At 52.1% G+C, this 288,358-nt stretch overlaps 1 protein-coding gene across 2 annotated transcripts; it reads right to left on the minus strand.

Moving 5' to 3' along the window:
• Positions 1-22,150: 22,150 nt before the first annotated feature.
• LOC146813649 (transmembrane protein 121-like) lies at positions 22,151-237,525 on the minus strand. 2 transcript variants are annotated; one of them, XM_085610137.1, is made up of 3 exons: positions 237,395-237,525; positions 43,346-43,451; positions 22,151-26,597 (listed from the first exon to the last, which is right to left on the minus strand). In XM_085610137.1, the coding sequence occupies exons 1-3, from the start codon at positions 237,414-237,416 to the stop codon at positions 25,652-25,654; spliced, it is 1,074 nt and encodes a 357-aa protein (XP_085466263.1). In that variant the 5' UTR covers positions 237,417-237,525; the 3' UTR covers positions 22,151-25,651. The 2 variants fall into 2 exon arrangements, with proteins under 2 accessions (XP_085466263.1, XP_085466264.1); XM_085610138.1 differs by having other exon boundaries at positions 237,382-237,485.
• Positions 237,526-288,358: the final 50,833 nt, after the last annotated feature.

Consider the following 288,358-nt stretch of genomic DNA (forward strand, 5'->3'; position numbering starts at 1 on the left):
AGAGAGCTCCAAGGGTTTGTGCCAGTCTGTAAGCGCAGAGAGCTCTGAGGGTTTGTGCCTGTCTGTGAGCGCAGAGAGCTCTGTGTGCCTGTATGTGAATGCAGAGAGCTCGGAGGGTTTGTGCCTATATGTGAGTGCAGAGAGCTCGGAGGGTTTGTGCCTGTCTGTGAGCGCAGAGAGCTCGGAGGGTTTGTGCCTATCTGTGAGCGCAGAGAGCTCAGCGGGTTAGGGCCTGTCTGTGAATGCAGAGAGCTTGGAGTGTTTGTGCCAGTCTGTGAACGCAGAGAGCTAGGAGGGTTTGTGCCTGTCTATGAGTGCAGAGTGCTCGGAGGGTTTGTGCTTCTCTGTGAACGTAGAGAGCTCGGAGGGTTTGTGCCTGTCTTTGAGCGCAGAGAGCTTGGAGAGTCTGTGCCTGTCTGTGAGAGCAGAGAGCTGGGAGGGTTTGTTCCTATATGTGAGAGCAGAGAGCTTGGAGGGTTTGTGTTTGTCTGTGAACGCAGAGAGCTCGGAGGGTCTGTGCCTGTCTGTGAGCGCAGCAAGCTTGGAGGGTTTGTGCCTGTCTGTGAGCGCAGAGAGCTCTGTGTGCTTGTATGTGAATGCAGAGAGCTCGGAGGGTTTGGTCCTACATGTGAGTGCAGAGAGCTCGGAGGGTTTGTGCCTGTCTGTGAGCGCAGAGAGCTCGGAGGGTTTGTGCCTCTCTGTGAGCGCAGAGAGCTCGGAGGGTTTGGGCCTGTCTGTGAATGCAGAGAGCTCGGACTGTTTGTGCCAGTCTGTGAACGCAGAGAGCTAGGAGGGTTTGTGCCTGTCTATGAGTGCAGAGTGCTCAGAGGGTTTGTGCTTCTCTGTGAGCGCAGAGAGCTTGGAGGGTTTGTGCCTGTCTGTGAGCGCAGAGAGCTCGGAGAGTCTATGCCTGTCTGTGAGCGCAGAGAGCTGGGAGGGTTTGTGCCTATATGTGAGCGCAAAGAGCCCACGGTGTGTGGATGCTCTGCACACAGTACAGCCAGTTAATTAGCAGCAGTCTGTACAGTTCTATGGTGCACTGCACATGATGTGTGCTCCACGTCTCAGTGTGCCTGGCTCTTCTATGCACGAGGTAGAATTAATGCTGTGCCTGAGCTCTCTCGTGACACTAAGCACGTGCTTCAAGGAGGGCCCCTCCCACACTAAAGCTATGATGTAAACAGTGCAGTAGCCCCCAGCAGAAAGGGCACTGTAGCACCTGAGGTGGACCTTTCCCTTCTGGAGCACGTGTGTCCTTGTGAAACAGGTGTGCCCTCAGGGAGCTGGAGCCTCCTTGTGCACAGACTCCCCCACGACTGTGGGGCCTCCGCCACGAGTGCAGAGACTCCCCCACAACTGTGGGGCCTCCGCCACGAGTGCAGAGACTCCCCCACGACTGTGGGCCTCCACCAGGAGTCCAGAGACTCCCCCATGACTGCAGGGCCTCCACCACGAGTGCTGAGACTCCCCCACGATGGCAGGGCCTCCACCTCGAGTGCGGAGACTCCCCCATGAGTGAGGGGCCTCCACAATGAGTGCGGAGACTCCCCCACTATTGCGGGGCCTCCACCACGAGTGCAGAGACTCCCCCATGACTGTGGGGCCTCCACCAGGATTGCAGAGACTCCCCACGACTGCGGGCCTCCACCACAAGTGCAGACACTCACCCATGACTGTGGGGCTTCTGCCATGCATGCAGAGACTCCTCCATGACTGTGGGGCCTCCAACAGGAGTGCAGAGACTCCCCATGACTGTGGGACATCCCCCATGAGTGCGGAGACTCCCTCACATCTGCAGGGCCTCCACCAGGAGTCCAGAGACTCCCCCATGACTGCGGGGCCTCCACCACGAGTGCGGAGACTCCCCCATGACTGCGGGGCCTCCACCATGAGTGCAAAGACTCGCCCACGACTGCAGGGCCTCTGCCATGAGTGCAGAGACTCCCCCACGACTGTGGGGCCTCCACCATGAGTGCAGAGACTCCCCCACGACTGCAGGGCCTCCACCACAAGTGCAGAGACTCCCCCAGGACTGTGGGGCCTCCACCATGAGTGCAGAGACTCTCCCACGACTGTGGGGCCTCTGCCACCATGAGTGCAAAGACTCCCCCACGACTGTGGGGCCTCCACCATGAGTGCAGAGACTCCCCCACGACTGTGGGGTGTCCACCACGAGTGCAGAGACTCCCCCACGACTGTGGGGCGTCCACCACGAGTGCAGAGGACCTTTGTGGTGAATCAGGCCCTAGAGACCGCTGTCTCTATCATCGCCTGATTTTCCTCTTTAGACATCAAAGGCGGCACAGTCCCTGCTTCGTTGCTCCCTCCTCTGTGCCGCAACTGGACTTTCATCAGACGATGAAAAAGAGGGCAATCCATGCCCCCTCTTTCCTGCTCTTTTGACTCCACACTCATCCAACAATACCAACATAATGACAACTTCCCCCTCTTAAACCAATCAGCATGCTTGAAAGGGCACTAAGGAAAACGTATTAATTAATTAAAACGTAATTCTGATACGCCAAGTAAAGGATCAAAGGAATCGGCCAATCTTCAGACAATTGCCATATGTCCCCAAAAGTGACTTAAAGGCATGTTTACCAGGGTCACCACCCTTATCAGGACCCTTGCACGTGAGCTCCGCTTCCATCCGCGACCCGTGTGCGCAGACGCAGCCACTCAGGACTGCCCGACACCGCCCGACCTTCCATGCTCACTTCTGTATCCCAGGTTCTGCTAGGGAACCTAGACACGCTGGAAGGACTGAGTGTACCTGAATGGAGCCCGCGCCTCCCTGCACCCTGCCTACCCCGCAGAGCAGCCTTGACAGCCTCCTCGTCCTGCCGAGGAGAACAGGTGAGCCAGAAACAGTCTGCAGACAGAAAAAACAGGAGGTGCCGAGGGGAGGGGGCCTTTAAAGGCCAAGAGGTGGCTTCGGATTGGGTCTGTGGAAGCAGGGAAGCAGCATTGTTTCTAAATTCAAGCGTGGGAGGGATGTGGAGGTAATGAACATTACCAGCAAGTAATGGGGGCATTATATGGCCTTCATCTAAGTCAGGCCCAATCTATTTTGCTTGTACATTACGTTAACTAAGCCTGGGCAAAGCACTACTCTACGCTCGCGTAGTTTGCGAAGTTTGCGCTACTTCGCACTACGCGAATTGCATATAGCACAGTGCAAACACGCGTAGCGTAGTGCAGCGGTCATTTTTTGCTTGCTCGCGGTCCTCAACGTCAAGTTGGTGACCGCGAGCAAGCAAAATGACATCCCGGCGAGACTTTTTCCTCGTTCGCGATTAGCAATATCAAGTTGCCGATCGCGAGCGTGGAAAATGAACCTCCCGGCGAGATTCTCAACGCGGGGAGGTCAAGCTTCTCATTGCGAGTGGTCGCGTATGCTCGCGACCGCTCGCGATGAGAAACTACCAGTCCGCGTTGAGAAAGCTGCCGCTCGATTAAAAATCTACTCGAGTGGCAGAAAACTACAGCTCGCACTGTGCAAGATGCCGTTTTCAATGATTGCACAGTGCCGGATGCTTGTCCGCACTGTGCAATCATTGAAAACGGCATCTTGCACAGTGCGAACAGGGTACTACGCAGTTCGCGAAGTGCTACGTGTAGCTCGCGAAGTGCACTTTGCGTAGCTAAGCGTAGCGCTACTTCGCGAACTACGCCCACACTTAACGTTAACTAGCATTGGCAAAGCCAATAGGTTTTACCCAGGCAAGAGCTATTGGATTTGCCAATATGTTTTAGCAGTGTTAGACACGAGAGTGGCTGCTGGTCGGCATGGCTAAAAGTTAGTAGGGTAAAGGAGAGTGGTGTAGAGTGAAGTGGAGTTCTGTAAAGTGGAGTAGAGTGGAGTGTTATGCAGTGGCGTAGAGTGGTGTGGAGTGGCGTACAGTAGAGTTGAGTGGAGTGAAGTGGAGCATCATGGAGTAGAGTGTTGTAGAGTGGAAGGGTGTAGAGTTGAGAGGCATAGAGTGGAGCACAGTGTCAGAGTTGAGTAGAGTGTTGTAGAGTGGAAGGGTGTAGAGTTGAGAGGCGTAGAGTGGAGCACAGTGTCAGAGTTGAGTCGAGTGTTGTAGAGTGGAAGGGTGTAAAGTTGAGAGGCGTAGAGTGGAGCACAGTGTCAGAGTTGAGTAGAGTGTTGTAGAGTGGAAGGGTGTAGAGTTGAGAGGCGTAGAGTGGAGCACAGTGTCAGAGTTGAGTCGAGTGTTGTAGAGTGGAAGGGTGCAGAGTTGAGAGGCGTAGAGTGGAGCACAGTGTCAGAGTTGAGTAGAGTGTTGTAGAGTGGAAGGGTGTAGAGTTGAGAGGCGTAGAGTGGAGCACAGTGTCAGAGTTGAGTAGAGTGTTGTAGAGTGGAAGGGTGTAGAGTTGAGAGGCGTAGAGTGGAGCACAGTGTCAGAGATGAGTAGAGTGTTGTGGAGTGGAGTGGCATAGAGTGTCGTGGAATGGTGTAGAGCAGAGTGAAATGGCATTTAGGGTAATGAGTAGAGTATTGTAGAGTAGAGTGGCGTACAGCAGAGCAGAGTGTCATAGAGTGGATGGCATAGAGTGGAGTAGTGTGTCATAGAATAGAGCGGCGTAAAGTGCCATGGAGTAGCATAAAGGAGTGTCGTAGAGATGAGTAGTGTCGTAGAATGTCGAATAGTGGAGTTGAGTATTGTAAAGTGGAGTCGAGTGCTGTTGAGTGGAGTGGCCTAGACTGAAGTATCGCAAAGTAGACTGGGGCAGAGTAGATTGGCATAGAGTGTAGTGGCATAAAGTGCATCGGTTTTGAGTAAAGTGGTGTCAAATGCAATGGCATAGAGTGCAGTGACGAAGCATATCGTAGAGTGCAGTGGTACAGAGTAGAGGAGTGCAGAGTAGATTGCAGTGGTATAGAGTGCAATGGCATAGAGTGCAGTGACGCAGAGTGGATTAGAGTGGCTCAGAGTGGAGTTGAGTGGTGCAGAGTGGAGTGAAGTGGCACAGAGTGGAGTGGTGCAGAGTAGAATGCAGTGGAGTAGAGTGCAGTGGTGTGGAGTGCGGTAGAGTTCTGTAGAGTAGAGTGGGACAGAGTAGAGTGCAGTGGCATGGAGGTCAGTGGCACAGAGTGCACTGTCATAGATGGCAGGGTCATAGAGTGCAGTGTTGTAGAGTACAGGGTTGTAGAGTTGTGCAGAGTAGAGTTAAGTGGCATAGAGTCCAATGGTGTAAAGTGGCATAAAGTAGAGAGACAGAGAGTCCAGTGGCATAGAGTTCAGTGGCATAGAGGTCAGTGGCATGGAGTTCAGTGGCATAGAGAACAGTGGCATAGAGTCCAACGGTGTAGAGTGGCAGAGAGTGCAGTGTTGCACAGTATTCTGTCATAGAGTGAGGTGGTGTAAGAAAGTAGGACCTGCTTTTATGGTAACCCCCGCTACTTGCCTGGTGCTATGCTGTTTCTGCGTAGTCTGACTGGGATCCTGCTAATCCGAACCCCAGTCTATCTGCTTTCTCCCCTTAATTGGTATGGTAAGTACTTTGGTACATCCCAGATTGGACACTGGTGTACCTTTGTCAGTCCTTAGTATATGGTACTGAGTTACCCAGGGCATAGGTACACCAGGGGTGCCCCATGGGCTGAAGCATGTATTATGCCATCCATGAAGGACCACTCAAACTGTAACTACAGGCCTGTCATTGCAGCCTGTGTAAGCTGGTGATAGCACCACTTGACCCCTTAGCTGCTGGGCCTTTCCCCCCCAGTGCTGAGCCTACGTAGCTACAAAAGATATAGGTTTCCTATATCTAAGGCCATTGCACTTAAAACCTATAAGTCACCCCTAATGCAGGCCTTTCTGTCTGAAGGCAGGATGCTCGGTTCTAAGTGTGAGGGTGCCCCTGCCTGATCATGACACCCCTAAACCTTCAGAGTCCATTCTCCCGGGTTGTAAGTGCATCAACCATTACGATACATAGAGTGCCCATGTATCATTACGCGAAGCCCAGCTCTAAACTGGCTGTAACGAACACTATCAAGTTTGGTATCAAAGATGTTGGAATCATACCCCCACACCGTAAACGTTGTGGGAGGTATGATTCCATGCACTGTAAAGCTCCTCTGAGAGGCCTTCAGTGCTCCTGGTACCAGTCTTCTAGACCAGGACAGCAAGCTATGGCTGCAGCCGCCCAGAGGCGAGATTCGGCCCTCCTGCTGCTGAGCCAAGCTCAAGCAGGGGAAGGCAGGACACTAGGTATCTTGTCACAGGGAGGTATGACCACCTTGCAGACATGGTTTAGTGTATTGGGGGTGGGTGGGAGCACTTGCCAGAGCCACACAGTCTGCTTGAAGGGCACATCTGATGCCCTCCTTGCATAGTCCGGTTCAAACTAGCTCTGGTAGCCATTGGCTCCCGCTCTGGCCCAAAACTGGACAAAGGACATGGGAGTATCCTCCCCACTGTCCAACCTCTCCCCTGGGAGGGAACCCTGAATCCCCCCAACTCTTTCCTTAGGGTACTTAATGGCTTACCTGGGTGTAGGTCCCTAGATTTGTCGTGGCACAAGATTCAATTCAGAAACCACTTCTACTTCAAATGTCTGGGGACTCTGGACTTCGCTGGACTTTGCCCTGGGCATCAAGACTGCACCCGGGAAGACTCCTGCTGCTCCTCATCTCGTGGTCCGGCTCGTCTGCTGCAACATCTGTGCCTGTGCACCATACAGGAACCTTCCAAGGCCTGTGGGCATCCAAGACACCTGACGGAATCTCCCATGAAGTGAAGGAGTCACTTCCCTGCATCCGCAGGCACCGCAACTAAGCTGACAGGTCTGCTGATCCTGGGCTCCAATGGACTCCGAACGGCTCAGCAACACAGGTGGTGGCTCTTCACTTCCCTCAAGGGCTGTCCTGTCCTCTCACCAAGTTTGAGGCTAGTATCCCTCGTCGAGGTGCATGAACCAAACCCCTGTACACAGCATAAACCTGCTGTTGCAAAGGCTTGTTGGCTGACTTCCTCCAAGATCTTCAGGCTCCAAGTAGCTCCAACTTCAAGCATCGTCAGTGACTAAGATCATCGTACTCACCGTATCTCTTGCACCGTGGGCCTGCATCTCTGGTGAGATGCTCGAGGTCCTCTTGCGACTCCAGTGCCACCGGCCTGTGGGTCCTCCTGAGGGTCATCTTTGAATTCTGTGGGCTCCCCTGATTTCTCGGGCCTGCCCTGACTCCTCTGCTTGTGGTGAGTCACCTGGACCTTCCTGGTCTCGACACTGCACCTTCTTTGCTTGCCATGTTGTTTGCAGTTGCCAAGGCTTGTTGGTGTTATTGACAGACACCGACCCCTCAACTCTCGACATCCGATGTGGGACAGCTCGTGAATGGCTCCTGGTCTTCCACAGCGTCGCCTGGTCCTCACAGCTGCAAAGGTCACCATAATCTCTCCTGCAACACCCAATATCGGTGGGCATTCGTCTCCCGTGCCTCCTGGTCACTCCTGAGTGGCATAGACTCTGTCCCCTCTGCTTGCAGGTACTTCTCAACTTGAATCCACCTTTGGGTTCCATCAGACACTTTCACCTTTTTCAGCAGCGGCATCTTCCTGAAGTCCTCCATTGAGTTCGACGGCGGTTTCCGACATCAATTCACACCTATGCACCCGGTCTCCCTGGTGTAGGTAATGTGGGTAGTAGGGTATCCACGGGTGGGGCGGCTCGCCGACCTTTTGTCTTCCACTGGGTTTCTTCAGGGTCCACTGGGAAGGGTCCTTCTTCTTGAAAATTGCAACCGCGACTTAGCCGTTGACTTGTATTGAGCACAGGGTCGTGTTCCCACTCTGCAGATGGCCCCTATGGGGCTCCTGGTCACTTACCTAGGGTGGTTCCTTGGGTTCCAGGCACTTCTACGTCTGCTGGGTATAGTCTTGACTCGGGTCGTGGTTCGTACACCACTATTTTAGTATATGGTTTGGTCTCCCCCTGGCGACCACTGTGTATTTGTCTGTTTCTATTAAAAAGTATTGTGTGCGTTGTGTATATCTCTGGCTGGGAGAAATCAGTTATGTGTTAGTGAGTGTCTTATAATTAATACATACTTTTATAAATACACTGTGTGGTTCTTTTTCACTTAATCTATACCTATAAGATTATGTTCTGGTAAAACAAGCTGCTTTACACTCCTTCTGGACTAAGCCTGAAGGCTGCTCTCCACAGCTACCACTTAGAGAGCTTTCTAAGGTTGTCTAAGACCACTAAAATCACCATAAGGGTTATCAGGATTGGTGCAGGGTGCTACACTTACATAACTGTGCATCATATACCAAGCCAGCTTCTTGCAAGTGGTACATAGTCGAGTAGTATGGAGTGCATTGGTGTGGAGTGAAGTCACATAAAGTAGAGTGACACAGAGTGTAGAGGGGAAGAGTAGAGCGGTGTAGAATGAAGTGGCATAGTGTACTGTGGAGCAGAGTAGAAAAGAGGGGCTTAGAGTGCAGTGATGCAAAGTAAAATAGAGTGGCTTAGAGTGCAGTGGTGTAGAGTATAGAGCCATAGAGTAATTTGGTGCAGGGTAGATTCTCGTAGAGTGCGGTGCTTTTGAGTAGATTGGGTATAGAGTGCAGGGGCACAGACTGCAGTGCTGCACAGAGTAGGGTGGCGTAGAGTGCAGTGGCACAGACTGCAGTGCTGCAGAGAGTAGGGTGGCGTAGAGTGCAGTGGCACAGACTGCAGTGCTGCAGAGAGTAGGGTGGCGTAGAGTGCAGTGGCACAGACTGCAGTGCTGCAGAGAGTAGGGTGGCGTAGAGTGCAGTGGCAAAGACTGCAGTGCTGCAGAGAGTAGGGTGGCGTAGAGTGCAGTGGCACAGAGTGCAGTGCTGCAGAGAGTAGGGTGGCGTAGAGTGCAGTGGCACAGAGTGCAGTGCTGCAGAGAGTAGGGTGGCACAGAGTGCAGTGGCACAAACTGCAGTGCTGCAGAGAGTAGGGTGGCGTAGAGTGCAGTGGCACAGAGTGCAATGCTGCAGAGAGTAGGGTGGTGTAGAGTGCAGTGGCACAGACTGCAGTGCTGCAGACAGTAGGATGGCACAGAGTGCAGTGGAACAGACTGCAGTGCTGCAGAGAGTAGGGTGGCACAGACTGCAGTGCTGCAGAGAGTAGGGTGGCACAGAATGCAGTGGCACAGACTGCAGTGCTGCAGAGAGTAGGGTGGCACAGAGTGCAGTGGCACAAACTGCAGTGCTGCAGAGAGTAGGGTGGCGTAGAGTGCAGTGGCACAGAGTGCAATGCTGCAGAGAGTAGGGTGGTGTAGAGTGCAGTGGCACAGACTGCAGTGCTGCAGAGAGTAGGGTGGCACAGAATGCAGTGCTGCAGAGAGTAGGGTGGCACAGAGTGCAGTGGCACAAACTGCAGTGCTGCAGAGAGTAGGGTGGCACAGACTGCAGTGCTGCAGAGAGTAGGGTGGCACAGAGTGCAGTGGCACAAACTGCAGTGCTGCAGAGAGTAGGGTGGTGTAGAGTGCAGTGGCACAGACTGCAGTGCTGCAGAGAGTAGGGTGGCACAGAATGCAGTGGCACAGACTGCAGTGCTGCAGAGAGTAGGGTGGCACAGACTGCAGTGCTGCAGACAGTAGGATGGCACAGAGTGCAGTGGCACAAACTGCAGTGCTGCAGAGAGTAGGGTGGCGTAGAGTGCAGTGGCACACACTGCAGTGCTGCAGAGAGTAGGGTGGCACAGAATGCAGTGGCACAGACTGCAGTGCTGCAGAGAGTAGGGTGGCACAGAGTGCAGTGCTGCAGAGAGTAGGGTGGCACAGAGTGCAGTGGAACAGACTGCAGTGCTGCAGAGAGTAGGGTGGCGTAGAGTGCAGTGGCACACACTGCAGTGCTGCAGACAGTAGGATGGCACAGAGTGCAGTGGAACAGACTGCAGTGCTGCAGAGAGTAGGGTGGCACAGAGTGCAGTGTTGCAGAGAGTGCAGTGCTGCAGAGAGTAGGGTGGCACAGAGTGCAGTGCTGCAGAGAGTGCAGTGCTGCAGACAGTAGGATGGCACAGAGGGCAGTGGAACAGACTGCAGTGCTGCAGAGAGTAGGGTGGCACAGAGTGCAGTGTTGCAGAGAGTGCAGTGCTGCAGAGAGTAGGGTGGCACAGAGTGCAGTGTTGCAGAGAGTGCAGTGCTGCAGAGAGTAGGGTGGTGTAGAGTGCAGTGGCACAGACTGCAGTGCTGCAGAGAGTAGGGTGGCACAGAATGCAGTGGCACAGACTGCAGTGCTGCAGAGAGTAGGGTGGCACAGACTGCAGTGCTGCAGACAGTAGGATGGCACAGAGTGCAGTGGAACAGACTGCAGTGCTGCAGAGAGTAGGGTGGTGTAGAGTGCAGTGGCACAGACTGCAGTGCTGCAGAGAGTAGGGTGGCACAGAATGCAGTGGCACAGACTGCAGTGCTGCAGAGAGTAGGGTGGCACAGACTGCAGTGCTGCAGACAGTAGGATGGCACAGAGTGCAGTGGCACAAACTGCAGTGCTGCAGAGAGTAGGGTGGCGTAGAGTGCAGTGGCACACACTGCAGTGCTGCAGAGAGTAGGGTGGCACAGAATGCAGTGGCACAGACTGCAGTGCTGCAGAGAGTAGGGTGGCACAGAGTGCAGTGCTGCAGAGAGTAGGGTGGCACAGAGTGCAGTGGAACAGACTGCAGTGCTGCAGAGAGTAGGGTGGCGTAGAGTGCAGTGGCACACACTGCAGTGCTGCAGACAGTAGGATGGCACAGAGTGCAGTGGAACAGACTGCAGTGCTGCAGAGAGTAGGGTGGCACAGAGTGCAGTGTTGCAGAGAGTGCAGTGCTGCAGAGAGTAGGGTGGCACAGAGTGCAGTGCTGCAGAGAGTGCAGTGCTGCAGACAGTAGGATGGCACAGAGGGCAGTGGAACAGACTGCAGTGCTGCAGAGAGTAGGGTGGCACAGAGTGCAGTGTTGCAGAGAGTGCAGTGCTGCAGAGAGTAGGGTGGCACAGAGTGCAGTGTTGCAGAGAGTGCAGTGCTGCAGAGAGTAGGGTGGCACAGAGTGCAGTGTTGCAGAGACTGCAGTGCTGCAGAGAGTAGGGTGGCACAGAGTGCAGTGTTGCAGAGAGTGCAGTGCTGCAGAGAGTAGGGTGGCATAGAGTAGAGTGGCACAGAGTGATGTAGACTGCAGTGGCGAAGAGTTCAGTGGTGCATGGTAGAGTAGTGTGGAGTGGAGTACATTGGCATAGAGTAGAGGGGAGGGATGTAGAGGAAAGAGGCATACAGAGGAGTAGTGCAGAGAAGAGTGCAGTGACTCAGTGTGGAATGGAGTGGCGTAGTGTGGAGTGGTGCAGAGTAGAGTGCAGTGACACAGTGTGGAGTGGAGTAGAGTGGGGCAAAGTGGCGTATGCATGGTGTGGAAATGCACTGCCATTACAGACCACTCATCTTCAATTGAAATGGCCGTTACATTTGCATCAAAATACAGTGTTTCTGATAAAGGTATACAACGCACAAACGATAATGTGTGGAAATGTCATCAGCCAATGTACTGATTTCATTAGCGGCACAGTTCATTTACGGACATTTAAAATTTGTTGTGTGCTAGAAAAAAAAAATCTGCACAGCCTTCCTCTAGCAGCCCCCACTAGTCAGAAGTATTGTCACATAAATCCTCTCACTGTGAAGTCACCAGAGAAAGAAAAGTAAACCCCAAGCTCCCTGGAAGACAGAGCCTGACATTGGACCTCTGTCTTTGAATGCGCAGTAAATGTGACAAGATAAGAACAAGATTTAAAGGTCTGTTTACAGAAAGCGAGTTTGTGGAAGAATACAGTAAACAAGGTTTGGACAATGGGAGGGATGAACTGGAGCTGGACAGCATAAAGCAAACAAAGCCAGCCAATAGAAAGCCAGAGAACGTGAGTTACAAACCACAAAGCCAATGGTAAGCAATGGGCGGAATGCATTCCTAGGTCAGCTTTCTGAATGTCCCCACAGTGTCTTTAGCAAACCAGACAGCAGCTGCACAGTCTGGTAGACTTTGACCTAAAAATGAACTAGGGGGCATATTATCAAGAGAGGCGATACAATTATCGCCGCTTTAGCGGCAGAAATCTGCCACTAAAACAGCGATAATGGGCTTGATAATATGCTCTATGGAATTCCAATTGAAGCCCATGTTAGATGTCCTTCACATCTAACATGGGCTTCAATTGGAATTCCATAGAGCATATTATCAAGCCCATTATCGCCGTCTTGATAATATGCCCCTATATCATTTAAAGAAACTCTACGCTTGTTCTTCTAACACGTGTCACATTAATTAACCCTCTTCTCCATAAACTCTTCCCATATATAGTTCCATCCACGCTGGAGTAATCTGTGCCCAGCTCCCGTCCCCGGCTGGATGAAGCTTTGCATCCGGATATTACCCCAGGGAGGAGGCGGCTTCTGTCGGAACCTCTCATCTCATTAACACATCAGGCTCAGAAATGAAACAGATTGAAACGTGTCCGTTTCTGGCGCTGATCGCTCACTCGCGCGCAGTGATAATTAAATACCGATATTTGTCCATTAAACACCAGGGCTGCGCTTTTCACTCTGAGCGTTTGACGTGCCTTGCAGCTGTCTGGGGCTCTCGGTGCTCCAAGAGACGCTCGCCCAGTTTTACTCACACTTGACTCACATTTCAATCTGCGGCAGATGCTTGGAGCTATCCGTGAGTGCTAGGGGGCATATTAACAAGCATATTATCAAGACAGGCGATAAAATTATCGCTGCTTTAGCAGCAAAAAACTGCCGCTAAAATGGTGATAATGGACTTGATAATATGCTCTATGGAATTCCAATTGAAACCCATGTTAGATGTGAAGGACATCTAACATGGGCTTCAATTGGAATTCCATAGAGCTTATTATCAAGACCATTATTGCCACCTTAGCGGCAGATTTCTGCCGCTAAAGCGGCGATAATTTTAACGCCGTTTCTTGCTAATATGACCCTAAGGGGCATATGTATCATCCGATTTTGTATTCGCAAACGCTGCATATCGCAAAGAAACAGCGTTTGTGAATACAAAATCGCAAAAGGAGATGTATGAGGCATTTCAGCCTCGCAATCTTAAGGAATTGAAAAATTTGCGATTTCTTAAGTTTGCGTAAGCATTTAAGAAATCGCAAAATGTGATTATGTAAATGCAATGTAACACGCTCCCAAGTTGTGCGATTTCTCCTTAAGAAATCGCAAATTACCACCAACTTCAAGTTGGTGGTAAATTGCGATTTCTTTGAAATATGCACTTTTTTGCATATTTCAAAGTGCCATGTGGTGCACATACATGCCCTTAGGGCATGTATGTGCGCCATATGTGCACAGATGCTGATTTCAGGGGTGCATCAGGGTGTCATCATGACACCCTTGCACCTTTGAAATTATTCTCAATTTGCGATTAGCAAATAGCGAATCGCAAATTGAGAAGGACTTCCCATTCATTGCTATGGGCCTCCTGGCCCATGGGAATGAATGGGAAGGTATTCCTTAATTGCGATTTCGCAATTTGCTAATCGCAATTAAGGAATTTTAAGAAATCGCAAAAGTTTTGCAATTTTTTAAATACATCCCGTTTTGCAATTCTCAAATAGCGATTCTCCAAAAATCGCTATTTGAGAATCGCAAATGGAGATGTTGATACATATGCCCCTAGTAACTAAGAAAAAAAGCATTGGCAAAGTCGATAGGTTTCACCCTTGCAAGAGCTATTGGCTTTGGCAATGTGTCTTTGCCATGTTGTACACGAGCGTGGCTGCTGCTGATCATGGCTAAATGTTAGTGGCGTGGTGTGAAGTGGGGTAGCGGGTAGTTGGGTAGATTGTTTTAGAGTAGAGAAGAGTAGCATGCAGTGGGGTAGATTGGGGTAGCATGGAGTGGGCGAGATTGGTTTAGAGTAGAGTGGAGTAGAATGGAGTAGCGTGGGGTAGATTGGAACGGAGTGGGATATAAACATATAACCATTTTTTTTAATAGGTGAAATTTGATGTCTAGAAAACGTTCTGCAAAAATGCTCATGATATGGTACATTTTTCTGCAGTTTAAATTTCTCCCACTTTGAAGTGTCACATTTACAAACCGCAGACGTCTTGCTCCCGGTGGTCTGTAGACAAGGTGCCATCGTCATCACTGAAAAATACAGACCTGTCTTTAAATAGGAGGAATTTAAAGTGAAGAAACATGCTTCATAAAACATAAGACATATTTAGCTTAATTCAAAGTGGAGAGAGACATTAAGACTGGTTTATAGAAATATTAGATCGACTGATTGGAGGCACCTGGTGTGGAATAAAAGTTAGATAGAAGGCATGTAGGAGATAAAGTACTGAACGTGACAAACACTGTGATAACTGAGTGTCACTTTCAGATGTAAAATAGCCCCGCATGTGGTCCATTGAATGAAATTCCCGGAAGGCGGAATGATACACTAAATAACCAACAGCATGGAGTGAGTACATCTGTAGGTGGGGCCAAAGACTACTACATGTGTATTTGAAAGAATTTGAAACAATACATCTGGTGGACAGCTGCACTGTCAAGACAGACTTAAAAAGGGACAGAAGGGGGAGGAGAAAAGGAAGATGATGAGAAATCACAAGCAAAGAAGGAAGAGAAGCATAGAACGAGGAGAAGGGTGAGAAAGAGAAGCGTAGCACGAGGACAAGGGTGAAAAAGAGAAGCATAGAACGAAGACAAGGGTGAGAGAGAGAAGCATAGCACAAGGACAAGGGTGAGAAAGAGAAGCAGGGTGAGATAGAGAAGCATAGCACAAGGACAAGGGTGAGAAAGAGAAGCAGGGTGAGAAAGAGAAGCATAGCACGAGGACAAGGGTGAAAAAGAGAAGCATAGAACGAAGACAAGGGTGAGAGAGAGAAGCATAGCACAAGGACAAGGGTGAGAAAGAGAAGCAGGGTGAGAAAGAGAAGCATAGCACGAGGACAAGGGTGAGAGAGAGAAGCATGGCGCGAGGAGATGGGTGAGATAGAGAAGCATAGCACGAGGACAAGGGTGAGAAAGAGAAGCAGGGTGAGAAAGAGAAGCATTGCACAAGAACAAGGGTGAGAAAGAGAAGCAGGGTGAGAGAGAGAAGCATAGCACGAGGACAAGGGTGAAAAAGAGAAGCATAGAACGAAGACAAGGGTGAGAGAGAGAAGCATAGCACAAGGACAAGGGTGAGAAAGAGAAGCAGGGTGAGATAGAGAAGCATAGCACAAGGACAAGGGTGAGAAAGAGAAGCAGGGTGAGAAAGAGAAGCATAGCACGAGGACAAGGGTGAGAAAGAGAAGCATAGAACGAAGACAAGGGTGAGAGAGAGAAGCATAGCACAAGGACAAGGGTGAGAAAGAGAAGCAGGGTGAGAAAGAGAAGCATAGCACGAGGACAAGGGTGAGAGAGAGAAGCATGGCGCGAGGAGATGGGTGAGATAGAGAAGCATAGCACGAGGACAAGGGTGAGAAAGAGAAGCAGGGTGAGAAAGAGAAGCATTGCACGAGAACAAGGGTGAGAAAGAGAAGCAGGGTGAGAGAGAGAAGCATAGCACGAGGACAAGGGTGAAAAAGAGAAGCATAGAACGAAGACAAGGGTGAGAGAGAGAAGCATAGCACGAGGACAAGGGTGAGAAAGAGATGCAGGGTGAGAAAGAGAAGCATAGCACGAGGACAAGGGTGAAAAAGAGAAGCATAGAACGAAGACAAGGGTGAGAGAGAGAAGCAGGGTGAGATAGAGAAGCATAGCACGAGGACAAGGGTGAGAAAGAGAAGCAGGGTGAGAAAGAGAAGCATAGCACGAGGACAAGGGTGAGAAAGAGAAGCAGGGTGAGAAAGAGAAGCATAGCACGAGGACAAGGGTGAAAAAGAGAAGCATAGAACGAAGACAAGGGTGAGAGAGAGAAGCATAGCACAAGGACAAGGGTGAGAAAGAGAAGCAGGGTGAGAAAGAGAAGCATAGCACGAGGATAAGGGTGAGAGAGAGAAGCATGGCGCGAGGAGATGGGTGAGATAGAGAAGCATAGCACGAGGACAAGGGTGAGAAAGAGAAGCAGGGTGAGAAAGAGAAGCATTGCACGAGAACAAGGGTGAGAAAGAGAAGCAGGGTGAGAGAGAGAAGCATAGCACGAGAACAAGGGGGAAAAAGAGAAGCATAGAACGAAGACAAGGGTGAGAGAGAGAAGCATAGCACGAGGACAAGGGTGAGAAAGAGATGCAGGGTGAGAAAGAGAAGCATAGCACGAGGACAAGGGTGAAAAAGAGAAGCATAGAACGAAGACAAGGGTGAGAGAGAGAAGCAGGGTGAGATAGAGAAGCATAGCACGAGGACAAGGGTGAGAAAGAGAAGCAGGGTGAGAAAGAGAAGCATAGCACGAGGACAAGGGTGAGAAAGAGAAGCAGAGTGAGAAAGAGAAGCATAGCACGAGTACAAGGGTGAAAAAGAGAAGCATAGAACGAAGACAAGGGTGAGAGAGAGAAGCAGGGTGAGAAAGAGAAGCATAGCACAAGGACAAGGGTGAGAGAGAGAAGCATAGAATGAGGAGAAGGGTGAGAAAGAGAAGCATAGCACGAGGACAAGGGTGAGAGAGAAGCAGGGTGAGAAAGAGAAGCATAGCACGAGGAAAAGGGTGAGAAAGAGAAGCATGGCGCGAGGAGATGGGTGAGATAGAGAAGCATAGCAAGGGACAAGGGTGAGAAAGAGAAGCAGGGTGAGATAGAGAAGCATAGCACGAGGAAAAGGGTGAGAAAGAGAAGCAGGGTGAGAGAGAGAAGCATTGCACAATGTGAGAAGTTGGCCTGGTATATGATGTTCACTAGTTAAAGTGACCACCTTGTACCATGCCAAGCAACCCTTATGGTGTGGTTGTAAGTCAACCTTTTCGGACCAGCTGCCCTAGTGGTAGCGTAGGCTAAGCAGTCTTTGAGGCTAAACTCGTGAAACGTGTTAAGCAGGCTGTTTTACCAAATGTAACCCCCCTTTATACCAATGAAAGGACACCACACAGATATATATTCAAAATATATATGTATTTATTTCTCAAAGTAACCCCTAGTCTCTTTATGAGCACAGGAGCACAAATCGTCAAACAAGATTACAGTAGAATACACAGAAGTTGCACTTTATATGGATAGGCCCTGGTGGCCGCTCAAACCATATACTAAAATAGTGGTATAAGTACCATGAACAGGAAAGGGAAAAGGCCTAGGGCCTCTAGAATCGCTGGGCCTACAAGGAGCTAACTTCAGTTAGTGACCAGGAGGTCCACGGGTTGCGTGTGCAGAGCAAATAGTCACACGCGAGCTCCCATAGGTTTTCAATGGGTGCGTAAAAAGTACAAAGTTACTGCAAAGAGGATCTTCCGGATGGACTAGGAACTTAAGATTGGAAACACAGACACTAGAGATGATTCTCTACACTTGGGCACCGGAGTGCCAGCTTTACCTCACCCACAGGAAGCGGGTGCATAGGCGTCGAAGTGCGTCGGGTTTCTTCTATCTGTTCAATGGAGCCTGTGGACAAAGATGCTGCAGGCGACCGGTCCGGAAGAGATGCAGTGGATCCAAGAGTGGATCGGAGATGTTGAAGACCTGTAAGCAGAGGGGACAGTGTTCACAGTCACTAGCCAGTGACCAGCGTGGCACCAGGAGGGTACCAGGCGATGTCGGGTGCAAACAGGAAGGAAGGTGTAGCTTGTCTCTGCAGCCACGTGGTCCCTGAAGGTCGACGACATCCAGGAGTCGAGTCACGAGCTGTCCCACGCAGGCTCTCGCTGTCGGCGACTTGATCGAAGCAAACAAGCCTTGGAAAAAGCAATTGTTGTGGAAAACAAAATAAGCTGATGGTTCTGACCAGCAAGGTCAGAGGGATTGCTCCTTTGGAGGGGAGCAAGGGCCAATCTGGAGCAACCAGACCAGCAGTGTATTTCTTGAAGTTCGTCGCCAAGATGGCCACTAGCCAGCGGGCCAGCAACCGGTTAGGTGCGTCGAGTGGCAAAATGCAGAAGGGCCCCACGCAGATCGTGGAGATGCTGGAGGGCTCACCTTTGGTGCAGATGCTGCTCGGGTGTTGGGCTTCTCAGATCCCAAAGCACAACTTGGAGGGAGCCTCGGTTGTTGCGCTTGCAGCTTGTCGTGGTCTTTTCAAGATGGCTGGCTCCACGTGTCTCGGTGCCTCCACGGGTCTCCTCTTCTCAGGGACTGTGGATCGGGCGGTGAGAGGTCTGGAGGTCCAGGTGTTGTCAGTCTCTGGGCTCGGGCTCCGGCGGGAGGCGGCGGCAAAGCAGACGTTGATTCGCTGGATGGTGCTTGCGTTAGCAAGGTGGTCACTCCCTGACCACAGGGGAGATTGGCTTCAGTCCTCTGTGCGGCAGAGCGTCGAAGTTCCCGTCTTCTTCTTAGTTTCAAGTTGATTCCAGGATGTCTGAAGTCTTAGGACACAGCTCCTACCTTTAAGCGGATTCTAGGGGCCGGACTACCTGCTAGGTCCCTCCCTAAGGGTGGGACCAGGAAGGGGGGTGGTTACACCCCCAATCCTTTGTCCAGCTCACCCCAGGCCCGGGACTGGTGTGCCCCAGGACCGGATTGAACTGGCATATGCACCGAGGCTCCTTGTGAGCCTCAGGCATGTCTGGTTTCTTTCAAGCCCTACCTGACCAATACACAAAATCCTGTCTGGGGTGGTGCACGCACCTCCCCTGGCAGGAAACCTTTTGTCCACACCTCCCAAGCTGGAAGGACTCCCAGCAGCAGGAGGGCAGACTTGTGTCTGTGGTGGCAGCATCCATTTTGTGGAGCTGAGGCTATGTCTGATTTTACCCGGGTTTCAGGTACTGTACATGTCGTGTCCCTCTAGAAGGGTGGAATGCTAACCCCGTCGCCAGAATTGGCGAGGGGTTAGTATTCCAATTCGTATGACACCTTACTCGACATGTTTTGATAAAGCCAAACCAAAGTTAGCATTTAACCGCGAGGTTCATAATGCACTTAAGAGTATATGGTATGACGATATCTGGAAACAGTAGAAGGAAGTTGTTCCGACCACTGCAGACAGGCTCAGCTCATGCCAGAGCACCATCTCACATGGAACCAAGCACTCTGCCTTCAGGATTGTTAAGGCCTGCCATAGGAGTGACTTATAGGTTACCAGGTGTCCCATTTAAGGTTAGGTATAGGTATACTACACCTAAGTAAGAGGTGGTTACACCAACTTACCCCAGGTGAGTGATCAGCCAGTTGTGTCAAATTTGTTAGGCCAAGCCTGGGGTGGCATAATACATGCTTCAGCCCCTGGCAGGCCTTAGATACACCAATGCCCTGGGTACCTAGTGTGCACTGGTACAGGGGCTGACAGGGTGATCCACTTCCAATTGGTTATGCACCTAGGGTGCATAGTTTTAATTTAGTAGAGAGAACAGCAGGCTGGGGGTCTGATTGGCAGGCCCACAGCCTCAGTATGTCAAAAACCAGTGAAGCAAAAAGCAAACATTTGGGGTGACCATAGGATAGCAGACCCTACTCTCCTACACACAAGGACAAGGGTGAGAAAGAGAAGCAGGGTGAGAAAGAGAAGCATAGCACGAGGACAAGGGTGAGAAAGAGAAGCAGGGTGAGAGAGAGAAGCATAGCACGAGGACAAGGGTGAGAAAGAGAAGCAGGGTGAGAGAGAAGCATAGCACGAGGAGAAGGGTGAGAGAGAGAAGCATAGCACGAGGACAAGGGTGAGAAAGAGAAGCAGGGTGAGAAAGAGAAGCATAGCACGAGGACAAGGGTGAGAGAGAGAAGCAGGGTGAGAGAGAGAAGCATAGCACGAGGACAAGGATGAGAAAGAGAAGCAGGGTGAGAAAGAGTAGCATAGCACGAGGAGAAGGGTGAGAAAGAGAAGCAGGGTGAGAACGAGAAGCATAGCACGAGGACAAGGGTGAGAAAGAGAAGCATAGAACGAGGAGAAGGGTGAGAAAGAGAAGCAGGGTGAGAAAGAGAAGCATAAAACGAGGAGAAGGGTGAGAAAGAGAAGCATAGCACGAGGACAAGGGTGAGAGAGAGAAGCAGGGTGAGAAAGAGAAGCATAGCACGAGGACAAGGGTGAGAGAGAGAAGCAGGGTGAGAGAGAGAAGCATAGCATGAGGACAAGGATGAGAAAGAGAAGCAGGGTGAGAAAGAGTAGCATAGCACGAGGAGAAGGGTGAGAAAGAGAAGCAGGGTGAGAACGAGAAGCATAGCACGAGGACAAGGGTGAGAAAGAGAAGCATAGAACGAGGAGAAGGGTGAGAAAGAGAAGCAGGGTGAGAAAGAGAAGCATAAAACGAGGAGAAGGGTGAGAAAGAGAAGCATAGCATGAGGACAAGGGTGAGAAAGAGAAGCAGGGTGAGAAAGAGAAGCATAGCACGAGGACAAGGGTGAGAAAGAGATGCAGGGTGAAAAAGAGAAGCATAGAATGAGGACAAGGGTGAGAAAGAGAAGCAGGGTGAGAAAGAGAAGCATAAAACGAGGAGAAGGGTGAGAAAGAGAAGCATAGCACGAGGAGAAGGGTGAGAAAGAGAAGCAGGGTGAGAAAGAGAAGCATAAAACGAGGAGAAGGGTGAGAAAGAGTAGCATAGCACGAGGAGAAGGGTGAGAAAGAGAAGCAGGGTGAGAAAGAGAAGCATAGCACGAGGAGAAGGGTGAGAAAGAGAAGCATAGCACGAGGACAAGGTAGAGAGAGTGAAGCATAGCACGAGGAGAAGGGTGAGAAAGAGAAGCATAGCACGAGGAGAAGGGTGAGAAAGAGAAGCATAGCACGAGGAGAAGGGTGAGAAAGAGGAGATGGTGAAGGTAAAGCAAACAGGCGAACTGGCAGGAAGGAGGGAACAGGTAACAGAAGGGAGCTTGGGTCAATAAACAGTAGACGCGACAGAACTGAAGGATGAGAAAAAGAAGCAGGGTGAAAGGGCACAGGAGGTGAAGAGGAGGGTTAAGTGAGCTTAGAGATGATAAACTAGGATGAGATAACAAATAGAGGAGTCCAGAGGAGGTAATCAGTTGAGAGAAAACAAAAGAAGAAAGAAGCCAAAGGGAGGGGGGGGGCGAGAGAGTACGAGGGTCACACTGTGAGCGCGCAAGAAATCCGCAAGAGCTGGCATGCGTTTCACACTAAATGGACTTGGTGAGGACAGTATCTTGAACAGCATAGTGTAATCAAGCATTGGCGGTGTACACAAGAGTGGGTAACAAAACTTGAAGGGGCCCCCCTGCAAAGTACATGGAGAGAGTCCCCCCCCCCCCCCCACTGGACCAGTAAGGAGCTCTCAGGCCGGGGGCAATGCACAGTGCTGGAGGGGGCCTCCTGGAGCTCGGACCCCCACCTCGACCCATGGGGGTAGCGGGGACTAATGTTACGCCACTGGGTGTACCCACGAGTAGCAATCTTACCCTATATCAGAGGTGCCGGACCAAAAACCTAAAAGCAGCCCTGGCCACAATGTTCCAAGCAGCGCCCCCTCTTGGAGGCCGCGACTAGAAGGAAGAGTGTGGCACGGTTGGGTCAGGGCAGCCCACCCTACACTGAAAGCTGCCCCTCAGCCTGCAGCCCTTATGAGGCACCATTTCTGATGTGCTGCAAAACTGAAAATGATTTCTGTACCTGGTCTCACCACATCTGCTTGCTGGAAGCACCTGTATTATTCTATTAAAATTGTTTGTGATTGATAATTGAATATTATATTTAAACATTTTTTTACACAATATGCATTTATATATATTTAATTTTGTGGCATATGCATGGATAAAAAATAAGAAATGGAACAACTGAACCAGCTTGCCGCAGCTAGTCCTGTTGGCTTTGCCAATGCTTCTTGGAACTGTTGTGTGAAGAGGACAACCGCTGTGAGACACTTCCTATGCATCTGTTAGAACAGGGCACTTCCTGTCTGAGTGTTATGATGTCATTTACACGTGAAAAATGTCGTGATAGGTCATGTGATGTCACAATTATACTAACTAACACTTTTAAAACCTGAAAAAAACTGACTATTACTGGCTTCAGAATATTGGCACGTATGTCCCAGACGTGTCGTATGCATGCACACACGTTTGCACAAACGCATGCATGCGCACACACACTCGTGCAAACACGCATGGGTGCACACTCACCCACACACACACTGACAACAGGCATGTGCTAAAAATGCATTTATTGCATAGTTTTTCAAAAATAATTTTGTATTTACAGAAGTCAAGCAAATAAACTAACAACGCATTTTCTTGTCCTCTCTACAATGCTTTCTGACTTTCATAGCGCCTAGGAGCCGCCTGGTGCATTGAGAAAAAACATTTAAAAAAGAAACGTCACCATTCTTGCACGCGACCCGCTGACGTGTACACTGATGCTTATCAAAAGTGCATGCTGCAGTGGGGCTCGGGCTGTCCCCTCTGTAAGGGAAGAATCCATAAGAAAATCACTAAAAAACAACACTGCCCAGAATGAGGTCCCTCAGCGCCACGAGGCCCCCGGGTGCCCACCCACTCAGCGCCACAAGGCCCCCGGGTGCCCACCCACTCAGCGCCGCGAGGCCACAGGTGCCCACCCACTCAGCGCCACGAGGCCCACCCACTCAGCGCAGCGAGGCCCCCGGTGCCCACCCACTCAGCACCATGAGGCCTTGGGTGCCCACCTACTCAGCGCCACGAGGCTACAGGTGCCCACCCACTCAGCGCCACGAGGCCCCCGGGTGCCCACCTACTCAGCGCCATGAGGCCCCGGGTGCCCACACACTCAGCGCCACAAGGCCCCCGGGTGCCCACCCACTCAGCGCCGCGAGGCCACAGGTGCCCACCCACTCAGCGCCACGAGGCCCACCCACTCAGCGCAGCGTGGCCCCCGGTGCCCACCCACCCAGTGTTTTCTCTGTGCTTCTTTTCCACGCCTTGCTTCTCTCTACCATTTTGATTCTGGCCACAAAAACGATTGCATAACACATTTAAAAACTCGACCTATCATGTACCCACCATTGACCTTTGACACAGGAAGCTTTTTACAGAGGCGGCCATTTTGAAACAGAACCCTTGTTGAACCACAAACAGGAGCAGACAAGAGCTTGGCAATAATAATATAATATAAGATAGGAAGCCAGGGTTGGAGAGTTCACCCAGAGTTGGCTAGGGCTGACCCCACCGGGGTCCAGGCACTGATGCAAAGCGCTGTGTGGCTTCCACTTACTTCCTCTGTAGGGGTCAGCGCTGGAGGTGGCCATGGACTCCAAGCCACCAACGTGGCATGTGATCTCAGTGTCTCCAACACTGCGTGGCCCCCCTGGGTGTGTGGACAGCAAGAACGTGTTTTTGTGTGCAACAATGGATGTCTGGTCCGGCTATGGTTGCTTGGTGCCCCCTGGTGGCATTTGGGCTTTGGAACCAATCAAAAGCCATCAGAGAAGCACCCTTACTGCGCCAAATCATGAGACAGGAAGTGACGTCATGCTGCTGCATAGCAGCTTATAGGAATCATGACAGTACAGCTTTGTAGTGAAACTTGACAGGAAATGACCTCACTCACTGTATTTCTTGTACAGCTGTTGCCATGTGGGCTCCAGATGAGCTGCCACGTGTCTCACAGGAGCACGCCCACATGTGTTCAGTCGAGGCTCTGCTGCATGAGGAAGACTCTGTAAGAGCCTCAGGGTTCTGTTCCAGCATGGCCAGTCTGCCTCTATGTGTTTAATGCTCATTTAAGGATAGGTCAGACAGCTCTCAAGCAGGTGGGTTTCTTCCTGTATTTGCTGTGATAGGTTCATGTTTCAAACTGGAGAAATACCATTTTCTGTTGATTTGTCCAATTTTATACTTGCCTTGACGTTAAAACGTCAGCCATGCCAGCATAATACAGGCCAAGTGGCAACCAGCTCCGTATTTATAATTGTATGGGCTCCAGAGCAGCCCAGTGAGGCGACCTGAGGCCCCGAGGAGGCAGGTTCAAGATGCAGACGGATGGCACGTTATCACCAGCACACAGGGGTAGTAAGCCGGCTTTAGGGCAGTGCGACTGGTGCAGCTGCACTGGGCGCTGACCTGTGAAGGGGCGCTGTGACCTCAGGGGGGCGCTATGTTTAGCAATATCTTAGGATAGGAGAGATGAGGGGCACTTTTGCCGGTGGTAGTGAGAGAATCCGAGGAAGTGGTCATGGGGTGTGGGGACGCCAAAAGTGATTGTCGCACTGGGCGCCACCAGCCCTGGCTATATAAATGCAATTACAATACAATACATGCCAACAGACCCGATTCAGGCGGGAGACCCTCGGCTTTTAAAGCCAACCATTCTTCATTTTAGCTGTCTCCCACCGAAAATTGTTTCTGATTCAATGTTGGTCTCTGGGAAAATTAATTCCCCCAATTCATCTCTCTTTATCTTTCCTGCTTTAAAATGTTGGCATGTATGTTCCAGGGTTTGTCGGGAGGCGTGTTGCAGAATGCTGCGTCCCTGTGCGTCCTGCGAGCCTCTTGGCTTATGGTCGCCATGGGCAGCAAGTTCTAATTAGGCCTGAGTGTTCTATTGGCAGCTTTGGAAGCAGGAAGTGACATCACTCTTTTTTCTGATGACTCTGAGCCCCATTTAGATCTCGACGGACAGGTTACTCCATCACAGTGGTAACGGGTATCCCGTCCGTAGAAATATAAATCTCATTATATCCTATGGGACTTCTAATATCCGTCACCGTTGCGATGCACTAACCCATCCGCTGAGATGTAAATCAGGAGCTCTGCGGCCAGTTAAAAGCAGCCAAACCACACAGTATGTCACCAGGACAGACTGGTCATGGAACCCTGAGAAAGGAAGTGACGTCACTATTTCCTGGTAATTGAATCAATCACAGCCACTGTGTCACTGTCAGTCAAGCTATGAATATATTCTGCAAGGACATAGCTTCCCACCCCAAGCCCTCCCAGAGCCCCCCTGTGCCTGCTGGCATGGATGTGAGATGTTTCCTGCACACGGGGCTGGGTGGCTCACTGCACTGCACCACAGCCCCGCCGCGACGCCCGCGCCTGCGGGAGTCACAACTCTAGCAAGAAATGGGTGTGGCTTCCAAGGCCTCTGGTACACTTCTCCAGTTGCACTCCAGTGACAGAGTGAGCCAGACTTGGACAAAATCATGCACAACTATGACCGGAGACTGGTGACCGCAACACCACATGACATGGCCACGTTGAAGACCACCACCATCACTCCAATATCCTTATTTATACAGTTTCAATAGCAAAAGTCATCTTCAAAGATGATGGTTTTGTTACAATTGTGAACAGATTAACTCCAAGAAACTGTAACAAGCAAAGACAACCACCTTGAGCAGGCCCTGGCACAACATCACAAAGAGGCCTCATTTTGGTAACCTGGGTCTTCACCGCTAATCAGCCAATGAAAAGTCCCCTTTGTAAAAGTGAACAACCCCAGGGGAAAGCTGACTCCCATCCTGCTCGCTTACGGCCTCTGTGTCCTCCTCTGAGTGGCCATTTTGTTTGCTCACAATCTGTGCTGGAGCCGCCCACTGCTGGATACGTGCCCAATCTGCACCAGGAGTGGCCAGGCTTTATGCTCCGGGGTATGGCACCCCGCTTTGCTGGATGTGAGGTGCCTGTTGCTAACACAATGGATGCCTGCGTGCTTTGACAAAGGCCGTGCCCACAGAGAGCACGTCACGTGTCTTCCCCTGGCAGAATTTCAGAGGAGGTAGTCTGGTTGCGGGATTTCATCCGATGTCGCCCAGGTTGGGCATGGGCAGTGGAATTATGCTGCAGCGGGAGGCTGAACCCACCAGGCGTGTCTTGCATCTGGTTCTTGTACTGTACAAAGGAGCAGATCTTCAGCACAATGGCCAGGATGTTCTTCCCCATAAAGATGCTGGAGGCGCGTGCATCCCTGAAGAAGAGCATGTTGCTGCCCCTGATGAAGATGGTGGCCACGTTGATGGTGAGCATGCTCAGGATGGGGTAGAGCATCATCTTGTGCGGTGTGATGTGGATGCCCTGCATGCTGATCTCGCTCAGCGACACGCAGGGCAGGATCAGGAGGAGGATGTAACAGTAGAAGAACATGAGGCCCTCGGCCCACAGAGGCAGCCCCTTCTTCTGCGGCTCCCACAGGTTGGCCTGAACGTCTAGCACATCCAGCATGTCGACGATGACCCAGAAGAGGCGATTCCTCAGGTCCTCTTTCTTCTTGAAGGTCTGCAGGTACTCCATGTGCTCGATGGCCACCAGGACTATGTAAAGAGCCGGGATGGAAATGGAGAGCAGTAGCGTCAAGGCCTTGCGGGCAATGATGTCCAAACTCTTTCGGTCGGCCTTGTAATTCTGGTAAACGAAGTAGACCTTGATTTCCAAAACAAAGACGTAGAGGAACCAGAGGATCATGGCGTAGCCTCGTTTGGCGGTGCGGACCTCGGCACCGGCCCAGACGGCCACATATCGGAGGATGATGAGGAAGCATATGTCCCCAATGGAGACCATGATGCAAATGCCCATCTTCTTCGAGCCGTGGTTCTGCTCCACCAGGTAGGCGTCCATCAGCACCATGCTGCTCATGATGATGGCGGTGGACAAGCACGCATGGGGCTTGTTAATGGGCCGCGGAGGAGCCATCCTGAAAGAAAACAAGCACATTGATTAGTACCTCTGCCTCTTGACATGAAAAAGAAGTGTCTTATCAGTTACACCTATGTCATCCTGTGCCCTGTATGCCAATCCCCGGTATATCCTCTGCCCAATCCTGGTATCCTCTGTGCCAAATGCCAGTATGGTCTGGTGTCCTACATGCCATGCCTCTCATCCTTTCTGCCAATAATCCCAAAATTCTTAGTGCAATCCTCTACTGTGCTCTGGGACACACCATGTGACCCCACACAGAGAACCCCTGCATTCTCTCCAGCCCCAGGATCATTGCATCATGCATCCTATACCCTAGGCACACTTCGTATCTGAATCGATGAAGCTAGAAGGCATGCATACAGTGCTAGTTCGCCTGGACTCAGGTTGGCGCTCGCTGGGTAGAAGGCAAACAAGGGGCTCAAACCCCACGACTGAACCTAACGGAAGAAGTGGGGTTAAGAGCCTTCCTGAATGGACCACGTGTTATGTTATGCTATGTTATGTTAAATAGTTTGTTGAGCGCACGAATCACCCCCACAGGGGTCTCTCAGCGCTAGCAGAACTGCGCGGAGGAAATGGGGCAGTGTCATTCTGAGAAAAGGGTGGTCTTTAAAATCTTTCTGAACCCTAGGTAGTCGGAGCACTGTCTCAGCGGAAGGGGCAGCTGGTTCCAAACCAATGGGGCTTGGTAGGAGAAAGATCTACCACCCAACCGTGTTCTGTTAATCCTAGGAATACGCAACAGTGATTTAGAGCCCGATCTCAAGTCACGGTTGGGGATGTATTGGTGGAGCCTTTCGGTCAGATAAGAGGGGCCAGGGCCCCACAGTGCTTTGTGAGTCAGGCAACATAGTTTAAACTTAACTCGTTTCCTCACTGGAAGCCAGTGCAGTTGCCGGAGCATCGGGATGGAAGCAGATCTGCCAGGAGCTTTAGTGACCAGTCGTGCTGCGGTGTTTTGCACCACTTGTAAACGATTAAAAGCGGATTCGTTAGCAGCGACCATTAATGCATTGCAGTAATAAAGTTTATTTAATACCAATGCCTGGACAATAGTCTTACGGAAGGAGTCCGGGAGGTAGGGAAGAGCTTTCTTCAGAAGGCGTAGTGTAAAGAAGCAAGCACTCACGGTATGGGAGACATGGTCCTTCATAGACAGAGCCTGATCGAAGCGTACGCCAAGATTTTTTACAGTAAGCTTTGGCAACGGGATAAGCCCCAACTCAGTTGGCCACCAGGTTGGTGACCACATGATAGGGGCATCTCCAAAGAGGATCATCTCTGTTTTGCTGGCGTTCAGCTGCAGGAAATTTTTTCTCATCCACTCTGAGATGGCCCGCTTGCCTTGGGAAAAGCACGTTTGAGCGGTCTGTGAGGATTTATCAAATTGGAAGATAAGTTGGGTATCATCCGCATAAGATATGGGGATGAACCCAAGAGATCTTAAGAGAGAAGCAAGGGGGGCCACGTAGATGTTAAACAACATGGGGCTCAAACAAGAGCCCTGTGGCACACCCTTGGTCAGACGCTCAGTGGTGGAGCGAAAAGGGCCAAGGTTAAGGGTTTGTGTACGATCAGTGAGGAAGCTGGTAACCCAAATGAGCACCGTACCCCCTAGTCCTGCCCCTCTTAATCTTTCGAGCAAGGTCAGATGGTCAACCGTATCGAACGCGGCGGAGAGGTCCAGAAGGACCAGGACGGCGGACTAGCCCTGATCGAGCGTCCGTCTAATACAATCAGTGACAGCCACCAAGGCAGTCTCGGTGCTGTAGTTTGCACGGAATCCTGATTGTGACGGATCAAGGTAGCCAGCCGCTTCGATATGGTTCGAGATACGTTTATTCACATATTTCTCGAGGACCTTGCTCAAATAGGGGAGGAGGGAGATAGGGCGAAGGTTGGCAAGGTCGTCCATAGGGAGCTTGTTATTTTTCCGCAATGGGATGACCTGTGCGGCTTTCCAAGAGAGGGGAACCATCCCCTCACTTAAAGAAGAGTTGAATAGCATAGTAGCAAAATCCGCAAGTGTGTGGGCAATAGACGCTCCTAATCTAGCAGGCAAGACATCTGCGGGCGAGCCCGATGTGACCTTACGTAATAGGGAAGTGGTCTCATCCCCTATAAGGGGGGGAAAGGTCAACAAGGGTGTGAAATTCACAGTGAGGGGTACAGTGTCATCTGGCTGTGAGGTGTGACAGTTATTAGAAAATTTGTTGTAGATGGAATCAATTTTTTGAGTGAAAAAAGAGCCGATTTTATTACAGAGCAACTGAGAATGTATGTTATCCAGGTTGCAAGCTTTCGGGCATGTGAAGTCTTGCGAAATTTGGTGAAGAGTTTTCGGCGCATTGCCTGCTAGCCTTAATTGCTCAGCTATGTATGTTCGGCGGGCTTGTTTGATTCCTTTATGGTAAAGTGTTAGCACAGTTCTAAAATTTGCTTTGTAGGTGTCCAAATGAGTGCGCCGCCACTTTCTTTCAAGATTCTTGCATTGGCTTTTCATTATACGCAAATCTGGGGTGAACCACACCGCCAGATTGTTCCTAGGGGCTTTAGAACATATTTTTACAGGGGCAATTGAATCTATGGCCGTTAACACAGTGGAATTAAAAAGGGTATGAATATCTTCGGTGTTATTGGTTGGGGGGAACCTTGGAGGAGAGAAGGCTAATGAAAAAGACTCCGGATTAATTTTTGACCATTGTCTGTAGGAGAATTGAGTATGTCTGTCATAGTAGGAGACGTACGGATACTGCACTTGGAAGTTGATAAGAGCATGATCAGTCCAACACAGCGGGCCAGGAGTTTTACAAACAAGCCGGTCAGAGTTAGAAAAAACAATGTCTATAGTATGGCCGGCTGTGTGTGTGGGGCCCTCATTTTTTTTATTAAGGTGCAGTGTCGATAGGTCCGAGATAAAAGCTGATATTTCAGGCAGCGAGAGATTTTCGCTATGTATATTAAAATCTCCTAATAATAGAAAATTCCCTGCCGCAATCACATGGGGGGCTATTAGTTCCATTAATTGAGAAGAAAAGTCCTTTATAGGACCAGGGGGGCGATAAACCAAAGCCCCTTTCCAGAAGTCATGGGTGCCCATTCCCATTTTAAAGATCAAAATTTCAATTTGGGCATTAGAGCGTTGGTCTAAAATAGAGACTTTTACATGATCGTTGTGGAGAATTGCAACCCCCCCCCCCCCCCCTGGTTTTCAGCGGCCTGTCAAGGCGCTGGATACTGTAGCCATCAGGGATAGCAAGCTTGATGTCTGGACCACTGAAGGGTTTCAACCAGGTTTCCGTCAGGAAACCCACATCGGGTAAGTCAGACGTAAGTAGGTCCCAAATTTCTAATGCGTGTTTGGGCAGTGATCTCACGTTGCTTAGAAAGCCCTTCCAGTGGTTCAATTGCGAGGTATTAGTGGACGGTATGTGGCTGTTACTAGTCCTATAGATGTCAAGGGGCGCAGGAGACCCGGTATCGTGCAGGTCAGGAGTGTATGCTAAAGACATTTTGGCGGAAGTTTCAAAAGCAGTTTCATTTTCCCCAATACTCTGGAATCTGCATTGAGAGCAGGAAAAAGGTCCTTCCAGTGAATGGGGCAGCGCATTGTGGCAAGACAGGCTAGCCGAAGATGACCTAGCACAAATAAGTCTAAGGTCAGCGCCACTAAATACTATATTGCACTTACTAGGATTAGCTTTCACAGCGGCATAGTCCCTAGCGCCTGGCGGCGTTCCGGCGCGGACGGGCGCAGACGGGCTTGCCTTTGGCGCGCCGCCGGCGCGCCCGCTACGCGCTTGCGCCATGGCCCACTAAGTAGTGTGCGGGGAGCAGACGCTAGACTGATCCTCGCAATACCTTCAAGATGGCGGGCGGGCGGGCGGGCGGGAGTCGTGAAGTGTAGAGCAGAGAACACGTTCAGAGGCAGGTGAGCGGTAGGATCAACCCCCAAATGTGCAAAAACTTGCAATGTAACAATTATTGAGCCTAAAAACAATTAAAACTCTTTCAGCTAAAAACACGCTAAGAAGGATAAGTAAAATAAAACAGATATGAAGCCGCCTGTATTCGCACTGACAAAACACCAGACACCGCGCACAGCGCAGCAGCCTCGATCTCCCGGCTCAAGCCTCAGGAGATGTCGACGCTGCATGCTTGCGCCATGGCCCGCTAAGTCAGCAGGGTGGGGGTGCAGCATATTCCTCTAGAAAGGAAGAGGTCTGAAAGGGGAATATTTCAAGGCGAAGGATGGATCGGTGATATAATATCACAAACACAAGGCGAAGGACGGATCGGTGATGTAATATCACAAGGACAAATATCGCGTGGACAGAATATTGTGTAGAAAATATCGAGGACAAGATTATCGAGAAGGTGAGTGCAAATAGGTAAGTATAGAGTCGCTGCTCTTAACTCCAGATCCACGTACCTTGAAGACATATATGTCGTTACGGTACATATATGTGGAGTTACATCTAGTAAAACTTTACTTGCCCGTAGAAAATTATGACGATATTCTTGTCCTCAATATTTTAGACCTGATCCTGTGTCGCACAATATTTGTGATATTTTGTCCAAAAACCTGATGGACAGAGCTTAACAGACAGTTTGGCCCGGTTCCGTAGAGGACACGTCAGAGAGTTTTAAAAACCGTGGGTCATATTTGCAAGTAGCTAGCGTCGCAGGGTGGGGTTCTCACGTTAAAAGCCACGTAGAAGTGACGCAGTGAAATGTACAACGTTTTACTTCGTCATTCTACGACTTGAGCGCGTCAAAATCCCTACGCCTTCTCAAGCCAGGCGTCAGGATCGACGCAGGGCTCTCAACGAGGGACTCGCCTCTGTGTTCTGACGCAATGCTGAAGTTGCGTCAGCCTTATGACCGACTCCAGCAATGCGCCACTTTAGCACCAAACTCCGCTCATCTTTGCCGGGGGAGCCCCTCAACTTGTAAATAGGGGTGTGCGAAATAAACGTAATTTATTTTTGCGCAATTATGCAAATATTTTGGGAACAATTATGTGAAATTACGCATAACTCTGTGAAATCTCAATCCATCACTGGAATGCTTCCTTGCATCGCTGCTGGTGAACACTACTTTTCTTTTGTCAATAAACACTTTCAGACTCTGAATGGCGCGCTTGAAGATTTTCTGAAACAGGATCTGAAAAGAACCTTTGTAGGACGGGTCAGGTTGCGAAGGCTTCTCAGCCAAGGTCTGCACTTGAGAGTCACATGGCAAGCATCCTGGTACTCCAGCCGGGGCAGTGTGCAGAAAGTGCGGTAAGTGCAGGTGCGCAGGGTCACAGCGTGCACTTTCTGGGGGTAAGTGCAGGTGCGCAGGGTCACATCGTGCACTTTCTGGGGGTAAGTGCAGGTGCGCAGTGTCACAGCGTGCACTTTCTGAGGGTAAGTGTAGGTGTGCAGTGCAACATCCTGCACTTTTTGGGGGTAAGTGCAGGGACGCAGTGCCACATCCTGCACTTTCTGAGGGTAAGTGTAGGTGCGCAGTGCAACATCCTGCACTTTCTGGGGGTAAGTGCTGGGACGCAGTGCCACATCCTGCACTTTCTGAGGGTAAGTGTAGGTGCGCAGTGCAACATCCTGCACTTTCTGGGGATAAGTGCAGGGACGCAGTGTCACAGCGTGCACTTTCTGAGGGTAAGTGTAGGTGCGCAGTGCAACATCCTGCACTTTCTGGGGGTAAGTGCAGGGACGCAGTGCCACATCCTGCACTTTCTTAGGGTAAGTGTAGGTGCGCAGTGCAACATCCTGCACTTTCTGGGGGTAAGTGCTGGGACGCAGTGCCACATCCTGCACTTTCTGAGGGTAAGTGTAGGTGTGCAGTGCAACATCCTGCACTTTCTGGGGATAAGTGCAGGGACGCAGTGTCACATCCTGCACTTTCTGAGGTTAAGTGCCATGATTTTCTTTCAACGGGCATTGCTCTCTGGTTGGAAAAAACAATCAGAAGTAACAAAGTTAATCGACTTGTGGAGAAATGTTCACCGAAGACCCCAAATCAGCAGCCAGAGGAGGGGTGCACACCCTGTCCTGGCCTTCACCCTGGACCTCTGTCTCAGGTTTACTCATTCACCGCAGGCACTCAGAGCGCCTAGAAGGTCAGAGGAAGATCAGAGCTCAGCGCGAGGTGGTGTGTCCCACACTAGAGTGACGACAATCAGAAGGGATGGGATTATGAATATAAGAGGCTTACTGTGATCCTAATTAAGATAGGAGAGGGGAGAGCCCTTTGGGACTTCAGAGCAAACTGGAAGCTGTTCAAAACGAGAGCAGCAGAGAGAGAGCGGGGAGCCAATCAGAAAGGGGAGACCCTAATGAGAGCAGCGCCCCTCTGACCAGAGACCCCTCGCAAGGACAGAGAACCCCAACAGGGACAGACCCCTCTGACCAGGGACCCCAGCGAGGGCAGCGCCCCTCTGACCAGAGACCCCAGCGAGGGCAGCGCCCCTCTGACCAGAGACCCCAGCGAGGGCAGCGCCCCTCTGACCAGAGACCCCAGCGAGGGCAGCATCCCTCTGACCAGAGACCCCAGAGGTGGCAGCGTCCCTCTGACCAGAGACCCCAGCGAGGGCAGAGCCCCTCTGACCAGGGACCCCAGTGAGGGCAGCGTCTCTCTGACCAGAGACCCTAATGACAGCAGCGCCCCTCTGACCAGAGACCCCTCGCAAGGACAGAGAACCCCAACAGGGACAGACCCCGCTGACCAGGGACCCCAGCGACGGCAGCGCCCCTCGGACCAGAGACCCCAGCGAGGGCAGCGCCCCTCTGACCAGAGACCCCAGCGAGGGCAGCGTCCCTCTGACCAGAGACCCCAACGATGGCAGCTCCCTTCTGACAAGAGACCGCAGCGAGGGAAGCGTCCCTCTGACCAGAGACCCCAGTGAGGGCAGCGCCCCTTTGACCAGACACCCCAGCGAGGGTAGCGTCCCTCTGACCAGAGACCCCAGCGAGGGCAGCGTCCCACTGACCAGAGACCCCAGTGAGGGCAGCATCCCTCTGAGCAGAGACCCTAGCGAGGGCAGCGTCCCTCTGACCAGAGACCCCAGCGAGGGCAGCATCTCCTCCCTCTGACCAGAGACCCCAGCGAGGGCAGCGCCCCTCTGACCAAAGACCCCAGCGAGGGCAGCATCTCCTCCCTCTGACCAGAGACCCCAGCGAGGGCAGCGCCCCTCTGACCAGAGACCCCAGCGAGGGCAGCATCTCCTCCCTCTGACCAGAGACCCCAGCGAGGGCAGCGTCCCTCTGACCAGAGACCCCAGCGAGGGCAGCATCTCCTCCCTCTGACCAGAGACCCCAGCGAGGGCAGCATCCCTCTGACCAGAGACCCCAGCGAGGGCAGCATCTCCTCCCTCTGACCAGAGACCCCAGCGTGGGCAGCGCCCCTCTGACCAGAGACCCCAGCGAGGGCAGCATCTCCTCCCTCTGACCAGAGACCCCAGCGAGGGCAGCGCCCCTCTGACCAGAGACCCCAGCGAGGGCAGCATCTCCTCCCTCTGACCAGAGACCCCAGCGAGGGCAGCGTCCCTCTGACCAGAGACCCCAGCGAGGGCAGCGCCCCACTGACCAGACACCCCAGCGAGGGCAGCGCCCCTCTGACCAGAGACCCCAGTGAGGGCAGCATCCCTCTGAGCAGAGACCCTAGCGAGGGCAGCGCCCCTCTGACCAGAGACCCTAGTGAGGGCAGCGTCCCTCTGACCAGAGACCCCAGCGAGGGCAGCATCTCCTCCCTCTGACCAGAGACCCCAGCGAGGGCAGCGCCCCTCTGACCAGAGATCTCAGCGAGAGCAGCGTCCTTCTGACCAGAAAACTGAGATAACGGCAGCCCCCCTCTGACCAGAGACCCCAGGTGACAGCAGCACCCCTCTGCCCAGAGAACCCAAGAACCACAGAAGTGACGGCAGTGTCCCCCTGGCCAGTAGCCGAGACACAGTGAATAAGAATGGACCAGCGACAGAGACCCATGAGTTAGAAGACAAGCTCACTTGTCCAGAACAAGAGGGCTCCCACCACAGTGTGACCGCAAAACAGAAGGAATAGAGAGACCCTGCGTCAGAGGCCGCTAGGACAAGTCATCGCGCAGCTCAGCAGTCGGCTTTGTGAGGGGGTGATCGGGCCAGAGGGCTCCTGGCCTGGCTGGACAAGAGAGAGAGGGCAAATCGTTGGGTCCTAGAAATACTGAAGGATATACAGGGAGTGGCCAACATCTTGGCAGCTTACTACAACCCCCGATACTTCCCGAAGCTTACCGCCACAGCGTAAGAAGCTTGCAAACTACAGGCAGACATTCAAATCACAGGGCTTTGGCAATCAGAAGGGCACTCATAGACCAGGAGCCTACTGAAGACGAAGTAGTGTAGGCTATCCGCGACTTGAACTCTGGTAAAGCAGTGGGTCCTGGTGGCTTTCCATCGACCTGTACAAGCTTACGGCCTCTAAGGTTGGCCCCACCTACTGCGAATGTTTGAGGAAAGCTGCGAGTCGGGCTCCCTCTCCAGAGACCAGAGGTTGACCAATATAGTAGTCATTCATAAGGAGGGTAAACCACCAGAGGCTTGCGTCTCGTACAGGCCCATCTCGTTGTTAAATGCAGAGATCAAAAGATTGGCAAAGTTACTGAATTCCCAGCTGATCCAGGTGAGCAAGACGTTCGGATCAATCCAGCTTCATGCCAGGGCGGAGCACCGCTCTTAACCTGCGGCGCCTGCATAGCGCCCTGGGTTGTGCCGCTGAGCTTCATGAGGATGTCCTCGTGCTTTCGCTTGACGCGCGAATGGCGTTTGATACAGTCAAGTGCCCGTTCATGTTTGAAGTGCTGGCCAGGCTGGGCTTCGGGCCGTGCTTCGTGGCGTGGATACGGCTCCTCTACACTGATCCGCTGGCCCAGTGACGGTAAACGGAGGCATGTCCTATGTGTTGACAGAGTTGCCCGCTCTCCCCCTTAATTTTTGCCCTAGTCTTGGCACCGTTGGCATCCTTGACCAGGCCTGACTCCTCCTTGGTTCGAGGGTTGCAGTGGACCGATGATTGTGAAGATAAATATCCCTTTATGCGGACAACGTTCATCTCTACGTCTCAGGTGCAGCCGTACACTATATAGACTCATGCATGTACTTTGTTTTGTCAATACTCGGGCTACACCCCAATTAATCTCCTTCACGGAGATGTACCACGACTGCCCCGTGATTGTGAGGCTCGCATTGTCACGGGTGGGTTTCACTACTAAGAGATTTACATCACCACTGACCCTGACGTATTCGAAATGAATACCCTAGAACTGCCACTCACGCGCCTGGGATGAGATGTCCAACAGTGGAGGGCTCTGCCTCTATCGTTACTCGGTAAAGCCACCTTATTTAAAATGATGACGTCGCACAGTTTTCTCTACACTCTACATAACTCAGCCCTATCCAGTCCCTCTAACCTATTTTAGGGTGATAGAGAGTGAAACCTGTACTCTACTCTGGGATGGTGGCCTGTGCCTATAGCCATTAAAAAGCTGTCGAGAGGCTGGTACGATGGTGAAATTGCCCTGCCTGGTATACGAAAATAATACTGGGTGGTGCAGCTTACCGCTGTCGATCACTGGGTTCATCTTCCTGCAGGGTGGCCAGCTTATCGTATGGATAGGCAGGTCATACAACCTGGGGGTTACCTCAGGGCCGTTTCTGGCGGGTCGCGCCGCACATCCTTCCCAGGTCTAACGGTAGTCACACTTATCTCTGGCACACCACACTGAATGCACTGGGGTGGGCAGATAGGATTACTCAAGCCACCCTCCTGTGGGACAATGCACATCTGGGCACACTGGAGACACAGCTGGGTTCTGACTAATGGGATCTTGCTGGTCTTTCCCGGATGGGAAAACCTGTGGGCACCGGGAGGGGTGATCCCGTTCGTGAAAAGCAAAGCGAGTACCACCTGGCACCCACTGAAACCTATCGCTACTTGCAAATATGACATGCATTGCAGAAGGCGCTCCCACGGCTGATCACATGCCCTGAAAGAAAATCTCCCTAACTTATGGAAAACTGATCAATACCTCACTTGGGCACGGGGACAATGGTAGCTGACCGTGAAGGCCGGAGGATGACCAGTGGCCTGAGGCCTTGGTATACCCCGGGAGGGGATCAACAACTCTACATAAATACTACTATGCATGCATTATTATCGTAAAGATGGGCAGGACCAGAACGGCATTATGTCACAGGAACTACGGCCAGGTGGGAGCGATTTTTCACATGATATGGAGTAATGTATTGTAATGTAAAGTAAGTTGGCATTTATTAAGCGCAAGCTGTCATTCCGCAAGGAGCATCCTGGTGCTGAGGAATAGACGATAAGGGAGGGTCCTATGAGAAATCAGCCTGTGTTCCGATTAAATTAATGCGAGGCAGCAGACATCGGAAATGTCGTATATCCTTGTTTTCAGTGCCTTCCTAAAATAGGATTCCGTTTCCTGCAGTCTTAGGTTGATTGGAAGTGCGTTCCAGGCTTTGGACCCCAGGACGGCAACAGTTTTTCCTCCTTTTGTTATCCGTCTGAAGATGGGCGGTCTCAGGAGGTTGGCTGTGGATGACCTAAGAATCCTGGTGATGGCATATGGGGAGAATCGCGCTGAAAGGTATAGGTCCTAATTTAAGCATGGCTCTATAAGTGATTAAAAGAATCTTAAAAAGGATTCTTTTATGAATTGGAAGCCAATGCAGAGCTTTAAACGCCGCTGATGCAGACGCTCTGCGTGGGAGCCTCAGGACAAGGCGCGCTGCCGCGTTTTGGACCCCTTGCAGTTTTTTGATTGTGGTTTTATTCGCCCCCCGCAAAGAGGCTGTTGCAGTGGTCCAAGCGCGAGAGAAATAGGGCCGCTGCTACTGATTTCTTTGCCGGAAGCGGGATCAAATCAAAAAATTTCCTTAATGGTCTTATAAGGCTAAAGCAGGTCCCTGCTGTGGCTGACGCGTGCGGGAGAAAGGACAATGCAGTATCGAACTGTGCCCCGAGATTTTTAGCTACTTTAACCATGCCTGGTGGGGGGGGGGGTAGTTCCCTCTGGCCACCCCATATCCTGAAGGAAGGTAACATCTCTCCCAATGGGCAGAATATCTGTTTTATCGGTGTTGCATTTCAGATGGTTATCCCTCATCCACTGTATAACTTGCGATAAACAGCATTTAAAGTTCACTTCGGCATCTGTGTTATCGTTGTCGAGAGATACGATCATTTGAGTATCGTCTGCATAAGACGTTTCTTCGATTCCGAAGGAGCTTATAAGAGTGATGAGCGGGGCCATATAAATATTGAACAACAGTGGGCTCAATGAGGAGCCTTGCGGGACTCCTGTTGTTATGATTTTCTCTGTCGAAAGGACGGTACCTAGGGTCACCGCTTGTCTACGGTTGGTTAGGAATGATTTAATTCAGTCTAGAGCAGTACCTGAAATGCCGCCGCGTTCGACTCTCTTTAAGAGGATGTCATGCGAGATAGTATCGAACGCAGCCAACAAATCGAGTAGGATCAGGACTGCTTTCCTGCCCTTATCTGCTAGAGTTTTTAGCGCCTCCGTAACTTCCAAAAGGGCTGATTCAGTCGAGTGCTTTGGTCGGAAACCCGATTGATGTGGATGGAGAATATTAGCTGATTCAATGAATCTTGTGAGTTCCCTATGTACAAATTTCTCTGTTATTTTACCCATCACAGGGAGCAGTGAAATGGGCCAGAGATTAGAGAGCACAGAAGGATCAATATTCTGTTTTTTTTAAAGAGGTTTTACCAGGGCAAGTGTCCACTCATCTGGTACAGTACCCGTACTTAGTGAAGAATTGACAATTTGGTTTATGACAGGGTTGACTATATCAATAATTTTATGGAGGATCATGAGAGGACATGCATCTAAAGGAGACCCTGATTTGCAAGCCATGATGGCCTCGTAAGTCGATTCTAGTGGCACCGGTTTGAAGGTTTCAATGCAGTGGGCACTGGGGCAGGGAACTGAATCAGTGGAATCATTATTGCTGGGAGTGATTGGAAAATTCTTTTGAATATTGAGAATCTTTTCTTCAAAATAGTTTGATATGTCATTGCACAAAGTTTGTGAAGGGGGTAGTTCTTTCTGCAACACTTTGGGGTGGGTGAAAGATTTTACGATCGTGAAGATTGCCTTTTGATCTAAATTGGCCTCCATTTTAGTCTTTGAGTAGTACTCTTTTTTAGCAATTTTTATATGATGTTGATAGAGTTTCCTGCTCTTTTTATACGCTGTTCTATCTCCACTATTATACGACCTTCTCCATTTACGCTCCTGTTGCTTACAATTGGAAAGATTTAATGCTAAATCGATCGTGAACCAGGGAGCCTTCTGAGTTTTTGAATCCTTATTCTTGTCGTGTTTCTCTAGTGGTGCTAGCTCATTACATACGGTTGTAAGCCAGGAGTGGAGACGGCGCTAGTCCCTCCTTGGGTTTCCAGTCATAGGGGGTATGAGTGCCTGTGCTTAGGTGATCAGTTTTGGATTATCAATTAGTTGGGCCCATTTGCGTCTGGGTTGGGAGTCAGAGGATGGTAAATCGGAACAACCTTTCTGGGGTATCCCAATTGTAAGTGGTATCAGAGAATGGTCTGACCAAATCAGCGGGACAGGGGAATCTACTGTGAGTGCCGCGAAATTGGAACAGACCCCATCTAGGATATGGCCCGCCTGATGGGTTGGGAGTTCCACCAGTTGTTTTAATGTAAGGAGCTCGATACTTTGAAGGAAATTATCCGCTCTGTGTACAAGTCTAGATTCCAAGTGAAGATTGAAGTCACCAAGCAACGTCAAATTAGCATATCTAAGAAGTAGCTGACTTAGGGAGTCTCCAAGCGAGTCTGTGAAGGTGGAACTTTGCCCTGGAGGCCGATAAATCAGGGCACCTGAGAAGGACATGGAGGCGTTTAGGGAGATGCAAAAGCCTAAGCTTTCCGCACCCTTGATAGTGTCATGGTCAAAGCTGGAGAACGCAATGAATCACGTAGAATGATGGCCAGCCCACCACCGCTGCCATCTAATCTATCCCTCCTGCAGATTCTTTAATTCGGTGGGAGCGCTATTGCTACATTCAGTGATAAATAGAAAATCAAGCTGCCGATCGAGGATTAAGTCCCTAACATCTTGACCATGTTTGCTAAGTGATCTTGCATTGATTAGGGCTCCTTGAATTTTGGTTTGTGGGTTGTGATGGGTAGGCTCATCTTATTTATTAATATGGGTGGGCCCAAAAGAAAGTCCAGTCTGCACTTATAGCAGGAGTAGGCCCCCCATATTTTTTCAGGTGCAACTTGGCTTTTACAATGTCCCTTGAAATTAAGGAGCTTGAACGCCTCAGAACTATATACCCACTCTGGTTGAGGTCGGGCAGCGTTCCCAGCCCTTGGCGCGTCCTTGGCGTGGATGGGCGCAGATGGGCTTGCCTTTGGCGCACCTACGGCGTGCCAGCGGCGCGCCCGCTGCGCGCGTCTGGCCCACAATGGAACTAAAATAGCTGGCCAGGCGCGGGAGGAGCTAAGTTCCGGTCTCCCTACCGGAAGTTCCCCCAAGCCTGGAATGAAATCGACCAAGATGGGGTGTGTCCACTTCCCTCCAATGAAACGGCTGGGAGCCGGCGTTGGACCGGGGAAGCGGAGACGGCAACACATTCAGTGCAAGTGAAGTTAAAACAACATACAGATTGTTAAAAACCTAAATGCAATATCAATACATTTAAAAGTAAATGCCCGGTAATTGATTTAAAAGAGTGGCAGAGTTTCAAAACACTCTGACAGGTCACGATTAAAAAGTGCTGGTCGTGAACCCCAAATTAAAATGAACGAGGGTCAGGAAGAATACTTAGGGAGCAGCAGCACAAGACCCTGCGGGGATCGCTCTCCCCTCCGCGCTGCCCGGCTGTTCCGCGGCGTGGGGAGTCAGCGCGGTCACGATTCACATTTGTGGGAGCAGCATGGGAGCCTCCACAAAGGGGCGCCTCGTGAATGTCTGGGGTGCAACCGACCGTACCCCATGACACTGGGGCCGATGGAGGCCCCGCCACGGGAGGCTGGGAGCGGGACATGGACTGGAGCATGCAACGGGGGAGGTGGTCTGTGAGGCAAGGGCTGTCCACAAAAGGGCTAAAATATGGAGGCAGTGGAATGATTACTTGGGGGTCTGTGCGCCTCCCTTGAGAGCACTGGTTTCGAGGCCCTCTGCATGGCTCGCTCAGGCTCTGGGGCCGCCTGGTGGAAAGTGTGGGGGCGGGGGGCGGTGCTAATGGCTGGAGGGAAAAGATTTTGTTTGACTGTGACTCAGCGCTACAGTGTATTATATCGATATCATTGTGTGTGCTCTCTGCAATAAAAAGATTTTATTAAAAAAAAAATAGATGCACCACAGACCGATACAAAAGCCCTGTCGTTTCCAAGCTTTGATGTGCTCTGCCTGCCAAATCCCGGCCCACTCTCTCCCTAACCTTGTGTTCTTTCTTGCAAACCTTGCCGTCCATCCTATTTGAAACCCTGCTGTCATGCACTCCAAGCCCCGCTGTCACCTCTTAAACGGAAACCCACTGTCCTATTGTCTAATTCTCGCTGTCGTGCGCTCCAAGCCCCGCTGTCACCTCTTAAACCCACTGTCCTATTGTTTCACTCCCGCTGTCATGCGCTCCAAGCCCCGCTGTCACCTCTTAAACCCACTGTCCTATTGTTTCATTCCCGCTGTCATGCGCTCCAAGCCCCTCTGTTACCTCTTGCAAACCCACTGTCCTATCTTTCCATTTCCGCTGTCATGTGCTCCAAGCCCCGCTGTCACCTCTTGCAAAACCCCTGTCCTATTTTCCCTTTCATGCGGCCATGTGTTCCAAGACTCGCTGTCAACTTTTGCAAACCCCCTGTCCTAGTTTCCTTTCCCGCTGTCATGTGTTCCAAGCCCCACTGCCACCTCTTCCAAAAACCTGTCCCAGTTTCCCATTCCCGCTGTCATGTGTTCCAAGCCCCGCTGTCACCTCTTGCGAACCCCCTGTCCTGTTTTCCTATTCCTGCTGCCATGTGTTCCAAGCCCGCTGTCACCTCTTGCAAAACCCCTGTCCTATTTTCCCTTTCATGCTGCCGTGTGTTCCAAGACCCGCTGTCACCTCTCACAAACCCCCTGTCCTAGTTTCGCATTCCTGATGTCATGCATTCCAAGCTTCGCTGTCACCTCTCGCAAACCCACTGTCCTAGTTTCCCATTCCCACTGTCATGTGTTCCAAGTCCCACTGTCACCTCTTGCAAACCCCCTGTCCTAGTTTCCCATTCCCGCAGTCATGTGTTCCAAGTCCCGCTGTCACCTCTTGCAAACCCCCTGTCCTAGTTTCACATTCCCGCTGTCATGTGTTCCAAGTCCCGCTGTCACCTCTTGCAAACCCCCTGTCCTAGTTTCCCATTCCCGCTGTCATGTGTTCCAAGTCCCGCTGTCACCTCTTGCAAACCCTGATGTCATGCATTCCAAGCTTCGCTGTCACCTCTCGCAAACCCACTGTCCTAGTTTCCCATTCCCACTGTCATGTGTTCCAAGTCCCACTGTCACCTCTTGCAAACCCCCTGTCCTAGTTTTCCATTTCCGCTGTCATGTGTTCCAAGCCCCACTGCCACCTCTTCCAAAACCCTGTCCCAGTTTCCCATTCCTGCTGTCATGTGTTGCAAGCCCCGCTGCCACCTCTTCCAAAACCCTCTCCCAGTTTCCCATTCCTGCTGTCATGTGTTCCAAGCCCCACGGCCACCTCTTCCAAAACCTTGTCCGAGTTTCCCATTCCCGCTGTCATGTGTTCCAAGCCCCGCTGTCACCTCTTGGGAACCCCCTGTCCTAGTTTCCCATTCCTGCTGTCATGTGTTCTGAGTCCTGCTGTCACATCTTGCAAACCCCCTGTCCTAGTTTCCCATTCCTGCTGTAATGTGTTCCAAGTCCCTCTGCCACCACTTCCAAAACCCTATCCCAGTTTCCCATTCCCGCTGCCATGTGTTCCAAGCCCCGCTGTCACCTCTTAGGAAACCCTTATCCTAGTTTCCCATTCCTGCTGTCATGTGTTCCAAGTCCCACTGCCACCTCTTCCAAAACCCTGTCCCAGTTTCCCATTCCTGCATTCATGTGTTCCAAGCCCCTCTGTCACCTCTTGCAAATCCACTGTCCTCTTTCCATTCCCGCTGCCATGCGCTCCAAGCCCTGCTGTCACCTCTTGCAAAACCCATGTCCTGTTTTCCCTTTCATGCTGCCGTGCGTTCCAAGCTTCGCTGTCACCTCTTGCAAACCCCCTGTCCTAGTTTCCCATTCCTGCTGTCATGTGTTCCAAGCCATGCTGCCACCTCTTCCAAAACCCTGTCCCGGTTTCCCATTCCCGCTGTCATGTGTTCCAAGTCGCGCTGTCACCTCTTGCAAAGCCCCTGTCCTAGTTTCCCACTCCTGCTGTCATGTGTTCCAAGCCCCACTGCCTCCTCTTCCAAAACCCTGTCCCTGTTTCTCAATTCCGCTGTCATGTGTTCCAAGCCCCGCTGTCACCTCTTCCAAAACCCTGTCCCAGTTTCCCATTCCCGCTGTCATGTGTTTCAATCCCCGCTGTCACATCTTGCAAACCCCCTGTCCTAGTTTCCCCTCCTCTCCATTCCCATGCCAACCCCTCCCCTTCTGGACTCCACTGCCCCTCCAGCCCCTCCCAGTCCACTGCCCTCCCATTCTCACCTGTATTTCCTCCGCCGAGGAGGGGGCCCCGGTTTCTTCCCAAACTCCGCGCTGGGCTTGGCCTCTCCCCTGCCAGCTCCGATTTCTGACGCCAACTGTTCGATTTCTGTAAGAATGGGATGGGGCAATGCTTGTTAGACAGAGGAAGGTGAGTTTACACACGCACGCTGCTCGCTGCTGATCCCTACATTAGATCACCTCTCCCATTGGCTGCTGGCTTTCAGGACAAGGCCCCCCTCCCTAAAGGGATCCAGAGATGGGCTTCATGGTGGGGCGTAAAATGCTGCGACCCCCTCCAGTTAGGTTTTGTGTGTGTGTGGGAGCGTTTTTACTCCTTTGAAAGCAATGTATTGTTAAAAAAGGTTAACTTACTGCCTGCACTGACATCTACTCATACCAGCAGAAAGAAATGTGCATTTGTATTTTACACGAGCGAGCCTTTCCGCGTGCACGCCTCTGTGCTTTTCCATTTCAGAAGATCAGCTGAACCGCAGCCTGGTCTGTGTATTGATAAGTGGTATTAATATCTGCTCCTCATGAGGAAGCACCGCTCAGGATGTGCTCATGATGTTCCTCTCTGTGTGACATTAGCGGGCCTGAGCTCCAGCCATTAAATTACATCTCACCCCTGAAAGGAGGGCTTTTCTGTCTAAACTCCGTAAAAATGATGTTTTTGTGATACCTGTTGAGTCTGTTGGCTTGCTTCTTCGGGATGAGACTCAACGCGGCTGAGATAGAGACGTACAGATCGCCTTTTATAGCCTCAGTGCCCATGTCTTGTGTGTTGTTCATCATTTGAAAGCGGGTGTCGGACTGTAGTATTAACGAGAGTTTATTCCAACGTTCTCTATTTATTCGTTTTATTGGCCCGCACCCCTCTTGCCCTGAAGTCTGTACTCAATGATTTTGTTGACTTGGTAGTAAATGAAACGAAAACATATATAACGAAGAGCGGTAGGAAAACTGGCATCTGTCGTGATAGTAACATTTTGGACGCTACTATAGAATTTACAAACAACTTTTCATATCTGGGAGTCCTGTCTGATAAGGAAGCGGTACAAAAGGGGGTGGTGATGGACGGAGCGTCAGAACCAATCAAACACTCACACCCAGTCATCAGATCTGGGTTTGATCCATCACCGTTCTTTAGCCCACTCTGCCACCCCAGTTCAGACATGGCCATATGCAAATCAGTCTGACCCTGTGCCTCATGGGAACAGTCCAGCCCGAACTGCCAAGCCATGCCTTCCCTGGACCGGAAACAAGCTTCCCAGGACCGGTCTCTGGCATTTCAGCCGTCTTCAGCCAGGCTTGCTTGAAACCAGTGGCAAAGTGAGCAAGGGACTCACGTCTGAGCATACCCTGCCAACTTATGGCGAACAAAGCGGTACAAAAGGGGGGCACATGGGACCGCGCTATCTCGACCAGGGCGCTAATATTTAGAAGTGCTTGTATGGCCCTATGAAAGGTTGCCATTAGGTTGGGTACGAATCCCCCCAAGAGATGCTGAAGGCTGAATGTATTAGTATAGCATTATATGGGTCTGGCATATGGCGGCATGCATAATGCACGGCGCTACAATTGGTGGAAGATGAGATTTTGAGGTATCTGCTAGCCACACCCAAAAGCGCTTCTACGTTTGTTTGCCACGCGGAGTTGGGAGCCCCTTTTCCTAACCTATTTTACTTTGGCACAAAGTCTGGACATCAGAATAAACCGCCTTAAACCCTGCCGTTATAGGGGCCTGCGTGAAATTAACCTTGCATACACGTCTGACATACATGCAATGTTTCGGGGAGATGTGGGGCCTCCAGGGTGCTGTAACATCCCGGAAACTCTAGCAGGAGTTAGCCGGAGAGATCTAAAAACCGAACGCATCCTGCATTTCGAGAACATAAGGTCGACTGCTGAGTTATAAGGCCTCTGCTCTAAGAAACCAGCCCATTCCAAGCAGCTCCCATGAAGCCACACCTGAAGGGTGACCCCAGCTCAAGGCACGGGGGTGTCGGACACCTCTCACCGGGTGGTCCGCTCCCCTGACCCTAAAGATTGGTTTTCAAACCTAGGACATTGTGCAAGTGATAATGTAACGGTACAGAGAGCACTATGCACGTCGTACTTTTTTATAAACTTTATAAAAAGTGGAGGAAACCGCATATTTTAAGCCTTCTAGAGTCCTCACAGTTTACTCGCTGCCGCCCGGCGCCCCTCTTTCGCCCGGCGCCCCTCTTTCTACAGTCACAATCCTACAAGTGGCCACCATTGATGTCTGTCGTAGATTGGCAAGTTTTTTATGGGCCGCTTTTTATGCTAGAAAGAGCCTTTTTATGGATGACAGGACTAACCCCGCATGATATTGGATAAGCGATAAATAGATTCGTGATGTTTTAATAACTCCTTATCGTTTGAAACGAGGTATATCATAAAATATGCATTTTAACAACAATCTTAATTCTCTCTTTTGCTCTGAATCCTAATGAGAGATATGAATAGGGCCGTAGGGCGGACCCTGAGCGGGGGTCCGTGCGCCCCTCCATCTCTGCTCTCTCTATGCCACGACGGATGCATAAAACCTGCGCGGGGGGGCATCAGCGGGGATCGGTGTGACTGACGAACACTTAAACGGATGCAATGAATTGATTTTAAAAAGTATTGCTGGAAATGGTTTTTTAATTGTATTTGTGCGTGCTTCTTTTCGTGTGCTATTATGGTCGAGTTTGTTTAGATCGAATAAAGTTGGCGCTGCTACGAATAAACCTATAGGGTTCGGGCGGGATCCGAGTTTGCATAGGTGAGTCTGTTCTTCTTTGCCTCGCAACGTTTTAGGAAGACTCGAAAAGTCCTAATCCTGCACCCCAACCCTCCTAATCTGTCAATTGTTTGAATATGTTTAGGTAAAGGTTTTATAATTGATCCTGTTTTGGGTGGAACGGGGTGCAGCAGGTGCAGTGTTTCTGGGGCCGGCCTGCTCCTGCCAGGCAAGAGAGACTCTCCTTACAAGAGTTTGGCCGGTCGATGGATTAGTTAATTTATGAAGCTCGCAAGGCTTCTTGGCGCTGTGCACAGCTAGAGCCCTGCTGAGACAGAGACATACACATCGCCTTTTACACCCATGCGTTTGTTTATCGATTGAACTAGATTGGTGTCGGATTGTGGTATCGGCGGGAGGTTGGTCCAGCCTTCTCTCGAAGAGTCAGTCTGGGAAATACAAGAGGCGTTACTTTCAGTCCAGCCATCTGTCCTTTCTGGGGCTCCAGGCACCCTGGTGCTGTGACACATCTCTGTGCACTGGTGGATGTGACACCCCTCGTTAAGGAGCCCCCTCTGCTGGTCGAGCGAGCCTCAAACACCTCCAATAAACAACCAATGTCTGTAGACGTGTGTGGCAGGGATGACTGACTCCGCTGTAATTCCAAAGACATGGAAAGCGCCTTGAAACAGCCGGTTCACTTCCGAGCGGGTGTGAGTTTATTTAACTTATTTTGCACTTGGAAGTGCCCAGCTGCCAGCACAGAGCATGGCATGCTGGGGTCAGCAGGTGCAGTGCAGAGGCCGCTGTGCCAGGGTAGGATGAAGGCCGAAGACAGCTTGTAGCGCTTACAAGACATCCATGGTGACGATGACGCAAGGACGAGTCCCTTGCAATGGGAGGCGGGAAGAGCTTTTGTATGAACTGGTGTTTTATGTACAGGCTCTGTGATTGGACGAAACTTTCCATCACAAGAACCACAGCGCTGCTTCGATGTTACGGTCGTGTTTGTGTTCGTCAGTATGTGTGTTTTGGGGTGAAAGATGTAAAGGGCGGTCGACCTCGAAGCTGGGGAGTCGGGTTCGAGTCTCAGCAGGGACGCTCAACATCCTGGGGCTTACTTACAAGCCCCTTGCGCCAGCGGCGGGTCACTTCTTCCCAAAGTGGCGCACTGTGCGAATGTGTCCATCTGTAATGAAACTGGTGCTCATGTAAAGCGCCCAGATACCCGATGTCTCGGGTCTAGTTCGCGCTATATAAAATGCTGAAGAAAAAAAAAAATGTGTAAAACGGCGCCAGAAAGGACAGCTGTTGTCCAACTATTTCACAATTGTATTTGGGGAGAAGCCCCAGGACGTCTTTGAGACAGTCAGACCGTTTTTTACCCTCACTCACTGTGCGCTATCTGGTGTTGTCTTTTTACATGTGTGCGTGTGTGTGCGTGAGTGTGCCTGTGCATGTGTGCGCATGTGTGCGTATGTGTGTGTGCGCGTGCGTGTGTGCGCGTGTGTGTTCGTGTCTGTGTGCGCATGTGTGTGTGTTTGTGCGTGTGTGCCGCTGACCGCGGCACCCGCAGGGGGCCACTCGGCGGTCGGCGCCTTAGTGGCCCCGGGGCCCCGGTCACCCCTCCCCACTCCCTCCCTTCGGGGGGGGGCAGGGTCATAGACTGGTGCCCCCCTCCGTGTCAGGACTGGAAGTGACGCGCAATGCGCGTCACTTCCGGGCCCAGGTGTGAGGGGGAGGCTATTTAGCCTTCCCCCACCCTCACTGGCGACCTCTGAAAGGGGGCTTGGGTCGCTTGTCATTGTTGTTGTCTCGTTACCCACCCCCATTGCTTACGGCCTCGCCCTCCCAGGTGCATCAGTCCTTGGGCAGGGCGGACCAGTGTGGGGATAGTCCTAACGTAGAACGGTCATTGCCATGTTAGTAACAGTTAAACACGGGTCGCTGCCGACAGTCTAAAAGAGGTATGCTTAAACACGCAACTCGGTCCCGCCTACATGCTTATGTGGGCCGCCTTCAACGGTCACTGATATGGGGAACTCACACATATCTAACGGTAACCTAGACACCCGGGTGGGTGCCTAGTCGGGCAGGGCAACGCAACCGAGATAGAATGGTAGTTATTATCTAATGCTAAAGGAAGTCTGGATTGAGCCACTAGATGGGTTAGATATGGGTGCAGCTCAGCGCCCCAATCGCATTGAATACGGGGACGCACTGACATAGCGGCAAAAGAATAAGTGGTCACCACATAGCGCACCACTAGGGCCTAAATCACGGCACAAGGTTACCGGCGTGATTGTCCAAGTGGTTGCGGGTGCGCCGCTCGCGAGCGGATCGCAACCCGTGGTTTACCTCTGTCTCAAATCGACCGATAGTTCATGGTTAAGCCGATTGGCCTGCAGAACACTGAGCTGGGCACCATAACCAAGAGTTAGGCCTGCAGGAGGAGTAGCTGAAGGAACCCTATAGGAATAGGTCCAGATGTACTTTGGGGGGCATTCCCCTGCAACCAAAGACAGATTTCGGTTTGCTTCAAGGAAGACCTTCCACCCGGCTGGTGGGTGGTATGGTTGTTATATAGCAAGTGTGCGGTCGTTCAAAAGTTTGGTAAAGACCACGTAGAGCCCCATTGCGTCAGGGCATTATTGACCATGCAGCATTCGCAACGTTCAGAATAGGGCCGGTATTTGCACCAAAGTTTCCGGTTGGTTCCCACAGACTTGTCTGCCCCCAAGGTTATCCTCTAGGGGTAGAACTTGAGACTAAGGGGGCATTGCCTGCTTCGGCGGCACAAATAAGCGATAGCTACGCCGGGATGGAGTTACCATGCAGGTCCTGCCACCACTGGGTTCCCCCCAGGTGATCGGATCAAGTTAGGTGGGACCGCAAAGTCTACGGTTCTTGGGAAACTTCCTGCAGTAGGGCATTTAGCAACAGATAAGGTACCAGCGTGTGAGTATCAGATATCTGCTTTCCAGCAGCACCGTGCCCTGGGAGCACACGCGTTGCCCTAACTCTGTGGCCCTCCCAGAAGGGAGCCGGGTAGCAAAACAAGTGCATAGGCTCCTTAGGCGGGCCTCTGGCCTTCAGCTGGGTGTAACCACCATCAATTGGAGATAGGCCCAGGCAAATGTTAAGTAAAACCCTTCTCGTCATAATAGTCAAAGCGGGCAGGCCCAGGATTGTGAATAGGTGTAACCTTCCACCTGGGGGGCGAATAGTTATTGCACATCTTCACAGGCCCCTTTATTTCAACAGACCCTATCCGATTAGGATAGCGTCTAGGGATTGGGGACATGGATGGGGCCATCTTCAACTCCAGGAGCTATAGCTCACTGGTAAGTCTTGGGCCTGTGGTTATAAGGGATCTCACAGGGTTTGAGTCCCGCTAGCGCTGTCAAACTGTCATGAGGTGGCAGAATGTCAAACTCTTCTGTCTGCAGGGATGGTTCCCTTCCAGCTAGTTGCAGGAAGCCCTAGATAGGAGAGGTGCAGGTAAGACTATAGCGGGTTGGTGGGGGGCCCTGGCTGCGACGGTTAGCCGCCTCCAGGGCTGTGGCGGAGTTACAGGGCGATCTGGAAGAGACCCGTACAAAGAGTACCTCTGCGCGGCACCACGTGGTGCCTGAGCCAAAACGAGGAGCCTCCAGAGAGGTCCCGGAAGCCGGTCGGTGCCCCGCTAGTCCTGCGGGCGGTTGTGGGCCTGAACAACCGGGGGCTTGCTATGCGACGCTCCGCCCCGAGAGGGGGGGCGTGAATAGAATTACCAACGGCACGTGATCGTAGAAAGAATCACTTGGGGGGCAGCACTTGCGGGTCGTTCCCGCGCTGCCCGGCTCATCAGGCGGGCAGGTGAAGTAGATGGTCGCCTGCCCTTGGATCGCCCGTAAGATAACCCACCCATTACATATACTGGAATTATGTAATAAACCTACAGCATTTGTTACCCATTTACAACTGTTTCTTGTGTTTCATTGGGTAACCTAATTTGGGGGAGGGGGGAAAGCGGGGTGCCCCTGGGGGTACTATGCCGCTGACCGCGGCCCCCGCAGGGGGCCACTCGGCGGTCGGCGCCTTAGTGGCCCCGGGGCCCCGGTCACCCCTCCCCACTCCCTCCCTTCGGGGGGGGGGGGCAGGGTCACAGACTGGTGCCCCCCTCCGTGTCAGGACTGGAAGTGACGCGCAATGCGCGTCACTTCCGGGCCCAGGTGTGAGGGGGTGGCTATTTAGCCTTCCCCCACCCTCACTGGCGACCTCTTTTGTCACCCACCTCGCCTTTTCCCTCCCTACCGCTTACCCGGCGTAGGCGTGGTTGGGGGGGGGGGTTTCTGAGCGTTGTAATGTTTTCCTTTTTCGTTGCAGGCGGAGTTACAGGGCGATCTGGAAGCAGGCCGGTACAAAGAGTACCTCTGCGCGGCACCACGTGGTGCCTGAGCCAAAACGAGGAGCCTCCAGAGAGGTCCCGGAAGCCGGTCGGCGCCCCGCTAGTCCTGCGGGCGGTTGTGGGCCTGAACAACCGGGGGCTTGCTATGCGACGCTCCGCCCCGAGAGGGGGGGCGTGAGTAGAATTACCAACGGCACGTGATCGTAGAAAGAATCACTTGGGAGGCAGCACTTGCGGGTCGTTCCCGCGCTGCCCGGCTCATCAGGCGGGCAGGTGAAGTAGATGGTCGCCTGCCCTTGGATCGCCCGTAAGATAACCCACCCATTACATATACTGGAATTATGTAATAAACCTGCAGCATTTGTTACCCACTTACAACTGTTTCTTGTGTTTCATTGGGTAACCTAATTTGGGGGAGGGGGGAAAGCGGGGTGCCCCTGGGGGTACTATGTGTGAGTGGGCGTGTGATCCCTCTCGCACAGTGGTGGTAACCCTTGGTATAATGTGGGCAGACATAGCTCCACGGTGCCCTCCTTGATATAATGGTGGTGGAAATACTTGTGTGATGGTGAAATGTCTGCATGTAACAAACTGATACTAAATTTATATTTCCTAAAAATAAAAATTCATTCTTTGAAAACAAAATGCTGTTTTTCATGAAAATGACATGATTTTTGTGCATGTGCATGTATCCGTAATTAGAATATACACTTGACAGCAAAGTGTTTATATATTTGATGACAAAAAGATTGGAAGCCATGCCGAGCCTGGAAACTCCTCGCCTATGCCGTTCCTTCAAGCTGGCCTTTTTATTATTCCAAGGCCTGTCATCACCTACAGAGAGCAGGCGTTGTATGACCTCACGGCTACCTACTGCTAAGGTGTCCTGGGTAGGCCGACTAGAAATGTCTGTTACGCCAACGTAATCTTGTGTAATGTCGGTAATATTAATTAGGCTTGATACTCCTAAAATAAAGCTATTATGCTGCATAATTACATGGCGCACTCGAAGAAACAGCCACAACACAGGGACAACGCAAACAACCAGTGAGCGCTGACTGCAGGTTGTGCAACTCGTGTTTTTCGGTTATAATTTTTGTTGTTGCCCAGAATGCATCCTTGTATCCAAACTGGAAAGGCATTTCACAATAAAATGTAATGCGAAAACGGCGGCAAAGCCCGCGAAACTACGCGAACGCGCCACCGCGCGCTCATTTTCGCGTAATGATGAGGCCCACCCGACGCGCCTTTTGCGCGGGTCAAGCCCCGGGACTGCTTGTGCATGATTTGTAGCGGTACCTCTGCTCTATGCCTCTTACGCCTGTGAGTCCTGTGTTGTCCACAGCTTGGGTTTGAATTGAGAGCTCTTTAAAACTTTCACAAACTCCCTCCCACGTAGATTGCGACTCCAGTCCCGATGTCTGACCGACGGCTGCTCCGAAGGATGGAAACATGGAAGTGCGAAGTCAAAGCGAAGAAACAGGATGTACACGCTTTCAAAACACATGGGCGCCGTCTGCTGCCTCAAGCGTCAGTGGCTTTCGAAGGAACGCCTGCGAGATTTGAGAGAGACTTGGAGGGCAATTCAGGGGTGGCAGTAGCAGGGCATTGGCGACTGCCCCTCTGCCACACTCAGGGCTCTGCGGCCTCAGAAAACTAGAGGAGCTGTTTACTTTCAGACGGTGGCACATCAGCACGTGTGTCACACTGTACCTCACTCCACCCCGTCCCCTCCCGTACTGTATTATACTGTACCTCACTCCACCCCTTCCCCTCCTGTACCGTATTATACTGTACCTCACTCCACCCCGTCCCCTCCCGTACTGTATTATACTGTACCTCACTCCACCCCGTCCCCTCCTGTACCGTATTATACTCTACCTCACTACACCCCGTCCCCTCTTGTACCGTATTATACTGTACCTCACTACACCCCGTCCCCTCTTGTACCGTATTATTCTGTACCTCACTCCACCCCGTCCCCTCCTGTACCCTTGAGCTCATCACTTTCATACTGTACCTCACTCCACCCCGTCCCCTCCTGTACCCTTGAGCTCAGCACTTTCATACTGTACCTTACTCCACCCCGTCCCCTCCTGTACCCCTGAGCTCAGCACTTTCATACTGTACGTCACTCCACCCCGTCCCCTCCTGTACCCCTGAGCTCAGCACTTTCATACTGTACCGCACTCCACCCCGTCCCCTCCTGCTCCCTAGACCCCAGCACTTTAATTCTGTACCTTACTCCACCCCTGTCCCCTCCTGTACCTACAGCTCAGCTGTACCATACTGTACCTTACTCCACCCCTGTCCCCTCCTGTACCTACAGCTCAGCTGTACCATACTGTAGCTCACTCCACCCCTTCCCCTCCTGTACCGTAAAGCTCAACTGTACCATACTGTACCTCACACTGTCCGGTCTCCTGTACCCTATACATCAGCTTGGCAGGAGGTGCTGCCAGGAAGCCCGGACAGCGCCACCATGGGACCTGGCAAGCACTCCCAGGTCAGAGCAGCTCATGCCAGTGAAGTTTTGTCACCTGTAGGGTGGGCCTGCCAGGTCCCATGGTGGCGCTGTCCGGGCTTCCTGGCAGCACCTCCTGCCAGTGAAGTTTTGCCCCCCCCCCGCCCAGTGATGCTGTTATGTCCCCCCACCCACCTGCAAGCCCCCCCTCCCCGCCCAGTGATGTTCCTCCCCCAGCCCCCTGCGGGGGGCCCTCCTCTAGTGATGTTCTGTTGCCTCCCCCAGCCACCTGCAGGGGGGCCCTCCGCCCAATGATGCTCTGATGTGCCCCCCCACGCTCAGCCACCTGCAGGCCCCCCCGCCCAGTGATGATGTGATGTCCCCGCTGCTACCTGCAGGGTGGACCCTCCGCCCAGTGATGTTATCCCCCCAGCCACCTGCAAGGGGGGGGGCTCCTCCCCGTGACGCTGTGATGCACCCCCTCCCCCCCCCCCCTTGCAGCTGGCAGAGGCTGCCCACACTGCAGCTGCGCCAAGAGCCAAGTTTCCTTGAGGACAGCGCTGTTCCCATTGGCTGCACCTCAGCAACCATGCAAATGAGGCAGCGCTGATCCCTGGGAACAGAAGCACATTCATCACAGTCGTTGCCGCACGCACTCCAAACACAAACAGGACTATTCTAACGTCTTTCGGAGGGTTTGCGCAATGAGATCAGTGCAGCATGGGTGTGAGGCTCCTGCTGACGTCTGCACTGCACAGGCCCCATCGTACCCCATCCTTGGGTATGAGCGGAGGGGCTAGGAGGGGGCAAGCAGTCAGAAATACTTAAGAGTCGATATCAGCAACCCCCCTGCTTAGCAGTAATTGGTCGCGCTGCACAAAATAATCAGTCCACACAAAGTTTGTTGGGAAACAGTTTGCGGCAGGTTTATTTCATACAAGGAGTATGCCAACGTGGTGGGTTAATTTACGGACGATGCAAGGGTGGGCAGCGGTGACTGACCTAAGCTGCCCTCCTGAGGAGCCAAACTGCACCATGGTCAACCCAATCACTGCTACCATATATGTGGGGATTCTCCCCCTAAATATCCTGGCCACCAGTCCATGACTTTGCTCACGCCCATTTAGGGGCAGAGTGTTGCAAGGCAAGCCCCCGGTTGCTCCGTCTTTCAACCGCCCGAAGAACTAGCGGGGCGTCAATGTTTTCATCCAGGGTCCTACAGTAGAGACTCCTGGGATTTGGCATAAGGCACCCCTGGTGCTCCTGAACGGTTATCCATATGTACCAATTGTAGGAGAGTAGGATCTGCTCACATGGGTACCCCCACTTTTTGCTGGTGTTTCACTGTTTTTCTACCTTAGTCTGGCTGTGGCCCTGCTAATCAGGACACTAGCCTAGCTGCTTCCTCTCCAAAATGGTTTCCATGTACATTAGGTACATCTCTAATTGGATTCTGGAGTGCCTTATAAGCCCCTAGTATATGGTATACTATGTACCTAGGGCATAGGTACCTCAGAGGCCTACCAGGGGCTGAAGCATGTATTATGCCACCCCTGGGAAGCACTCCAAAATGGCACCACAGGTCTGCTACTGCAGCCTGGGTAAGGGTGTGCTTGCACCTCTTACAGTGGTATAGGCTACCTATATCCACACATATATACAGACACATATAAACCTATAAGTCACTCCTATGGCAGGCCTTGACAATCCTGAAGGCAGAGTGCTTGGTTTTGTGTGAGAGGGTGCCCAAGCATGAGCTGAGCCCCTCTGCAGCATTCGGAAATACTTCCTTATGGCTGTTCTGTGATACAGCCATACCATATACTCTTAAGTGCATTATAACCGCGCGGTAAATGCTAACTTTGGGATGGCTGCATCAAAACATGTCGTCTTTGGTGTCAAACGCTTTGGAATACTACCCCCCCCCCCCCACCAGTCCTGGCGGCGGGGGTAGCATTCCACCCTTCTAGAGGGAGAGACATGTTCACACTGGTCTAACCCGGTAGGACTTTCCTGAGCCCTGGCATCACAAAATGGATGCCTCTGCCACAGACACGGGGTTGGCCTCCTGCTGCTGGCCAAAACTCCAGCAGGGGAGGCCTGGACAATAGGTTTCCTGTCCCAGGGAGGTGTCACCACCTCCCCAGACAGGCTGATGTGTATTGGGGCTGGGTGGGAGCACTCTCTGGTGCTTTGAAGTCCTGCACTGGGGGCACACTTGCTGTCCCTGTGCATACTCCAGTTCAAACCGGTTGCAGGGGCTACCTGTCCCTGCTCTGGCGCGAAACTGGACAAAGGAAATGAGTGTAACCACCCCTCTTTCCTGGCCCACCCATAGGTGGGGCCTTAGAGTTAGTCCATCCCCTAAACTTACTATAAGTATAGGAATCCAGTCCCTAGGACTTTAGATTACCCTGGACGAAACTCTGCAATGTACATCCTGGACCTTCGACGTTCTATCCTGACTAGAAGACTGAAGAGATCTCCCTTTGGGGCAAGGAGTGACTCCCCTGCTTGGCAGGCACGAAAGAAGCAACTGACCGGTCTGCATCGCTGAAGCTCCCGCCGGACGCCGAAGTCTTTGCATCCCCAGAGGTGGATTTCCAGACTTCCCCGAGGCTACCCTGAGTCCACAGCAAAGCTGAGGCCCGTGGCTATCGTGGGTGATGTGGAACCGTGACCCCTGGACACCGTGAACTTTTGCAGGAACACTATCTTCCTGGTCCTCCTCAAAGTTGTGCTTTGGGCTCCGAGTAGCCCCAGCCTTGAGCATCTCCTGCACAGAAGATTTCTGGCCTCCACTCCACGAGTGACCCATGGGCCAGTTTCAAGTGCGACCGCTCGAGGCTCCTTCGCTATCACTAGCCCGTTGACTAGCAGGTCCCCACGAAGGCAACTCCTTTTCTGCTTGGGCTTTCCTGGTTGCTCCAGACGTGCCCCGACTTACCCTCGCTGGGTGAGTCCCTCAGGCCTTGCTGGTCTGCACCGCAGTCCTTTCTCTAAATTCCAGTGACTCACCACTGCCAAGGCTTGTTGGGTCCATTCTGGTCGCCGGCACCACAGCACTCGACAGACTTTGTGGGAAAGCTCTATTCCGGCTCGTGGACTTCATTGACGCCTCCTGGACCTCGTGGCTGAAGAGTCAAGACACCCATCAACTCACCTGAAGCACCCGACATCTGTGGGCATTGGTCCATCCTGCCCTCGGTCATTGGCAAGTGACCCAGACTCTGTCCCCTCTGCTTTCAGGTTCCTTCCATCCTAGATCCAGGCTTGGATCTCTTCGGACACTTCTCCTCTTCACGGCAGCAGCAGTTCTTTGCAGGCTTCCATTGAAAACAGCGACGCGACCCGACACCAAAAGACACCTATGCACCCGGCTTCCCTGGGTGAGGTAACTCGAGTACTCCGGTGCTCCCGTGGGTGCTGGCCCTAGAACTTCTTAAGTCCAAAAGGGTTCGTTCCTGACTAGATTAGAAGTGTCCCTAATCTTTAAATTTCCAACAGCGACATTGCCCATAGAAGATAACGGGAACCCGTGGTTGTGTTTCCATACTGCATACAGTCCCCGTGGGTCCCCTGTGTCACTACCTTGGGTGGTTCCTTGGGGTCCCAGTGATTCTACAAGCTATAGGCCTAGTGTCTATCCCAGTCGTGGTTCTTATACCACTTTTTTGGTATATGGTTTGGTACGCCCCTAGGGCCCAAACGTGTATTTGTGCTGTTACTGATAATTGCTGACTTGTAAACAAAGTACTTCGATCTCCAGTCTCATAAAGAGACTAGAGGGGTGCGTTTCATCTTACATACATATACTTTAAATGTATACCTGGTGTGGTTGTCTTTTCATTTGATCATTCAAGAGATTATAGACTGGTAAAACAAGCTGCTTTACATTCCTTCAAGACTTAGCCTGAAGGCTGCTCTCCATAGCTACCACTAGGATAGCTTTCAATAAAGGTTGTCTTTAACCTATTCACCATAAGGGGTTGTTTGGAATGATACAAGGTGCCCACTAGAACTAGTGGACAGCATATATCAGGCCACCTTCTCACACCAATCAGCCTCCGAATCGCCCATGCCCCGACATATCCGGGGCCTCCCCACCGTGGCAGGCTCTATAACCTCTTGCAACCCGCGATTGCCATTCCTTCTAACTGGACGACTCCTTTGTACATCTGACATGTGTGTGCCCCGTCCCTATCAGGGGTACCATGTGGTGTTTACACCAAAGATGCCACGCCTAACTTACCAAGCGCTTATTATTCTATTTGAGTTTGAATTAGAGTTGAACCAGGCCCTTCTGCTTGCTGGGCTTGTGCATGGCTTTTTTTACCTTACCGTAGGAAAGCTCGATGGCCTCCACCAAAAATGGGAACTACGGTTCTCTGTTTTAATCACTGCTTTATTTAACCATTCGTAGGATTGCTCGATAGCCTCCCCGGAAGTTAAGAACTGCTGTTCTCTTCTTTAACCACTGTTCCGGGTGATGTCCCTATGGTACACCACGTGCACTTATGGGTCTACTGGTTAGGGGTGCCGAGACATTTCTGTTGCCCTCACCGCCCAGTCCCTGATTTCAGGATTCGCTGGTAAGCATAGTGGAGTTTGCCTCCAAGGCCATCAGTATATTTGTTAACGAGTTACCTTTTTCTCTGCCCACTTACCTCTGCTTGTATGGGAGTACAGCGCCAACACAATAATTACCCTGTAGGCAATTTAAAACGACTGCTCTCTTCGTAACCAGTGTTCTGTCAGATATACCAATGTGCACAGCGTGCAAATATGGACATTCATATTTGAGGTTGACTAAGCCCTTGTTTACCCCCCCCACTTGGTCGTCCCAAAGTTGGGGGTTCAAACTGATAACCACATGCTGCACCACCAAGTGAAATATGTACTCCACTCCCCAACCCAAACCAAGGCAAAAGTAGATTTGACCACAGGTGGGGGGGTGCTGAGTTCCCTTAAGTGTACTCCAAATATCCTCTCACATATCAAGTCCTTATTGCCTGCAAAACCCATCGGTCAGCCTGCGATCGTCAGATGCTGGGTCACCATGCTGGTGTCCCCGCCCTGGTGTCTGTAGCGCGTAGGGTGCCGGAAAAGATGCCACTGTCAAATCTAATGGATTTGTGAGGACAACGAATGAACCTATGAGCTAATGTATCTACACCCTCTAACTTTGAACGCACGCCGTGTACTGGTAATTGTCAGCATTTGTGCTCTGAACCCTTATGCCTCCACCCTGTTGGAGTCACCGCACACTTTAGGAATGACAAACTAACGCAACCCACCAGCCTGAATGACTCTCGTGTTTACAGAGTGCACATCGTTTATAGTAATGGGTAAAAGGAAAACCTATTTAAAACCCTCTCTATTTACAAGTTCCTGCCACTGTGCCCTTCTGCCCATAGCTGGGCAAATGTAACACCTATAGCATTGCGGGTCCCACCGCCCTACCCTCTATTGTGATAAGGAGGGGGGGCTGCACCCTCAACATTCTGCTTCATTTCACGTCCATATTGCATGCAAGCCCCTCACCCTCTGACTGCGATATTTACCTGCTGTGTCGCCATGCTCATGCCCCCACCGCATCGTACGTCGTCCAATTCCAAACTTCTGCTAATGTGTACCATGGAGCAGACAAGTGGGAGGGGGGAAGAGGAGAACAACATGTACAAATACCTGCCCTTTCTTGAATAGTGGGAATGCCACATGTTTTTAATCCATTGCGGCCGTTTTGGGTCTTAACCCAGAGTTTCCCCAACGTTTGGACCCACAGTCCACTTGTTAGAGACAACTTCCACAACCCGCCTAGCTGCAATGGTGAGGAGGCGGGTCATTTTTAGTTTAACTGAAGCAACCTGTGACATTCACTCGTTTACGGGGTGCACATACTTTGCTGAATTGACCAGACATTTGCACAAGGATATTTATTGATAGACCATGGCGCAAAATCAATGGTGTCAAATCCGGTTTCAATGAAGGTTTTTCTGTTGTGCATCTGCCAGTGAGTGCGTTGATTTCTTTTGGCTGTGTTAAATTGTTGCCTGTGGCACACTTCGGGGTTGTGGAATTGTGCTAAATCTCTTGTTTTCCTCACCGCTGAGTGAGCCCAGTACATTCAGATATTTCTTTACATTTTCTGATTCTGACTGCAAAATGGAATGAGATTGAGGCACCAATCCGGGAGAATTGCATGTGAGCATCTTCTGTCAGGGGCCATTGCGTGTCCTCTCCCTCTGTGGTGTGGTCTGGACTGCTATGACAAAGCCTCAATGGGGCCGCAGCGGTCACGTGTACCCGTTCATCTTGTGATACACATCCGCTGCGATAACTCATTCGCTGCCTGTCCACGGTACTTCGTAGTAAATCAATGTTGACAACGGCAGGGCCTTCCTGGGCTGTGCCCACTGCTGCTTAATTCAGGCGTTGGACTTAGGTCAAAGGTGTATTACCGGGATTAATTGCCCTCCACCAGAATCCAAGGCCTGGCTATTTACTGCTCTGCCTCCGAGCGCCTCTGAATGATGATACGAACATTCCGCTCAGCATAGGCTGACAATCTTGCGTCGCCATTGCAACACCCGTCCTATGCCCTCTCTAATCACCCTCCCTCCTCCTATGCCGGGGACATTTGGCTAAAGCCAAGGGGACCCTGAGCTGCTCTCTAACCCTCACACCCTCTGCACGAATGACAGCCTCGCTCGCCGTTTCCCACATGGAGGCTCCGTTAGTAGAAAGAGGGAACATTTCTTGCTAGAGTGGTCACCACCGGCTAAGATACGTTTGAGACCGTCCTCACCAAGCTACGCGCCTGCCCAGCTTCCGGTGCTTCTAAGACGAGAAGCCTTGAGAAATGCACGTCGGTCTATTTCAATCTGACCCTTTATTCCATGAAGGAGTTTCCCGCGTGCAGTTGAATCCTGCGCTGTTCCACTGACCACCCTCAAAGTCCGTTTCACTGTTGTCAATATTAGTGGTGCGGAGACATTGTGTCGGAATCTAACAGTTGCAGTTTCCTGTTTTGGCGCAGCCCCCGTTCATGTAGACCCTGCCGGCACGCCTCTGCCTAACGTGCGCGACCTCGACACATAGTCCAGCTCACTTCACGCACTTGCACGTGGCTCAAGACAAACTAGCAGCTACTGGACGTGCTGCTGCTGGCCGAGTCGTGCCGCTAAGGGTGGAGGAAGCATGTCTATACCATCAGTGCTCCCATTGAACATGACCCTCCAAGACCGTTATTTGTTGGTGTTTGTCCCCACGATTGTACCTGATGGCACAACGTCTGACGGGTGGGCCTTAAGTAATAGATGCCCCTATACCCTGCTTCAGAAAATTGTGTGATCCTGGGCAATTGTCTGAATTTGTACTTGTACCTCCATTTGACATGAGGTCACCTTGAAATACATGTGGTGAAGATATCCCTGGATGAAACTTACTCTCGTGTTTGAATATGGAGCGATCTTGTATCTTGTTCATCTATCCTAACAACGCAGAGGGTGCCTGCTCGATGCCCTCAGAGAGGCCAGTGATGCCCTCACCAGGAGCACTCCTGTAAGGGAGGTGGGGAAGGGGTGCACGCCGCTGATGCTGGTAAAACTGCCAGTTTTCAATTACAAGAAGCCTGTTTTGCCCGGTGCTTCAGACCGTGCTGGCTCATCTCAGCGCTGAGATTGGCCGGCGCACCTATCTGTAGGCGTTGCTGTAGTAACCGGAACAAGGGAGTGGCCAATCAGAGGACCTGGTGCCAAGCCCGCAAGGATTGCGGGCGGCTGTGCTAATCCTAACGTGTGTTTGCGCACAGGGTCACCTGAAGGGTATCTTGGCACCGACTACCGATGTTTCTTGATACCAGGCTCAGCGGGGCTCATGTTTAATGACCCCAGAGGATGAAAGGCTGAGCAGACCCGCCATTATGTGAACAGGCTGTGAAAAACGCCCCTTCTGCTCTCTCTGGTTTAGGTAACCCTGGGCGTAGTTCGCGAAGTAGCACTTCGCAAAGCTACGCAAAGTGCACTTCGCACTACGCGAGCTACGCGTAGCACTTCGCGAACTGCGTAGTACCTTGTTCGCACTGTGCCAGATGTCGTTTTCAATGATTGCACAGTGCGGACAAGCAACCGGCACTGTGCAATCATTGAAAACGGCATCTTGCACAGTGCGAGCTGTAGTTTTCTGCTGCTCGAGTAGATTTTTACTCGAGCAGCAGCTTTCTCAACGCGAACTGGTAGTTTCTCATCGCGAGCGGTCGCAAGCATACGCGACCACTCGCAATGAGAAACCTAACCTCCTTGCGTTGGGAATCTCGCCGGGAGGTTTATTTTCCATGCTCGCGATCGTCAATTTGATGTTGCTGATCGCGAACAAAGAAAAATTCTCGCCAGGATGTCATTTTGCTTGCTCGCGGTCGCCAACTTGACGTTGAGGACCGCGAGCAAGCAAAAAATGACCACAGCACTACGCAACACTACGCTACGCGTGTTCACACTGTGCTACGTGCAGTTCGCGTAGTGCGAAGTAGCACGAACTTCGCAAACTACGCGAGCGTAGCGTAGTGCTTTGCCCAGGCTTAGTTTTAGGCCAATACTGAAGCATCAACTTCTGAGGCCTGCGCCGAAGGAAACCTCGGATTTAAACCAGGAAGCCACATGGTGCTTTTTTGGGAACCTGGAAAGAGCAGCAAACAGAGGGCCATTGTGCGCTCTACTGTGTCTATAAGGACCTAGCGATGGGAGTTTATTGACCCATTTCAGGAAATGACAATGTGAATTTTCAATATCCTATTTAATAAAATGGGGTAAATTTAATACCAGTGCTAGGGGCGAACTGGTGGAGTCATTAACTACGGCGTTTATTAATATCACTCGACAATGATGGTACTTGAAATTAAAATAAGGGTCTGAAACCCGTCCTCCCCCTATCCTGATCGCAAATCATAACCCACACTGAGAAAAATGTCCGCCCTTCACGCTGGGTCCACCTGGCCACAGCCATGATGCCCCGTTATCTACATTAAGGAACAGGCAGCCCAGCTGTTTTATTAAAGATGTTCCATAGGAGAGCGTAAACACAAAATGTGTGAGCTTGCAACACACATCTGGAAAGGCTGCTGAGCTGCAGTGCCCGGGGCAGCAGGGCTGGGACTCAAGGAAAAGCTGAAGGCAGTGTGCCAGCCCATGCCACTGACGGTGCCTGCTGAGCTGCAGTGCCCAGGGCAGCGGGGCTGGGGCTCAGAGGAGAGCTGCAGGCAGTGTGCCAGCCCATGCCACAGATGGTGCCTGCTGAGCTGCAGTGCCCGGGGCAGCGGGGCTGGGGCTCAGGGAAGAGCTGCAGGCAGTGTGCCAGCCCATGCCACTGACGGTGCCTGCTGAGCTGCAGTGCCCAGGGCAGCGGGGCTGGGGCTCAGAGGAGAGCTGCAGGCAGTGTGCCAGCCCATGCCACAGATGGTGCCTGCTGAGCTGCAGTGCCCGGGGCAGCGGGGCTGGGGCTCAGGAAAGAGCTGCAGGCAGTGTGTCAGCCTGTGCCACAGACTGTACTGCTGAGCTGCAGTGCCTGGGGGCAGCAGGGGTGGGGATCAGGGAAGAGCTGCAGGCAGTGTGCCTGCCCTTCCTGAGGCAGTGCCTGCTAGGCTGCAGTGCCCGGGGCATCAGGACAGGGATCAGAGGAGAGCTGCAGGCAGTGTGCCATCCCTTCCTGAGGCAGTGCCTGCTGGGCTGCAGTGTCCGGGGGCATCAGGGCAGGGCTCAGAGGAGACCTGCAGGCAGTGTGCCAGCCTGTGCCATAGGCAGTGCCTACTGGGCTGCAGTACCCGGGGGCAGAAGGGCAGAGCTCAGAGGAGAGCTGCAGGCAGTGTGCCAGCCCATGGCACAGACGGTGCTGCAGTGCCCGGGGGCAGCAGGGCAGGGCTCAGAGGAGAGCTGCAGGCAGTGTGCCAGCCCATGGCACAAACGGTGCTGCAGTGCCCGGGGGCAGCAGGGCAGGGCTCAGAGGAGAGCTGCAGGCAGTGTGCCAGCCTGTGCCACAGACGGTGCTGCAGTGCCCGGGGGCAGCGGGGCTGGGGCTCAGGGAAGAGCAGCAGGCAATGCAGGGACAGCTTGGCTACTAGCGCAGGGAGGGTGGGGGGACCTACTTTTCGGCCCCTTTATTTATGACTGTTGTCTTGGCTCCTTTTCCTCCGAGTGCAGAGAAGCCACGATGGAGCCTCCAGAGCGGCTGATTTACGGTGTAATCCCCGGCAAGGACATGCCTGGCAGTCTCTCCTGGGAGAGCTGCAGCTAATGGCGCACTCCCCCCCTTCCTCTTCCATCACTCCTCCTCCCACATCACCCCTCCTCCCAGACAAGAAGCTGCAAGGACCAGCCAGCTTTAGCAGAAATGCCACATCCTGCCTTGGCCAACCCTTCTCTCCCTGGGTGCCAGTCCTGCAGAGAGGTTTAAAGGAAGCCAGTGTCTGATCCTGGCTCCACTGTCTGAGGTAAAGACATATGACCTTGGGCACATCTGAATATGGGTCTCCAACCTTTTCTGTAATGAGAGCTACTAATATTATTAACATTGTAATAGTGGGCACCGCACGCAAGGTTTCTTGCAGTTTACCACCAGCTATCACCAGTGCATCAGGCACGGCTGCCAGCCATCACCAGTGCATCAGGCACGGCGGCCAGCCATCACCAGTGCCTCAGGCACGGCTGCCAGCGATCACCAGTGCCTCAGGCACGGCGGCCAGCCCTCACCAGTGCATCAGGCACGGCGGCCAGCCATCACCAGTGCATCAGGCACGGCGGCCAGCCATCACCCGTGCATCAGGCACGGCTGTCATTTTTCTAGTTTCCATCCCAAATCCCAAAGAGAAAGCATTCCGTTCAGCCAATTCCTTCGTCTTCGAAGGAATTGTTCTGATCTACAGGATTTTTACAAACACGCGGGTGACTTGAAGCGTAAGTTCAAGGATAGAGGTTATCCGAATAAACTTTTGTCTCACTCCCTCAAACGTGCCAGGTTCTATAAACCTGCAACTAGGAAAGAACCCCCTAACAAAGTTGTCTTTGTCAGCAAATTTTCCCATCTGAGCAATCAGATTAAAAACGTAGTCAACAAACATTGGCACATTATCAATCACGATGAAGAAACTAAACTAGATAAACCGCTATTTGCATTTAAGAGAAATAGCAATCTAAGAGACATGCTGGTTCATACCTATCGTGAGGAAAAGGATGGTACACAAAGGACGATTACTAATACTCCAGCAGTTGGGAATGTGAGATGTGGCACATGTAATGTGTGTCCATTGTGCATACAAGCAAAAGAAATTTCCCATAACGGCTTTAATGTTCGATCCACTACGCTCAACAATTGTAGGAGTAAAAATGTGATCTATTTCCTACGCTGCCCCTGCAACCTTGGATACGTAGGTGAAACGGGTAGGGAGATCCGAGTCAGAATGCAAGAACATAGATCAGCTATAAAAATGAAAAAAGTGACAGCTCCTCTTGTACCTCATTTTCTTGAAGCAGGACATGGAGAGAATGATTTCTCCTGGTTCATCCTAGAGAAAGTTAAGCTTGACAGAAGAGGTGGCAACATTGTTTGCAAACGTAAGGCTCGTGAACAATGGTTTATTTCTCACTTTAATACCATACGGAAAGGCCTCAATTCACGAGAAGAATGGGATTCTCTACTAACAAGGTGATGTCATAAATTCCAGCCTGGCAATTATTTGCGTATTAGGATACCTCCCTGCGTTCTGTGACACTGATCTCTCATTGATTTCCTGTGTCTTAGGCTCATTTAGTATTTATTTTATTTTTACTTTGAAATGATTTGTTAGGATGTCTTGAGTGATACCAATAATTACAAACAGAGTATTCCTTACTGACAGTCAATCCCTTTTTTAGTCTCGTCTGTGATACATCAAAACTTTAATAGATGAAGATATTTTTTGCTGTGTTTACTATCTGTCGGGTCCTTACTCCCCGAATCTATGTTATCAAAACTTATAAGACTATATGAAAATCTAAATATCCAAGGGTCATAATGAGATACCTAACAATGAAACTAATGATTCGTCATTATTTTTATGGTGATTTAATTTAGCCACCCCTCGCTTTGTGTCGCAATAAAAATATATATTCAAGCGTGAGTCGCCGGGATACTTAACCGACTCCTCTGAGTATAAAGTAGAAGACCGATACTTATCTTTGTTAGAGGATAAATTGAGACAGCATTATCTCTAGTATACGAGAAAAAAATAGGCTTTATTATAAGATTGCACAAGTATTGATACAGTGCTAAGATGGCGGCCATGGTCGTCTTAAACACAAGCAGCCATTTTTTATTTCTATTTTTATTTTTCATCTATCTGCCCCGGAAGTAGATTTTTCTAGCTCCGGTGCCGGCATCTCTTAGATGATACTTAAACCGGAGACATAATGGGTTCCGTGTTCGACATACTTGAAGGAATCCACCGTGCGGACAGGACTGAGCCTTATTGAGGTATGTGAATAGAGAGAGTGAGAGAACTTTACAGATTCACGCGTAGAATGGGGTTTTCTAACGTTTGCCCTGATCTGTGTTTCCCCTCTGCAGGGTCTAATTGGATCGTAGTTTTTTATATTTTTACCCCGCCGCGAAGGCTTTCGAATAATTAAAGGTACCTGTACGGACAACACTGATCCCTACTGAGGTACGTGAATAGAGAGATTTAGATAACTTTTCGTATTCACGCGCATAACGGGGTTTTTAACGGCTTTCCTGCTCTGTGTCTCCCCTTTGTAGGGTTAATTGGATCGTAGTTTCTATATTCTTATCACGCCGCAAAGGTCCTCCAACAATCAAAGGTACTCATTTAACATGGCTGATAGCTAATAACATAGAGAGGAATGCTCTGTGTATAACAGTCTCTATACCTTGTGTGTATTTTGTCTTTAGGGACGGACTGTATCAGGTGATTTATCCCCACCTTACTGGAAGGGTGTTCGATTTGGCACAGGTACCTATAGGTACGGAAGACATTGTCTAATGTATAGAGGTAAGATATCGGGTTAACTTTTATAGTTAGAACATCAGTGCCTCATTCATGGCTGCCAGCCATCACCCATGCATCAGGCACGGCTGCCAGCCATCACCCGTGCGCCAGGCACAGCTGCCAGCCATCACCCGTGCATCAGGCACGGCTGCCAGCCATCACCAGTGCATCAGGCACGGCTGCCAGCCATCACCAGTGCATCAGGCACGGCGGCCAGCCATCACCCGTGCATCTGACATGGCTGCCAGCCATCACCAGTGCATCAGGCACGGCGGCCAGCCATCACCCGTGCACCAGGCACGGCTGCCAGCCATCACCAGTGCACCAGGCACGGCTGCCAGCCATCACCAGTGCATCAGGCACGGCTGCCAGCCATCACCCGTGCCTCATTCACAGCTGCCAGCCATCACCAGTGCACCAGGCACGGCTGCCAGCCATCACCAGTGCACCAGGCACGGCTGCCAGCCATCACCAGTGCATCAGTCACGGCTGCCAGCCATCACCAGTGCATCAGGCACGGTTGCCAGCCATCACCAGTGCATCAGGCATGGCTGCCAGCCCTCACCAGTGCTTCAGGCACGGCTGCCAGCCATCACCCGTGCATCAGGCATGGCTGCCAACCATCACCCGTGCATCAGGCATGGCTGTCAGCCATCACCAGTGCCTCATTCACGGCTGCCAGCCATCACCCATGCATCAGGCACGGCTGCCAGCCATCACCAGTGCATCAGGCACGGCGGCCAGCCATCACCCGTGCATCTGACACGGCTGCCAGCCATCACCAGTGCATCAGGCACGGCGGCCAGCCATCACCAGTGCACCAGGCACGGCTGCCAGCCATCACCAGTGCACCAGGCATGGCTGCCAGCCATCACTAGTGCATCAGGCATGGCTGCCAGCCATCACCCGTGCCTCATTCACGGCTGCCAGCCATCACCAGTGCACCAGGCACGGCTGCCAGCCATCACCCATGCATCAGGCACGGCTGCCAGCCATCACCCGTGAACCAGGCACGGCTGCCAGCCATCACCAGTGCATCAGGCACGGCGGCCAGCCATCACCAGTGCACCAGGCACGGCTGCCAGCCATCACCAGTGCATCAGGCACGGCTGCCAGCCATCACCCGTGCATCAGTCACGGCTGCCAGCCATCACCAGTGCACCAGGCACGGCTGCCAGCAGTATTGTCAACAGGTTTTGTCAGTATGAAATGCTTCTACATGGGTAAAACATAAGGGCCAAGGCTGCAACGCCTCTGTTACAAGGTCAGAACATCTGTAAAAAAAAAGTCTCCTTCATGTCACATGATTTAACCCTCAAATATCAGCTTTAAATATATTTGGGAAACTCAGCCATGTTCCTTGAATTAAAAGCTCATGAGTTATGAAAATAAATCCATTTTCATCCCAAGTGCTCGCTCTCAATTTGGGTAAACATCAATTATTTCAGCCAAGCAGGCTGGGCTGCACCAGGAGACCGCCCTCTAGGGAGGTGAGAGCTACACTCAGTCCAAGAGCTGCCCCTTGAAGGCGCCTTATCTGCATCCCATGGGCTCTTTAACTCAGAGGCAGACTGGAAGAGTCAATACAAACACATCTTGACAAAACCAATAGGTTTGACTTTTGTATAGTACATGCACACTGACACACCGCCCAATACACACTAATATAGACGACACATACATGGAAACACATGCACCTACAGACAAGCATACAGGAACACACACCTACACAGAGAGGGTGACACAGACAACAAGAACACAGGTGCGTACCCCTACACACACAGAGGCAGAGACAGACAAGCATACAGGCACACACACCTACACACAGAGGCAGAGACAGACAACAAGCATACAGGCACACACACCTACCCACAGAGGCAGAGACAGACAAGCATACAGGCACACACACCTACACACAGAGGTAGAGACAGACAACAAGCATACAGGCACACACACCTACACACACAAGCAGAGACAGACAACAAGCATACAGGCACACACACCTACACACAGAGGCAGAGACAGACAAGCATACAGGCACACACACCTACACACAGAGGCAGACACAGACAACAAGCATACAGGCACACACACCTACACACAGAGGCAGAGACAGACAAGCATACAGGCACACACACCTACACACAGAGGCAGAGACAGACAAGCATACAGGCACACACACCTACACACAGAGGCAGAGACAGACAACAAGCATACAGGCACACACACCTACACACAGAGACAGACAACAAGCATACAGGCACACACACCTACACACAGAGGCAGAGACAGACAACAAGCATACAGGCACACACACCAATATACAGAAAACACGCATACAGGCACACACACACACACACAGAGGCAGACACAGACAACAAGAACACAGTTGCGTACCCCTACACACAGAGGCAGAGACAGACAAAAAGCATACAGTCACACACACAGAGGCAGAGACAGACAACAAGCATACAGGCACACACACCTACACACAGAGGCAGAGACAGACAACAAGCATACAGGCACACACACCTACACACACAGGCAGAGACAGACAACAAGCATACAGGCACACACACCAATATAGACAACACGCATACAGGCACACCCACCTACACACAGAGGAAAAACACAGACAAGAACACAGGTGCGTACCCCTACACACAGAGGCAGAGACAGACAAAAAGCATACGGTCACACACACCTACACACAGAGGCAGAGACAGACGACAAGCACACAGGCACACACACCAATATACAGACAACACGCATACAGGCACACACCCTTACACACAGAGGCAGAGACAGGCAACAAGCATACAGACACACACCCCTACACACAGAGGCAGAGACATACGGCAAGAATACAGGCACACACCCCTACACACAGAGGCAGAGACAGACAACAAGCATACAGGCACACACACCTACACACAGAGGCAGAGACAGACAACAAGCATACAGGCACACACACCTACACACACAGGCAGAGACAGACAACAAGCATACAGGCACTATTAACCCTGCTCCCTGTGTGAATTGTGAATATGATTGGTTATCCATGATTGGCATATTTGATTTACTGGTAAGTCCAAAGTATAGTGCACGGTGTGTGCCAGGGCCTGTAATTCAAATACTACTAGTGGGCCTGCAGCACTGATTGTGCCACCCACATGTGTAGCCCTGTAAACATCTCAGGCCTGCCACTGCAGTGTCTGTGTGTGCAGTTTTGATCTGCCATGTCGATCTGGCAAGTGCACCCGCTTGCCAGGCCCAAACCATCCATTTTCTTACATGTAAGGCACCCCTCAGGTAGGCCCACGACACCCCCATGGGCAGGGTGCAGTGTATGTTAAAGGTAGGAGATGTACTGGTTAGGCCTGGGCGGTGAACTTCGCTCTGTTTTTGGAGTTTGCAGGGTTCTCTGCACTCTGCAGAGCTCACTGAGTGCAGAAAACTCCACTGTGCGTAGTGCAGCAGAGTTTTTTCCCCTTCTCGCACTCGCCAACGGTAAGTTGCGAGCGCGAGCTGCCACTCGGGTAGAATTTCTACTTGAGAGGCAAGAAGATCAACTGCACTCCGCCACTTGCGGAACCCTGCTGAGTTTGTTTTTCACTTTGCGGATTTTTCGGAACTCCGCGTACCCCACCCAGGCCTGTTACATGTGTGTTTTACATGTCCTGATAATTAAATAATGCGTTTTTCATTTTTTACTATTGAAAGACTGTCTGTCCCATAGGTTATCATAAGAGCCGCATTTGAAATTCTTACAAGCGTAACTTTCCATTAGGAAAAGAGATAGAAATTGAGTTTACGCTCTCTGAACTTAGAATTTATTAGCATACCTATTAATTTAGGTGTTTATTAAATTGTGTGATTAAAAATGCCACTTTTAGAATGTGGGTATTTTCTTACTTTACCATTCTGTGTGCCTCTGTTTGTGTATTCAGTGTCTGGTTTTGGAGTGACAGGAGCTGGGGATGTGTATTCATTCTAGACAGTCACAGTGAGGATTGAGGTGTGTCATGCCTTCCTGGGTGACTCATAGCCAGGCTGAATAGACCTTTTTGCATTTTAGAGTTGTGGGAGGAGTTTTCACTAGCACCTGAATAGGCTGGGTCTGCTCTGCTCAATGCTGTCTCCACCTCCTGTAGTGAAGTTGGACCAGAGAGGACAGAACTGGTTTTACTGAGCTCAGAGACTCTAGCAACAAAGACTACAAAGAGAAAATGGGGTATAAATATTGGACCTAAATCCCCAGACTTTTAAAGCACTTCTGGATCAAGCGGAACCTCTGCGGGGGTGAAGAGCTGGAGAGCTGTCTTTGATGTGTGTTGCTTTGCTGAGAGGGTGGGTAGTTGCTGCTTCTGTCTGGGTGCGGTGGAAAGGACTGGACCTTTGCCTTGCTGTGGTATCCTGCTTAAGAATACTCTCCAAGGGCTAGAAGTAGAGCTTGCCTCCTGTTCTGAAGTCTCAGAAACACAAAGACTTCACCTGCAACTTTCTAAACAGCACCGGGACTCCTCTGTTGGACTCCTGATTGCCAAAGGGTGCCAGTTCCAGTTCCTGGGCCCTTGGAATTGTGTGATTGGTGCTGCAACGCAAGAAAAACAGCACAGACACCATCAGCGATGCCGTCTGTGATGCTGCAACCTGTACCGAGGCCGTGGGTACCACTCGTGAAGTGCACAACACACCAGCCTGCCTGCCCTGAAGCTGTGACGTCCGCTGATGCCCGCTAATGCCTGCAAGTTATCGTTCTCTCCGAAGCAAGCGCTCGCTCCGCCGCTAGTGCCTGCAGCTCTTTATCGCTGAGCCGATAACCAACATAGGTGACTTCTTGAACTCAACAACACTGCACTGCTTAACAGAACCGATGCCGCACCGCTGACGGCGCCTAACCTACCCTGGCAGCCTGGACTCGACGCCTCACCTCCTTCTGGACTCAAGGTCTCGCCTCCTCTGTGGCAGTAAGGAGCTGGCCTTGTCTTGGCCATCGACGCCACACCACCATGACGCCGTGCACTGTCCGTTAACTTAGTATTCCAAGATACTGTTACATGGGGGTCTGTGTGACTTTGTGGCCGGTCTGCACAAATCGCGGTCATCACTGTACTTTGAATTTGTGCCTGTCACGACATCGTAATAGCCCCAGTTGGAGCCATGTGTTTCTATGAGCTTTATTTGTGTAGTAATCATTCTACAAGTCATATTTTGAATTGTTTATGTTGGATTTTTGTTATTTTGGTCTTGTTTGCTTTAGATAAAAATACTTTATTTTTCTAAACTGGTGTGGTGTCCATTTGTAGTGTTTTCACTGTGCTACTGTGTGCCCTGGTGCAAATACTTTACTCATTGCCTTTGGGATAAGCATGTCTGCTCGTGCCAACCTACCAAGGGCGTGAGCAGGGTTTATCTAAGTGTGTAACTTCCTCATCCTGATGAGAAGGAAGAGTGGCTACTTGATCAAGGTGCATACCTCTGCCAACTGGAGACTTCTATTTCTAACAGGTTCACACATCTACAAGCAGAGGCAGAAACAGACAACAAGCAAACTGGCTCACACATCTACACACAGAGTCTGACACAGAGAACAAGCATTAATGAATACACATCTACACATAGAGACTGACACAGACAGCAAGCATACAGGCACACACACTGAGGCAGACACAGACAACAAGCTTACAGGTACACACACAAACATACAGAGACAGGCAACAAGAATATAGACACACACAGAGGCAGGGACAGAAACAAGCATACAGGCAAACACACCGACATACAGAGGCAGATAACAAGCATACAAGCACACACACCTACACACAGAGGCTAATACAGATAACAAGCATACAGGCACACACACCAACAAACAGAGGCAGGCACAGTCAACAAGCACACAGGTACATACACCAACATACAGAGGCAGACAACATGCATAAAGGAACACATAGCTACACACAGAGGCTAATAGAGATAACAAGCATACAGGCACACACATCAACATACAGAGGCAGACGCAGACAACAAGCATGCAGGCACACACACCAACATAAAGAGGAAGATACAGTCAACAAGCACACAGGCACACACACCCACATACAGAGGCAGATGTAAAGAATGCTGGCACACACAGCTACACATAGAGGCAGACACAGACAACAAGCATACATGCACACACACCAACATACAGAGGCAGACAACAAGCATACAGGCACACACACCGACACACAGAGGCTAATACAGATAACAATTATACAGGCACACACAACAACATACAGAGGCAGACACAGACAACAAGCATACAGGCACACACACCAACAAAAAGGGTCAGACATAGTCAACAAGCATACTCGCACACACACCCCCACATACAGAGGCAGACAACAAGCATACTGGCACACACATCTACACACAGAGTCTGGCACACAGAACAAGCACACAGGCATGCACACCTACACATAGAGACTGACACAGACAACAAGCATACAGGCACAGACACCTACACATAGAGACTGACACAGAAAACAAGCATGCAGGCACACCTCTGTGACAAGCACGGATCCTACTTCCATCTGAAAATCAAGGCACTCTACGACAATTTCAACGACCAGTCACCCAACTCTGAATCCACTTCCTGTTCCAGCAACGACACCCAGCCCACCATCTCCTCCTGGACCCCAGTCACCACAGAAGACACCACTTCGACCATGAAAGGCATCCACTCAGGGCCCACCACGGACCCCTGCCCCCACACAGTTTCAACAGAACTGCCACCGCCATCGCCCCCGAACTACAACACATCATCAACACCCCCTTCAAGACCGGCATCCTCCCCAATGTCTGGAAACATGCAGGACTCAGACACCTACTCAAGAAGCCCTCAGCAGACCCCACCGACCTCATGAACTACCGACCCATCTCCCTCCTCCCCTTCATGGCCAAAGTCACAGAGAAGACCGTCAATGCACAACTAACCAAATTCATCAAAGAAAACTCCATCCTCAACCCCTCCCAATCTGGATTCCGCAGCATCCACAACACTGAAATCACCCTACTCGCCGCCACAGATGGCATCCGCACCCTCCTCGACCAAGGACACACTGCAGCCCTGACCCTACTCGACCTCTCTGCAGCGTTTGACACCATCTCCCACCGCACACTCACCGCCAGACTCCACGATGCCGGCATACAAGAAACCGCCCTTGACTGGATCCGCTCACTACTCACCGGCAGAACCCAAAGAATCAGACTACCACCCTTTCTCTCTGAACTCACGGAAATCAACTGCGTAGTGCCCAAAGGATCATCGCTCAGCCCCACGCTCTTCAACATCTACATGGCCCCCCTCGCCGCCCTCGTCAGACAGCATCGACTCAGCATAGTATCCTACGCCGACGACACCCAGCTCATCCTCTCCACCACCAAGGACCCTATCACCACTAGACTCAACTTCTAGGATGGAATGAAAGATGTCGCATCCTGGATGAGCAGAACCTGCCTGAAGCTCAACTCGGAGAAGACAGAAGTCCTCATCCCCGGACCCTTCCTATCGGCATGGGACAACACCTGGTGGCTTACCAACCTCAGCAGCCCCCCAACACCCACGAACCACAGCTGAAATCTCAGTCACTCACCCGATCATCACCAGCAGACTGGACTATGGAAATGTCCTCTACGCCGGGATCAACAAGTCTCTGATCCACAAGCTCCAGACCATACAGAACACCACAGCCAGACTCGTTCTTGACATTCCTCGACCCGAGCACACCACCCAACACCTACGGAACCTCCATTGGCTCCCCATTGAGAAGAGAGTCACTTTCAAAATACTCACCCACGCCTACAAATGCATCCACAACAACGGACCCCACTACCTCAACAAGAGAATCTCCCTTCACGTACCCAAGAGAAACCCCCAATCCGCCGATCTTGCCAAAGTCCCACACATCCGCAGTGTGAGAAGTTGGCCTTGTATATGCTGTCCACTAGTTATAGTGGGCACCTTGCACCAGTCAAAACAACCCCTTATTGATGATAGGTTAAAGACAACCTTTATTGAAAGCTATCCTAGTGGTAGCTATGGAGAGCAGCCTTCAGGCTAAGTCTTGAAGGAATGTAAAGCAGCTTGTTTTACCAGTCTATAATCTCTTGAATGACTAAATGAAAGGCAACCACACCAGGTATATATATATAAAATATATGTATTTATTACTAAACACACCCTACTAGTCTCTTTATGAGGCTTGAGGTCAAAACACATAAGTTACACTTCAAATATTACAGGTAAGTAGCACAAATACACGTTAGGCCCTAGAGGCGAGCCAAACCATTTACTAAAATAGTGGTATAAGAACCACAACTTAACTAGACACAAGGCCTAGAGCCTGTAGAATCGCTGGGACCCCAACAAACCACCCAAGGTAGTGACACAGGGGACCCACGGGGGCCGTGTGCAGTGTGAGAACACAGCCGCGAGCTCCTGTTAGCTTCTATGGGGAAAGTTGTGGTTAGATTTTTAAAGATTAGGGACACTTAGAGATGGACTAGGACCAAACCCTTTTGGACTTAGGCAGTTCTAGGGTCAACACCCATGGGAGCACCCGAGTACCAGAGTTACTTCACCCAGGGAAGCCGGGTGCATAGGTGTAAATTGGTGTTGGGTTGCGTCATCGTTTTCAATGGGAGCTGGCAAAGAAGTTGCTGCCGGGAAGATGTGAAGTGTCCGAAGAGATCCAAGCCTGGATCGAAGATGTGAAGAACCTAAAAGCAGAGGGGACAGAGTCTGGGTCACTTGCCAGTGAACAGGGGAACGATAGACGAATGCCCACTGATGTCGGGTGTTTCAGGTGAAGAAGGTGAAGCTTGACTCTTCAGCCACGAGGACCAGGAGGCGTCGAGGATGACCAAGAGCTTGATTCCAGCTGCCCCACAAAGGATGTTGAGTGCTGCAGCGTTGGTGCCCGGATTGGACACAACAAGCCTTGGCAACAGCAACCCAAGCAAAAAAGAGAAAGCTGCTTAGGTGCAGACCAGCAGGTCTGAGGGACTCACCACACGGTGGGGAGTCAGGGCACGTCTGGAGCAACCAGGGAAGCCCAAGGAAAATCAGAGTTGCCTTCACAGGGAACCACCAGTCGAAGGACCAGGGATCGCGAAGGAGCCTCGAGCGGAAATGCAGGAAGCGGGCTCACGGAACACTCGTGGAGTGTAGGCCCACAATCTTCAATGCAAAAGGTGTTTGGGGCTTGGGCTACAAGTAACCCAAAGCACAGCTTCAAGAGACGTCGAGAAGTTAATGCACTTGCAAATGTGCACAGTGTCCAGGAGTTCCGATTCCACGTCACTCACGAAGGCTGCGGGTCTCAGCTTTGCTGGGGACATGGGTCGGACTCTGAGAAGTCTGGAAATTCTCTTCCTGGGCTGCAGATAATTTGGAGTCCGTTGGGAGCTTCGGAGATGCAGACCGGCAATTGCTTTGTTGGTGCCTGCCAAGCAGGGAAGTCACTAATTGACTACAAGGGAGATTTCTTCAGTCCTCTAGTCTTGAGTAGAGCGTCGAAGTTCCAGGATTCAGTTGCAGAGTTTCATCCAGGGATATCTAAAGTCCTGTTGCCAGGGGTTCCTATCTTATACCCAAGGAAGGGGATGGACTAACTCAGGGGACCCACCTATGGGAGGGTTTGGAAAGAGGGGTGGCTACACCCATTTCCTTTGTCCAGTTTTGCACCAGAGCAGGGGCTGGTAGCCCCTGTGATCGGTTTGAACTGGACTATGCACAGGGACACCAAATGTTCCCCCAGTGCAGGACTTCAAAGCACTCTCAGAGTGCACCCACCCAGCCCCAATACACTAAAGCCTGTCTGGGAGGTGGTGACACCTCCCTGTGACAGGAAACCTGCTTCAGCCCCTGGTAGGCATCTGGGGTACCTATGCCCTGAGTACATAGTATACCATATAATAGGGACTTACAAGGGCACCCCAGAATCCAATCTGTGGTGTACCTAAAGTACATGGAATCAATTTAGAGAGGAAACAGCTAGGCTGGGGTCCTGAATAGCAGGGCCCCAGCCAGACTAAAGTCGAAAAACAGTGTTACAGTAGCAAAAAGTGGGGGCAACCATAAGAAGCAGATCCTACTCTCCTACACGCAGAGCCAGAATAGGTGGAAGAACCTTCTCCTACATCGCAGCCAAGACCTGGAACGAGCTCCCGCTCAACATCAGACTCGCCCCTCCCTGAACATCTTCAGGAAGAGGCTCAACACCTGGCTCTTCGACTGAACGGAGCTGCTTACCCCCTCCGCCCCCCCCCTGCACCTTGAGACCCTCACGGGTGAGTAGCACGCTTACAATTCCCCTGATTGATTGACAGGCATGTACACCTGCACACAGAGACAGATAACAAGCATACAGGCACACACACCTACAAACAGAGGCAAAGGCAGACAGCAAGCATACAGGCACACACACTTACACACAGAGGCTGACACACACGACAGGCACATGCACCAACAGACAACAAGCATGCAGGCACACACACCTACAGGCAGATGCTGACACAGACAGCAAGCAAACAGGCACACACCTACACATAGAGAATGGAACAGACAACAAGCATACAAGCACACACACCTACACACACAGGTAGTCACAGACAACAAGCATACATGCCCTGCATATGACAAGTGCAGCACGTGCTTCCCCGCAAGCGCCCCCATTGGCTATAGGAGTGAGCTTCTCAGCACTATCATAATCTAGCGCCTTGTTTGGGAAATGTCTTCCTTAGAATCCTGGCAGCGGTAGCACAAAGTGACAGACTTTTCCCAGAGAATGTAAGTAAAGTATTGTTGCAATAACATTCAACACCGGATAGACTCTCAGTAAAATCTCTCCGCCCATTTAGTGAAATACCAAATAATTCTATGATTAAAATAAATAAAATGACAACATTTTATGAAGTCAATCTGAAGTTGATGATTTTTATGTAAATATCGCACAATGCACATGAGCGGGGTTAGACATTAAAGTAAACAAAAGCCAGAGTGCGTTATCCATAGGTAAGGAACGGGGTCTCTTCCTTCTAAAAGCAAAGTATGGTCGCTAGCTCCCACTCCCACTGTCCTCTACAGAGGCTGGGTGAGCAGGTGAGCGTTAGTAAGGGTTGGGCAGGTTAGGTTAGTAAGGGTTGAACAGGTGAGGTTATTAAGGGTTGAATAGGCGAGGATTAGTAAGGGTTGAGCAGGTCAGGGTTAGTAAGGGCTGAGCAGGTGAGGGCTAGCTAGGGTTGAACAGGTCAGGGTTAGTAAGGGTTGAGCAGGTTAGGTTAGTAAGGGTTGGACAGGTGAGGGTTAGCTCGGGTTGAACAGGGCAGGGTTAGTAAGGGTGGAGCAGGTTAGGTTAGTAAGGGTTGAGCAGGTGAGGGTTAGTAAGGGTTGAACAGGTAGGGGTTAGTAAGGGTGGAGTAGGTCAGGGTTAGTGAGGGTTGAGAAGGTCAGGGTTAGTAGGGGTTGAACAAGTCAGGGTTAGTAAGGGTTGAGCAGGTGAAGGTTAGTTAGGGTTGAAGAGGTCAGAGTTAGTAAGGGTTGAGCAGGTGATGGTTAAAAAGGGTTGAGCAGGTTAGGGTTAGTGAGGGCTGAGCAGGTTAGGGTTAGTAAGGGTTGAGCAGGTTAGGGTAAGTAAGGGCTGAACAGGTTAGGGTTAGTAAGGGTTGAGCATGTCATGGTTAGTAAGGGCTGAGTAGGTCAGGGTTAGTAAGGGTTGAGCAGGTCAAGGGTTAGTATGGGTTGAGCAGGTTAGGGTTAGTAAGGGCTGAACAGGTTAGGGTTAGTAAGGGTTAAGCAGGTTAGCGTTAGTAAGGGCTGAGCAGGTGGGAGCTAGTTAGAGTTGACCAGGTGAAGGTTAGTAAGGGTTGAGCAGGTGAGTGTTAGTGAGAGCTGAGCAGGTGAGGGTTAGTAATGGTTGAGCAGGTCATGTTTAGTAAGGGTGGAGTATGTCAGGGTTAGTAGGCGTTTAGTAAGTCAGGGTTAGTAGGGGTTGAGCAGGTGGGGGTTAGTAAGGGTTGAGCAAGTTAGGGTTAGTATGGGTTGAGCAGGTTAGGGTTAGTAAGGGCTGAACAGGTTAGGGTTAGTAAGGGTTAAGCAGGTTAGCGTTAGTAAGGGCTGAGCAGGTGGTAGCTAGTTAGAGTTGACCAGGTGAAGGTTAATAAGGGTTGAGCAGGTGAGAGTTAGTGAGAGCTGAGCAGGTGAGAGGTAGTGAGAGCTGAGCAGGTGAGGGTTAGTAATGGTTGAGCAGGTCATGTTTAGTAAGGGTGGAGTAGGTCAGGGTTAGTAGGCGTTTAGTAAGTCAGGGTTAGTAGGGGTTGAGCAGGTGGGGGTTAGTGAAGGGTTGAGCAAGTTAGGGTTAGTATGGGTTGAGCAGGTTAGGGTTAGTAAGGGCTGAACAGGTTAGGGTTAGTAAGGGTTAAGCAGGTTAGCGTTAGTAAGGGCTGAGCAGGTGGGAGCTAGTTAGAGTTGACCAGGTGAAGGTTAGTAAGGGTTGAGCAGGTGAGAGTTAGTGAGAGCTGAGCAGGTGAGGGTTAGTAATGGTTGAGCAGGTCATGTTTAGTAAGGGTGGAGTAGGTCAGGGTTAGTAGGTGTTTAGTAAGTCAGGGTTAGTAGGGGTTGAGCAGGTGGGGGTTAGTAAGGGTTGAACAGGGTTAGTAACAGGTGAAAAGGTCAGGGTTAGTAGGGGTTGAGCAGGTGAGGTTTACTAAGCGTTGAGCAGGTCAGTGTTAGTAAAGGTTGAGCAGGTCAGGGTTAGTAAGGGTTGAGCAGGTGTGGGTTAGTAAGGACTGAGCAGGTCAAGGTTAAGCAGAGTTGAGCAGGTTAGGGTTAGTAAGGGTTGAGCAGGTGTGAGTTAGTAAGAGTTGAGCAGGTCAGGGTTAGTAATGGTTGAGCAGGTCAGTGCTAGTAAGGGTTGAGCAGGTCAAAGTTAGCGAGTGTGCACTGGTGAAGGTTAGGAACTTTTAACTCTGTGCACACTAGCATGCACCACGGATTCACAGAGTCCCGGGCTGTAGATTTGCAGACATAGCAGAGACTTTAGTGCCTCTATTTCAATTTTAGAAGACCGATCTCTACTGTCCAAGCTCTGGCTAAGTTCATGTTCTGGTGATACCTGGAGTTCTCTGATTTCCCAGAGAATGAAAATGTAGAACCAAATGTACTAAGAGTTTGAGCAACGCAGGGCAGCATGCAAAGTTGCTGCGCCACATTAGAGAGAGCGGAACTGCACCATGTCAACAAAGCCATGATGCAGCTCTGCTCTCTCCATGCGCTGGCACTCTCGGTGCTGCGGAGCAACAACGCAGGGACTTTGGAGGCATAGTGCACAGGTGTGGTCAGGGATGTTTTAGGCACACCTTCCTGCACAAAAACTATCACTTGAGGCTTTTATGCTGTTTGTATGTGTGCTGCACAATGCACCACACATGCAAAGGGGACAAAACAAGAGGAAATTAAGATGTTTCTCCTTATTACACCTGCTTCTGGCAAGCGCACGACTTTCATGCAAACTCATGTCTGCAACTCTTTGTAAATATGGGTTTGCATCAGAATTCACTGGCGGTGCCTGGGAACGCCTGTGCGCCACCTGCGGAATGCATCCCTGATGCTGAGTAATGAAACGCAGAGGAATGCCTCCTTCATCCTTATGCAAGGGGCGGAGCACACGCACTGAATGTCCAGGCAGCAGTCTTCCCATAAAATATACCAACAATTCCAGTCAAAAAAACAATTTCCTATGTTGGCACTATTGATGCTTGTCCCTTTAGAGGAGGCTAGAAAAGATATATATTTTTCAACAATGTCTGTACGGAGGGTCAGGGCAGTTTGGAACAATCGCCCCTCTCTGAACCATCTGAAGGGGAGGAATATAAGGAGCTCATTGAGGGAGTGAAGAGATTGGAAAATAAAGATTTTCATCGATAGCAATAGACACTCTTGTCAGGGGACAGAGATCAGGTGAAGCTTGTGGGGCATTAGTCTGAGAGCAGAGACTGAGTACGGAGCAACTCACAGCAGGTCAACTTGTTGTAAGATGGGGCGCCTCGAAGCTGCAGCAGAAGTTACTGAGGTGGAAGAAACCGTCACTAGTACGTGCCAGAGAAATAGCAGATGCTGAGAACTCATGAGGAGGGGCAAAAGAACTCAGCAAGTCTGGCACAAGGCAGTTTGTGTCATAAGTACTGGAAAACTGTTTCAAGAGACATACATACGAACATAGTTATGTATTGTCAACCCAGCTCAAGCCTCAGAACGTATAGCCCCTGAGCATGCATCGTACATTGTTACTGTATTCAAAGCACTCGTTTGGAGTGACTTTGTGCTACTTTGGATGCAGAGGGAGTTCCTAACCTCAGTCGAGACGCCTATTAAGAATGGCAAAATATCCATAATCTTTTGAATGCTTTGCAATTACCCAAATAGGTGGAAGTTGTGAAACATGCCGCACACGACAACCACGTAATGATGACTCACTTGCTAAAATTGTTGCATTGTCAAAGTCTGCTGATGTTGCCATGTCTGTTACGAAAACTAATTTATTCCTGTACCAACATTAGAAGATCTGTGTCAAAGGTAGGAGCAAGTTTCCGAAAAAGGAAAATGATCATCCTTGATCAAACAACAATGTAAAAGACACCCTGAGTGGGTGTGTAGAGATGGTACTTGGTGGGTGATTGCAGCAAAATGTCAGGTTGCATCAGAGGAAGCCTACGTTGGTAGGGACGCCATGATATGCACCGCAGCGACCCACTGGTATGCGGAATTCTTTTCTTCCGTAGCCCGGATTTACTGCCTGTAACACATGTTGTGAATGGGATTAAGGTCACCCCGGCTGCTCACTCCCCCCTTGGGGCTCCTTTGTTCTTATGCAGATGCATTTAATTCAGAATCTTAAATGTGCAAACTAATCTCATATTCTTCTCATCTTGTGCATGTTTTCAGGATGAGGGTAAGTGTACTTTGTGCCCGTGCAGATGACATTACAGTAGCTATGTGGTTACTCTGAGATTGAATCTCTCCGCTCGGGGTACCAAACCAAGTCAGCAGTGACCGTGGGCCACAGTTTGCGTTAGTAGTACGGTGGGCAGTTTGCGGGCCGCTAAGAGCAGATGATCATTTCCATTGTGCCGGAGTCCGCAGGCAAAGTAGAAAGAAAGAAACAATGAGCGCCTTACGTATAAGATAGTGGAGATATGCGGATATCATCAGCAACATTGCCCCGAGAGAAGTGCCTTCCCGGAAGACAAAATGTAACTTGTGTGAAATAGTTATGGGCTGAGCTACCACGCTTCCCTCAAACACCCAGTTTGTAGTCATAGGTGGGTTTACAATGAAATGATGGTGTAGTCTTATAATATTGCAGAAGGCTTATACAGTGTCATTCCAGTCTCCGTTCTCAAGTGCAAGCAACCTTATCTGTGTGTATGAAACAGGTCTGCCATTCTTACCAACCTGGTGACTGGGTCTACCTTCATGTGTACCAGAAGAAGTCCATTCTGCAGACTCGCTGGTGTGGACCACATCAGAATCTGCTCTTCTCAAGCGCCGCTGTCAAATGTCGTGGTCTGGCAGCTTGGATCCACTCTTCCCATTGGAACCGAGCGGCTCTTCTTAGAGACAACTGTGCTTGTGCCATTGCTTCACGGCCTGTGTCTAGTCACGGAACTTCTGCCAAGGCTGCTCCTGAACGCTGGTGGACCAGGGTCTTCATGTCCATCTTCTTTTCCTGGTCTACCACCAGCACCTGACGTTGCACCTGTAGCCTCTCAATGCTAGTACCTCCGTCGAGGCTAAGCAGCCCCCGCCTTCTGGACACTCGATGGCCCTGTGGGTCTGGCTTGCTATCTTCACCATTGTTCTGAGCATCTGGTTGGTGGTGCGATTCAATCTTCCTGTAGAATGGGGAATTATTCCAAGAAAAAACTGTACTGAACCTTCCCTGGCACGGAGCTTTCGCTCTGTGTTTATGCTGTTCTAGTCTCTGACTCTGGTTCTGTGCTGACTGAGAGCTGCGATATACCGCTGGGTATGATTTATCAAGTTTTATTACAATAACATAATGTAACATAACATAATGTAATATACCGTAATATAATGTAAGGGTTACTCCTGTGTATTGCTGTTGAAAAAACACAGAGAGGTGATTGATTAAATCTTCCTTTTGCTGGATTAGCATGCACACACCCGTCGATGTGGGGATAGGTTCCTCTGATTGGAATACCCATCAGTTAGAATGACTCTTGCCTTCATCTTTTCCACTATCAGCACAGACTCACAGAGTGTGTCCACAGTTTCCCAACTTCCTTACCAGGCTCTTAAAAGTTTGGCAATCTTTTGCGCTGCAACATTCTGGCTGTGACTCATCTTGCAATAACGGAGCAAGGATTTATTTTCGAGTAACAAGAAGCCATACACTCTACTTTTCATGTTGGACATAGTAAGTGTGATTTAACAATGGAGAACGTTCCTTTTGAAGCACCTGCTTTTAAGTGTCGCCTTCTTCATGGTTTGTTGTTGTTTCACAGGCAGCACCTGCAAGAAGGGTATGACTATTTCATTTGTGGGGCACAAGCCTACCTTTGGTTGCTCTTAGTTTGGGTTGGGACTTCTTATCTAGGATACATTGTTCCTGCAATGAGATATTTTGATGATCACCCTTTAGAACAAAAAAGGTAGAGGTGGCCATTTCAACTACCACTAGGTTCTTTTCTGCTTCAATTGGCATGCATTGAATGACTATTGCTTTAGATGAAATAAGAAAAAGCAGAGACTTTACATGGAATAGTTAATTCTGCGGCAATAGCTTTGCGGTTAGTGACAGAACTACTAGAAGCTTGTGCCAAGATGGTAATTCAAAATAGGATGGCGTTAGATTACCTTTTTGTGGCCAAAGGCGGGGTCTGCACCACTGTAGGTACTGAATGTTGTGCCCATCTACCAAAACTAGCCTTAGCATACATGAACAGATAGATCACAATAAGGGAAGCATCAGAAAACTACAGGAGGTGCAGAGTGGGCCAGATCTAAGCCCCAGTTGCACCTGGACATGGCTAGGGAAGGTTTGGACCTTAGGAAATGAAAATATTTGAATCAACTATTGCAATTGTTTTAATTATGGTTGTCATACGTATATCTATAAGGCTAATACTGTGCACCATCCAATGTTCATGCAAAAATAAAGTCCCACGCAGCACCGATTGCTGTTTGACACTGCTTCAGATTTACAAAGATCGGTGCATTTGAGGCAGCAACTAAAACCGTACGCCTCGCCAGGGGAGGCGTAAGAGTGGCACCATGAGAAGAAATACTTTTATTTCTCCTGGGTTCTGCTCTTTCTATGTTTGCTGCATTCTGCAGCACACACAGAAAAAGCAAAACGCCATTGATGATTGTTTATGAGCAGGAAGGAGTCCCTTCCTGCACAACAATAATCATCCCTGCAATGGAGGCACCCTTTCACCATGGTGCAAGGGTGCCTGCACTGGCGCCAGGCTGCTGTTTTTGCACCGGCACAGGGGTGAGTAGAGGAAAACACTGTATTATTGTAAATATGGTGCATTCTTGTACTTTAAAAATTACGCAGTGCGGCACAGCTAAATTGCTTGTGTCACCGCGCTACACCATTGTCTTATAAATATGCCCCCAACTTTTGAAAGCATTTGTAAAAATATGTTTGGAATAATTCCCCTCCGTATTGTAGACAGAACCGTGCTCTCTCTGTCCTCACTCGCTTTGGCCCTCCCTTCCTTACATGGTTTCTTATTCTCCCCTTGCTACCTCTCTCTCCCTCGCACTCTTTCCCTCTCTCAACCCCTTTCTTTCCCTTTTTACATTACTTTCTCTGTCCTCTTCTTCTTTCTCCCTCCCTGCCTCCCCCACTAACTCTGTCTCTGACTCTCCCTCTCTTTCAGTCTCTCTCTCTCTCTCTCTCTCTCTTAGTCACTCTTTCTCCCTCTCTTGCTCTCTCTCTCTGTCCCATGTCTCTTTTTGTCTGTCTCTCTCTTCATCTCTCTCTCTCTCTCTACATCTCTTTCTCGCTCTCTCTTTTCTCTACCCGACCTCATTCGTTCTCACTCACTCTCTCTCCCTCTCTCTGCCTCTCTCTGTCCCTCTCTTGCTCTCTTTCTCTCTCTCTCTCTCTTTCTCTCTCTCTTCCTCTCCCTCGGTGTCTCTCTCCTCTCTTTCTTTCTCCCTCTCTCTGTCTTCTCTCTTATCCCTCCCTTTCTCTCTCTCTTCCTCTGTCTCTCTCGCTCCCTTTTTCTCTTGCTCCCTTTTTCTCTCTCTTCCTTTCTCTCTTTCTCTCTCCCTTTTTCTCTCTCTTCCTCTGTCTCTCTCTCTCCCTTTCTCTCTCTCTCTCTTTCTTTCTTCCTCTCTCTGTCTCTGACTCTCTCTCTCCCTTTCTCTCTCTCTTTCTAGCTCTCCCTCTCTCCCACTCTTTCTGTCCCTCTCTCTTTCTCCCTCTCTGTCTTCTCTCTCTCCACTCCCTCGTTCTTCCTCTCTCTCTCTTTCTCTCTCTCCCTCTCTCTCTCTCTCTCTCTCTTTCTTTCTCCCTCTCTCTGTCTCTGACTCTCTCTCTCCCTTTCTCTCTCTCTGTCGCTCTCCACTCTTTCTTTCTCCCTCTATCTGTCTTGTCTCTCTCCCCCTCCCTCGTTCGTCCTCTCTCTCTCCCACTTTTGCTCTCCCTCTCTTTCACTCTGTCTCTTTCTCTCTCTCTCTCTCTTTCTCTCTCACTCTTCCTCTCTCTCTCTTTTTCTCTCTCACTCTTCCTCTCTCTCTCTTTTTCTCTCTGTCTATGACTCTATCTTGCTGCCTTTCTCTCAAGCTTCCTCTCTCTCTCTCTCTCTCTCTCTCTCTCTCTCTCTCTGTGTCTCTCCTCTCTTTCTTTCTCCCTCTCTCTGTCTTCTCTCTCTCTCCCTCCCTCGTTCATCCTCTCTCTCCCCGTCTCTTCTAAAGCCGTGTCCCATTCCCCAGTCTCGGGGCCCAGAAACTCCCCTCCAAGGAGCGGCGGGGGCCACCGCCCCCCCCCCTTTCCTCTGCCCCCCCCCCCCCCCAGGGATGATGGGGTCTCTTTCTTGGTGAAGGTGCAGCCCTCCTCATCCTCGCGGTGCTGCTTCCCTCTGGAGCGCGCGCAGCACCCCAAGCCTGCTACAAACCCCCCCGACAGTGGCCTCAATAAATCACGGACTCTGACAGCTCTCCGAGTGACCCAGAAGCTCGCGCCCTCCCTCCAAGCGCCTATGAGTCTCATTAGAGCATTTTGTGGCCGCTTTATGTGGCTTCGGGACCCGCCTCCTCTTAAAAGGCTGAGACGGGGAAAGTGCTGAGCCCAGAAGTAAAGGGGTTTATTGGAAAATAAAAGAAACATGAGACAGCTGATGCGGCAGACAAAGCAGGCACTCAGAAGGACTCCAAGAGACCCTAAAAGCACTCTCTGGAAGAACTGGGTGGAATAGACTCCCTCTGTGGAATACTGGGTGGAAATATCCCCTCTCTGGAACACTGGGTGGGATAAATTCCCTTTGTGGAGCACAGGGTGGGATAGACCCCTCTGTGCAGCACCAGGTGGAATTAACACCCTCTGTGGAGCACTGGGTGGAATAACCCCCCTTTGAGGAGCACAGGGTGGAATAAACCCCCTCTGTGGAGCACTGGGTAGAATAAACTCCCTCTGTGGAGCACTGGGTGGAATAAACCCCCTCTGAGGAGCACTGGGTGGAAAAAAAGACCTCCGTGGATCACTGGATAAGATAGACCCCCTCTGTGGAGCATTGGGTGGAATAAACATCCCCTGTGGAACACTGGGTGGAGTAAACCCCCTCTGTGGAGCACAGGGTGGAATAAACCCCCTCAGTGGAGCACTGGGTGGAATAAACCCCCTCTTTAGAGCACTGGGTGGAATACACCCTCTGTGGAGCAGTGGGTGGTATAAACCCCCTGTTAGAATCCGGGGTCTCTGGTTGGCGCAGGTATGCACTTGCGGCAAGCAGGGACCCTTTCCTCTAAGTCAGGGCGAAGGATTACTCTGGGAAAATAACCCCTGCTCACCCTCTAGGTAACGTGGCGCGAGCAGTCAGGCTAGGTTCCAGAGGGCATTAGGTTAAGCATTCAAGGTGTCCCACACAATAACCACCAACCCACCACACAGAGACACAAGGCTGTATTTAGGAAAATAAAGTTCTTTATATAAAACTCCTATGCAGGCTTCAAATACAGTCTTCTCTCTTTAAATAAGGTTCCAGTTACTTTCAATGCTTTCAGGCAGTCCACAGTTCTTAAAATGGCACTTTTCTATTCAAAATGAGCTTCCTTAGGGGTCTGTGCGCTTCGTAGCGCCTCAGGTACGCTTCCTACAACGTTTTAAACGTGTCTTGCCGTTTCTCACGCTTCTGGCGTGAGCAGGCGTACTCTGGACGTGAACCGTACGGACCGTACCCTCGTAGGTACGTGTCGTACACGTTCGGTACGCCTCTTTCCAAACCTCACGCTTTTCGTGTGAGCAAAGTCCTATACTTTCAAGGGAATACAGTTGACAAGAAGGTTGCCAAGTTTCACGCTTCACACGTAAACAGCGTAGCGGGTCAAAAGCACCAGTACGGCCCGAACAAAGCAACGGACGGGTCGTACTAAAGCGCGCAGCACACAGTACCTTTGCTTTTGGGGGAGGAAGGTCGCAGCAGCCTCAGGGGTCCCTAGAGGGGTGTCCCACGTCGCGTTGTCGTCCCTCCTGGTCAGCGGGCGGCGATGCTTCGTGGGGCACTTCAGGACGTTCCCAGGCACACGACCCAGGTCAGAAGCAGGAGGGGCAGCTCGGGGGCAATTTCTTCAGCACGTCGCGCTGCCGGCTTCACGTAGAGGACGAACAGTGCCTCGCAGGTCCTCACAGGGGCTTCCACGGCCAGGGGGGTCGCCGAGGCTCGGCGCTCGGAGCCTGATCAGTCTCTTCTTTGCTGTGCGAGCTTCGGCTCGGGGGGCAGTTGCTTGCGGTGCTTGGGCTAGGTAGACAGGCCTTTGTGGTGCTCACAGTAGCCCCGGTGGCAGATGTCGCGGTGCTCAGATGAGGGGCACAAGGTCCTCTGGGGTCAGCGTTACAGGATCGCCTCCAGCAGCTTCTCTTCTTCTTGGGGAAAGGTAGCGCCCACTGTTCCTGGGGCGCAGTTCAGGGGGCAAGTTCACCAGCAAGCCCTTGGAGATTGTTTGTAAGCACAAGGTGAATTCAAAGTCTTTCAGTCTTTTCCTCCTCTCCTTCAGCAGCAAGGCACCCACCACAGGCCAGTCTCTCAGGCTTAGAGACAGTACTCCTCCATGCAGCTTTCCCAGGTCCTTCTCTTCGGGCAGAGGTTCTTCTTGGCATAAACAGGATCTGATTTCTTAGGAGCAGGGCTCCTTCTTTTATACACAGTTTATTTTGTTCTTTGTCGCCAGGGGGCCTGGGCCTGGCTCAGTCCGGTTTTGGAGCACTTTGTTGTGGTGACTCTGCTCTTTCCTTTCAGCAGCAGGGCAGAGACATCAGCCGCTCCGCAGGGGGCGGCGCCGGCTTTGTGGTGGCAGAGCACAGGTCTATTCAAGAGTCAAGGTGTACTCCTCCCACCCATCCTGGTGTCATCTCTCTACCCACCACCTGGCAGCCAGCCTGTCTCTGGGGATTCCCCAACCCTGCTCCTTACTGTTGCCAGGCAGAACACATACACACAGCAGAGGCGGACTGAGATGGTCAGGTCAGTAAATACTAACTTTCTAAAAGTAGTATTTACATACACAGGATATTAAAATAAACTTTACTAAAAGAAGTATTTTATTATTTTGAGTTCAGGCATACTAAACTTGACTTTCTACCATGCTCTATGAGTCCACTGGGATTACAGCGTGTAGTGATTCCAGCAGCCCATTCTGGCCTATGGAGAGCAGGTAGCCTTCCATAGTGAAAAACGAAAATGGCTATAATTCACTATTAAGACATGCCACACACATCAGGGCATGTCCTACCTTATGCCTACAATGCACCCTGCCCTTGGGCCTACCAGAGGGGTGACTAATATGTAGTTAAGGGAAGGTTTAGGGACTGGCAAGTGGGTGCACTTGCGCAGTCAGCGCGACAGTCCCAGACTGCACGCAGGTTCTGCAGTGGCAGACCCTAGACACATTTTACTAGGCCGCTTCTGTGGGTGGCACAACCAGTGCTGCAAGCCCACCAGCAGCATTTGTATTTACAAGCCCTGGCACTCCTGGTGCACTTTACTAGGGGCTGATAGTAAACCAAATAAGCCAAACATGGACACCAATCAATGTATACACTTTTCATAGGGAGCACTTGCACTGTGGCACTGATTAGCAGTGGCACAGTGCCCTGAGCAGCTAACACCAACAAAACACATGAGGCACATCAGCAAAAAGTGGAAGGGAAACTCACGCCAAGGTGCCAGGTCTAACACCCCCACTGTGGAGCACTGGGTGGAATAAACTCCCTCTGTGGAGCTGTACTACTCACCGCACTGGGTAGGATAAACCCCCTCTGTGGAGCACTGGGTGGAATAAACCCCCTCTGTGGAGCTGTGCTACTCACAGAACTGGGTTGAATAAACCCCCTCTGTGGAGCAGTGGGTGGAATAAACCCCCCCTGTGGACCACTGGGTGGAATAAACCCCCTCCGTGGAGCACTGGGTGGAATAAACCCCCTCCGTGGAGCACTGGGTGGAATTGACACCCTCTGTGTAGCACTGGGTGGAATAGACCCACTCCATGGAGCTGTGCTACTCACAGAACTGGGTTGAATAAACCCCCTTTGTGGAGCACTGGGTGGTATAAACCCCCCCTGTGGACCACTGGGTGAAATAAACCGCCTTCGTGGAGCACTGGGTGGAATAAACCCCCTCCGCGGAGCACTGGGTGGAATTGACCCCCTCTGTGTAGCACTGGTTGGAATAAACCCACTCCGTGGAGCACTGGGTGGAATAAACACCCTCTGTGTAGAACTGGGTGGTATAAACCCCTCTGTGAAGCGCTGGGTGGTATAAACCCCCTGTTGAACTGTGCTACTAACAGCACTGGGTGGAGTAAACCCCCTCTGTGGAGCACTGGTTGGAATAAACCCCCTCTCTGGAGCACTGGGTGAGATAAACCCCCTCTGTGGAGCACTGGGTGGAATACACCCTCTGAGGAGCAGTGGGTGGTATAAACCCCCTCTGTGGAGCACTGGGTGGAATACACCCTCTGTGGAGCACTGGGTGGTATAAACCCCCTCTGTGGAGCACTGGGTGGAATAAACCCCCTCTCTGGAGCACTGGGTGAGATAAACCCCCTCTGTGGAGCACTGGGTGGAATACACCCTCTGAGGAGCAGTGGGTGGTATAAACCCCCTCTGTGGAGCACTGGGTGGAATACACCCTCTGTGGAGCACTGGGTGGTATAAACCCCCTCTGTGGAGCACTGGGTGGAATACTACCTCTGTGGAGCAGTGGATGGTATAAACCCCCTCTGTGGAGCACTGGGTGGAATACTACCTCTGTGGAGCAGTGGATGGTATAAACCCCCTCTGTGGAGCACTGGGTGGAATACACCCTCTGTGGAGCAGTGGATGGTATAAACCCCCTCTGTGGAGCAGTGGGTGGAATAAACTCCCTCTGTGGAGCTGTACTACTCACAGCACTGGGTGGAGTAAACCCCGTCTGTACTGTCTACATGACGACTCATACTCTCCCTCCTGGACAAGACGCCCAACACAAGCAACAAGTCCACTGCCTGCATGACCAAAGTGGCTACCCGGATGAGTCAACTGACTCAAGCGCAACTCCGACAAGACGGAAGTAGTGATCTCCGACATCTCGCCATGGGACTTCAACTGGTAGCCAGGAGAACTCAGACTCAGACCCAAAACCCACGCCGGAACCTCAGAATAATCATCAACAGCAGCAAACCAGCCATGGCCCCACAAGCCACCACCGTCACTGCATCCCGCTTCCACAACCTGAAGATGCCGAGGAAGATCTTCCAACGGCTGCCAAGCAACACCAGAAAAATGGCCACATCCTAGTCACCAGCAAGTTGGGCTATGGGAACACCCTCCACGGGGGAATCACCGAGCAACTCACTAGAAGACTACACACCGTCCAGAACTCGACAGCCAGACTCAGCCTCAACCTCCCACACCGAACGCACATCACGCCACACCTCAGGGTGCACTGGCTCCCAAGACACAAACGCACTCAAATCAAACCCCTCGCATACAACACATTCAAGGCACTGCACAACTCAGGCCCCACCTTCCTGAACAATCGCATCTCCTTTCACCAACCACCTAGACACCTCCACCTCACAGGATCCTACTCACACACATCCCACACATACAGAAAACCAGATCACGAGCCCGGGCCTTCTCTTACCTCGCTCCTAATGCATGGAACAAACTCCCAGCACACACCAGAGCCTCCTCTCTTCTTGAATTCCACAAGAAGCGCCAGATCTGGCTTCTAAATGAAATGACCTACTATAGGCAGGGCCAGGCACACACACCTGCTCAGCGCCAGGATAACTTAGCAGGTGATGGTGCGCTATGCAAATACACATGACAGAACATAACCACTGCAGACAAGATTCGATTACAGGCCACGCCATGCAAGATTCGATTACAGGCCACTCCATTCAAGATTACCAGCAGTGATCACCTCATTGCATCAAGCAGGGTTGACAGCAGTAATGTAACAAACATTAGCAAAGCCAAAAGGTCTCTCCTATGCAAGACCTATTGTCTTTGCCAATATGTTTTAGCCAGTTTGTAAACCAGAGGTGCTGCTGTACAGCATGGCTCAAAGTTTAGCGGGCTAAAGGAGAGTGGCGTGAAGTGGAGTGTCGTTTAGTGGAATAGAGTGGAGTGTTATGGAGTGGCGTACAGTAGAGTTCAGTTGCATGGAGCGGAGTGAAGTGGAGTGTTATGGAGTGGCGTACGGTAGAGTTCAGTTGCATGGAGCGGAGTGAAGTGGAGTGTTATGGAGTAGCGTACAGTAGAGTTCAGTTGCATGGAGCGGAGTGAAGTGGAGTGTTATGGAGTGGCGTACAGTAGAGTTCAGTTGCATGGAGCGGAGTGAAGTGGAGTGTTATGGAGTGGCGTACAGTAGAGTTCAGTTGCATGGAGTGGAGTGAAGTGGAGTGTTATGGAGTGGCGTGCAGTAGAGTTCAGCTGCATGGAGCGGAGTGAAGTGGAGTGTTATGGAGTGGCGTGCAGTAGAGTTCAGCTGCATGGAGCGGAGTGAAGTGGAGTGTTATGGAGTGGCGTGCAGTAGAGTTCAGCTGCATGGAGCGGAGTGAAGTGGAGTGTTATGGAGTGGCGTGCAGTAGAGTTCAGCTGCATGGAGCGGAGTGAAGTGGAGTGTTATGGAGTAGCGTATAGTATTGTGGAGTGTTGTGGAGGGAGTAGAGTGTCGTAGAGTGGAAGGGCATGGAATGTGGTGGAGTGGTGCAGAGCGAAGTAGAGTGACATAGAGGGTGTTGTGTTGATTGGAGTAGAGTGTTGTATAGTAGAGCGGCGGAGAGCGGAGTAGATTCTCATAGAGTGGAGTGGAGTAGTGTGTTGTAAAATAGAGTGGAGTAAAGTGGCATGATGTAGCATAGAGGGAGTTGCGTTGAGAGTTGTAGAGTGGAGGAGTGTCGTAGAATAGAATAGAGTGGAGTAAAGTGGCATGATGTAGCATAGAGGGAGTTGCGTCGAGAGTTGCAGAGTGGAGGAGTGTCGTAGAATTGCATAGAGTGGAGTAGAGTGTTGTAGACTAGAGTGGCACAGAGTGGAGTAGAGTGTCAGTGGAGCAGAGTTTAATGGAGCAGAGCATCCTAGAGCCGAGCATCCTGGAGTGGAGTAAAGTGTCCTAGAGTGAAATGGAGTAAAGTGCAATGGTGCAGTGTAGATTGTCATAGAGTGCAGTGGCTTAGAGTCCATTGGTTTTGAGTAAAGTGGTGCAGAGTGCATTGGCATAGAGTGCAGTGACGTAGAGTGCAGTGGCATAGAGTAAAGTAGTGCAGAGTGGATTGCAGTGACCTAGAGTTCAATGGCATAGTGAGGAGTGGCACAGAGTGGGTTAGAGTGCAGTGGAGTAGAGTGGCATAGAGTGGAGTGGTGCAGTACAGAGCGCAGTGGTGTGGAGTGGAGTGGTGCATAGAGTTCAGTTGCAGAGAGTGCAATGCTGCAGAGTAGAGTGGCGTAGGGTGCCGTGGTGCAGTATAGAGTGCAGTGGTGTGGAGTGGTGCATAGAATTCAGTTGCAGAGAGTGCAATGCTGCAGAGTAGAGTGGCGTAGGGTGCCGTGGTGCAGTATAGAGTGCAGTGGTGTGGAGTGGCATAGAGTGAAGTGGTGTAGTATAGAGTGCAGTGGTGTAGAGTGGAGTGGTGCATAGAGTTCAGTTGCAGAGAGTGCAATGCTGCAGAGTAGAGTGGCGTAGGGTGCCGTGGTGCAGTATAGAGTGCAGTGGTGTGGAGTGGCATAGAGTGGAGTGGTGTAGTATAGAGTGCAGTGGTGTAGAGTGAGTGGTGCATAGAGTTCAGTTGCAGAGAGTGCAATGCTGCAGAGTAGAGTGGCGTAGGGTGCAGTGATGCAGTATAGAGTGCAGTGACGACGTAGAGTGCAGTGGCATAGAGTAAAGTAGTGCAGAGTGGATTGCAGTGACCTAAAGTTCAATGGCTTAGTGTGGAGTGGCACAGAGTGGGTTAGAGTGCAGTGGAGTAGAGTGGCGTAGGATGCATTGGTGCAGTATAGAGTGCAGTGGTGTAGAGTGGAGTGGTGCATAGAGCTCAGTTGCAGAGAGTGCAATGCTGCAGAGTAGAGTGGCATAGAGTGGAGTGGTGCATAGAGTGCAGTGGTGTGGAGTGGCATAGAGTGGAGTGGTGCAATATAGAGCGCAGTGGTGTGGAGTGGAGTGGTGCATAGAGTTCAATTGCAGAGAGTGCAATGCTGCAGAGTAGAGTGGCGTAGGGTGCAGTGGTGCAGTATAGAGTGCAGTGACGTAGAGTGCAGTGGCATAGAGTAAAGTAGTGCAGAGTGGATTGCAGTGACCTAGAGTTCAATGGCTTAGTGTGGAGTGGCACAGAGTGGGTTAGAGTGCAGTGGAGTAGAGTGGCGTAGGATGCAGTGGTGCAGTATAGAGTGCAGTGGTGTGGAGTGGAGTGGTGCATAGAGTGCAGTGACAGAGAATGCAATGCTGCACAGTAGTGTCATGGAGTGCAGTGGTGTGGAGTGGCATAGACTGCATTGATGTAGAGTGCAGTGGCGTATAGTGGTGCAGAGTAAAATGACATAGAGCGTAGTGGCATAGAGTAGACTGTAAGAATATAAATTCTTTCACTTTGAAGTCAGAGAAAAAAAATCCCCAAGCTCCCTGAGAAGACACAGCCTGACATTTGACCTCTGTCTTTGAATGCACAGCAATGTGACAAGATAAGAACAAGATTTAAAGGCCTGTTTTCAAAAAGCGAGTTTGTGGAAGAATACAGTAAACATGGTTTGCGCAAAGGGAGAGATGAACTCCATCAGGACAGCCTAAAGAAAATAAAGCCAGCAAATAGAAAGCCAGAAAATGTGAGTTACAAACTGCAAAGCCAATGGTAATCAATGGGCGGAATGCATTCCTAGGTCAACTTTCTGAATGTCCCCAAGATATCTTTAACAAACCAGACAGCTGCGCTGTCTGTAGACGGCGACCTAAAAGGCCTTTTCAAGTTGCAATGCCTGTGCATGTGTAAAGCATGGCAACCATAGCCGAAATGCTCCTGGCACCAAGGATATATAAGTAATATTGAAGGATTTTCCACTCAAATATCAGCTTTAAATATTGTTTGTAAATCCGTTTTTCTACAGGCATCAACTTTTGAGTTCTGAAAGTATACACTTTTCCATCTCCAATACAAGCTTTTCAATTTTGGGATACACAGATTCATTCAAACAATCTCTTCTAATTTGGCAGGCTATGCTGCACACAGGAGAGCTACTTACAGGTTAGAGAGACATAGCAGCGAGAGACATAACAGCGAGAGACATAGCAATGAGAGACATAGCAGCGAGAGACATAACAGCGAGAGACATAGCAATGAGAGACATAGCAATGAAATACATAGCAGCGAGAGACATAGCAATGAGAGACATAGCAGCGAGAGACATATCAGTGAGACACATAGCAACGAGAGACATAGCAATGAGAGACATAGCAATGAGAGACATAGCAATGAGAGACATGGCAGCGAGAGACCTAACAGCGAGAGACATAGCAGCGAGAGACATAGCAACGAGAGACATAGCAACGAGAGACATAGCAACGAGAGATATAGCAGCAAGAGACATAGCAGCGAGAGATATAGCAGCGAGAGACATAGCAACGAGAGACATAGCAACGAGAGACATAGCAACGAGAGACATAGCACTGAGAGACATAGCAATGAGAGACATAGCAGCGAGAGGCATAGCAACGAGAGACAGAAGCGAGAGACATAGCAATGAGAGACATAGCAGCGAGAGACATAGCAATGAGAGACATAGCAATGAGAGACATAGCAGCGAGAGACATAGCAATGAGAGACATAGCAATGAGAGACATAGCAGCGAGAGACATAGCAACGAGAGACATAGCAATGAGAGATATAGCAGCGAGATACATAGCAATGAGAGACATAGGAGCGAGAGACATAGCAGCGAGACACATAGCAGTGAGACACATAGCAGTGAGACACATAGCAGCGAGACACATAGCAGTGAGAGACATAGCTGCAAAAAACATAGCAGTGAGAGACATAGGAGCGAGAGACATAGCAATGAGAGACATAGGAGCGAGAGACATAGCAGCGAGACACATAGCAGCGAGACACAGCAGTGAGAGACATTGCAGTGAGAGACATAGCAGTGAGAGACATAGCTGCGAGAGACCTAGCAGCGATAGACATAGCTGCGAGAGACATAGCAGCAAGAGATTGATCTGCATTTCTATGGAGCACCGACGGTGCTGCACGGATAAAACATGCTCTGGTTCACATACCGCGTAGCAAAGAAGGAAAGGACCAGTTAGATTTTAAAGCACGTTGAAGCTCAGCTTACAAACTGTTGGAGCAGCATTACTCACGGCTTAAAAAACTCTCCAGAATCAGAGCGACTTAGAGACATTGGTTCTCAGGGAGAGAGTTTATTACAGTGGGAACTCTGTGGGAAGCAGGAAAAAGAATGACGAACATTAGGACCTGCCTTTTGAATGCGTGAAAGGTGGGTTTGTGGTCTCTGAGCTGGAGTCCTACCGTGGTCGTAACCGCGACAGTGGCGGCGCCTCCGCCTTGCCGAAGGAGCGTCGCCCCCTGAACAAAAGGAAAAATAAAATGACAAGAACTGCTGTTATTATCGTTCTAGTTTTCCTATTTTAGTCAGTGGTTCTCGGGACGGGACAGAGCAGGGGGAGGAGTGGTTTACACTCCCTAAGTGCGCAGGGCTGCTTGGCCGGCCCTCTCGTGCGGCCAATCAGTCATGCACAGTTTTCATCTTCCCCACCAGGCTGCATTACACATGCAAAGTTTCCTATTCCCCGTCTGAGCGCCGAACCACAGTGCTCAGACCAATCACAACGTTTCATTGCAGTGCTGGGATTGGCTCATGGGAGCTTGGGAGCCCGGGTGCTTCCTGCTGATGGGTGGGACTAGAGACAGGAAGAAGACAGAGGTCGGAGGAGAGGCGGCAGCCAGCCGTTACAGGTAAGTGTTTTTTTCTTTCTTTTTTTTGTCGTCTCCCCCGTCTCCAACACCACCCTGGTCTGGTAGCAGCCGCCACTGACTCTGGTACTGTGCGCACAGTCGCTTAAACAGCCAGACAAGACTGTTGATCCGAGTCCCAGGCGTGCGGCACTCCACTCTTCCAATGACTGCCTTTGATAAAAGGCATTCAAGAACTCCAGCCTGCTGCTGCGTGATAAGCGCAGACAGGCTTTCTAGGGGCAGACACTGAAGACAGACGGCCGTGCGCAATCTTCCAGCCGGCCGAGCGCAAACAGGTGGAGTAAAAGCTCTTGAGTGGGATAGGGTGGCGCACGCAGGGTTTCACTGTAAAATGCCAAATAGTCTTTATGGGAATTGAGGACTTTTAAAAGTTAAGCTCTGCGTAATGACGACAGCACCACGCTGAGAAGAGAATCTGTGTGTGCTTTAATGTACTCGAGAGGCTGCCTGTGCCCGGCTGTTGGAACCTGAACAGGCCCTCACATCAGGCAGCCAGGCACCACACAGGTAATCACTTTGAACAGTGAATAAAAATGCGTAACTGGTACTGTACATCAGTGGGGCAGAGCCCCAAAGCCGGCCCTACCATATATTCTGAACACCTTCTTGACCCACAGACATTACACTGGGAGAACCTTACACTGCCTTCAGCCTCAACTCCAGAGCTCTCAATTGTGGCCCGTTACAAACACCTGGAGGCGACTCAGTTCAAAGGGGAGAGGGTGTGGCCAAATGGTTACGGTGGTCGACCTCAAATGTGGGGAACTGGGCATGAGTCTTGGCAATGACGCTCAACATCCTGTGATTCTGAGCAAATCACTTAATCTCCCTGTACCTAACAAAAAATGAATGTGTCCTTGTGTAACACAACTGGTGCTCATGTAAAGCGCTCTGATACCTTTGGGTCAAGTTAGCGCTATGATAAACTCCCCACCCCCCCAAAAAATATTAAACTCAGAAAAAAAAGTCAGCAAGAATGGTAATATCAATATGATGCCCTGAAAAAAATTAAGCCACACAAATCTTGGAAAAAGCAACCACTCTTAGGGAATTCACGATAAAGCAAGAGACGAAAAAACGTCGCTTCTATGGATCGCCTTAAAAGCTTTGACAGTCATTGTTAAGAAATCGATCAGCGTTTTTACCGGTAAAGTTAAAGACACAAATATAGGGCCCGAAAGCGACCCGTTCCAATGTCAGTTTTTAATTACTACCAGGTCTGAGACCCTGAGGGAACTGGCCTACTTAAAGCCCCGACTGCAGCATTAATTTACAGCGCTCCACTGCGCTGTGAGGTAAAGCAGAGACTTCACTTACAATTTACCACTTTTAAAAACAAAGTGAGGTACCCTAGGTGACAACACTCTTACTGCATAACTTTGTACATCTGGATTTCGTGCGTCCGTGCAGTGTTTTATCTTGACATCTACAGACACCCTTGGCTATATCTAAACAGGCCATCAGACGCTCATTAACCGTGGTCCGCACTGCACCTCTCTCGGGCTGCGTTAGCACTTTAGAAACACACATCCATGCATTCATTGTCTCTTTATACAAACCCATACATGCATTCCTTGCCGCTTTATACAGACCCTGTGAGAAGTTGGCCTGGTATGTGCTGTCGTCTGATTAAAGTGGGCACCTTGCACCAGTCCAGACAACCCTTATGATGCATGAGGTCAAAGATAACCTTAGAAAGCTGTCCAAGTGGTAGCTGTGGAGAGCAGCCTCGAGGCTTAGTCTTGAAGGAATGTTAAGCAGCTGTTTTACCAGAATGCAACCTTATAGTATTGGTTAAATGAAAGAAGAACCAAACAGTAGTTATAAAAATATGTATTTAATAATATAACACTCTCTAGTACGACACAGTATCTTCTACACGAAGATACTCACAATGCACACAATTCTTAAGCCCAAAAATTACAGTAAATAGCACTAATACACAGTGGGCCCCGGGGGGGACCAAACCATATACTAAATAAGTGGTATAAGAACCACAACTCAAGTCAAGACAGTGTTGAGAGGACGTAGAATCACTGGGACCCCAAGGAACCACCCCAGGTGAGTAAGTAGGGACCACACGGAGGACGGGTGCAGTGTAGGAACACGACCGTGTGCTCCGTACAATTCTTTGGGAAAGTCGTGGTTGATGTTTTAGGGGCGATTCACAGAACGAACTTAAGACAAAATCCTAAACTTACTACTTTTGGTATTCACAGAAGTTAGGATTTTGTCTTAAGTTTGTCTTAAGACAAACTTAAGACAGACTTAAGACAGTCTTAAGACAGACTTAAGACAAACTTAAGACAAACTTAAGACAGACTTAAGACAGACTTAAGACAGACTTAAGACAAACTTAAGACAAAATCCTAATTTAAGTCTGTCTTAAGTCTGTCTTAAGTCTGTCTTAAGTTTGTCTTAAGTCTGTCTTAAGACGGTCTTAAGTCTGTCTTAAGACGGTCTTAAGTCTGTCTTAAGACAGTCTTAAGTCTGTCTTAAGTTTGTCTTAAGACAAACTTAAGACAAAATCCTAACTTCTGTGAATACCAAAAGTAGTAAGTTTAGGATTTTGTCTTAAGTTAGTTCTGTGAATCGGGCCCTTAGAGTTTAAGGACGCTTCCCAGTGGACTTCGAGGAAACCCTGTGTTAGACAAAAAGTTTGAGAGCCACCTCACCCGTGGATGCCGTGGTACCCAAGTTACCTATCCCAGGGAAGCCGGGTGCATAGGTCTGAAGTGGCATCGGAAACCGCCATCAAACCCAATGGACGATTTTGAAGAAGAGCCGCTGCTGGAAGGAAGAAAAGTGTCCATTGGAATGAAAAGGTGGATTCTTGTCAAAGAGTACCTGAAAGCAGAGGGGACTGAGTCTGGGTCACTTCAGAATGACCAGGGGCACGATAGACGAATGCCCACCGATGTTGGGTGCTTCAGGTTGGTTGATGGAGTTCTTGACTCTGCAGCTACAAGGAACAGGAGATGTTGAGAACAACCAGGAGACAGATGCAAGCTGTCCCACAAAGGATGTCGAGTGCTGAGGGGTCGGTGTCCGGCAGGAGCACCAACAAGCCTTGGCAACGGCAACTCATGCAGAAGGTCAAGGATGTGTACGATTCGGACCAGCAAGCTCCAGGTGACTCTCCAAACACAGGGGAGTCAGGGCAAACCAAGAGCAACCAGGGGAGCCAAAGAAAAGCAAAGTTGACCCTCAAGTGAACCCACAGGCCAGAGACACAGGAGTCGCAAGAGGACCTCAAGCAACTTCACTATACAGCCCACGGAGCACTCAGTGCAAGGAGGTCAAGGTTCTTGGTAGATAATGGTGCCAGAGGCTGTGGCTACTTGGAGCCCAATGTACTTGTTCAGGAAACGCCAACAAGCATATGCACTTGCAAAAGTACACGATCCGCAGGGGTTCAAGTATTGAAGAATCACAAGAGATTCTGATCTCAAACTTGGTGAGAGGGCAGCTCAAGCCTCGAGGAACATAAAAACCCACCTCCTGTGTCACTGAGCCTTTCGGCATCCTAGGAGCTTGGGATCAGCAGACCAGTTAGCAGTGTTGTGGTGGCTGAAAATGTAGGGGAGTGACTCCTTCACTCCAAGGGAGATTATCTTCGGTTGTCCTTGATGCTCCACAGGTCCTGCATGGATCCCGTTTGGTTCATGGACACAGACGATGCAACAGACTGAGTGGGAGACGAAGTTGGGCCCAAATGAACTCCAGCGAAGTCCAGAGTGTCCAGACGGTCGAAGCTCAGTGGTTTCTAGTTCTGAATCTTGTCCACATCGAATCTAAGGTCCTATAGCCAGGTAAGCCCTTATGTACCCACGCAGTGGCACCTTCTCACTTAGAACCAAGCACCCTGCCCTCAATATTGTAAAGGTCTGCTAGAGTGGTGAATTATAGGTTTTAAGTGCAGTGACCCTTAGCTATAGTAAACCAATATCTTACGTAAGTGGTGCATGCATCATCATACACAGGCTGCAATGGCAGGCCTGTAGTTCCATTTTGCATGGCCTCTCATGGGTGGCATAATACAGGTTCAAAGCCATGGGAGGCTTCTGGGGTACCTATTCCTCCGGGTACATGGGTACCAAATACTAGAGACTGACAAGGGTACCCCAGTATCTAATCTGGAGTGTACCTAAGAACATAACATAACAGTTTAGGGAGAAAGCAGATAGCCTGGGGTCCTAGTTATCAGGATCCCAGTCAGACTAGTCAAAAACAGCATCACATTTAGCAAAAAGTGGGGGTAAACATAAGAAGCAGATCCTACTTTCCTACACACCCATTCATGCATTCATTTGCTCCTTTAAGACTGCACCTTTATTTCATTCAGCTCTAATGTCAAAACATCGAGCTTCTAAGTCAAAGAATGTCTTAAACCGCAAGTGGCACTCAAGAGAGCTAACAAAATGACCGCAGTAATCTTAAAGATAGATGTACTGCATAGGTACATATATGTGCATTAGGTATAGAAAGTCTAAACTTAACCTTTTGATATTTCGTTCGACATTTTTCTCTCAATATTGTGTCCCATTAATATTTTGTGGTCGATATTCAGGGTGAACACCTTCATTTGACATCAAAAGACCTCACTGCTGCCACCGGTATCCGGTCAGTGCTGGTCCATGGAAAGCTCTTCTGGTTCATAGGGTTAAGGGAAGTTCATGGTCAGTTCAGCACCCCTCCCGCGAGGTCTGAAATGCCCTGGCTCCAAGGGCGGTGAGACTCCGGCTCACGCCGTGATGGGGTCAGGCCAAAGGGGGGGGGAGTTTTTATAAATCAGGACCTAGCTCTGTTCTGGCAGTCTGAGGGCAGAGCCCAGAAGATACTGCCCTCTGACCACATCACCTCTAGATGCACGAGGAGGAGGCTCCTTGTCTCTCACACCTGCAGGAGGAAAGGGGAGTCTTGGTACCAGGCTGTCTGTCTGTCTGTCCGCAACCAAGACTCTTGATATCAGGGTGATAGTTGAGAAACCGGGCCTGGAGTCTAGACTATCTAATTCCTCAGTCCCAGATCAATTGGAGAAACTCAGAAAGAAGCAGGTCCGGTTACAATTAATGATCCTCATGCTCACAGATTATCTTAAAGCAGAAGTCATCCCTCTAGGCCTGCAAGTACGTAATATCCCTGGGATCTTCACCGATAACCCTAAATATACTTCTAACTTCAGCTACATCGGAACTACATGTTCCCGCCACTGGCTAGTGCTAGGAATAGATATCGCCACTGAAACTCTGAAAGTGCTTGAAACCGAGATCTCAGATATACTGAAACAAATTCAAGATTCTAACGCAACCTCTGATGCCAAAAAACTGTTGGAACAAATTGAGAAAACTGTTGCAGATTTCCATAGAATCGAACAGAACAAGAAAGCTAACAAAATAAAGAAAGACATAAAAACCTATAACATTGAGGCTACCTACCCTTACCTGCAAAAAGACTTCTATACTAATAGGTCCTATTCTACACATCAAAACAACCGTCCGTGGGGACGCTACAACAGACGCCACAACTTAGTAGGCTTTTCGGATACATCTGCTGATTCATCCGACAACTCAGACCCAGGAGAGGGAACTAGTACCACTAGACGTGGAGGCTTAAATCAAAACACTTTTTTAGCCAGGGGCCAACAAGAGCAACCCCAACGAGGCAGAGTGAAGAAAACTCAGCGGTGGTACAATCCACCGGGAGAGAGACGCACACGCAACAATTTTTACCAATGGTAATGACAGATACTTCTGCCAACCAACATACTGATGTGATTCCCATCTTCAATCTCTCCTCTCACTCATTGACCCCCGACGAACTCTCTCTCCTCAAAAAAGGTTTATCCTTTGTCCCTACAATTCCACCCAATTTCATGGACCTTCAGACTGAGCTTCTTAGATTTTTCCGGCGCATCCGCCTACAAGCATTTTTTCAACTGCACCCTATGCCAGATCAAGTGGCTAATACTCCCTTCCGGCCCCCATCCACTTTCTCACCATCAGCCAGTATGGTACCCCCAGAGGTAATCACCTTTGAGAAAATGTTATTGAAAGATCTCTCTAATCTACAGAACAACAAAAGGTTCATCCCATTTAACATTACACGCAAAGAGAAACAAGCTATCACCCAGTTAAAGAACACCGACTCCTTGATCATCAAAAGTGCAGATAAAGGTGGTGGAATAGTGCTCCAGGAAAAAACAGCGTACATATCGGAGATCCAACGCCAACTTGACAACACAGAACACTACTTGAAGTTGGCTTCGAATCCTACTAAAGAGATTCAGGGTTTGATCCTCAAGACAACCACAGAGGGTCTCCTTGCTGGCTTCCTTTCAAAAAAGGAGTTTAATTTTCTCAACGTTAAGTCAGCACGCACACCCGTTATATACACGCTACCCAAGGTCCACAAAAATATTTCAAACCCTCCGGGCCGTCCCATTGTTTCTGCCTGCGGTTCAATCTTAGAACCACTGGGTTCTTATGTAGATTTCTTCATTAAAGACTTTATCCCCACCACTCAATGCTTTGTCCGCGACTCGATGGCAATGATTAACATGGTTGAGCATCATCCTTTCGATCCTTTGACTGAAACTCTGTGTACTATGGATGTTGAGTCATTGTACACTAATATCCCTCAGACTGCTGCCCTTCTAGTAATCCAAAAAACACTAGACTCACGTCCACGCCCACATGCTGTCCCCAGCAATTTCATACTACAGCTTCTTGAACTTTGCTTAACCCGTAATTTTTTCAGCTTCAATAACACCTTTTACCAACAGATCAAAGGCACGTCAATGGGGGCCATTTTTGCCCCAAATCTGGCAATACTCTTCATGGACCAATTAGAGACCAATGTCATTCTGACTGCCTCCAATCCGTTCTTCCCAGGCATCGTGTTTTGGCGTAGATACATCGACGACATCTTCATCATTTGGAAACAGCACGTCGATGTTCTACGCCAATTCTTACACTGGCTGAACAACAACTGCTCTGGTTTATCTTTCACTACCACCACTGACACCGCCTCCATAGCATTTCTAGACCTTACGATTTTCCATGACAATGGTGAACTACTCACACGCCTCTTCCGTAAGCCCACAGAACGCAACACCCTATTAAACTACACCAGCAATCACCCTAGGGCTCTAAGGGATTCATTGCCTTACTCTCAATTTTTGAGAATAAGGAGAAATTGCTCCTGTAGGGTTGATTATTTCAGAGAATCTGCTGTTTTGGCCTCCAAACTAAAAGACAGAGGCTATCCTAAAAGAATCGTAAAAAATGCTTCAAAAAGAGCTTGGTATTGTCCCCGGGAGGTGCTTTTGACTCCCAAACCCAAAAAAGAACTGCAGAGAATTGCCTGTGTGACCACTTTCTCTTTGGTATCCAACAAATTGAGAAAAGCGATACTACACCACTGGCCCATTCTAAATGCAGGGAATCTCACTATTGATAAACCACTATTTGCCTTCAAAAAAAGCAAGAATCTGAAGGACCATCTGGTCAGGGCTGCACTACCTGTCGCTCCCAATACTACCCTCCTTGCCAGTTGGGGTCTGTCCCCCATCGTTGGTCATTCCAAATGCGGTTCGTGCAATGTCTGTGTGTTCACCATTGAAGGAAAAAGTTTCACATTTGATAACATTACAGTGCATTGTCAAGCTTTCACAAATTGTAATTCCTGCAATGTCATTTACCTTATCCAATGCCCTTGTTTGAAGATATACATCGGACAGACCACCCAAAAAATCAAGACCAGAATCTGTCAGCACAGAAGCCGTATCCGATGCAATACACAGAACGCCCCCCTGGTTGAACATTTCACTGAGGCCAACCACAATGAGGACGATTTGCGCTGGACGGTACTCAAATCATTGAAGTTGCCTCCAAGAGGTGGCAACATGGCTCAACTTTTAAACAGAGAGGAACTTAAGACAATCATTCTGTTCAATTCTATCAACACTGGACTCAATAGAACAGAAGACTGGACATCCTTACTGTAATCATGTGCGATTTGTGAATCACCTGTTTTCCTCGCTCCAGTCACTATAAGTTGGCATGACTACCCCCGCTGGGACTCCATGCCTAAACCTGATTTGTAAAATTATGCAAATAATGTTCAGCTGCTTTTTTCCCCGTGTTGACAATTGCTATCATCAACCTCCAAGTCATTTGTGTTCATTTTATTATGTGTCCCTTTGTTTTACGGTTTGTCAACTTCCAGTGACAATTGTCTATTCCTAAAGCATGCTCACGTAGCCCCTCACCTTCCTCCCCATTCCATCATGGCCGCCGGCCTTTCCCGATCCCCGTCATAGTCCTCCCTTGCTTTCGCCCACTCCCCGGGCCAGCCTTAAAACACCCACAGTCCCGTTTGTTCCTTGCTATCACGCCGAACGGAAAAGCAGACCCGTGCTTCCTCCGGCCGCCAGCTACTCATTGAGAGGTAAGCCTTGATCCACACGCCATCCGCCAGAGCGCAAACTATGTGCTCCCCCATATAATCTCCTTATTTTAACTTTCTCCCAGCTCCGGTCCCGCCTTGTCTGGCAGCCCACTCCGCTGCATAGACTGTCCACCGCAGGCCCATGAACACTCGGTTCTGGCTCCTTGCGCCCAGGTTTTTATTCATAAGGTAAGCCCTTTCCTACGACGGCCCCGGAACTTACTAGTCGATTCTTGTTGGGGTCCCGTCAACATTATCCTTTCCTTTTCCAGCTCCAGCCCTCCTTATCGGTTGGCTGTTCCAGACGCCCTCGTCAGGCTTTCACGTATTGCCGACGAACTCCAGGCACCCATTGAGCTGCCCCTGGCATTCACCGAGCCTTCCCAGTTCCACTGCGAGCTGGCTCCCAGGTTAGCACACACCCCGCCCCCCCTTCCCCCTTTTTTCACACCTGAACCCGGTCCCCTAAACTGCACACGGATCCCGCCTCGTCAGCACTAACTTGCTCCCAACAGCACGGCGCCACCCCCTCCGTTCCACCACCATTGTTTTCACCCTCCTCTCTCGGTAGGACACACATCCATTCCTTGTCTAATGGGTCACGCGTCGTTAGCATCTTTCTCGAATTTTAATTCATTTAATTCCTGCAATGACAGACCACGCATCGTTAGCATCTTCTCTGTTTGATCCATACGGGCACTCTTCACGTCCCCACCTGTTCCCTCACCGTCCTTGACCTCCTTGGTCTTGTCTTCACTTTGTGCGTCACTGCACTGCACTGCAACAACGCTGCCATTTCCTTCCGCATGTGTACCCTCACATGTACATGCACTCACCCTCTTCACGTAGCGGAATTTTACACCCCTCTAACGGTCTCCTGACCAGTTTTGTTCGTAGTAAGGTGGACTTGCTTTATTGTTTATTTACCAATTTTTTGTTGTTCCTTTTTCTTGTCTTACTACCCTACAGGCTCCTTGACACTTTCTATCAGGCAACAGTTCAATTCCTAGTCCTGATGATGATCCCTTAGTATTGAGAGCTAGGGATCGAAACGTCGACCTATGTAACAAACACCACTATTTAACCATTGTGAAAAAATGAGTGTGCTGTTTGTTGGTTTGAGCTTACATAGTATTATTATGTAAATGTAAGCCGCCTTTTGCTCTCTCCCCTCTTTTTGCCTGTTGCTTCCTTCCTGCATCTATACCACTTATACCTTCTTTTCAAACGCTCGGTACAGGACTGTGCCGTTCGCCATCTTTGTTGTGCCTTGTATTCTGCCCATTTTGTTACCTCACTTGAATAAATATCCCTCTGTCCGGCTGGACATTGGAAGAACCTCCATAGTGCTCATTGTAGTCTATGTTGAAACATTCGAATTATTTCCTTTTATGCCAAGGACCTTTGTTCTTTAAAATAAGTTATTACCCGAGGTCCCTAGGCTACCAAAACGGGTCCCCTTGTTCTTTTCTCTACATGGAGTCTAGACCGAGCAACCAACTGTCCTCACGTCCTCAGGGTCCCTCAACAAGCCTGCTCCTTACCAGCAGCCTTCCTCAGCTCATCGGGGGTACTTATGGAATCCAGGTTGTGCTAGAAGGGACATCGAAGCACTAGTAACAGAGCGAGTAGCCAGACGCTTGCATATATAACAAAATGGGTAATTGTAAAGCGCACGTTCACCCAAGGGCATCTTGGCGCTGAATAACAGATGTTTATTGTTAGCCACCTCAATGGTACTCATCTTATCGACCTCAGAAGGATGAAAGCCTAAGTTGACCCTCCGGGATTTGATTCTGTGACCGTGAGCTTGAACACAGGCCTCTACAATTGATGCATTGGACCAGGAATGGCTTATACACAGCTTATGCAGGGTGCTTCCAAGCGCTTGTAGCCTGGAATGTTGAGTACGGAATATTGTCACACTTTAACATCACGGAGAAAATATCCAGAACCAAAATATCCTAAGACTTTAAGGAGGAACAGATTTACTATTCCTAATTCCGCATCTATGTCCCTTAAAGATATGTATATCATCACAGAACACATATGTGGAGTTAGGAATAGAGAATCTTTACATACCTGTCGATATTTCTGACCTCGATGTTTTGATTATGTTGAGGTATCACAGTACTCCCAGCTCGAGGCTATCTGCAGAAGTCGGGGCTAAACACGTCCAGTCGCTGCCGTGCGCGGTCTCGGGATGTCCCGGGGAGTGCAGTCTACTGCCCCACCTTACAGGCTGCGGATATCGGTTTCAGCCTCTCTTTGCTTTCTTCGTAATTCCCTGACCTCAAGGAAGTTCTGAAGTCCATCAGATGTGAGAAGAGTCCAACTGCGAGTGGTGTCGTGAGGAACCCCGACCAGGCTCGCATTTGGCTGGTTTGGTGAGACAAAGCCTGTGTTCATGAGTGAGTGCTCGCTCTTGGTTGGGTTGGTCGAGTGTGCGCTCATGCTTGGTTGGGTTGTTCATGAGTGCGTGCTCGCTCTTGGTTGGGTCGTTTGAGTGCGCGCGCTTGGTTGGGTACAGTCGGGGTACATCAATGTTTAGTGCCCATGAAGGATCTGAGGCGCTCATTGTCATTGGCCAATATCCCATTGAGTGCAAGTTGTCTGTCATCAGTGGGGTGCCGGCTACCGCTGCCAGACTGAGTGAGCCGGGCCCCAGATGTTTGTAGGGAGATCAGGCAATCAGCATTTGTACCGCGCAGCACTGTCACTCCTAGGGGGTATTTGGGCACAGCGGATGCGATGTCAGAATAGAGGTCAGAAACTAGCAGAAAAAAACAAAATAAAGGTAAGGAGCAAGCGGAAAGAGGCAGAAAACTAGCAGTGGAGGAAGAAAACCAAAGACAGCAGAGGATAGCGGACTATGGGCAAGCTGTACAGGAGAACCGTCAAACAGGGAGCTGGCACGAGGACATGCTCAATGGGGTCACACTGCAGCCCTCATCATGTCGGTCCTGCGGGGCGGGCGCTGGGTGGCAGGAGAAGGGAAACAGAAGAAAGAGGCAAAATGGAGGTCAGAAACTCGTAGAAAGAGGCAGCATACAGGTCGAAAAAAAGAAGAAAGAGGCAGAATAAAGATCAGAAACAAGCAGAAAGAGGCAGAATAAAGATCAGAAACAAGCAGAAAGAGGCAGAATAAAGATCAGAGACAAGCAGAAAGAGGCAGAATAAAGATCAGAAACAAGCAGAAAGAGGCAGAATAAAGGTCAGAACCAAGCAGAAAGAGGCAGAATACAGGGCAAAAACAAGCAGAAAGAGGCAGAATAAAGATCAGAAACAAGCAGAAAGAGGCAGAATAAAGGTCAGAAACAAGCAGAAAGAGGCAGAATAAAGGTCAGAAGTGAGCCGAAAGAGGCAGAATAAAGGTCAGAAACAAGCAGAAAGAGGCAGAATAAAGGTCAGAAACAAGCAGAAAGAGGCAGAATAAAGGTCAGAAGTGAGCAGAAAGAGGCAGAATAAAGATCAGAAATAAGCAGAAAGAGGCAGAATAAAGGTCAGAAACAAGCAGAATGAGGCAGAATAAAGATCAGAAGTGAGCAGAATGAGGCAGAATAAAGGTCAGAAACAAGCCGAAAGAGGCAGAATAAAGGTCAGAAACAAGCCGAAAGAGGCAGAATAAAGATCAGAAACAAGCAGAAAGAGGCAGAATAAAGGTCAGAAACAAGCAGAAAGAGGCAGAATAAAGGTCAGAAACAAGCAGAAAGAGGCAGAATAAAGGTCAGAAGTGAGCAGAAAGAGGCAGAATAAAGGTCAGAAACAAGCAGAAAGAGGCAGAATAAAGGTCAGAAACAAGCAGAATGAGGCAGAATAAAGATCAGAAACAAGCAGAAAGAGGCAGAATAAAGGTCAGAAGTGAGCAGAAAGAGGCAGAATAAAGATCAGAAATAAGCAGAAAGAGGCAGAATAAAGATCAGAAGTGAGCCGAAAGAGGCAGAATAAAGGTCAGAAACAAGCAGAAAGAGGCAGAATAAAGGTCAGAAGTGAGCAGAAAGAGGCAGAATACAGGTCAAAAACGAGGAGAAGGGCAGAATAAAGATCAGAAAGGAGCAGAAAGAGGTAGAATACAGGAAGAGGCAGAATAAAGATCAGAAGTGAGCCGAAAGAGGTAGAATAAAGGTCAGAAACAAGCAGGAAGAGGCAGAATAAAGATCAGAAACAAGCAGAAAGAGGCAGAATAAAGGTCAGAAACAAGCCGAATGAGGCAGAATAAAGATCAGAAACAAGCAGAAAGAGGCAGAATAAAGGTCAGAAGTGAGCCGAAAGAGGCAGAATAAAGGTCAGAAACAAGCAGAAAGAGGCAGAATAAAGGTCAGAAACAAGCAGAAAGAGGCAGAATAAAGGTCAGAAGTGAGCAGAAAGAGGCAGAATACAGGGCAAAAATGAGGAGAAAGGCAGAATAAAGATCAGAAATTACCAGAAAGAGGTAGAATACAGGAAGAGGCAGAATAAAGGTCAGAAGTGAGCAGAAAGAGGTAGAATAAAGATCAGAAATAAGCAGAAAGAGTCAGAATACAGGAAGAGGCAGAATAAAGATCAGAAGTGAGCCGAAAGAGGCAGAATAAAGGTCAGAAACAAGCAGAAAGAGGTAGAATAAAGGTCAGAAACAAGCAGAAAGAGGCAGAATAAAGGTCGGAAGTGAGCCGAAAGAGGCAGAATAAAGGTCAGAAACAAGCAGAAAGAGGCAGAATAAAGGTCAGAAACAAGCAGAATGAGGCAGAATAAAGGTCAGAAAGAGGCAGAATAAAGATCAGAAACAGTACGGAATATTGTCACACTTTAACATCACGGAGAAAATATCCAGAACCAAAATATCCTAAGACTTTAAGGAGGAACAGATTTACTATTCCTAATTCCGCATCTATGTCCCTTAAAGATATGTATATCATCACAGAACACATATGTGGAGTTAGGAATAGAGAATCTTTACATACCTGTCGATATTTCTGACCTCGATGTTTTGATTATGTTGAGGTATCACAGTACTCCCAGCTCGAGGCTATCTGCAGAAGTCGGGGCTAAACACGTCCAGTCGCTGCCGTGCGCGGTCTCGGGATGTCCCGGGGAGTGCAGTCTACTGCCCCACCTTACAGGCTGCGGATATCGGTTTCAGCCTCTCTTTGCTTTCTTCGTAATTCCCTGACCTCAAGGAAGTTCTGAAGTCCATCAGATGTGAGAAGAGTCCAACTGCGAGTGGTGTCGTGAGGAACCCCGACCAGGCTCGCATTTGGCTGGTTTGGCGAGACAAAGCCTGTGTTCATGAGTGAGTGCTCGCTCTTGGTTGGGTTGGTCGAGTGTGCGCTCATGCTTGGTTGGGTTGTTCATGAGTGCGTGCTCGCTCTTGGTTGGGTCGTTTGAGTGCGCGCGCTTGGTTGGGTACAGTCGGGGTACATCAATGTTTAGTGCCCATGAAGGATCTGAGGCGCTCATTGTCATTGGCCAATATCCCATTGAGTGCAAGTTGTCTGTCATCAGTGGGGTGCCGGCTACCGCTGCCAGACTGAGTGAGCCGGGCCCCAGATGTTTGTAGGGAGATCAGGCAATCAGCATTTGTACCGCGCAGCACTGTCACTCCTAGGGGGTATTTGGGCACAGCGGATGCGATGTCAGAATAGAGGTCAGAAACTAGCAGAAAAAAACAAAATAAAGGTAAGGAGCAAGCGGAAAGAGGCAGAAAACTAGCAGTGGAGGAAGAAAACCAAAGACAGCAGAGGATAGCGGACTATGGGCAAGCTGTACAGGAGAACCGTCAAACAGGGAGCTGGCACGAGGACATGCTCAATGGGGTCACACTGCAGCCCTCATCATGTCGGTCCTGCGGGGCGGGCGCTGGGTGGCAGGAGAAGGGAAACAGAAGAAAGAGGCAAAATGGAGGTCAGAAACTCGTAGAAAGAGGCAGCATACAGGTCGAAAAAAAGAAGAAAGAGGCAGAATAAAGATCAGAAACAAGCAGAAAGAGGCAGAATAAAGATCAGAAACAAGCAGAAAGAGGCAGAATAAAGGTCAGAAACAAGCAGAAAGAGACAGAATAAAGATCAGAGACAAGCAGAAAGAGGCAGAATAAAGATCAGAAACAAGCAGAAAGAGGCAGAATAAAGGTCAGAACCAAGCAGAAAGAGGCAGAATACAGGGCAAAAACAAGCAGAAAGAGGCAGAATAAAGATCAGAAACAAGCAGAAAGAGGCAGAATAAAGGTCAGAAACAAGCAGAAAGAGGCAGAATAAAGGTCAGAAGTGAGCTGCTGTGATCTTTGCCTCTGGTATGGTCGTTCGGTTATGGTCGGACTCCGCTATGATCTTTGCCTCTGGTATGGTCGTTCAGTTGTAGTCAGACTCTGCTGTGGTCTTTGCCTCTGGTATGGTTGTTCGGTTGTGGTCAGACTCTGCTGTGGTCTTTCCTCTGATATGATCGTTCACTTGTAGTCAGACTCTGCTGTGGTCTTTGCCTCTGGTTTGATTGTTGGGGTGTCGTCAGACTCTGCTGTGGTCTTTGGCTCTGGTATGGTCGTTCGGTTGTGGTCAGACTCTGCTGTGGTCTTTGCATCTGGTGTTATTGTTGGGGTGTCATCAGACTCCGCTATGATCTTTGCCTCTGGTATGGTCGTTCAGTTGTAGTCAGACTCTGCTGTGGTCTCTGCCTCTGGTATGGTTATTCGGTAGTAGTCAGACTCTGTTGTGGTCTTTGCCTCTGGTAAGGTCATTCAGTTGTGGTCGAATTCTGCTGTGATCTTTGCGTCTGGTATGGTTGTTCGGTTGTGGGCAGACTCTGCTGTGGTCTTTGGCTCTGGTATGGTTGTTCGGTTGTGGGCAGACTCTGTTGTGGTCTTTGGCTCTGGTATGGTCGTTCGCTTGTTGTCAGACTCTGCTGTGGTCTTTAACTCGGGTATGGTCATTTAGTTGTGGGCAGACTCTGCTGTGGTCTTTGCCTCTGGTATGGTCATTTAGTTTTGGTCAGATTCTGCTGTGATCTTTGCCTCTTGTATCGTTGTTCGGTTGTGGCCAGACTCTGCTGTGATCTTTGCCTCTGATATGGTTGTTCTGTTGTAGTCAGACCCTGCTGTGGTCTTTGCCTCTGGTGTGATTGTTGGGGTGTCGTCAGACTCTGCTGTAGTCTTTGCCTCTGGTATGGTTGTTCTGTTTTGGTCAGACTCTGCTATGGTCTTTGGCTCTAGTATGGTCGTTCAGTTGTGGTCACACTCTGCTGTGGTCTTTAACTCTGGTGTGATTGTTGGGGTGTCGTCACACTCTGCCGTGGTCTTTGGCTCTGGTGTGGTCGTTTGGTTGGGGTCAGACTCTGCTGTTGTCTTTGGCTCTGGTATGGTCGTTCAGTTGTAGTCAGACTCTGCTGTGGTCTTTGCCTCTGGTATGGTCATTCGGTGGTGGTCAAACTCTGCTGCGGTCTTTAACTCTGGTATAGTCATTTGGTTGTGGGCAGACTCTGCTGTGTTCTTTGCCTCTGGTGTGATTGTGGGGGTGTCGTCAGACACTGCTGTGGTCTTTGGCTCTGGTATGGTTGTTCGGTTGTGGTCAGACTTTGCTGTTGTCTTTGCCTCTTGTGTGATTGTTGGGGTGTCATCAGACTCTGATGCGGTCTTTGGCTCTGGTGTGATTGTTAGGGTGTCGTCAGACTCTGCTGCGGTCTTTGGCTCTGGTATGGTTGTTCGGTTGTAGTCAGACTCTACTGTGGTCTTTGCCTCTGGTATGGTCGTTCCGTGGTAGCCATGCTCTGCTGTGGTCTTTGCCTCTGATATGGTCTTTCGGTTGTGGGCAGACCCTGCTGTGGCCTTTAGCTCTGGTATGGTTGTTGGGGCTGAGGTGATGCGGGTTTTGTCTCTGGTGTGGTTCTTGGGGTGTCGTGAGACTCTGCTGTGATCTTTGGCTCTGGTATGGTAGTATGAGCTGTGGGGACACGGGTTTCGCCTCTGGCTCCTTGAGGTGTCGTCAGACTCTGCTGCTGTGATGTTGTCTTTACGACCCGTTGGAGCTGCTCTGTGGGTAGCACACTTCAGACCTGTTGACCCAGGCCTCCTCTTCTTAGTGGTGCGGTGATAAGCTCTTGTGCGCATGAGTGAGTTTACTGATGACGTTTGAGTTTTCATAGACAGGGGGGCTCCTGTGTGCACCAGTCTGGGGGGTCTGTGCCCTGGTGCGGGGAGCAGTGGGAGCAGGGAGTGACACCCCCTCAAGGTGACTCTGTGTCATGAGTTATAATGTCACCAACTTGTGGCTTTTAGCCAGGAGCATGTTGCATTCTGGGTCTTTAAAACGTTGCACGTGCTTGTAAACTCATGCTGTGTGAAACGTCTGAAGGTGTCTTACGCAGCACGTCATCACTGTGCACCTGTGTGTTCTTGAGGGACCTTCTCTCATTCAGTGTCTGAGTGGCTCTGGGCTGTGATGGCACATACAGAAGAGCTGAGAAGACCACTCCAGTAGGGGAGGAGCTAGCCAGTTCAGCATGGGCGAGCATGTCACCAGGATTGCTTTCTGAATGAGGGGGGAGGGGTGGCTTGTAAGAGCTGAGCTGTCCTGGGCTGGAGGATGGGGACCTCCAAGGGTCCCTTCATTTCTCTGACTTATTTCCTGCAAGTCATTGCTTAATTTGAGCGGGGGCTGAAAGGTGGGGCTCATCGGCACTCGTTTTTGGGGACCGGCACTTATTGTTCCTCAACAGACTTTGAACAAAAGAGAGAAAAACACAAAAAGGGGTAACGAGGAGAAGCAGAAATGCGGAAGAACTGTGACAAAGGAAGAACGAAGGAAGGAGAGAGCCTGCGAGAACGAGACAGAGAGGCAGGGGGTGGGGTCAGGGCCACGCATGTCAACAGCGCCGGTCACGGGCTTCAGAGTAAGGCTTCGGGCCCCGGCACTTGCACTGTCACAAATTAAGCATTGCAGCTAGTCCCCGTCCTGTCACAAATTAAGCATTGCAGCTAGTCCCCAGGCACCGCACTGCATTCAGATAACGACAGCTCCAAAGAACTTCCCAGAGCCTGACCAGTGTCCAGCGCTTGATGAATATTGAAGCAATATCTTGGGTACAATAGAACGGAAGATGGGCCCCTTCCTTGAAGAGACGGCATGGCCGAGCTCAGCCGAGCCCTCACTGAAGACTCCTTCCTGTAACGAGAGTCTGAAATGGAGTTTTGGTTTTGTAAGTGGTGAACTTATAAGGAGTGAGCGGCAAAACACGGCACAATAGATTCATTTGACAGAGCTCGCATCTCTGTTGAATCTTTGCAAAGCTGGCGTGCGTTCACGTCTTTACTTTGGCTGAAAAGCCAGCAACGTGTTATCATGACATTAAGGTAAAGAATTGAACGGGCATGGGCAATTAGTGAATAATATTGTCTCTTTAAAACAGGTAAAGGCTCCTGTGTGCACCAGTCTGGGGAGTCTGTGGGTGAGAGGAGTGCCCTGCTGCTGGGAGCTGTGGGGGAGGGGGGAAATGACGCCCTCAGGGGGACTCTGTGTCATCATGAGTTGACATGTCCCCCAGTCCTGGCTTTTAGCCAAGAGCAGGTCGCCTTCCGGGCCTTTAAAACGTTGCACGTGCTTGGAAACTCATGCGCTGTGAAACGTCAGGACTGTCTGGAGGGGTCTTCTGCAGCACGTCATCACTGTGCGCCTGTGTGTTCTTGAGGGGCCTCCTGCTGTCACTCAGTGTCAGCGGGGCTCTGAGCTGTGATGGCACACACAATGGGGCCAAGAAACCCACGAATCAGTCATTACAAATGTTGTGCCAGAAAAGTAAAAAGTACATCAAAGAGCACGAGCGGGCCTCACATGCAAGAGACTTTTCCATATCTGTGGTGGGCTCATAAAAGACTTGTTGATGCCCCATCACCAAGACCTACTGGGAACACACATGGGACCATGTCACCTTCCTCAAAGCGCGATGCCCAGCCTGTCAAGCAACGGCAAGACACGAGAAGCCCGAGAGCCAAAGGCTGCAGAGGCCGGACCCAACCCACCTGTGTCCGCCCTTCTTCGGACGGTTCCTTCTCGGAGAACTGATAACATGAGGTCACGGAGAAACGCAGCGGCAGGAAGTCTGTCAGGCAGCCACAGTCCTGGCTTCTACCGTCAGGACATGCATGCCTCACAAAGCAACGATCGATTTCTGAAGCCCTCACGTCCGACCCACACAGACCAATACTTTGTCTCATTTCAACTACATTACTACATACCAAGGGGCTTATTTACAAGCCCCTGCGCCACCCGCACGTCACTTCCCCCGTGTTAAAAATGACGCAAAAGTATCGCAAGGGGCTTGTAAATAAGCCTCTTTAAACATAAAACAAGATTTTAGTTATTTATTTCGATAAACATTTTTCTGTTTAAGAAAAACAACTTTTTCCATGTTAACTTCACCTAAATAAACTTGTATTATAAACGATAGACAAAGTGTCAAACCGCCCAAACCTTCAATCCAAGGGTTATGATGACATCTTAAAGAAGTGACCTTTGCCCTCGCAGGTTGTGATGCCCCAGAGCGCCTGGCCGCGTCTCTGAAGACACCCCACTACTGCCCTCCACGCAGCTGCTCATACAGCGGTTTACTCTCAGGTCCCTGCTTAACAATGGGAAAACCGACCTTGCACGTCCCGGAGTCCAAAGTGCTGTAGGTTAAAAACTCACCCTGAGGTGACGCGTCACAAGCGGGGCGGGGCTGTTAGCTGCCCTGAAATGGGTAACTAGGGGGGGGGCATGGGGAGGATATTCTCTAGGGTAATCCCCAGAACTGTGTCTGGGTTGACAGTGAGCACCGTCACCTGTGGCTCTCCATGGAGGTCAGAGTGGGCCTGATCACCTGGGATCAATGAATGAGGGAATCGATGGATCAGAGACGGGCCACAGCCGATGCTGGACTAACAACTGGTGCTGTACAGGCATGCGGCAGGGAGAGTGAACTGCACTGTGCAGGGATGCGGCAGGGAGAGTGAACTGCACTGTACAGGCATGCGGCAGGGAGAGTGAACTGCACTGTACAGGGATGCGGCAGGGAGTGTGAGCTGCACTGTGCACGGATGCGGCAGGGAGTGTGAACTGCACTGTGCATGGATGCGGCAGGGAGAGTGAACTGCACTGTGCACGGATGCGGCAGGGAGCGTGAGCTGCACTGTGCACGGATGCGGCAGGGAGCGTGAGCTGCACTGTGCACGGATGCGGCAGGGAGTGTGAACTGCACTGTGCACGGATGCGGCAGGGAGAGTGAACTGCACTGTACAGGCATGCGGCAGGGAGAGTGAACTGCACTGTGCAGGGATGCGGCAGGGAGAGTGAACTGCACTGTACAGGGATGCGGCAGGGAGAGTGAACTGCACTGTACAGGCATGCGGCAGGAAGAGTGAACTGCACAGTACAGGGATGCGGCAGGGAGAGTGAACTGCACTGTACAGGGATGCGGCAGGGAGAGTGAACTGCACTGTGCAGGCACTCGGCAGGGAGCGTGAGGTGCACTGTGCACGGATGCGGCAGGGAGCGTGAGCTGCAATGTACAGGGATGCGGCAGGGAGTGTGAACTGCACTGTGCACGGATGCGGCAGGGAGCGTGAACTGCACTGTGCACGGATGCGTCAGGGAGCGTGAGCTGCACTGTGCACGGATGCGGCAGGGAGAGTGAACTGCACTGTGCAGGGATGCGGCAGGGAGAGTGAACTGCACTGTACAGGGATGCGGCAGGGAGAGTGAACTGCACTGTGCAGGGATGCGGCAGGGAGAGTGAACTGCACTGTACAGGGATGCGGCAGGGAGAGTGAACTGCACTGTACAGGCATGCGGCAGGGAGAGTGAACTGCACTGTACAGGCATGCGGCAGGGAGAGTGAACTGCACTGTGCAGGGATGCGGCAGGGAGAGTGAACTGCACTGTACAGGGATGCAGCAGGGAGAGTGAACTGCACTGTACAGGCATGCGGCAGGAAGAGTGAACTGCACAGTACAGGGATGCGGCAGGGAGAGTGAATTGCACTGTACAGGGATGCGGCAGGGAGAGTGAACTGCACTGTGCAGGCACTCGGCAGGGAGCGTGAGGTGCACTGTGCACGGATGCGGCAGGGAGCGTGAGCTGCAATGTACAGGGATGCGGCAGGGAGTGTGAACTGCACTGTGCACGGATGCGGCAGGGAGCGTGAACTGCACTGTGCACGGATGCGGCAGGGAGCGTGAGCTGCACTGTGCACGGATGCGGCAGGGAGAGTGAACTGCACTGTGCAGGGATGCGGCAGGGAGAGTGAACTGCACTGTACAGGGATGCGGCAGGGAGAGTGAACTGCACTGTGCAGGGATGCGGCAGGGAGAGTGAACTGCACTGTACAGGGATGCAGCAGGGAGAGTGAACTGCACTGTACAGGCATGCGGCAGGAAGAGTGAACTGCACAGTACAGGGATGCGGCAGGGAGAGTGAACTGCACTGTACAGGGATGCGGCAGGGAGAGTGAACTGCACTGTGCAGGCACGCGGCAGGGAGCGTGAGCTGCACTGTGCACGGATGCGGCAGGGAGCGTGAGCTGCACTGTACAGGGATGCGGCAGGGAGTGTGAACTGCACTGTGCACGGATGCGGCAGGGAGCGTGAACTGCACTGTGCACGGATGCGGCAGGGAGCGTGAGCTGCACTGTACAGGGATGCGGCAGGGAGAGTGAACTGCACTGTACAGGCATGCGGCAGGAAGAGTGAACTGCACAGTACAGGGATGCGGCAGGGAGAGTGAACTGCACTGTACAGGGATGCGGCAGGGAGAGTGAACTGCACTGTGCAGGCACGCGGCAGGGAGCGTGAGCTGCACTGTGCACGGATGCGGCAGGGAGCGTGAGCTGCAATGTACAGGGATGCGGCAGGGAGTGTGAACTGCACTGTGCACGGATGCGGCAGGGAGCGTGAACTGCACTGTGCACGGATGCGGCAGGGAGCGTGAGCTGCACTGTGCACGGATGCGGCAGGGAGAGTGAACTGCACTGTGCAGGGATGCGGCAGGGAGAGTGAACTGCACTGTGCAGGGATGCGGCAGGGAGAGTGAACTGCACTGTACAGGGATGCGGCAGGGAGAGTGAACTGCACTGTACAGGCATGCGGCAGGAAGAGTGAACTGCACAGTACAGGGATGCGGCAGGGAGAGTGAACTGCACTGTACAGGGATGCGGCAGGGAGAGTGAACTGCACTGTGCAGGCACGCGGCAGGGAGCGTGAGCTGCACTGTGCACGGATGCGGCAGGGAGCGTGAGCTGCACTGTACAGGGATGCGGCAGGGAGTGTGAACTGCACTGTGCACGGATGCGGCAGGGAGCGTGAACTGCACTGTGCACGGATGCGGCAGGGAGCGTGAGCTGCACTGTACAGGGATGCGGCAGGGAGAGTGAACTGCACTGTACGGGCATGCGGCAGGGAGTGTGAACTACACTGTACAGGGATGCGGCAGGGAGTGTGAACTGCACTGTGCACGGATGCGGCAGGGAGTGTGAACTGGCACTGTACACGTATGCGGCAGGGAGTGTGAACTGAACTGTACACGTATGCGGCAGGGAGAGTGAACTGCACTGTACAGGGATGCGGCAGGGAGAGTGAACTGCACTGTACAGGGATGCGGCAGGGAGAGTGAACTGCACTGGACAGACATGCGGCAGGGAGTGTGAACTGCACTGTGCACGGATGCGGCAGGGAGAGTGAACTGCACTCTACAGAGATGCGGCAGGGAGTGTGAACTGCACTGTACAGGCATGCGGCAGGGAGCGTGAGCTGCACTGTGCAGGGATGCGGCAGGGAGAGTGAACTGCACTGTGCAGGGATGCGGCAGGGAGAGTGAACTGCACTGTACGGGCATGCGTCAGGGAGTGTGAGCTGCACTGTACAGGGATGCGGCAGGGAGAGTGAACTGCACTGTGCACGGATGCGGCAGGGAGAGTGAACTGCACTGTGCAGGGATGCGGCAGGGAGTGTGAACTGCATTGTACAGGGATGCGGCAGGGAGTGTGAACTGCACTGTACAGGGATGCGGCAGGGAGTGTGAACTGCACTGTGCACGGATGCTGCAGGGAGTGTGAACTGCACTGTGCACGGATGCGGCAGGGAGAGTGAACTGCACTGTGCAGGCACGCGGCAGGGAGCGTGAGCTGCACTGTATAGGGGTGCGGCAGGGAGTGTGAACTGCACTGTACACGATGTGGCAGGGAGAGTGAACTGCACTGTACAGGCATGCGGCAGGAAGAGTGAACTGCACTGTACAGGGATGCGGCAGGGAGAGTGAACTGCACTGTGCAGGGATGCGGCAGGGAGAGTGAACTGCACTGTACAGGGATGCGGCAGGGAGAGTGAACTGCACTGTACAGGCATGCGGCAGGAAGAGTGAACTGCACAGTACAGGGATGCGGCAGGGAGAGTGAACTGCACTGTACAGGGATGCGGCAGGGAGAGTGAACTGCACTGTGCAGGCACGCGGCAGGGAGCATGAGCTGCACTGTGCACGGATGCGGCAGGAAGCGTGAGCTGCAATGTACAGAGATGCGGCAGGGAGTGTGAACTGCACTGTGCACGGATGCGGCAGGGAGCGTGAACTGCACTGTGCACGGATGCGGCAGGGAGCGTGAGCTGCACTGTGCACGGATGCGGCAGGGAGAGTGAACTGCACTGTGCAGGGATGCGGCAGGGAGAGTGAACTGCACTGTGCAGGGATGCGGCAGGGAGAGTGAACTGCACTGTGCAGGGATGCGGCAGGGAGAGTGAACTGCACTGTACAGGGATGCGGCAGGGAGAGTGAACTGCACTGTGCAGGGATGCGGCAGGGAGAGTGAACTGCACTGTACAGGGATGCGGCAGGGAGAGTGAACTGCACTGTACAGGCATGCGGCAGGAAGAGTGAACTGCACAGTACAGGGATGCGGCAGGGAGAGTGAACTGCACTGTACAGGGATGCGGCAGGGAGAGTGAACTGCACTGTGCAGGCACGCCGCAGGGAGCGTGAGCTGCACCGTGCACGGATGCGGCAGGGAGCGTGAGCTGCACTGTACAGGGATGCGGCAGGGAGTGTGAACTGCACTGTGCACGGATGCGGCAGGGAGCATGAACTGCACTGTGCACGGATGCGGCAGGGAGCGTGAGCTGCACTGTACAGGGATGCGGCAGGGAGAGTGAACTGTACTGTACGGGCATGCGGCAGGGAGTGTGAACTGCACTGTACAGGCATGCGGCAGGGAGTGTGAACTGGCACTGTACAGGGATGCGGCAGGGAGCGTGAACTGGCACTGTACAGGCATGCGGCAGGGAGTGTGAACTACACTGTACAGGGATGCGGCAGGGAGTGTGAACTGCACTGTGCACGGATGCGGCAGTGAGTGTGAACTGGCACTGTACACGTATGCGGCAGGGAGTGTGAACTGAACTGTACACGTATGCGGCAGGGAGAGTGAACTGCACTGTACAGGGATGCGGCAGGGAGAGTGAACTGCAGTGTACAGGGTTGCGGCAGGGAGAGTGAACTGCACTGGACAGGCATGCGGCAGGGAGTGTGAACTGCACTGTGCACGGATGCGGCAGGGAGAGTGAACTGCACTCTACAGGGATGCGGCAGGGAGTGTGAACTGCACTGTACAGGCATGCGGCAGGGAGCGTGAGCTGCACTGTGCAGGGATGCGGCAGGGAGAGTGAACTGCACTGTGCAGGGATGCGGCAGGGAGAGTGAACTGCACTGTACGGGCATGCGTCAGGGAGTGCGAGCTGCACTGTACAGGGATGCGGCAGGGAGAGTGAACTGCACTGTGCACGGATGCGGCAGGGAGAGTGAACTGCACTGTGCAGGGATGCGGCAGGGAGTGTGAACTGCATTGTACAGGGATGCGGCAGGGAGTGTGAACTGCACTGTACAGGGATGCGGCAGGGAGTGTGAACTGCACTGTGCACGGATGCTGCAGGGAGTGTGAACTGCACTGTGCACGGATGCGGCAGAGAGAGTGAACTGCACTGTGCAGGCACGCGGCAGGGAGCGTGAGCTGCACTGTATAGGGGTGCGGCAGGGAGTGTGAACTGCACTGTACACGGATGTGGCAGGGAGTGTGGGCTGTGGAGGTGTACCAGGCAGTGCATATTGTATACAACACTGGCCAGACCATTTGTCTCAAGGGGGTGTCACCATGAATGTGCATTTCTCTGCCAGGCATGTGGAGTGGAGATCACATGGCGGGCGGGTGCCTTGTCTCCTTCTAAGTTGGCAGATTGTGGATTTCCACTCCCAGCTGTCTCAGGAGACCTGGTGCCCATCGTCCCGGAACTGATCGCATCAGCAGCGGCTCCCAGAGCAGCAGCGCGTGAGATGGTGCGATCGACGTCCCAGGCCCCCTCCCGGAGTATAGCAAAGACGTCCCAGGCCTCCCTCCCAGAATATAGGGAAGACGTCCCAGGCCCGCCTCCCAGAGTATAGCAAAGACATCCCAGGCCCGCCTCCCAGAGTATAGCAAAGACGTCCCAGGCCCGCCTCCCAGAGTATAGCAAAGACATCCCAGGCCCGCCTCCCAGAGTATAGCAAAGGCGTCCGAGGCCCGCCTCCCAGAGTATAGGGAAGACGTCTCAGGCCTGCCTCCCAGAGTATAGCGAAGACGTCCCAGGTCTGCCTCCCAGAGTATAGCGAAGACGTCTCAGGCCCTCCTCCCAGAGTATAGCAAAGACGTCCCAGGCCCGCCTCCCAGAGTATAGCGAAGACGTCTCAGGCCTCCCTCCCAGAGTATAGCAAAGACGTCCCAGGCCTGCCTCCCAGAGTATAGCAAAGACGTCTCAGGCCCGCCTCCCAGAGTATAGCGAAGACGTCTCAGGCCCCCTCCCAGAGTATAGCAAAGACGTCTCAGGCCCGCCTCCCAGAGTATAGCGAAGACGTCCCAGGCCCGCCTCCCAGAGTATAGCAAAGACGCCCCAGGCCCGACTCCCAGAGTATAGCAAAGACGTCCCAGGCCCGCCTCCCAGAGTATAGCAAAGACGTCCCAGGCCCGACTCCCAGAGTATAGCAAAGACGTCCCAGGCCCGCCTCCCAGAGTATAGCAAAGACGTCCCAGGCCTGCCTCCCAGAGTATAGCAAAGACGTCCTAGGCCTGCCTCCCAGAGTATAGCAAAGACGTCCGAGCAAAGACGTCTCAGACCCGCCTCCTGGAGTATAGCAAAGACGTCCCAGGCACGCTTCTTAGAGTATAGTGAAGACATCCTAGGCCCTCCCCCAGATGGAGGATGTGGGCCCTCAGCGGGAGGACATGGCCACTCAGCTGGAGGATGTGGGCCCTCAGATGGAGGATGTGGGCCCTCAGCTGGAGGTCGCGGGCCATCAGATGGAGGATATGGGCTCTCAGATGGAGGACGTGGGCCCTCTGCTGAAGGACACGGGCCCACACCCGGAGGAAGTGGGCCCTCAGCCGGTGACGTGGGCCCTCAGATGGAGGATGTGGGCCCTCAGCTGTGGGACGCGGGCCCTCAAGTGGAGGACGCGGGCCCTTATTGGAGGACACAGGCCCTCAGCTTCAGGACACAGGTCCTCAGCTGGAGGACGTGGGCCCTCAGCTGGAGGACGTTGGCCCTCAGTTGGAGGAGTGGGTCCTCAGCTGGAGGACGCGGGCCCTCAGATGGAAGATGTGGGCCCTCAGCTGGAGGAAGCGGGCCCTCAGCTGAAGGACATGAGCCCTCAGCCGGAGGAAGTGGGCCCTCAGATGGAGGATGTGGGCCCTCAGCGGGAGGACATGGCCACTCAGCTGGAGGATGTGGGCCCTCAGATGGAGGATGCGGGCCATCTGCTGGAGGTCGCGGGCCCTCAGATGGAGGATATGGGCTCTCAGATGGAGGACGTGGGCCCTCTGCTGAAGGACACAGGTCCTCAGCTGGAGGTCGCGGGCTCTCAGATGGAGGACGTGGGCCCTCAGCTTCAGGACACAGGTCCTCAGCTGGAGGACGCGGGCCCTCAGATGGAAGACATGGGCCCTCAGCTGGAGGAAGCGGGCCCTCAGCTGAAGGACATGAGCCCTCAGCCGGAGGAAGTGGGCCCTCAGATGGAGGATGTGGGCCCTCAGCGGGAGGACATGGCCACTCAGCTGGAGGATGTGGGCCCTCAGATGGAGGATGTGGGCCCTCAGATGGAGGATGTGGGCCCTCAGCTGTGGGACGCGGGCCCTCAAGTGGAGGACGCGGGCCCTTATTGGAGGACACAGGCCCTCAGCTTCAGGACACAGGTCCTCAGCTGGAGGACGTGGGCCCTCAGCTGGAGGATGTTGGCCCTGAGCTGAAGGATGTGGCCCCTCAGTTGGAGTATGTGGGCCCTCAGGTGGAGGACGTGGGCCTTCAGCAGGAGGACGTGGGCCCTCAGCTGGAGGACACAGGCCCTCAGTTGAAGGACGCGGACCCTCAGCTGGAGGACGTGGACCCTCAGCTGGAGGACGTGGACCCTCAGCAAGAGGACGTGGGCCCTCAGGATGTGGGCCCTCAGCTTGAGGATGTTTGCCCTCAGCTGGAGGACTTGGCCCCTCAGCAGGAGGGCATGGGCCCTCAGTTGGAGGAGTGGGTCCTCAGGTGGAAGACGTGGTCCCTCAGCCGGAGGACGTGGGCCCTCAGCTGGAGGACACAGGCCCTCAGCTTCAGGACACAGGCCTTCAGCTGGTCGATGTGGGCCCTCAGCCGGTGACGTGGGCCCTCTGATGGAGGATGTGGGCCCTCAGCTGTGGGACGCGGGCCCTCAAGTGGAGGACGCGGGCCCTTATTGGAGGACACAGGCCCTCAGCTTCAGGACACAGGTCCTCAGCTGGAGGACGTGGGCCCTCAGCTGGAGGATGTTGGCCCTGAGCTGAAGGATGTGGCCCCTCAGTTGGAGTATGTGGGCCCTTAGGTGGAGGATGGGGGCCTTCAGCAGGAGGACGTGGGCCCTCAGCTGTAGGACACAGGCCCTCAGTTGAAGGACGCGGACCCTCAGCTGGAGGACGTGGACCCTCAGCTGGAGGACGTGGACCCTCAGCAAGAGGACGTGGGCCCTCAGGATGTGGGCCCTCAGCTTGAGGATGTTTGCCCTCAGCTGGAGGACTTGGCCCCTCAGCTGAAGGACATGGGCCCTCAGTTGGAGGAGTGGGTCCTCAGGTGGAAGACGTGGTCCCTCAGCCGGAGGACGTGGGCCCTCAGCTGGAGGACACAGGCCCTCAGCTTCAGGACACAGGCCTTCAGCTGGTCGATGTGGGCCCTCAGCTGGACGATGTGGGCCCTCAGCTGGAGGAGGTGGCTCCTCAGCTGGAGTACATGGCCTCTCAACTGGATTATGTAGGCCCTCAACTGGAGGATGTGGCCCCTCAGCTTCAGGACACAGGCCCTCAGCTGTATGATGTGGGCCCTCAGCTGGAGGATGCGGGCCCTCAGCTGGAGGATGTGGCCCCTCAACTGGATTATGTGGGCCCTCAACTGGAGGATGTGGCCCCTCAGCTGGAGGACTCGGACCCTCAGCTGGAGGATGCGGACCCTCAGCTGGAGGACGTGGGCCCTTGGCTGGAGGACGTGGGCCCTCAGCTGGAGGACATGGGCCCTCAGCTGGAGGATGTTTGCCCTCAGCAGGAAGACGTGGGCCCTCAGCTGGTGGACGTGGGCCCTCAGCTGGAGGATGTTTGCCCTCAGCAGGAAGACGTGGGCCCTCAGCTGGTGGACGTGGGCCCTCAGCTGGAGGACGCAGGCCCGGAGTTAGAGGACATGGCCCCTCCGCTTCAGGACACAGGCCCTCAGCTGGATGATGTGGGCCATCAGCTGGAGGATGCAGACTCTCAGTTGGAGGATACAGGCCCTCAGCTAGAGGACGCGGGCCCTCAGCTGGAGGACGCGGGCCCGGAGCTGGAGGACGTGGCCCCTCAGCTTCAGGACACGGGCCCTCAGCTAGAGGAAGTGGGCCCTCAGCTGCAGGATGTGGGTCCTCAGCTGGAGGATGCGGATCCTCAGCTAGAGGACATGGGCCCTCAGCTGGAGGACTCGGACCCTCAGCTGGAGGATGCAGGCCCTCAGCTAGAGGACAAGGGCCCTCAGCTGCAGGAAGTGGGCCCTCAGCTGGATGCGGGCCCTCAGCTGGAGGACACGGGCCCTCAGCTGGAGGACACCGGTCCTCAGCTGGAGGACGCGGACCTGGAGGACGGGGGCCCTCAGGACATGGGTCCTCAGCTGGAGGACGTGGGCAAGGAGCTGGTGGACACAGGCCCTCAACTTTCGGATGCGGGGCCTCAGCTGGACGATGTGGCCCCTCAGCTTTCGAACATGTGCCCTCAGCCAGAGGACATGAGCCCTCAGTCGGGAGGATGCGGGCCCTCAGCTTTAGGACGCGGGCCTTCAGCTGGAGGACGCGGGCCCTCAGCCGGGAGAACACGGGCCCTCAGCTTTAGGACGTGGGCCCTCAGCTGGAGGATGCGGGCCCTCAGCTGGAGGACGTCTGCCCTCACCTCGAGGATGCGGGCCCTCAGCTGGAGGATGCGGGCCCTCGTCTGGATGACGTGGGCCCTCGGCTGCATGATGTGGGCCCTTAGCTGGAGGACGTTTGCCTTCAGCAGGAGGACGTGGGCCCTCAGCTGGAGTTCGTGGCCCTGGAGCTGCACTGGTGGAGTCTGTTAGTCAGGAGCTCAAAGAGGCGCGGAGGCCAAGGAGTCAGGGTGCCCTGAGGTAAGGCACGGGTTTACCCATGGTCAGACCACGGTGTGGGTACCCCGATCTCCTGGTGCACGTGAATGGTGCACAAGTGACACTGGTATAGTATCGTCAGTGGCATCCTCTGTACACCCCTCCAACCATATATACATTTCCCAATAATAAACACACAACACAGATTGTTAGATTGGGTACCAATGCCGCAGGTTTATTACATACACCGTTATGTAATGGTGGGTTATCTTACGGGCGATCCAAGGGCAGGCAACCAACTGGGCCGCCTGACCGCCTGATGAGCCAGGCAGCACTGGGGCGAACCCCACCTGTGCTGCCCTACCAGAGATTCTCTTACAGGATCACGTGACCGTTGGTAACTTCTTACTCACGCCCCTTCCAGGGCCCGAAGGACTAGCGGGGCGCCGACACGGCTTCCAGGACCCTCCCATGAGACTCCGCGGATTTGGCTCTGGCCCCCCCTATGGTGCCACGCAGAGCTACCCTTTGTACCTGCCTGCTTCCAGATCGCCCTGTAACTCCGCCACAGCTCTGGAGGTGGCCCCCGTCACCGCCAGGGCCCCCCACCACAGCTGTAGTCTACCTGCAACCTCTCATCTCTAGCACCTCACTCAGGTCTGAAAGGAAAAGGTCCATGCCTACTGGTGATAAGTGAACTCCATCGTCCTCAAAGTAACCCTTCATGTTCTCTTTGATCATCTCGTGTCTGATGAAACCCAGGCCCCTCTTGTCCGTGAATTTGCGCATTGCCCCATTGAGTGGCTTCCGGGAATGCTCCACCGCCTCAACTGATTTGGCCCCTCGCCAAGTTCTGCGTGGAATCATCTGGGACCAGAGGACATCGCACTGCCCTACGTGCTTGCAGATCTCGCCTAGGTCCCTTTTCATGGCCTGCAGGAGAAGCCTTCTACCCAGAGCAATGAGGTCATTCCCGCCCAGGTGAATCACTAAGATTTTGGGGGGACCCCCCTGCGCAACCAGTCTCTGATCCAGTTTGTTCCGGAGCCAGCTCCATCTCATGCCAGGGAAACCCATCCACTCAAACTGTGTCTGTGGGAAGTGCCACATCCAGTTCCGGTGCGATGCCCATTGAGCCACCCTGGAGATAAATGAATGCCCGATCACCCAAACCGGTAGCCCTAGTAAAACAAGAGCCGCCAGGGCCCCCCACCAAAACAGCTATAATCTTACCCGCAACCTCTCCTGTCTAGAGCCTCCTGCAAATCTAGATGAAAGAGAACCATCCCTACTGGTTATAAATGTCCCCATCTATATCCCAGTAGCCCTTGACGTTAGCCTGGGTCAGCTAGTGTCTGATGAAACAAAAAGGCCTGTGAAGTATTCACCCCACGCGAGAAAGTTCCGCTGCGTCACATGACTCAGCCCCGCCCTTAAAAACTTTTGTGGTGCTGCAGTCGCCTAATGATTCTGGCCCTGCACTAGAAGCTCTCACTTCAGCGTTGGACCAAAACAATCCCCCAGGAACCTCCTGTGTCATCGCATCTAGTTATGTAATCAACATGCATTATACCACCTACCGCAAGCAGGACTGTGGACTCAAAAATTCAAATCAGGAGTCACAGCCACTACGCTGGAAACGGATGGGCTCACCGCAAACCTATTGATGCTCAAACTGCTTGCTAAACGTTCACTTTTTAATCAAATAAAACGTTCCGAAACTTTGGCTGCAATCCCTTAGGTCGCTACTCTGGAAAGTTGGAGGTGATGCCAGACTTGCTCACCCACACATGCTTCAGCCAATTCGTGCAATCCCAAGGTGTGAAATGCGGCAGAGGATAGCGTTCCTCCAACCGTCGCTCACCCTCCTACAATGCCAAGACTGCCCGAGACCTCCGCTCCACGCTGGCATCTGCGAGTTTCGGGCAGAAGGCCCTGCAGCCTGCGCGACCCTCTGTGCAGCGATAAACTGGACGCGGCAGGCCTGCTGCACCGTACTTGGAGCCCTCGGGAGAGCTGGGGCAGTCCAGCTGGGTGAGAGGACCTGTCATCGAGTGCCCTAATCAGCGCGCTGTGGCCTCACCACATGCGAACCCCAGACCAGCGGCCTTGCCCCTCAATGTACAAGCCAAGAAGCAGGGATAGTGAAGCGCGACCCTTCAGCATTAGCGCATAAGACAGTAGAACATTTTTCTTTTAAATCCCTTTAAACATGGCCTGCATCATCCTCTTGCGGAACACCCACCACGAGGTTTTCAATGATGCCGCTGCAGGCACAGTGTCCCCCTGTGGCGCTGGTGCCCTTGTCTGGAGGAACAACTTCCCTACGCCTGCTGCATGTGGTGATAAATGCATGCGGTCTCAACTGACTGCGCCACCCTTTGGCACTGTCCAGCATGAGCAGCATTCACCGCCATGAAGCACGAGAGATGATCCTGAATGGCCAGAGCCATGAAACGATAGCACTAATAACTACCTTCGTCCGGAGCTGCTAGACACAAACAAAAGCCACATTGAGATTTCAGGTCAAGCTAACCCCAATCCAACGAGGCAAGGTCCAACCCACAGCTGTGCCTAATTAAACAACCACCCCGCATCAACCAGACACGACAGAAAGACAGCAAGGACCTGACACTCCCTGCCTGTGCCAGCAGATTAACATCACAAGTAGAGAACCAATGGCATAGAGCTAGTTATTTTGAAAGCCTTTGCATTTTCATACAGCGCTTACATGACCGACCGCCTGTTGCATTACAGACGGAAACAATTAGTTTTAGGTACGGGGAGATTACGTGAAGTCCAAGCCAGACTCGAACCTGGTTCTCCAGCTCCCCAACATTAAAGTCTGCCGCCCGAGGCCGTCAGGCCAAACGACTGAGCAGTGGCAGAGCAGCAGTTCACCTTCCTCCAATCATCTGTATATATATCCCAGGCCAAGTAATCCCAATGAACAGGGCCATGGGTGAAATTCACGCTCCACCGACCCTACTCGCAACTAGGGGTGGGCGGAATTTGCGGAATTAACCTTCGCAAATTATCGCGAGAATGTTTAAAATTATCGCAAACAAGCAGAAATATCGCGAAGATGCGGAAGTTTTTTTCCGGCATGTTCGCGAGATTTTCTGCATGGTTGCGGGTCGCCAACTTACCCATGTGGTTGCTTGCGGGCGCGGCCATCTTGTTTTGAGTTGTTCTCGCGGTGCATGATCGCGAGAAGAAAGACGTGATCGCGCGACGCATGACGTCACTGCGGGCGCGAACTGTCGCGAGACAGCGCAAATGGCTAAAAACAATACAACATCTCATGGAGAACGCGACCGGATCAAGAAAACTTGTCGGCGAACGCAGGGATTCAGGTAAGGCGATCGCGCGCGCGCGAGAATGTATTATTTTACAGCGCGAGCAAGAAACAAATTATCGCCAAGCTGCGGAAACCGGAATTTTTGACATTTTCGCGCTCTCCGCGGAACGCAAAAATGTCAAATTATCGCAATTTCCGCGAACGGAACGAAATTTTTGCCCAGGCCTACTCGCAACAACCCAACTCAATCTCACGGGAATGGGCTCTGGGTGGCCTGCACGCGCTAAGCATGGCGCAGACTGGGCCAAATAGAAATTCGCTCCAACCGCCATCAGTCGTGACATACCCATGGGACCATCCATCGGAAAAGCAAAGTTTCCCCGATGCAGGAGACCCTACCACCCTCTGCCCCAAATGACAAGAAACAGGAAGGGGAACAGGCAGCTGCAAAGCACACATCTAAATATTTCCAAAGCCATGAACCATCACGGGGGCGCAGGGCAGGAGCTTAGCGCACCAGAGCCCTGCAAGCCTGCGCTCATATTACCTAAATTGGAACAAACCAATAATTTAAAAGGGGTAGAGTACACACGAGCTAGAGGATCACACACACGCACAATCATTGAATTAAGCACGTCAGAACGCATCACTGCGATTTGGTCTCTGCCTCAAAGAGTTTTATCTGATATTAGAACAACTCACATCTCACATTTTTGCTCTGGCAGTAAGATGGCGCCCTTTATATAATGGCCATCCTTGCTCAGCTAAGCAGAAACCTTAACGGCATTATGACCTACTGTTTTTACCTGCTCGAATTGAAGATACACCGAAGATAGCATCACCATCTGGGATCAGAGGACCCACGTGCCCCCAAATCCCGATCCCAGTATCGGCATCACTAATTGCCACATCCACCACGAAGAAGCCTAGCCTGTATTAAACTCCATGGCTGCACCACAAGGATCAGATCATTAGCGCTAATAACTCATGGTTGCCAAACTGGCGTTGGGAACATCGATCTGAACACTTCTGCTGCCAATGCCCCGATATACTCCGGATAGTGCAGAGGTCTGAAAAAGTACCTCCAATGCAAAAAAGGCCCCACAACGCAGCAGACACGTTGCTGTATTTCGCCCTGCGTCTGCACTGACCAAGGGTCCCACCGGAGCCCCAAAACAACCTACACACCCACGCCAGGGAGGTGGTAAATAATTCCAGAAACATAATATGCTGCACGGTACACGCCCCGCCCCCGGGCTCTCAAATTTGCTTGCTCTGACCGGCGGTAGGAAACATGCACAAGCAAAGTATAGCTACATGCGATGACACTGAAGGCAAACCAGGTGCACGGAAACAAGCCATCGCTCGCGTTCACTCGCCGCGGTTGCCAACAATGCCATATCAGGAGGAGAGCTCGATGTCCACAACTCAGCCTCCGAGCACGGCGCTGTCCGGGGTATGTATTCTCCCCTATTCCCCAAATCAATGTTGCCACTGCTGCCTACGCAAGGGGCCTACAACAAACCCACTCGAACACCACAACGATGTAAGGGTATGGCCCTGAAGGGAACGAGTCCGCTCCAGGCAACACCACATCTCCATCGATGTCCCCCAGCTCGCACTAAAACGCAATTCAGGCCCCAGCCTGCAAGCGGCACGCATGGCTCTTACACTGCACCCCTATGCCCCAGGCAGTCCATCACCCCATGGCACAAGTCGAAGCTCAGTGAACCTCAAGGACGAGAGTCAAAAGAAAACTTGCATGCCGCACAATATTATAAGTCACCAGCGCCCTCATTGCAGCATTGTTGTGTTTATAAATCGGTCCCTCAACCCTAGTTGGGGCCTGGGCTCACTATGCCATGGTGCTCCCACATGCGTTGCTCTTATTGCACCCGCCACTGGACAAAGCCGACCATTAAGCGGCGACCCTAACTGCACACTCGGCCTGAAAATAATCACCGTTGCATCACATTCGGGACCCACCCCCATCGCTCTGATTCATCTTACGGAATGGCAGTACTGGAGGCCGTAATAGCAAACCCGCAGAGGAAGGGGGGGGGGGGGAGAAGGGTGGTTATAAGCAGACAAATTACCACGGCTGGACATCGTGCGATCCCTTTGCACAGCCACCCGAGAGCACGTCATACCGAGCTGCAAAAAGGCTCGCTGCTACACATCCGGACAGAGCATCTGACCTTTCCAATGTGGATCGCTCGACAGCACAGTAGGTTTGTCGCCTGCAGTTAGCTTAACTACACGCCACGGAGTGCTGTATAGTGGGAATGGCATAGTACAGCCTAACGCCACAACAGCCGGAGATACACCGAGAGGGAGGCAGGGGCGACACACAAACCCTGACTCACCTTAATAACCCCGACGGCAAAGACAGCATGACAATGACCCCGGCGAGCCTGGACAACGTGTCCAGACGGCGTGTCAGGCGCGCAACAGATGCGGCGAGCGTGGCAAAAAGAGGTTGCCCTCATGGTGGGGAGGGCTATATAGCCTCCTGTTAGAAAGGGTAGACGGACCGGGAGGGTCGGCCGGGGTCAGGAGGAGAGGTCTCCGGGGAGAGCCGTCTCCAGCGATCGTACAGACAAGTAACTTCCCCCCCCACAGACGGATACCACACACGGATAAGGTTCAGGGTTCTTTATAAGCACTTCTTAGGGTACGGTTGAATGGTACAAGGAGGTCTGGACTCAGGGGTCCCCTCGATTCAAGTCTCTCAAAGCAGGGTAAGGGGTAGCGGGACAGTCTGTCTACCAGTCAGGTAGTTTGGATGAGATGATGACTAGCTCACAATCCTCGAGCTTGGTGGTTTAGTTGGTACGGGCCGCGGCAGCGCCAGCAGGTCCCGGTTGAGATGGTCGGTACACGGTCCGCGGCAGCGCCAGCAGGTCCCGGAAAGATGGTCGATGTACGGTCCGCGGCAGCGCCAGCAGGTCCCGGTGAGGATGGTCGTTACAACGGGCCGCGGCAGCGCCAGCAGGTCCCGACGAGGATGGATGTTGCAGAAGGCCGCGGCAGCGCCAGCAGGCAGGACGATGGTTCACAAGAGCGGGCTATGGCAGCGCCAGTAGTCCGTCAAGGCTGAGTTCTCTCGGTGTCTCTCGACTCCAGGATACAACTGCCTTCCTGCTCCGGAGCTGCCCCAGTTATAGGGCAGGCGCCCTTTGATGTCCGGACCCTCGCACTTGGAGGTCGGAGGGCCCGGGATGAAGGTGTCCAGACACCCAGCAGGGGTTGGAGCCAGCTCCTGGGGGAGCTGGAGGCGATCGGCACCTGGCGGGGGAAGAGCTCTTGACACTTCGTCCTCCCATTGACCTGCCAAGTGGTCCGCTCACCTCCTGGGTGGAAGGTGGTGCCGGGATGTCGGGGCCGGCCAGGCCCGGGGTTAGGGTCGGGCCGAGGCCACGCGGCCTCGTGGTGCAGGGCCCAAGATGGCGGCTTGAACCGGCCGGGGGAGCCGGTGGGGCTGGGCCCCGTGATGAGTAGAGGTCCGAGGGCAGAAGATCCGTCGGGAGACGGGGTACAGGTGCTTTTCGTGGGTTATGCCTGGCGGGCCGGAGCTCGGGCCCTGTCGTGCGGGGAGGGAGCAAGCCCTTCGTGTGGCCTGTCCAACACCTGCCCTCCTGGCCATGATGCCCCCGGAAGTGACGCCCATTGCGTCATGCCCGGGAAGGAAGAGGGGGGACTCTACCTGAGTCCCTGCCCCCAAGGGGGCGGAGAGGGGTCTCTGGTGCCCAGACGACACTAGAGCGCTGACCGCTCTAGTGGCCCCCTGCGGGAGCCGCGGTCAGTGGCATATCCTATGCGCATATGTAGAGGGCATTAGGGCCACCGTGGGTGCATTCTGTGGGGTTCACGCTGCACTCCATCAGGACCAGTGCAGTTACACCTACAGCAGGGGTGGGGAGAGCACCTGACGGCCCTAGCATCACCTGGAGCTGGGAGTCCAGTGGCTTTGAGTGCTGTCAGGCCCCTTCTGTGACCTTAGAAACCACATCTAGAGGCGCCATTGTTAGCAGGAAGAAGGAGCAGGCGTGGAGGGCGCCTCTGCCCTCCCCCCATGTCTGATCTGCAGCGACTGCAGTTTATGGACGGCACAGAATACGATTGATGTGAGACAGGCCAGGCGTCACCCACGCTGCACCCAGGCTGTATCCACCCTGCAGCCCAGCTGCCAGACTGAACTAACCCTGCAGCACTGCACCCAGGCTGAACCCACCCTGCAGCTCTGCACCCAGGCTGAACCCACTGTGCAGCACTGCAGCAAGACTGAACCCACCCTGCAGCACTGCACCCAGGTTGAACCCACCATGCAGCAATGCACCCAGGCTGTATCCACCCTGCAGCACAGCAGCCAGACTGAATCCACTCTGCAGCACTGCACCCAGCCTGAACCCACCCTGCGGCACTGCACCCAGGCTGAACCCAACCTGCAGCACTGCACCCAGGCTGAACCCACACCGCAACACTGCACCCAAGCTGAACCCACCCGGCAGCCCTGCTGCCAGACTGAAACCACCCTGTAGCACTGCACCCAGGCTGAACCCACCCTGCAGCACTTCAACCAGGCTGAACCCACTCTGCAGCACTGCACCCAGGCTGAACGCACCCTGCAGCACTGCACCCAGGCTGTATCCACCCTGCAACACTGCGACCAGGCTGTACCCATGCTTCAGTACTGCACCCAGGCAGCACCCAAGCTGCAGCCAGGCTGCGCCCATGCTGCAGCACTGCACTCAGGCTGTATCCACCCTGCAGCACTGCGGCCAGGCTGCGCCCACTCTGCTGTACTGCTCCCAGGCTGTATCCACCCTGCAGCACAGCAGCCAGACTGAACCCACCCTGCAGCACTGCACCCAAGCTGCACCCACCCTACAGCACTGCACCCAGGCTGAACCCACCCTGCAGCACTGCAACCAGGCTGCATCCACCCTGCAGCACTGCATCCAGGCTGCATCCACCCTGCAGCACCGCAGCCAGGCTGCGCCCATGCTGCAGCATGGCACCCAGGCTGTATCCACCCTGCAGCACTGTGGCCAGGCTGTATCCACCCTGCAGCACTGCACCCAGGCTGAACCCACCCTGCAGCACTGCAACCAGGCTGAACCCACTCTACAGCACTGCACCCAGGCTGAACCCACCCTGCAGCACTGCAACCAGGAGGATTCCACCCTGCAGCACTGTAACGAGGCTGCACCCACGCTGCAGCAAGGTGTCTCCTATTCTGCAGCACTGCACCCTGGCTGTATCCACCCTGCAGCACTGCAGCCTGGCTGCACCCATGCTGCAGCATAGCAGCCAGGCTGTATCCACCCTGCAGCACTGTGGCCAGGCTGCAACCATGCTGCAGCACTGCACCCAGGCTGTATCCAACCTGCAGCACTGCGGCCAGGCTGCACTCATGCTGCAGCACTGCATCCAGGCTGTGTCCACCCTGCAGCACTGCAGCCAGGCCGCACCCACACTGCAGCACTGCACTCAGGCTGTATCCACCCTGCAGCACAGCAGCCAGACTGAACCCACCCTGCAGCACTGCACCCAGGCTGAACCCACCCTGCAGCACTGCAACCAGGATGAACCCACCCATCAGCACTTTAACCAGGCTGCACCCACGCTGCAGCAAGGTGTCTCCCATGCTGCAGCACTGCACTTTGGCTGTATCCACCCTGTAGCACCGTGGCCAGGCTGCACCCATGCTGCAGGACAGCAGCCAGGCTTTATCCACCCTGCAGCACTGTGACTAGGCTGCACCCATGCTGCATCACTGCACCCGCACCCAGGCTGCACCCACCCTGTAGCACTGCACCCAGGCTGAACCCACCCTGCAGCAATGCAACCAGACTGCACTCACCCTGCAGGACTGCAGCCAGGCTGAACCCACCCTGCAGCACTGCACCCAGGCTGAACCCACCCTGCAGCAGTGCACCCAGGCTGAACCCACCTTGCAGCACTACAACCAGCCTGAACCCACTCTGCAGCACTGCACCCAGGCTGAATCCACCCTGCAGCACTGTGCCCAGGCTGAACCCACTCTGCAGCACAGCAGCCAGGCTGAACCCACTCTGCCACTCTGCAGCACAGCAGTCAGGCTGAACCCACTCTGCCACTCTGCAGCACAGCAGTCAGGCTGAACCCACTCTGCAGTACTGCAGCCAGGCTGAACCCACCCTTCAGCACTGTAGTAAAACGAAACCTAGCTTTCAGCACTGCAACCAGACAGCACCCATCCTGAAGCACTGCAACCAGAATAAACCCACCCTTCAGCACTATAACCAGGCTGCACCCACGCTGCAGCACTGCACGAAGGCTGACCCCACCCTGCAGCAATGCAACCAGACAGCAACCACCCTGCAGCACTGCACGTAGGCTGAACCCACTCTGCAGCACAGCAGCGAGGCTGAACCCACTCTGCAGCACTGCAGCCAGGCTTAACCCACCATGCAGCACTGTAGCCAGACTGAACTAGCTTTCAGCACTGCAGCCAGACTGCACCCATCCTAAAGCACTGCAGCCGTACTGCAACCATCCTGAGGCACTGCAGACATACTGCAACCATCCTGAAGCACCGCAGCCGGACTGCACCCATCCTGCAGCCCTGCATCCAGACTGAACCCACCCTTCAGCACCGCAGCCAGGCTGCAATCACGCTGCAGCACTGCACCCAGTCTGTATCAACCCAGCAGCACTGCAGCCAGGCTGAATGCACCCTGCGTCACTGCAGCCTGACGGCACCCACCCTGCCGCGCTGCAACCAGGGTGAACCTACCCTGAAGCACTGTAACCAGGCTGAACGCACCCTGCAGCACTGAAGACAGGCTGTACCCGTGCTGCAGCACTACAGCCAGGCTTCAACCACCCTGCAGCACAGCAACTTGGCTGACTCACCCTACAGCACTATGCCTAGGCTGCACCCATGCAGCAGCACTACAGCCAGGCTGCAGCCAGGCTGCAGCCATCCTACAGTCTGTTGGATTGGAAAATGCTTTTGCCGAATTCCCTACGCACTGTAAAATTTAAGTTAGCATTCGCTGCACCGTTTTGTATTTAGCTGCCATTTTGAGCAATGATCGAAACAAACTTCTGTCTCTCTCTGTGTCTGCCTCACCGAAAAGCAGCTGCCAATGTGTCCTCTGTACCTCTGTACTTGTATTTTGTCAAGGTTGAGTTTTGCTGTGCTGGTGAATAGACCATTTTCTTTATCACATACCTTTCTGCCTGGATAGCCCTGCTCCAACATTTATAGTGGCGAGCGCAGGCCGAGTAACCCTGACGCTAAGATAGCATGTACCCGTTCTCAGGACTGTAACTCATTTTTCTGTATATCCTTTGTTCGCCCACTACCAACTAGTAATTTCCAGTTGGGGCGTGTTTTAGTAACTCTGAAGTTGTACTTTAGGTGTGTATAGATGAGCAGAGGTCAGTCCCTCTGCAGCAATCCCAGGAGGTTTGTCAGACTGAGCTCTGCTCGAGTGTACCTGAATAAATATACTTGGTTTGTATTCTCTGCTATCTGACTGTCTCTTCATTTGTGTGGAAGGCTGAGAGGAGGTCACGAGTGACCCGGGTGGCCCTATTCGGGTCACTTGCTTCAAGTCCTGCCGCAAGGCTGCGCCCACCCTCCATCACTGCAGCCAGGCTGTAGCTGAAGGTGGTTTTGGGGGTTAGATCCCGCACTAGTAGCTGAAGGGGAGGCTCAGTTATAACATGGCACAATGGGAGGCTTGAAATGTGATCAGAAGTTACAAAAAGCATTGGAATAGCCAATGGGTCTCATGTTTAGGACTTTAGAAGTATTTAGCCACGGAGCACATTATCCTGGGAGCAACAACAACTACTGCTCTTCAACGTAGAAGCTTTAAAACTAATAGGTACATTATTGCAGTGCACTGAGAAGTACTTAAAGTGCTATTTTTTTTTACAACTGATAGTTTGAACTCGCTTACTGGAAGTGCTTTCATGTGTGATAATGAAGAAAATTGATTTTTAGTGAAATTACTTACTTGCTTTATAACACAATGTAAGTGACATGGCAAACAAGCATTGGCATAGCCAATATGTCTCGCCTTTGGGACCTTATAAGTGATTAGCCAGAGGTTTTGGCTTGGCCTTTGTTTTTAAGCTGTGTAGTAGAGCAGTGTGGCTGCTGTGCTGCATGTTGAAAAGTTATATTGAACAAGAATAGCCACATTCCTAGAGATAAACCTATGGTGAAGGGAGAGCAGGTCAGAGAAGATACCACAACACGGGCACCCTGGGCAAGGATGGCTCCAACACCAACACGCTAAACAGGAAGATCACGCCTGTGTAGGGAGTGGGCACGCCAGAGATAGATCAGGAAACTGGAACTGGGGGACGGAGAGAGGAAAACGAAATAGTAATAGATTGCATGTAAAGAACAGAGAAAATAAGGTGTGTTTAAGAACACTGAAAAGAGGCAGTGCAAGAAAAGAAAACTAAGACATGAAAGGAAAAAAGCCCTGTAATAAAAGATATGAAAGTATACACGAGGAGAAAAAAGTAAGGGATTATTTAAGCAAAGAAGGAAAGAATGAAGAAAAAAGGTCAGGAGAGAGGAAGGATGGAAACAAGGAAAGGGGTGAATGTGGGAAGAAAGATAGGAAGGAAGTAGGGAAAATAATATTTTTACAAAGGTAAGAGGTTTCTTTCTGAAACGTAAGCATATCCCAGCTTTGTTGGGTAGTTAGATGGAAGCTGCTTGCTGTGTTGCTGTTGGATCCCAGAATGTCGTGGCTCAGATACAGAGCTTCAGAGGAAGGAACCAATCCCTGAAACTCTACCCGACAGTGCTGCGTGGGGGTTGAGCTTGTCCTGCAGGCCTGGTGACAACAAAGTGCAAAGTTCCATGTGGCAAGTCACTTTTTTTGTTTTTTTTGTTGTATATTTATATAGCGTGAACTCGACCCAAAGGTATTGGAGCGCTTTACACGAGCGCCGTATTTACATTACACACTCAGGCACGGGGAGATTAAGTGATTTGCCCAGAATCACAGGATGTGGACGCGACCCCGAGGCTCGAACCCTGGTTTCCAGCTCCAAAGTCGCCAGTCTAGCGGACGGACCACATCCCCTCCCCAAGTCACTGACTGATGCCAAACAGCTATTAGGAGATGCTGAACTTCATTGGCTGAGGCGAGGCAATCAGGGGTCTATAATGAACGAATGCCAGTCAACAGAGGGCTTATTTAGACAGTCAGCGCCTGGTGTTGAGCAGTTATGGGAGGATGCCTGACAGTCATGAAGTAATGCTGGGCTATTCTTTTTTTTTTTTTTTTTTTTTTTTTTTGAAAAACCTTTATTGACGTTTCAATCATTTACACGTATGGGCCTACAACCCCCGGGGGCCGGCCGCCAAACAATCAGAACAATAAAGGCAAATGTAAACACAGGCGGCACCTCGGAGAGCAAAGTCTACAATACAATATAGTCCGGCCAATGAGCCGCACAGGTAGGACACCAGGAGAGAAAGGGTTTTTCATTTTATAATAAAACAAAACAGTAGGATCAGGTGCCAAACAATTTCCCAACAGCGATAAGGGGCAAGGATAGGAGACGTAAGCAGCAAGCAGCAATACATTGAATCACTGGCGCAGACACGGGAAAGTACGGATGGGGAGAAATATCAAAAATAGTTGCACCTACAGGTCCCCGTACCTAAAGCCCAGCGAACCCCCCGGAAACTGTGGCACACATTAAGAGCAAACGATTCACAATAAGAGAGGTGTACCGCGCTGATCCCAGAAAAACAAGCAAAAAGAAACAGAGAAGAAAGAGGAGGCCATGGAAAAAGAGATAAAGACTAAATAGTCCCCTCCCCCATCCCCCCACCCTGCACCTCTGCGAATGAGTATGGCCCCACCCCCCAGCAGTGTGCCTGTCGCCCTGGAACTAGACCCGAAATATAGAAGAGACAGGGAAAAAAGGAGTAAGAAAGAGCCCCCCCAGACGGGGGGGGCGGAGGGAATGTAATAAACTGGAGGAGGGCCTTCAAAACATACCCCCGGCTTCTCCCTCCCGCACGGTGGAGTCTCCCCACAGCAAACAATTAGCATCACCAAGTTGAACATATCAAAAAAAGGAGGGGGGGAGTGGGGAGCATTATGCACCAACTATGCGAATAACCATGAGAGCACGCAACCATGAGTCCGCCTGTCTACTAGGTGACCACTCCCGAAGGATCAGCCTCAGCCTTGACCGCTCTTTGCGATTCTGCCCATGCCTGCCCCTCGACCCAGCACCATGTCCGATGTCCCAAGGTACAGGAGTGTCCAAAAACAGTTGGGAAGCGACGCACACAGGTGGGGTGGAAGTCTCTGAGCATCAGCACGGACCGCTCCATGGGGGGGCGTCTTTTCCAGTGCTGCCCCAGGGTCTGCACTGCACACAAGGTCCAGACAGGCTGGAGCAGTCAAATGAGACACACGTTGCTGGAATCGTCCCTGGGCCGCCGGAGACCGCGCACGGGACAGGGCCACCATCTTCCGCTCAGGTCCAATACCTCCGGAGCAGATCAAGCCCACAGTTAGCCGACCACACGGTAGCACCCTGTCCGGAGTGTCCGGCTGTACACTAATCGCGGGGGGGGCCGCAACATCTTCCTCCTGTGTGCAGTGTGGAAAGCCACTGTGTACTTGTGGACCAGCATGCCGCCACTGTCCCAACGCTGATACCACACCATCTAGCTTCCTCCCCAGGACCCCGGCGCCATGAGCCAAGGAGTAATGAAGGGCACCAAGGGCCTCCAGGATGTCGCCGTACCCCAGAGCAGCTCTCTCTGATCGCTCTGCCACACTCCCGACCGTCACACACCCCCAGTCCCGGTGCGTCCCAGCGGACAGGATGGTAGGCTGCATAGTGACAAAATGGCCGCTGGGAAGGCCCGACTCGTATTGGGGCCAGGACCCCGGGACCAACGCCTCAAGGTCCACGTCGCTGAAGACAGGGATCCTGGGGCAGGCACAGACCCAGCCGTTACGCGGTCACGGGCAACAGTCGTCTCCGCCACGGACCAGCTCCCGCGAAAAGCCGGGAGCAGCCCGCAAGGATCAGGGCGAGCCAGGGACGGCGTCCGGGCAGCTCACCGTCAAAGGCAGGGGCAAACACCACAGAATCCAAGAATTGCACACCCGGGCATGTCCTCGGTCCGCAGCGCTCAGCAGGGGGGAGCGACCACAGCAAAATGCAGGCCTAGGGGAGCAGCACTCCGGCGGACCGACTCCACCCAGTCACCACAGGCCGCTGTTGTTAAACTGCCGCCCGGCCAAGGCGTCCACTCGAGGTCCCGGCTTCGGGACCGCACGGGCCGCAAAGTTCAACCGCTGATTTCTCCGGCGGTACGGCAGTCAGAAACCTCAGGGTCACACGATCGGTTGCCACTTTCGTTTACGAACACGATCTCGTAGCGCAGAATAAGGATCTCATGCAGGATATCCGTGCGGGATGCGGAGGTTCACGGAGACGGGAATCTACGCTGCCGTCCCGGTCGCCATCTTGGCTCCTCCCCAATGCTGGGCTATTCTTGACTGATGCTGGGTAGCCATTGGCTGATTCTAACATCTGTTTGATGTGTGCTGGGCAATCATGCACTGATGTTGGCAGCCACAGGCTTATGATGAATAGATACCAGGCAGTCACAGACTTATATAGGGAAGCCAGGGTCTGATGTTTGGCTTAATGAACTGGGGAAAATATTTATGGTCCAATGCTGACATCCGATACTGAGCAGTCTTGGGCTCATTCTAGGTGTTCATTTGCTGATGTCAGATAATCGCACCTAACATCAGCTATCCATTGTCTGTTGTCGAGCTTCTATAGACATATAGATCGGTAACTGGATGATGCCCTAAAGTCACAGGTTGATACTGTGCAGTCATTGGTTAATGTCAGACAGGCACATCCTAATACCAGACCGTCATTGGCTGAGGTCGGACATCGGCAGCCTGAGGGAGAGAAGTCATTGGTTATTGTCAAGCAGTCACATCCTAGTGCCTGGGTATCACTGGCTGAGGACGGGCATTCACAGCCTGACGGTGAGTAGTCATTGGATTATTTTTAAAAGTCAGTGGCAGATGCTAGGAAGTAATTTGCTATTGTGAACAGTAATGAGCTGGCGAAGCACGTTCGTGGTAGAGGTGTTGAAGAGGCAAATATGTTTTTGTGAGAACTTCCCAGTTTCTGCGCGTAGTTGGCAACAGACCTTTCATGTGGGGTTTCATGTGCCATTCCGAGATTCACACTCCTTTTAAGTTGTTTTGATGGAAAAAAAATATCGCCAACCTCCATCCAGCTTCAAAGAGATACCGCTGAGCTTGTCAGTTTGCGAGGAATTCTTTTTACAAAAAGGCATAAATGAAGGAAATTCAGAAAACTTTTAAAAGCACAAATAGGCCAATTATCAGAATCTCCGGAAGACTTTGCTCACTCCATAAAAACTTTGCACATATACAATTTGTGGCTAATTGCTGGTTTGACATGGACTAATGCGAGAAAGCAGTGCTGAATTTGTGCTGGTGGTTACGGGTGGTGGGCAACACAAACTTTTCAGGACTGGGGGTTATTATTCATTTTCAGACTTTGACCCAGGAAGGATGGGAAACAAGCAGTGACACGGCCGCGTGGCCTGCAAAGTGAAAGTGATCGCGATCACCGGAGGAAAGACAGATGGCGGCTGCGCGCGTGCACGCTCATGTGCACGCAAGCTTTAGGCCACCAAAAGCCTGTGGCAGCACTTTGAAAACCCACCTACTAAATGTCTTGCAGAGTAGCGCATGTGTTGGCTCAGGCGAGACCTAAAAAACAGTGACTAAGCCAATAGATCCTGCATAGGTGAGACCTATTGCCTTTGCCAAGGCTTGTTCTTCCAGCGGGAGGGGGGTAAAGTGTTAACAGCTACACAGGAGGGGGTTGGGGCAAGCAATGATATTTGGCTGTGTAAGGGACAAGCTACGATGGGGGAGGGCGCAGTGAACAGTAAAAGCGCTGAGACGGATCATAGAGGGAGGGGCAAGCAACAAAGGGGGAAGGGGCTGGGGGGACGGGGCAAACAACGACAGAGGGGAGAGGCAGGGATAGTATGTGGCAGGAAATGACGGAGAGACGGTACTAATGGTAAATAATGGGTGGGATGTAAGCCCCTTTAAAGTAACAAAATGCCTTGCAAGCAGCAGTGCATACACTGTTTCAGGCGAGACCTAAAAGGGGGGGAGGGGGAGGCTGTGACTACGTCCCTTATGAGCTGCCATCAACAAGTAAGTCTTTAGCCGACCATGCAGACCTGCCCCTTGTGCCCGGGGGTATCAAAAACGACAACAAATGACTCCCGCTATTCAGAAGTTTGGTTAAAAGGAATATAAACTGCAAAATGGCCAATATAAATGTGTCCTGGTTTCTGCGTGCGCGTTTTTTAAATGTAATTATCATTCTTTGTATTGACGTCATTGTTTACAACTTTAATAAACAGAGAGTGATAGTGCCGAGGAGTAGCAAAACAAGCAGAAGTCAAATGTTTACACATTCTCCCAGTCAACGCGCTTTAGAATCTCAAGTTTGTGACTGGCGCATTATCCCTCGTTATGCGCTGTGACAACAAGACTAGACAATTCATCCCAGCCCGTGTGTGTCACAGATATCGGTGTACTTCAGACAGTAGTACACAGACGAGACGTTCTCACGTGTGTAACTAAGCTGAGCTGGAAAAACGTACACAGTGTAGGGTCCCGGCTCGAGGAATCTCTGCAGCTTTGCAATCCATTGCAGGTTTTATAACCATCCCAGGACATCAAAGAGGGGGCCACAATCGCTTTTTGTTCTGTTGGAAGAGCAGGTGAAGGCTTAGGTAGCGCTTGGAAGCTCTAGTTCTTTCTGCATCATGCTCAGCTACATAGGCAGCACCTTTCCTCTTTCGTAAGCCCCGCCCCTCCAACCAGAACATAGCTATAGTCCATCTAATGCAGTGGCATTGGCCCTCAGAAGTTTTAGGAGCCCTCTGCCCCCCAACAAAGGCTTTCTTTTCCTACCCAGCTTATGATGGGGAGGTCCTTCCTTTACTTGCGTTAAGAGCCCATGGCTTACTTGCTAGGTCACTGTCACCCTCCCAGCCCCCAAATATATTTCTTCCCCTGCCAGAAATACATCTTGGGAATTCCAACAAGGAAGCCAGGTCACTTCATGTTAGTCCATCCGTTTAATGTGTACGCCTGAGGACGCCTTCTCTGGGCAGAGCCGCTGCGTACAGTGTGCCTCCTTTGTGTCCTCGCTGTGGTCTAGCATGAAAAGAAGCACAGGATCTCAAGTTTCACAACTTCAATATACCCTTTAAGAGACTCGCCTTGGAGACGCAATATCACAGAAGGATATATAAGTGCCTTTGATAATATTGGCCCCAAACACCGGGACACATTACATTGATCGCAACTGGGAGTCTCGGCTGTGGGGATGCCTACAGTGCTGTGAGAAGACAGTGCTCCTGGAATAGTGGTGGAAGGCCCCTCTGGAGAGAAGCCAGCATCAAGAAAAGGCCGCTGCACTTGGGACCGCTCCACAGTCGACATTTCCTTTCACGCTTCATGGCCCGACACAGGAAATCCTGTTTTTGCACCACACATTCCTAACCAAAAACTAGTGGCAATTAAATGGTGAAACGAGTCGACAAGCACCGTGTGCGCTGCCAGAATAGTATTAGAGGAGGAAGGGTCAGGAAGAGGATGGCTGCATACGTGACTGAGGTACATGATCAGAGCTGAGTGCAGGAAAGACAAGATTTTGCTCCACAGAAATGACCCGTGGGAGTTTCATGCAGAGCACCAGCAAACTTTGCCTCCCCATTCCTGCTCACCTACATTCCTAATGCTGCCAGCAGCGCGTGTTCAGCTTGCCAAGCAGAGAAACACCACATTCCTAAAACACGAGCAAGACGAAAAACAAAAATAGTGCACCGCAACGATCATAAATCGACAGGAGTGAAGATTACATGCAATAGGGCCATTCGCCATGGGAGGGAACCAACCACACAAAGGACAGACAAATACAACCAATGCACCAATGAAAAGCCAGCATTTCGAACGGCCCACAAAATAATGAATGGAAATCAATGGGCGTGCCAAAAGCCCTCAGAGGAGATACAGCATGTCGAGAGACCGCGCATGCGCGCTGCCTAGGCTCGACCTAAAGAAGACTGTTAAAGGCAAAAGCCAATAAATTAAACGAGTAGACGGCATCACTGCGGCCAGGACAGAGCATGAGTGATAAATCCAAAGGACCCGAATGAGAAGCACGGGGGCAGAGGGGAGGGGGGAACAATGGCAGAGCTGGAGACCGCCCTCTGCACACCACAGGCAGGTGCAGGCGGAGGGGAGCGGCAGCCTTTTATCTGGCAACAAACTCCACATGTCCATGTTTGGGATATTCTGTGAGGCCAGAACCTGAAGACTCCGCAGCCCTCAGTGTGCAGCAAGACAGAGGAGACAGCCTCAGCCTACCTGTCGCGATACATCACTCCATGTTTGGGGCCCAAACTGGCACCGATGTTCTTCTCCTTGGCACTCTGTAAGCAGTGTGACTCGCTGTGTGCTCAGGATCACACGTATCACCATCTAGGTCAGAGCTTAGCCCGACGACGGCAGACAGCAACAGTGCAATGCACTCACCATGACCTACCATTGGAAGGACTGGCAGTGCCCCACTGCCAGAGGGCGCTCCCACTGCTCCTGCCTGGGCTGGGGGAGGGGCCCACTGTGCACAAGGCACACTGCTCAGGGGTCAGCGTGATACAGAGAAGCGGCACCACGCTGCCAGGCGGTGCTCCCTCTGACCCTGGGGGGGGGGGGGGGGGGGTTACTCACTGCACTGAGTAGCTCTTTGCAGCCCCTGCATCTGCACTCAGGGGGCCTCGCAGCCCCTGTATCACCCCTCAGTGGGGCTCACAGCCCCTGTATCAGCCCTCGGGAGGGGGCTCACAACCCCTGCATCTGCCGTCAGGGGGACTCACAGCCCCTGTATCTGCCCTCGGGAGAGGGACTCACAGCCCCTGTATCTGCCCTCAGAGGACCCTCACTGCCCCTGTATCTGCCCTCAGGGTGGCTCACAGCCCCTGTATGTATCTGCCCTCAGGGGGGCTCACAGCCCCCGTATCTACCATCATTGGGTGGGCTCACAGCCCCTGTATCTGCCCTCAGGGGGGCCTCACAGCTCCTGTATCTGCCCTCGGGAGAGGGACTCACAGCCCCTGTATCTGCCCTCAGAGGACCCTCACTGCCCCTGTATCTGCCCTCAGGGTGGCTCACAGCCCCTGTATGTATCTGCCCTCAGGGGGGCTCACAGCCCCCGTATCTACCATCATTGGGTGGGCTCACAGCCCCTGTATCTGCCCTCAGGGGGGCCTCACAGCTCCTGTATCTGCCCTCAGGGGGCAGGCCCCACAGACCCTACATCTGCCCTCGGGAGGGGTGGCTGGGCTTCAATCCAGTGGCCTCCTCTAAGGGGCCCCCCTCAGTCTCTCCCTCTCTCCACAGTCAGTGTACCCCTCCAGCGGCTGCGCACCCTCCTCTCCAGTGAATTCGCCCCGCCTGTTAAACCCATTCGTCTCACCCTGGAAGCAGCGGGCCGCAGAGAGCGCCTTGAAATGCGGCAGATGGCGCTGTGCCCCGTTTAACTGAACGCTGTCTGCGCAGCAGCCCGTGCACGAGCAGACGTGTCTGCCAGGGTGGGCGGGGACAGGCGGGGCCGAGCAGCGAGAGGGAGACACCAGAGAGTGGGAGCAGCAGTGTGTGAGACCCATCGTTCATTGTGTGAGACCCTCCTCCCAAGGCTGCTCTCCATTCCAGGGTGCGAGACCCTCCCCCGAGATTGCTCTTCACTCCAGGGTGTGAGACCCTCCCAAGACTGCTCCCCATTCCAGGGTGCGAGACACTCTCAAGACTGCTCTTCACTCCAGGGTGTGAGACCCTCCCAAGACTGCTCTTCACTCCAGAGTGTGAGACCCTCCCAAGACTGCTCTTCACTCCAGAGTGTGAGACCCTCCCAAGACTGTCCTTCATTCCAGAGTGTGAGACCCTCCCAAGACTGCTCTTCACTCCAGGGTGTGAGACCCTCCCAAGACTGTCCTTCACTCCAGAGAGTGAGACCCTCCCAAGACTGCTCTTCACTCCAGAGTGTGAGACCCTCCCAAGACTGCGATTCACTCCAGGGTGTGAGACCCTCCCTGACTGCTCTTCACTCCAGAGTGTGAGACCCTCCCAAGACTGTCCTTTATTCCAGAGTGTGAGACCCTCCCAAGACTGCTCTTCACTCCAGGGTGTGAGACCCTCCCAAGACTGCTCTTCACTCCAGGGTGTGAGACCCTCCCAAGACTGCTCTTCACTCCAGGGTGTGAGACCCTCCCAAGACTGTCCTTCACTCCAGAGTGTGAGACCCTCCCAAGACTGCTCTTCACTCCAGAGTGTGAGACCCTCCCAAGACTGCGATTCACTCCAGGGTGTGAGACCCTCCCAAGGCTGCTCTTCACTCCAGGGTGTGAGACCCTCCCAAGACTGTCCTTTATTCCAGAGTGTGAGACCCTCCCAAGACTGCTCTTCACTCCAGGGTGTGAGACCCTCCCAAGACTGTCCTTCATTCCAGAGTGTGAGACCCTCCCAAGACTGTCCTTCATTCCAGAGTGTGAGACCCTCCCAAGACTGCTCTTCACTCCAGGGTGTGAGACCCTCCCTGACTGCTCCTCGCTCCAGAGTGTGAGACCCTCCCAAGACTGCTCTTCACTCCAGAGTGTGAGACCCTCCCAAGACTGCTCTTCACTCCAGAGTGTGAGACCCTCCCAAGACTGTCCTTCATTCCAGAGTGTGAGACCCTCACAAGACTGCTCTTCATTCCAGGTTGTGAGACCCTCCCAAGACTGTTCTTCACTCCAGGGTGTGAGACCCTCCCAAGACTGCTCTTCACTCCAGGCTGTAAGACCCTCCCTGACTGCTCCTCGCTCCAGAGTGTGAGACCCTCCCAAGACTGCTCTTCACTCCAGGGTGTGAGACCCTCCCAAGGCTGCTCTTCATTCCAGAGTGTGAGACCCTCCCAAGACTGTCCTTCATTCCAGAGTGTGAGACCCTCCCAAGGCTGCTCTTCACTCCAGGGTGTGAGACCCTCCCAAGACTGCTCTTCACTCCAGAGTGTGAGACCCTCCCAAGACTGCTCTTTACTCCAGAGTGTGAGACCCTCCCAAGACTGTCCTTCATTCCAGAGTGTGAGACCCTCCCAAGACTGCTCTTCACTCCAGGGTGTGAGACCCTCCCAAGACTGCTCTTCACTCCAGAGTGTGAGACCCTCCCAAGACTGCTCTTCACTCCAGGGTGTGAGACCCTCCCAAGACTGCTCTTCACTCCAGAGTGTGAGACCCTCCCAAGACTGTCCTTCATTCCAGAGTGTGAGACCCTCCCAAGACTGCTCTTCACTCCAGGGTGTGAGACCCTCCCTGACTGCTCCTCGCTCCAGAGTGTGAGACCCTCCCAAGACTGCTCTTCACTCCAGAGTGTGAGACCCTCCCAAGACTGCTCTTCACTCCAGAGTGTGAGACCCTCCCAAGACTGTCCTTCATTCCAGAGTGTGAGACCCTCACAAGACTGCTCTTCATTCCAGGTTGTGAGACCCTCCCAAGACTGTTCTTCACTCCAGGGTGTGAGACCCTCCCAAGACTGCTCTTCACTCCAGGGTGTGAGACCCTCCCAAGACTGCTCTTCACTCCAGGGTGTGAGACCCTCCCAAGACTGCTCTTCACTCCAGGGTGTGAGACCCTCCCAAGACTGCTCTTCACTCCAGAGTGTGAGACCCTCCCAAGACTGTCCTTCATTCCAGAGTGTGAGACCCTCCCAAGACTGCTCTTCACTCCAGGGTGTGAGACCCTCCCAAGACTGCTCTTCACTCCAGGGTGTGAGACCCTCCCAAGGCTGCTCTTCACTCCAGGGTGTGAGACCCTCCCTGACTGCTCCTCGCTCCAGGGTGTGAGACACTCTCAAGACTGCTCTTCATTTCAGGGTGTAAGACCCTCCCAAGACTGCTCTTCACTCCAGGGTGTTAGACCCTCCCAAGACTGCTCTTCACTCCAGGGTGTGAGACCCTCCCAAGACTGCTCTTCACTCCAGGGTGTGAGACCCTCCCAAGAATATCCTTCATTCCAGAGTGTGAGACCCTCCCAAGACTGCTCTTCACTCCAGGGTGTGAGACCCTCCCAAGACTGTCCTTCACTCCAGAGTGTGAGACCCTCCCAAGACTGCTCTTCACTCCAGAGTGTGAGACCCTCCCAAGACTGCTCTTCACTCCAGGGTGTGAGACCCTCCCAAGACTGCTCTTCACTCCAGGGTGTGACACCCTCCCAAGACTGCTCTTCCCTCCAGAGTGTGAGACCCTCCCAAGACTGTCCTTCATTCCAGAGTGTGAGACCCTCCCAAGACTGCTCTTCACTCCAGGGTGTGAGACCCTCCCAAGGCTGCTCTTCACTCCAGGGTGAGACCCTCCCAAGACTGCTCTTCACTCCAGGGTGTGAGACCCTCCCAAGACTGCTCTTCACTCCAGGGTGTGAGACCCTCCCAAGACTGCTCTTCACTCCAGAGTGTGAGACCCTCCCAAGACTGTCCTTCATTCCAGAGTGTGAGACCCTCCCAAGACTGCTCTTCACTCCAGGGTGTGAGACCCTCCCAAGGCTGCTCTTCACTCCAGGGTGTGAGACCCTCCCTAACTGCTCCTCGCTCCAGGGTGTGAGACACTCTCAAGACTGCTCTTCATTTCAGGGTGTAAGACCCTCCCAAGACTGCTCTTCACTCCAGGGTGTGAGACCCTCCCTAGACTGCTCTTCACTCCAGGGTGTGAGACCCTCCCAAGACTGCTCTTCACTCCAGGGTGTGAGACCCTCCCTGACTGCTCCTCGCTCCAGAGTGTGAGACCCTCCCAAGACTGCTCTTCACTCCAGAGTGTGAGACCCTCCCAAGACTGCTCTTCACTCCAGAGTGTGAGACCCTCCCAAGACTGTCCTTCATTCCAGAGTGTGAGACCCTCCCAAGACTGCTCTCCATTCCAGGGTGTGAGACCCACCCAAGACTGCTCTTCATTCCAGGTTGTGAGACCCTCCCAAGACTGCTCTTCACTCCAGGGTGTGAATCCCTCCCAAGACTGCTCCTTACTCCAGGGTGTGAGACCCTCCCAAGACTGCTCTCCATTCCAGGGTGTGAGACCCTCCCAAGACTGTCCTTCATTCCAGGGTGTGAGACCCTCTCAAGACTGTCCTTCATTCCAGTGTGTCACACATTAAGGGGGTAGAGGCATCTCTGGACATGTCACACCCTGAGGGTGGAAACGTCTCTGGACATGTCACATCCAGAAGGAACAGACATCTCTGGACATGTCACACCCTGAGGGATGAAACATCTGTTGGCATGTCACACCCTGACGGTCGAAACATCTGTGGATATGTCACACTTTGAGAGTAGAAGCATATCTCGGCATGTCACTCCCTGAGGGTAGACTCATCTCTGGGCATGTCATACCCTGAGGGCAGAAGCATCTCTGGACATGTCACACATTAAGGGGGGTAGATCAATATATGGATATGTCACCCACATCCTGAGGGCACAGGCATCTCTGGACATGTCACACTCTGAGAGTAGGAGCATCTCTGTGCATGTCAGACACTGAGGGGGGTAGATGACTATATGGATATGTCACCCACACCCTGACGGTACAGACATCTCTTGACATGTCTCACGCTAAGGGTAGACTCATCTCTGGACATGTCTCACCCTGAGGGTAGAGGAGTCCCCGGACATGTCATACCCTGAGGGAAGAAGCATCTCTGGACATGTCTAACCCTGAGGGTAGAGGAGTTTCCGGACATGTCACACCCTGAGAGAAGATGCATCTCCGGGCATGTCACACCCTGAGTGTAGAAGTAACTCTGAGAATGTCACACCCTGAGTGTAGAAGCATTTGTGGACATGTCACAGATTGAGGGGTAGTTGAATATATGGATATGTCACCCACATACTGAGGGTACAGGCATCTCTCGACATGTCTCACGCTAAGGGTAGACTCATCTCTGGACATGTCTCACCCTGAGGTCAGAAGCATCTCTGGACATGTCTCGCCCTGAGGGTAGAGGAGTCCCCGGACATGTCATACCCTGAGGGAAGAAGCATCTCTGGACATGTCTCACCCTGAGGGTAGTTGCATCTCATGACATGTCTCACCCTGAGGTTAGACGCGTCTCTGGACATGTCACACCCTGAGGTTAGACGCGTCTCTGGACATGTCACACCCTGAAGTTAGACGCGTCTCTGGACATGTCACACCCTGAGGTTAGACGCGTCTCCGGACATGTCACACCCTGAAGTTAGACGCATCTCTGGACATGTCACACCCCGAGGTGAGACGCGTCTCTGGACATGTCACACCCTGACGTTAGACGCATCTCTGGACATGTCACACCCTGAGGGTACAGGCATCTCTGAACATGTCACACCCTGAGGGTACAGGCATCTCTGAACATGTCACACCCTGAGGGTACAGGCATCTCTGAACATTTCACACCCTGAGGTTAGACGCATCTCTGGACATGTCACACCCTGAGGGTAGTTGCATCTCTGAACATGTCACACCCTGAGGTTAGACGCGTCTCTGGACATGTCACACCCTGAGGTTAGATGCGTCTCTGGACATGTCACACCCTGAGGTTAGATGCGTCTCTGGACATGTCACACCCTGAGGGTGTAAGCATCTGTGGACATGTCACACCCTGAGGTTACAGGCATCTCTGAACATGTCACACCCTGAGGTTAGACGTATCTCCGGACATGTCACACCCTGAGGGTAGACGCGTCTCTGGACATGTCACACCCTGAGGTTAGACGCGTCTCTGGACATGTCACACCCTGAGGTTACACGCGTTGCTGGACAAGTCACACCCTGAGGGTGTAAGCATCTGATAAGCTTTGGCAATCACAGACTGAATCCATCTAGAGATGGAAGAGGGGGAAGGCTGGGGACCCACATTGAGTGACCCCAAAGTAACAAACAAGGCGCCCACCTTAATACAAAGGGAAGAGGTCCCACCTACAGTGTGTAAGGCTCCTCCTCCTCCGGGATGGAAAGAGCAAAGGAGGGACATGCCCGAATCAGTGTGAAAACTCGACACCACCTTAGGCTGAAAAGCTGAGCTAGGCCCGCAGTGGCGGCTGGTGACGTTTGAAAATGGCGAGGCGTAAAATAATTATTGTACAGCACTGTGGCGAGCGAGCGCAGCAAGTGAGCCCGATCAACCTACGGGGGATTTGGGGGGGTTTGCCCCCGAGACATTTTTTAAAAAAAAGAGTATACAAATGGTGCATTTTCAAGGAAATTTGAGAAAGCGCCTGTGTGAGGTAACTTAACTTTATCAATCTAGCTATGGATTTCACAGGCTGATGGGCACACTGCCAACACGTACTCAAGAGTGTTAGAAGCAAGCACAGGGCAGGTGGTGCATACACTGCCTGTGTGCTGCTTGCTGTACACACCAGGCTGCACCGGAGTCCTAAAGCCGTCCTCACTAGAGCAGGGTGCACCCACTGTAAGAGGTCCCTGCAGGGCACTCCAGTGTTGTACATTTGAGAGTAAAGTGAGGCTGGTGTTTCCCTCTGTGGGAGAACGCAACCCCCTGGGGGGATGTTTGTGTCCCCCTAGCTCAGGGCAGAAGGGTGAATGGAGCACAGAGGACCACAGCACCTCGAGGCTGGATGGAGCGGTTTGTCCTGTGTTATAATTTAAAAAATTTAAAACCAACCTTACCGTACCGAGTCCCGCTCTGCGCCGCCTCAATGTTCCTGGCCAGTTCCCGCTGCGTTTTTCCAACAGGAAGCAGCCACAGCCAGCCTCCCTCCCCTCTGCCAATCACAACGCTGCAATGGCAACGTTGTGATTGTTGCGGTGCAGGTGCACAGCGCCTCAGCCAGGAGCCTAATCGGAGGCCCTTTTCTCTATGTAGGCTGCATGCTGCCTACATAGAGAAAAGGGAGAGTGCGCATGACGACTTTGATCGGTCCCAGGCCGAATGCTGCCTTGTAAAAAAGGCTCCCTTTAACACCAGACTAAGAACCCGATGGTCGGAGCCATTCTTAACACATTGTAATTTGTTTGGAATAATTTCCGACCGACCCATTTTGATGAAGTCGGTCGGAAATTATTCCAAACAGGAGTGCCGAATGGCTTACAACACGCTCGTAGAGCCCGGCCGACATCAGAAGGTTTTCAGTAATCCCTCGGCTGTCTCTGTCCGCCCAAGGGATCACAATGCCACATTCACACAGCCTTTCTGTGCCGGCCTTTCTGACACAGAAAGGCACCAGGAATTAGTTTTGGGGGCCCCCAGCAGGGCCCCGAAGGGTGCAAAGCTGCCAAATGGCAGCCTAGGGGGCAGCAATGGTCCCCCTCTGTTGATCCCTGCCTTCGACGGCAGGCACCTCGAGGTGCCTGCAACTGGGTGCAAAGATGAACTGCACCTCTGCTCCTTACCATGAGAGCATGCATTCTATTCCAAATGCATTCTCTCATGGTAAAGAATAGGATTGCGATCAAACGGGGGTCGGTCGCATCCTAATTCGTCATCGGGAACCAAAGACAGGAGGTCATTTGGTTCCAGTTCCAAACCGATTTCTGACTTAGTCCGTCTGACATTGAAATCAGGGCCTTAGCGTGAAAGGGGCGTGCAATGGGTGTTGCGGTGGGCCTTCTGCTGCAACACCCATTCATTTTGACGCTTACCTCTATTTACAAGGGCAAAACCTGATCTTAAACCGGCGCAACGAGGAGAAATGCTTTATTTCTCCTCGTTTTTGCTGTTTCCATGTGTGCTGAGCTGTGCAACGCACATAGAAACAGCAAAACACAATTGATTGTTTATCTGCAGGAAGGTGTCCCTTTAAACAAATGACGAATTGCTGCTTCTATGCGTGCTGAATAATGCAGCACACATATGAGTTACAAATTGCCATTTAAGATTGTTAATGTTCAGGAAGGTGTCTCTTCCTTCATATAAACTATCATCCCCTCAACACAGGCTCCCTTGCACTATGGTGCAAGGGTGCCTGCGTTAGCGCTAGGTGACTTAATTAACATAGGTGCACTGTATCTTTGTAAATACGGGGCATCCCTGCGTTTTCAGAATGCGGAGCGCAGCGTTACCAGGTTTTGCTTAATGCCGCGCGCCGTCATTCTGTTGTGCATGTGCCCCCAAGAATCCTCCCTCAAGGGATCACCTTCAGGAGGATCAAAATCACGAGCCAAACATCACTTCTCCCAAGGACGGGCATGAGGCTTCCCTGTAGCAAGGATGGGTCGCATAAATTGCACCTGCCACTTCCCTAGAACAGCCCTGTTGGAGAAGAGCTGACCTATCAGCAGCCGTGCTGCCGGGCTCCGATGCCGGAGCGCGGCCGGTGCGAGCAATGGAAGGGACAACAGAGAGGGTTGAGGTGGAAACACCCATGCAGGAGTGACTGCCAGAAGCAAGATCTGAGAGAACCAAGGCCTCCTCATCCATCGCAGAGCCACCAGAGTGACTGATGCATTTTCCGTCTGCAGCAGCCGTGCTGCCGGGCTCCAATGCCGGAGCGCGGCCGGTGCGAGCAATGGAAGGGACAACAGAGAGGGTTGAGGTGGAAACACCCATGCAGGAGTGACTGCCAGAAGCAAGATCTGAGAGAACCAAGGCCTCCTCATCCATCGCAGAGCCACCAGAGTAACTGATGCATTGTCCGTCCGCAGCAGCCGTGCTGCCGGGCTCCAATGCCGGAGCGCGGCTGGTACGAGCAATGGAAGGGACAACAGAGAGGGCTGAAGTGGAAACACCCATGCAGGAGTGACTGCCAGAAGCAAGATCTGAGAGAACCAAGGCCTCCTCATCCATCGCAGAGCCACCAGAGTGACTGATGCATTGTCCGTCCGCAGCAGCCGTGCTGCCGCGCTCCAATGCCGGAGCGCGGCCGGTGCGAGCAATGGAAGGGACAACAGAGAGGGCTGAAGTGGAAACACCCATGCAGGAGTGACTGCCAGAAGCAAGATCTGAGAGAACCAAGGCTTTCTCATCCATCGCAGAGCCACCAGAGTGACTGATGCATTGTCCGTCCGCAGCAGCCGTGCTGCCGGGCTCCAATGCCGGAGCGCGGCCTGTGCGAGCAATGGAAGGGACAACAAAGAGGGCTGAAGTGGAAACACCCATGCAGGAGTGACTGCCAGAAGCAAGATCTGAGAGAACCAAGTCCTCGTCATCCACGTCAGAGCCACCAGAGTGACGGATGCCTGGACCGTCCTGATTTTGGATGCTGGAAGGGAAGGAATTGGTGGACAACAGCTCGGCCAGCCACCTGAATGACAGAGCATGTCCTGCCCATGGCAATGTTGAGGGCGCCAGGGAACTGAACTGGGCAGATGCGTGTTCTCCTCTGTCACTAGAGGACCAGCAATGTAAACCCAAAGCTTAGAATCAGCTCCTGAAATACTCTGGGAGAAATCCTGGTCAGAGACTTTCTCCCCCCCTGCAGCTCCGCTGTGGTGCCAAGGCTGCCACTGCCCCGTGTAGGCAGGTGAGGAAATTCAAAATATGGCCCGTCTTTGCTTGTAACACCACCACGCTGTTGCCCTCACTCAGGCCCCCTTCAACATTCATAGCGTTTCTTTCACGTTCTATACTGTTGCACATATTACACGACCTTTCCTGTTTCCCCGAGCTAAGTCCACTCTGCAACCCGGCTCGAAGCAACTAATCCACCAGATAACCATCTATTGACCCTTGGTGACCGCTCTCGGCCTCTCCAGTGGTTTTACGAATCATCATCTTCAACACGCAAACACGTCCTGTCGTAAATTAATTTAGCCAAGGAATGGTTATGCCACCTGACCTATAGGGTCGGGTAGAGAACACGACCTTAGGGAAGGAATTTCTATTACCCATTATCCTGTATCTTGTACAAAGAATGTTTTCTTGTGGATGATTTTTATTTTTATTGCACATTGTGGGGGTTGTTGCTTTATGGGATTCAAGCGCTACAAAAGACTGTGAGCCACGGATTGAAGTGGCAGCCTCCTGAGAACCTACCACGGATGTACTTCTAGGACAACTGTACCTAGCTGCAGCTAATAAATTGAAGTTCCTATGCCAGACAGAGTGTTCCGTGTCTCTGTAATTTGGAAGGCGAACTCAGAAGATTTCAGGCGTACCCTGCGCCGCTGGGCTTTAAAAGCCCGGTTCTTCAATTGGTGCCCTCTGTGAGGCCGCTTCAGAGGACGTGGGTCCAGCCCGAGGATCGTGAGGAGCCCCGCAAGGAAATTCCGGAGGACGCGCACCACGTGATCGACCCCTGCATGTCGTAAGTGGACCGAAGGTTTTTTACCGTGTGGCTTCTCCCTCCCAATGGCTGAAAAGACCTGCTGCCCTGACTGCGGCCACGCTTTGGCTCCCTTTGGTTATTTGTATCGCGAGACATCAGACGGACCTCTGTTGGCGTACGGACACATCTGGATAAGTTAAGTATAGTGGCCACTCCTTTGTCTTTGTTTTGTTTTGTTCGACTTTTGCAAAAGCCAAAACCGAGGGGTGAGTGCAGTTTGTGCATGATAAAGTGACTATTTAAACCCCTTGAAGTTTGTACAGAAACTAGTGTTGCAGCGATGCCTGGTTTCAGTAAATTTGGAAATTGGTTTGGTTGTAATCGCGATAGGGCTTCCCGACTGGAGGATTCTTGTCCAATTCCTCCGGCCGGAACTCCCACTTATGAAGTATATTCTAAACATGGTATTCGCCCCATAGCTTTTAATGAGGCGTGGGTTCACTATACTAGAAAAGATGTTGTTTTAAGATGGCTGCAGAACGGCAGTTATGAGCTCAACATTTTAGATAATTTGGAGAACACTTTGTTTAAGCGAAAAGCCCGGCCGGCTATGTTTGACTCTCTTCGCCTATGGCGGAAGGAGGCCAAACAGAAAGAAATAAAACAAGCAAAAAGGGATAGGAGGGATATGTCTATTTTGCAAGCTGCGCAACAGTTTAAAAATAATGAAACCGATCATGCGATTGAGGTCTCAGATAGGCAACATCGTATGGCGGTAGATAAATGTTATCCAGTGTTGCCAACTTCCCCTACGGAGAAAAATGTGGACCCTGAGAAGGATCCTTTAATGTCCCATCTGCTGAGATTACCCCCGCCCTATGCGCAGGGAGCTAATGTACCTTTTGGATTACCGCCTGCCCCCGGAGCGAATTCACCTTTATTGTTAGCACCTGCCCCACCTGTTCCGCCTTTTGTCCCACCCGTCGCTCCCCAACCGGTTCCTGCACCCCCACCACAGTCTTCTCCGGCATTGCCGAGCTCTCCCTTACCTTCGGCTCCCTCTGTAAATATTACTTCCTCTTCTGCTCCGCCTAATATTCTGTCTCCTGTCCTAATGACGAATTCTCCCTGCGCTCGGAGGCGAATGATCGATGCCGTTTCTGGCCTTTTGTCCCCTCTCTTCAGGACATTTCAAATGACCCCGGTTCCTCCTCGTAGACAAACTCGCAGTCAGCTCCCAGGTCCGGAGGAACGGGAAGTGCTAGACCTTCAAGCCCGAAGGTGGATCACGAATGACCCCCAGTATAGTGTGCAAGATATTATGGTCACCTTTCGGCAGTTTGAGGCACAAACGCAGAGATATGTCTTTGGTGCTATGTGTGAAATTTTAAGTCAAGAGTGGGAGGATATGGGATTGGGACGAGCCCCTCAGGGCCTGCTCGATGTACAGGCCGAGTTTGATAGAGGACTGATTGTGGGCGCAGAGGTCGAGGACGCGGTAGGAACACTTGTCACTTTCAGAACGATGCTTGCCTGCCGGTCCTTGCCGAAACGCGATTCCTGCGTCAGGCGAAAATTAAAGCACTATCCCATGAGAGAGGTTTTTCCAGTGTGGAGAGAGGAGGTTGCAGCCCAGGGTGCTAATCCTCTTATACCTGCTCACTTTCAACGCGTGTGGGTACACGTTCCGTGGAAGCGATCTGAGGTATTGGCCCTTAAACAGTCGTTACCGGACCCCCGTAAAAATCCTGCAGGGTACTACAAAGAGTTGTCTCAAACTGTCGATGCATGTATCATGAATTTGGCCGATATAGACATGCTAATGGGTAATGTGGTCCCACAACCGTTATGGGCTAGGATTCGGAAGGAGGACCATGTAGGGGAACTGGGGGGTGATTGGGCTGCCAAACTCGCCGCGGACAGACTCCAAGTGGGTGGTGCCAAACCTGAACCTCTAATTACAGAACTCCCAGCTAGGATCATTACCTTACTGAAATCTATGATGCCACCTCTGCGAGTTAATTGGGATAAGTTAGCAGCTTGTAAGCAGAAGGCGGATGAAAACGTCTCTGATTTCTTTACTCATTTCGAGGAGACGTTCTTCGATCATAGTGGTCAAGATATGAGCACGGAAGGTGGCCAACGATTGTTTGTAGACAAATTTGTGTCTAATTTGGTTCCGGAAATATCTAATAAATTGAAGAATTCTGAAAGCGCGTGGGCGGTCTCCTCTTCGGCCCAGATATTGGCTACTGCCCAGTATTATGAAAATAGGGATAAAGAAGAAAGAGAGAAACTTGATAAAAAGACCAAAGAGTTGAAAACTAAAGTTCTTTTGCAACAGGCTTATCCTCCTCGCCCTGCCCAACGTGAATATCAGCTGTCTCCACCATACCAGAGACAGTCGCAGAGGGCTGGGCCTTTCGTTCCCCAACCCCCACTGGGCCAAAATCAATGCGCTTACTGTAAAGAAGAAGGCCATTTAAAATATAATTGTCCGGTTCTGTTACAGCGCACGAGCGGTATTCCCGCGTCACGAGTGGTTATCAGTCAGCACCAAGAGGTAGAGGACGAGGTACACCACCTAATAACCAACGTTCCATGCCCCTTGGAAACTCCACGAATTATTATGATCAGCAAAATGTTCAGTTTACCAACTATTACAACAACAGTGATTACTATACTGAGGATGAGAGTCAGAATTCCCAACCTAACTAGGACAGCCATGGACAAAGTAAGGGAGTAGTATCAGTTCCCGTGGACCAGAGTGGGCCTTATGTTAATGTGGAAGCACTAGGTGTTACAGAGCCATTCCTATTAGACACTGGTGCAACAAAGAGCTCTTTGATTCACTCTAAACTCCCTGGGGCACCTTTGTCTGGCTGTACAAATGTTTCTGTAGGTTTTTCTGGCGCCCCAGTTCAAAACCCAGTTTCATGCCCTTTGCCCATTTCAATAGGTCCTTACAAGTTGGAGGCCCCGCTCCTTTTAACGACTGGTTGTGGTGAAAATTTGTTGGGCTTAGATTTATTGAAGAGATTGTATGCGACATTACATTGTTCCCCTTCTGGTGTATGTCTTACCTTAGGTAAGAAATTGGCCTCACCGATGTACCTGTCTAAAGATCAGCTTCCCCCTGAATTACAATCTCTTCCAGCCACCGGCCCCAATGATGTGGGCCTCCTGTGGATTCCTCCCTATATTGTAACACTCAAGCCTAATACTAAATTCCCTCGTATTCCACAGTATAAAATTTCCAGTGACGGCGAGAAAGCTCTTTTGACTATAGTTCGTGATTTGGTACAAAACGATGTGGTTGAAGAGACTAGGGGAAATGTATGTAATAGCCCCGTTCTGCCGGTTTTTAAACAAACCAACCCTTCTCAGCCACCTGTCTACCGTTTTGTGATTGATCTCAGAGAGGTCAACAAGATAGTGATACCTCAATTCCCTGTTGTCCTGGATATTAATGCCCTGCTGACGATGATACCAGCCTCAGCTTCCTGGTTTTCCGTCATTGACCTCAAAAATGCTTTCTTCAGCATTCCCATTGCTGAGGAAAGTAGGGATATTTTTGGATTCTCCTTAGCAGGCCGAAGCTTCCGGTTCAAGCGAGCTCCTCAAGGCTATTGCGAGAGCCCCTCCATTTATAGTCAAGCATTGAAATCGCAGCTCGATAATTTGTGTTTACCACCAGGAGCCACTCTCATACAATATGTGGATGACCTGTTGGTTGCAGCAGATTCTGAAGACACTTGTAAAAAGGCTACCATTTCACTGCTACGCCACTTATCTGACCACAACCACAAAGTTTCACCATCAAAATTGCAATATTGCTGCCAAGAGGTTACCTACCTAGGTCATCTCTTGTCAAAGGAGAGACAGCGATTGACCCCAGAACGTATCCAAGCAATTGCCCAAATGCCTATTCCATGTACGCAAAGAGAGGTGCGTGCCTTTTTAGGTATTATCTCTTATTGTAGACAATGGATCCCCAATTTTTCCCTCCTGGCGAAGCCCTTGTTGGCACTTACTCTTAAAGATACACCACACCCACTTCCATGGACTGCGGAATGTCAGAAAAGTTTCACTGATTTGCGCACTGCCTTGTGCTCTGCCCCTGTGTTAGGTACTCCTGATTACAGTAAGCCTTTCACACTCTATGTTCATGAGAATGAAGGTTGCGCGTTATCAGTGTTAACGCAACAATTTGGGGACAAGCAACGCCCCTGTGCCTATTTTTCGGCCACGTTGGATCCAGTGGCCAAGGCATTACCTAGCTGTTTGAGGGCTACAGCAGCAGCGGCAGTTTCCATTCGCCAGTCTGCTGGATTGGTATTAGACAATACCCTTATGGTCATGGTACCGCATGCTGTAGATACCCTCCTAAATAGAACAAAGACCCAACACCTCACGAGTGCCCGCCTTTCGGGGTACGAATTGACACTCTTGGCTAGCCACATACACATTAAGCGATGTAATACCTTGAACCTTTTAGAAACTGAACGGTTCTAAAACCGAAATTATGTTGCTGGGGCACAAGGCTCCCGCACTCCCTCTATCTAGCTGGCCTAGCTGCCTGGGGGATCTTCCCTGCCCCAAGCAGGAGATTAAGAGCTTGGGAGTCTGGCTGGAGCAAGAACTCTCTTTTAAGACCCAAGCAAAGAAAACGGCAGGGATTTGCTTTGGGCTTCTTCGCTCTGCTCGGAAAATTCTGCCCCTTCTCCCTCCCTCCTCAAGGAAGTTACTTATGCAGGGGTTGATTATATCAAGGTTAGATTATTGTAATGCGATCTTCCTTGGTGCTCCTGAAGCAACGCTGAGGAAGCTCCAGCAAGTACAAAATGCCGCGGCCAGGCTACTGACCAATGTGCCTAGGAGACAGTCGACTAGACCAGCCTTGAAGTCTTTGCACTGGCTCCCTGTTCGGGAGAGGGTCAAGTTCAAATCTCTCTGCATAGCTCACAAAACTCTGCAGGGCAAAGGCCCCCCCATTTTAAGGAAGTTAGTGGTGCCCTATAAAGCCTCCAGAGCCTTGCGCTCCGACCAGAAATTTTTACTTCAGGTTCCTAGAGTAGCCAAGGCCCGTACTGGTGGCAGAAGATTTGCGGTCCATACAGCCACCCTCTGGAACGCGCTCCCGTTGGAGCTGCGGTCAGAAATTAATACTCTTCGCTTCCGGAAGTTGCTGAAATCTTACTTATTTCCTCTGTGATGTGTCTGATTCGGTTTTGGCCAAGGTGTGTCTGAATAAGCGCTGGGATGCCCGAGGGTAACTACGCGCTATAGAAAACTGATTAGAATTACAATTACAATTACAACCCGGCAACATTGCTGCCAATTCCAGTAGAAAATGACACTCAGGAGCAACACGACTGCTTCCTCCGCACGGAGGAAGAGACGAAAGGCAGAGTTGATTTAAAGGATACTACACTCCCGGACCCGGATGGGACCTTATGGGTGGACGGTTCCTGTTTTAAGTTCCCAATGGTGAAACGACCTCAGCCTATGCAGTCACTACCTTATGCACTATCGTAGAAACAGCGCGTATTATACATAACTTAGCCCAGGCAGCTGAATTGATAGCACTGACTAGAGCTTGTGTGTTGGCTGAAGGAAAAAGGGTGAATGTGTATACTGATAGTCAGAATGCGTTTGGAGTGGCCCATAATTTCGGCCGCCTGTGGAAGGAAAGAGGGTTCCTCACATCCCATGGCACTAAGATACAGCATGGCCAATTGGTAAATGACCTCCTTGAATCGCTCACCTTGCCTACTCAGATAGCGATTGTGAAGTGTAGTGCACATAAGAAGATCATTGATGATGTAGGTCAAGGAAATGCTTTCGCAGACCACATAGCAAAAGAGACAGCTAGAGACACTACAAGCTGCATGTATGTTGTGGGCTCTGCTAGATGGGTTGCACAAGGAGGGATGTGTGAGAATACTGTGGACAGTGTGAAAATGATCCAGGCAGAGGCCACAGAGAAAGAATTGAGTACGTGGAAAGAAAGTATAGGACGATTGGATGTGACAGGGTGCTGGACAGACTTGTCAGAACATCAACGCTGGTTGTTACCAGATGCTTATGTACTCCCAGTAGTTACCATGGCACATGGTCCAGCCCATATTAGCGCTAAAGGTATATGCAAGCTTCTGGCTCCGGTATGGAAGAATGTGGGGATCCCTAAATGTGCAGACAATCTGGTTAAGCATTGTATTGTAAATGTAAATTGTAAATGTAAATGTAAATTGATACTTGTATAGCGCACTACTCACCCGCAAGGGTCTCAAGGCGCTTGTACGAATACCGCTGTGGAACCCATCCTGGCTTTCCCTGTGAGGTGTCCACTCCTGGGCACCCCCAAGGTGGAGGCCAGGCATCCTTAGGGTTGTGGGGGCCGTTGTGGAGATTAAGCAAGCTATTGCCCAGAGTTGCAGAGTGGGACTCGATGATTGGAATGGCACCAAGGCGAGAAATATCAGGTCCGTGGAATTTTTGAGCCCAAGACCCGCCGAGGCGGGGAATTGAACCCTGGTCCCGGGCTAGACCTCTGCATCAGGGTCTGCCGCTCTAATCATTGAGCCACACTTCTCCACCATTGAGCCACACTTCTCCACACTTCTTCTGCTTGATGCATAACCCGGGGAAGGGAACACCAATACCAGCAGGACACTTTGCTCCCCCAACTTACCCTTTTGAGGTTTTACAAATAGATTACATCCACATGGAACGATGTCACAATCTGAAGTACATTCTTGTTGTGGTATGTGCCTTCTCCCGATGGATAGAGGCCTATCCCCTGAAAGATAATACTGCTCTATCCACGGCAAAAGTCCTTTTGAAGGAGTTTCTGCCAAGATTTGGGTTACCAAAAATTATTTGGAGTGACAACAGAAGTGAGTTTGTGGGTCAGATCATGCAGAAAGTATGTACAGGCCTTGGCATTAAACAAAAGTTCCACGCAGCAAACCATCCTCAGTCAGCAGGTTTGGTGGAATGCTATAATGGCACTCTTAAGCTTAAACTCGCGAAAATACAAGCCAGCACGGGTCTTGCTTGGCCTGATGCCTTGCCCTTGGCTCTCTTATCCACCAGAACAACCACCCATTGCCGTATGGGACTTAGTCCTTATGAGGTTGTCTTTGGACGCCCTGCAAATGTTTGGGGAGTCCCAAGGCCAAAGAAATACTCCGAGATAGAGCATCCATTATTGATTGACTATTTACATGATCTAACCACTAAGTTACGTGTCCTTCACCAACAGGTACAAGATACTTTGCCCCAGGCTTCAACGGATCCTGGTCACACCATACGTCCGGGAGACTGGGTCTGTGTCAAAAACTTCCAGAGGTCGAAGAACTTGGAATCTCGCTGGAGAGAACCTCGTCAGGTGCTACTGACGACGCATACTGCAGTAAAGGTGGTCGGCAAAAAGAACTGGGTACATGGGGTTCATTGCAAGAAAGTGCCCCTACCATTGCCTTATGATCAATGGGTTCATCAACAAATTAGTGACTCAGAATCCGGAAGAACACCAAAATTTGGACTATTCAGTGATGCACGCCTTGACTTTGCCGGAGCAGGACAAGACGACGACAAGGCCCTCCAGACAGCTATACCACCGGCAGTGAAATTGGACACTACTAAACCACATCTCCTTTTCCAAGAACAAACTGTACCTGGTTCCCAGAGGTACGATTTGAGGCCCAGACTGAACAAAATACCTCAATAGTGCTTCATTGATTTTTGTCTTTATCCCGATTTTCACATGATTGCAGGGCCGTGATCGTAAGTCTCAGAATTGTGACCCAAATGTGGCTCTAGGCCTGTGGGACTTGTAGGAAAGTATAAAGAACTACAGACAATCACAGCTGAGTGAAGCAACCTCCCGTCACAGGCCATATTTAGAGCTGGAAATGACTGTTAACAAGGCAATGAACAAAATGCAAACAATGAGCACGAAGCATTGTAAATTATTGCATAATCGTTTTAGAGTGGTTTTAATAATATTGATTTTGATATGTATTATATTGTCTTGTATAGGATGGGGACTGCACGTAGTTTTTACACAGCCTACTCCCAAAGTTACGGTTGAAATGCATACACATGTCGCTCTACCACCTCATGTTGAGTCAAGAAGGAGTGAATTCCGCAACAACACATTTGTTTCTATGCTAAACCAACATCAATTGGCCACTAATGCGACAAACTGTTGGGTTTGTGGTCTTCTGCCAAGTTCAGTGAATACTGGAATGCCATACATTACCCTTCCTTTTTCCTTTAATGGCTCCTGTAGTGCATGGTGAGAATTGAGCGCCAGTTGGGTCTTTTCTGGAGATGGGGACACATGAGAAGTAAGGAGCTTGGGAGTACATCTACACCATTTATGTTGGCGAGACAGAAAAAGGATATATGGGACGGACAGTGAGAAGTCAGAATATGCTGATCGCCAAACTAAATCTACGGATTTGTATTTTCTGCCCTCTAATAGAACCTCTCGAAAAGGACAAACTTTTCTAGTGGTACCTAGACAAGCACCATTCTGTATTAGGAAAGGAGGGTTAGAATATAAAGGTACAAGCAATTGCCAACATATTGTGACATTGAATGGGACAGATTGGCCTCGCATGGTTCCCTCACGTAATACATACTTTGTGTGTGGAAATAAGGCTTACACTTCTCTACCAGGTAATTGGAGAGGCACTTGTTACATCGCTTGGTTGTTGCCCCCTACATATATAGCAGATGCCAAGCATCATTTACAGAAAAGAGGGGTGGCGTCTGGCCAGGATACGTCAGGACAAGAAGTCGGGGATGTCCTGAAAGGACTCATTCCATTCTGGGGCTCAATAGCCAACAGTAGAGACATAAGACAACTAATTCGAGTTGTAGAAGCCACTGTCAATGAAACAGCTGGAGCTTTGAGTAACATCACTGCAGAACTCGCTGCTGACCGCCTTGTCACGCTTCAGAACAGGATGGTGTTAGATATCATCCTTGCTGACCGTGGGGGCGTATGCAGATTGATCGGATTTAGCTGTTGCATTTTTATTCCAGACAATGCCCCTACAGTATACCAAGCCATCTCTAAGCTACATAAGATCGCTGAGTCTGTTCACCAAGATGAAGGGAATTGGTCTCTGATGGGATGGTTTGGGGGACTACTGTTTACATGGGGATGGAAGATTCTTACCTTTGTCGGAGCGACTTTGGCTATTCTCTTCTCATGTTGCCTTGGCCTACAATGTGGTCCAGCTATATGCGGACTCTGCGCCACCCTGTGTGTTCCAAATCCGGTATCACAGAAAGCAGCAAACACAAAGATAATGCTGCAGCAACAGCTTGTAGATTTCATGGCTATTGAAGTTGATTCAGATTAACACCAGCCTCTGGTTTCTTTGCCTGAGTAATGGCAAAAGGAGGGTCTGAGGAAATTCAAAATATGGCCCGTCTTTGCTTGTAACACCACCACGCTGTTGCCCTCACTCAGGCCCCCTTCAACATTCATAGCGTTTCTTTCACGTTCTATACTGTTGCACATATTACACGACCTTTCCTGTTTCCCCGAGCTAAGTCCACTCTGCAACCCGGCTCGAAGCAACTAATCCCCCAGATAACCATCTATTGACCCTTGGTGACCGTTCTCGGCCTCTCCAGTTGTTTTACGAATCACCATCTTCCACACGCAAACACGTCCTGTCGTAAATTAATTTAGCCAAGGAATGGCTATGCCACCTGACCTATAGGGTTGGGTAGAGAACACGACCTTAGGGAAGGAATTTCTATTACCCATTATCCTGTATCTTGTACAAAGAATGTTTTCTTGTGGATGATTTGTATTTTTATTACACCTTGTGGGGGTTGTTGCTTTAGGGGATTCAAGCGCTACAAAAGACTGTGAGCCACGGATTGAAGTGGCAGTCTCCTGAGAACCTACCACCGATGTACTTCTAGGACAACTGTACTTAGCTGCAGCTAATAAATTGAAGTTCCTATGCCAGACAGAGTGTTCCGTGTCTCTGTAATTTGGAAGGTGAACTCAGAAGATTTCAGGCGTACCCTGCGCCGCTGGGCTTTAAAAGCCCGGTTCTTCATAGGGATCAAGCCCGCTCCCCGCTGGTCTGCCGTTCTGTTCTCCGTACTGCGCCTCCAATATTGTGCCTGGTATTTTACCTCTATTTATTGTGATTGTGCCTCTTGTTAAGTGCCACTTGCCTTCTTGTTTTGTACCACTTGTATTTCATTTTGCCTTCGTGTTTTTGTGCCACTTGTATTCCAGTTTGCCTTCTTGTTTTGTGCCACTCGTACTCTGCCTTCCTGTTAGTGCCTTTTCACTTTCTCCGTCATACCTCCTCCTTGCCCCTTCGCCGCCCTTTTTCCTACCGCTGCTACCCCTGTAGCCCCCCCCCCACTGTTTCCCGCTTCTGCCTCCCAGCTCCACTTCTCTCCCCCTTCCCCTTTTTAATGGCGCTCAAGGCGCGCCAAAGGCAAGAACGTCTGGAGAAGACAGAAGTCCTCATCCGTGGACTGGGCCCCGCTGCATGTGACAACAGCTGGTGGCCCACCACCCTCAGCAGCCCTCTAACCCCACGGACTATGCCCAGAACTTCGGCATCGTACTCAACTTCTCATTCTCCATGAACTGACAAGTCAACGCCGTCACCTCCAGCTGCTTCAACATCCTCCGCATCCTCCTAAAGGCCTTCAAATGGATCTCCCCAAGGCAAGGAAGACTGTCACCCACGCACTCATAGCTAGCGGACTGGACTACAGAAACGCACTCTACTCCAGGATCAACAAGTGTTTACTCCACAAGCTCCAGACAATACAGAATACCGCAGCCAGACTCCTCTTCGTGATCCCTCGACACAAACACATCAGCCAACACCTACAGAACCTCCAATGGATTCCCGTCGAGAAGAGAGTAACTTTCAAGATCCTCACCCACACCTACAAATGCCTTCACAACACCGGACCCCAAAACCTCAACGAGAGAATCTCCTTCCACGTACCCATAAGAAACCTCTGATCCACCAACCTCGCCCTCGCCGAAACCCTGTGCAGCCGCAGAACCAGAACCGGCGGAAGTGCCTTCTCCTACATCGCGGCAAAGACCTGGAACTAGCTCCCTATCGACATCGGATGCGCCCCCTCCCTGAACATCTTCAGGAAGACACTCAAGCCCTGGCCCTTCGACTGAACTGAGCTGTTTACCCCCCTCCCGCAGCGCCTTGAAACTCTCACGGGTGAGAAGTGCGTTTATAATCACGATTGATTGATTGATTGATTGAGAGACAGACATTGGGTCACTCATGAATGAAACTTCCTGCTCCACGGGTCCGCAGGCCCGTTCTCCCTCCCCGGACGATAAACAGCCTTCAGGGACCGGAGAGCGAGCTCTGACACCAAACAAACCTGCAGTGCCAGATGAAACAGAGCAGGAACCCTTCCCTCCTGCCTATTCGGGTATGATCTCACCACCTGATTGTTCGTCTGGACACATACAGCCTGACCCTGTATCACAGGAAGGACAGACAGCAAAGCCCTCTGAACGCTGCCAGTTCCCGCCAGTTTGAGGACCGGTGGAACCCATCGCCCCTGAGCTGAAGCAGCGCCCAGCAAAAGCCCCAGCCCAACATGCTGCCATCTGTGGGACCAGAGGATACAAGACAACCTCCTGATTAGAGAGTCTGGCTGTAACCCCCACTAGAGAGCCAGTCGGTCTCTGACGTCACTGGAATTAATGTCTCATACATTCGAGATCGAGGGAGTCCGTGAGCTAGGACTCACCAGAGGACACCCCTGCTCCAAGGCACATGTACAAGAGACGCCATCTCTCCCTGACTTCCCAGCCACCTCCTGGCAGAGGCTGAAGTCAAGGCAAACAGAACCTGTAGATGTCAAACTAAGCAGAGGCGTCTCTCCTCCAAGAGGAACACCTCCCCGCTACCCTGCAGAACCTGGCTCCCAGAAACTGCGAAGCCTCAGTGGGGTGTAGATGGGGCTGTACATAAGGCAACAGGAACCCGGAAGTCAGAAGCAGAGCAGACTGCACACTCCCTCGACATCGGCTTGTGATTTGGAAACACAAGAAGATGAAATTAGCCATTCATCAAGGGAGGGGAAAAGTTAATACCTTTACTGTGCAAAGTACCCACCAATGGCGCTGGTACCTTGACGAACACCCTCGTGCCGAGGTCAGGCCACAGGGAGGGTCCTTGAATGAAAGGGCCGGTTGCCCACAGCACCCAGAGGTAGCCACGGTGAGGTGTGTGTGTGTGGGGGGGGGATAGAATCGGCACACGTGATGCAGATATGATTCCATCATGTCTGGTGATGCCAGAAAACCCCCTTTGGTCAGGAGAGGAAGAATAGACTGGGCAAGTGGGGCGCCCCGAAAGGACCACGAAAGGGCTGAAATGCCCCCTTAGCAGGAGGGGGAACCAAACCCCCGACCTCGGAAAGCAGACCGAACAGGACGCAGCTATTGTGTGGTTCTTGGCTGTCTTTTTGACCAAATCCTCTAGCTGCTTCCCAAATAATTTAGAACCATCAAAGGGCAATTTCATTAAAGTGGTTTTCCGGGCCGCGTCAGCCTTCCAAGACTGCATCCAACGAGGGCGCCATCCCCACCCCGGCCCCAGAGGCATCCAACGAGTGCGCCGCCCCCACCCCGGCCCCAGAGGCATCCAACGAGTGCGCCGTCCCTCCTGGCCCGGAGGCATCCAACGAGTGCACCGCCCCAACCCCAGCCCCAGAGGCATCCAACGAGTGCGACGCCCCCACCCCGGCCCCAGAGGCATCCAACGAGTGCGCCGTCCCCCCCAGCCCAGAGGCATCCAAGGAGTGCGCTGTGCCCCCACCCCAGCTCCAACGAGTGCGCCGTGCCCCCACCCCGGCCCCAGAGGCATCCACGAGGGCGTCGTCCCCACCCCGGCCACAGAGGCATCCAACGAGTGTGCCGCCCCTCCCCCCCTGCCCCAGAGGCATCCAACGAGTGCGCCGTGCCCCCACCCCGGCCCCAGAGGCGCCGTCGAGGCACAGATTGTCAAATGACAGGTCCTCGCCCCCCTCCTCTGATCAGGCAGGGATTGGAACTCCTGAAGCAATGATTGCACCGCAGACTTTGCAATGGTATCAACAGGAATACCAAAATATGGAGGCGGGTAAGAGCGCTTTGAAGTGGTCTCCACCTTCTTATCCACTGCTTCCGGGGGCAGCGCCCCCTCCGGATCACACCCCCAGGTGGGAGCCCCGCCTTGATGTCCTCCACTTCAGCTACAGGCGGACACTCCTCCAAAGCTCTCTATAGGGTCCGTCAGCATAGCCGACTCCGATGTTTATCATTCGTGGCCTGAAGCTCCTCCGTGGAAGGCAGAGCCTGTAATATCGTGACCCAGGGCCTAGAAGTAAATGGCTACACCACACGTGTGTTATAGTAGTGGCCAGTGTAATGCTTGCCACGCCCAGCACTCCGGGCTATTTATTCCTTTTATCACGTGCCTCCCGTGTGGACGTCGGGCACGTCCACAGCACGCACGCTCAGGGGGGGAAAGCTCATTTGCCATTGCCAGGGACCCCCGTAACAGTGGTCGGGTCCACTTGGCAAACACTACAGAGCCCTCAAGGGACCTGCTGGCTCCATATTCAAAGAACTGCTCAATACCCACCGCCGACTCCCCAAGATACCCCAAAGCGCTTCCTGGTGCAGACCTATTAAAGCGCCGCAAGAAACCCCCAAAATCTTGGGACACAGCGGCAGAAAGAAGCAACCACTGGCGCCATCTAGGACGAAGTGCCCGTGCCCCCAAAACAGCGAAAAGAATGCTTGGCGTGAAGCTGCTACCGTAAAATGCCCATGCAGTCAGAAGACTGTAAAAGAGCGGTGCGTAACGAAAGTTGAGGCCCCCCCCCCCCTGCAATGTACCTGGAGGGGCCCCACTCCGGATTTAAACCGGAGCTCTCAGGCCTGAGTATCTTGCTGAGGGGGCCCCCTGCAGCCCCCCCCCACCGGACCGCGGAGGCTGCGGGGAGGCCTGTGTTACGCGCCGGCAAGAGCCATCTACAATGATACCCAACAGGCACTAGGAACCGCCACAGAGGCTTCCTGGAGGCGCGAGCAGGATGGGGCAATTACAGCCGGACGTGCACGATCCGCACCAGAGAGGCTGCCACCGGAAGCCCACGTACAAGCCATCAACAAGAAACAATACATGCAACCAAAAAGATTGGACTTATTGTAGCAACGCACAGCCAGCTAAAGACACACTTCACAGAAGAAAAAATATAACAGGAAGTGGTGTCGCGGTTTCCCCTTTATGGGATGGCTGGGTACACGGCGTCCATCTTAGCATAATTATTTTGTCACCAAAGGACTATGTTCTGCAGTTGGAAATTCATCTCGGGTGTGAGGACTGGGCCAGGGAAGAAGGTGGAGGAGGTAGTGGCATAAGACACACCACACCAGTCTATACACTGCGGGCATGGGTGTAAGACACGGTAGACCAGGCTAGCAACGAGCTGTGGTCATGGGCATAACTAGTAGAACAGGGCCCGCTGCTTCAATACATGCCAGACACATTCGACCAGGCCGTCCTCAGCGGTCGTGAGCATAAGACACTGCATACCAGGCCGCCCACAGTGAGCAGGCCGCCCACTGCGTAGACCAGCACACCCATCGTGGATACGGATGCGAGACATTGTAGCAGAGCTGAGGTGCTGCAACATGGATGTAAGACACAGGACAGCAGGCCGACTGCTACAGTCATGGGTGTAAGACATGCTTGGGTAGGCCACCTGCTGTGGTCCTGGATGTAAGACACAGGACACCAGGCCAACTGCTACAGTCCTGGGTGTAAGACATGCTTGGGCAGGCCACCTGCTGTGGTCATGGATGTAAGACACAGGACTCCAGGCCGACTGCTACAGTCATGGGTGTAAGACAAGCTTGGACAGGCCACCTGCTGTGGTCATGGATGTAAGACACAGGACACCAGGCCGACTACTACAGTCATGGGTGTAAGACATGCTTGGGCAGGCCACCTACTGTGGTCATGGATGTAAGACACAGGACAGCAGGCCGACTGCTACAGTCATGGGTGTAAGACATGCTTGGGCAGGCCACCTACTGTGGATATGGATGTAACACACAGCACACTAGGCCGACTGCTACAGTCATGGGTGTCAGACATGCTTGGACAGGCCACCTGCTGTGGTCATGGATGTAAGACACAGGACACCAGGCCAACTGCTGCAGTCATGTGTGTAAGACACTACACACCAGTCCATGCATTGCGGTCATGGGTATATGACATGGTCGACCAGGCAACCTGCTGTGGATACGGATGCAAGACATTGAAGAACACCTCAGAAGCTGCCGCCATGGATGTAAGACTCAGGACACCAGGCCAACTGCTGCAGTCGTGGGTGTAAGACATGCTTGCACAGGCCACCTGCTGTGGTCATGGATGTAAGACACAGGACACCAGGCCAACTGCTGCAGTCGTGGGTGTAAGACATGTTTGGACAGGCCACCTGCTGTGGTCATGGATGTAAGACACAGGACCCCAGGCCAACTGCTGCAGTCATGGGTGTAAGACATGCTTGGACAGGCCACCTGCTGTGGTCATGGATGTAAGACACAGGACACCAGGCCAACTGCTACAGTCATGGGTGTAAGACACAGGACAGCAGGCCATCTGCTACAGTCATGGGTGTAAGACATGCTTGGACAGGCCAGCTGCTGTGGTCATGGATGTAAGACACAGGACACCAGGCCAACTGCTACAGTCATGGGTGTAAGACATGTTTGGACAGGCCACCTGCTGTGGTCATGGATGTAAGACACAGGACAGCAGGCCGTCTGCTACAGTCATGGGTGTAAGACATGCTTGGACAGGCCACCTGCTGTGGACATGGATGTAAGACACAGGACACCAGGCCAACTGCTACAGTCATGGGTGTAAGATATGCTTGGGTAGGCCACCTGCTGTGGTCATGGATGTAAGACACAGGACACAGGCCAACTGCTACAATCATGGGTGTAAGACATGCTTGGGTAGGCCACCTGCTGTGGTCATGGATGTAAGACACAGGACACCAGGCCAACTGCTACAGTCATGGGTGTAAGACATGCATGGGTAGGCCACCTGCTGTGGTCATGGATGTAAGACACAGGACAGCAGGCCGACTGCTACAGTCATGGGTGTAAGACATGCTTGGACAGGCCACCTGCTGTGGTCAGAAATGTAAGACACAGGACGCCAGGCCGACTGCTACAGTCATGGGTGTAAGACATGCTTGGACAGGCCACCTGCTGTGGTCATGGATGTAAGACACAGGACACCAGGCCAACTGCTACAGTCATGGGTGTAAGACATGCTTGGGTAAGCCACCTGCTGTGGTCATGGATGTAAGACACAGGACAGCAGGCCGTCTGCTACAGTCATGGGTGTAAGACATGCTTGGGTAGGCCACCTGCTGTGGTCATGGATGTAAGACACAGGACAGCAGGCCGACTGCTGCAGTCATGGGTGTAAGACATGCTTGGAGAGGCAACCTGCTGTGGACATGGATGTAAGACACAGGACGCCAGGCCGACTGCTACAGTCATGGGTGTAAGACATGCTTGGACAGGCCACCTGCTGTGGTCATGGATGTAAGACACAGGACAGCAGGCCGACTGCTGCAGTCATGGGTGTAAGACATTCTTGGACAGGCCACCTGCTGTGGACATGGATGTAAGACACAGGACCCCAGACCAACTGCTGCAGTCATGGGTGTAAGACATGCTTGGACAGGCCACCTGCTGTGGTCATGGATGTAAGACACAGGACAGCAGGCCGTCTGCTACAGTCATGGGTGTAAGACATGCTTGGACAGGCCACCTGCTGTGGTCATGGATGTAAGACACAGGACACCAGGCCAACTGCTACAGTCATGGGTGTAAGACATGCTTGGACAGGCCACCTGCTGTGGTCATGGATGTAAGACACAGGACAGCAGGCCGTCTGCTACAGTCATGGGTGTAAGACATGCTTGGACAGGCCACCTGCTGTGGACATGGATGTAAGACACAGGACACCAAGCCAACTGCTACAGTCATGGGTGTAAGACATGCTTGGGTAGGCCACCTGCTGTGGTCATGGATGTAAGACACAGGACACCAGGCCAACTGCTACAGTCATGGGTGTAAGACATGCTTGGGTAGGCCACCTGCTGTGGTCATGGATGTAAGACACAGGACACCAGGCCAACTGCTACAGTCATGGGTGTAAGACATGCTTGGGTAGGCCACCTGCTGTGGTCATGGATGTAAGACACAGGACAGCAGGCCGACTGCTACAGTCATGGGTGTAAGACATGCTTGGACAGGCCACCTGCTGTGGTCATGGATGTAAGACACAGGACGCCAGGCCGACTGCTACAGTCATGGGTGTGAGACATGCTTGGACAGGCCACCTGCTGTGGTCATGGATGTAAGACACAGGACACCAGGCCAACTTTTACAGTCATGGGTGTAAGATATGCTTGGTTAAGCCACCTGCTGTGGTCATGGATGTAAGACACAGGACAGCAGGCCGTCTGCTACAGTCATGGGTGTAAGACATGCTTGGGTAGGCCACTTGCTGTGGTCATGGATGTAAGACACAGGACAGCAGGCCGACTGCTGCAGTCATGGGTGTAAGACATGCTTGGAGAGGCCACCTGCTGTGGACATGGATGCAAGACACAGGACGCCAGGCCGACTGCTACAGTCAGCTGCTGCAGTCGTGGGTGTAAGACATGCTTGCACAGGCCACCTGCTGTGGTCTGGGGTGTAAGACTCTACACACCATGTGCCCACCATGTGACAGGTCAACGCCGTCGCCTCCACCTGCTTCAACACCCTCCGTATACTTCGCAAGACCTTCAAATGGATCCCCCCCTGAATTAAGAAAGACCGTCACCTACGCACTCATAACCAGCAGATTGGACTGCGGAAATGCCCTCCACGCCAGGATCAACAAATCTCTGCTCCAAAAACTCCAGACCATACAGAACACCGCCCCCACACTCGTCCTCGGCATCCCTCGACAAGAACACATATCCCAACACCTGCGAGACCTCCACTGGGTCCCCGTGACGAAGAGAGTAACCTTCAACATACTCACCCACGCCTACAAATGCCTCCAGAACACCAGACCACAGTACCTCAATGAAAGAATATCCTGCCACGTACCCAAGAGAAACCTCCGATCACCCGACCGCACCCTCGCCGAAACCCCGGGCATCCACAGAGCCAGAACGGGTGGAAGAGCCTTCTCCTACATCACGGCCAAGACCTGGAATGAGCTCCAGGTCGACATCAGATGCGCCCACTCTCTGCACATCTTCAGGAAGACCCTCACGGCCTGGCTCTTTGACTGACCGGAGCGGCTTATCCTCTCCCTCCCCACCCCCCAGCTCCTTGAGACCCTCATGGGGGAGTAATTTGCTTAACAAATCACTGATTGATTGGTTGATTGATTTTACTCCTTGACGCCACTCAGTCTTTTTTCAAGCCCATCCACAGCGCGGACACTGCCCTCATAGCTGCCACGGATGATGTCTGCATGACTCTGGACAGAGGAGACTGGAGGGACCAGTCAATCCGCGGGGCATCGCACAGTTCAGAAGACCGCAACCTCATCTGCAGAGTTCTGCAAGAATCCTCTCTGAGCCTTACTCTCAACCCATATATGACCCTTCTAGCCACCATCATCTGCTCTTACGATATCAAAGTCCTCTCCTACGCCGATGACAGGCAATTCATTCTCTTCCCTTTTGATATCACGCTGCACGGCTACCCTCCCTTTTGATATAATTCATTCTCTTCCTCACGGACACGACGCCCAGTACTCAGATCAAGTGAAATGCCGGCAGGACTGAAATCGCCCACTGGATGAAGACTGACTGTCTAAAACTGAACACTGACAAGACCAAAATGTATAGGAAGAGTTCACCGTGGGACTCCACCTGATGACCAACAGAGCTAGGCCTGAACCCCACCCCGTCCATACCATGAACCTCGGGACCATCATCAACAGCAAACGCGCCATGATCAGCCAAGTCAACGCCGTCACCACCTCATGCCTCCATACCCTGAACCTCGGGACCATCATCAACAGCAAACGCGCCATGATCAGCCGAGTCAACGCCGTCACCACCTCATGCCTCCATACCCTGAACCTCGGGACCATCATCAACAGCAAACTCGCCATGATCAGCCAAGTCAACGCCGTCACCACCTCATGCCTCCATACCCTGAACCTCGGGACCATCATCAACAGCAAACGCGCCATGGTCAGCCAAGTCAACGCCGTCACCACCTCATGCCTCCATACCCTGAACCTCGGGACCATCATCAACAGCAAACGCGCCATGATCAGCCAAGTCAACGCCGTCACCACCTCATGCCTCCATACCCTGAACCTCGGGACCATCATCAACAGCAAACGCGCCGTGATCAGCCAAGTCAACGCCGTCACCACCTCATGCCTCCATACCCTGAACCTCGGGACCATCATCAACAGCAAACTCGCCATGGTCAGCCAAGTCAACGCCGTCACCACCTCATGCCTCCAAACCCTGAAGCTCGGGACCATCATCAACAGCAAACGCGCCATGATCAGCCGAGTCAACGCCGTCACCACCTCATGCCTCCATACCCTGAACCTCGGGACCATCATCAACAGCAAACTCGCCATGATCAGCCAAGTCAACGCCGTCACCACCTCATGCCTCCAAACCATGAACCTCGGGACCATCATCAACAGCAAACGCGCCATGGTCAGCCGAGTCAACGCCGTCACCACCTCATGCCTCCAGACCCTGAACCTCGGGACCATCATCAACAGCAAACGCGCCATGATCAGCCAAGTCAACGCCGTCACCACCTCATGCCTCCATACCATGAACCTCGGGACCATCATCAACAGCAAACGCGCCGTGATCAGCCGAGTCAACGCCGTCACCACCTCATGCCTCCATACCCTGAACCTCGGGACCATCATCAACAGCAAACGCGCCATGGTCAGCCAAGTCAACGCCGTCACCACCTCATGCCTCCATACCCTGAACCTCGGGACCATCATCAACAGCAAACGCGCCATGATCAGCCGAGTCAACGCCGTCACCACCTCATGCCTCCATACCCTGAACCTCGGGACCATCATCAACAGCAAACTCGCCATGGTCAGCCAAGTCAACGCCGTCACCACCTCATGCCTCCATACCCTGAACCTCGGGACCATCATCAACAGCAAACTCGCCATGATCAGCCGAGTCAACGCCGTCACCACCTCATGCCTCCAAACCATGAACCTCGGGACCATCATCAACAGCAAACGCGCCATGGTCAGCCGAGTCAACGCCGTCACCTCCTCATGCCTCCATACCATGAACCTCGGGACCATCATCAACAGCAAACTCGCCATGATCAGCCAAGTCAACGCCGTCACCACCTCATGCCTCCATACCCTGAACCTCGGGACCATCATCAACAGCAAACGCGCCATGGTCAGCCAAGTCAACGCCGTCACCACCTCATGCCTCCATACCCTGAACCTCGGGACCATCATCAACAGCAAACGCGCCATGATCAGCCAAGTCAACGCCGTCACCACCTCATGCCTCCATACCCTGAACCTCGGGACCATCATCAACAGCAAACGCGCCGTGATCAGCCAAGTCAACGCCGTCACCACCTCATGCCTCCATACCCTGAACCTCGGGACCATCATCAACAGCAAACTCGCCATGGTCAGCCAAGTCAACGCCGTCACCACCTCATGCCTCCAAACCCTGAAGCTCGGGACCATCATCAACAGCAAACGCGCCATGATCAGCCGAGTCAACGCCGTCACCACCTCATGCCTCCATACCCTGAACCTCGGGACCATCATCAACAGCAAACTCGCCATGATCAGCCAAGTCAACGCCGTCACCACCTCATGCCTCCAAACCATGAACCTCGGGACCATCATCAACAGCAAACGCGCCATGGTCAGCCGAGTCAACGCCGTCACCACCTCATGCCTCCAGACCCTGAACCTCAGGACCATCATCAACAGCAAACGCGCCATGATCAGCCAAGTCAACGCCGTCACCACCTCATGCCTCCATACCATGAACCTCGGGACCATCATCAACAGCAAACGCGCCGTGATCAGCCGAGTCAACGCCGTCACCACCTCATGCCTCCATACCCTGAACCTCGGGACCATCATCAACAGCAAACGCGCCATGGTCAGCCAAGTCAACGCCGTCACCACCTCATGCCTCCATACCCTGAACCTCGGGACCATCATCAACAGCAAACGCGCCATGATCAGCCGAGTCAACGCCGTCACCACCTCATGCCTCCATACCCTGAACCTCGGGACCATCATCAACAGCAAACTCGCCATGGTCAGCCAAGTCAACGCCGTCACCACCTCATGCCTCCATACCCTGAACCTCGGGACCATCATCAACAGCAAACTCGCCATGATCAGCCGAGTCAACGCCGTCACCACCTCATGCCTCCAAACCATGAACCTCGGGACCATCATCAACAGCAAACGCGCCATGGTCAGCCGAGTCAACGCCGTCACCTCCTCATGCCTCCATACCATGAACCTCGGGACCATCATCAACAGCAAACTCGCCATGGTCAGCCAAGTCAACGCCGTCACCACCTCATGCCTCCATACCCTGAACCTCGGGACCATCATCAACAGCAAACTCGCCATGGTCAGCCAAGTCAACGCCGTCACCACCTCATGCCTCCATACCCTGAAGCTGAAGAGGAAGATTTTCAAATGATTCCCACTCAGCACCCGCAACACTGCCATGCCCGCCTGAGTCACAAGTAGGCTGGACTACCCGCAAGACCCTCTTTGCCGGGATCGACAAACAAACTCACCAGAAGGCTGCAGACCAGAATTACTCTGAACCTCCCACACCGCACTGCACTCGCATCACACCACACCTGAAGGAGACCCACTGCGTTCCCATTCACAAACGAGCGCAATTCAAACTCCTCACCCACACTTTCGAGCAGGCGCAGCTCCTCCGTTGGAGTGGAGCAGCGTCACCCCACTTAAGTTACCCTCCAAAGATGAAAAAAAACATGGTAATACATTATCATTTTCTTTTTCATCCTTCCGTCCTGAACTGATCGTCGGGATGGGGGCAGGACCACTGCTGGATGAAAGCAGCAGAGAGGAGGGTGTGGCGTTTGCACTTTTCAAAGTGCGCATGTCTCTTTGGTCAGTCGTCTTGCTATGGGCAGCCAGACATGCACACTTTGAAACCTCTAACACAGCTGTCCTAAGACAGTTGGGTCATAGTAAGTGCAGGGCTCCGGTGTCCTTGGGAGTGGCGAGTGAGGCCGCTCCCTCCAATCAGGGGGCTACTCTTACAGCATGAGAACTGCGCCAGGATTGGTGTCCACAATGCAGCATCCGGTTGAGAAGAGGTCCGGAGCAGAAGACGTCAGAGGACGTCGGTTCAGGTAATATTTATATATTGTTTTTAATTAAATATTTGCTCACACGCCCGCCCGCCCGGCCCCTAACCATAGATGCCAGCCGCCACTGCTTTCAAGGCACTACAGAACATTGGCCCAGCATTCCTCAACAGTCGCATCTGCTTTCACAAACTTTTCAGAAACCTCCACTCATCTGGACTGCTACTTGCACGAATCCCATACATACGATAAACCAGATTAGGAGGTTGAGCCTTCTCCCACATCGCTCTCAATCAAACAATCAATCAGCATTTGTATAGGACAGCACTGTCGCCCCTAGGGGTATATGCGTTACAACAAACAAATGATGGACGGAATGCTGACAATGCAGACATTCTCCCCCAGTCAAGAGATCTGGGTTAAATCCATCGTTCTTTTGCCCACTACACCACCCCAGTTTAGACATGGCCATATGCAAATCAGTCTTGACCCTGTGCCTCATGGGAACAGTCCAGCCCGAACTGCCAAGCCATGTCTTCCCTGGGCCGGAATCAAGCATCCTAGGACCGGTTTCTGGCTATCAGCCGTCATCAGCCAGGATAGCTTGACTCCAGTGGCATAGTGAGCACGGGTCCCACGTCTGGGAATACCCATCCCACTTAGGGCAAAAAGCGTTACAACAAACAAATGATGGACGGAATGCTGACAATGCAGACATTCTCCCCCAGTCAAGAGATCTGGGTTAAATCCATCGTTCTTTTGCCCACTACACCACCCCAGTTTAGACATGGCCATATGCAAATCAGTCTTGAACCTGTGCCTCATGGGAACAGTCCAGCCCGAACTGCCAAGCCATGTCTTCCCTGGACCGGAATCAAGCATCCTAGGACCGGTTTCTGGCTATCAGCCGTCATCAGCCAGGATAGCTTGACTCCAGTGGCATAGTGAGCACGGGTCCCACGTCTGGGAATACCCATCCCACTTAGGGCAAAAAGCGTTACAACAAACAAATGATGGACGGAATGCTGACAATGCAGACATTCTCCCCCAGTCAAGAGATCTGGGTTAAATCCATCGTTCTTTTGCCCACTACACCACCCCAGTTTAGACATGGCCATATGCAAATCAGTCTTGACCCTGTGCCTCATGGGAACAGTCCAGCCCGAACTGCCAAGCCATGTCTTCCCTGGACCGGAATCAAGCATCCTCGGACCAGTTTCTGGCTATCAGCCGTCATCAGCCAGGATAGCTTGACTCCAGTGGCATAGTGAGCACGGGTCCCACGTCTGGGAATACCCATCCCACTTAGGGCAAAAAGCGTTACAACAAACAAATGATGGACGGAATGCTGACAATGCAGACATTCTCCCCCAGTCAAGAGATCTGGGTTAAATCCATCGTTCTTTTGCCCACTACACCACCCCAGTTTAGACATGGCCATATGCAAATCAGTCTTGACCCTGTGCCTCATGGGAACAGTCCAGCCCGAACTGCCAAGCCATGTCTTCCCTGGACCGGAATCAAGCATCCTAGGACCGGTTTATGGCTATCAGCCGTCATCAGCCAGGATAGCTTGACTCCAGTGGCATAGTGAGCACGGGTCCCACGTCTGGGAATACCCATCCCACTTAGGGCAAAAAGCGTTACAACAAACAAATGATGGACGGAATGCTGACAATGCAGACATTCTCCCCCAGTCAAGAGATCTGGGTTAAATCCATCGTTCTTTTGCCCACTACACCACCCCAGTTTAGACATGGCCATATGCAAATCAGTCTTGACCCTGTGCCTCATGGGAACAGTCCAGCCCGAACTGCCAAGCCATGTCTTCCCTGGACCGGAATCAAGCATCCTAGGACCGGTTTCTGGCTATCAGCCGTCATCAGCCAGGATAGCTTGACCCCAGTGGCATAGTGAGCACGGGTCCCACGTCTGGGAATACCCATCCCACTTAGGGCAAAAAGCGTTACAACAAACAAATGATGGACGGAATGCTGACAATGCAGACATTCTCCCCCAGTCAAGAGATCTGGGTTAAATCCATCGTTCTTTTGCCCACTACACCACCCCAGTTTAGACATGGCCATATGCAAATCAGTCTTGACCCTGTGCCTCATGGGAACAGTCCAGCCCGAACTGCCAAGCCATGTCTTCCCTGGACCGGAATCAAGCATCCTAGGACCGGTTTCTGGCTATCAGCCGTCATCAGCCAGGATAGCTTGACTCCAGTGGCATAGTGAGCACGGGTCCCACGTCTGGGAATACCCATCCCACTTAGGGCAAAAAGCGTTACAACAAACAAATGATGGACGGAATGCTGACAATGCAGACATTCTCCCCCAGTCAAGAGATCTGGGTTAAATCCATCGTTCTTTTGCCCACTACACCACCCCAGTTTAGACATGGCCATATGCAAATCAGTCTTGACCCTGTGCCTCATGGGAACAGTCCAGCCCGAACTGCCAAGCCATGTCTTCCCTGGACCGGAATCAAGCATCCTAGGACCGGTTTCTGGCTATCAGCCGTCATCAGCCAGGATAGCTTGACTCCAGTGGCATAGTGAGCACGGGTCCCACGTCTGGGAATACCCATCCCACTTAGGGCAAAAAGCGTTACAACAAACAAATGATGGACGGAATGCTGACAATGCAAACATTCTCCCCCAGTCAAGAGATCTGGGTTAAATCCATCGTTCTTTTGCCCACTACACCACCCCAGTTTAGACATGGCCATATGCAAATCAGTCTTGACCCTGTGCCTCATGGGAACAGTCCAGCCCGAACTGCCAAGCCATGTCTTCCCTGGACCGGAATCAAGCATCCTAGGACCGGTTTCTGGCTATCAGCCGTCATCAGCCAGGATAGCTTGACTCCAGTGGCATAGTGAGCACGGGTCCCACGTCTGGGAATACCCATCCCACTTAGGGCAAAAAGCGTTACAACAAACAAATGATGGACGGAATGCTGACAATGCAGACATTCTCCCCCAGTCAAGAGATCTGGGTTAAATCCATCGTTCTTTTGCCCACTACACCACCCCAGTTTAGACATGGCCATATGCAAATCAGTCTTGACCCTGTGCCTCATGGGAACAGTCCAGCCCGAACTGCCAAGCCATGTCTTCCCTTGACCGGAATCAAGCATCCTAGGACCGGTTTCTGGCTATCAGCCGTCATCAGCCAGGATAGCTTGACTCCAGTGGCATAGTGAGCACGGGTCCCACGTCTGGGAATACCCATCCCACTTAGGGCAAAAAGCGTTACAACAAACAAATGATGGACGGAATGCTGACAATGCAGACATTCTCCCCCAGTCAAGAGATCTGGGTTAAATCCATCGTTCTTTTGCCCACTACACCACCCCAGTTTAGACATGGGTTTAGGCCCAGATCTCTGTACTGGGGTGAATGTATGACATTGTTCTACATTCTGTCCATCAATTGTTGTTTTTGCATTTGTCACCCCGAGTGGAAAGGGTATACCCAGACGTGGGTCCCTTGCTCTCCATGCCACTGAAAATCAAGCAAGCCTGGCTGAAGATGGCTGAAATGCCAGAAACCGGTCCTAGGATGCTTGTTTCCAGTCCAGGGAGGACCTGGCTTGGCAGTTCGGTCTGGACTGTTCCCATGAGGCACAGGGTCAAGACTGATTTGCATATGGCTGGGTTCAAACTGGAACGGTATGGTGAGCAAAAAAACGATGGATTTAGGCCCAGATCTCTGTACTGGGGTGAATGTATGACATTGTTCTACATTCTGTCCATCAATTGTTGTTTTTGCATTTGTCACCCCGAGTGGAAAGGGTATACCCAGACGTGGGTCCCTTGCTCTCCATGCCACTGAAAATCAAGCAAGCCTGGCTGAAGATGGCTGAAATGCCAGAAACCGGTCCTAGGATGCTTGTTTCCAGTCCAGGGAGGACCTGGCTTGGCAGTTCGGTCTGGACTGTTCCCATGAGGCACAGGGTCAAGACTGATTTGCATATGGCTGGGTTCAAACTGGAACGGTATGGTGAGCAAAAAAACGATGGATTTAGGCCCAGATCTCTGTACTGGGGTGAATGTATGACATTGTTCTACATTCTGTCCATCAATTGTTGTTTTTGCATTTGTCACCCCTAGGGGTATATGGGCACTATGGACCCGATAACAAAATAAAGTTCAGCAACGAGCAGCAAGAGGCAAAACAAAGGTCAGAAATGAGCAGAAAGAGGCAAAACAAAGGTCAACAACAAGCAGAGAAGAGGCAGAAAACGAGCAGAGGAGGCACAAAACCGAAGGCAGCAGAGGGTAGTGGACTTCGGGCAAGCGGGACAAGAGGACCGTTGCAGAGACAGCTGGCACGAGGACGCGTGGAACGACCTGCTGCTACACATAGGAGCCTCCTCCTCACTTTTTATTCCGCAAGAAGCAGAAAACCTGGTTTTCGAGTGCCTCCACTAGGCCTGAGGTGTGCCTAAGCTCAAAGCCAGGATACCCTCCCAGGTGACAGTCTGCGCTACAAATTTGCATAACTTAACATAACAGGGAGCTTTCTTCCTACGAGTTGGAGTCATTTGTTTACCGAGCCCAGGAGCAAAGGCAAGCATGGTAGTCGGAGCAGGGATTTTGCAGATAATTTACATGCCCAGTGCGCTTCCGGGACGTCACTTTTAATCACATTCTGGTGGCACACTGGGCTTAGCCATATATACGAGGCCACGGAAAGCCCTCCTGCATGGCTTTTCATGGCCTCGTAGATATGGTGTAAGGCGAGGAATCACAAGTCTCTGTGTTGCCACACACTGCGATGGGGAGGCGTGCCATGGACATTACTGTGAGTGTTCCCATGTAACACACATGGTATTTGGCAAATTCCCAGATTTACAACATGCTGTAAACCTGGGAGTGCGTCAAAAGTCTATGCCTCCCCAGGGGAGATTTGGGGTTGATTTTGCAAAGGATAGAGTCCCTTCTCCTACAAAAACAACCTGATTTCAACTCAGACACCCTTGCACCATGGTGCAAAGGTGTCTCCATTGGAGCCTGCATTGATGCATGGTAGCCATCCATGCACCAGTGTTGTGAAAGAGGACAGAAATGCAGTGTATCTGATAGATGCGGTGCATCCCTGCCCTTTTCTTTTGATGTATGTCAGGGTAGCAAGAAGGTTTTCGGTGCTGCCCTATGACAAAAATGAGTGAATGAGGCCCTTTATTTTTGCAGTTTTTATAAAGCTCAAACTGAACCCAGAGGTATTGGAGCACTTCACATGAGCATCACTTACATTACACATGGTCAGATTCATATCTTAGGCACGGGGACATTAGGGGCCAGATGTACGACCAGTTTTTGCTTGTGTGAACGGATTTGCGACCCGTTAGCACATAGAAAAACCTACATGGCCAATGTACTGACACTATTTTGTGAGCCGCAAAAAATTGTGACTCGCAAAATAGTGTTTTCCGACTCGCTAGTAGGAAGGACGTTCACTTCCTAATAGCGACTCACAAGCCATGTATGACTGCTTGCGGTCGCAAAACACTAGCAATTTACCGCCCTCTTCAAGAGGGTAGTTATGGAGTCACACATGGGAAGGGGTCAGCCTAGTGGTGAACTTGCAGCCAGTTCAAGGCTCTACGATGGTGGCACCAGCCGCTGCTTCGCGTATGGCGTCCCCGCAGTTCATCTACCTCTAAATAGGGCGGGGGAGCCAGGAGGTTGGCCAAAATGTCAGCTGCCACTTTTGACTGATACCCTGCATCTACCAGTGCTTAATTTGAGGCGGTGGTAGCTGGTGGGTCACCACTCACTTTTGAGGAACAGGAATGATTTCTTCCCATCAGACTGTGACTTAGAGCAAGAAAAAAAAAATAAGAGGGAAAGAAGTAGGAAGAGAAAGACGGAAAAACACTGACCAAGGGACGAAGCAAGAATGACAAGAGTAGGGTGGGCGTAACTCAAGTAATTTGCAGCAGCGCGTTTACGCAAAATACAGCAAAATTGCACAAGATTATGCAGAAGTACGGGAATAGCGTAACACAGCATTCAGTGCTATTTGCGTAAAAAGCACCCGTGCGTCCAAAATGGATCCCAGGAAGCACATTGAGCTAACAAAATGGCACTAAATGCAACAGAACATGACCCGATGCCACCCGTGCTCGGTAAATTCTTTAATCCTGTGCGGCGGTGGCAGGATTCTTATGTGAAATTACTCTGAACTATGCAAGTGCGCATAATTGGGTAACTTTCTGTAACTTTGCATCAAAATATTCACACCAAATGATCAAGATTACTCTGATTGCTTCGGCGGCATTAACATTTCACCCAGGTCTGTAAAAGAAGATGAAAAAGTGGTGTAACGAGGCAGGTAGTTTCTGATGGTGGATCACAGAGGCATGAGGTTGAATCAAGACTGCGCAGCCTCGGTATTCGGTACCTCGAGCTTCGATAGCGCCAGTTGCAGGCTTCAGAGCACATCTCTGCTCCCTGGCACTTGTTCATTTAGAGACTAAGCACTGTGATTGGCTAACCTCTCAATGAGTGCCAGAGTCTCCTCTGCCTGAACATGTCTCACTCCAGGAGCTAGTGCCACTGGAAGAGCCATAGCATAGAGCCTGGTCCCTGCGTCACACTGGAAGAGACCAATCACCAGAAGAGCCCTTGTAGGCGCATCTTTACCACTGTAAACCAGCATTGGCAAAGCCAATAACTCATGCCGTTTCTACCTTTGGTACCTATTGGCATTGCCAATGGTTTTAAGACATTTTACAAAGAATATGCAGAGATGTGTAGTATGGTGAAAGAATTAAAAAAGCATTTTGACGGGCTGCCGGCATCATGTAGTAGCACCAGGCATGCGTTCAACAGACCTACAAAATGACACGGGCACTAAAGAAAAAGAAATTACAAAAGAGGTTTTTTTAAAGGGGTGGGAGAAGCAACACAGAGAGTGCAGGAGGGGGAGAAAAGCCGTGGACGAGCAGGCAATGAGGGGTGCAAGGTGAAGAGGAGAAGCACACGGAAAACAAAAGGCAACATGAAGTGCAGGAGGAGGGAAGTATGAGGGAGACAGCTGGAAAAACATGAACTCTCATAAAGTGCTTAACCAAGATTAAACAAGCATTTGCCATGCAATAGGTCTCGCATTTAACGAGTTTGAGCTATTGACATTGTAAATGACAATGCTTTTTATTTATGTTTTAAAAGCCAAAACATAAATAAAACACATTGTCATTTGCAATGCTAATAGCTTAAACTTTTGAAAATGTGAGACCTATTGCATTGCAAATGCTTGTTTAAATTGGGGCTAGCAGTGGTAGTACCTTTGTAAAGATTAATTGGTCATCTTTCTGCTGCTGTATTAAAGTGTTAAACTGATACTAAAGAGTGGAAACCTTTGTAGTTTACCCATCTCAAAACACCTCCTGGGCAAACTAGTTCTACTGTCACAAAATGTGCTGTATTGTGCTGCATAATTTGCCTTTTCTTGTCACATAAATAAGTTAGTCCTGCCACAAAATGTAGTTAGCCTCTGCCGCATAATTATAGTGGCCCCATCTATAATCAACACGCTTGCGGGATTACTTTACTGTCTCGTCCGTCAACAGTCACCTCCGCCACTGATCTGTGGAACCCTTCGACCGCTTATGACGCAAGGTACCGCTTTATTATCATGTACACAGTTTTGTCCTCTGTCGCCAAGCACATTTAAATGGTCTGTGCTTTATATTTGGACCACGGAATCACCCGGCACTTGTGAAGTTGCACACACAGAGACTACTGTCCTCATCCGATTAGGGATCAAATAGACTGCAAGCTCAGAATCCTAAAGAGCGTAGTGTGGGCTGGGTCTCAAAAGTCATAAAAATATTGCATTTTGCACGTGTTCTCTCCTTACGAGAAAGCGTCAACCTCCTGGGCAAGCAGACACCTCCCGCCTCAGCACACGGCAGGCAGTAATGGCTATACCGACACGTCTGACCTTTAACGGAGATGAAAGGGGCCCTTGACTGGGGTTGTGGCCCCTGTAACCTGAGACCCTGCCCCCGAGCTGCACCGAATGTGCAGAGCAGCTCAAGGCACTGCTCAGAGCCTGAGCTCCGCATAGAACCGAGATCTTCAGGTGGACGACTTCAGAACAAACCGAGATTGTGCAACTCTGATGGTCCGGGCGCCTGCTTCGGTAGCTTGTCCACGTAATCGAAATTCCAAGCACGCGCCTCAAGAACAGCTTAGCAAAGTGAGAGTGATGGTAACACCTGCGCTTTGAAATGCTCACAGTTAAGCGTTGTGAACAAGAAAAGTAACTACAATTTAAAAGAACTCATGCGTACCTAATACTAGAGAGGAAGAGGTGAAACGCGCGGTTTTTTAGGTTGACGAACCGCTGGTTATGCTAAGTAAGGCGGCTGAAGCCTTCATGATGCCTGCACCGGGCATGGGGGACACTGCCCTCGATCGCTGCTAAGGGCACTTCCTTTCTGGCTGTTCAGATCTTCTCGCCCCAAGCCCGAGCCTTAATTAAAAATAAAAACTGTTATATTTCAAGGCAACGTCACAGAATGGACCCAACAAAACTCCAAAGCAACTATTACAAGCCTTACAGGGGAAGGTCCCAGAATGATTGGTGTGGCGTCGACGGGTACGCCTCTGAACTCAAGTAACCCCGGCATCGCCCCTCTACCCCCATCACAGCAATCTTGGAATCTGTCTGAAAATGCAGCAGTGCACAGTAAATACATATTTCAACAAGCACTTAAATAAAAAAAAAGAATTCCCAAACACGCACATGCTACCTTTTCGATAGGAAACAAATTGAGACAAGCACAATCCATTTAAAACAAGCTCTCGCGCATTGCAGACGCTTGTTTACATCGCGCTTTCTCCGTACTACACGGAGTAATGAAGGACAGTGTCACGCCATCAGTAAAAGATCCACCTCTGGTGGGTGGGGCTAAAAGCGGACAGAGCAGAAACAAAGAGGGATTAAAAAGCCTCCTTCACAATAGAAAGGCTGCGTTTAGCATAAACTATGACGCAAGACAATGGAAAGAAGGGGCGGGGCTTAAAGTTCCCTTCGGAAACCATATTGCTTATAAGAGGCCTTTGCATGGCGAGAGCAGCGCATGCTTGCTGCTAACGCCAGGCAAGACCTAAAAAGGAGTGTTTGAAAAGCAAGCAGTGGAAGCTATGAAGCGATTCCAATCAAAAGTGATGGCAAAGAGGTAATGCTCCATGAGAGCAACAAAACCAAGATTGAAAAGCTGGTAAACAAATAAGACGCAAGGAAATGGGAGTGGCAGCAAAGCCAGCCAATGGGAGAGCTCCAAGACCCTGTATGTGCTTAGTAAGCCCACAATATGTCTTGCAACAGACAGATCATGTCCTGTCTAGCAGGCAAAACTCACTGACAGACTTCAACACGTACTACACAAGCCCACCCAGGAAACTCACTGACAGACTGAAACATGATGTGCACAGACCCACCCAAGAAACTCACTGACAGACTGGAACATTGTGAGACCGGCCTCACGGCGTTGCCCTCTCCATCATCCCGCCAACCTGCAACCACCCTCAAGACATGACATCCCCGACTCCGGCCGCCCCAGCCACCCCCGATCCACGGGCCGGCCAGAGACCTGACAGACTCAACACCCTACCACGCATGCCCAACCGAGGGAGCGGGAACCCTCGAGCCAGACCCAGAGGCGCCAGCCCAGTCACACCTCGGGTCGCCTTCCCCGGGAGGACTCAATCGGCCACCAGGCCCCTGGGGAGCAGGCGCCTCCCCTACCGAGCGTCTGGGGTCCCTCCCAGACCCACCTGAAAAGACCAAAGAAGTGAGCGGCAGGAAATCCCGCCGAACCCCCTCCGTCACCCCAGTCCCCCCTCTGCGAGCACTCCGGACTTCAAAGAACTAGCGGAGTATAACAAGGGGTGCCGGAGGAACAAGGACAGAGAAGACCTGGAACCATCTGAGCCTGCTAACGCTGTCGCGCCTCCTGAACGCTGAATTCACCTGGGCCTGCTGAGTGACTCGCGGCCTCTCGCTATTGAACCATCTGAGCCCTGCGGACGAGGTCGCGGCTCCCGAACACTGATCCACCTAGGCCTGCTGAGTGACTCGCGGCCCCCAGCTATTGAACCATCTGAGCCCTGCTGACGGAATCGCGGCTCCTGAACTCCGACCACCTGTGCCTGCTGAGAGACTCGCGGCGCTCCCCTTGAGGACGACTCGGTAAGAGATCGCCCAGAGACACGACACCCTCCAGCTCGAGGATTGTGAGCTTCCGCAGGGTATTTCGCAGAGACACTATCTTGAAAGACTGTCCCGCTACCCCCATTCCCCACGACTGATTTGTGGTACGTTGTGCCACTGCTGTACTATTTGCCTTTTGTGTCATAAAGATCCCTTGAAATCATCGATAAAAGAACTTATCGTCCTACAAAGAATACGTGTGGTGTCCCTCTGTTCACAGTGCAGATCAGGGTGCGCGCGCCTGGTTCGGCTTACTTGGGAGAGGTGGGTCAAAGGGGTGGGCAAGACGTGTATCGAACCCCCTTCCGGCGGACGCCTTTCCAACATTTGGTGGCAGACGACGGGATCCGAGCCGACACCGAAGGAGAGCGTGCAGTAAACGACTGACGCACTACCAAAACAGAAATGGAAGGAGAAACCTCCCTGGGTGCCACAGGTACCGAAATAAGCTCACCGTTCCGAGAAGATCAATTGGACTATTACACGCATAGAGAACTAAAACAGTTTTGCAAAGACCTTGGCATCGCTACCACCGGACTGAGCACAAAGAAAGACTACCAGAAAGTACTGAAAGCCTGGGTCGAGACGGGGGCGCCCCCGACCCAAACGGAAAGAGACTCTACCCATGAACAAACAAGCACCCCGGCGAGAAACAACGGGCCAGAGGGGAACCTGTCCTCCGAGGAACTAGCGGACCGAGAGAGAAGCCGCAACCACGAACTGGAACTGGCAAAACTAAAAATCGAGGGAGAGATAAAACTGGCAGAGAAGAAGTTAGCCGTCGAGCAGTTACGGCTACAAGGGGAACTGGAAGAGAAGAGACTCCAAAGGGAGCACGACGAAAAGAAACTCCAGCTAGAACATGAACGCGGCCTGAAGGAGATTGAGTGGCGGGCTAGACACGAAAAGTCACAGCCGCCCGGGAATCCCCAGCCCGCTCCCGCCGGGGAAACCAAAGTTCACATCCCCAAGGATGTGGTCAAGGAGTATTATAAGAACGATGATATCCAGCAGTGGTTTAAAGCCTACGAAGTCGCCATGACCTCTCACCGAGTCCCGCAGAAGGATTGGGGGGCTGGCCTATGGGGCCGGTTCTTAAGCGAAGGAAGGGACACTCTGCTCGATCTGCCCTCCGCGGTCATGAACTCCTACAGCCACATGAAGGAAGCCCTCGTGGGCCGGTACGGACTCACCCCCGAAATGTACCGACAACGGTTCCGAGATTGCGAAAAGATACCGGGCACCACGTGGGTCGAATACGTGAACTTTTACAGCCGAGCTTTGGACGGGTGGATCAAGGGCAGCAAGGTCTCCACCTTCGAAGAACTGTTCGATCTGATCGCCTGGGAACATTTAGCGGCCAATTGCTTTATAGAACTGCGCCAGCATCTCCTAGACAGTAAACTCACCGACCCTCGGAAGCTGGCCGCTGAGGCTGATCGTTGGGTGAACACCCGGGCCACCCGGGGCCCCGTGGGGGACTACGGCCGCAACAGACAGGGTCCCCCCCGCCAGAGGGGCAGAGGGAACCACGGCCGACCAAGAGACTTTGCCGGGGGGTCCTCCACCAGCCCCCCCAGCAGCCCACCAGCGGCGGGTTCGGCCCAGTCTCCAGCCAGCACCGGAGCCCCAGGACGACCAGGTCCACGAGCTAGGATCACCTGCTTCCGCTGCCAGCAGCCCGGACACTACGCCAATGACCCCCAGTGTCCCCAGTATCAGCGAACCACAACGACCAACCCCACGACCCGGCAGATGGCCTCCGTGGCTCTGGGGGAAGAAATGGAAGACTCCGAGGAATGGGAACCGGCGGCCATGGCCCTGGTCTCCCTTGGTGATCGAGAAATGGTCCCCGGGACACCCTTGCCCGCCAACACAGAGAAATACCGACAGCAGGTGACTATCAACGGCCACCGAGTCGAGGGCCTTCGCGACACCGGGGCGAGTGTCACCGCGGTCCACCGCAGCCTAATTTCCGAAGACCAGATCCTAGCCGGGGCCCTCTGTCCGGTCGTATCCTCCGACAATTCTGAGAGCCTCTGCCAGATGGCCCTGGTGCCCTTCGAGTGGGGAGGGGTCTCCGGAGAACTGAAGGTAGCGGTCCGGACCTCGCAGCCCATAGACTGCCTCCTGGGCAACGACCTGGAAAATTCCCCGTGGGGGCAGGTAGAACGAAGAGCCCACCTAGAGATGATGGGCCTACCAGAATGGGTCTGCGCCACCACGCGCTCCATGACCGCACGAGTGGCCCCCTCCAAGGGCGGTGAAGCCCTCTTACCGAACACTTTCCCCGAGAACAGGGACCCCCTACCAGAAGCAGACAACCCTCCTTCCAAGGAAGAAGGAGACACTAACCCAGGGGAAGGACCGGAACCTTCCGCCCCAGAGGCCCCGATGGAACCCGAAGAACTGCCCGAGTTGGCCCAGTGGCACTATGCGAAGGGGGGCCCTCCCGCGAAGAGTTCTGCCAGGAACAGACCACTTGCCCCTCCCTCGAGGGACTTAGACAACAAGCCGAAGCCCAGGTCGCCGGTGATCAAACCGGAACCCATTGGGTTTATTGGGACAATGGCCTCCTCTACAGCGAGCAAAAGTCCGCCGAGCTAGGCGCAGCACGAGTACTGGTGGTACCCCTGCGGTTCCGGAGCCTCCTCCTGGGCCTGGCCCACGATGTACCCTTGGCAGGACACTTAGGCCAAGACAAGACATACCAGCGATTGGTGACCCACTTCTATTGGCCCAAGATGCGAGCGAATGTAGAAGCACACTGCAAGTCCTGCCTCACGTGCCAGGGCAGTGGGAAGAGTGGCGGAAAACGCAAAGCTCCCTTACAACCGTTCCCCATTGTAAGTACCCCGTTCGAGCGGGTCGGCATTGACATCGTGGGACCCCTGGATCCGAAGACCGCCCAGGGCCACAGATTCATCCTCGTCCTGGTGGACCATGCCACCCGCTACCCCGAGGCCATCCCCCTCCGCACCGTGACGGCTCCCGTGGTGGGCCGGGCTCTCATGGGGATCTTCTCCCGTGTCGGATTTCCCCGCGAGGTTGTGAGTGATCGCGGCACGAACTTTAAATCCCGTTACATGAAGTCCCTGTGGCAGCAGTGCGGAGTCACGTATAAATTCACGACCCCCTACCACCCCCAGGGCAACGGCCTGGTGGAACGCTTCAACCGAACTCTGAAGGGAATGATCCTGGGCCTCGAAGAGCCCCTGCGCCGGAAATGGGACGTCCTCCTCCCTTGCCTCCTGTTCGCGTACCGGGAGGTTCCCCAAAAGTCTCTGGGGTTCAGCCCCTTCGAACTGCTGTACGGACATCCCGTTCGAGGGCCCCTAAGCCTGGTCAAAGAGGGCTGGGAGACAAGCCCCCGGGGGACACCCCCAGATGTGTTCCGCTACATCCTGGCGCTCCGCAACCAGACGAGGAAGTTTAGGGAACTTGCAGAGGCTAACCTCGAGGCCAGCCAAGAAGAAATGAAGCGCTGGTATGACCAGAACGCAACCTTGGTCGAGTTCCAGCCGGGCCAGCAGGTTTGGGTCATGGCTCCGGTGAGACCCTGCGCCCTACAAGACAAATGGACTGGTCCATTCAAGGTGGTCGAACGGAAGAGCCAGGTCACGTATCTGGTCGACGTACAGTCCCCACGGAACCCCCTCCGGGTCCTCCACGTAAACCGTCTCAAGCCCCACTTCGTAAGTGTTAGACCTGGCACCTTGGCGTGAGTCTCCCTTCCTCTTTTTGTCGCTGTGCCTCATGTGTTTTTATGGTGTTGGCCGCTCAGCGCGCTGTGCCACTGCCAACCAGTGTCGCGGTGCGAGTGCTCCCTATGTAAATTGTATATGTGGTTGGATTCCATGATTGGATTGTTTGATTTACTGTCAGACCCCAGTAAAGTGCGCCGGGGGCGCCAGGGCATGTAAATACGAACACCGCTGGTGGGCTTGCAGCACTGGTTGTGCCACCCACAGAAGCGGCCGGTAAAATATGTCTGAGGTCTGCCATCGCAGAACCTGCGTGCAGTCTGGTACTGACATGCTGACCGGCAAGTGCCCACACTTGCCAGTCCCTAAAACCTTCCCTTAGCTGCATGTTAGTCACCCCTCTGGTAGGCCCACGGGCAGGGTGCGTTGTAAGCCTAAGGTAGGACAAGCCTGGATGCGTGGCATGTCCTAGTAGTGAATTACCGCCATCTTGTTGTTCACTACTGCAAGGCTACCCTGTTCTCATAGGCCAGTATGGGCGGCCTGGATTATTACACCCTATGATCCTAACCGACCCAGGGAACATGGTAGAAGATCGAGTTTAGTATGCCTGAACTCGGAATAATAAGGTACATCTTTTCGCAAGGTTTATTTTAATATTCCGGGTTTGCAAATGCCGCTTTTAGAAAGTTGGCCTTTGCTTGCCTAAACCTTTCAGCCGCCTCTGCGTGATGTGTATCTGATGTCTGGCTGGCATGAGTGACAGGGCTGGGGGAACCCAGATGGGCAGGGCTAGGTAGCCTGGTAATGAATAGGACGATCGACAGGTAGATGGGTGGGAGGAGTGCTCCTAGGCTCTGAATAGGACAGTGCTCTGCTACCTCAATGCCGGCTCCGCCCCCTGTGGAGCGTCTGATGACTCTGCCCTGCACTCTGAAAGAAGAAGCCTGCATCGCGTAAACAAAGTGCTCAGAAACCGGACTGAACTAGGCAAGGGCCCCCCTGGCCTGGGGGAACAAAAGATTTGCTGTATAAATGGAGGAGCCCTGCTCCTGAGAAACTAGATCCGCTTTTGACCAAGAAGAATCTCTGCCTGAGGAGGAGGCACCGGGAAAGCTGTAGGAGGAAGACTGTCCCTATCCTGGGGGATTGGCCTGCAGTGGTGACCTTGCTGCCAAAGGAGAGAAGAGAAACTGTTGCTGAAGATTTTCACTTTACTTTTACTTTCAAGACTTGTGCTTTTCCAAAACGATCTCCAAGGGCTTGGAACTGAGCTTGCCCCCTGAACTGAGCCCCAGGACCATTGGGCTCTACCTGATCTTCACTCGCCTGCTGCTGGACTGTGGTGTCCTTTCCCTCGCCGGAGCTGTGACCCTCGTGCCCCAGTCCCTCCTTGAGCCGTGACCAGGACTGCTTAGCCGCCCCCGCCTTGGGAAGAGCCTCGCTCGATTGGAGCCGCTCCCCCTACGCTGTGCTGGGCTGCCCCGTCACCTCGCTCGTTGGAGGCTCGCTGTGCACCTTCACCCTCCCGCCGGAATCGGCGTTTGTGAGCATCTCCTAGCCTCGGACGGCCCGGACGTATCTGCGTGCCCGGCTGCCCCGCTTTGTTCACCCGCCACCTGCAACACCCCGCTCTTGTCGTGAGCCTGAAGATCAGACACCCTCGTGAAGTGTGGGAGCCCCGGACGCCGCCTCGCTCTTCTGTCGAAGAGCCGCTGAAATCCCGCACCCGCCTTTGCGTCAAGAAACAAGGTACTGTACTTACGAACTCGACCGCGAGCTCGCATCGGATCCAGGGTCCGCAACGTTCTTATTTCCCTGTCATCTGCTGTGTGCTCCCTGGGCGCTGCCTCAGCACGAAGTGCGCTGAGGCCTACAGTTACCTTGTGCCCGCCTAAAGAACTTTCCGTAAAACAAAGAGAACTTGACCGTATTTCCAAGAATTGTGGCCCCATCAGTTCAACGTTACTGGGCCTTGTATTTGAATCTGCTGAATCTACATAAAAGCTTATTTTTATATACTTCCTGATTGGTGTCCGTTTGTGGTGCATGCAGGGGGTTTACTGTATGAGTAATCGCATTTGCTTAACCGTGTACGCCTGAGACTTAGCCTAGACTGCTCGCGCCACGCACCTAGAGGGTGAGCAGGGGTTATTCTGGGGAGTCATCCTTCGCCCTGACAAGAAGTAAAGGGTCCCTGCTTGTTGTGGGTTCACACCTGCGTCAACCAGAGCCCCCTCATTTCTAACATTGGTGGCAGCGGTGAGGATTTACGGATTTGCATTTGTGGTTTGCGTATAGTGAATCACTGATCACCACGTAGTGAGAGCAGACCAGTAACACCGCCACAAGGCTAGCATTTGTTTTTGTTTTGCCAAGAGTCTCCGTTGTTAGAGCCATGCCTGGTTCACTTCCCGCCGGAAGGGCGGCTTCCATAATCTCTGGATTTGAAGACGTAGATTGGGAAGAAGACGCGCTCCTGAATCGTACCAATGAAGACTTGAAAGGTCTTTGCTCCAAGTTCAGGATTGCCCAAACTGGATTGAAAAAGAAGGAACAATTTGTGAAGGCGCTGAGGGCCTGGTATGAGTCAAAGGCACCAGAGAATCAGGTGGAAGTGGTTCCACCAGAAAGTGTCCATGAGTTTGGCAGAGGCCTGTCGCCAGAAGAATTGGCAGACAGGGCAGCAACCCGGGCACACGAGGTGGAAATGGCAAAACTTCATGGGCAGATGGATATGGAAAAACAAAGATTAGCCATGGAAGAAAAGAAACTACAATTAGAGCATGACATGAAGCTGAGGGAGCTGGAGCTGAAAGCAAAAAGTTTGGAGCTTAATCCCTCTGGTGGCAGCACACCGCCAGTACCGGCGGAACCAAGAGTTTATATTCCCAAGGATGTAGTGAAGGAGTTCTTCAGGAATGACGACATCGGGCAGTGGTTCAGAGCCTACGAGGTAGCCATGTCTTTCCACCGGGTCCCTGAGAAAGATTGGGGAGCGGGGTTGTGGGGAAGGTTCCTGAGTGAAGGGCGGGACACACTGTTAGATTTACCTGTTGATGTTCGTAATTCTTATGCCCATATGAAGGAAGCATTGATGGCTAGGTATGGGTTGACCCCTGAATTATATAGACAGAGGTTTAGGGGTTGCACTAAGATTCCCAATAGTACGTATGTGGAGTATGTGACTTTCTTTTGCAGAGCGCTGGATGGTTGGGTAAAGGGTAGTAAGGTGAATGATTATCAAGGGCTTCTTGATTTAATGGCATGGGAGCACTTGTCCAGTAATTGTTTTCCTGAGCTACGCCAGCACCTGATCAATAGTAGGCTGACTAACCCTAGGAAGCTTGCTGAGGAGGCGGACCGCTGGGTCAGTACCAGGGTCCACAAGGGTACCGTGGGGGATTCCGCCAAAGGTGGGCAGGGTCCCCAGCAGAAGAGTGGGGGGGACAGGGGTAAACAGAAGCAGTTCCAAAAAGGGCCCCAAAATAGTCCCCAAGGGAACCAAGGGAAGGGTTCTCAGCCTCCCCCACCCCAGAAACCGACCGGGGCCCCGACAGGTCCTCCTGTTCAAAAGGGGCCCGTAAGATGTTACAGGTGTAACAATTTGGGGCATTTTGCCTCTGATGTAAAGTGTCCATTGTTTGGTAAACCAGCACCCACTGGTGCTCCACCCTGGCAGGTGACTAGTGTAGCCTTGGGGGAGGAGAGGGATGTCCAAGGTGGGTGGGGTCCCGCAGAGATGTCCCTGGTCTCGCTAGGAGACCGTGAAGTGGTCCCTCCAACCCAGCTGCCTGAGAACACTAAGAAGTACAGGCAGTGGGTGACCATAAATGGCCATAGAGTGGAAGCTCTTAGAGATACAGGAGCCAGTGTGACGGCTGTCAGGTGTCACCTGGTGTCTCAGGAGCAGGTGGTCCCCAATGCATTCTATCCCGTTGTTGCCGCTGACAACACAGAGAGACACTGCAAGGTGGCTCAGGTTCCCTTTGAGTGGGGGGGGGTCTCTGGTACTCTTCAGGTAGCTGTGAGGCCCGCCATGCCTGTAGACTGTTTGTTAGGGAACGATTTGGAGAGCTCACCTTGGGCTAAGGTGGAGCGGAGTGCTCACCTGGAGATGTTGGGTATGCCGGATTGGGCGTGTGTCACCACACGGTCCATGGCAGCCAGTAGAGGTACTCAAGAGGTCCTGGAGCCTGAGAGGGAGGCCCAGGAACCGGCCTCAGAGAGAAGGAGCAAGGGGCGCGGGAAGCCGGCCCCTGAAGTTCCCACGGTCCAGGAGGAAGCAGACCTTGAGGGGGATGCCCTGGAGCCTACAGGGGAGCAGATAGCTGAACTGGGAGACCTGCCGGAGCTGACCCATTGGCAGCAGGAAGGGGGTCCCACCAGGGAGGACTTTTGCAAGGCACAGAAGGAGTGCCCTTCTCTCGTGGGTATGCGGCAGCAGGCTGCAGACCAGGCCGCAGGTGATCAGTCAGGATCACATTTCGTTTACTGGGAGAACGACCTCCTATATACAGAGCCTAAGGTTGCTGAGCCTGGGTCAGCCCGTGCGCTGGTGGTACCCCAGGACTTCAGAGCCTTCCTACTGGGGCTGGCTCACGATGTGCCGTTGGCAGGGCATTTGGGGCAGGACAAGACCTTTGAAAGGCTTGTCACCCACTTTTATTGGCCTCAAATGCGCAGGAGTTCAGATACTCACTGCAGGACATGCCAGACTTGCCAGGCAAGTGGAAAGAGTGGAAGGAAGCAGAAGGCTCCACTCCAGCCATTCCCTGTGGTCGGTACCCCATTCCAGCGAGTGGGGATTGACATTGTAGGGCCCCTGGACCCCAGGACAGCGATGGGCAATAGGTTCATCCTGGTCCTGGTGGACCATGCCACCCGGTACCCGGAAGCCATTCCTCTAAGGACAGTGACGGCCCCCATGGTGGGACGGGCACTGATGGGAATTTTCTCCCGAGTGGGATTCCCTCTAGAAGTGGTGTCTGACCGAGGTACCAATTTCATGTCCAAGTACATGAAATCTCTTTGGCAAGAGTGTGGTGTAACCTACAAGTTCACCACCCCTTACCACCCCCAAGGAAACGGGTTGGTTGAGAGATTCAACCGAACCCTCAAAGGCATGATAATGGGCCTAGAAGGAGCCATGAGGCGTAAGTGGGACGTCCTCTTACCATGCCTTCTCTTCGCTTACCGTGAGGTGCCACAGAAGTCTCTGGGGTTCAGTCCCTTTGAGCTTCTGTATGGTCACCCAGTCAGAGGACCTCTAAGTCTGGTCAAAGAAGGCTGGGAGCAATCTCCCAGGAAGCCTCCCCAGAATGTATATAGTTACATGCTGGCCTTCCGGAATCAGACTAGGCGATTCAGGCAACTTGCTGAGGCAAATCTGGAAGCCAGCCAGGAGGAGATGAAGCGGTGGTACGACCAGAATGCCACTCTGGTAGAGCTTCAGCCTGGACAGAAAGTATGGGTCTTGGCCCCCGTGGAGCCGTGTGCGCTCCAGGATAAGTGGACCGGTCCCTTTGAGGTGGTGGAGCGCAAGAGTCCTGTTACCTACGTGGTGGACCTGAAGTCTCCTAGGAACCCCTTAAGGGTCCTACATGTCAACCGCCTCAAGCCCCACTTGGAGAGGTCCCAAGTGGGCACGCTCTTGGCAACAGATGCTGGAATGGAAGAGGAGACAGAACCTCTTCCTGACCTCCTGTCAGCCAAGGAGCAAGATGGGTCAGTGGATGGCGTCATCCTCTCTTCCACCCTGACCCCTGAGCAACAGAATGATTGTCGCCAGTTGCTGGGACAGTTTTCTGACCTGTTTTCCCTGGTCCCTGGTGTCACTGATTGGTGCGTCCATGATGTGGACACTGGGGATAGTCCACCTGTGCGGCACAAGGCCTACAGGGTGACTGACAGGGTAAGGACATGCATCAAGGAGGAGGTCTCCAAGATGTGTGCACTCGGGGTAATTGAGTCTTCTAGCAGTCCTTGGGCCAGCCCCGTGGTCTTGGTCCCAAAGGCTGCAGCGCCGGGAGCCACACCCGAACTCCGGTTCTGTGTGGACTACAGAGGACTCAATTCGGTCACTAGGACTGACGCCCACCCCATCCCCAGAGCTGATGAGCTCATCGATCGGCTAGGGGCTGCCAACTACCTCAGCACGTTTGATTTAACGTCTGGGTATTGGCAGATCGCCTTGACCCAGGGGGCCAAAGAGAGGTCAGCATTTTCCACCCCAGATGGGCACTACCAGTTCCGGGTTATGCCATTTGGGATGAAGAATGCCCCTGCCACCTTCCAGAGATTGGTCAACCAGGTGTTGGCTGGGCTGGATTCGTTCAGTGCAGCCTACCTGGATGACATCGCAGTGTTCAGCTCCACTTGGGAGGAACACTTGCGTCACCTCTGGGAAGTGTTGATGGCGCTGCGCAAGGCAGGCCTCACGATCAAGGCGAGTAAGTGCCAGATCGGGCAGGGTTCCGTGGTGTACTTGGGACACCAAGTTGGGAGTGGCCAGGTGGCACCCCTTCAGCCCAAGATAGAAACCATCCTGAATTGGGAGGCGCCCAAAACCCAGACGGAGGTGAGAGCCTTCCTAGGTCTCACCGGGTACTACAGGAGGTTTGTCAAGGGGTATGGCAACATGGTTGCCCCCTTGACAGCGCTGACTTCGAAGAAGCAGCCCAGGAAAGTGATTTGGACTGACACCTGTCAGAAAGCTTTTGAGGCCTTGAAAACTGCTATGTGCACGGCGCCCGTGCTCTTGGCTCCCAACTTCTCCAAAGAGTTTATCGTGCAGACAGACGCTTCAGAGCATGGTGTGGGGGCTGTTCTTTCACAGATTAATGAGGAGGGCCTAGATCAACCCGTAGCCTTTCTTAGCAGGAGGTTACTTCCACGGGAACAAAGGTGGAGTGCTATTGAGCGTGAGGCATTTGCTGTGGTCTGGGCGCTGAAGAAGCTAAGACCCTACTTGTTTGGGTCTCACTTCCGGGTTCAGACGGACCACAGGCCCCTCAGATGGTTGATGCATATGAGGGGTGAGAATCCAAAGCTGTTGAGGTGGTCCATTTCCCTACAGGGTATGGATTTCACGGTGGAACATCGCCCTGGTACAGATCACGCCAATGCTGACGGTCTGTCCAGATTTTTCCGCCTTAGTGATGAGGAACTCCCTGGGGTAGGGTAGTTCTCCCCACTTTTCAGCTGGAGGGGACACGTGTTAGACCTGGCACCTTGGCGTGAGTCTCCCTTCCTCTTTTTGTCGCTGTGCCTCATGTGTTTTTATGGTGTTGGCCGCTCAGCGCGCTGTGCCACTGCCAACCAGTGTCGCGGTGCGAGTGCTCCCTATGTAAATTGTATATGTGGTTGGATTCCATGATTGGATTGTTTGATTTACTGTCAGACCCCAGTAAAGTGCGCCGGGGGCGCCAGGGCATGTAAATACGAACACCGCTGGTGGGCTTGCAGCACTGGTTGTGCCACCCACAGAAGCGGCCGGTAAAATATGTCTGAGGTCTGCCATCGCAGAACCTGCGTGCAGTCTGGTACTGACATGCTGACCGGCAAGTGCCCACACTTGCCAGTCCCTAAAACCTTCCCTTAGCTGCATGTTAGTCACCCCTCTGGTAGGCCCACGGGCAGGGTGCGTTGTAAGCCTAAGGTAGGACAAGCCTGGATGCGTGGCATGTCCTAGTAGTGAATTACCGCCATCTTGTTGTTCACTACTGCAAGGCTACCCTGTTCTCATAGGCCAGTATGGGCGGCCTGGATTATTACACCCTATGATCCTAACCGACCCAGGGAACATGGTAGAAGATCGAGTTTAGTATGCCTGAACTCGGAATAATAAGGTACATCTTTTCGCAAGGTTTATTTTAATATTCCGGGTTTGCAAATGCCGCTTTTAGAAAGTTGGCCTTTGCTTGCCTAAACCTTTCAGCCGCCACTGCGTGATGTGTATCTGATGTCTGGCTGGCATGAGTGACAGGGCTGGGGGAACCCAGATGGGCAGGGCTAGGTAGCCTGGTAATGAATAGGACGCTCGACAGGTAGATGGGTGGGAGGAGTGCTCCTAGGCTCTGAATAGGACAGTGCTCTGCTACCTCAATGCCGGCTCCGCCCCCTGTGGAGCGTCTGATGACTCTGCCCTGCACTCTGAAAGAAGAAGCCTGCATCGCGTAAACAAAGTGCTCAGAAACCGGACTGAACTAGGCAAGGGCCCCCCTGGCCTGGGGGAACAAAAGATTTGCTGTATAAATGGAGGAGCCCTGCTCCTGAGAAACTAGATCCGCTTTTGACCAAGAAGAATCTCTGCCTGAGGAGGAGGCACCGGGAAAGCTGTAGGAGGAAGACTGTCCCTATCCTGGGGGATTGGCCTGCAGTGGTGACCTTGCTGCCAAAGGAGAGAAGAGAAACTGTTGCTGAAGATTTTCACTTTACTTTTACTTTCAAGACTTGTGCTTTTCCAAAACGATCTCCAAGGGCTTGGAACTGAGCTTGCCCCCTGAACTGAGCCCCAGGACCATTGGGCTCTACCTGATCTTCACTCGCCTGCTGCTGGACTGTGGTGTCCTTTCCCTCGCCGGAGCTGTGACCCTCGTGCCCCAGTCCCTCCTTGAGCCGTGACCAGGACTGCTTAGCCGCCCCCGCCTTGGGAAGAGCCTCGCTCGATTGGAGCCGCTCCCCCTACGCTGTGCTGGGCTGCCCCGTCACCTCGCTCGTTGGAGGCTCGCTGTGCACCTTCACCCTCCCGCCGGAATCGGCGTTTGTGAGCATCTCCTAGCCTCGGACGGCCCGGACGTATCTGCGTGCCCGGCTGCCCAGCTTTGTTCACCCGCCACCTGCAACACCCCGCTCTTGTCGTGAGCCTGAAGATCAGACACCCTCGTGAAGTGTGGGAGCCCCGGACGCCGCCTCGCTCTTCTGTCGAAGAGCCGCTGAAATCCCGCACCCGCCTTTGCGTCAAGAAACAAGGTACTGTACTTACGAACTCGACCGCGAGCTCGCATCGGATCCAGGGTCCGCAACGTTCTTATTTCCCTGTCATCTGCTGTGTGCTCCCTGGGCGCTGCCTCAGCACGAAGTGCGCTGAGGCCTACAGTTACCTTGTGCCCGCCTAAAGAACTTTCCGTAAAACAAAGAGAACTTGACCGTATTTCCAAGAATTGTGGCCCCATCAGTTCAACGTTACTGGGCCTTGTATTTGAATCTGCTGAATCTACATAAAAGCTTATTTTTATATACTTCCTGATTGGTGTCCGTTTGTGGTGCATGCAGGGGGTTTACTGTATGTGTAATCGCATTTGCTTAACCGTGTACGCCTGAGACTTAGCCTAGACTGTTCGTGCCACGCACCTAGAGGGTGAGCAGGGGTTATTCTGGGGAGTCATCCTTCGCCCTGACAAGAAGTAAAGGGTCCCTGCTTGTTGTGGGTTCACACCTGCGTCAACCAGAGCCCCCTCATTTCTAACAGTAAGGACAGAACTGAGTTTGCTACTGGCCACCGATGAGGGGGCAGAAGAAGACACTGAACCCCTGCCCGATCTCCTGTGCACAAAAGAACTGGACGGTTCCGTGGAGGGTGTGAAACTGTCGGCCACCCTCACTCCCCAGCAGGCCGACGACTGCCGCCAGCTGCTCGGACAATTCGCAGACCTTTTCTCCCTCATTCCAAGGGTGACCGACTGGTGTGTCCACGACATGGACACCGGCGACTGCCCGCCTGTGAGACACCGAGCCTACCGGGTGCCTGACCGGGTCCGCACCTGCATCAAGACCGAGGTACAGAAAATGCTCAACCTAGGGGTCATCAAGCCCTCCGACAGCCCCTGGGCCAGCCCGGTGGTTCTGGTCCCGAAGGCTGCCTCCCCAGGGGTCGCCCCCGAACTAAGATTCTGTGTAGACTATCGGGGGCTCAATGCGGTCACCCGCGCAGACGCTCACCCTATTCCCCGAGCCGACGAGCTCATCGACCGCCTGGGGGCCGCCCAGTTCCTCAGCACTTTCGACCTGACCTGCGGGTACTGGCAGATCGCTCTCACGGAAGGGGCGAAAGAGCGCTCTGCCTTCTCCACGCCAGATGGCCACTACCGCTTCAGGGTCATGCCGTTCGGAATGAAAAACGCCCCAGCCACGTTCCAGCGGTTGGTGAACAAGGTCCTGGCCGGACTCGAGGAGTTCAGCGCAGCGTACCTTGACGACATTGCCGTATTCAGCTCTCAATGGCACGAGCATCTCCAGCACCTCCGACAAGTACTAATGGCCCTGCGCCAAGCGGGCCTGACAGTGAAAGCCAGCAAATGCCAGCTCGGACAAGGCTCCGTGGTCTACCTGGGGCATCAGGTGGGCAGCGGCCAGGTCGCCCCTCTCCAGCCGAAGATCGATGCCATCAAGTCCTGGGAGCCCCCCACCACGCAGACAGAGGTTCGGGCCTTCCTGGGCCTTACGGGGTACTACCGGAGGTTCATTAAAAATTATGGTAGTATCGCAGGGCCCCTCACAGAGTTGACCTCCAAGAAGCTTCCGCAGAAGGTGCAGTGGACCCCCCAGTGCCAGCAGGCGTTCGACGCCTTGAAAACCGCCATGTGCACCGCTCCCGTACTCAAGGCCCCCGACTACTCCCAAGAGTTCGTGGTCCAGACCGACGCATCCGAACATGGCATCGGGGCCGTGCTCTCACAGTTCGACGACAAGGGCATTGATCAGCCCATAGCCTTCATCAGCCGAAGGCTGCTGCCGAGAGAGCAGCGTTGGAGCACTATAGAGCGAGAGGCCTTTGCCGTAGTCTGGGCCCTCAAGAAACTGCGGCCCTACTTGTTCGGAACCCATTTTCGAGTACAGACGGACCACCGGCCCTTGCAGTGGCTAATGCGGATGAGGGGGGAGAACCCCAAGCTACTACGATGGTCCATCTCTCTCCAAGGGATGGATTTCACTGTCGAACATCGCCCCGGGACGGATCATGCCAACGCCGACGGCCTGTCCCGGTTCTTCCGCTTCGGCGAGGAGAACCCCCCAGTGGATGGGTAGTTCTCCACGCCTTTCAGCTGGGGGGGACGCGTGTGAGACCGGCCTCACGGCGTTGCCCTCTCCATCATCCCGCCAACCTGCAACCACCCTCAAGACACGACATCCCCGACTCCGGCCGCCCCAGCCACCCCCGATCCGCGGGCCGGCCAGAGACCTGACAGACTCAACACCCTACCACGCATGCCCAACCGAGGGAGCGGGAACCCTCGAGCCAGACCCAGAGGCGCCAGCCCAGTCACACCTCGGGTCGCCTTCCCCGGGAGGACTCAATCGGCCACCAGGCCGCTGGGGAGCAGGCGCCTCCCCTACCGAGCGTCTGGGGTCCCTCCCAGACCCACCTGAAAAGACCAAAGAAGTGAGCGGCAGGAAATCCCGCCGAACCCCCTCCGTCACCCCAGTCCCCCCTCTGCGAGCACTCCGGACTTCAAAGAACCAGCGGAGTATAACAAGGGGTGCCAGAGGAACAAGGACAGAGAAGACCTGGAACCATCTGAGCCTGCTGACGCTGTCGCGGCTCCTGAACGCTGAATTCACCTGGGCCTGCTGAGTGACTCGCGGCCTCTTGCTATTGAACCATCTGAGCCCTGCGGACGAGGTCGCGGCTCCCGAACACTGATCCACCTAGGCCTGCTGAGTGACTCGCGGCCCCCAGCTATTGAACCATCTGAGCCCTGCTGACGGAATCGCGGCTCCTGAACTCCGACCACCTGTGCCTGCTGAGAGACTCGCGGCGCTCCCCTTGAGGACGACTCGGTAAGAGATCGCCCAGAGACACGACACCCTCCAGCTCGAGGATTGTGAGCTTCCGCAGGGTATTTCGCAGAGACACTATCTTGAAAGACTGTCCCGCTACCCCCATTCCCCACGACTGATTTGTGGTACGTTGTGCCACTGCTGTACTATTTGCCTTTTGGGTCATAAAGATCCCTTGAAATCATCGATAAAAGAACTTATCGTCCTACAAAGAATACGTGTGGTGTCCCTCTGTTCACAGTGCAGATCAGGGTGCGCGCGCCTGGTTCGGCTTACTTGGGAGAGGTGGGTCAAAGGGGTGGGCAAGACGTGTATCGAACCCCCTTCCGGCGGACGCCTTTCCAACAAACATGATTTGCACAGACCCACCCAAAAACCTAACTAACAGACTGCAACAAGATTTGCACAGACCCAGCCAAGAAACACAGTGACAGACTGCTACATGATGTGCACAGACCCACCCAAAAACCTCACTGACAGACTGCAACAAGATTTGCACACACCTACCCAGGAAACTCACTGACAGACTACATGATGTGCACATACCCATCCAAGAAACTCACTGACAGACTGCAACATGATGCACAAAGACCCACCCAAAAAACTTACTGACAGACTACAACATGATGTGCACATACCCACCCAATAAACTCACTGACAGACTGCAACATGGTGTGCACAGACCCACCCCAGAAATTCAGTAACAGACTGCAACATGATGTACATAGACCCACCCCAGAAACTCACTGACAGACTGCAACATGATGTGTAGAGACCCACCCAAGAAAATCACTGTCAACTCCACCACGCGGCGTTTGATACGGTGTCCCATGCCATTCTATTAGACCGTCTAGCCGCGGCAGGAATTGTTGGAACCGCATTGAACTGGATAAAAAGCTTTCTCGTAAATAGGAGACAAGTTGTGGTCTTAGGACAGTACAGATCAGAGGAAAAGTTAGTAGGATCTGGAGTCCCTCAAGGCTCCTGCTTAAGTCCTACACTTTTCAATATATACATGGCCCCACTAATCACTCTTATCTCATCCTTTGGCATAGACACCATTGCATATGCAGATGATACTCAGCTCATTCTGATACTGGAAAATGATACCCAAGAAGCCGAGAGAAGGCTTCAAAGCTGCCTTACCGCCACGTTCAGATGGATGAACTTGAATCATCTCAAGTGCAATACTGGGAAAACTGAAATCCTTCCCTTTGGCAAGGATAATTTCTTCAATCCCTCATTATGGTGGCCTGATGATGCCATTGCCCCCCCTAGCACTGCCTCCTCAGTCCGTAATCTAGGGATCAAATTTGACCCCACCCTGAGCTTCAAACAGCAAGCCACAGCCGTAGCAGGGACCTGCTTCGGAATCATTAAAGGACTCAGGAAATTCTACGACCTAATTCCCCTTTCTGCAAGGAAAACGGTCGCAGTAGCCCTCATCACCTCCCGCATTGACTATTGTAATAGCCTATATGCAGGGACTAACAAAGAAGTCCGCCATAAATTACAAATGGTACAGCATGCGGCTGCCAGACTAGTACTAGGGTGGAAAAAGAGGACCTCAGCTACGGCAGCAATGAACCTCTTACACTGGCTGCCCATTAACAAAAGGGTGCTCTTTAAAATTCTATTGATCACCTTTAGGGCTTTCAATGGAAAGGGACCCAACTACATACTAAAAATGTTCAAACATTATAACCCCACGCGATGCCTCAGGTCTCAAGCGGCCAATCTTCTTACCATTCCTAAGTTCAGACTCAAGACTAAAGGAGGAAAATCCTTGGCAGTACTTGGGTCCAAGGCCTGGAACCTTCTTCCCTCCTTTCTCCGTCAAATCTCCACAGAAGCGACTTTCAGAAAGGCCCTCAAGACTTGGATTTTTGCTCTCCCTGAATGGGAGTGCAACAATCTAGTCTAATTACCTTCCGCCTGGATCATCATCAGGATCTGATTTTTCTCTACAGCGCAAAGATGCTCCCTGGAGTGCAACCTGCGCTTTATAAAAACCCCATTACATTACATTACATTACAAAGATACTCACTGACAGACTGCAACATGATGTGTATAGACCCATCTAAGTAACTCACTGACAGACTGCAACATGATGTACCTAGACCCACCCCAGAAACTCACTGACATACTGCAACATGGTGTGCACAGATACACCCCGAAACTCAATGACAGACTGCAACATGATGTGTAGAGACCCACCCAATAAAGTCACTGACAGACAGCAACATGGTGCGTACAGACCCGCCCACGAAACTCACTGACAGTCTGCAATATGATGCACAAATACCCACCCAAGTAAATCACTGACAGAATGCAACTTGAGGTGCACATACCCATCCAAGAATCTCACGGACAGATTGCAACATGATTTAAACAGACCCACCCAAGAAACTCACTAACAGTCAGAAAAATGATGTGCAAAGGTCCCCCCAAAAAAACGCAATGACAGACTGCAACATGGTGTGCACAGACCTAAAGAAGAAACTCACTGACAGACTGCAAAGTGATCTAGATGTGTCCATCCAAGAAACTCACTGACAGACTGCAACGTGATCCAGGCCCTTCCAAAAAAACTCACTAGCATACCACAACTTTTTCAACATGAGCTGATTCAAGAAACTCACAGACATAGGCATGTGGTCTTCATCACCCCCCCCAAAGATGCTTATTGACAGACTGTAGCAAGATGTACATGGACTCCCACTGTCAGCGCTTAGACGGACTGCAGTTTATTCAAGTCCACGGAGCCTGATCGGTCATTAACGCGGAATCAAGAGACACCGTCTACGTCACACCCATCATCAGCGAAGTCTAGGATTGAAGTATCCTGGATGCATGCAAGGCTCTCTGGATCAAGGATCCAGACTAGACACAGAAGCAGATCCCAGAGGACAATCCTACCAAGAACCTAGGATCAGCAAACACAAACTCCTTCCTGCAGCAGGCATTCATTCCACAGCAGCGCGGGTTGATCTCTTGGAGTCCATGGCCACAAACTCTGGAAGCAGCTCAGACCGACCTTGAGAGTACAGCCAAAGGGTCATACTTTAGAGCCCTGAGGAGCAATAACTGGGGAATGTAGAAGACCCCAATGTGAATCCCTGCTTGTATCAATTGTAACAGCAATCAACATAAAGTGACCATCCTCAGCCACTGATAACACCCTTCACCCGAGAAAGCTAAACCACACCCGACAAACCGAAAGCAGTAGAGGGCAACACAACACTCTACAGAGACTAAAGCCAAAGAGAGCAACACAACACCCCAAAGATCTAAAGACCGAAGCCAGCCACACAAAACCCAACAGAATCTAAAGCCAACATAACTAGGCCTGGGCTAAAATTTCGTTCCGTTCGCTGAAATTGGGATCATTTGACATTTTCGCGTTCCGCGGAAAGCGCGAAAATGTCAAAATTTCCGCATTCCGCAGCATGGCGATAATTTGTTTCTTGCTCGCGCTGTAAAATAATACATTCTCGTGCGCGCGTGATCGCCTTACCTGAATCCCTGCGTTCGCCGACAAGTTTTCTTGATCCGGTCGCGTTCTCCATGAGAGGTTGTATTGTTTTTAGCCATTTGCGCTGTCTCGTGACAGTTCGCGCCTGCAGTGACGTCATGCGTCGCGCGATCACGTCTTTCTTCTCGCGATCATGCACCGCGAGACAACTGAAAACAAGATGGCCGCGCCCGCGAGCAACCACATGGGTAAGTTGGCGAGCCGCAACCATGCAGAAAATCTCGCGAACATGCGGGAAAAAAACGTCCGCATTTTCGCGATATTTCCGCGTGTTTGCGATAATTTTTAGCATTTTCGCGATAATTTGCAAAAGTGGATTTCGCAAATTTTGCCCACCCCTAAACATAACTCCCTAAAGAACAAAAACATTCTACTGAACTAGAAACCAAAGACATCAACACCAAAAAACCTAAAGAACAGCAATACGACAATCTACAGAACAAAAATTTGAAGATAGCAGCACAACACTCTCTAGAACTAAAAGCAAAAGATAGAAAACCAACAACATATAGAACCAAAATCCAAAGATAGCTACACACAACACCAAAGAGATCGGAAAGCCAAAGGCACCAACACAACATCATAAAGAACAGCAACACAACACTCTCAAAAACCAAAAGCCAAAGATAGCAACACCCTAAGGAACCACAAGCAAAAGATAGCAACACAGCACTCTACAGAACCGAAAGCCGAAGACACGAACACAGCACCCTCAAAAACAGCACTTCTACACTCTACAGAACTGAAAGCCAAAGACAGCGACACCCAACATCCTACAGTTGTGTATAGCAACAAAACACTTTACAGAACCGAAAGCCAAAGACACCAACACAGCACACTAAAGAACAGCAAAACAACACTCTCAAAAACCAAAAGCCAAAGATAGCAACACCCTATGGAACCGAAAGCTGAAGATAGCAATACAACACTCTACAGAACCAAAAGCCAAAGATAGCAACACATCACCCTACTGAACTGAAAACCGAAGACACCAACACAGCACCCTCAAGAACAGCAATACTACACTCTACAGAACTGAAAGCCAAAGACAGCGACACTCAACACCCTACAGTTGTGTATAGCAACAAAGCACTCTACAGAACCGAAAGCCAAAGACACCAACATAGCACACTAAAGAACAGCAAAACAACACTCTACAGAACCAAAAGCCAAAGATCGCAACACCCTATGGAACCAAAAGCTGAAGATAGCAATACAACACCCTACAGCCGAAAGCCGAAGACACCAACACAGCACTCTAAAGAACAGCAATTCTACACTCTATAGAACTGAAAGGCAAAGACACCAACACCCAACACCCTAGAGTTGTGGATAGCAACACAACACTCTACAGAACCAAAAGCAGGAGATTGCAACACAGCGCCCTACAGAACCGAAAGCTGAAGGTACTACATAGCACCCTGAAGAACAGCAACAAAACACTCTACAGAACCAAAAGCCAGACAGAAACACAACATCGGACAGAACCAAAGACAAAAGATAGAAACAAAAAAAAAACACAGCACCAAAAGCCAAAGATAGCAGAACAGTGCCCTCCAGGACCGAAAACCGAAGACACTAACATAGCACCCTAAAGAACAGCAACAATCCACCCTACAGAACCAAAAGCCAGAGATTCCAACACAGCGCCCTACAGAAAAGAAAGCCAAAGGCACTAACATAGCACCCTAAAGAACAGCAACAAAACACTCTACAGAACCAAAAGCCGGAGATTGCAACAAAGCGCCCTACAGTACCGAAAGCCGAAGGCACTGCAGAGCACCCTAAAGAACAGCAACAAAACACTCTACAGAACCAAAAGCCAGACAGAAACACAACATCGGACAAAAGATAGACACAAAAAAAAAAAACACAGCACCAAAAGCCAAAGATAGCAGCACAGCGCCCTACAGGACCGAAAGCCAGAGCCACCAACATAGCACCCTAAAGAACAGTAACAACACCCTACAGAACTGTAAGCCAAAAATAGCAGCACAGTATCCTGCAGACCCGAAAGCCAGACAGAAACAGAACATCGGACAGAACCAAAGACAAAAGATAGAAACAAAAAAAAAACTACAGCACCAAAAGCCAAAGATAGCAGCACAGTGCCCTACAGGACCGAAAGCCAGAGCCAGCAACATAGCACCCTAAAGAACAGTAACACAACACTCTACAGAACCAAAAGCCAGAGATTCCAACACAGCGCCCTACAGAAAAGAAAGCCAAAGGCACTAACATAGCACCCTAAAGAACAGCAACAAAACACTCTACAGAACCAAAAGCCGGAGATTGCAACAAAGGGCCCTACAGTACCGAAAGCCGAAGGCACTGCATAGCACCCTAAAGAACAGCAACAAAACACTCTACAGAACCAAAAGCCAGACAGAAACACAACATCGGACAAAAGAAGACACAAAAAAAAAACCACAGCACCAAAAGCCAAAGATAGCAGCACAGCGCCCTACAGGACCGAAAGCCAGAGCCACCAACATAGCACCCTAAAGAACAGTAACAACACCCTACAGAACTGTAAGCCAAAAATAGCAGCACAGTATCCTGCAGACCCGAAAGCCAGACAGAAACAGAACATCGGACAGAACCAAAGACAAAAGATAGAAACAAAAAAAAAAACTACAGCACCAAAAGCCAAAGATAGCAGCACAGTGCCCTACAGGACCGAAAGCCAGAGCCAGCAACATAGCACCCTAAAGAACAGTAACACAACACTCTACAGAACCAAAAGCCAGAGATTCCAACACAGCGCCCTACAGAAAAGAAAGCCGAAGACACTAACATAGCACCCTAAAGAACAGCAACAATCCACTCTACAGAACCAAAAGCCGGAGATTGCAACACAGCGCCCTACAGAAAAGAAAGCCAAAGGCACTAACATAGCACCCTAAAGAACAGCAACAAAACACTCTACAGAACCAAAAGCCGGAGATTGCAACAAAGCGCCCTACAGTACCGAAAGCCGAAGGCACTGCATAGCACCCTAAAGAACAGCAACAAAACACTCTACAGAACCAAAAGCCAGACAGAAACAAGACATCGGACAAAAGATAGAAACAAAAAAAAACTACAGCACCAAAAGCCAAAGATAGCAGAACAGTGCCCTCCAGGACCGAAAGCCAGAGCCAGCAACATAGCACCCTAAACAACAGTAACAACACCCTACAGAACTGTAAGCCAAAAATAGCAGCACAGTATCCTGCAGACCCGAAAGCTGAAGACAGCAGTGCAGCATCCTGCAGACCCGAAAGCCAGATAGAAACACAGCATCCTACAGGCTTTAGAACCAAAGACAGCAGCACCACATGCTGCAGGATCGCAAGCTGAAGACAGCAGCACAAATCTCTACAGAATCAAGATCTGAGGCAGACACTTCGAATCATGCACCCAAACCGAACAACCACCCCATGTGTTCTTGTAAAGCCCACCTGTGTGTAAGCATTGAGCTGAAGTATACTGTATGCACAGAAAGTGCTTGGAAGTGTCTGAAATGTGACATGTAGGCACTATTTTTTATTTTTTTTTGTCCTCATCTCACCAAAGACTTCCACAGATTTGACAAGCCAAAATTTTCTCATTCCTAGGGACCTCTTTGGCTCACTGTTTCCGTCTAGGCCCCACGGCCTTCCTCTCGCAACATGTAGGCACTATGAGAAACATCATAAAAGACTACCCTGGAGCTTATCCAACCTTACGGCAAAGGCTCCAGTCCTGGTTCCTGTGGTCATGGCCAGGCCCCAACCATGAGCAAAGCATCGTGTGACCAACATGTATGGGCGTGCTTCAACATAGGGATCAAGAAACCACTATTAATAATAACCAGGGGCTGACCCCGCCCCGGAGCCTAAAATATCACCAGGTGACAGCACCCGTGCGTCAGAATGTGCAGCATAATACGGAGTGCTGTGGTTATCACATGACCGGCCGAAACATAATGAAACAAAACAGAGAAGGTAAGGCAAGAGATGACTGGCAGGACAGCGATAAAATAATAAAACCATAACAAAGAAATAAGTGTATGCAGGAGAACAAAACCTGCGGACCACGGGGGCAGTAGAAAAATATTCCTTTCCAGGTATAGAAGTAAAAAAAAACACTGCCCTGGCACATGACTTTTTTATGCAGAAACATGTTGACTAGGGGGTGGGCATAACTTGTGTAATGTGCTGTTGCGAAAGTACAGCGAAATTCAGCAAGATTAGAACACTGGAATGCCGGGAGCTCCACCGTAGACAATGAAGTGGCTCTGGGCTTATAATGGCCGGTAGAAGCCCGGAGCTCCAATGTAGACGATGAAGTGGCTCTGGGCTGATAATGGCCGGTAGAAGCCCGGAGCTCCACTGTAGACAACGAAGTGGCTCTGGGCTTATAATGGCCGGGAGAAGCCCGGAGCTCCACTGTAGACGATGAAGTGGCTCTGGGCTGATAATGGCCGGGAGAAGCCCGGAGCTCCACCGTAGACAATGAAGTGGCTCTGGGCTCATAATGGCCGGTAGAATCCCGGAGCTCCACTGTAGACGATGAAGTGGCTCTGGGCTGATAATGGCCGGTAGAAGCCCGGAGCTCCACTGTAGACAACGAAGTGGCTCTGGGCTTATAATGGCCGGGAGAAGCCCGGAGCTCCACTGTAGACGATGAAGTGGCTCTGGGCTTATAATGGCCGGGAGAAGCCCGGAGCTCCACCGTAGACAATGAAGTGGCTCTGGGCTCATAATGGCCGGTAGAAGCCCGGAGCTCCACTGTAGACGATGAAGTTGCTCTGGGCTCATAATGGCCAGTAGAAGCCCAGAGCTCCACAGTAGACACTGAAGTGGCTCTGGGCTCATCATGGCCGGTAGAAGCCCGGAGTTCCACTGTAGATGATGAAGTGGCTCTGGGCTTATAATGGCCGGGAGAAGCCCGGAGCTCCACTGTAGACGATGAAGTTGCTCTGGGCTCATAATGGCCAGTAGAAGCCCAGAGCTCCACAGTAGACACTGAAGTGGCTCTGGGCTCATAATGGCCGGTAGAAGCCCGGAGCTCCACCGTAGACAATGAAGTGGCTCTGGGCTTATAATGACCGGGAGAAGGCCGGAGCTCCACTGTAGACGATGAAGTGGCTCTGGGCTCATGATGGCCGGGAGAAGCCCGGAGCTCCACTGTAGACAATGAAGTGGCTCTGGGCTTATAATGGCCGGTAGAAGCCCGGAACTCCAATGTAGACGATGAAGTGGCTCTGGGCTCATAATGGGCGGTAGAAGCCCGGAGCTCCACCGTAGACAATGAAGTGGCTCTGGACTTATAATGGCCGGGAGAAGCCTGGAGTTCCACTGTAGACGATGAAGTGGCTCTGGGCTTATAATGGCCGGGAGAAGCCCGGAGCTCCACTGTAGACAATGAAGTGGCTCTGGGCTTATAATGGCCGGGAGAAGCCCGGAGCTCCACTGTAGACAATGAAGTGGCTCTGGGCTTATAATGGCCGGGAGAAGCCCGGAGCTCCACCGTAGACGATGAAGTGGCTCTGGGCTTATAATGGCCGGGAGAAGCCCGGAGCTCCACTGTAGACAATGACGTGGCCCTGGGCTTATAATGGCCAGTAGAAGCCCGGAGCTCCACTGTAGACAATGACGTGGCTCTGGGCTCATAATGGCCGGTAGAAGCCCGGAGCTCCACCGTAGACGATGAAGTGGCTCTGGGCTTATAATGGCCGGTAGAAGCCCGGAGCTCCACTGTAGACGATGAAGTGGCTCTGGGCTCATGATGGCCGGGAGAAGCCCGGAGCTCCACTGTAGACAATGAAGTGGCTCTGGGCTTATAATGGCCGGTAGAAGCCCGGAGCTCCACTGTAGACAATGAAGTGGCTCTGGGCTTATAATGGCCAGGAGAAGCCCGGAGCTCCACTGTAGGCGATGAAGTGGCTCTGGGCTTATAATGGCCGGGAGAAGCCCGGAGCTCCAATGTAGACGATGAAGTGGCTTTGGGCTCATAATGGCCGGTAGAAGCCCGGAGCTCCACCGTAGACAATGAAGTGGCTCTGGACTTATAATGGCCGGGAGAAGCCTGGAGTTCCACTGTAGACGATGAAGTGGCTCTGGGTTCTGGCCGGTAGAAGCCCGGAGCTCCACTGTAGACAATGAAGTGGCTCTGGGCTTATAATGGCCGGGAGAAGCCCGGAGCTCCACTGTAGATGATGAAGTGGCTCTGGGCTTATAATGGCCGGTAGAAGCCCGGAGCTCCACTGTAGACGATGAAGTGGCTCTGGGCTGATAATGGCCGGTAGAAGCCCGGAGCTCCACTGTAGACAACGAAGTGGCTCTGGGCTTATAATGGCCGGGAGAAGCCCGGAGCGCCACTGTAGACGATGAAGTGGCTCTGGGCTTATAATGGCCGGGAGAAGTCCGGAGCTCCACTGAAGACGATGAAGTAGCTCTGGGCTTATAATGGCCGGGAGAAGCCCGGAGCTCCACAGTAGACAATGAAGTGGCTCTGGGCTTATAATAGCCGGTAGAAGCCCGGAGCTCCACTGTAGACGATGTAGTGGCTCTGGGCTTATAATGGCCGGTAGAAGCCCGGAGCTTCACTGTAGACGACGAAGTGGCTCTGGGCTCATAATGGCCGGGAGAAGCCCGGAGCTCCACTGTAGACAATGGAGTGGCTCTGGACTCATAATGGCCGGTAGAATCCCGGAGCTCCAATGTAGATGATGAAGTGGCTCTGGGCTCATAATGGCCGGTAGAAGCCCGGAGCTCCACTGTAGACGATGAAGTGGCTCTGGGCTCATAATGGCCGGTAGAAGCCCGGAGCTCCACCGTAGACGATGAAGTGGCTCTGGGCTTATAATGGCCGGTAGAAGCCCGGAGCTCCACCGTAGACTATGAAGTGGCTCTGGGCTTATAATGGCCCGGAGAAGCCCGGAGCTCCACCGTAGACGATGAAGTGGCTCTGGGCTTATAATGGCCGGGAGAAGCCCGGAGCTCCACTGTAGACGATGAAGTAGCTCTGGGCTTATAATGGCCGGGAGAAGCCTGGAGTTCCACTGTAGACGATGAAGTGGTTCTGGGCTTATAATGGCCGGTAGAAGCCCGGAGCTCCACTGTAGACGATGAAGTGGCTCTGGGCTGATAATGGCCGGTAGAAGCCCGGAGCTCCACTGTAGACGATGAAGTGGCTCTGGGCTTATAATGGCCGGGAGAAGCCCGGAGCTCCACTGTAGACGATGAAGTGGCTCTGGGCTTATAATGGCCGGTAGAAGCCCGGAGCTCCAATGTAGACAGTGAAGTGGCTCTGGGCTTATAATGGCCGGTAGAAGCCCGGAGCTCCAACTTTCTAATGTTTGTCTTTCTGTTTCTCCATTTCTAATTTAGAACATTCTACCCTTAGTGGGTGGGATGTTCTAATAGCCCTGTAGCCCTTCTGCCTCTGGCTATATCAGTTGTTAAAGGCCCTCTCTCTCATTATACGCCCTCACCTGCAGCTCGGCCCTATAACTGGCGTTCTGGGCCTTTAGCAACTGGTATGGGCTTCGACAGCGGGCTATAATACTACTATAGAACAATTGAATGTTGAGAGTGCGATTTAGCAACTGGTATGGGCCTCGACAGCGGGCTATAATACTACTATAGAACATTTGAATGTTGAGAGTGCGATTTAGCAACTGGTATGGGCCTCGACAGCGGGCTATAATACTACCATAGAACATTTGAATGTTGAGAGCGCGATTGAAGAGAGTGGAGTGGCTCTGGGCCTATAATGACTTCTACAAGTCTTTTATTCCAGTATTCTAATGTTTGTCTTTGTGTCTCTCTGTGTGATTTAGAGCATTTTACACGTAGTGTGTGGAATGTTCAAATAGCCTTGCAGCCCTTCTGCCTTGGGCTATCCCGGTTGCTAAAGGCCCTATCCCTCGTTATACACCCGAGCCGCACGGATTCAAGGCTTTTAACAACAGGTGTAGCACTCGGCAGCGGGCTATACGGCTATATTTCGTTGAATTACGTGAAGAATGCACCTCTCCATTTAGCACTGCTTTCTTACAATAAAATGCACCCTTCTGTTCAAAATGAAGCGGCGGATGCATTTTGATCTATGAAAATAGTGCTAAATGCAACAAAACGGGAACAGCAGAAGCTCTTTGCACTCCTTTCCTGTGCTCTTGGGAAGGATTTTTTTAATTCCACGTTATACCGCTTGCTCAGATACATAAAACAAGCATTGGTATTTAATAGGTCTCTTCTAAGCAAGAGCTATTGAGTTTGCCAGTGTGTTTTAGCCTTGCTGTAAAAGGTGTGGCTGTTGTTCAGCGTGGCTAAAGGTTAGTGGCGTAGAGGAGTGAAGGGTCACAGAGTGGAATGGCGAAGAGTGGAGTAGACTGTTGTAGAATGCAGTGGCTTTAAGTGTCCTGCATTGGAGTTTCATTGAGTGCAATCGTGTGGAGTGGCATAGAGTAGACTGGACTTGTGCAGAGTGCATTGGCGTACAGTGTTGCAGAGTATAGTGGTGTAGAGTGCAGTGGCATTGAGTGCAGTAGTGTACAGTGCCCTGTCATAGAATGCGATGGCATAGATTAGAGTGCTGCATAGTAGAGTGCAGTGGCCTAGAGTGTAAAGGTGCAGAGTGCAGTGGCATGGAGTGCAGTGGTTCAGAGTAGTCTGCAGTGGCGTAGAGTGCAGTGGTGCAGAGTGCAGTGGCATGGAGTGCAGTGGTTCAGAGTAGTCTGCAGTGGCGTAGAGTGCAGTGGTGCAGAGTGCAGTGGCATGGAGTGCAGTGGTTCAGAGTAGTCTGCAGTGGCGTAGAGTGCAGTGGTGCAGAGTGCAGTGGCCTGGAGTGCAGTGATTTAGAGTAGTCTGCAGTGGCCTAGAGTGCAGTGGTGCAGAGTGCAGTGGCATGGAGTGCAGTGGTTAAGAATAGTCTGCAGTGGCGTAGAGTGCAGTGGTGCAAAGTGCAGTGGCATGGAGTGCAGTGGTTCAGAGGAGTCTGCAGTGGCATAGAGTGCAGTGGTGCAAAGTGCAGTGGCATGGAGTGCAGTGGTTCAGAGGAGTCTGCAGTGGCATAGAGTGCAGTGGTGCAAAGTGCAGTGGCCTGGAGTGCAGTGGTTCAGAGTAGTCTGCAGTGGCCTAGAGTGCAGTGGTGCAGAGTGCAGTGGCATGGAGTGCAGTGGTTCAGAGTAGTCTGCAGTGGCGTAGAGTGAAGTGGTGCAGAGTGCAGTGCCATGGAATGCAGTGGTTCAGAGTAGTCTGCAGTGCCGTAGAGTGCAGTGGTGCAGAGTGCAGTGGCCTGGAGTGCAGTGGTTTAGAGTAGTCTGCAGTGGCCTAGAGTGCAGTGGTGCAGAGTGCAGTGGCATGGAGTGCAGTGGTTCAGAATAGTCTGCAGTGGCGTAGAGTGCAGTGGTGGAGAGTGCAGTGGCATGGAGTGCAGTGGTTCAGAGTAGTCTGCAGTGGCGTAGAGTGCAGTGGTGCAAAGTGCAGTGGCCTGGAGTGCAGTGGTTCAGAGTAGTCTGCAGTGGCCTAGAGTGCAGTGGTGCAGAGTGCAGTGGCATGGAGTGCAGTGGTTCAGAGTAGTCTGCAGTGGCGTAGAGTGAAGTGGTGCAGAGTGCAGTGCCATGGAATGCAGTGGTTCAGAGTAGTCTGCAGTGCCGTAGAGTGCAGTGGTGCAGAGTGCAGTGGCCTGGAGTGCAGTGGTTTAGAGTAGTCTGCAGTGGCCTAGAGTGCAGTGGTGCAGAGTGCAGTGGCATGGAGTGCAGTGGTTCAGAATAGTCTGCAGTGGCGTAGAGTGCAGTGGTGGAGAGTGCAGTGGCATGGAGTGCAGTGGTTCAGAGTAGTCTGCAGTGGCGTAGAGTGCAGTGGTGCAAAGTGCAGTGGCCTGGAGTGCAGTGGTTCAGAGTAGTCTGCAGTGGCCTAGAGTGCAGTGGTGCAGAGTGCAGTGGCATGGAGTGCAGTGGTTCAGAGTAGTCTGCAGTGCCGTAGAGTGAAGTGGTGCAGAGTGCAGTGCCATGGAATGCAGTGGTTCAGAGTAGTCTGCAGTGGCGTAGAGTGCAGTGGTGCAAAGTGCAGTGGCCTGGAGTGCAGTGGTTCAGAGTAGTCTGCAGTGGCCTAGGGTGCAGTGGTGCAGAGTGCAGTGGCATGGAGTGCAGTGGTTCAGAGTAGTCTGCAGTGGCGTAGAGTGAAGTGGTGCAGAGTGCAGTGCCATGGAATGCAGTGGTTCAGAGTAGTCTGCAGTGGCCTAGAGTGCAGTGGTGCAGAGTGCAGTGGCATGGAGTGCAGTGGTTCAGAGTAGTCTGCAGTGGCGTAGAGTGAAGTGGTGCAGAGTGCAGTGCCATGGAATGCAGTGGTTAAGAATAGTCTGCAGTGGCGTAGAGTGCAGTGGTGCAAAGTGCAGTGGCATGGAGTGCAGTGGTTCAGAGGAGTCTGCAGTGGCATAGAGTGCAGTGGTGCAAAGTGCAGTGGCCTGGAGTGCAGTGGTTCAGAGTAGTCTGCAGTGGCCTAGAGTGCAGTGGTGCAGTGCAGTGGCATGGAGTGCAGTGGTTCAGAGTAGTCTGCAGTGGCGTAGAGTGAAGTGGTGCAGAGTGCAGTGCCATGGAATGCAGTGGTTCAGAGTAGTCTGCAGTGCCGTAGAGTGCAGTGGTGCAGAGTGCAGTGGCCTGGAGTGCAGTGGTTTAGAGTAGTCTGCAGTGGCCTAGAGTGCAGTGGTGCAGAGTGCAGTGGCATGGAGTGCAGTGGTTCAGAATAGTCTGCAGTGGCGTAGAGTGCAGTGGTGGAGAGTGCAGTGGCATGGAGTGCAGTGGTTCAGAGTAGTCTGCAGTGGCGTAGAGTGCAGTGGTGCAAAGTGCAGTGGCCTGGAGTGCAGTGGTTCAGAGTAGTCTGCAGTGGCCTAGAGTGCAGTGGTGCAGAGTGCAGTGGCATGGAGTGCAGTGGTTCAGAATAGTCTGCAGTGGCGTAGAGTGCAGTGGTGGAGAGTGCAGTGGCATGGAGTGCAGTGGTTCAGAGTAGTCTGCAGTGGCGTAGAGTGCAGTGGTGCAAAGTGCAGTGGCCTGGAGTGCAGTGGTTCAGAGTAGTCTGCAGTGGCCTAGAGTGCAGTGGTGCAGAGTGCAGTGGCATGGAGTGCAGTGGTTCAGAGTAGTCTGCAGTGGCGTAGAGTGAAGTGGTGCAGAGTGCAGTGCCATGGAATGCAGTGGTTCAGAGTAGTCTGCAGTGGCGTAGAGTGCAGTGGTGCAAAGTGCAGTGGCCTGGAGTGCAGTGGTTCAGAGTAGTCTGCAGTGGCCTAGGGTGCAGTGGTGCAGAGTGCAGTGGCATGGAGTGCAGTGGTTCAGAGTAGTCTGCAGTGGCGTAGAGTGAAGTGGTGCAGAGTGCAGTGCCATGGAATGCAGTGGTTCAGAGTAGTCTGCAGTGGCCTAGAGTGCAGTGGTGCAGAGTGCAGTGGCATGGAGTGCAGTGGTTCAGAGTAGTCTGCAGTGGCGTAGAGTGAAGTGGTGCAGAGTGCAGTGCCATGGAATGCAGTGGTTCAGAGTAGTCTGCAGTGGCCTAGAGTGCAGTGGTGCAGAGTGCAGTGGCATGGAGTGCAGTGGTTCAGAGTAGTCTGCAGTGGCGTAGAGTGCAGTAGTCATGGTGTGTCAGCACAGTGCCATTACAGACAGCACATCTTCGATTGAAAGGACATCACATTTGCACAGACGTGCAGTTTTACTGATAAAGAGGTGCAGCTCACAAACGATATTGTGAGGAAATGGCATCACATAGTGTAGTGATTTGTTTTGATTGCATTAAAGTATTTTTTTCCAACACACATAAGAATTAACAAAACATGTGCTTCATTTGGGCATTCCTAATTCTGATAAATGCTGAAATACTTGCAATGTTCATTTGAATGAGATTGGCACATAAATCCTCTCACTTGGCAGTCAGAGAAAGAAATGTAAACACCAAGCTCCCTTGAAGACAGAGCCTGACATTGGACCTCTGTCTTTAAATGCGCAGCAAATGTGACAAGATAAGAACAAGATTTAAAGGCCTGTTTGCAGAAAGGAGCACCCAGGGAACAATACAAGGGGAGTTGGTGTGAAAAGGCTTTACTTCTTGGGAGGGACAAACTCACCCTGGACAGCTGAAAGCAAATAAAGCCAATAGAATGTCAGAAAATGTGAGCTACAAACGCAAAGCCAGTGGTAAGCAATGGGCAGAATGCATTCTCAGGGGAGCTGTCAGAATGCCCCCAAGGCGTCTTTAGCAAACCAGACAGCTGTGCAGCGTGGTAGGCTTCGACCTAAAAACAGAAGGAGGCCGCTGCAGCGCGTCACACCCAGGAGTGCGTTTTAAAGATACATTGGGCATGTGCGGCGTCCGAGCTGCTGAAAACAGCTGCCCTTGAGCACTACAAAGGAGACATCATTACACCTGGGAGAAGGAACACAGATTGAAAACCCTCAAGGGACATGCTCTGGTGTTTGTGTAGATGACATGGGAGCTATGACGTTTCTAGGTGCCTGTGATAAATAAAGTAGTTGCTGAAATGTAATAAGTTATTACAGCTGAGTTCTGACGTCATAAGGACCTCTGCCAGAGCCATCAGGTCACAGAGCTGCATTGCATCTGCAGTTTAAACAAGGAAAAACGGGACGTGGCGTTTCTTTCCTCTGATCTGCTCTTCTCAAACCACCAGCAAAAGGGAAACATATATGGCACCTTTTTCCGCACAATAGGTCACTGCAGGAAAGACCGGAACCCCGCATTTTACCACAATCTCAGCTGCACCTTTTTTACTGTGACTTACATTAAACTGATTCGAATATCTTTTTTCAAACACGCGGACTGCGTTTACGGTTTGCAGCACAGATTCCGCCTTTCATCTTGTGGTCTGCAGTGGGCATGAAAGAGCGACGCGCAAGCCTGCCTCGTGCGCAGGGGGATCTCCTGGCATGTATTATAAACAGGGCTCCCGGTTTTATGGTATTTATTTTTTTAACATTTCCATCTGTATTTAAAAATATTTCTTTTTTGGCCGTTTTATGTGCATTTATCTATATTTATTTAGGGTTTTGCGGATAAATGAAGTTGTAAAACTGTCCATTTCCATATTTATTTAAGTAATCGACGCGCATTTATACTTTGATATCTGTCATTCTTTAGCTATTTAGGCTGCCAAATATTACATTTCAATCTATCCTCTGGTAAATACTAGATTTGCACCACACATGTATGTTAACAGATGCCACTATTTAAAGAAATGCCATCCTGCTTTAACTTCCCAGGCTGTCCGTCTGCTCAGCTGTTGGGCGATAATTCATGGAAGTCCGCACGGAGAGTCACTTCAACGAAGCCCGGTGTTCTGTCATTATCCCATTTTAAAAATAAATGTAGACAGGAAGCATATTGCTTTCTGTCTGTATTTATCGGTAAAAATCCGTAAAAATGGAAAACTGGGAGCCTTAATTATAACGAATAAAACGCCCCCTGGTGTACATTGAACGGCTCTCGCGTGTCACCTCGGAGTGCCATGGCCCTATAATGGAACTCACCCTCGACGTCATGCCCTACGGTATAAATACACTGGACAGGTACATTGTGTGTGTGTCTGTGTGCATGTGCATCTGTGTGTGTTGTCATTTCTCACTGTTTTCATATAATTAATGATCATATCAATATTTTGTGTTGCATAGCGCTTCATGCCGCACACCGGTCACCTAAGCGCTGTACATAACGAGTTCCTATTACCTGATGTAATATTACTCAAAGGCATTTACAGTGCATGGGTGCTTGTGTGTTTTGCTTGTGTCTGGGCATGTGCGTATGTTAGCTTGCGTGTATATTTCTGTGTGTAAGGGAATTCGTTTAAACGTCCTCTGTGTGAGGTGCTTGTGTGTACGCCCCCCACATTATTGACCCTGCTACATCACTAGGTGTAACGTTGGATAAATATCGGAGACTGCAGAATCATATCAGTGCAACCTCCAGGGCCGCCAACTACCACCTGAGCACGTGAAGAAACTCAAACCCTTCTTGCCAAGGTGTGACCTTCAGCTCGCCGTGCAGTCCCTGGTCCTCTCCCGGTCAGACTACGGGAGCGACTCTCGCAGGGTTACCCGAGGCAAGGCCGGCTCCCCTAAGAGCCACTTTGAGCTCTGCCGCGAGGCTCATCACTGGTTCCGATCACATTACTCCAGACCTAGAACAGTTCAAAGGACTCCCAGTCGAAGCAAGGATCCAGCTGAAGGCAGCCTGCTTGACACACAAGGCCCTTCACCACAACACTCCCGTCTACTTGGACAAAAGACTTGAGCTGACGGGTTGGGGTCATTCCTTATGAAGCACCAGCGCCCCACTCTTGAAACCACAGAAGTTCAACAAAAAGAAAACCTACAAGTGCTCCAGCTCTGGTCTTGCGCCAAGATCTGGAACGCACTGTCTCCTGAAACCAGGTCCAAGCCCTGGACAACAGCTTCAAAGAAAAAGCTTCTATTGAACAGATTCCGTCAATAGTAGCCGTGAAGCTCCTCAGCGCGACTCGCTGCCTGTGGACACCTCCGGGACGCGAATTTTCCAGGCCGATTATCATCAGTGTGCCTGTGTATCCCTCTGTGTGTGTGTCTCGTCTGTGTCACTGTGCATCCCTGTGTGTGTCTCATCTGTTTGCCTGTGCATCCCCGTGTGTGTGTTGTCTGTGTGCCTGTGTATCCCTCTGTGTGTGTGTCTCGTCTGTGTCACTGTGCATCCCTGTGTGTGCCTCGTCTGTGTCACTGTGCATCCCTGTGTGTGCCTCGTCTGTGTCACTGTGCATCCCTGTGTGTGTCTCGTCTGTTTGCCTGTGCATCCCCGTGTGTCTCGTCTGTGTGCCTGTGTATCCCTGTGTGTGTCTCATCTATGTGCCTGTGCATCCCCGTGTGTGTCTCATCTGTGTGCCTGTGTATCCTTGTGTGTGTGTGTCTCGTCTGTGTGCCTGTATATCTCTAGGTGTGTCTTGTCTGTGTGTCTGTGTATCCTTGTGTGTGCGTCTCATCTGTGTGCCTGTGTATCACTGTGTGTGTGTGTCTCATCTGTGTGTCTGTTTATCTGTATGTGTGTGTTTCTCCTCTGTGTGCCTGTGTATCTGTGTGTGTCTCATCTGTGTGTCTGTGTATCCCTGTGTATGCGTTTTGTGTGTGTGCCTGTGTATCACTGTGTGTGTGTGTGTGTGTGTGTCTCGTCTGTGTGCCTGTGCATATGTGTGTGTGTCTTGTCTGGGTGCCCGTGTATCCCTGTGTGTGTCTCATCTGTGTGCCTGTGTATCCCTGTGTGTGTGTGTGTCTTGTCTGGGTGCCCGTGTATCCCTGTGTGTGTCTCATCTGTGTGCCTGTGTATCCCTGTGTGTGTGTGTCTCATCTGTGTGCCTGTGTATCCCTGTGTGTGTGTGTGTCTTGTCTGTGTGTCTCATCTGTGTGTCTGTGTATCCCTGTGTATGTGTTTTGTCTGTGTGCCTGTGTATCACTGTGTGTGTGTGTGTGTGTGTGCGTTTCGTCTGTGTGCCTGTGCATCTGTGTGTGTGTGTCTCGTCTGTGTTCCTGTGTATCCCTGGGTGTTTCTCATCTGTGTGCCAGTGTATCCCTTTGTGTGTCTTGTCTGTGTGCCTGTGTATCCCTGTGTGTGTCTGTCTCGTCTATGTACCTGTGTATCACTGTGTGTGTCTCATCTGTGGATCTGTCTGTGCATGTGTGTGTATGCTCTGTGTGCCTGTGTTGCTGTGTGTGTGTGTCTCGTCTGTGTGCCTCTGTATCCCTGTGTGTGTCTCCTCTGTGTGCCCATGTATCCCTTTGTGTGTCATGTCTGTGTGCCTGTGTATCCCTGTGTGTGTGTGTGTCGTCTGTGTGCCTGTGTGTTATACCCGTGCCACCAGATGTGTGCCTGTGCATACATGCCAACATTTCAGAAGAGCAAAGTGGGAGATTTAAAAAAAAAAAAAAAAAAAAATCGGGAGAATGGGGCCTTCAATCGGGTTTCTGTCATGTATGGACTTTGGAAGAGGCTGCTGCAGGATCGGACATTTGAAAGCAAATTCACGTGTTTTTTTTAATCACCTTTCAGAAGCATGGAGCGCAATGGCAGGCAGAGAGAGAGGGGGATGCAAGAGTTTGCACTGGCCTGGCAGGCTGCGGTCAGTGCATACACCCCCCCCTCCCTCCCCCGTCAGCCCGGGCTGAAACAGCTTCCGGGCACACACACAGCCCCCCCCCACCCCCCAGTACTTCACAGGCGTTTAAAAGAATATTCGGTTGTTAATGAGGCTTTGTTGGTTTTTCACCCCTTCTAGAGCCCCTGCATCGCCACTTCCACTTTTGCTGGAAGAATTAGCCCGTTACACATTACCAAGCCCTGTCAGCTGAAACCCCGAGGAATCGGGTCTTTGCTTGCAGGAATCGGGAGGCGGGAGACTAGCCTTCAAATCGGTAGTCTCACGCCTTAATAGGGAGTGTTGGCATGTATGCCTGTGTATTCCTGTGTGTGTGTCTCATCTGTGTGTCTGTGTATCCCTCTGTGTGTGTGTGTCTTGTCTGTGTGTCTATGTGTTATACCCATGTCACCGGATGTGTGCCCGTGTGTGTCTCGTCTGTGTGCCCGTGTGTTATACCCGTGCCACCGGATGTGGGCACCCGTTTTGCACGGGTGCCGTCTCCTGTCTCTGCTTCTCTTTACCTTGAAGTGAAATCACGTGTTTTGCACGTGGGACCGCGGCCAGGGGGTGATGGTCAGTGTGTGGTCAGTGGGAAGCAATACACAACGAGTCGGTGGTTAGTTGTGGTCGGTTCAGGTCACCTGCAGAGTGCTGGTGAGGGGTAATGCGCGGTCACTGCGCAGCAGTGATCCTGGGCAAGGAGGCACCCGGGGGCACCTTGGGCCTTCGACACTCCGCGGGTGGCCACGGTTCAGTCAGTGCGCAGTGAAGCGGTCCTCGGTGCTGGGCACCGGCCGCTCACTGCGCAGTCCTGGGAGCTCCGTCTCTGACACTGCGCGGAGGAGTCCAGGGGCAGTAGGGCACCTCCGGGGCATGGGCGTAGGAAGTGTGGGGGACGCGGGGGATATATCCCCCCCCAGATTTTGGAGTGGGGGGGACACGGGGGACAAGGGTGGGGGGGACGAGGGGACAAAGGAATTTCCCCTCATCCTTCTGTTATCGCAGGGCCATTAGCACGCGAAAGCGCTCCCTAATGGCCCTGCACTTGACCTGCCTGGACTGGAGTCAGAGGCCCCGCCCTCTGCCTTTTGTTCTGCTGCAGGAAGGCTCAGCCGTTCTGGGAAGGGCAGGGAAGGGGAAAAAATAAACGCTGTCTCTTTTCCTTCATGGCAAGGACCGTGTCCACTCCTCCTGACCTGCCTCTGGCGGCTGCCCTCCTCCCCTCCTCTCTTTATTCCTCCATCTCTTTCTGTCTCTGTCTCGCTCCTGCTCACGTGCTCATTTCAAGAGGCTGCTCTTAAGGTACTCTCTCTTGCCTCTCCTCTTCTTTATTTGTTCCCCTGTGAAATGGATCCAAAAAAGGCTGAACACTTTGGCTGTAAATGTCCTCATTTTCTGACCTTTTTCTATTGAAAAGAAAAACCTCGGAATGGAGAGAAAAAAATAGTTAAATACCTAAATAAAGCAATACAGAGTGGACAGCAGACAGGCCAGACTGTTATTTACACCCACACACATTAGCGCCACTTTACAGAGTTTGCCAGTGAAAGCGCTACTTTCTTTTTATCTTCTTTCTTTGAACAACATTGTTTTCCCAGGGTGGGTAAGTGCGCCATTCCTAAAGGGACTGCAATACCTGGTTGATGGGTAGAGTGGAAACGTTTAATATGATCGTTTTCAACTTTTTAATTATTTTAGCTTATAAAATGCGGCTCTGTGTTTGGGGATGTGGCCTTTTTTAAACCAAACTGCACACATTTTGAAAGGATATAAGCAATGGACATTGAAAGGGGTCCCTTCCTTGTCCTGTAGCCATGTCTTGAACTTTTCAGGCAAAATCACTTACTGATTTCTGAATAATGAGTTTAAAACCGTTAATGTAACCATGTTTTTTTCTGATTAGAGTTCACATGCTTTGCTTATTCTTGCATTCCCTAGGAGTGTTTGCTTTTTCCAGGGTGTTATTCATTTTTTTCAGGCAGCATTTTACTGTTGTCTAGTGCATAATTTGAATTTAGTCGCAGCACAATTGAGTTGTGCTGAAGGCAGTGCGAGTTTCTCTCAGTGGGGCAGTATGGTGTTCAGTGTGGGAGAGAATGTGGCACTCTGGCCAGAGCTGCTGAATTTGGAACTGGAGAACCATGTTCAGACCTTCATGACCAGTTCACCATACCACACTCCTGACAGAGCTTATTCCGATGCTACACCTTAGAAGGCCCGATAGACCTTAGAAGCCCAGGTGTCTTAGCACCCGCAGGTGGACCTGTCCACCACAATCCAAACTGCAGTTCAATTCCAGTCTTACGGGCAGGCGTGGAATTAGCAGCGCGTTTTTTAACCGAGTGCCCGTTTTTTCTTAAAATATATTGCTTATTTAATTAATTGTTGTACCTTTGGTTAGAAAATAATTTTGAGATTAGCACTTACTTGCATTTTAAATTGGGCCCCTCACTGCGCTTTTCGCAGGTCTTTAGTCTGGTAAATTGCAGTGCCGCCATCTTGGGGGTAGTTTAGGGACTCTGTAGAGGCGCCACTTCCGCGAGCGCTCTAGTTGGAGACACAGGAGGCGAGGCCCCTACTTAAGACGAGTGGAGCAAGCAGCTCACTCTTTGACATCGTCCTACTTATCTTGCAGCGGACAGCACTAATCACCTGCATTATCGAGCGTAGGAGCTTTCCCATTAGGCCAGCATAGCGCGTGGAATTAGCAGCGCGTTTTTTAACCGAGTGCCCGTTTTTTCTTAAAATATATTGCTTATTTAATTAATTAATACTGCAGTTCACTTCCAGTCTTACGGGCAGGCATATGAAGAAGCACATCTTAGATCGACAGTGATTCTGTCACTGAGGTCACAAGACCCTTGAGGCCAGTCCACCTCACCCATTGGTACTTCCATTGGCCTTTTTCCAGCACTAGCAGCGCAACTTGCCAGGGGTTGGCCCACCGCCATTGGTGACTGCATCACAGCCCGCCATATTACAATGGCGGGTGGTTACCTGGCGGTCGGAAAGACCAACCACCACGCACCCGACGGGCTTCTTGAGCCCGCCGGTGTGGTGGAGGGGCTCGTGGTTCCTACAATGCTGGTGGTGCCTACCATGCACCGCAGCAGGGATTACGATGTCCCTTTGCCCGCCAGCTTATCAATGGCGGTTCACCTGCCATGGAAATGCTGGCGAAAGGGACATTGGGGGCCCGTAGCAGGCCCCTTTACCCCTGGCCCCCAGACATGGATCCTGGGGGGCATCTATGATGCCACCCTACATATCACTGCACCATGTGGCAGGCACCGATATATTTAACATGTTCCTTTTTTTTTTTTACTTTGCGGCGGATGATGCAGCCAGCAGCACCTGCTGCAATGTAAAAGATAGGCACTGCGAACACCGTAGTGGCAGTCGCATTGTAATGCCTATCGTGGGGCCTCCACCTTGAAGGCCAGCGGTCCCATTCCCCGATTCGATGGCGGTGGTACTGAAGTCCGCCTGCCATCGTAGTCAGCCCCTAAGTTTGCATTTTATGAATATGATTCAGCGGGAAATAAATTGATGTTTGCAATTTAATTGACTTTGGTTGGCCTCTTATCTATGAGATTTCCCTGTTGAATGTGCGTTTACATTATACATTTTCGGTTGTATGAATTGATTGCATACTACACTCTCCTACAGGTATTAATTTGAGTGTCATTAGGAGTGTCTGGGACCAATTGTTTTCTTAGGAATTGTTTTCTTTACTAACCTTTGCAAAGGGCCCTAAACTTCACAGCAACACAAGTCACATTTCTTTTAGTAATTTGGGATCCGTTTGAGCTACAAAATTGTTTTGGAGGAAATCGTTAAATTATGCAGCAGATGATGTATTATGTGGCAAATATGATACAGCCATAGTTAAGTGGAGAACATTTTTCCACTTAATTTTGCCCCAACATTGTAGTTGATCAATTTGTAAGTTCCTCAAACCCAAAAGTCGAGTTTGGGCACAATTTGCATTTTAAAAGCAGCCCTATAACACAGGGCTACTTTTAAACTGACCTCAGGCTTCAGCAGTGCACACATGCAAGCGCAGAAAGGGCTGCTGGCCTCTAAACTGCCATGCCTTATTATATTCTAGGGACTTAAAAGTAGTTCTAATCCCCCTGCCCTATTATGTACTAGGGCCTTATAGGAGAGGTCATGCCAATCATAGGGGTACCCTAACCCATGGTGCACACTAGTGTATGTAGGTGTTTTCACTGTATTTTTAAGTGCCTCTTTCAGAATAGCACTGGCTGTTTAGGCAGAGGCCAGGGTCAGTCAGTCAGGTACCACCAGTACCAGTCAGCAAAAAGTTGGGGAGTGCCCAGGGCGGCTTTGCAACACTAGAGAAACACAAACTCAGAATGTAAAACATAACACCATGGTTGGGGGGTTCTCTTCAATAATCAGAAATGATTTCTATCCTAATGAACCCATTTTCCAACATTAGGATAGGGAAAGACTGGGGAAAAATCATGTTCTAATCTATACATTGAAGTTTTTATGCAGCTCTTTGATGACGGTTAATAGCTCACTGTTCAATGTTAGGATTTTAACTTATAAACTTCAAATACCAAAAGAATATCTCAGACAAAAGCAGTAACTCACTGACCTATTGAATTAAAACTTTCACTAGACAAGCCTTCGATCTCTCTCAAAAAAAGAACATTAATAACCAAAGTTATCTTCACATTTTTATTGTTGCCTGAAAATTGCTGGAGACCAGGAATGCAGCAGCAGGTACTTTTCAAACCCTAATGCACTTGCAAACACGACGCCCCCACCCTAAGTCAGCGGCCTTTGTTTGCTTTGTGCATTAAGATGCAAGATTCATATATATGTTTTTTTTAAACATTTGGTCTCATTACTATATGAATGTAAATAACAATAAAGCATACATGCAAACTGTGACTACATGCCTGCTTTTCTCAATATTTCACTTCGAAAGTATGCGATTGTATTTGTTTAACGGGTGGTGATTTGTATAGGGTCACTGGAAAGTGCACAAGGTTGTCCCTGTCCCCCCCAGAATTTTAGTGTCTCCTACGCCCCTGCTCCGGGGCACCACCTGAGCGTTCAGTACTTAGTGGGTGGTTATAGTACGGTCAGTGCGCAGTGAAGGGGGCCTTCAGTGCTTCGGTCTAGCCGACGCTGCGCTCCTACCCCCTCCATGCCCGGGCATTGCCCAGGGTGCGCATAGGATGGGCGCATCTGCGGGCATCGCCATTGGCGCCCTAGTGGTGGTTTTTGAGCGGATGGGTACAGTACAGGCAGTGGGGAGGGCAGCAGGGCTCAGCGGATGGGTACAGTGCAGGCAGTGAGCAGGGCAGCAGGGCTCAGCGGATGGGTACAGTGCAGGCAGTGAGCAGGGCAGCAGGGCTCAGCGGATGGGTACAGTGCAGGCTGTGCGCGGTGCAGCAGGGCTCAGAGGATGGGTACAGTGCGCGGTGCAGCAGGGCTCAGCGGATGGGTACAGTGCAGGCAGTGCAGCAGGACTCAGCGGATGGGTACAGTGCGCGGTGCAGCAGGACTCAGCGGATGGGTACAGTGAAGGCAGTGCAGCAGGGCTCAGCAGATGGGTACAGTGCAGGCAGTGCAGCAGGGCTCAGCAGATGGGTACAGTTCAGGTAGTGCGCGGTGCTGCAGGGCTCAGCGGATGAGTACAGTGCAGGCAGTGCGCGGGGCTGCAGGGCTCAGTGGATGGGTACAGTGCAGGCAGTGCGCGGTGCAGCAGGGCTCAGCGGATGGGTACAGTGCAGGCAGTGCGCAGGGCAGCAGGGCTCAGCGGATGGGTACAGTGCAGGCAGTGCACGGTGCAGCTGGGCTCAGAGGATGGGTACAGTGCGCGGTGCAGCAGGGCTCAGCGGATGGGTACAGTGCAGTCAGTGCAACAGGGCTCAGCGGATGGGTACAGTGCAGGCAGGGGGCAGTGCAGCAGGGCTCAGTGGATGGGTACAGTGCAGGCAGTGCGCGGTGCAGCAGGGCTCAGAGGATGGGTACAGTGCGTGGTGCAGCAGGGCTCAGCGGATGGGTACAGTGCAGGCAGTGCGCAGGGCAGCAGGGCTCAGCGGATGGGTACAGTGCAGGTAGTGCGCTCGGCACCAGGGCTCAGCGGATGGATACAGTGCAGGCAGTGAGCAGTGCAGCAGGGCTCAGCGGATGGGTACAGTGCAGGCAGTGCACAGTACTCCGCAGATGGGTACAGTGCAGACAGTGAGCAGTGCAGCAGGGCTCCGCGGATGGGTGCTGTGCAGGCAGTGCGCAGGGCAGCAGAGCTCAGCGGATGGGAACAGTGCAAGCAGTGCGCAGGGCAGCAGGGCTCAGTGGATGGGTACAGTGCAGGCAGTGTGCGGTGAAGCTGGGCTCAGCGGATGGGTACAGTGCAGGCAGTGCGCAGTTCAGCAGTGCTCAGCGGATGGGTACAGTGCAAGGAGTGCGCAGTGCAGCAGGGCTCAGCGGATAGGTACAGTGCAGGCAGTGCGCGGTGCAGCAGGGCTCAGCGGATGGGTACAGTGCAGGCAGTGCGCAGTACTCCGCGGATGGGTATAGTGCAGACAGTGCACAGTGCAGCAGGGCTCAGCGGATGGGTACAGTGCAGGCAGTGCGCAGGGCAGCAGGGCTCAGCGGATGGGTACAGTGCAGGCAGTGCGCAATGTAGCAGGGCTCAGCGGATGGGTACAGTGCAGGCAGTGCGCAGGGCAGCAGGGCTCAGCGGATGGGTACAGTGCAGGCAGTGCGCAGGGCTCAGCGGATGGGTACAGTGCAGACAGTGCACAGTACTCCGCATATGGGTACAGTGCAGACAGTGCGCAGGGCAGCAGGGCTCAGCGGATGGGTACAGTGCAGGCAGTGCGCAGGGCAGCAGGGCTCAGCGGATGGGTACAGTGCAGACAGTGTGCAGTACTCTGTGGATGGGTACAGTGCAGACAGTGCGCAGTGCAGCAGGGCTCAGCGGATGGGTACAGTGCAGGCTGTGCACAGTGCAGCAGGGCTCAGCGGATGGGTACAGTGCAGGCAGTGCACAGAGCAGCAGGGCTCAGCGGATGGGTACAGTGCAGACAGTGTGCAGTGCAGCAGGGCTCAGCGGATGGGTACAGTGCAGACAGTGTGCAGTGCAGCAGGGCTCAGCGGATGGGTACAGTGCAGGCAGTGCGCAGGGCAGCAGGGCTCAGCAGTTGGGTACAGTGCAGACAGTGGGCAGTGCAGCAGGGCTCAGCGGATGGGTACAGTGCAGGCTGTGTGCAGTACTCCACGGATGGGTACAGTGCAGACAGTGCGCAGTACTCCGTGGATGGGTACAGTGCAGACTGTGCACAGGGCAGCAGGGCTCAGCGGACGGGTACAGTGCAGACAGTGCGCAGGGCAGCAGGGCTCAGCGGATGGGTACAGTGCAGACAGTGCGCAGTGCAGCAGGGCTTAGCAGATGGGTACAGTGCAGGCAGTGCACAGTGCAGCAGGGCTCAGCAGATGGGTACAGTGCAGGCAGTGCACGGTGCAGCTGGGCTCAGAGGATGGGTACAGTGCGCGGTGCAGCAGGGCTCAGCGGATGGGTACAGTGCAGGCAGTGCAGCAGGGCTCAGCGGATGGGTACAGTGCAGGCAGTGGGCAGTGCAGCAGGGCTCAGTGGATGGGTAGAGTGCAGGCAGTGCGCGGTGCAGCAGGGCTCAGAGGATGGGTACAGTGCGTGGTGCAGCAGGGCTCAGCGGATGGGTACAGTACAGGCAGTGCGCAGGGCAGCAGGGCTCAGCGGATGGGTACAGTGCAGGCAGTGCGCTGGGCGGCAGGGCTCAGCGGATGGATACAGTGCAGGCAGTGAGCAGTGCAGCAGGGCTCAGCGGATGGGTACAGTGCAGGCAGTGCACAGTACTCCGCAGATGGGTACAGTGCAGACAGTGAGCAGTGCAGCAGGGCTCCGCGGATGGGTGCTGTACAGGCAGTGCGCAGGGCAGCAGGGCTCAGCGGATGGGAACAGTGCAGGCAGTGCGCAGGGCAGCAGGGCTCAGTGGATGGGTACAGTGCAGGCAGTGCGCGGTGAAGCTGGGCTCAGCGGATGGGTACAGTGCAGGCAGTGTGCAGTGCAGCAGAGCTCAGCGGATGGGTTCAGTGCAGGGAATGCGCAGTGCAGCAGGGCTCAGCGGATAGGTACAGTGCAGGCAGTGCGCAGTGCAGCAGGGCTCAGCGGATGGGTACAGTGCAGGCAGTGCGCAGTACTCCGCGGATGGGTACAGTGCAGGCAGTGTGCAGTGCAGCAGGGCTCAGCGGATGGGTACAGTGCAGGCAGTGCGCAGGGCAGCAGGGCTCAGCGGATGGGTACAGTGCAGGCAGTGCGCAATGTAGCAGGGCTCAGCGGATGGGTACAGTGCAGGCAGTGCGCAGGGCAGCAGGGCTCAGCGGATAGGTACAGTGCAGGGAGTGCGCAGGGCTCAGCGGATGGGTACAGTGCAGACAGTGCACAGTACTCCGCGGATGGGTACAGTGCAGACAGTGCGCAGGGCAGCAGGGCTCAGCGGATGGGTACAGTGCAGGCAGTGCGCAGGGCAGCAGGGCTCAGCGGATGGGTACAGTGCAGGCAGTGCGCAGTACTCCGCGGATGGGTACAGTGCAGACAGTGCACAGTGCAGCAGGATTTAGCGGATGGGTACAGTGCAGACAGTGCGCAGGGCAGCAGGGCTCAGTGGATGGGTACAGTGCAGACAGTATGCAGTACTCTGTGGATGGGTACAGTGCAGACAGTGCGCAGTGCAGCAGGGCTCAGCGGATGGTACAGTGCAGGCTGTGTGCAGTACTCCACGGATGGGTACAGTGCAGACAGTGCACAGTGCGCAGTACTCCACGGATGGGTACAGTGCAGACTGTGCACAGGGCAGCAGGGCTCAGCGGACGGGTACAGTGCAGACAGTGCGCAGGGCAGCAGGTCTCATCGGATGGGTACAGTGCAGACAGTGCGCAGTGCAGCAGGGCTTAGCAGATGGGTACAGTGCAGGCAGTGCGCAGTGCAGCAGGGCTCAGCGGATGGGTACAGTGCAGGCAGTGCACGGTGCAGCTGGGCTCAGAGGATGGGTACAGTGCGCGGTGCAGCAGGGCTCAGCAGATGGGTACAGTGCAGGCAGTGCAGCAGGGCTCAGCGGATGGGTACAGTGCAGGCAGTGGGCAGTGCAGCAGGGCTCAGTGGATGGGTACAGTGCAGGCAGTGCGCGGTGCAGCAGGGCTCAGAGGATGGGTACAGTGCGTGGTGCAGCAGGGCTCAGCGGATGGGTACAGTGCAGGCAGTGCGCAGGGCAGCAGGGCTCAGCGGATGGGTACAGTGCAGGCAGTGCACAGTACTCCGCAGATGGGTACAGTGCAGACAGTGAGCAGTGCAGCAGGGCTCCGCGGATGGGTGCTGTACAGGCAGTGCGCAGGGCAGCAGGGCTCAGCGGATGGGAACAGTGCAGGCAGTGCGCAGGGCAGCAGGGCTCAGTGGATGGGTACAGTGGAGGCAGTGCGCGGTGAAGCGGGGCTCAGCGGATGGGTACAGTGCAGGCAGTGTGCAGTGCAGCAGAGCTCAGCGGATGGGTTCAGTGCAGGGAATGCGCAGTGCAGCAGGGCTCAGCGGATAGGTACAGTGCAGGCAGTGCGCAGTGCAGCAGGGCTCAGCGGATGGGTACAGTGCAGGCAGTGCGCAGTACTCCGCGGATGGGTACAGTGCAGGCAGTGTGCAGTGCAGCAGGGCTCAGCGGATGAGTACAGTGCAGGCAGTGTGCAGGGCAGCAGGGCTCAGCGGATGGGTACAGTGCAGGCAGTGCGCAATGTAGCAGGGCTCAGCGGATGGGTACAGTGCAGGCAGTGCGCAGGGCAGCAGGGCTCAGTGGATAGGTACAGTGCAGGGAGTGCGCAGGGCTCAGCGGATGGGTACAGTGCAGACAGTGCACAGTACTCCGCGGATGGGTACAGTGCAGACAGTGCGCAGGGCAGCAGGGCTCAGCGGATGGGTACAGTGCAGGCAGTGCGCAGGGCAGCAGGGCTCAGCGGATGGGTACAGTGCAGGCAGTGCGCAGTACTCCGCGGATGGGTACAGTGCAGACAGTGCACAGTGCAGCAGGATTTAGCGGATGGGTACAGTGCAGACAGTGCGCAGGGCAGCAGGGCTCAGTGGATGGGTACAGTGCAGACAGTATGCAGTACTCTGTGGATGGGCACAGTGCAGACAGTGCGCAGTGCAGCAGGGCTCAGCGGATGGGTACAGTGCAGGCTGTGTGCAGTACTCCACGGATGGGTACAGTGCAGACAGTGCACAGTGCGCAGTACTCCACGGATGGGTACAGTGCAGACTGTGCACAGGGCAGCAGGGCTCAGCGGACGGGTACAGTGCAGACAGTGCGCAGGGCAGCAGGTCTCATCGGATGGGTACAGTGCAGACAGTGCGCAGTGCAGCAGGGCTTAGCAGATGGGTACAGTGCAGGCAGTGCGCAGTGCAGCAGGGCTCAGCGGATGGGTACAGTGCAGGCAGTGCACGGTGCAGCTGGGCTCAGAGGATGGGTACAGTGCGCGGTGCAGCAGGGCTCAGCAGATGGGTACAGTGCAGGCAGTGCAGCAGGGCTCAGCGGATGGGTACAGTGCAGGCAGTGGGCAGTGCAGCAGGGCTCAGTGGATGGGTACAGTGCAGGCAGTGCGCGGTGCAGCAGGGCTCAGAGGATGGGTACAGTGCGTGGTGCAGCAGGGCTCAGCGGATGGGTACAGTGCAGGCAGTGCGCAGGGCAGCAGGGCTCAGCGGATGGGTACAGTGCAGGTAGTGCGCTGGGCAGCAGGGCTCAGCGGATGAATACAGTGCAGGCAGTGAGCAGTGCAGCAGGGCTCAGCGGATGGGTACAGTGCAGGCAGTGCACAGTACTCCACAGATGGGTACAGTGCAGACAGTGAGCAGTGCAGCAGGGCTCCGCGGATGGGTGCTGTGCAGGCAGTGCGCAGGGCAGCAGGGCTCAGCGGATGGGAACAGTGCAGGCAGTGCACAGGGCAGCAGGGCTCAGTGGATAGGTACAGTGCAGGCAGTGCGCGGTGAGGCTGGGCTCAGCGGATGGGTACAGTGCAGGCAGTGCGCAGTGCAGCAGGGCTCAGCGGATAGGTACAGTGCAGGGAGTGCGCAGTGCAGCAGGGCTCAGCGGATAGCTACAGTGCAGGCAGTGCGCAGTGCAGCAGGGCTCAGCGGATGGGTACAGTGCAGGCAGTGCGCAGTACTCCGCGGATAGGTACAGTGCAGACAGTGTGCAGTGCAGCAGGGCTCAGCGGATGGGTACAGTGCAGGCAGTGCGCAGGGCAGCAGGGCTCAGTGGATGGGTACAGTGCAGGCAGTGCGCAATGTAGCAGGGCTCAGCGGATGGGTACAGTGCAGGCAGTGCGCAGGGCAGCAGGGCTCAGCGGATGGGTACAGTGCAGGCAATGCGCAGGGCTCAGCAGATGGGTACAGTGCAGACAGTGCACAGTACTCCGCGGATGGGTACAGTGCAGACAGTGCGCAGGGCAGCAGGGCTCAGCGGATGGGTACAGTGCAGGCAGTGCGCAGGGCAGCAGGGCTCAGCGGATGGGTACAGTGCAGGCAGTGCGCAGTACTCCGCTGATGGGTACAGTGCAGACAGTGTGCAGTGCAGCAGGGCTCAGCGGATGGGTACAGTGCAGGCAGTGTGCAGGGCAGCAGGGCTCAGCAGTTGGGTACAGTGCAGACAGTGGGCAGTGCATCAGGGCTCAGCGGATGGGTTCAGTGCAGGCTGTGTGCAGTACTCCACGGATGGGTACTGTGCAGACAGTGCACAGTGCGCAGTACTCCGCGGATGGGTACAGTCCAGACTGTGCACAGGGCAGCAGGGCTCAGCGGACGGGTACAGTGCAGACAGTGCGCAGTACAGCAGGGCTCAGCGGATGGGTACAGTGCAGACAGTGCGCAGTGCAGCAGGGCTTAGCAGATGGGTACAGTGCAGGCAGTGCGCAGTGCAGCAGGGCTCAGCGGATGGGTACAGTGCAGGCAGCGTGCAGTGCGCAGTACTGCGCAGATGGGTACAGTGCAGACAGTGCGCAGGGCTCAGCGGATGGGTACAGTGCAGACAGTGCGCAGGGCAGCAGGGCTCAGCATGTGGGTACAGGACAGACAGTGCGCAGTGCAGCAGGGCTTAGCAGATGGGTACAGTGCAGACAGTGGGCAGTGCAGCAGGGCTCAGCGGATGGGTTCAGCGCAGGCAGTGCGCAGGGCAGCAGGGCTCAGCGGATGGGTACAGTGCAGGCAGTGCACAGGGCAGCAGGGCTCTGCGGATGGGTACAGTGCAGACAGTGCGCAGGGCAGCAGGGTTTCTGCATCGGTACAGTACAGACAGTGCGCAGGGCAGCAGGGCTTAGCGGGTGGGTACAGTGCAGGCAGTGCGCGGTACTCCGCGGATGGGTACAGTGCAGACTGTGTGCAGTAAAGCAGTGCCTAAGGTTGGGCTTCTAGCCGCTCGCTGCCCAGTACTAAGCGCCTCTGTCTAATCACTGCGCAGCGGAGGCCGAGGCTAGGGAGGGTCGCAACTGCAGGGTATCAACGGAACTATCGCAGGCAGTGAGTGCCGAGAGTAGAGTCAGTGCGCAGTGAAGCAGTGCTCAGCGCCTGGGTACTAGCCGTAGCTGCGCAGTCGTACCCGCTTCCTGCCTGATCACTGCCCAGTCCTCTGCGCGCCTGCCTGGTCACAGTGCAGTCAAACACACTCCTGCCTGGTCTCTTGCCTGCGCTTCCTGCCTGGTCACTGCGCTGTCCTGCGTTCCTGCCCGGTCACTGTCTAGTACTACACGCTCCTGCCTGGTCACAGTGCAGTCCTGGCCGCTCCTGCCTGGTCACTGCGCTGTCCTGCGCTCCCTGCCTGGTCACAGTGCAGTCCTACCCGCTCCCTGCATGGTCACTGCACTGTCCTGCGCTCCCTGCCTGGTCCCTGTCCTGCCTTCCTTGCCTGGTCATTAGGCTGTCCTGCGCTCCTGCCTGGTCACTGCGCTGACCTGCGCTCCCTGCCTGGTCACAGCGCAGTCCTACCCTCTCCCTACATGGTCTCCGTCCTGTGCTCCTTGCCTGGTCACTGCGCTGTCCTGAGCTCCATGCCTGGTCCCTGTCCTGCCTTCCTTGCCTGGTCATTAGGCTGTCCTGCGCTGCTGCCTGGTCACTGCGCTGTCCTGCGCTCCCTGCCTGGTCACTGCTCTGTCCTGCGCTCCTGCCTGGTCACTGCGCTGTCCTGCGCTCCCTGCCTGGTCACTGCTCTGTCCTGCGCTCCTGCCTAGTCACTGCTCTGTCCTGCGCTCCCTGCCTGGTCACTGCTCTGTCCTGCGCTCCCTGCCTGGTCACAGTGCAGTCCTGGCCGCTCCTGCCTGGTCTCATTGCAGTCTTGTGCTCCTGCCTGGTCACTGTGCTGCCCTGCGCTCCCTGCCTGGTCACAGTGCAGTCCTACCCGCTCCCTGCCTTTTCACTGTAAATATATATAAATATGGGTGTACTTGTAAAGCGCACTGTGACTCCATGGAGTATCCTGGCGCTGAAGACCGCTGGGGAACCCGTCCTGGTTTTCCCTGTGAGATGGTCCCTTGCTGGGTATCTCCAAGGTGAAACCAGGCATCCCCGGCGTCTGTGGGGGGCCGTTGTAGAGATGAGGCAAGCTTAATGCCCAGAGTTGCCGAGTGTGTTCCTGGTTAGAGTAGGTACCGAGGCGAGAATTATCGAGTCCGTTTTGACCCTGGTCCATGACCCTGCCGCGTCGGGAATTGAACCCTGGTCCCTGGCCGATTCTCTGCTTACGGGTCGGCCGCCTCTAACCAGTGAGCCACACCTCTCCACTGCGCTGTCTTGTGTTCCTGCCTAGTCACAGTGCAGTCCTGGCTGCTCCTGCCTGGTCACAGTACAGTCCTGCGCTCCCTGCCTGGTCACAGTGCAGTCTTCCCCACTCCCTGCCTGGTCACAGTGCTGTCCTGCCTGCTCCTGCCTGGTCACAGTGCAGTCCTACCTGCTCCCTGCCTGGTCCCTGCGCTGTCCTGGCCGCTCCTGCCTGGTCGCTGTCCTGCGCTCCCTGCCTGGTCACAGTGCAGTCCTACCCGCTCCCTGCATGGTCACTGCGCTGCCCTGCGCTCCCTGCCTGGTCACAGTGCAGTCTTCCCCACTCCCTGCCTGGTCACAGTGCTGTCCTGCCTGCTCCTGCCTGGTCACAGTGCAGTCCTACCTGCTCCCTGCCTGGTCACTGCGCTGTCCTGGCCGCTCCTGCCTGGTCGCTGTCCTGCGCTCCCTGCCTGGTCACAGTGCAGTCCTACCCGCTCCCTGCATGGTCACTGCGCTGTCCTGCGCTCCGTGCCTGGTCACTGCTCTGTCCTGCGCTCCCTGCCTGGTCACAGTGCAGTCCTGGCCGCTCCTGCCTGGTCTCATTGCAGTCTTGTGCTCCTGCCTGGTCACAGTACAGTCCTGCGCTCCCTGCCTGGTCACAGTGCAGTCTTCCCCACTCCCTGCCTGGTCACAGTGCTGTCCTGCCTGCTCCTGCCTGGTCACAGTGCAGTCCTACCTGCTCCCTGCCTGGTCACTGCGCTGTCCTGGCCGCTCCTGCCTGGTCTCTGACCTGCGCTCCCTGCCTGGTCACAGTGGAGTCCTACCCTCTCCCTACATGGTCTCTGTCCTGTGCTCCTTGGCTGGTCACTGCGCTGTCCTGAGCCCCATGCCTGGTCCCTGTCCTGCCTTCCTTGCCTGGTCATTAGGCTGTCCTGCGCTCCTGCCTGGTCACTGCGCTGTCCTGCGCTCCCTGCCTGGTCACTGCTCTGTCCTGCGCTCCTGCCTAATCACTGCTCTGTCCTGCGCTCCCTGCCTGATCCCTGCGCTGTCCTGCGCTCCCTGTCTGGTCACTGCGCTGTCCTGCGCTCCCTGCCTGGTCACTGCTCTGTCCTGCGCTCCCTGCCTGGTCACTGCGCTCCCTGCCTGGTCACTGCGCTGTCCTGCGCTCCCTGCCTGGTCATTGCGCTCCCTGCCTGGTCGCTGCGCTGTCCTGCGCTCCTGCCTGGTCACTGCGCGTGAGCTGGACGCACCTGCGGGCATCACCTGGGCTGTCGGTGGGTCCCATGGGTGTCTGTGGGCGGTGCACCCCGTGTCCAGTGGGGTAGGGCGGAAGGTTTCCTTGGCAGCCCCTGGCACTCTTTGTTACACGCGCTCCTGGCACCACTTAGAGTGGGGTGTCCTCGCCTTCACCCCGACTTTACGCAGATCCGTCCCTGCTCCAGGGTTGGTACCGGCGGGGCTGGTGCGGGTAGCTGTTCCTCTCCAGAAAAAAAGTGCGTCCTTTATGGCGCCCACGCGGATCCTCAGTGGCCGGTCCAGTCACTAGATGCCCTTGGGTAGGAGACGGGCGGGTGGACGGGGCCCCGGGGGTTCCCCAGTGGGGCCGCTGGTAGGAGAAGGGCGGGTGGAGGGGGCACCCGGGGGTTCTCCGGTGGGGCAGGTGGTAGGAGAAGGGCGGGTGGACGGGGGCCCGGGGGTTCTCCGGTGGGGCACGTCTCTCTCCGTGACGGGTGCCCACCGCGCGCCTCACTGCCAGCCCGGGGTTAGGGGCAGCTGGCACAGTCCTTCGCTGCAGTTTCCATGGATTGCTCCGCGATGGCTTCCTGGTCTTGGGGTGCCCACCCCGCTACTGCGCCCAGTGCCCGCTCCATCTCTGCCACGGGAGACCCCAGCGGGGCAGCCTGGAGGGTCAGTGCCAGTCTGGGGCGCGCGCTCCTGCATCACCTGTCAGAGATCGATAGAGCGATCAGTCGCCATCAGCGAATCAATGGATTGATGATCAGTTTATAACTCGTCATAAACCTATAAAGAATCTCTTTAGTTCATAAATCGATAAAGTATCAGGGCTTCAGGTCATATCGATGAAGTATCAGTACTTCAGGTCATCAGTCGATCGGTTGATATATCCCAGATCCACTGGTGATCCGTTCACCCCTCCAGAGGTGGCAGGCGGCAGCTGGCACGGCGCGGGCACCTCTTCTCTCTCCAGCACTCCCTCTCGTCTGGGTACCAGTGGGTGGGGGGGGGAGACTGACACTCTGAGCCCCTCCCCTACCCCGGCCCTCGTCCTGGCACCAGGGTCTGACTAAGAAGAGGTAGTACTGGCACCGGAGGACAGTGAGGAGGAGAGGGTACTGGCACCGGAGGGCAGTGAGGAGGAGAGAGTACGGACACCGAAGGGCAGTGTGAAGGAGAGGGCACAAGCACCGGAGGGCAGTGAGGATACAGACACCGGCAGGTAGTGAGGATGAGAGGGTACTGGCTAGCACCGGAGGGCAGTGAGGTGGAGAGAGTACAGGCACAGTAGGACGATGAGGATGAGAGGGTACTGGCACCGGAGGGAAGAGAGGATACACACACCGGAGGGCAGTGAGGATATAGACTCCGGAGGGCAGTGAGGATGCAGGCACCGGAGGGCAGTGAGGGGGAGAGAGTACGGGCACCGTAGGACGATGAGGATGAGAGGGTACTGTTACCGGAGGGCAGTGAGGAGGAGAAGGTACTGGCACCGGAGGGCAGTGAGGAGGAGAGGCTACTGGCACCGGAGGGCAGTGAGGGGACGAGGGTACAGGCAACGAAGAGCAGTGAGGATGCAGGCGGAGGGCAGAGGGGATGCAGGCACTGGCGGGCAGTGAGGATGCAGTCGTCTGAGGGCAGTGGGGATGCAGGCACCGGAGGGCAGTGGGGATGCAGGCACAAGTGGGCAGTGAGGATGAGAGGGTAAAGGCGCCGGAGGGCAGTGAGGATGCAGGCGCCGGAGGGCAGTGAGGATGCAGGCGCCGGAGGACAGTGAGGAGGAGAGGGTACAGGCACCGGAGGGCAGTGAGGATGCAGGCACCAGAGGGCAGTGAGGAGGAGAGGGTACAGGCACCGGAGGGCAGTGAGGATGCAGTCGTCTGAGGGAAAAGGGGATGCAGGCACCGGAGGGCAGTGAGGATGCAGGCGCCGGAGGGCAGAGGGGATGCAGGCACTGGCGGGCAGTGAGGATGCAGTCGTCTGAGGGCAGTGGGGAGGAGAGGGCACAGGCACCGGAGGGCAGTGAGGATGCAGTCGTCTGAGGGCAAAGGGGATGCAGGCGCCGGAGGGCAGTGAGGATGCAGGCACCGGAGGGCAGTGAGGATGCAGGCGGAGGGCAGAGGGGATGCAGGCACTGGCGGGCAGTGAGGATGCAGTCGCCTGAGGGCAGTGGGGATGCAGGCACCGGAGGGCAGTGGGGATGCAGGCACCAGAGGGCAGTGAGGATGAGAGGTTAAAGGCGCCGGAGGGCAGTGAGGATGCAGGCGCCGGAGGGCAGTGAGGATACAGGCGCCGGAGGGCAGTGAGGAACCAGGCACCGGAGGGCAGTGAGGATGCAGGTGCCGGAGAGCAGTGAGGAGGAGAGGGTACAGGCACCGGAGGGCAGTGAGGATGCAGTCGTCTGAGGGCAGTGGGGATGCAGGCGTCTGAGGGCAGTGGGGATACAGGCACCGGAGGGCAGTGAGGATGCAGACACCGGAGGGCAGTGAGGAGGAGAGGGTACAGACACCGGAGGGCAGTGAGGATGCAGTCGTCTGAGGGCAGTGGGGATGCAGGCACCGGAGGGCAGTGAGGATGCAGGCACTGGCGGGCAGTGAGGATGCAGTCGTCTGAGGGCAGTGGGGATCCAGGCCCCGGAGGGCAGTGAGGAGGAGAGGGTACAGACACCGGAGGGCAGTGGGGATGCAGTCGTCTGAGGGCAGTGGGGATCCAGGTCCCGGAGGGCAGTGGGGATGCAGGCACCGGAGGGCAGTGGGGATGCAGTCGTCTGAGGGCAGTGGGGATCCAGGTCCCGGAGGGCAGTGAGGATCCAGGCGCCGGAGGGCAGTGAGGATGCAGGCGCCGGAGGGCAGTGAGGAGGAGAGGGTACAGACACCGGAGGGCAGTGAGGATGCAGTCGTCTGAGGGCAGTGGGGATCCAGGCCCCGGAGGGCAGTGAGGAGGAGAGGGTACAGACACCGGAGGGCAGTGGGGATGCAGTCGTCTGAGGGCAGTGGGGATCCAGGTCCCGGAGGGCAGTGGGGATCCAGGTCCCGGAGGGCAGTGGGGATGCAGTCGTCTGAGGGCAGTGGGGATCCAGGTCCCGGAGGGCAGTGAGGATCCAGGCGCCGGAGGGCAGTGAGGAACCAGGCACCGGAGGGCAGTGAGGATGCAGGCGCCGGAGGGCAGTGAGGAGGAGAGGGTACAGACACCGGAGGGCAGTGAGGATGCAGTCGTCTGAGGGCAAAGGGGATGCAGGCACCGGAGGGCAGTGAGGATCCAGGCGCCGAAGAGCAGTGAGGATGCAGTCGTCTGAGGGCAGTGAGGATCCAGGCGCCGGAGGGCAGTGAGGATCCAGGCGCCGGAGGGCAGTGAGGATGCAGTCGTCTGAGGGCAAAGGGGATGCAGGCACCGGAGGGCAGTGAGGATCCAGGCGCCGAAGAGCAGTGAGGATGCAGTCGTCTGAGGGCAGTGAGGATCCAGGCGCCGGAGGGCAGTGAGGATCCAGGCGCCGGAGGGCAGTGAGGATGCAGTCGTCTGAGGGCAAAGGGGATGCAGGCACCGGAGGGCAGTGAGGATCCAGGCGCCGAAGAGCAGTGAGGATGCAGGCGCCGGAGGGCAGTGAGGATGCAGGCGCCGGAGGGCAGTGAGGATGCAGTCGTCTGAGGGCAGTGAGGATGCAGGCGCCGGAGGGCAGTGAGGATGCAGGCACCGGAGGGCAGTGAGGATCCAGGCGCCGGAGGGCAGTGAGGATCCAGGCGCCGGAGGGCAGTGAGGATGCAGTCGTCTGAGGGCAAAGGGGATGCAGGCACCGGAGGGCAGTGAGGATCCAGGCGCCGAAGAGCAGTGAGGATGCAGGCGCCGGAGGGCAGTGAGGATGCTACGAGGCGGCGAGAATGCAGGATGCTGGCGCTGGTTGCTAGGAGGCGCAGGGATGCTGCGGGAGAGCACGTTGCTGGGTGGAGGGGGCGGTGAGAGGGGGGGCAGTGAGGGGGGCCCTGCAGTCCCCCGCAGACGGGCAGCTGGACCGCACCGCTGCGTGCATCAAGAAAGCGTCTATTGATCAGCGGAGGCGGCCAGTGACTTACAGCGAGATGAATAGCGCCCCCCGGAGGAGGCAGGGAGAGGGCGGGGGGGGGGCGGGGGGGGGGGAGGCGAGGGGGGTCAGGGGCGCTGCATCTCATGGAGGTGAGGAAGGAGCCTCTCGGCTACCCGGGAACAGACACTGTCCTCTCGGGGCGGCAACACGTCTGGGGTGGGAAGAAAAGGACCAAGGTCACACGGAGTGAGAGCAGCACCTGTCATTAACACCCAGTGACATGAGACCAACCGTCACTCACACTCAGTGACATGAGACCTCAGTCACACGGAGTGAGACCGACCGTCACTCACACTCAGTGACATGAGACCTCAGTCACACGGAGTGAGACCAACCGTCACTCACACTCAGTGACATGAGACCTCAGTCACACGGAGTGAGACCAACCGTCACTCACACTCAGTGACATGAGACCTCAGTCACACGGAGTGAGACCGACCGTCACTCACACTCAGTGACATGAGACCTCAGTCACACGGAGTGAGACCGACCGTCACTCACACATAGTGATATGAGACCTCAGTCACACGGAGTGAGACCGACCGTCACTCACACTCAGTGATATGAGACCTCAGTCACACGGAGTGAGACCGACCGTCACTCACACTCAGTGACATGAGACCTCAGTCACACGAAGTGAGACATACTGTTACTCACACCCAGTGACATGAGACCTCAGTCACATGGAGTGAGAACAGCCGTCACTCACACTCAGTGGCATGAGAACTCTTTCACGAGGAGTAAGACCCCAATCACTCACACTCAGTGACATCAGACCTCAGTCACAAGGAGTAAGAAATATCGTCACTCACACCCAGTGACATGAGACCTCAGCCACACTGAGGGAGAACAGCTTTCACTCACACTCAGTGACATGAGACTTTCAGTCACATGAACTTAGACCAGCCGTCACTCGAACCCAGTGGCATCAGACCTCAGCTACACAAAGTGAGATCAGCAGTCAGTCACACCCAGTGACATGAGAACTCAGTCACATGGAGTGAGAACAGTCATCATTAACAACCAGGGACATGAGACCTCAACCACACGTAATGAGAGCAGCCGTCACTCACACTCAGTGACACAAGAATTTAGTCACAGGGAGGGAGAGCAGCCATCACTCACACTCAGTGACACACGAATTTAGTCACAGGGAGGGAGAGCAGCCGTCACTCACACTCAGTGACACAAGAGTTTAGTCACAGGGAGGGAGAGCAGCCGTCACTCACACTCAGTGACACAAGACCTCAATCATAGAGTGAGTGTAGGAAAGCGCCTCTTTTTGCATGGTTACTAAGCCTGGGCGGTGAACTTCCCTCCGCTCGTGGAGTTTGCGGAGTTTTCCGCACTCCACGTTACGCGGAGCTCAGGGATTTCCGGAATCTCCGCCCCGCGTAGCGGAGTGGACTTTTATACCTCGCTCGTGTTCGTCATAGTCAAGCTGGCGACCGAGAGCGAGGAAAGTCAGCCTCCCGGTGACATTTTTCCTTGTTTTTGATCGCCAACATCAAGTTGGTGAGCGCCAACATGGAAAAGCAACCTCCCGGCGAGATTTCTCAACGCGGGTGGGGTCAGGTTTCTCATTGCGAGTGGTCGCGTATGCTCACGACCGCTCTCGTTGAGAAACACAGTGGTTCTGTCGGGTAAGACCACACAATTACTTTGCTTTACAAAAACTTTTAACAGAAAACTAAATATATAGATTGACAAAAAGTAAATTATATTAAGACAGAACACATGAAAAGCAAACAAAAACGCATAAACTTGCGTGGAGTCAGATATGTCAGGTGATAAGATATTCTTTATATATAAATTGCATCATTTATATTCACACCCATATACTTCTTTTTAGCAAAGGAAGGCTGCCAAGAGTGTAAGCATTAAAGTGAATTCGTGAAAAAGTGACATAGTGACATATGTGACACAATTAGTGCGTGATATATACACAGTGATTAGAAATATATGTACATAGTAAAACAGGCCAGTATAAGGATAAACAATGACAATGTTTCCAAAGATGACTTAAATTCGTTATGAAACAAGGTCTTGGACTGGGCCTCAGTAATGTCGACGTTTCAACCCTATAAAAGCGATCCTAGATCGTCATGCGGGTCTTCATCAGGATTAAAGCTACACAATGGCAACCTGAAAATGCAAATGAAGCACATATCAAAAGTATTCCTCTATTAAAATACATGTGTTCCACAAGCCACCAAAATATGGAAGCAAGATTGGATGACCATGACTCACCTAACGGGCAGTCTAGATCGGCCTTGAGTTGGCACAGTGTGGAAATAATCGCTCATCCAATCGAATTCTACAGACAAAGTTGGGATAGAATAGGTTGTCTGATCAATTGCCCTCTGTGCAAATACTCCATATTAGACAGTGGTTAATGATCCAGCCCTCACAGATTATGCGGTACAGAATGACACATAAAGCATGTATTCAAGTAGACATGTGCTAACCGGATGACGACATCTCTAGCGAGCTCGACCGTGTAAGCGCTACATGCATGCAGGCACTGATAAACTAGAAAGATTGTTTCGCACTTAGTCAAGGGGCACAGACCACCACTCTGGCTCTAACCCCAACGTGACGGTGCTGGTCAATCAACACAGCCAAAATGAAATGGTCTAATTGTGGAAGCGTTCAATTAAAAACTGTCATATAGGACATAGTTAGTATATATGCGGTGCTCACCTTAAAGATGAGCCTTTGACTAGCTTCCCTTACCTGTTGCCTGCTAGTACTTTGTTCTATAGTACGCCCTCTCAAGCTTGCGTGCTGGGTCTTTTTGTTATAGACGCCCACAGGAGGAGTCCTTTTTAAATCCAGATTGACGCTGACTTCGCTCCCGGCTGAGCTTTGTAGCCAGTCCCTGATATTTACCTTTTGAGTAATTGTTACAATGAGAAGTTACATCAGCATCGGGTAGACCTAGGTCAACTTTCTCCTCTAGAGTTGGGGAAGGAGGCAGGCCACTGGGTCAAAATAAGGGTGACAAACTGGTGGTGTTGACCAAAAGAAAGAGGCCAAAAAGACCCCCAAGGGAAATGAGTTTTCTTCAGGCCTCCAAAAATCTTCTCAGGAGGGAGGGCCCCGAAACTCACCACAGCCCAAACTGGGTATCAGGGTAAAAACTGGGATCCCAAGAAGGCTCAGTGTTTTGACTGCAAGACAACTGGACACCGGATTGGAGACTTTAGCTGAAAAAACGAAAAAAATGCTCTAGTCTATCTGCAGCAGATGCAGTTGTGAGTCTCCAGATGGGGTCGCAGGTGAGCCCTGACCAGGTCAAGGTGTCCCCTGAGGCAACTCTAGTCTCAGAGGGAGGGGAGGATGTAGCCTGGCTGTCTGGCCTAGTAACCTGGATTGTTGCACACAAAACCAAAATATTAATGGGATTAGGGTGGACACAGGTGCCAGCATCACCATGGTGGCTGAGCCACCGGTGTCCCTGATCAATATACCGTTCACAGACCTACACAGTCCTCAGCACCGATAATCAGGGTAAGGTACATCCAAAGGCCTTAGTGAAGTTAGATTGAGGAGGAGTTAGTGGCCTCAAAAAAGAAGGAGTGTCTTCTGCTATCCCTGTACAGTGTCTGCTTGCAAATAATTTGGTGTACTCGGCATGGGATGAGGTAGAAAAGAAAACCCGTGCAGCAATGGTGGCAATATTTGAATGAGTATTTGTAAAAACAAGGGCACAAAGCACAGCCCGAGGTGATCAAGAAGTTTTGGGCCCTGAAAGGACGGACCAACCTTTCAGGGGAAAAGGCGGGAAGATTGGGGATAAGCTTCGAAACAGACACCCAATCAAGCCCCCTCTCCTCAGGGAGAAGCCTTGCCAGCCCCAGAGGGAACTGAGACTCAGGAGCTTGGGCCTTATACGACAGATCTCTTAGGACCATGGGGATCCTCTAGGAAGATCTGTGCCAGGGTCAAAGGCCTGTCCCAATCTTGAAAGCTTTGGGCAGCAAGCGGCTGATCAGAAAAAGGGAAGTGTCAATGGTTCCCACTGGTCTTATTGGGAGGAGGGACTCATACTCTGATGCCAGAGACAGCAAACATGGAACCACTAGGAGAGTGGTAGTGCCTCAGAGGTTTAGAGAGTTTCTCCTAACATTGGCCCATTACATTCCCCTAACTGGGCATCCTGGCCAGACCAAAACCTGAAATCGGTTAGCTAACCATTTCTACTGGCCAGGAATGTCCCAGAAGGTGAAGGAGTTTTGCAATTCCTGTGCCACCAGTCAGGCTAGTGGACCTGAAGGCCCCCTTAATTCCACTTCCAGTGATCGGGGTACCCTTCGACAGGGTTCAGATTCACATTGTTGGTCCCCTTGAACCTTCAACCGCCTCCCCAGGGAATACCTTTGTTCTGGTGGTAGTGGTTCAAGCCAGAAGCTACCATGAACCAATTTTATTCCATTCTTTTCTGTAGTGTTTGTATAGCACATGGCTACCCGTAGGCTTCTCAGCGCTTTTCGCAGCTATTGAATAATGTCACGGATGTGACATTGTTCCCTGAATGACCAGGTCTTCAAGGCTCTACGGGAAGGGAGTTCTCGCTCCAACTAACTTAGCTGATGAGGCAGGGAGTTCCAGGTCTTAGGTGCTAGAAAGAAAGTGAAGCATCCACCCCAGCGTGATCTCTGAATTCTGGGGACCCTTAGTAGGTGGGCAGAAGCTATTGTAAGATACCAACGGGGTACTTAGGGGGAGGCCAGTGAGCATAGTAGTGGGGGACCTCTGCTGTACATCACCCTGTGAATGATGCACAGCGACTTGAACTGCACTCTGCGCGCCACCGGAAGCCACAGGAGATCCCGGAGAGCTTTAGTGGCTGGCTGATATCGGGCTGTGTCTGTGAGAAGTTGAGCTTCCATGTTCTGCACAATCTGCAACCTCTTGACCACATAAGATGAGTTATAAGGCATTGCCATAGTCTACACGTCCTAATACCAGAGCCTAGACAATAATTCTCCTGGCTGAGAAAGGGAGGAGTTAAGGAGCTTTCCTCAGTAACATCAAGGTGCCATGACAACAGCTAGCTGAGGTTTTCCAGGCCTGAAGTTCCATTGTAAGTTTGGGGCCTAGCCATACTCCAAGGTTCTTTGCTGGGCCAGTGGGGGTCGGTAGCGCACTTAGGCAGTCTGGGATGTTATGTTATTGCTACTTCTAAAGCGCGGCAATTACCCGAAGGTGTCCTGGCGTTGAACACTAACTCTCTGAGAAATTGAGCCAGGAGAACGAAATTACAGCGTAAAGAGACAGGTTTTCAATCCTCGCCGAAAAGTGAGGAGGTCAGTGGCCTTTCTTGGATTCAGGGGAAGTTCATTCCAGGTCTTTGCTGCACACACCGTAAAACTGCTCACTCCCCATGATGATTTGTTAACGGGTGGCACTATCACCAACTTGGCTCCACCGGAGCGCAGGGTTCTTCTAGGTATATACCACTGCATTATCCATTTCAAGGAGTTTGGGCCCGTCCCATGAAGTGCCTTGTGCACGGTATACAAGGCCTTAAAGAGCACCCGTTTCGAGATCGGCAGCCAGTGCAGTTTTTTAATTTCCTTAGAAATGGAGGCATATTTGGGAGTACCAGCGATCAGCCTGGCTGCAGCGTTTTGCAGCAGTTGCAATTTGTTCAAAAAACGTTCCTGTATATTTAGATATTTAGGTACAGGCTGTTGCAATAATCAAGTCTGGACATGATGAGTGCAGTGTCTCCAGTCCGTTGACTATTAGTCGGCAACAAAAGAAGAACTTTCTTAATCATTCTGATCAAGAAGTAGACAGAAGATGTCACAGTATTGATTTGGTCCCCAAAGTTGAGTTTCTCGTCAATGACGACTCCTAGGTTTTTCACCTTCCTGACTGGGATTGGGAGCGTCCCCAAATCTTCTGGCCACCATCTTGGGGTCCAGAAATTGGGATTGCTGCCAAATAGCAATACCTCAGTTTTTCCTGATTTCAGTTGCAGGCAGTTTTGTGACATCCAGCTCCCGATTTCTACCATGCAATCGTGGAACCTGTCTTCCATTCCTGTTGCCTGACAAGGATGGACCTTGGGAGACTGCCCAAGGCTTATTGTCCAACACCATGACATCTGTCTTGTCTTCATTGAGTTTTAGTTAAAGTTAACAGCTTGCCATCCACCTGGCTAAACTAGTCCATGGTCGGGTTGGACAAGGAAGTGAGAGACAAACAGGTATGGTCTCAGCTTCTTCAGGGACCAACCCACAACAAAGGCTTTCCTCTCAAAGGCACTCGAACGCTGCTCTCTGGGAAGAAGCCTCCTGCTTATGAGAGCAATGGGTTGGTCGTGGCCATCATGATTGTTCTGGGATAGGACCTCTTGGCTACTGCTTGTAGGCATGAGGTAAGGGATGGGTGATTGTCTGTCTGGTCGGGTGAAATGTAAATGTTGTAAATGTTGTAGACTTGTAAAGCGCACAGCTGCCCCAGCAACGGGGCGTCTCGGCGCTGTAGACCGCTGGGGAACCCGTCCTGGCTATCCCTGTGAGATGGTCCCTTTCTGGGTATCTCCAAGGTGAAACCAGGCATCCCCGGCGTCTGTGGGGGGCCGTTGTAGAGATGAGGCAAGCTTAATGCCCAGAGTTGCCGAGTGAGTTCCTGGTTAGAGTAGGTACCGAGGCGAGAATTATCGAGTCCGTTTTGACCCTGGTCCACGACCCTGCCGCGTCGGGAATTGAACCCTGGTCCCTGGCCGATTCTCTGCTTACGGGTCTGCCGCCTCTAACTAGTGAGCCACATCTCTCCACCATCCAAATAGACATGTCAAGCTGGGTGTCATCAGCAGGGGACACCAGTGACAGTCCAAACGATTGCACCAGATCAGCAGGAGGGAGCATATATAAGTTAAAGAGAGTGGGACTCAGGGAGGAACCCTGAAGCACTCCAGAGCTGGGAGGAAGACTAGTCGAGTAGTATGAATAATCTAGGACCTGAAAGATCCTGAAAGGAAAACCATTCCCTTAAGGACCACCACTGCATCTGCAGTAGCCAAAGCACTCCTTGGTATTTTTACTGGGGTTGGCTTTCCTAATGAGGTAGTATCAGACAGAGGTACCAACTACACGTCTGCATACTTGAAGCACATGGGGGCTGAGTGTGGGGTGACCTATAGGTTCACTACACCATACTACCCACAAGCAAATGGGCTTGTTGAAAGATTTAACAAGACCCTAAAAGGCACAATTGGTGGACTCCCTGAAAAACTCAGAAGGAGATGGGATGTTCTACTACCTTGCCTGCTTTTCGCTTATAGAGAGGTGCAACAAAAGGGAGTAGGGTTTTCCCCCTTTGAACTTTGATTGGACACCCTGTAAGAGGACCCCCTGTCTTGTCAAAGAAGAATGGGAGAGACCCCTCCAGGAACTAAAACATATCATTGTGGATTATGTACTTTGCCTTCATTCCAGGATGGCTGAGTACATGCAAAAATCATACAAAAATCTTAAGGCCAGCCAAGAGCTCCAGAAGATCTGGCATTACCAAAAGGCTGCCATGGTGGGGTTCCGACCAGTGAGGAGGGTGTGGGTTTTGGAACCTGTGGCACCTAGGGCCCCTAACTAATCCTTCAGGGAAAAGGGGAGGTCACCTTGACACCAGTAGAAATCCCAATAGAGTGGTACATGTAAATCGCCTGAAACCCTACAAGGACAGGGCTGATGTGACCTTGCTTAAGGTTACAGATGAGGAACAAGAGGCAGAGAGTGAGCCACTCCCTGATCTCCTCTCTCACAACCCTAAAGATGGGTCAGTTGATGGAGTGGTCTTTTCAGACACCCTCACTGCCCAACAGCAGACTGACACTGGTGACAGCCTACCGGTCAAAAACAAAATATACAGGCAGTCTGACCATGTCAAAGAAAGCATCACATCTGAGTTAAGCAAGATGCTGGAGTTGGGTGTCATTGAAACCTCAGAGAGCCCATGGGCCAGCCCAGTTGTGTTTAATGCTGGGCGGTGGACTCCACTCTGCCGGTGGAGGTCACTGAGTTTTGCCCACTCTGTGCTCCACTTGAAGCACGGAATTTCAGCAAAAACAGTCCGCCGACAGATGTAGCGGAGTTAACCACCCACTCTCACTTTCTCAAGCGCTGCTGATGGCCCTCGCTTACATTCCCTTTGCCTTCCACCTCGCAGTTCATGCCACCAACTAGCAGCAGATACACCCGACAAACCCAGTGGCCTCTGAAGACATTCAGGGGAAGAACAGCAATGGAGCCAGGTCAGCTCAGCTTTCGGCGTCAGAGCTTCCACTGTGGTCCCTCCTGAGGAGTCACATGCACCGCATCCTGGGCTGGCCACGAGAGGCTTGTGCATAGCATACTCAGCTTAGGTAATCTTCTAAGGCATTTGAAGATTCAGGCTGACATCCAGTACAATAGTACACCCCTGTGTGCTGCCCGTTCTGAGCCTCTGTATTCATGTAACTCCTTGCGCCTCCTCCTAGATGTAAGATGTGGCTGTTGATGGTGCTAATCCCTCGTCTCTGCACAGCAGCACTGCAGGTTTGGGGAAGAAGCCAAAGAGCAAGGATCATAACATTGACGTCAGCGGAGTCATCATGAGAATGGCAATCATGCTCTTGAAATTGCAATTGGGCGAGGGAAAGAGCGGAGAACTTTAGTTTAGGATCGGAAGAGGCCGAGATGACAAGGGCAGGCTGGAAAAAGCTACCGCCTCAAGATGGCGGCGGAACCATCAGAAACACACAACAGACCGGCCGCAGTAGGTGTGTCCATCTTTTATTTCCGTCGCTGACTGCTGTGCGTGATCACATGATCATCATTAGTGAACCGGTTCACAGAGGTCTCTGCTACGTTCCCAGATACAAGCAGCACTGAGAGACCGGTGCATCTGATGGGGGGAGTGTGCCTGCTTGTTGGACAGGCCACCCGAAGGGCTAGCTCCCTCCCCGCATGACAGGGCCCAAGCCCCGGCCCGCCAGGCGTGACCCACGAGAATCACCCGCACCCCGTCTCCCGACGGAACTCCTGCCCTCGGACCTCCATGTATCACGGGCCCAAGCCACCACCGGCTCCCTCGGCCGGGTCAAGCCGCCATCTTGGGCCCTGCGCCACGAGGCCGCGTGGCCTCCACCCGACCCTAACCCTGGGCCTGGCCGGCCCCGACATCCCGGCACCACCATCCACCCAGGAGGTGAGCGGACCACTTGGCAGGTCAATGGGAGAACGAAGCGCCAAGGACTCTCCCCCGCCAGGTGACGATCGCCTCCAGCTCCCCCAGGCACCGGCTCCACCCCCCCCGCTGGGTGTCTGGACACCTTCATCCCGGACCCTCCGACCTCCAAGTGCGAGGGTCCGGACATCAAAGGGCGCCTGCCCTATAACTGGAGCAGCTCCGGAGCAGGAAGGCAGTTGTATCCTGGAGTCGAGAGACACCGAGAGAACTCAGCCTTGACGGACTACTGGCGCTGCCGTAGCCCTATCTTGTGAACTATCGTCCTGCCTGCTGGCGCTGCCGCGGCCTTCTGCAACATCCATCCTCGTCGGGACCTGCTGGCGCTGCCGCGGCCCGTTGTAATGACCATCTTCACCGGGACCTGCTGGCGCTGCCGCGGACCGTACATCGACCATCTTCCCTGGGATCTGCTGGCGCTGCCTCGGACCGTGTATCGACCATCTTCACCGGGACCTGCTGGCGCTGCCGCGGCCCGTACCAGCTAGACCACCAAGCTCGAGGATTGTGAGCTACCCACCATACCATCTCAACTACCAGACTGGTAACCAGACTGTCCCGCTACCCCCTTTTCCCATCTTGAGAGACTTGAATCGAGGGGACCCCTGAGTCCAGACCTCCTTGTACCTTTTCATCGTACCTTAAGAAGTGCCTATAAAGAACGCTAACTCATCTCCTTGTGTGGTATCTGTCTGTGGGGGGGAAGTTATTTGTCTGTACGATCGCTGGAGACGGCTCTCCCCGGAGACCTCTCCCCTTGTCCTCGGCCGACCCTCCCGGTCCGTCTAACATTGGTGGCCAGCGGCGCGATCCGAATCAACGCGTAATCGTACAGAGAGTAACTCACCCCACGACAAAACCACGATGTCAGCCAAAGATAGCGGTTCCACTGAAAAGTTCCAAATGGATAAGTTGGAAGAATATAGCCACCGCGAACTTAAACAATTCTGCATGGAACTAGGCATTGCTACCACCGGCCTGAGTACCAAAGACGATTTGAAGCGCACCCTTGAGTCGTGGGCAGAAACTGGGATCGCCGGATCCTCCGACCAAAACAGTGTCGCACCAGAGGGGAACGCCACGGCGCCCGAGGAGCGGGGAACGGGCCTCTCGCAGGAGGAGATCCAGGAAAGAGAAAGGACCAGATTACACGAGTTGGAAATGGCACGACTCAAGATGGACGGTGAACTAAAGTTAGCCGAGCAGAAACTAAATCTAGAGCATCTGCGGCTCCGAGAGGAACGAGAAGAAAAACAGAGACAGAGAGAGCTTGAGGAAATAACAATAACACTCGAACACGAGCGAAAAACTGGCGGAAATAGAACTTCGGAAACAGAATAAAGAACCGGGGGTGCCTGAGCGACCGCACACCCCAGGGGCAACCGAGAAAAAAGTCCACATCCCCAAGGATGTTGTCCGAGAGTATGTCCGAGAAGACGACATACAGCAGTGGTTCAAAGCCTACGAGATCGCCATGACCTCCCACCGGATCGACCGGAGTGATTGGGGAGCCGGACTATGGGGGAGGTTCGTCAACGAAGGTCGCGATGCCCTGTTGCAGCTCCCAGATCACCAAATGTCGTCCTACGACCACATGAAGGCTGCCCTCCTCACCCGCTACGGCCTCACACCCGAGATGTACCGCCAGAGGTTCAGAGATTGCACCCGGATCCCGGGTACAACTTGGGTGGAGTACGTAAACTATTTCAGCCGAGCCTTCGAGGGTTGGATCAAGGGGAGCCATGTAACGACCTACGAACAACTCTTTAACCTTATGGTATGGGAACACCTGTCGAACAACTGTTTCGTCGAGCTCAGGCAGCACCTCCTCGACAGTAAATTGACTGACCCCCGGCAGCTCGCCGCGGAAGCTGACCGATGGGAAAGTACCCGAGTGGGCCGGAGAGGACCACACGAGCAGAACCGAAGCAACCAAGGCCAGCACCGTCCTCGGGGAGGAGGAGGAGGCCAGGGGCGAGGGAGAGACACCCTCCCGGCAACACCCGTGGCCAGCACCCCACCCCCGGCCGGCCGGGGAAACCCCCCGATGCGTCCAGGGTTCCGAGCCAATGTCACGTGCCACCGATGCCAGCGAGTCGGCCATTACGCCAATGACCCGAGCTGCCCGCAGAACCAAACGCCCAAGCCCCGCCAGGTAGCTGCCGCCGCCCTGGGGGAAGAACGAATATCAGAGGAACAGGAAGAGTATGAGCCGGCCCAGCAAGAGTGGGAACCGGCCGCCATGGTTCTAGCGTGCCTAGGGGGAAAAGACATAGTCCCGCGGGCTCCCCTACCCGCCAACACCAGGAAATACGGTCAGTGGGTGACCATTAATGGGCATCGGGCCGAGGCCTTACGTGACACAGGCGCCAGTGTGACGGCCGTCCGTTGTCACCTGGTGAAACCCGAGCAGATCCTGCCGAACATTCTCTGCCCCGTCCGCTCAGCCGACAATTCCGAAAGTCTGTGTCAAATGGCCTGCGTCCCCTTCGAATGGGGAGGGGTCTCCGGCCTATTGAAAGTGACGGTCCGGGATGATGCCCCCGTGGACTGCCTCCTGGGGAATGACCTGGAGAGTTCCCCGTGGGCCACCGTCGAGAGAAGAGAGCACCTGGGGATGCTGGGCCTCCCGGACTGGGCCTGCGTAACCACCCGGTCCATGGCCGCCCGTGCCGTCCCCCGACCAGAAGAACCGGAATGGCCAGCACCTCCGCCCCCGGTCGCCCCAGTAGAAGACAACGACGAGGCCAACCCCCCGGAACCAACGACCGAAAGGGACGCGCAACCCCAGGACTTCCCCGGCCTGGCTCAGTGGCGTCAAGAAGGGGGGCCCACCCAAGAACAGTTCCGCCAGGAGCAAAAGACCTGCCCCTCCCTCGAGGGACTCCGCCAACAAGCCAGCGCCCAGAGCGCAGGGGACTCCACCGGAACTCACTGGGTCTACTGGGAGACCGACCTGCTATACAGCGAACAGAGAATCGCAGAGCTAGGGGCCGGTCGAGTACTGGTGGTACCTCTCCGCTTCAGAGACTTCCTGCTCAACCTGGCCCACGATGTCCCCCTGGCTGGACACCTGGGCCAAGACAAAACTTACAGTCGCCTAGTGACCCACTTTTTCTGGCCGAAGATGCGGAACGACGTCCTGAACCACTGCCGGTCCTGCCCCACGTGCCAGACCAGCGGGAAGAGTGGCCGTAAGCTGAAAGCCCCTCTACAACCCTTCCCAGTGGTCACCACCCCGTTCGAGAGGGTAGGAATAGACATTGTGGGGCCCCTGGACCCCCGCACGGCACAAGGACATAGGTTCATCCTGGTACTGGTGGATCACGCCACCCGCTACCCCGAGGCGGTGCCTCTACGAACTGTAACAGCTCCGGTGGTTGGCCGGGCCCTAATGGGGATCTTCTCCCGGGTGGGCTTCCCCCGAGAAGTCGTCAGCGACCGAGGCACGAACTTCATCTCAAAATACATGAAGTCCCTCTGGCAACAGTGCGGGGTCACCTACCGATTCACGACCCCCTATCACCCCCAAGGGAACGGACTAGTGGAGCGATTCAACCGCACTCTCAAGGGGATGATTGGGGGATTGGAAGAGCCCCTCCGTCGCCAGTGGGATGTACTACTCCCGTGCCTCCTCTTCGCCTACCGAGAAGTTCCCCAGAAGTCCCTCGGTTTTAGCCCTTTCGAACTCCTGTACGGGCACCCTGTGCGAGGGCCCCTCAGCCTAGTCAAAGAAGGTTGGGAGATGGCCCCCCTAAAGACCCCTCCAGACGTCTTCAAGTACCTCCTGGCCCTACGCAATCAGACCCGGCGCTTCAGGGAGATGGCCAAGGCGAACCTCGAGGCCAGCCAGGAAGACATGAAGAGATGGTATGATCACAATGCCTCCTCCGTCGAGTTCGAACCTGGTCAACAAGTGTGGGTGATGTCCCCCACCGAACCATGTGCCTTGCAAGATAAGTGGACGGGGCCCTTCAAGGTGGTCGAGCGCAAAAGCCCCGTCACTTACCTCATCGACATGGGGACCCCCCGGAACCCCCTTCGGGTCCTCCACACCAACAGACTCAAACCACACTTTGTGCGCTCAGAACTCAGCCTCCTGATGGCTACGGACAGTGGGGCAGAGGAGGACTCCGAACCCCTCCCGGATCTCCTGAAGACTCAGGAGAACGACGGTTCCGTGGACGGGGTCCGGCTCTCCGATGCCCCCACCCCAGAGCAACGCCAGGGCTGCCGGGACCTCCTGCTGCGGTTCGCTTCACTGTTCTCCCTCACTCCCGGGGTCACCCCTTGGTGCTTGCATGACGTGGACACCGGGGACAGTCCCCCTATCCGACACCGGGCCTACCGCGTACCAGATCGGGTACGGGCCTGCATACAAGAGGAAGTGGCCAAAATGCTCACGATCGGGGTCATCGAGCCCTCGGACAGTCCCTGGGCCAGCCCGGTTGTATTGGTCCCCAAAGCCGCTGCCCCCAGCACCACACCTGAACTGAGATTCTGCGTCGACTACCGGGGCTTGAACGCTGTCACCCGAACCGACGCTCATCCTATCCCCCGAGCGGATGAATTGATCGACCGGCTGGGGGCCGCCCGCTACCTCAGTATCTTCGACCTAACAGCGGGCTACTGGCAGATCGGTCTCACACCCCGGGCTCAAGAACGGTCCGCCTTCTCTACCCCCGATGGCCACTACCACTTCAAGGTCATGCCCTTCAGCATGAAGAACGCCCCCGCTACATTTCAACGTCTTGTGAACCAGGTCTTGGCGGGGCTCGAAGAGTTCAGCGCTGCCTACCTGGACGATATCGCTGTATACAGCCGCCACTGGTCCGACCACCTCCTCTACCTCCAGGAGGTCCTACAGGCCCTCCAGCGGGCCGGCCTCACGATTAAGGCCGGCAAATGCCAAATTGGTCAAGGGTCCGTGACCTACCTGGGGCACCAGGTGGGAAGCGGGCTGGTGGCCCCACTGCAACTTAAAATTGCTGCCATCCAGTCCTGGCAGCCCCCCGTCACCCAGACCGAAGTCCGAGCCTTCTTGGGGCTCACCGGCTACTACCGGCGGTTCGTGAGGGACTACGGCAGCATTGTGGGGCCCCTCACGGGTCTCACGTCCAAGAACCAACCGAAGCGGATTAACTGGACCCCCGATTGTCAAGCGGCCTTCGAAAAGCTGAAGGCCGCCCTGTGCACCGCCCCTGTGCTCCAGGCCCCCGATTACAGTCGGGAATTCGTGGTACAGACAGACGCCTCCGACCACGGCATCGGAGCGGTTCTTTCCCAAGTGAACCCCGAGGGTCATGACCAGCCGGTGGCCTTCATCAGCCGACGTCTCCTGGCCCGAGAACAGCGCTGGAGCACAATCGAGAGGGAGGCCTTCGCAGTGGTGTGGGCCCTCAAAAAGCTCCGGCCCTATCTCTTCGGTACCCACTTCCGGGTACAAACCGACCATAGACCCCTGCAGTGGCTGATGCAGATGCGGGGGGAGAACCCAAAACTATTGCGCTGGTCCATCTCCCTGCAGGGAATGGACTTCACCGTGGAGCACCGACCGGGCCAAGACCACGCCAACGCAGATGGCCTGTCACGCTTCTTCCGCCTCGACGAGGAGAGTCCCCAAGAAGATGGGTGACTCTCCCCGCCTTCAGCTGGGGGGGACGCATGTTGGACAGGCCACCCGAAGGGCTTGCTCCCTCCCCGCATGACAGGGCCCAAGCCCCGGCCCGCCAGGCGTGACCCACGAGAATCACCCGCACCCCGTCTCCCGACGGAACTCCTGCCCTCGGACCTCCATGTATCACGGGCCCAAGCCACCACCGGCTCCCTCGGCCGGGTCAAGCCGCCATCTTGGGCCCTGCGCCACGAGGCCGCGTGGCCTCCACCTGACCCTAACCCTGGGCCTGGCCGGCCCCGACATCCCGGCACCACCATCCACCCAGGAGGTGAGCGGACCACTTGGCAGGTCAATGGGAGAACGAAGCGCAAAGGACTCTCCCCCGCCAGGTGACGATCGCCTCCAGCTCCCCCAGGCACCGGCTCCACCCCCCCGCTGGGTGTCTGGACACCTTCATCCCGGACCCTCCGACCTCCAAGTGCGAGGGTCCGGACATCAAAGGGCGCCTGCCCTATAACTGGAGCAGCTCCGGAGCAGGAAGGCAGTTGTATCCTGGAGTCGAGAGACACCGAGAGAACTCAGCCTTGACGGACTACTGGCGCTGCCGTAGCCCTATCTTGTGAACTATCGTCCTGCCTGCTGGCGCTGCCGCGGCCTTCTGCAACATCCATCCTCGTCGGGACCTGCTGGCGCTGCCGCGGCCCGTTGTAATGACCATCTTCACCGGGACCTGCTGGCGCTGCCGCGGACCGTACACCGACCATCTTCCCTGGGACCTGCTGGCGCTGCCGCGGACCGTGTATCGACCATCTTCACCGGGACCTGCTGGCGCTGCCGCGGCCCGTACCAGCTAGACCACCAAGCTCGAGGATTGTGAGCTACCCACCATACCATCTCAACTACCAGACTGGTAACCAGACTGTCCCGCTACCCCCTTTTCCCATCTTGAGAGACTTGAATCGAGGGGACCCCTGAGTCCAGACCTCCTTGTACCTTTTCATCGTACCTTAAGAAGTGCCTATAAAGAACGCTAACTCATCTCCTTGTGTGGTATCTGTCTGTGGGGGGGAAGTTATTTGTCTGTACGATCGCTGGAGACGGCTCTCCCCGGAGACCTCTCCCCTTGTCCTCGGCCGACCCTCCCGGTCCGTCTAACACTGCTTTTTTAGGTGAGGGAGGGAAGAGGTGTGTCTGTGGCTCTTGTATCATGAATGGAACGGTCTGAATTGAGCCCGAAGTGCTTCCCCCTGGGTTACAGGTTATAAATTATTAGCCTAATACTCGACCCGCATGCGGAAATCCGCAGAATTCCACAGAGTTTTTCGGCAACTCTGTGGAATTTCACAATGTCCAACGCCGTGAGCTCCACCCAGGCTGAGTTTAGTTAGTCCCTAAGCCTCATTTACAGGAGGGAAAGAAAGAAATGAGGTTTGGTGTGGACTATAGAGGCCTCAATGCATTTACAAAAAAACATACACATCAATTTCCAAGAGCTGATGAGCTCATTGACAGGTTATGGGCAGCCACACATCGGAGTACCTTTGATCTCACACCAGGGTACTGGCAGACCCCTGGAGGCAAAGAAAAATCAGCATTTTCCACTCCAGATGGGCACTTCTAGTTCACTGTGATGCCCTTTGGTCTGAAGAATGACCCTGACACCTTTCAGAGGTTGGTGTCAAAAGTCCTTGCTGGATTGGAAGCCGATAGTGCAGCCTATGTTGACGATACTGCTGTCTTTATATCCACCTGGCAGGATCTCCTGATCCACCTCCAAAAGGTCCTGAAGGCTCTGCAGAGAGCAGGCCCCAGTATCAAGGCAAGTGAATGCCAGATAGGGCAAGGCAATGTTGCATACTTGGGCCACCTTGTGGGTTGAGGCCAAGTTCAGCCACTACTGCCCAAAATCCATACCATTCTGTATTGGGAAACTCCAACCATCCAGACCCAAGTCAGGGCATTCCTTGGTTTGACCGGGTACTACAGGAGGTTTGTGAAGGGATATAGGTCCATCGTGGCTCCCTCACAGAACTGTCCTCTAAGAAAATTCCCAAAAAGATAAACTGGACAATGAGCTGTCAAAAGGCTTTTGACATCTTGAAAGAAGTGATGTGCTCAGCATCTGCTCTAAAAGCTCCAGACTATGCCAGCAGTTCATAGTGCAGACAGATGCCTCTGAACATTGGGATATGAATGCTCCTATCCCAGACCAATAATCTTGGACAAGACCATCCTGTTGCTTTCACAAGCAGGAGGCTTATCCCCAGAGAGCAGTGTTGGAGTGCCAATGAGAGGAAAGCCTTGCTGTGGTTTGGTCCCCGAAGAAGCTGAGGCCATACCTGATTGGTTCTCACTTCCTTGTCCAAACCAACCACAGACCACTCCGATGGCTCACGCAAATGAAAGGAGAAAACCACAAACTTTTAAGGTGGTCCATATCCCTACAGGGAATGGACTTTACAGCGGAACACTGTCCTGGGACTCACCGTGCCAATGCAGAAGGTGTCAGGAATGCTCTGCGTCCGCACTGAGCTGCAGCGGGGTTGGAGCAACACAAGTATAAAATAACCCGAGAACACGAAAGAAGAGCTTCGCGCTCTAATTCCGCTGGTATCTCCTTCCCCTCCGGGTTACACTCACCACTTCTGGGTCATCTCGGCTTTCTTCTAAGACCTTCCTCGTTCCCGGCACCTAGTATTCCAGGTGGCGGGTGGTGGTTGCGGCATCCTGCGTCCCCTGGATCCTTCCAGGAGTCATTGGGATTTCCCCCAGGGGCAGCTTGCAGGTGCCCTCTGTCCTGGCATTTCCTGTTTCTGTTCATCCTGTGAAAGGAAAAGAAAAGACAAACATGCGCTAAAGGATCAAAAGGCTCTCCGACTGTGGTAACGCGCTGGCGCTGCTATGCATAATTGTATGCTTGAAAAAGGCATAAACTTATCTGACTGAAGTCCCCTTGACTTTTCCTGAAGGGTTTCTGTATAGTTTTTGGCACCTTGAGAAGGCTGCGTCCGAGGATTGCAGTCTGTGGATAGTTTGCTGCAGTTAAGGAAAAATAATATTTGCCTGCATATTTTTTTTAACTTTTTTAACTACGCACATCTGGAAATAGATATATCATTCTTGTCATTTGATTAAATGTGTAAAGAGATTTATTTTTCAGCTATACTTTTTCTTTTGTTTTTTATACATTAAGGGTAAGAAAGTTGTCATGTACTCTTATTTGCATAAGTGATATGTAAACACTGGCTTATTTCTGCCTTTGTCTTTCTTCTTCTTGCTATAGAACTACTCCGACTCCTGAGGGAATACATTTTGGATTACAGTGGACGAGGGGAGTAAATCAGGTAGTGAAGATAGTTACCCACCTCGTTTATACATACACCCGGCCACTCTCTTGCCCTTAGAGGGTCTCACTCCTGTTTTCTATTTTAGGGTCTCACTCACCTTTCGTTGATGACTCCCTGCTGCACTGGTCACACCCAGGGACTCTTCAGTTCTCATTCCCTTGTTTCCCTTCTTCCCTTGTACACTGGTCTCGCTTTGACTGCGTTGGGTATTCTTAGTGAAAAAGGGAAGGGGGGACCTGCTCTTCAGCTTCTTGCATCTCGTTCCTGCAGAAACCTCAGGTGAGCCCTGATAGAAGGTTCTTCTAATTAACCAGGAAGATGCTGTGGGGAAAGGTCCTTTTAGGTTAGGAGGTGAGTCACGTCTGAAAGTGACTCTTTTGCATGGTTATCCCCACTTTTTGCCTGACGCTTGATGTGATTTCAAACTGTAAGTGCACTGGGTCCCTTCTAACCAGGAGCCAAATCTCTTTCCACAAAATGGTACCATGATTGGCATAACTTCAGCCTGCCCTATAAGACGCTATAAAATGGAACAGATGAGAAGCTGGATTAGTATGTGGTGCAGACTTGTGTAAGTGGGCACCCGGCACTAATCCAGACAACCCTTATGGTGCCTTTAGGGGTCTCAGACAACCTTAGAAAGCTCTCTAAGTGGTAGCTGTGGAGAGCAGCCTTCAAGTTTAGTGCAGAAGGAGTGTAAAGCAGCTTGTTGTACTAGAACTTAATCTTATAGGTGTAGATTAAATGAAAAAGAACCACACAGTGTAGTTATAAAATTATGTATTTATTATAAGACACTCACTAACACATACAGATATCTCCTAGACGGAGATATACACAATGCACACAATACTTTTCAATAGAAACAGGTAAGTAGCACAAAATACACAGTGGTCGCCAAGGGGAGACTAAACCATATACTAAATTAGTGGAATGCGAACCACGACTTGTCAAGACTATACCCAGAAGACAAAGAAGAGCCGGAGACCCAAGGAACCACCCGAGGTAAGTAACCAGGAACCCCGTGGAAGCCGCTTGCAGTGTGGGAACACGACCGTGGGCTCAATACAAGTTAATGGGTAAGTAGCTGTTCTAATTGTAAAGAAGGACCCTTCCGAGTGGACCCTGAAGAAACCCCATGGAAGACAGAAGGTTGGAGAGCCGCCCCACCCGTAGATACCCCAGGAACCAGGATACCTACACCAGGGAAGCCGGGTGCATACGTGTGAAGTTGCATCTGAAACCACAGTCAAACTCAATGGAGGACTTCAGGAAGATGCCGCTGCTGGAGAAGGTGAAAGTTCCAGGTGGAACCCAAACGTGGATTCAAGTTGAGAAGTACCTGCAAGCAGAGGGGACAGAGTCTATGCCACTCGGGAGTGACCAGGAGGCACGGGAGACGAATGCCCACCGATGTTGGGTGTTGCAAGAGAGATGACGGTGACCTTGGAGCTGCAGCTGTGAGGACCAGATGACCCTGTGGAAGACCAGGAGCCATTCACAACCTGTCCCATGTCGGATGTTGAGAGTTGAGGGGGCGGTGTCCATCGAGACCACCAACAAGCCTTGGCAACTTCAAATAACGGGAAAAGCGAAGAAGGTGCAGTGTCGGGACCAGCAAGGTCCAGGTGATTCACCATAAGCAGGAGAGTCAGTGCAGGTCTCGAGCAATCAGGGGAGAACACAGAAATCAAAGAAGAGCCTCAGGAGGACCCACAGGCCAGAGGCACTGGAGTCGCAAGAGGACCTCAAGCAGCTCACAAAAAATGCAGGCCCACGGTGCAAGGGATGTGGTGAGGACAAAGATCTAGGTCACATGAGATGCTCAGGGTTGGGGCTACTTGGAGCCCAAAGATCTTGGAGGAAGAAAGCCAACAAGCCTTTGCAACAGCAAGTCGATTCGTTATACAGCGGTTCAGTTCCTGCGGCTCCAACAAGGGGTACTGGTCTCAAACTTGGGGAGAGCACAGGGCAGGCCTCGAGGGATGTGAAGAGCTACCACCTGTGTTACTGAGCCTTTCAGAGTCTGTGGGAGCCCAGGATCAGCAGACAGGTCAGCTTAGTTGCAGTGCCTGCAGATGCAGGGAAGTGACTCTTTCACTTCAAGAGAGATTCCTTCAGGTGTCTTGGATGGCCACAGGCCTTAGAAGGTGCCTGCATTGAGCACAGGCATGGACGTTGCAGCAGACAAGCAGGGCGATGAGACCAGGAGCAGCAGGAGTCTTCCCAGCTGCAGCCTTGATGCCCAGAGCGAAGTCCAGTGAAGTTCAGAGTGCCCAGATGGTCGAAGAAGAAGTGGTGTCTTGAAATAAATCTTGTCCCATGACGAATCTAGGGACCCATCCTCAGGTAAGACCTTAAGTACCCTAAGGAAAAGGTTGGGACGATTCAGAGTTCCCTCCTAGGAAAGGGGTCGGACAGTGGGGAGGATACTCCCATGTCCTTTGTCCAGTTTCACACCAATGGCTCCCTGAGCTGGTTTGAAATGGACTATGCAAGGCGGGCACTAAATGTGCCCCTCAAGCAGAATGAGTGGTGCTGGTAAGCACCCCCACCCTGTCCCAATACACACAATCTTGTCTGGGAGGTGGTCACACCTCCCTGTGACAGGATACCTAGTGCCCTGCCTTCCCCTGCTCGAGCTTGGCTCAGGAGCGGGAGTGCAGAATCGTGTCTCTGGTCGGCAGCAGCCATAGCTTGCTGTCCGGGTCTAGAAGACTGGTACCGGGAGCACTGAGGGGTATGATTCCAACATGTTTTATACCAAACATGATAGGCTTTGTTACAGCCAGTTTAGAGACGGTCTTTGCGTAATGACGCATAGCCACTCTATGTATCGCAATGGCTGAAACACGTACAAACTTGGGAAAATGGACTCAGAAGGTTGTAAGGGTGTTCTGCTCATGAAGGCACCCTCACACTTAGAACTGAGCACCCTGCCTTCAGGATTGAAAGGCCTGCTTTAGGGGTGACTTATAGGTTTTTAAGTGCAGTGACCTCAGATATAGGGAAACCTAAATCTGTTGAAAGGTGCTAGCACCAGCTTACACAGGCTGCAATGGCAGACTTGTAGTTACAGTTTGAGTGGTCACTCATGGGTGGCATAATACAGGATTCAGCCCATGGGAGACCCCTGGTGTACCTATGCCCTGGGTACCTTAATACCATATACTAGGGGTTGATAAGGGTACACCAGTGTCCAATCTGGAGTGTACCAAAGTGCTCACCAAACAAATTTAGGGGAGAAAGCACAGAGACTGGGGTCCTGATTAGCAGGATCCCAGTCAGACTAGTCATAAACAGCACCAAGTAGGGGTAACCATAAAAGCAGATCCTACTTTCCTACAGTACCTCTGGTACCTAGGGCACGGATACTGGAGAGGGGGTCTTCTGGGGCTTCTGCACAGGACCCGCACATCAACACTATGCAATCTGCCACTGCAGGCTGCGTGTCTTGGAACAGGAAATTCCGAAGAGTCGATATGGCACACAGATGTGTGCCATACCTTCCATGCATTACGTAAGGTATAGGTCAAGCCGCCCCTGCTGCTGGCCCTCAGCTCTAAGGCAGGGTGCACTATATCCTACGTGTGGGCCTATCCGCCTGAGCAGAGAGGCCCTTACAGCGTCAAGCCTATTCTGTGGTGTTGTCAGCGAGCAGGGCAGCCATAAAGAGTACATGGGTTGAATACCCGTCAACACGAGCTTCCAAGCTCCATGATGGTTTCCCTGATTTCTAAGGTGTTTGGTACCAAGCATCTTGCCTTCAGCCTCACTGATGCCAGTGTTGGATGTATCAATACATTCACACAGGAGACCCTTCAAGAGGGTCCCCTGAAAACCTAACCAAACACTAGTGGGGTCTCTGGACGGTTTTCACCAGCTTGCTACCATTAGACACGTTTCTTACCTCATGGGGTAAGCGTCAGCTCTCCCAGAGGACAGAAACAATACCTGATCTGGGCTGGTTAAGCAGAGTTTTATAAATAGGCGAACTTGACCTGAATCCAATCAGGTATCAGAGCGCTTTACATAGCACCAGTTACGTTACATGAGGACACACATTCATTTTTTTTGTTGTTGTTATTTTGTTAGGCACGGGGAGATTAAGTGATTTGCCCAGAATCACAGGAGGTTTAGCGTTGTTACTGAGACTCGAATCCAGATCCCCCAGGTCCAAGGTCCAGCACCCTAACCGTTAGGCCAACTCTTCTCAAAGGCAATGCCACCTTTGAAATCAAACCCAAGAACCCCAGATAGTGGGGGAGGCCAAGCCCCCCCTCTGTGCTCCACTTTTTACAGGAGAAAAGGCGGGAGAGTTGGCTACATAAGGAGGAGCTTCCCCCCACCCCCCCTCCTAAGCCTCCACCACCCCTAGGGTGGGGCAGGCGAGGTGAACCCCTCTCCTGAAATTGCTCCAACTTGAGATGGTGAGAAAACCTCTAGTCAGGGCTAGGGTAGTGCCTTTTCCCTCTGGAAGAAGTCACTAGAGGGTGTAGACACCCTAAAGGTAAGTAGCCCATTGGCTACTACATGTTTCCCCTAGTAACTCCCCTAAGTTCAGTATTTAGGTGGCTCCCTCAGACCTTGACTTCAGGTTTCCTGGACCTAAAGTAGACAAAGGAAGATGATGTGCTGCTAATCCAGTAACTAAGCTCTGCTGCAGAAGAAGCTGGCACCAAACCCTGCCAACTGCGAAAGGACTCGGCAACCGTGGTCTGCCGTTCCTACCTGAGACCAGTGCAGCCTCCAAGAACCCTGGAGCCCGGCCAGCCTTTGCCAGTTGCCCAAGACATCCCTTTGGACTAGTGGTACAAGTCCCCAGCAAGCAGCCAGTATGGACCACCAAGAGGTGAAGACCGGCATGAACTGTGTTGACGCGATTCACCTCGTCAACTCAAAAGGTGCAGCAGCTAAGGCCTGTTGGTCACTAGTCCAGTAACTCAACCCTTCAACACATCCACCAGTCTGAGGGATCCTCTAAGTACCTGCAGCCAACACTAGAAACAGCTTCACTCCTGTGCGCCTGTGCCCACTTCCTGGTGGCTTTGACTGCGTGAAATCAGCAACTGGGGCACAGCCGACCCGACCGCGATGGACTGCCCTCTCCACACCAGTAGCTAAGCACTGCAGGTGACGAAGCAATTCTGTATCCTAAGACCTCTGGTACCTCTGACCAAGGTAAGCCAAAACTGCCTGCTGGGCTCGAGCCGTGGGAGTTCCTAAACTCTGACTTCCCTGGAGTAGAACTTCCCCTAAACTTTGGGTGACCATTGCTCCCCCAAAACTCTGTGCCGGAGTGTTGCTTCCATCGACTCCCTAGGTAAATGTGTTGGTGGTACTCTGCCAACTAGCCCTTTGCTTTTCTTCCTCTTGACCACGACCGTCTCTGCTTGACGGTAGTGACTGTTGTTGCTTAAATACCAGGGGTGGGCGGAATTTCTGAAATTCACATTCGCAAACTATCGCGAAAATGTTAAAAATCTCCGCAAACACGCGGAAATATCGCGAAGACGCGGAAGTTTTTTCCCGCCCGTTCGCGGTATTTTTTGCGTGATCGCGGCCCGCCAACTTACCCTTGCGGTTGCTCACGGGCGCGAGATCTCAATCATCTCATAATCTCGCGGTGCATGATCGCGATAAGAAAGATGTGATCGCGCGACGAATGACGTGATCGCGTGACAAATGACATTAATGCGGTTGCGAACTGTCGCGAGACAGCGCAAATGGCTACCAACAATCCAACATCTCGTGGAGAATGCGACCGGATCGGGAAAACTTGTCGGCGAACGCGGGGATTCAGGTAAGGCGATTGCGCGCACGCAAGAATGTATTTTTTTACAGTGCGAGGAAGAAAAAAAATTCCGGTAAGATGCGGATTGCGGAAATTTTGACATTTTCGCGCTCTCCGCGGAACGTGAAAATGGCAAATTATCGCAATTTCCGCAAGCGGAACGGAATTTTAGCCCAGGCCTATTAAATACCTGTAAGCATTTGTGACTTAAACCGGATTTAGTTAAAAATCGATGTACAAGCATTTATTCGCTGTTGAACGAAGTTCTTGCCTTCAAAAAATATATATAAAGATGAGGCCTGGGCGGAGCTCGTGGAGTTTCACTACGTGGAATTCCGCGGAGTTGCTCAAAAACTCCACCAAATTCGATGGAGTTACGTGCGTGAACGGAGCATGGCTTGGTCACCCCTCGAGCTCAATGGGGAGTCTACTGAGGAGTTAAGGGTGCCCTAAAGAGATTCAACCCAGCCCCACAGGGGCGGCAAGAGCATGAATTGTGCCCCTGGAATCACCAACAGACAAGACAAAGACAAATTTATCACATAACAACTCAAGTACTCACCCCAAGTCTTCACACACCGCTGCGTATCGCACCTCAGCGTAGTATCAGCGGGACCTGTTTCTTCTGCGGCCGCTGCAGGTTGAGGTCACTGTGGTGTAGTGGGGTGTTGACTTGGAGCAGACTGCGTTGAGTGGGCCTCAACTGGCGCATACCCGCCTCCACTTACTCTCAGCAACAACAAACCGCAGTCAACCAGAGTAAGACCTCCCAGCAGCCTCTGACCTCAGTCACATGGACTGAAACCATCCATCACTCTCACCAAGTGACATCAGATCTCACTCACACTGAGACAGACCACCATTAGTCACACCCAGTGAAATCAGAAATCAGTGGCATGGATTGAGACCAGCCGTCACTGACACCCAGTGATATCACACATCAGTGAAACAAAGTGGAACCCCATCACTCATGCCCAGTGACATCAGACATCAGTGAAACAAAGTGAAAACCAATCAATCTCTTCCAGTGACATCAGACTGCAGTCAATCGGAGTGAGACCAGCTGTGTCTCACACAAAGTGACATCAACCATCAGTCACACCGAGAGACCCCATCACTCACTCCCAGTGACATCAGACATGAAGAATTTTGGGATAAGGATTTCTTGGGGTCCCTTCTTGTGCCACCCTCATCTTCTGGCCCCTTCTGGCTGACTTGACTTGCTCACCGTAGATTTTTAGGATAGGGTTTTCTTGGGGTCCCTTCTTCTGCCAATCTCGTCTTTTGGTCCTATCCGGCTGAGTGGAATTCCTCACCGTAGATTCTTGGGATAAGGTTTTCTTGGGTTGCTTTCTTGTGCCACCCTCGTCATCTGGTCCTTCATCTGGTCCCTACTGGCTGAGTTGACTTGTCCACTGTTGATTTTTGGGAGAAGGTTTTCTTGGGGTCCCTTCTTATGCCACCCTCATTTTCTGGTCCTCTCTGGCTGAGTGGACTTGCTCACCGTAGATTCGTGGACTAGGGTTTTCTTGGGGTCCCTTCTTGTGCCACCCTCGTCATTTGGTCCCTACTGGCTGAGTTGACTTGTTCACAGTAGATTCTTGAGAGAGCGTTTTCTTGGGAGCCCTTCTTGTGCCACTTTTGTATTCTGGTTCCTTCTGGCTGAGTTGACTTGCTCATCGTAGATTCTTGGGATGGAGTTTTCTTGGGGTGCCTTCTTGTGCCACCCTCGTCATCTGGTCCTCTCTGCTGAGTGGACTTGCTCACCGTAGATTCTTGGAATAGGGTTTTCTTGGGTTCCCTTCTTGTGCCACCCTTGTCCTCTGGTTCTTTCTGGCTGAGTTGACTTGTGCTCCGTTGATCCCTGGGAGAGGGATTTCTTGGGTTCCCTTCTTGTGGCATCCTCGTCTTCTGGTCCCTACTGGCTGAGTTGACTTGCTCACTGTTGATTTTTGGGACAAGCTTTTCTTGGGGTCCCTTCTTATATCACCATCGTTTTCTGGTCCCTTCCGGCTGAGTTGACTTGTTCACAGTAGATTATTGGGACAGGGTTTTCTTGGGGTCCCTTCTTGTGCAACCCTCGTCATCTGGTCCTCTCTGCTGAGTGGACTTGCTCATCGTAGATTCTTGGCATAGGGTTTTCTTAGGGTGCCTTCTTATATCACCATCGTTTTCTGGTCCCTTCCGGCTGAGTTGACTTGTTCACAGTAGATTATTGGGACAGGGATTTCTTGGGGTCCCTTCTTGTGCCACCCTCGTCTTCTGGTCTCTTCCGGCTGAGTTGACTTGTTCACCGTAGATTCTCTGGTGTTAGGGTTTCTTGGTGTCCCTTCTTGTGCCAATCTCGTCTTTTGACCCTTTCAGGCTGAGTTAACTTGCTCACCGTAGAGTCTTGGTATAGTGTTTTTTGGGGTACTTTCTTGTGCCACCCTCGTCATCTGGTCCTCTCTGGCTGAGTAGACTTGCTCACCGTAGATTCTTGGGCTAGGGTTTTCTTGGGGTGCTTTCTTGTGCCACCCTTGTCATCTGGTCGATACTGGCTGAGTTGACTTGTTCACCATAGATTCTTGGCACAGCATTTTCTTGCGATCCCTTCTTGTGCCACTTTTATATTCTGATCCCTTCTGGCTGAGTTGACATACTCACCGTAGATTCTTGGGATAGGGTTTTCTTGGGGTGCCTTCTTGTGCCACCCTCGTCTTCTGGCCCCTTCTGGCTGAGTTGACTTGCTCACCGTATATTCTTGGAATAGGGTTTTCTTTAACCCTGGGCGTAGTTCTCGAAGTAGCGCTACGCCTAGCTACGCAAAGTGCACTTCGTACTACGCGAGCTACGTGTAGCACTTCGTGAACTGTGTAGTGCCCTGCTCGCACTGTCCAAGATGCCGTTTTCAATGATTGCATAGTGCGGACAAGCATCCGGCACTGTGCAATCATTGAAAACGGCATCTTGCACAGTGCGAGCTGTAGTTTTCTGCCGCTCGAGTAGATTTTTACTAGAGCGGCAGCTTTCTCAACGCGGACTGGTAGTTTCTCATCACGAGCGGTCGCGAGCATACGCGACCACTCGCAATGAGAAACCTGACCTCCCCGCGTTGAGAATCTCGCCAGGAGGTTTATTTTTCACGCTCGCGATCGGCAACTTGAGGTTGCTGATCGCGAACGAGGAAAAAGTCTCGCCGGGATGTCATTTTGCTTCCTCGCGGTCGCCAACTTGACGTTGAGGACCGCGAGCAAGCAAATAATGACAGCTGCACTACGCAACGCAATGCTACGTGTGTTTGCACTGTGCTACGTGTAATTCGCGTAGTGCGAAGTAGCGCAAACTGCGCAAACTACGCGAGCGTAGCGTAGTGCTTTGCCCAGGCTTAGTTTTCTTGGGGTCTCTTCTTGTGCCACCCTGGTCATCTGGTTCTTTCTGGCTGAGTTGGCTTGCTCACCATAGATTCTTGGGATAGGGTTTTCTTGGGGTGCCTTCTTGTGCCTCCCTCGTCTTCTGGTATCTTCCCGCTGAGTTGGTTCATGCTCCGTTGATCCCTGGGACAGGGATTTCTAGTGGTCCCTTCTAGTGCCACCCTTGTCATCTGGTTCCTTCTGGCTGAGTTGACTTGCTCACCATAGATTTTTGGGATAGGGTTTTCTTGGGGTCCCTTCTTGTGCCACCCTCGTCTTCTGGTATCTTCCGGCTGAGTTGGTTCGTGCTCCGTTGATCCCTGGGACAGGGATTTCTTGGGGTCCCTTCTAGTGCCACCCTTGTCATCTAGTTCCTTCAGGCTGAGTTGACTTGCTCACCATAGATTTTTGGGATAGGGTTTTCTTGGGGTCCCTTCTTGTGCCACCCTCCTCTTTTTGTCTCAGGGTTTGTTGAGTTAGGATGTGACTTCTCATCTTCGCCCATTTCTTTTTGAATTGTCTGTCGACGCGGCTCTTTCGGCATTGGTTTTTAGGGATTACACACCGTTCTTAATCTTAACCAGCCTTACTTGTAGGTGTCTCTACTCATTTTGAATTTAAACTTGCATTGGATTCATCTGTTATCTCTTCCTTCTCTCTCTCTTCAGATTGGTAGGTGTGCATGCTTTGTTGTATTCCAATTCAATCTTCATGTATTTATGATCCTTTGTATGGTACCTTCATCTTCTCCACAGCATCCCTCTCTGCTGTGCATGAGGCTTCTCTGTTTCCACTAGTTTGGGGGATGCCTCTTCTCCCTCCTGTACACCCCCTCTGTCCATTACTGCTTCTGATACGTCTTGTTTCAGCGACGATTCAGGCCCAAGTCCACATGCAGAATCTGACCCCATCCCTGGTACTGCCTTCCAAACATCTGCATGGAGTAGGCATTATCTCTTCACACTGTCTTTACTTCTCTCTGTCACTTTCTTGTTCGCTTCTACCTTCTCCATGACTGGTCTCTCATCTTCCTCAGCATCTTCCAACTCACTATTATTCTTTCCTGTCTCCGAGGTTAAATGTTGTTTGTCCCTCAAGATAGTTTAAATAAAGTTTTCCTTTCTCTCTTTCAGGGCCGGACTGGGAGCCCAAAGCAGCCCTGGCAACGTTTTTCAGACCAGTCCGCGAGCGAGTCTGACCATTTCAAAAGAGGCTTAGGGGGGTTCTCCCCACAAGATAATGTTAGTAAAAATTAAAAAAATTATGCATTTTACAACACATTTTTCATTATATATTCAATTGTATTGGTTTTAAAGCATAGTAAATGATGACCTTACTGTGCAGCAGGCGAGGACAATCTTGTTGGGGGGCTTCAATGAGTCCCTCATTATCACCCTCCAACAGAGCCTCTCATATCTCCATGGCCCCTCTCTCACATGGATTTCATTTATTTTATAGTGCCTCTCCTACCACTGTAGGGTGTCGGAGCACTTTACATCATGAATCATACGTGTGTAGATCAGTGTATAGAAAATGTTACATAAGACAAAGGGGACTACGGGGTGTAGGGTTCAAATGTCATCCATACTGGTCGGCATTTTATAACAGTGCTTAGTGTGGAACGTACAAACTCAGGATTCGAAACGTAACACAGTAGTTAGTGTTGGCTTCACTAATAAGAATTTATTTCTGTGCAAACAAACCCTTTTTAGCAACATTAGGATAATTAAAGACTGGAAAAAAACATAACTTTCTAACACGTACCATACAATCTGCATGCAGCTCTGTGACGGCCGTTCGTAGCTCGCTATCCTAGATTAGGATTGCAATTTATTAACTGCTCAATCACAAAAGGATCTTAAGGAGGAAAGCAGTAACCCTCTGAGCTATACACATAAAATACAGCTCTGTGGTCTGCCTGATACACCCTTTGCAGCGGCATATTAACTCTTTGCGCTATCACGTTGCAGAGTTTGTTCTTGTGAGTGGCTAGCCAACATTAAGTTGGTGAGCGCAAGCGAGAATTAGTGCCCCCCCAGTGGCGTAGCTAGGGCGGGGCGGTGGGGGCGGTCCGCCCCAGGCGGCACTATTTTGGGGGCGGACAAAGGCATTCAGATAAGGCCGGGCTTGCTTTCGTGGACGTTCAAGGACGAGCAGAGAAGGAATAGGACTCGGGCAATGTCCTCTTCTTTTTTGTGCTGGCAGCTGTCCCCCCCCCCTCTTCCTATTATTCCCTCTCTTTCTGTCTCGCTCCTCACTTACTGAAAACCGTGACTTGAAGAAACGGTTCACAACATCTCTTTCCTTCTTTCATTTAGTTGCTTCCCTGTGAAATGGATCCAAAAAACACTCGTGCGAGAAATGCCCTTTTTCTGACATTTTTCTATTCCAAAGTGCAGCGGGATGGAGAGAAATAGAAGGTTTTAAATATGAAAAATAAATACATAATTAAATAAAGCAAGACAGAGTGGTTGTGAAGTGGCCAGATTGGTTTTATTCACATCCAAACACATCAGCCTCACTTTACTGAGTTTGCCAGTGAAGCGCTACTTTTATTTTCTCGTCTTTCTTTGAACAGCATTGTTGTCCCCAGGTGGGGAAGTGCACCATTCCTGGAGGTACTGCAATACCTGGTTGATGGGTGGATTGGAAAACAAAATGTGTACCATGGCTCTGTTTATGGATGTGATCTTTTTATACCATATTGCTTACGTTTTGTAAGGATATAAGCAATGGACATTGAAACGGTTCCCTTCAGGGCCCTCTAGTCATGTCCATAACTTTTCAGGTAAAACCACTCGCTGATTTCTGAATAGTGAGTGAGAGATCGTTAAGGTAACCATGTTGTTTCTGCTTACATTTCACAAGCTTTACCTAATCATGCACTCCCTATGAGTGGTTGCTTTTACTTTTTTTTTAGGCAGCATATTACTCTTATCAAGTGCATAATTTGAATTGAGCCACATCCAAGTGTTTATAGCGGGCACAATTAGGTTGTAGCAGAAGGCAGTGCGAGTTTCTCTCAGTGGGGCAGTATGGTGTTCAGTGGGGGAGAGGATGTGGCACTATGGCCTGAGCTGTCGAATTTGGAACTGGGGAACTGGGTTCAGCCTTCATAACCAGTCCACCAGACCACTCTACTGAGAGAGCATATTCCCATGCTAGACCTTACAAGGCCCCACTAGACCTTAGAAGGCTTGATGTCTTAGCACAAGCAGGTGTACCCTAGTGGTGTCAATTGTGACTTAACCTTGAAGGCCTGTCCAACACAATCCATACTGAAGTTCATCTCCAGTCTTGCGGGCAGGCCTACGAAGCAGCACACCCTAGAGCAACAGTGATCCAGTCACTGTGACTCTGTCACTGAGGTCACATGAACCTTGAGCAGGTTAGGGTGGTGCAAACGGTGTGACCGCACTGGGTACCTATTTCGGGTGGGTGCGTAGTGTTTGCAAGTATATTATGGTTTTAAAAAAACTTGCTGCCACCTTCCTGGCCTCCAGCAATTTTCAGAAACAATAAAAATGTCATGATAACTTCGGTGATTAATGTTCTTCCTAGAGAGAGAGCAGAGTTTTGTCTAGTGTAAGGGTTGATTCCTGGAAAGGTAGCACAGAGGGTTAATATGCCTGCTGCAAAGAACATGTACCATGCAGATCACAAAGTGCACTGCTTTAATGGGGGGCCATGATAAATGGTCATTTAATGTCAGCTGTAGATGATGGATCCCTGAACAGTGTCATGTATGTGCATGTTTGCATTGTGCTGAGGGGATTACCAGGTAATTGTTTTTTCTGAGTCCCCACATAGATCATGTAGTCTGTGTGTTCTCTTTTGTACTGCCAGTCACTGCCAATCACCGGTGTATTCAACTGTGTAGCCTTGGACCGTGTCATGTATGTGCATGTAACTTGCATGATCGAGGTAACTATTAGCGGTGAAACTATGTGTCTCTCGGTCCTCTTTCAAGTGCTTGCCATCCTTTTTCCCCAGCAACCCCCCCGCCCCCCCAGGGGCGGCAATCTGACGGATAGCCCCGGACGCCACAAGCTCTAGCTACGCCTCTGGTGCCCCCTAGTGGGAATTTGCAGTGCTAGGACAGCATACGGCAAGCTGTTCTCAACCTGGGCGGTCGCGGGCAGTCACCAGCCAATCACGGTGAGAAAGCTACCGTTTGAGTGGAAAATCTACTGGAGTGGCAGAATGAAGCAGCGCCCTCTGCCTTGCCAGGTGGTGCCATTCTCACTGATTACGCAGTGTGGAGCAAGCTCGCTGCGCTAACAATCAGTATGATGTGCCGATTCTGCCCGCTCGCAGAGTTTTTATGTAACTTAGCGGAGTTCGGCAGAGTGAAACTCCGTGAGTTCTGCCCATTCCTAATTTTGACTCTATTGTTGCTGAAAACTGCTTGATATACATGGAACTCTGCAGCAATGTGGTTGGAAGTGAAAGAGAGTACTGAGTGGACATTGCTGGCCTCTGATTTTGATACTGAAGGCTGATATTGTGGCACTGCAGCAAAACCGCCCCTCCCCCCAGGAACAAAACCTCCCCCCAGTAGTCCAGGCTCCCGGAGAAACACCTAATGCCCGGTATGGCTAGTCTGGCCTTGCTCTCCATACTGGAAGTTGTGGGGACAGCATGAGAGAGAACAGTGAAAGGACTTTCAGGAAGAGAGTAGGGCACGTGTGTGAAGTGACCTGGAAGGAGGGTGTGAGAGGATGGAGAGAGACGGGATGTATAAGCGAAACCGTAAACATGCGAGAGGATGATAAATGTGTAGGAAATGTGAGTCTATGAAAGTGGTGAAGAAGGGGAAGGTGTAAGGAGCATGCTCTTGGGAAGAGGAAGGTGGGTGAATGACAGAGAAGAGTCGAAGAGCGTGGGATTGAGAAAGAGAGGAGGATGCCGGAGACCGAGGGGGCAACGGAGGAATCTTTGGGAAGTGAGTAACAGTTGAAAGCCTAGGATACCACAAACATGCTACTACCACAGGAAGCAAATGTGGCACCATAAGGGGCCTCCGCTTAGTATGCCACCAGCATGTTACCACCAGCAGCAGCATATGTGGCACTGTTGGAACTGATATTTGGCAGGTAGCGTTTCCCTAAACGTTTTGCCTTTTCCTCTCACATTTTGCTGGTTCTCGCTTGGAGCCTCGAGGGTCTGGGCCCTTTCCCACTGTACTGCAGTGTGAAAGTGCACGTGCCCTTCCAACACATGCTAGGAAGTGGTGGGGACATGATGTTTGTACACACTAGGTCACGCCTGCTTTTGCGGCGTGTGTGTGCACTCACATGTTCTGTGCTTTTAAACATGTGTCCAACCTGCTGCAACAGGTTTGTGTGAGCGCCCTTGCACGTGTTCTCTTCCTGACCTGTAACAAACATGGCCCAGCCAGAGGGGGGCCTTTCATCTCCCCTCAGATGGACAGTGATGGGCTTGGCAGGTTCACATGGTGAAGAACCGGGTTTTTAGAACCCAGTGGCGCCAGGGGCACGCCCAAAGTCTACGGGTTCACCTGTCTTAGAATACAGAGACACAGGATACTTCTTGGTGGCGTCAGAGATCAAATTTATTGGCTGCAGCCAGTAACAGACTTCTCAAATTTACAAAGCAAGTCATCCCTTTTTATACAAAACACATCACATTTCAGACAAACACCCATTATTTTACAATTTGTCCAATCACATGTAACCATATCAAAGGTATCGCATGACGGTAAAACCCTCTTCTCAGTTGTCCGGCCAATGATCAATCATTGAACAATCACAGCATTCTTCTTTAGACAAGCCGGACAAACCCATAATAAAGAGACCACAACCCATATCATAAATGGACCATAAAAGAAGAAACAGGAAACAGATAGGAGTAGGATGAGGCATGTTTGCGTGCAATAAAACTTTACGAGGTCCCGAGCTCTGACCCTTAATCAAGATCAGCTAGCGGGCAGGAACTGGTTTGGCAGGGTCGGCCTCAGGCAACGAGGTCAGTTCACTCAAGTCATGTAGGAGTCAGCACAAACTCGAGCTAATGTGCGCCTGTCCAAAAAGACTCGTTTGACCACAGTCATCGGCCACAAAATGGCTACCATGCGCAAAATGGAACCCAGGGTTCGGAACGAAATCCCTAAATACGCAGTGAATCCATTGGTGTAATGTGACGAAAACACGCGTACTAGCCGAACTCACTGGTTACGGTTCGCTGTTATCAAAATCGTAACGAAACCATGATATTTATAACGCAGATTCAGAATTCACGGAACCTCAGACCCTCCTTTTGTCCTTACATAGGCAATCTCAGTCTGCATCTGAATCGATGTCGATATTCATCAAATCATCAAGGTGCTGTTGAAGCATCATCTTATCTCTCTGTACCTTTCTCAAGACAGGCGGTCTACTAACCCATGTAGTAGCACAAAGGCCACATATGGCAGGACCACACTGTACACAGAGACAACACAAGAAAAGAATCGCTAAAGCCACACCAATGATCGTCAGAATTTTCCATCCCCAAGCGGATAACAGTCCCCAAAACCATCCAGTTAACGACCAATCTCCTCCGTCCGTATGTATTGACTCGGAGATCTTATGTAGCCTGGAGATGGCCTCGTATACTGTTGGAGCATTATCTGGAATAAAAACGCAGCAACTCGATTGGATCACTTTACATACTCCACCTCGATCTGCAAGTATGACATCCAAAACCATGCGATTCTGCAACGTCATAAGGCGATCCGCTTGAAGCTCAGCTGTCAAATTACTAAGGGCACCGGCAGTTTCGTTTATGGTGGATTCAACCATTCTCGTCAATTGCCGCAAGCTCCTACTGTTAGCCATAGGTCCCCAAAACGGTAGGAAACCCTTAAAGAAGTCTCCCACTTCTTGTCCAGTGGGATCTTCCTGATCGAAGACACCCCTAACAACTCTCGTCTTGTGGTAATCTGCGGCAGCAGTATACGTAGGAGGCAACAAATATCCAACATAACACGTTCCCGAAAAATCAGGGGGCAACCATGTATATGCTCTGTCGTAACAAACGAAATACGTACCCTTGGCTGCCAAAAACGGCGGGGAAGACTGAGACGTAAAAACATACGTCTGAGTACAAACACTCTTCCCTAACTGAGCTTTCGGATTCCTGCCAATACCTTGCAGACAAAAATGACCTCGGTGGGGTACGATCCAAATCGGAGGTGACCTCTTATGTCTCTGCTTTTCACTCAGGCTAACACTGTATCCAGTCGCGTTCCAGCCAACATAAGCTAGCAACTCGTCCTTGGGAATAGTCCTATACGTATTGATATCCCTACTCATATTCGCAATTCCCTTCACCAAGGCTTTATTACTCGAGTTATCTCTTATGGAACGCAGGGGATAGACTTCGATAGCATAAATGAACATTGTCTGGAAAGCCCATAAAGACCCATTCTGAATAAACGGCAGAACCAGATAGGGAATACCTCTATCCGTAGTATGTGGCATAAGACCACACACCCAACAATTAGTGATGTTCACTACCAACTGATGTTGATGCAGAAGCTGTACGAATGAGTTATTTACAAATTCTGACCTTCTAATCTGCTCGTGTTCGGGTAAGATATGAAAAGAATGCAAAGAAGTAGTAATAGGAAAAGACGTAGGTTGGGAAATGGGTGCAGAAGTCAATTGGGTAGAAAAACCAATCCAACCCACCAAAGCTAACGTCATGCTAAGAAACATCAGAATACATGTAATCGGAAAACATTTGAGATGCATTATCCTGCATAGTTTCATCTTAAAGTTTGTTTTCTCAACAGCTCTCTTGATCTCAAAAAACTCCATCCTCTCACCGTGCTGTTCGTGGCGGTTGGTTTTCTTCTGCTAAGGAGTGCGTCTGTCAGTCCAGGGAACGCCCTAGGACCAACCAGAACCTTCGACCTGGTGTCTACACGGCTGCAATCCCAAGTCTTTAAACCGCGACCTTACAGCTGAACCCGGATGGTGGTTCGAAAAAGGAAAAGAAAAAAATAGATCAAAACAGTTTCTTAGCTGAGAGAGTGCTGTTCTAAAAACGAAAGGAATTATTTGTTCTTTATTAGTCCATTGTCTCTAGACCGCAGGTTATAACGACTTTTACCGGGCTCTGTCTGACTTTGAAACAACAGTTCAGGTTCAGTGGTGTCCAATCTTAAAGGTGAAGGCACAGCTGCTTGCAAGACATCGTCATCTCCTTTCTCAGACCTTGTCCATACCAACTCAGCGTCGCTAAACGGTGTGAATTTCGGCAATCTCTCAATCTCGGTGTCTGCGATGCCTTCGCGGATCCACTGGTCGTATGGCAGAGGTAAAGGTACCCTCTTACAGTGTACGCCGTGGATCCAATTTCTTTTTCCAAAGACTTTTACAGATGTCCTTGTAGACAACAACACCTGGTGAGGGCCCGTCCAACGGGGCTGATCGTTCTTAGTCCTCTGGAAATTCTTCACCAGGATCCAATCACCAGGATTGATAGTATGACCTGGGTCCACAGATGCTGGTGGCAAGCTATCATGAACCTGTTGATGCAAGACACGCAATTTAGCCGTCAGGTCATACAAATAGTCCACCAACACAGGATAATCGATGTCACTAAATTTCGTTGGTCTCGGCACTCCCCACACATTTGCCGGTCGACCAAAAACAATTTCATATGGACTAAGTCCAATTCGGGAATGCACTGTAGTTCTAGTTAACAAAAGTGCCAATGGCAAGGCATCGGGCCATTGGAGACCAGAACTCGCCTGAATCTTGGCTAACTTCAGCTTCAGAGTGCCATTATAGCATTCTACTAAACCAGCTGATTGGGGATGATTCGCAGCGTGGAATTTCTGCTTTATGCCCAAACCCTCACACACTCTCTTCATGATCCTGCCCACAAACTCACTTCCGTTATCACTCCACACCATCCTTGGCAACCCGAACCTAGGGAAATATTCTTTGAGCAAGACTTTAGCTGTGGACAAGGCAGTATTATCTTTTAGGGGGTATGCCTCTACCCATCTAGAAAAGGCACAAACAACTAGAAGGACGTATTTCAAATTGTTGCATCTTTCCATGTGGATAAAATCCAATTGCAAAACCTCGAACGGATACGTCGGAGGCACGAAGTGACCAGCTGGAGTTGGAGTTCCCTTACCAGGATTATACATCAGACACACCATACAATTCTTGACCACATTCTCCGCACACTTGGGAATTCCTCCATTCTCCCACACTGGAGCCAACAGCTTACAAATCCCTTTCGCACTGATGTGAGACATTCCATGTGCCATCGTAACCACTGCAAGCACATACGCATCGGGTAACATCCATCTTTGGTGTTCCGACAACTCAACCCAACAACCAGTCGAATCCAATCTACCCGTTGTTTCTCTCCACACGCTTTTTTCACTCTCCGTAGCTTCGGCCTGAATCGATTTCACACTCTCAATCGTATCCTCACACATTCCAGCCGCACCAGTCCATCTCGCAGGGCCTGCAACATACATTCGACCGATCACTTTTTTCGCTGTTTCTTTCGCAACTTCGTCCGCAAATGTGTTACCACGACCAACATCATCTGTAACCTTCCGGTGAGCACTACACTTTACGATCGCAACTTGTTTCGGTAAAGTAAGTGACTCAAGAAGCTCATTCACCAACTGTCCATGTTGGATTTTAGTCCCATGTGACGTAAGAAATCCTCTCTCTTTCCACAAGCGTCCAAAACTGTGTGCTACACCAAACGCATACTGACTATCGGTATATACATTCACTCTCTTTTCTTCAGACAAAACACACGCTCTCGTTAATGCGATCAATTCCGCTGCTTGTGCCGAATTATAGCTCACTCGTGCAGTTTCAACAATCGTACACAATGTCGTCACGGCATATGCCACAGTCGTATCACCATTCGGGAGCTTGTAGCATGACCCATCAACCCATAGCGTACCATCTGGATTTGAAAGAGGAGTATCCTTTAGATCAACTCTACCCTTCATTTCCTCTTCTGTCCTAAGAAAGCAGTCATGCTGTTCTTGACCATCCATATCCACAGAAATCAGCAACAATGTCGCTGGATTTAATACGTTACACCGTTTAATGTGCACGTGACTGGCCAAAAGCGTCAACTCATAACCCGACAACCTTGCACTAGTAAGATGCTGAGTCTTTGTTCTGTTCAATAAAGTATCCACTGCATGTGGAACCATCACAACCAACGTATTATCCATCACCAATCCATCAGACTGTCGGATGGAAACAGCCGCTGCTGCTGTAGCTCTCAAGCAACTCGGCAACGCTCTAGCTACCGGATCCAAAGTCGACGAGAAATACGCACATGGACGCTGCTTCTCACAAAGCTGTTGCGTCAAAACTGACAATGCACAACCCTCTCTCTCATGAACGTAGAGTGTAAAAGGCTTACTGTAGTCAGGAGTACCCAACACCGGAGCAGAACACAACGCGTCACGCAATTCAGAAAAACTTTTATGACAATCGTCAGACCAGGGAAGAGGATTCGGTGTATCCTTACAAGTCAAAGCCAACAAAGGTTTTGCCAACAAGGAAAAATTCGGTATCCACTGTCTACAGTACGACGTGATACCCAAGAAAGCGCGTACCTCTCTCTGCGTACTAGGCACAGTCATTTGAGCAATCGCTCGGATTCGTTCTGGGGTCAACCTTCTTCCCTCCTTAGACAAGAGATGACCTAAGTAGGTCACTTCTTGGCGACAGTACTGTAACTTTGAAGGTGACACTTTATGATGCAAATCAGACAAATGTTGCAACAACGAAAGAGTAGTTTCTTTACAAGTTTCCTTATCATCAGCAGCCACTAACAGATCGTCAACATACTGAATAAGAGCAGCACCCGCAGGCAACACAAAAGTATCAAGCTGAGTTTTCAAAGCCTGACTATAGATGGACGGACTTTCGCAATAGCCTTGAGGAGCGCGCTTAAACCGGAAGCTTCGTCCTCCGAAAGAGATGCCAAAAATATCTCTCCTTTCTTCGGCGATTGGAATACTAAAGAAAGTGTTCTTCAAGTCTATGGCGGAGAACCAGGCAGCTGAAGCAGGAATCAAAGTCAACAAAGCAGTAATGTCCGGAACAACAGGAAACTAGGGCACAACAATCTTATTAACCTCTCGAAGGTCAATCACAAACCGATACTCAGGCTGCTGAGAAGAATCAGTACGCTTCAAGACAGGCAGAACAGGACTGTTACACACGTTACCTCTCGTCTCTTCGATCACACCTTTCTCAATTAAATCATAGATGATCGCTAAAAGCGCTCTTTCACCATCACTCGAAATCCGATATTGGGGAATACGTGGCAATCTAACATTCGATTTGAGCGTCACAACATATGGTGGAATCCCCAAAAGACCCACATCATTAGGACCAGTAGCCCAAAGAGTATCAGGGAGACAACACAATTCCAGTGGAAGCTGATCTTTAGACAGATACATGGGAGAGATCACTCTCTTACCCAATGTAAGGTGTGCTCCTGAAGGAGAACAATACAATGTTGCATGCAGTCTCTTTAACAAATCCAGACCCAACAAATTCTCACCACAACCTGTCGTTAAAATAAGGGGGTGCTTCCAATTCACAAGGCCCTATAGAAAGAGACAAGGGACTAGAAACTGGATTATGAACTGGGGCGCCAGAAAATCCCACTGAAACATTCGTTAAGCCAGACAAAGGTGCGCCAGGGAGTTTAGAGTGCATGATAGAACTCTTTGCTGCACCAGTATCCAAAAGAAAAGGCTCTACCACACCCGATGTAACCACTGCAACATAAGGTCCATCCTGGTCTACTGGAACTGACACTACTCCCTCTCTTTGTCCTTGGCTGTCCTAGCAATCATTATAGCCAGTACTCTCACTCTCAACATAGTAATCGTCAACATAATATTGCGGAGATCTGCCAGTCTCTACGTTCTGCTGATCAAAATAATTCATAGACGTCTGTGGGGGAAAAGAAGGTTCGTTCTGAGGAAACACGCCACGTCCTCTACCCCTAGACACCTGCTGGAAACTACCACGACCTCTTGGAGCCAACATACCGCTCGCATGTTGTCGTAAAACAGGGCACTCATTCTTATAATGACCTTCCTCTCTACAATATGCGCACTGATTCAGACCCAAAGGCGGTCTTGGAAGAAAATACTCAGGTTTCTGTGACGGTCTCTGAAACGATGGAGGTTGCTGAAACTGTAGACGTTGCTGGGATTCTTGCTGATTCGAGCGAGGCGGATACGCCTGCTGCAGAAGAACCTTCGTTTTTAAGTCTTTTGTCTTTTTCTCTAATCTATCTTTCTCATCCTTATCCCTATTCTCGTAGTACTGTGCAGTCGCCAATATCTGGGCCGATGAAGAGACAGCCCAAGAACTCTCGGAATCTTTCAACTTATTACACAGTTCGGGAAGTAAATTAAAGACAAACTTATCTACAAACAGTCTCTGGCCACCTTCCGTACTGATCTATAAAAGTCTCTTCGAACCTAGTGAAGAAATCAGACACACTTTCGTCCTTCTTCTGCTTACCTGCTGTCAACTTGTCCCAATTCACTCGTAACGCTGGCATCATCATTTTCATCATATTAATAATTCTACCGGGTAAATCCGCAATTAGAGGCTCAGGTTTAGCTCCTCCTACCTGTCTAGCATCTGCAGCCGCAATATTCACCCATGTGTCACCTAATTCTACCGTATGATCCTCATGGCGAATCTTCGCCCACAACGGTTGAGGAACTACATTACCCAATAACATATCCACATCAGGTAGATTCATAATGCATGCGTCGACTGTCTGGGACAACTCCTTATAATACCCCGCGGGATTCTTACGGGGGTCGGGTAAGGTTTGTTTAAGAGCCAAAACCTCAGCTCTCTTCCAAGGGACATGTATCCAAACTCGTTGGAAATGAGCCAAAATAGGTGGATTAGCGTTTGCGTCTCCCTCTCTCCAAACTGGAGGAACCTCTCTCATTGGATATTGTCGTACCTTCTTCCTAACTGAGGGATCAGGCACAAACAATGGCTGGGGAGGAAGTGCAGACCTATATGTAAGAAGTGTCACTACCGCATCTTCTACACCAGCTCCCACTATCGTCCCTTTAGCGAACTCACTCTGAATATCAAGCAATCCAACAGGAGCCAACTCCAATTCACCATCTTCCCATTGTTCCCGAAGCAAAGTACACATCATATCAAAAACATACCGCTGCGTCGGCTCTTTCCACTGTAGGAACGTATTCAAAACCACTCCCGGATCATACCTAGAAACGTTCGTAACACACCTACGAGCCAACGAATCCAACACTCCACGCTCCACAGAACCAGGGAGCTGACTACGTCTCTGTCTGTCATCAGAAACGGGGGTCGTGACTAGCGACCCAAATAGAGGAGTTAAGAAATTAGCAACAGTGTCAGCTACTCGCCGACGAACAGAAGGGGAAGCAGTCATAAGAACAGGAGAAATGGTACCTTGTGATGGCAAAGAAAAAGAAGCAGAAGTCGAAGAAGTCGAAGGGACAGGAGCGAGGGGCAAAGCAGTCTGAGTCAAGGCAGGCAAAGGTAAAGTAGGCAACCTAGGAAGAGGGGGTGCCGGAGGAACTTGAACCAACTGTGGAACAGGCACAGGCGGTTGCGGAGGAACTAAAGGCTGACCAGCAACCTGTTGTACAACAAGGGGTAACATCGGTGCAGTAGCACCTTGCACGTAAGGGGGGAGGTGACTTTAACAAATAAGACATTAATGGATCCTTTTCGGGATCGTTAACAGGATTCACAGGAGGGGTGACAAAACTGGATAACATTTATCAATAGCCATATGATGTTGCCTATTTGACACCTCAATCGCTTTATCTTCTTCATCTTCTTTAAACTGCCTAGCAGCTTGCATTATCGATACACCCTTTTCTCTCTTATCTCTTTTAGCTTGTTTTATCTCTCGTTGTCTGGCTTCTTTGCGCCAAAGGCGGAAGGAGTCGAACATTGCCGGCCGGGCTTTCTTCCTAAATAATTTTGCTTCCAAATTATCTAAAATCTCTGTATCAAAACTACCATGTTGGGGCCATCGTAAGACACCATCTTTCCTAGTGTAGCGGACCCATACTTCATTGAACGTAATGGGGCCCATGCCGTGTTTAGAATAGAGCTCATAAGTCGGAGTTCCAACTGGAGTTATCGGACACGAGTCCTCCAATCGGAACTTCCTGTTATAACCACAACAAAACCAAGTACCAAATTTGCTACGATTAGGCATCTTCACTCACTAATCGAGCTTCAAACTTCAAGGGGCTATCTCTACCGATACACTCGTAAATATACGAGACCCTCGGCTTTGGAAATTGCAATTTTCAAATCAAAACTAAGGACCAAACAAACTAAGAACCAAACTAAGAACCAAGCAAAACCAAGAACCGATCAAACTAAGGACCAAGTAAAACTAAGAACCAAACAAGTTAGTGAGGGCGACCCACTTATACTTAACCAAGTTGTCTGCTACGCCACCCAGAAGATCCGTCGATCGTCTCGCCTTACGAAGTTTCACAAAAGGGGGGGTGGTCCAAGACAGGGCAACAGTCAGGGCAGTGGTCCTTACGTAGCCGTTAGAAGGGGGAAACCTTGTGGAAAAGACCTTCGGTCCACGTTTTCAACATGCAGGGGTCGCTGAAGTGGGGGCCCTCCTCCAGAGTTTCCTCACGAAGTTCCTCACGATCCTCGGGCTTGGACCGGTACCGCTTGATGTCGCCCCACATTGGGCGCCAACTGAAGAACCGGGTTTTTAGAACCCAGCGGCGCCAGGGGCACACCCAAAGTCTTCGGGTGCACCTGTCTTAGAATACAGAGACACAGGATACTTCTTGGTGGCGTCAGAGATCGAATTTATTGGCTACAGCCAGTAACAGAAGTCCTAGAAGTCATCACGGTATGAGTTCTCAGGAGACTGCTCAAATTTACAAAGCAAGTCATCCCTTTTTATACAAAACACATCACATTTCAGACAAACACCCATTATTTTACAATTTGTCCAATCACATGTAACCATATCAAAGGTATCGCATGACGGTAAAACCCTCTTCTCAGTTGTCCGGCCAATGATCAATCATTGAACAATCACAGCATTCTTCTTTAGACAAGCCGGACAAACCCATAATAAAGAGACCACAACCCATATCGTAAATGGACCATAAAAGAAGAAACAGGAAACAGATAGGAGTAGGATGAGGCATGTTTGCGTGCAATAAAACTTTACGAGGTCCCGAGATCTGACCCTTAATCAAGATCAGCTAGCGGGCAGGAACTGGTTTGGCAGGGTCGGCCTCAGGCAACGAGGTCAGTTCACTCAAGTCATGTAGGAGTCAGCACAAACTCGAGCTAAGGTGCGCCTGTCCAAAAAGACTCGTTTGACCACAGTCATCGGCCTATGTGAGGGCAACCACAAAATGGCTACCATGCGCAAAATGGAACCCAGGGTTCGGAACGAAATCCCTAAATACGCAGTGAATCCATTGGTGTAATGTGACGAAAACACGCGTACTAGCCGAACTCACTAGTTACGGTTCGCTGTTACCAAAATCGTAACGAAACCATGATATTTATAACACAGATTCAGAATTCACGGAACCTCAATGGTTGTTCACTGCCCAGGTAGTAAGAAAGACCCACGAGGGTTCCCTACCGAGGAGGCTTGCTCTTCCCTTAAGTTAGCATGGAGAAGGAGTCGTCTGTATTTCAAGTTGCAATAAGGGATTGTAGGAGCGCAGCCTCATGAGGATTCCTATCAATGGATTCACTAGGCCAAACCCGTTCCAATGGTAACACTGGCCTTGGCCTATCTTGCGTGTAAATGCAACATATGGAAAGTGGGAATTTCTCAAACTCTCTGTGTGCCATAGTGTTTGGTGCCTTGGGATTAGTAGACGTGTGGCGAGTCCACTACCCAGAAAAATTACAATTCATGTTCCACTCGGGCACCCACAACAGTCTCTCTAGTATAGCCTATATACTCACCCTAGCAGACCAAGTAGTGCGATTTAAAGAGATACGCCACTTGGAGAGAGGCATCTCGGATCGTTCTCCTATTTGGGCTCTCTATGGAGAAAGGGTACGAAAACCAGGGAGGATAGCTCCCATCACACCATGGAGTCATAAACACCCACTGATACGGAAGTGTGTCAAGGATGCAATAGAACTCTACTTTCAGGAGAACGAGGGCTCGGTGGGGGCAGCCCAGACCCTCTAGAAAGCATTTATGATGGTGGTTCTGGTACAGGCTATTTCTCTGACTGCTGGTGTTCGGAAGGAAAAGCAGGCAGTGCTAGAAAGACATAGAGAGACATTTTACAATTGGAGGGTTAACAAGACAGGGATGAATCGGAAAGTGTTAAACAAAGATTGAGTGTTAAAAAGAAAGAATATAAAGACTTAGTGACTGAGGCCGCATTAGCAACGAACAGAGCGACGCAAAACAAGATTTATGAGGTTGGGGACAAGGCAGGGAAACTACTCACCTGGCTCGACAAGCGAGAACAGGCAAACAAATTAGTCACGGAGCTAAAATCAGAAGGAGGGGGCACAATACACGACCCACAACAGATAGCTGTAGAGTTCGCCGCACACTATGACAAGTGTACTCCAAAACTAACACATTTTTAGAAACAGAATCAAGTGAACTACTATCAGGCATGTCCCTTCCAACACTAACCATGGAGGGCCGAACGAGTTAGAGGGCAACAGAACGAGTGACGAAGTGGCACAGGCAATCAGGGAACTTAAGGCAGTCAAAGCAGGAGAACCTCAAGGCTTCCCAATAGAACTCTACAAGTTGGTGACCAATACGATAGCCCCATACCTGAAAGACATGTATGACGAGAGTTGGGAATATGGCAAAGTTCCTATTGATCAGCGACTAGCCACAATAGTGGTCATCCACAATGAAGGTAAAGCAAGAAATGGTGCTCTTCTGATCACCCCATCTCCGTACTTAATGCTGAAGCTAAAATCCTTGCCAAATTACTTGCCTCACACTTACAGCAGATCATCCGGAAACTCGTGCATCCGGACCAGTCCGGCTTTATGCCAGGAAGGAGTACATCACTTCATTTGCATAGGCTCCATGGAGTGCTGGGACGGGTGAACACGTTAGGAGAAGACGCGGTAGTAATGTCCCAAGATGCCAAAATGGCATTCAACACCACTGAATGGCCTTATTTATTCGCAGTTCTGAGAAACCGGGATTTGGTCCTAATTTTGTGGCCTGGCTTAGACTCCTCTATAGTGACCCACTAGCACATGTAGTGGTCAATGGTACATTATCCCCATCCTTTGCTTTACAGAGAGGGACGAGACAGGTTGTCCCATGTCACCACTACTCTTTGACCTAGTATTGGAGCCCCTTGCTTCATGGACCCTCTGATAAGGGGACTTTGCTGGACGAGAGACTGGGAGGATCGAATATCTCTCTATGCAGACGATATACTTTTATACCTGACCTCGCCTAAACCCTCAATACATAGGGTGATACAAATCTTCTACATTGTTGGGAAGTACTCAGGATACACAATCAATTGGACAAAGTCAATAGTTCACTTTCTGAAAGGTGAGACTCCCCCTCTTCCCAGGGAATTCAAGGCAACAATAGCCGTTGAAGAGTTCCGATACCTGGGAATCTACATCACCACTGACCCCCACGATTCTATAATCAGAACCTTTGCCCCCACTACAGCGCCTGAAAAGTGATGTGCAACATTGGAAAACCCTTCCACTAACCCTACTGGGATGCACCACATTATTTAAAATGGTGGCACTCCCACACTTTCTCTGTATACTACAGAACACACCGTACCCAGTCCCAACCACTTATTTTAAAATTATTGAGAGCGAGCAGAGTGAACTCAAATGGATGGGAAAGCCGTCTTGAATAGCCATGCAGAAACTGGTAAGAGGATGGTACGATGGGGGGAATGGGACTCCCAGACATGCATAAATATTATTGGGCATCGCAACTAACTGCCATTGACCATTGTACATTTCGTCCATATAACGAGCCGGGATATAGAATGGATCAAATGGTTTTGCCTTGGGGCAGTTATGAAAGGGCACTGTATACAACACCATCGGTACTACACCTCACGGGCCCTACCAAACACATGGTGGTGGTTTGGCATGCACCAACAAGAGTTTGGGCTGGGCATCAAGGATTGCACAGGCCACCCCACTACGGGACACAGAACAGCTAGGGACACTGAGGGACACTAAGGGGTTCGATAAGTGGGATCTAATAGGCATCTCTCGAGTGGGTGACTTGTGGTCGGGAGGAGGGATAATCCCCTTTGCGCAACTACAACGCAAGTACAAACTAGCCATGACGGAAACGTTTAAATACATGCAAATCAGGCACACTCTTCAAGCGGCAGTTCCCAAAGGGGAGGTTCTCCCTGAATCCTCTCCGCTGAAAGACAGAATCTTAATAGGCTACATCAGCCAAAGGGCGATTTCCCTGACTTACCGAAAGCTGATTAACAATGCCCGGATCCCTCTCTTCACTCGGAGGGAGGTGGAGAAGTGATGTAGAGGAACGTGATGACGAAGACTGCCAGGAGTCGCTGGCCTCCCCGCGAGAGCTGCCTATTTCTTCCAGGCTCCGATTAGTACAACTTAAAATTCTGCACAGAATACATCTCTCATGTCAAACACTCGCCAAAATGGGCTAGAGGGAGAATTCCAAATGTGAAAGATTAGCTCATCAAGAAGGTGTGTTTTTTCATATAATATGAACCTGTGTATATGTTAAACGATACTGGGAGGAGTTCGTGGGCCGTCTAGCGGAGGTTCTAGGGGCAAAGCTGGAGCCAGAAGCCAAATGGTGCCTCGTAAATATATGGGGTGACACAGATGGGAAGAGCAAAGAAAAGACCTGGGTGACGCTTGAATTGGTGATAGCTAAGCGCAATCTGGCTAGATCATGGGGAACTCCCGTTGCACCAACAATGCAGGCTTGGATAAAAGACGTGGACTGGTGTATGATAGCCGGAAAGACTGTATATGAAAGCCGAGGAAATGGGAAGAGGTGTGGGGCAAAGGGAGTCTCTACAGGGGAGGCATATGTACGCCACCACCAGGTGATGCTCACCCCGGGACAGGGAACATTAGATTGCCACAGCTGACAAGTGATAAATGTAAATGAGCAAATAGGTTGCGACGATTGTGATGCTTGCTAAGTCTGTGATTGATCGCTGCACTTTAACAAAACACAACAAATGTATTGATGCTTGTTTTTGTTGGTCATCAATAAAAAAAGAGTTAAAAAAAAGAAAACGCTGGAGACCGGTGGACCACATCATGCCTCAGCAACAGCCATAAACCATTGGGCATCCAATTGAGATAGCCAACGTCTGCCATTAGGGGGCCTGGCGGAATATTTGGGGGCAAAGCTTGTGACATCTGAGCTCTGGGGCCAGATCGCGGCCCCATGAAGATAGAGATCTGCATTCCGGGGCCCCATGG

The sequence above is a fragment of the Triturus cristatus genome, chromosome 6 (genome assembly GCF_964204655.1).
Source record: "Triturus cristatus chromosome 6, aTriCri1.1, whole genome shotgun sequence".
Lineage (NCBI taxonomy): Eukaryota > Metazoa > Chordata > Amphibia > Caudata > Salamandridae > Triturus > Triturus cristatus.

Excerpts from the sequence above, each read along its gene's own strand:
- LOC146813649 (XM_085610137.1), bottom strand. The coding sequence starts at position 237,416 with ATGGGACCCACCGACAGCCCAG. Across the intron at positions 43,452-237,394 it reads GGGACCCACCGACAGCCCAG|AAATCGAACAGTTGGCGTCA; the intron begins GTGATGCCCGCA and ends CCATTCTTACAG. Across the intron at positions 26,598-43,345 it reads CCTCGGCGGAGGAAATACAG|GATGGCTCCTCCGCGGCCCA; the intron begins GTGAGAATGGGA and ends GTTTTCTTTCAG.